The following is a 288358-nucleotide window of genomic DNA, read 5'->3' as shown; positions in this document are numbered from 1 at the left end:
TATAAATTTAACTGTGGGTGAAGCTTTAGCTACATCTCATAAGTTTCTAAAGCTTTGTAATAATGTACATGGTCTTGATGGTATAGCTTTTCTTTATTAAGGCTGGCATGACACCTGGTATCTCATATACATGTTTGCTGATATTCCCTCCAACAGCAAGAGAGGATGAGCCCTGTATGCTGAGACCTCAGACCCTCCAGGGGCCCTACACCCTTAATGATATGTTCTGGGCAAGATCTATGGGGAGGAAAAGAATGGCAATGGGGCCATTTAGTGGGATCCTCAAATTCACCAAGGACTCTTTCATCAGGATGAAATTAAACAAACACCATGCTAACGGAAAACTCTTAACACTTGACTTTAAACTTGTCCCTCATTAAGAGGCCAGTAATAGTGCCCTAAAAATGAATATATTTATAAATCCTGTAATTATCTTGTGAAAGCACAATTATATTACATCCTATTTGTGTGTATGTGTGTAAAAGTATTCATCACTACAGTTTTTACATTTAAACTATACCAAAATCTTTGCAAACCAATTCTAATACTTCCTCATTTTATAAATGTACCAGGAGCCTCCCCAAAAGGGATGTGGCACAGGCTTCTCTCAACTTTTGGGGAGACCTGAACCTGGAATCATACATGGGGACTCTGCCAATGTTTAGGAGTGAAGGAAATTCAATTCTAAATCCTGACCCAAGAGGATATAACCCTGGTAAACATACTAGTATATGCCCCCAATATTGGAGCATCTAAATATATTTTAAAAACTGATAGAGGATTTTAAAGGAGCAATCAACAACAATACAGTCATAGTAGGGGACTTTAACACTCCATGAATTCACCAGATAAATCTTCCAGGCAAGGAATTAGCAAGGAAACAGTGACTCTAAATGACAAATTGGATTAGATGGATTTAATTGACATTTATAGAACATTCACCCCAAAGCTGCAAAATATATATTCTTCTCAAGTGCACATAGACCACCTGTTAGGACACAAAACAATTTAAGAAGGTTGAAATCATATCTATCATCTTCTCAAACCAGAATGAAATGAAATTAGAAATAAATGACAGTAAAAACACTCAAACACATGGAGGCTAAATAGCATGTTATTAAACAATGAATGGGTTACCAATGAGATCAAGAAAGAAGTAAAAAACTTGCTGAAAACAAATGATAATAAACACATAGTTATTAAAAATCTATGAAACACAGCAAAAGCAGTCCTGAGAGGGATGTTCATAGTATGACAGGCCTACCTCAACAAGCAAGAAAAAATAGTAATAAACTATTTAACACCAAAACTTAAAGAATTAAAAAGAGAACAACAAGAAAAGCCCAGTGTAAGTAGAAGGAATGAAATAATAAAGGTTACAGCAGAAATAAAATGACACTGAGACTATAAAAAAACAATTCAAAAGATCAATGAAATCAAGAGCTGGTTCTCTGAGAATATAAAAAAGAGATTGATGAACTTCTAGCCAGATTCATCAAGAAACAAAGAGAAGAAATACCACATGGCCTCACTCATTTATGGATATTAAAAAACATTATAAACTGACAAAACAAAAGATAGATATAAAGACAGTAAAGCAACAAGCAGACTGTAAAATTACAGCGGGGAGAGTAGGGAGATCTGGGGGAGATAAGAGATCATCCGAAGGACTTGTATACATGCATATAAGTACAACCAATGGACACAAAACTCTGGGGAGGGAGGGTATGTATGGGGGTGGGGGGCAATGTTAAAATATGTACACAGATAATAATTTAATAAATAAAAAAAAGAAACAAAGAGAGAGGACCCAAATTAACAAAATCAGAAACAAAAGGGTGAAGTAACAATTCACACCACAGAAATACAAAGACTTCTAAGCAAATACAATGAGTAAATATATGCTAATAAGCTGGAAAATGTGGATGAAATGAACAAATTCCCAGAAAAATACAATCTCTTAAAAGTGAATCAGAACGGATCAGAAAACCTGAGTAGGCCAATAACAGCTGATGAAATAGAAGCAATAATCAAAACACTCACAGCAAATAAAAGCCCTGGTCCAGATGGTTTCACAGGGGAGTTTTACCAAACAGTCAAAGAAGAACTAACACCTATCCTCCTCAAACTATTCAAAAAAAATCCAAGAGGAAGGAACACTTCCAAACTCTTTCTATGGGGTCAGCATTATCTTAATTCCAAAACCAGGTAAAGAAACTACAAAGAGCCGAAACCGGTTTGGCTCAGTGGTAGAGCGTCGGTCTGCGGACTGAAAGGTCCCGGGTTCGATTCCGGTCAAGGGCATGTACATTGGTTGCGGGCACATCCCCCGTGGGGGGTGTGCAGGAGGCAGCTGGTCGATGTTTCTCTCTCATCGACGTTTCTGGCTCTCTATCTCTCTCCCTTCCTCTCTGTAAAAATTCAATAAAATATATTTTTTAAAAAAAAGAAAGAAAGAAACTACAAAGAAAAAAAATTACAAGTCAATATCCTTGATGAATATACATGCTAAAATCACCAACAAAATATTAGCAAATTTGATCCAGCTATATATTAAAAGAATTATACACCATAACCAATGGGATTTATTCCAGGGATGTAAGGTGGGTACAATATTTGCAAATCAATAAACATAATACCTCACAAAAATCACATGATCATATCGATAGACAGAGAAAAAGCATTCGACAAAATGCAACAACCATTTTTGATTTAAAAAAAATAAATAGTATAGTGGGTTTAGAGGGAGCATATCTCAACATGATAAAGGCCATCTATGACAAACCTACAACAAACATCATTCTCAGTGAGCAAAAACTAAAACCATTTCCCCTAAGAACAAGAAGAAGACAGGGGCATTTGCTTTCACCACTCTTATTCAACACAGTATTGGAAGTGCTAACCACAGACAAGAAGAAGAAATAAAAGGCATCCAAATTAGAAAGGAGGAAATAAAACTGTCATTATTTGCGGATGACTTGATATTGTACATAGAAAACCCTAAAGACTACACACACAGACACACACACACACACACACACACACACACACACTACTAGGTTTAATAAATGAATATGACAATGTAGCAGGATACAAAAATCAACACCCAAAAATGGGTAGAATTTTTATACACCAAAAAGGAATTCTCAGAAGTCAAAACTAAACAAAATATCCCACTTACTATTGCAACAAAAAAAAATTAAGATACTTATGAATAAATTTAACCAAGGTGGTAAAAGATTTGTACTCAGAAAACTGTAGGGCATTGAAAAAAGAGTCGGAGGAAGATATAAACAAGTAGACAAATATACCGTGTTCATGTATTGGTAGAATTAACATCATTAAAATATCCATTCTACCTAAAGATATCTACAGACTCAATACAATCCTTATTAAAATACCAACAATGTATTTCACAAATCTAGAACAAATACTCCAAAAATTCATATGGAACAAAAAAAAAAAATCTTGAATAGCTGTAGCAATCTTGAGAAAGAACAGAGTTGGAGGAATCACAATATCAGATCTCAAGTTATACTACAAAGTTACAGTAGTCAAAATAGCCTGGTACTGGCACAAGAATCAATGGAACAGAACAAAGAACCCAGAAATTGACCCAAGCCATTCTGCTCAATTAATATTAAAAAAGGAGGCAAGAGCTGAAACCGGTTTGGCTCAATGCATAAAGTGTCGGCCTGCGGACTGAGGGGTTCCAGGTTCGATTCAGGTCAAGGGCATGTGCTGTGGTTGCGGGCACATCCCTAGTGGGGGGTGTGCAAGAGGCAGCTGGTCGATGATTCTCTCTCATCGATGTTTCTAACTCTCTATCCCTCTTTCTTCCTCTCTGTAAAAAATCAATAAAATATATTTTTAAAAAAAGGAGACAAGAGCATACGATGGAGTCAGGACAGTCTCATCAATAAATGGGGTTTGCAAAATTGTACACATACATGCAAAACATGAAATTAGACCACCAACTTACACTATACACAAGAATAAACTAAAAAATTATAAAATATTTAAATGTAAGGCACAAAACCATAAAAATACTAGAAGAAATTATAGGCAGCAAAATCTCAGACATCTTTCCTAGCAATATTTTTTCAGATATATTTCTAGGACAAAGGAAACTAAGAAGAAAATAAACAAATGGGACCACATAAAAACAAAACAAAAAAGAACTTCTGTACAGCAAAAGAAACCATGGCCAAATGAAAAGGGAGTCCACTGCATGGGAGAGCATATTTGGCAATGATCTGATAAAGGGTTAATATCCAAAATACATAAGGAACTCATACCACTTAACAAAAGGAAGACAAACAATTCAATTAAAAGATGGGCAAAGGACCGAAATAGACACTTCTCCAAAGAGGACATACAGATGTCCAAGAGACATATGAAAAAATGCTGATCATCAGAGAGATGCAAATTAAAATGATAAATGCAAATTAAAATTAAAATGATAACCTCACACTTGTCAGAAAGGTTATCATCAACAAATAATAAGGGCTGGTGAGAATATGGAGAAAAGGGAACCCTAATACACTGCTGGTGGGAATGCAGACTGGTGCAGCCACTATGGAAAACACTATAGAGTTTCCTCAAAAAATTAAATATAGAACTGCCATTTGACCCAGTGTTTTCACTTCCAGGAATATATCCTAAGAAACCAGAAACACCAATTAGAAAGAATGTATGCACCTCTATGTTCATAGTAGCACAGTTTAAAATAGCTAAGATCTGGATACAGCCCAAGAGCCCATCAATGGATGGGTAGATAAAAAAAATCTGTGTTGCATTTATACGGTGGAATACCATCCTATCTAATAAAAGAGTAGCATGCAAAATGACCATACCTCTGCTATGCCCACAAGCCACACCCACCAGCCAATCAGGATCAATTATGCAAATTAACCCAACTAAGATGGCTGCAGCCATGGAGCGGGCAGGAGGCTAGTATTTCCCCAGCAATGGAGGAAGCCAAGTTTCCTGCACATTCTGGCCAGTCCTGGACTCCACTCAAGGCTACAAAGTTTCAATTATAGAAGATAAATAAATCCCAGATACCAGGGTCTCCACTTAGGTCATCAGGGGGTGTGGCAAGCCTGAAAACCACCACAGGCTCCTCACTCAGGCCACCCTATGCCCCAAGGGAACCAACACCCATCAGAGCAAACCAGCTGACCCCCACCAGTCCTCTATTCTATCTAATAAAAGAGTAACATGCAAATTATCACTCCAACACACAAGATGGCTGCCCCTATGTGGTCAAAGATGGCTGCCTCCTTGTGGACACAAGATAGCCACCACAAGATGGCCAGCAGGGGAGGGCGGTTGGGAGGGACCAGGCCTGCAAGGGAGGGCAGTTGTGGGCAATCAGGCCAACAGGGGAGGGCAGTTAGGGGTGACCAGGCCTGCAGGGGTGGGCAATTAGGGGCAATCACACTCTGCACACTCTGGCCAGTCCTGGCCATTCACTCAAGGCTGCAAAGTTTCGATTATATAATAGAAAGTAAATAAAAAGCAAGGATTTCTTACCCTTTTAGACAGAGAGTATTATCCTAAGTGAAATAATCCAGTCACATAATCTCACTCATATATGAAATCTAATAAACAAAATAAACTGATGAACAAAATAGATCCAGAGACATAAAAGCATAGGACAGACTGTGGAATCTTAGAGGAAAGGTGGGAGAGGCTGGGTGGATGGGAAACAATCAACCAAAGAACTTTTATGCATATTTTCATAACCCATGGACACAGACAATAAGGTGGTAAAGGCCTGAGGTAGGGATTGGGGGCAGACTAGAAGAAGTCAATGGGGGAAGAAGAGGATCAATCTATATAATAAAAGCCCAGCAACCAAACGACAGAATGACCAGAACGACCTATCAACCAGTTGCTATGATGCACACTGATCACCAGAGAACAGATGCTGAACACAGGAGCTTCCCCCTGGTGGTCAGTGTGCTCCCACAAAGAAAGCACCACAAGGCTGACTGGGATGAGTAGTGCTCCCACATTGGGCTGATCCCTGCAGGCCACACCTCCCACCAGTGCACAAATCCCATGCACCAGGCCTCTAGTTTATAATATTTTCTCTTATTTTTGCATTTTAATTTCTTTTTTGGTTAAGGTATTACATATTTGTTCTCATCTCCCCATTACCTTCCCATCCACCTCCCCACTGCTGCCCTCACCCCGCTGTCGTCTGTGTCCACCGGTTAGGTTTTTATGCATGCATACAAGTCCTTTGGTTGATTTCTCCCTCTTACCCCCACCCTCCCCTACTTTCCCTCTGAGGTTTGAAAGTCTGATCAATGATCAGACTTGTCTCTGGATCTGTTTTTGATCATTAGTTTATGTTGTTCATGATTTACCATAGATAAGTGAGATCATGTGATATTTATCTTTCTCTGACTGGCTTATTTCACTTAGCATAATGCTCTCCAGTTCCACCCATGTTGTTGCAAATGATAGGAATTCCTTCTTTTTTTAGAGCAGCATAGTATTCCATTATATCAATGTACCAGAGATTTTTAATCCACTCATCTGCTGAAGGGCACTTAGGCTGTTTCCAAATCTTAGCTATTGGAATTTGTGCGCTATGAACATAGGGGTGCATATATCCTTTTCTGATTGATGTTTCTAGCTTCTTGGGATATATTCCTAGGAGTGGGATTACTGGGTCAAATGGGAGTTCCATTTTTAGTTTTTTGAGGAAACTCCCTACTGTTCTCCACAGTGGCTGCAACAGTCTGCATTCCCATCAGCAGTGCACGAGGGTTCCTTTTGTCCACATCCTCGCCAACATTTGTTGTTTATAGATTTGTTGATGATAGCCATTCTGACAGGTGTGAGATGTTACAGGATTGTCATTTTGATTTGCATCTCTCGGATAATTAGTGACTTTGAGCATGTTTTCATTTGTCTATTGGCCTTCCTTCTGACTTCTTTTGAAAAGTTTCTATTTAGGTCTGTTATCTATTTCTTGATTGGATTGTTTATCTTCCTTTTGTTGAGTTGTATAAGTTCCCTGTAAATGTTAGAGATTAAACATTGGCAAATATGTTCTCCCATGTAGTGGTCTTTCTTGTTTTGTTGATGGTTTCTTTTGCTGGGCAAAAGCTTTTTATTTTGATGTAGTCCCATTTATTTATTTTCTATTTATTTTCCATTGCCCTAGGGGCAGTATCAGTGAAGAAGTTCTTTTGGCATATGTCTGAGATTTTGCTGCCTGTGAATTCCTCTAGTATTTTTATGGTTTCCCATCTTATGTTTAAGTCCCATTTCATTTTTTTACATGTATTGGTCCAATTTTCCCAATACCATTTATTGAAGAGACTGCCTTGATTCCATTGTATGTTCATGCCTCCTTTGTCAAATATTATTTGGGCATAGTGGTTTGGGTTGATTTCTGGATTCTCTATTCTATTCCTTTGATCTATATGTCTGTTCTTGTGCCAGTAGTAGGCTGTTTTGAGAATGGTGGTTTTGTAATACATTTTAATATCTGGTATTGAGATCTCTCCTACTTTATTCTTCTTTATTAGGATTGTTGCAGCTATTCAGGGTCTTTTTTTTTTTTTAATTCCAGATGAATTTTTGGAGAGTTCATTCTAGTTCTATGAAATATTCTGTTGGTATTTTAATGGGAATTGCATTGAATCTATAGAATGCTTTGGGTAGTATGGACATTTTGATGATGATGATTCTCCAATCCATGAACACGGTATGTTCTTCCATCTGTTTATATCTTCCTCTACCTCTTTTTTCATTGTCCTGTATTTTTTTTCATATAGGTCTTTTACCTCTTTAGTTAAGTTTATTCCTAGGTATCTTAATTTTTTGGTCGATGGTAAATGACTGCTTTTTCAGACTCACTTTCTGTGAGTTCACTATTGGTGTATAGAAATGCCATAGATTTCTTGGCATTAATTTTGTATCCTGCTACCTTGCCAAATTCATTTATTAAGTCTAATAATTTTTTGATGGAGTCTTTAGGGTTTTCTATGTACAGTACCATGTCATCTGCGAATAAGTACAGTTTTACTTCTTCTTTTCCAACTTGGATGCCTTTTATTTCTTCTTCTTGTCTGATAGCAATGGCTAGTACTTTCAGTACTGTATAAAAACATGAGTGGTGAGAGAGGGCATCCCTGTCTTATTCCTGTTCTTAGGGGAAATGGTTTTAATTTTTGTTCATTCAGTATAATGCTGGCTGTGGGTTTGTCATATATGGCTTTTATGATGTTGAGGTATGATCCTTATATTCCTACCTTGCTGAGAGTTTTTATCAAGAAAGGGTGTTGGATTTAGCAAATGCTTTTTCTGCATCAATTTATATGACTATGTAATTTTTATCTCTCAATTTATTTATGTGATGTATCACATTTATTGATTTGAGGATATTGTACCATCCTTGCATTCCCTGGGATAAATCCTGGATCTTTATGATATACTGCTGGATCCTATTTGTTAGAATTTTGTTGAGGATTTTGGCATCTATGTTCATGAGGGATATTAGCCTGTAGTTCTCTTTCATTGTGTTGTCTTTATCTGGTTTTGGTATTAGGGTGATGCTGGCTTCATAGAATGAGTTTGGAAGTGTTCCTTCCACTTGAATTTTTTTGAATAGTCTGAGGAGTATATGTTTTAATTTTTCCTTGAATGATTGGTATAACTCTCCTGTGAAGCTTTATGCTCTGGGTTTTTCTTTGCTGGAAGCTTTTTGATGACTGCTTCAATTTCTTCCATAGTTATTGGACTATTGAGAATTTTAGAATCTTCCTGATTGAGTTTTGGAAGGTTGTATTTTTTCTAGGAATATGTCCATTTCCTTCAGGTTGTCCAGTTTGTTGGAATAGAGTTGTTCATAATATTTTTTAACAATCCTTTTTATTTCTGTGGGATCTGTTGCTATTTCACCTTTATCATTTCTGATTTTGTTTATTTGAGTCCTCTCTCTTTGCTTCTTGGTGTGCCTGGCTAGAGGTTCATCAATCTTGTTTATCCTTTCAAAGAACCAGTTCTTGGTTTCATTGATCTTTTGTATTGTGTTTTTGGTCTCTATGTCATTTATTTCTGCTCTAATCTTTGTTATCTCCTTATTTCTGCTCACTCTGGGCTTTTCTTGTTGTTCTCTTTCTAATTCTTTAAGTTGTAGCATTAGATGACTTACTGCCATTTTTACTTCTTTTTTTGAGGTAGGTCTGTAGAGCTATAAAGTTCCCTCTCAGGATTGCTTTTATAGGTTTTTGTCCCATAGGTTTTGGATTGTTGTGTTTTTATTGTCACTAGTTTCTAGAATGTTTTTAATTTTTTCTTTGATCTTATTTGGTAACCCAATCAATATTTAACATGCTATTCAGATTCCAAGTGTTTGAGTGTTTTGGATTGTTTTTATTGTAGTTTATTTCGAATATTATGCCATTGTAGTCTGAAAAGATGCTTGGTATGATTTCAATCTTCTTGAATTTGGGGAGACTTTGCTTGTGACCAAGTATATGGTCTATTTTTGAAAATGCCCCATGTGCACTTGAGAAGAACGTATATTCCGCAGCTTTGGGGTGAAATGTTCTGAAGATGTCAATTAAGTCCATCTGATCTAGTGAGTCACTTATGGTTGTTGTTTCTTTGCTTATTTTTTGTCTAGAGGATTTATCCAGTGATGTCAGTGGTGTATTAAAGTCCCCTACTATGATTGTATTATTGTCGATCTCTCTCTTGATATCTTCCAGGAGAGTTTTTATGTATTTGGGTGCTTTTGCATTGGGTGTATATATGTTTATCAGGGTTATATCCTCTTCTTGTATCAATACCTTTAGTATTATGAAGTGGCCTTTCTTATCTCTTGTTCTGGCTTCACTTTGAGGTCTATTTTGTCAGATATAAGTATTTCTACCTCAGCTTTCTTTTCTTCTTTTTTCATTTCCATTTGCCTGAACAATTTTTTTCCATCCCTTCATTTTCAGTCTATATGAGTCCCTTGTTCTGAGGTGGGTCTCTTGTAGACAACATATATATATGGGTCACATTTTTTAAATCTATTCAGCCACTCGATGACTTTTGATTGGAACATTTAGTCTGTTTGCTTTTAAAGTTATTATTGAAAGGTACTTTTTTGTAGCCATTTTTATTTTTTTTAAGGCTGTGTTCCTTCTTACCTTTTTGTTTTTTGTTTTTACAGCATTCCCTTTAGCATCTCTTGCATTGCTAGCTTGGTAGTGATAAACTCCCTGAGCCTTTTTTTGTCTGTGAAGCTCCTGATTTCCCCTTCAATTTTGATTCATAGTCTTGCTGGATAGAGTATTCTTGGATTCAGTCCCTTGCTTTGCATTACTTTGTATATCTCCTTCCATTCCCTTCTAGCTTGATGTGTTTCTGTTGAGAAATCATTTAATAATCTGATGCGGGATCCTTTGTAGGTAACTCTCTGTCTCTCTCTTGCAGCTTTTAAGATTCTCTCTTTGTTGATAACATTTGCCATTGTAATTATGGTGTGTCTTGGTGTGGGTCTTTTGGGATTCATCTTGCTTGGGATCTTTGTACTTGCGTAATTTTTTTCTTCCCCATATCAAGGAAGTTTTCTGTCATTATTTCTTCAAATAAACTTTTAATCCTTCCTGCTCTTCTTGTCCTTCTGGCAGCCCTATAATACATATATTATTTCATTTTGCATTGTCCCAAAACTCCCTTAGGCTCTCCTCCTGCTTTTTAAATTTTTTCTCTAGTTGCTCTTCAGATTGGGCTTGTTTCTGTACCTGATCTTCTAAATCACTAATCTGGTCCTCTGCTTCGTCTAGTCTACAGCTGAAGCCTTCCATTGTGTTTTTGATTGTAGCTATATAATTTTTCATTTCTTCCTGATTTTTACATAGGTTGTTGATTTTCTTGTCCTTCTGGTGTATGAACTATATGACCTCACATTTCCATCTCCCCACAGCCTCCTTGCTCTTAGAGATTTGCTACTTCTCCAAGCCGCAAAGCACTCAGCCATGTGGATATTGGAGACTTGGGTGGGAGGCTTCAGACCTGCCTTCCAAGAGCAACCAGGCCAGGATAGGACAGATGATGACAATGGGCAGACAGGTGCTGTGGCAGCCTCAGGGGAACTATATGTACACCCTAGAACTTTGATGACCTTATTCTTTAGGGCCTGTTTCCCCTCAAGTTCCATAAACCAAGCTTAGATAGCCAAGCTTAGAAGGCATGGGGGGGGGGGGGGGGCGGGGAGGGCCTCTTTCTTGATGAGGCATACTAACTTAAAGAGGCCCCCCCCCATGCCTTCTATATTCATATTTCTTGTATAGCATTTTCATTTGTGCATCAGCCCCTCCTTCAGATTCTGAACCCCACTGAGAAGGCCGTGGCATGGCTCAGTGTGTAAGCTGTGAAGGCTATTGTATGCGATCTAATTGATTGTATGTGATCTAATTGCCAGTGGTAGACTCTTTTATAATCCCCAGATTCAAGGATTTGGCTTTACCTGGAATACCTCAGAGTGCCGGGAATGGAGGTCAAAGAAAATGAGTAAGGTGGGAGGTAGTTGGCAAACCAGTGGAGGATCATTCCCCTTACCTCTCCCATGTCTAAGATGATAGGAGCTGGAAGCAATAGAAAAATGAATCAAAAACTCAGCATCATTCACACCACCTGGGAGTGTTCCCCACTTATACTCTGTGGCTATCTAAGCTTGGTTTATGGAACTTGAGGGGAAACAGGCCCTGAAGAATAAGGTCATCAAAGTTCTAGGGTGTATATATATTATAGTTCCCCTGAGGCTGCCACAGCACCTGTCTGCCCATTGTCATCATCTGTCCTATCCTGGCCTGGTTGCTCTTGGAAGGCAAGTCTGAAGCCTCCCACCCAAGTCTCCAATATCCACATGGCTGAGTGCTTTGCGGCTTGGAGAAGTAGCAAATCTCTAAGAGCAAGGAGGCTGTGGGGAGATGGAAATGTGAGGTAATGGTCATATAGTTCTTACACCAGAAGGACAAGAAAATCAACAACCTATGTAAAAATCAGGAAGAAATGAAAAATTATATAGCTACAACCAAAAACACAATGGAAGGCTTCAACTGTAGACTAGACGAAGCAGAGGACCGGATTAGTGATTTAGAAGATCAGGTACAGAAACAAGCCCTAACTTCTGGACTGGTCTACTATTTATTTACTTGAATACACATTTTCCTTTTAGCAATGCATATAGGCAGATCAAAGGTATCATTTGGTAAACAATGTAAGGATTATTAGGTTAAGAAATTGCCTTGACCCATTGAGCCCATAGCAGGGCAATATTATGCTTATTTTCAGCCCTGTTGAATATCAAAGTCCATTGGCCTAACAAAGGTGTTTTTTTTTTTTTCACATTAATATGCTAACTGCTGTTTGCTCCTCTTCAAAGAGTATCAGCCAGTCACTCACTGAGGGAATATTACTGAGCATCAACTGGGTCTAGGCTCTGAGGACACCTAAGGTGACAGAAAAAGATCCTGCTCTCTTGGAGTTCTTCTGTGAGACAGACACTGAAGGATTATGATGGGTGGACAGTTGCTCAGAAGGACTTGCTTTGGGGTTAATGTCTTGCTGTCACCATTTTGCTAATCTTAATTTTTGGACACAGGGCTCCCATTTTCATTTTGCACTGTGCCCCCCAAATCATGAGGCTAGTCCTGGAGGCATGAAGTGGTGTGCTGGTAAACACTGGACAGCCAGAAAGAAACATCATGTGTAGCATTTGCCACTGTCTGAGGTATAAATACTTCCACCGTGGCTGACGGGCCTAGGTGTATGTAGTGGTGCAGACAGGACAAGGTGTGGCAGTGGCATATAACAGGTGCTTGGCTTGTCTGAGATACAATGCGACTCAAACAGGAATAACAATGGCATCAGCAGAGAATTTCACCTTCAGGTCAAAGAAGTTGAGAACTAGTAACAAAGCTTCCCACAAGCTAGAGAGTGCTTTCCACACTAGCATTTCACTAGCATTTGCTGGGGAAGGATGGCACTGAAATGCCTACATATCTCTGCCTCATTGGCCAGGCTGTGGAAGACAGATGGTCCAGCACAGCCTGCCTTTTGCCACACTCTATTGCCGTAGCTCATCTTACTGGCTTTGATTCCCAGCCCTGGACCCCACATGTGGTAACTGACCTCTCTTTGGGACAAGCTATCTCTATGAATCTGTGACATAGGAACACTGGTGGGCAGAGTGGCAGAGGTGGACATGTAAGAGTAAAGCAGAGTGATTTAACATGGATAACGAAACAAAGCAGTCAAAACAAATGTAAGCAATGTCTCTTCTCTAAATTCCAGCCCGACTTGGTTTGACTCAGTGGATAGAGTGTTGGCCTGTGGACTGATGGGTCCCAGGTTCAATTCCATTCAAGGGCACATGTTCAGGTTGCAAGCTCAATCCCCAGTAGGGAGACTGCAGTAAGCAGCTGATCAATGATTCTGTCTCATCATTGATGTTTCTCCCCTCCCCCCCACTTCCATCCCTTCCTCTCTGAAATCAATAAAAATATATTTAAAAAATAAAAATACAGGACCTGGGTAACAGACAGAGACTTAGCCAACAGCAGCTGCCCTCTCACTACAAGACTTGTTTGAGTTGTCTTGTACCCATGGTGTGGGAAGTGGGTTTTTTTTTTTTTATATATATAAATCCAGCCTACCACCAGGAATGCTCAGGGCCTACTCAAGAAGGCAAATAATCCTTTCCACTAATAATTACAGGGTAAAATAAGATTGTTGTTAGAGTATTAAATTTGACAATAAAATAGTAGAAAAGTTTTCAGGCTAATTTAAATTGGCTAATTGAAAAAAGTGAATATTCTAGAAAAATTAATTGTACTGGACAAAAGTGGTTCCTAAAGTGTTAACTAAAATTTTTATCGGTAGTTCATCTCATTATAAAGTTGTGTAACATGTAATGAACCTAAAAGTCATATTATAGTGCAAAAAATTAAAATTTAAAAGCTATCAAGACTACATAATAAAATTTTCAAAAGCCTCCTAATATTTAAATTAAAAAGGGGGGATAGTAGAAGAATATCATGTAAGGAAAAATATCCTGTAAGTAAATTACATCTAGAAAATTTGTACTTTAGAAAATTAATTGTAATGCTAACAGCAAGACACCCATGAAAAACACACATGGTGTCAAAACAAGCCAGAGGAAAATCATTTGGACAAAAAATGAAAAAGGATCCTGTCAAATTTATAGAACATATTCCTTTATTAGCTTTTGGTAGAGAATATGCTTGTATATTTTTAGAAAACAACTCTGAGACCATGTCTGTTCTGGCAACAGAGAGGAATTGAAAGGACTACTCCAGTCATGAAGACAGAAGAGAAGCAGTCCAGAGATGGAAGACGCTGACTCCACCTTGCTATACTAGCAGTCAGCAGCTGTGTGTCACTGCGGGTTGCCCAGAACCAAACCAGAGAGGGTCGGACCTGCATTACCACCATTTGCCCACCATCCAGAACTGAAATATCATTGCTGACATGTACACATAAGGAACTGTTTAACATTAAAATTGGGTCTCAAAAGAACTGTTGGCCCAGAAAAAAACTCACTGCAGACTGATTAATTTGCCTTTCACCATAACCATTATTGCTTATCTCATTTTCAGTTCTTATAAGTGTATTTCTATTAGGACATGATCTCACTCATCTAGGGGAAATGATGAACAACATAGACTGATGAACAAGAACAGACCCAGAGACAAGGAGGCATGGATCAGACTATCAGACCTCAGAGGGAGTGTAGGGGAGGGTGGGGGTAAAAGGGAGAGATCAACCAAAGGACTGTGTGCATACATATGAGCTTAACCAGAAGTCAAGAACAACAGAGGGGTGGGGACTTGCGTGGGGATGGGTGGGAATGGGAATGGGGGGATGAGGACAAATATGTGATACCTTAATTAATAAAGAAATAAAAAAAATAAAAAATAAAAATAAGAAAAATAATATTCCAGTGCACAGTGAAATAATTAGAACTCTCAAGTGAATGCTGTGGTAGCTGACCAAGCTCCCACTTCACGAAGAGGCTGTCATCTCCCTCAGGCCAGGCACATTGGCATCTGCTGGGTCACAGGTGAAATGGAGTTTCTCTTGGGAAACTTCCCTGTGCCAATGGCATCTGTCTCACCAAATGTTATGTCACTCACTTCATGGGGCAGTTCTCATAAATGACTGGTCCATGCATGATCTTATATAAGAGCTGACCCCCAGCCTGAGCTTTCACAATTCTTCAGCAGCATCCCAGCTCTGGAGGTCTTGAGAGGACCCAAAGGCCTCTGTTGAGATTGCACCTCGGCTCAGTATATTCCTCTGCTCACTCCTCCTTCACTGGTGCTGGTTCCAAGAGGACTCTCTGATAAAGCTCCTACATGCAAACTTCCATCTCAGAAATTGCCCCTGGGAAACAGCCCAGACATCCTCTTCTCCTGACCCTGTCTTCACACCATTGCTTTTACCTTGCTATGTTTTGCGAGTTTACATGCTGTTTTGTAACTCTAGTTAAGGTCTTCCTGCTTCATATGTAGATAAATTCTAAGCCCTAAAAAAACAATAATAGGTTCTTCCAATATTATCACTCTGTATAAAAGCCTAAGTGATCATTACAACTGATCGACTGAATGACGGGTCACTATGATGTGCCCTGACCACCAGAAGGCAGACACTCAATGCAGGAGCTGCCCGCTGGTGGTCAGTGTGCTCCCACAGCCAAACTCTCATGGCCAGCCAATCTCCTGTGTTCCCTCCCCCCGGCTGGCCAGCCAGATTGGCTCTGACCGCCAGCCAGGCCGAGGTACCCCACCCATGCACAAATTTGTGCACCAGGCCTCTATACTAATAAAAGGGTAATATGCAAATTGGTCACAACACCCTCACAGTAACAACCAATAGCAGGCTGTGTGGGATGACCAAACGACTCATCAGCAGGCTATGTGGGGTGACCAGGCTGGCAGGGCGGTTAGTGAGGGACGACCAAATGACTGATCAGCAGGATGCATGGGGTGACCAGGCAGGCAGGGGTGGCAGTGAGGGACAAACAGGCCAGCAGAGGGGGGCAAAAGGAAGAGTGAGGGGCAACCATGCTGGTGGGGGGGGGGGGAGGGGGGTGGCAGTTGGGGGCAACCAGGCCAGCAGGGGGGCATTAAAGGGTGACCAGGCCAGTGAGGGGTTCAGTTAGGGGCTATCAGGCTGGCGGGGGGGGAGGGGGCAGTTAGGAGCGATCAGGCAGGCAGGCAGGTGAGCAGTTAGGAGCCAGCAGTCCCAGATTGTGAGAGAGATGTCCAACTGTCAGTTTTGGCCAAATACCTGGAATCTAGCTGAAACCAGCAGTCAGACATCCCCCAAGGGGTCCTGGATTGAAGAAGGTGCAGGTTGGGCTGAGGGGACTCCCCTTCCCCCATGCACAAATTTTGTGCTCTGGGCCTCTAGTAATTATATAAATACAAAGCTAAGCAGTTTAAATTGAACTGCAGGACAAAAATATATAACTATGCACTCAAAAGAAAATAAAGGTGACAAAATTTTGAAGGAGGAGGCAGGGGATGGACAAGCATAGTATAATCACTTATTAATTTTTACTATTATGATCCACATGCAACCTCTCAATAAGATAATCTACTTCTTAATATTACCATTTGTTGTACAATATTCAGTATTCTTAAAAGCATTCCTCTGAGAGCTCTTTGACTCACTGTTGTAATTTGGGCTGGTTGCTTCTTTGGCCAGCAACACCACTATCACTGGATATTTCTTGGCATTACATTCAGATTTGTGTCCATGGTTTCTTGAATCTTTTGAATTCTCTTTCTTGGACTCATTTTGCATTTTTCCATGTATATCCTTCAGCGATTCTCCCAGAGACAGCCTATGGAAAGGTCTTTTACTCCTGTGTATCTAAAAGAATTTATTTTTACCTCAAACTTGATGGGTAGTTTAGCTGAACATAGAATTCTAAGTTAATAATTAATTTCCTGAGAACCTGGAAGGGTTTGCTTCATTTTCCTCTGACACCTAGTACTGCTGATGTAAATCTGATTCTTATTCCTTTGAAGAAGAGACTCTCCTTGGGCAGAAGGGGGAAGTACTTCCCTCCATCAGGACATTTGAAAATATGGTGAAGAGCACTTTTGATCATTACAATGACTAGGTACATTCTGGTATTCAAAGGGCAAGGATCCGGGGTGCTATGGCAGGGAAGCCCCACCCAACCAAAACTGTCCTACTTAAATTGCCAGAAAGAGTAACAAAGTTGGAGGACTCATCCTAATATAAAGTAAGGTTCTGTTGTAAAGATAGACCTAAAGATCAATAAAATAGAAGAGTCCAGAAATAAACCCATACACATGATCAATTGATTTTCAACAAAGATTCCAGAGCAACTTAATGAGCGAAAGTATAGTCTTTCAACAAGTGTTGCTGGAACAATAGGAAATCCACATAAAAAAGAATGGATCTTGGCCCATGCCTCACAGCATCTGTAAAAATTAACTTGGAATAGACAGACCTATATGTAGGAGCTAATTAACAAAACTTCTAGGGGAAAAACATAAGAGAAAATCTTAATGGCCTTGAGTTTTGGCAAATATTTCTTAAGTATGAAACCAAAAGCATGAATACTAAAAGAAAAAGAGCACTAAATTGGACTTCATGGCAATAAAAACTTGTTCTTCAAAAGACTATTAAGAAAAGAGAAGGCAAGCTATAATATGGGAGAATATATTTGCAAAATATGTATTCAACAAAGGACATGTGCAAAATAGATAAAGAACCCTTAAAACTTAACAGTAAGATAAATAACCCAATTAAAAATAGGCAAAAGACTCAATCATGCAATTTACCAAAGAAGATATACAAAAGCACATAAAAAGATGTTCAACATCATTAGGCATTAGGTAAATGCAAAGTAAAATCACGACTTATAAATGACTCCAAACCATAAGCAAGAAAAGAAAAGCGAGATCATTTAGACATCACCAAAATTAAAAATGTTTATTCTACAAAGAACACCAATTAAGAAACTGAAAAGACACCCCCACAGAATGGTTTTTAAAAAGTTTCGCTAATCAGATATTTAATTAGAGACTTGTATCTAGAATATTTAAAAAACTTTTATAACTCATTTATTAAAAACACAAATAACCCAATGTAAAATGAACTAAGGATCTGATAGACATTTCCCCAAAGAAGATATAATAAGCACATGATAAGATGCTCAGCATCATTAGCTATCACGGAAATGCAAATAAAACCACAGTGATCCCTGGCCATTGTTGCTCAATGAATAGAGCATCAGCCCATGCACCAAAGGGTCTCGGATTCATTTCCCAGTCAAGGGCACGTATCTGGGTTCAATCCCTGACCCCAGTCAGGGTGCGTGTGGGAAGCAACCGAACAATGTGTCTGTCACATCAATGTTTCTCTCTCTTCTCTCCCACTCACTCACTCCTCCTTTATTCTTTCTAAATATCAATGGAAAATATATCCTCAAGTGAAGATTAATAACAACAAAAAACTTAGAGAGAAATACCAGTTTATACCCACTCGAATGGCTAGAATTAAAAAAATACAGAAATTAGCACTAACCGGTTTGGCTCAGTGGATAGAGCATCAGCCTGTGGACTGAAGGGTCCCAGGTTTGATTCAGGTCAAGAGCATGTTCCTTGGTTGCAGGTGCATCCCCTGTAGGAGGTGTGCAGGAGGCAGCAGATCAATGTTTCTCTCTCATCGATGTTTCTAACTCTCTATCCCTCTCCTTTCCTCTCTGTAAAAAAATCAATAAAATATATATTTTAAAAATACAAAAGATAATGAGAGTTGAAAAGAATGTAGAGAAATTGGACCCTCATATGTTGCTGGTGGAAACGTAAAATGGTGCAGCTGCTTTGGAAAATAGTCTGGAGGAGAACCAAGATGGCGACATAGGTAAACACCTATACATGCAACCACATCAAAATTACAACTAAAAGGCAGAACAACTACCACCCAGAACCGAGAGAAAACTGGCAGAGTAGAAGTTCCACAACTAGAAAGGTAAAGAAAGCACAGTGAGACTGGTAAGAGGTGAGAAGGCACAAAAAGTGCGGGCACCTTGATGTGCTATTCTTTTAACCAGGAGGGAGATACAAGATCCTGCATGCTCTGAACTCCAGTTCCAGGTGAGACTCTGGCGGACCCAAACACATACAGGGAGAAACTGGACTGTCTGGCATCAGAAAAAGAATGCAAGGGCAGCTTTCTCTCAGAGGTGCTCACAGTGATCATTGTTCCTGCACGGGAGCGTAGGAGTGGAGACCCAGGGACCTCTCTGGTGCAGGGCTGACTGGCAGCTATTGCTGTTTGCTCTTCCCTTCTGATTCCCAGAGACCCACCCCACCTAATTTACAAGCCCACCCAAGCTATGCCCAAAGGCTTTTGCATATGAATAGTCTGGCCTTTCACTGCCTAAAAACCTGTCAAACTACAGCTGGGTCAGAGAGCCCAGAGATTCCAAAAGAAGGCCCAAGACCTGGTAGCAGCAGCTGGCCTTGCTTCACAGCTGGGCCTCAATTGGGCACTTCCAAACCCCATACAAAGAGGAGAAATCTGCAGATGTCTCTGTAGTTCCTGCTGGCAGTCCCAGATAGTAACTGACCTTGCACCTCCTTGGAGATCCAAGAGTCAGTGTATCCAGTGGTGAGAGTGAGAACATAGTAGATTACAACTATTCACATCCATAACAGTCACACTCAAGGGGCAGACTCATTGACCACCAAAGCTTCAGTGAAGCAAGTCCTGCCCCATAAGGGTGTCTCCTGCACAACAGATCTTCCAGTGTGGACACAGCTTGTCCTCACAGCCAATAGGCCTGGAGGTCAATTCCTCCCAGTGATACCAACAGCAATCATGGCTTAACTACAACAAGATTGTGGAAACAGCCCATAAAAGGTGCACCAAGAGCTTCCACCTCATGTGACAGGGGAGGCTGAGCCACTGGTCCCTATAGGACACCTACCACACAAGGCCACTCTATTAACTCAAGGAGACTTAGCAGCTACCCAGTACATAGAAACAAATGAGGGAAGCAGCCAAAATGAAGAGACAAAGAAACAAGTCACAAATGAAAGAAATGGTTGAAATTAAATACTGGATATAGAGTTCAAAACCATGGTTATAAGGTTACTTAAGAATCTTCTAGAAACCTCCAAGAAATTTAGTGAGACCCTCAAGAATATGAAAAAGGACCAATCATAAATTAAGCATACACTGACTGAAGTAAAGAATAGTATATAGAGATCCAACAGCATACTAGAGGATCACAAGAATCAAGTCAAAGATTTGAAATACAAAGAAGCAAAAAAACACCCAATTGCAAAAGCAAAAAGAAAAAAAATCCGAAAATATGAAGACAGTGTAAGGAGCCTCTGGATTATAAATATCTGAATTATGGGGGGCCAGAGCGAGCAAGATATTGAAAATCTATTTGAAGAAATGACAAGAAAATCCCCCCACCTGGTGAAATAGACTTACAAGTCCAGGAAGCACACAGAACCCCAAACAAAAGGACTCCAAAGAAGACCACACCAAGACACATCATAATTAAAATGCCAACTGCAAAAGACAAAGAAAGAATCTTACAAGCAGCAAGAGAAAAACAGTTAGTTACCTACAAGGGAGCACCCAAATGATTATCAGCTAATTTTTCAATAGAAACTATGCAGGCCAGACAGGAGTGGCAAGAAATATTCAAAGTGATGAATAGCAAGAACCTACAACCAAGATTACTATTCCCAGCAAAGCTATCATTTAGAATTGAAGGTCAGATAAAGAGCTTCACAGACAAGACAAAGCTAAAAGAGTTCATCACCACCAAATCAGTATTATATAAAATGCTGAAGGGTATTCTTTAAGAAGAAGAGAAAGAAGAAAGAGGTATAGATAAAAATTATGAACAATGTGACAACAAATACAGATCTATCAACAAGTGAACCTAAAAATCAAGTAAATAAAAAAACCCTGATGAACAGAACAGACTGGTGAATGTAATAGAATCAGAGGCATGAAAAGGAGCGGACTGACAATTCTCAGGGGGAAGGTATTGTGGGGGGTGCAGGAAGAGATTGGACAAAGAGCTTACACCTATGGATGAGGTCAGTGAGCAGGGGTAAGGGCTGGACTGGGGTGGAACCAGGTGGAGGGAAGCTATGGGGGGGGGGAGAGAGGAACATCTGCAATAATCTGAACAATAAAGATTTTTTTTTAAAAAAAGAAAATAGTCTGGTAGTTCCTCAAATATTTAATCATTGAACTATATGACCCAGAAAGTCTACTTCTAGGTATATAACTAAGAGAATTAAAATCATGCACCCATCTAAAAACTTGTGCACAAATGTTCACAACAGCATTATTTATATTATCTAAAAAGAGGAAACTACTCAAGTGTCTATCAATCCTATATAATTAAAGGCTAATATATAAATGACCAAATGGCAAAACAACCAAACAACCAGTCACTACTGCATGCACTGACCACCAGAGGGGTGCATGTGGAACATAACAGGCATGGGCAGCAGGCAGCAGAGCACGGAACATGGCAGGCATTAGCTGTGGTGCAATGGTGGAGCAGTTGAGCAGGAGCACCAGAACAAGGTGTTGTGCCAGTCACTGTCATCAGGGTGAGTTTCTGGTGGTTACTAAAAATTCTTTGCTCACACTCACCATAGTCTCACCTCATGCTCACATCTGCTGCCAGCGCTGGCCCCACTCACATCCACTGCCAGCACCGGAGTCGCTGCTAGCTCCTGGTGCCAGCCCCAATCACTTGGCACTGTCAGCAGGTATGAGCAGTGGCTCCCAGTCCCGATCATCCCTGAGGGCTTCTCCACTACCTTCTGCTCTTGAGAGCAATTGGGGCAGCAAACACCACTTGCACCTGCTGCTGGTGCCAGCCCCAATTGCTCCACACTGTCAGTGGATGTGAGTGGGGCTGGTGCCATCAGTGTGTGGAGCAGTGGTGGCGGGAGTGGGGCTGCTGGAAGATAGGGGACCAGGGACCATGGCAGGAGGGGCTGAGACCTACCCCTATGCCCATCGCAGCCTTGCAGCTCACAATTCCTTTCAAAATGTATGAATTTGTGCCCTGGGCCTCTAGTTGATAAATAAATGTGATATAGCCATATAATGACAATTATTTGGTAATAAAAAGGAATAAAATACTGACTCCTGCTACATATGAATGAATTTTGAAAACATCCTGCTAAATGAAAGAAGTCAGTAAAAAAGTACCACATATTCTACAATTTCATGTACACGAACTGTCCAGAACAGGCAATCTGTTGAGACAGAAGTAGACTAGTAGTTGTCTGGGCCTGGGAGGTGAGGTGGCTTTGAAGTGGTTTTGAAACCCTTTGAATATACTGAAAGCATGTTAATCATTCTATCTAATAAAAGAGTAATATGCAAATTGACCATCACTCTGCTACACCCACAAGCCATGCTCACCAGCCAATCAGGAGCAAATATGTAAATTACCCCAACCAAGATGGTTGTGGTCACAGAGCAAGCAGGAGGCTTGAGCTTTCCCTGGTGATGGAGGAAGACAAGCTTCCCCAGCCCTGGCAGGCCCAGGCCTCCTCTCAAGGCTACAAAGTTTCAATTATAGAAGATAAATAAATCCCAGTTACCAGGGCCTCTGCTTGGGTCGCCGGGGCGCATGGCTGGCCTGCAAACCACCATAGGCCCCTCGCCCAGGCCACCCCACGCTCCAAGGGAATACCCACCCTGATCTGGGACACCCTTCAGGGCAAACCAGTTGGCCCTCACTTGTGCACCAGGCCTCTATCCTATCTAATAAAAGATTTATATGCAAATTGACAATCACTCCAACACACAAGATGGCTGCCCCCATGTTGTCAGAGATTCTGCCCCCATGTGGACACAAGATGGCCACCACAAACAAGATGGCCAGCAGGGGAAGGTGGTTGGGAAGAACCAGGCCTGCAAGGGAGGGCAGTTTTGAGCAATCAGGACAGCAGAGGAGGGAAGTTGGGGGTGACTGGGCCATCAGGGAAGGGCAGTTGGGGGTACCCAGGGCTGCAGGAGAGGGCTATTGAGGGTGACCAGGCCTGCAGGGGAGGGCAGTTTGGGGCAATCAGGCTGTCAGGGGAGCAGTTAGGCATCAATCAGACTGTCAGGGGAGTGGTTAGGGGGTATCAGGCTGGCAGGCAGAAGTGGTTAGAGGCAATCAGGAAGGTAGGCAGGCGAGCAGTTGGGATCCAGCAGTCCTATAAGATCAGGCCTAAATGGGCAGTTGGACATCCCTTGGTGGGTCCTATATTGGAGAGGGTGCAGGCTGGGCTGAGGGACACACCCCCCGTGCATAAATGTTGTGCACCGGGCCTCTAGTATCTTGATAAAGCTGTTTAATATATCACAGGACCTAGCAAAATAGCTTCAATTAAGAAGACTGACCATTCTTCTTCTAGTATCCCCATTAGCGCTCATCTGGAATAGGGCAGTGAAGGTTGGGTAGGTTCAGCACAAAGCTCTCCCAGAAGCCCTACCTCCTGCTGGGTAGGGGCCCTGGATGTAACTACCTCTCACCTCACTGCTCCTCTCTGCAAATTCCAGCCAAGGCATGGCCCAGGGAAGCCACAGCTCACTGTGCTTTTGTCAAAAGAAGAGCTGTGTGAATGATTGTGATGGCTGCAGTTCAGACATGGCTCAGTCTTGATGACTGAACTGGATCCCAGGATAAAGATTGCAAATGGAACACAGGCATTTCCAGCCCAAGATGGGCAGAGCATTAAATAATGGGCATTATTTGCCAACATTTTAAGGTTGGTGGATTTCATACAAAGAATTGAACTTGGACTCCTCCTGCATAGGCCCCTTTGGCTACTATTGTCCCAGGTGTATAATGGCTGCCTCCCCTTAGGAGACTACAAATACTCCAGATTGCTGCAGGCTAGTCCCATTCTCTCCAGGCCTTTACATCACTCACTTGCCTTGAAAGCCTCCAAATTTCCAGCCTGGTTTCCCATGAGCCTGCCAGACTTCAGAGTAATCCTGGCACTCAGTCAGCCACCACTAATTCATGTGGGAAGAGTGGGCAGCACAAGGTTCTCTGAGACCCAATGCCACTTCTGTCATGCTCTGTTGGCCAAAGCAAGTCATGAGGCCATCCAGGTTCAAAGGAAGGGCAATAAATGCCACATCTGGATGGAAATAGCTGCAGAGCCACATCACAAATGACTTGAAGATAGGAAGAAGGCAGAAATCAGGACCATTTTTGTAATCATGGCTTATGTGGTACTAGGTGCACAACAGGCTCAGTAAGCAATGATTTGCACTTCAAAGTTACATCCATCACTTCTTGTAACCACTCTCTACCCCCTAGCCTAGCTTGAAGCCAGGAAGATGGATGAGTGCAGGAAGGGGTGCATCCTAGGACATCCCAGCTACCAGGACCCATATGAGGCAATTGTAATTTTCCCCCTACCCTTCCAGGCATGACATATGCAGTCTCTTTTTATGATCCCATGAGGACACTGTGCCATGGAAGTCCTATCCTGTCTCTCTACTCTTCATGAGTGTGAGGAGTGAGCGGGCTTGCTGAAGCGCAGTGTCTGCTTAGTGCATTGAGTTTTGTTGTAGAACACAGAGCCACGTGCTACAAAGGTGCACCAGGTGGGGTGGAGCAGAGGGTTCCAGAGGTAGTGGACAAGAGGAGAGCACCCAGACCAGGACAACGATTGCATGCTAACCTTGGACTGTGGCAGCCATCTTTCCCTCACTCCCTCACCCATATGTAGGGGCCCCTTCCTACAAACCAGGGTGTAGATGGTTGGCACCCTACAAATGAGAAAGTTGAGACCAAAGCCTGGAGTGACTTGCCCAAGGTCACTCAGTGAGTTATAGGCATTAAGGATCTTGACCTTGAATTCCAGGCTTTGTGTGTATTGTTTCTTCCCACCATGCACCATTTCCAATGGCTTAGTAATTATGAAGACTGCTGTCATATCTTATCATGGAGGTGCAGAGGAGAAATGGGTGCAAGGCACAACCAACAATGTTCCTTATTATTGGGCACTCTCATTCCCTTCTCTCCACATTCATTACTGCATTTTCCTGCCTTAGACACTTCACATGCTCCCATCTCTGCATTTTTTGTACATGCTGTTCCTTCTTCCAGACACTCCTTCCCCACACTCTTCAGACTGGCAAACTCCTATCAATGTTACCCAATCCATGTGGTACCTCTTTCCAGGAGCCATAAATGACTCCTGCAGCCCAACTTGGGGCTTCTTTTGGCTCCCAAGGCTCTTACTGCTTCTGTTTTTAAAATATGGCTTTTATGAATACATTGTCTGAAATAAAAAATATTATACAGAGTCCTAAAAACAGAATGGAAGATCAAAAGAATCAAGTCAAAGATTTGGAACATAAAGAGCCAGAAGACACTCCTCTGCAGAAGCAAGAATGCAAGAGAATCCAGAAAGTTGAAGATAATGTAAGAAATCTCTGAGACAATTTCAAGTGAACCAATATCAGAATTATGGGGGTCCCAGAAGATGAGAGAGAGCAAGATATCGAAAACATACTGAAAGAAATAGTGACAGAAAACTTCCCCCACCTGGTGAAAGAATTGGACTTACAAGTCCAGGAAGTGCACAGAACTCCAAACAAAAGGAATCCAAAGAGGACCACACCAAGACAAATCATAATTAAAATTCCAAGAGCAAAAGACAAAGAGAGAATATTAAAAGCAGCAAGAGCAAAGCAGGTAGTTACCTATAAAGGAGCACCTATACAATTGTCAGCTGATTTCTCAACAGAAACCATACAGGCCAGACGGGAATGGCAAGAAATATTCAAGGTGATGAATAGCAAGAACCTACAGCCAAAAATAATCTACCCAGCAAAGCTATCACTCAGAATCGAAGGCCAGATAAAGAGCTTCACCAATAAAAAAAAGCTAAAGGAGTTCATCACCACCAAACCAGAATCATATGAATTGCTGAAGGGGGTTCTTTCGGAAGAGAAAGTAAATAAAGATAAAAATTATGAACAACAAGTATGTAACTATCAACAAGTGAATCTAAAAACTAAGGAAATTAAAAAAAAATCTGATGAACAATATTAACTGTTGAATATAATAGAATCAGAGGTATGGAAGGGGAGTGAACTGACGATTCTTGGGGAAAAGGGGAAAGAGGGGTGTGGGAAGAGACTGAACATAAACTGTGCACCTATGGATGAGAACAATGGGGGGTGGGGAAAAGGCAGAGGGTGGAGTGGGAACCTGGTGGGGGAGAGCAACAGAGGGGGGGGGGGAAAGGAACATTTGTAATATTATGAACAATAAAGATTTATTAAAAAAAGAAAAAGAAAAAGAAAAGAATAGACCCAGAGATAAGGAGCCATGGGGTCAGACTGTTGGACCTCAAAGGGAGAGTGGGAATAAAAGGGAGAGATCAACCAAAGGACTTATGTGCATACATATGAGCCTAACCAGTGGTTGAGGACAATAGTGGGGTGGGGGCATGAGTGGGGGGTGAGGGATTGAAATGGGGGTTTGAGGACAAATATGTGATACTTTAATCAATAAAGAAAAATTTTTTAAAAAGTTTGGCTGTGGAGAAAGAAGCACTGACTCTCTGTCACTGCTGGAGTGACAACAGGCCCAAGCTCCTCACATGCCAACTGGCAGATCAAACTATCCCTCAGGTTTCAAGTACACATACCCTTTTGTTAGAAAGAAGGTAAGCCCCAGAGTTAAGGTCCTGCTGGAACACAAAGGATACTCGGGAATATCTGCCTTCCCCTGCCAGCCTGATCACCTGCCCCTGCCAGCCATCTTGTGGTGGCCATCTTGTCATGATGTGAGGGCATGAGGTCACGAGGGCCACCTAGGCTTTTATTAGTATAGATGCAGTTGGGCATCATGAGAATTTTCTGCCTCTGCCTTTTAACAGAGGATGTAACAATATTAATGTTTATTGTAGTTGTTATGTTTAAACTTATTTAGCCATCGTAGTTTATGTTTTTAATTAATCATGATTTAATTGTGTTTTATTTTAAAATTAACCAAATAGTCTTTGTTCTATTTTTACCCTCTACTTTTTTTTTTTTTTTAATTTATCTTCTATTGATATCTTTATTTTTCTGGTGGCTACCTGGACTTGTAAGTCTATTACTTTCAACAGGTGGGGGAATTTTTTCTGTCATTATTTCTTCAAATAGGTTTTCAATATCTTGCTCTCTCTCTTCTTCTGGCACTCCCATAATTCTGATATTGGTACGCTTGAAGTTGTCCCAGAGGCTCCTTACACTATCTTCAAGTTTCTGGATTTTCTTCTCTTCTTGCTTCTCCAGAGAAGTGTCCTTTCCCTCTTTGTATTCCAAATGTTTGGCTTGATTCTTGTGTTTATCTAGTCTGCTGTTGGGTCTCTGTATAATATTTTTTATTTCAGTCAGTGTATGTTTAATTTCTAGTTGGTCCCTTTTCATTTCCTCAAGAGTCTCATTAAATTTATAGGCCTTTCTAGGAAATTCTTGAAAAACCTTATAACCATGGTTTTGAACTCTATATCCAGTCTTTTGTTCTCCTCCATCTCTTTCGTTTGTGATTTGTTTCCTTGTCTCCTCATTTTTGCTGCTTCCCTGAGTTGGTAGGGTGGCTTTGTGTGTTTGGTGTCTTATATGGGCAGGTGGGTCAGCCTCCCCAGTTACCTGAGGTAGAGACTCTTGGTGCTCCCCTTTGTGTACTGTGTGTACAGCCTTGTTGTAGTTAAGTCTTGATGGTTGTTGGTATCCCTGGAAGGAATTCACCTCCAGGCCAATTGGATGTGAGTATCAGCTGTGTCTACACTGGAATACCTTCTGTGTTGGAGACAGTCTTATAGGATCAGACTTGCAAAATTGCAAAAGCCTCTGAGCTCAGCTTGAATGGAGCGGGGTCTCAGGGATGAGCCGACAGTCTTGGCTTCCCATCAGTCCTGCCCTTGTGTGCGTGTTGAATGGAGAAGAGACCACCCAAGAGGCAGAGACCCCTACCCGGGAAACAACTCCAAATAGCCAATTGCGGAGTCAAATAACAAATTTATTACAGATTCGAATCTGGGCTGCCGCCGCCAGGATGGAGCAGGCAGAGACAGCAGCCAGCAGTTACAAATACAGCTTTTTATATACATTTCAAAAAAAGGGGGGTGGAGGTCCACGGGGCTGGAGCTGACTGGTTTCTATATTGCTTAACCTTGCGGTTGTATGTATCAGCCAGATGGCCTAATCTCCCTTCTTGGTTCGTTCTGTTCTTTTAGCCTTGACTAACCCAGACTGTTGATTTGGCCTTCAGGTCCAGGAGGGGGAGGGATGAGCAACCCTCCACCCTCCAGGCAAGGCCAGCAATTTCCCACTCCTCAGCAAGTAATCAAAGGCCGAAGTCAGATAGCAAAGCTAAAATTCAAACAGCAGTTTTTACCAAAGTATGGTTGCCACTATATTTCAGTGCGCACCTCAGACCTTTGCCTTCCACGGATTCCCTGAGTTTCCACCTGACAGTCTAGATTACCCTTGTAAGAGTGTGGGTGCCCCAGGGGCTTGCCCGGAAATAGGTTTCAGTGCTCAGTACAGTCGGAACTGGGATTCAGTGCAGTCAAGAGCTTCCGACTCCTTCCGCTACAGACAGGCTACAGTAACTCCCACAGTCAGACCTCTCTGCGTGTGCTCACTAGCATGTGGACTCTAGACCCTGCCTGCTGAGGCTCCCAGCTCCCCTTAGTCTCCCAGTCTCTGAGTCTCTGAATGCCTTTCTCTATAGTCCAGACTCTACCCGTATGAGCCTGGGATCATGGGGTTTTGGCCGAGGTTGGGGTTCAGTGCAGTCAGAACTGGGGTTCAATGCAGTCGGGGACTTCCTTTCCCCTCCTGCCAGTCAGGCACTCAGCCACCCTTCCTCTCTGCGCGTGAGTCTCCCTACCTCAGTACTCTGCAGCTCCCCTGATCCATGAGCTCTCTCCTTTCTAGTTGCAGATTCCCCACTCAACCAGCTTTCCTGTGGTTTTGGATGATGTCTGTTCTGTCTTTTAGTTGTTGTTTTGAAATTGTTGTGTGAGGCAGCACTTAAAGTGCTTATCTAGGCTTCCATCTTGGGTTTTTTTCCCCCCCATTTTCCTTTTTATAAGCTTGAGTGATTTTTTTCCTGATTCCATCTCTTGATTGGATGGTGGTATATGCTGAAGAAGAGAGGGAAAGGCAAAGCCTGCGATTCCTGGCTAAGGTTGAATTAGCCTTATTTAGGAGGGAATGGGTAAGGTTAAGTGTCCATTCGAGATTAGTGGAAGTGATAAAGTTCCTTATGGGAGTAGAAGAATAGGGTTGGAATAGGATTAGAAGGAGAGCTAATCCCCACTTCCAGGGCCAGGATTGCCCCAAGCAGGGGAAAGGGTATGTTCAGGATCTAGAAAGAAGAAAATCTCCTCCCATGGATAATTAAAGTCCCCTAGTAGAGGAAAGTCCCGTAGAAAGGTGAGAATTCTGATTTGAAGGAAGAGAGGGGCAGTATGTAGAACTTGTATTGGGAGAGGAGGTGGGCTTTCCAGGAAGTCAGAGTTGGTAGGGTCAGTACATAGGGGGCACAGCATGGATGCTTACTCATTTGTCCTCTTCGGGGATATCGGTAAGGTGGAGTCTGGTGGGCCCAATCTGGTGGCTGTGATACTTAGGTGACTCCAGCTTACTAGATGGTGGTGTGTTGGGGACAGGTTTTAATCTGGAAAGGTGGAACCATGGGATATGTCCTGATAGTTGAGCTGCAGTTGGGGTGGTTAGGAGTTCCTGATAAGGGCCTTGCCAATGGGGCTATAAATTATTTGATGGATGTGTTGGACCCCCACGAAGGAGACCCCTGCCCTGACCCAGGATCAGCGACGACCCAGTCAAACGCAAGAGACGGCACTTGATGCAAACAGCAAGAGGGTTTATTCCAGCGCCCTGGGGCCTGACCTGTTACTCTCGCAGGAGCAGCCAAGTCAAGCCCCGAGCAGAACTTCTTACAAGCTTATAAAGGCAAAAACCGCAAAGTTAGAACAAAGAACAAGGGGAGGGGGTCTTCCAGAAAGAGGGACAGGAAATCCCTGAGGGAAGGATAGTCATTATCACAAGGAACAGGGAGGAACCGCTGCAGGATGTTGATAATATATCAAGTTTACTATCTCTAGGGGCTGAGTCTGGTGGTCTGGTGCTGTGTGGCTCATACCCTGTTTTTCCTGGGGCAGTTCTAAAGGTCACATTCTTACGGGAAGTCTGGGCTAGCAGGGGAATTTTTCTATATTATTTCTTTCAGCCTCTACAGATGGATTTCCTTTAAGAGGACCCAGTCCTCTGGCTGTAGAGGAGTGGGGAGGATGTCTCCAGTAAAAGGTTGAGGGAGAACCTGATCAGCATGTTCTCTTAGGAATTGTTGGACAAGATTTAAAATGGAGAAATAACCTCTTAAAGGGATCCCTGTGAAAGGGAAAGTTTCCTAATAAGAAAGGTCTTCAATACATGAGTTCAAAGGGACTAAGAAAGGAGGTGGGGGGTGCTCCAATGGTCATAAGGCTAGTAGGAGAGTGGTCTAGGCTTCTCTAGTTTTGAGAGTTAATTTAGTTAGGTGAGATTTGGTTAAGGAACTTGCCCTTTCTTCCTTGCCTGAGGTTTGGGGCCAGTAGGGGGTGTGTGAGTTCCACTGGATATTCAGAGTGAAGGAGACCTGTTAAGTTATTTGAGATATGAAAGCAGGTCTATTATCTGATGGTAATGAGTTGGGTAAGCCCAATCTTGGAATGGCATGCTAGATGAGAGCTTGTGTAACCTTGGAGGACTTTTCAGACATAGTGGGGAATGTTTCTACCCAGCCTGAGAAGGCATCTACCAGGGTTAAGAGATAGTTGGTTCTTTTAATAGGGGGCTTTGAGTGAAGACTATTTGCCAGTCTTGTCCAGGGATTTGGCCCCTAGCCTGATGAGTGGGGAAAGAAGGAGGTCTAACCTGTCCTTGAGGAGATACTGAATAACAAGTAGAACAGGTTTGGGTGATATCTTGCAGTAGGGGGGCTAGGCTAGGACATGTGATAAGGGGCTTTAGGAGTTGTAAAAGTGATCTGTATCCTATAGGGATACAGGAACTGTGAATAGCCCATAAGATGTCATGGACTTATCCCTGGGGAAATATATATTTTTCCTGAAATTTTAACCATGGATCTTCCTAAGTAGCCCCAAGAGCTAATTAGGGACTGAAGTTCCTCTGGAGTGTATTTGGGTATTATACAAAGTATTATAGTTAAGAGTTGGGAAGATGGGGGATTCCTCTGAGCCTTGGCCTTGGTCTGATTTATTATTTCTCTGTATTACAAGATCATTCCCACTTGGTGTCCTTTTCAGTGAATGACTTTTAATAAGGCTGGAAAAGGGGAGAGAAGTTCCTAAATAACAAACAGGAAGAACTGTTGAAGTTTCCAATGATAGTGTCAAGGACCGTGAATGAGCAGTGGAAATAAAGTCTAGGCTCCAATCTAAGGATTTAAGCAACAGGAGAGAGTCTGGGTGGGGTTACTTAAGCTTAATAGGAGAGAAGGGGTCCCTTCAGAAGACAGGGGTGATCAGGTCCTGACTCACTGCACAAACTTTCCTACAATTTTCAGAAACCTTTCTACCCATTCACAAATAACCAGCTTTAGCCAAAAAGTAAACAACCATCATTTATTAAATTGACATGTATGAGCATACTTTAAACACACTCTTACTTTTAGGAAAATGTACCTTCAACAAAGTACAAGAGACCTTCTGTAATAAAAGCTAACAGCAGGCTAATTTAAAACTTATTTAGCAATCAATGTTTCAGTATTTAATGTTATTTTAAAATACTTAGATGTTTATCATTTAACCAGTAATGCTCCAAAGCTTTTAAGTTACCAAAGACTGTGGAAAATTATGTAGAGGCCTATGACCCTGGAGAAAAGGCTGGGGGAGAGGGAGCAGGTTCTTCAGCCTGTTCCAGGACTGCGGTTTCCAGGCCTCCAGCCCCTTGGATTTAGAACTTCCACATTTTCCCTTAGAAATAGCATGCTAAAGTTTGGGTGGTAATTAATTCAGCCTCTGATAGTAGCAGGTCTGTTAAGTAAGCTTTTGCAGTTTTGCAGTAAAGAAAGATATTCTTTGGGTGGGGCAGTGAGAGGGCACTGAAATGAAAGCAGGATTTTTTGTTTGTTTTTTAACATTAAAGGGGTGAGAATGCTGGCCTTAGGATCTAAAGGCTCAGTGGGGGGTCCCTTTAGTGTGTCATAGAGGGGTTTTCCCAGAAGACTAAAGTTGGGAACCCAGATTCAAAAGTACTCAGCAAGCGCAAGAAAGGAGAGTATTTCTTGTCTAGAGGGGACAGTCATAGAGGAGATAATATGTTTATGGTTTAAGGTAATGGCTTGACTTTGTGGGGTGAGAGTGAAATTGAGGTAAGTTACTGTGGTTTGGGACAACTGGTCTTTATGAGGGGATGAGCAGTAGCCCTGGTTGGGCATTGAAGTAGAATGAGAAAAGAGTGGATAAAGGGGGTATTTAGTAAGATGCAATGTAGAGGTGAGATGGCTAATGGCTGTGGGACTAATCCATTTCCCCCCATAATAGAGACCAAGGAGAGGACAATGTTCTCAGGAAGTTTGGGGAGGGCAGAATGAGTGGCCCCAGTGTCAATGAAAAAGGAGATTGCAACCGCCTTGTCTCAGTGTTTGATCGTCAACCTATGAACCAGGAGGTCATGGTTCGATTCCTGGTCAGGGCACATGCCCGAGTTGTGGGCTTGATCCCCAGTGTGGGGCATGCGGGAGGAAGCCGATCAATGATTCCCTCTGCTTCGCTCCGGCCACAGGAAGTCCTACTCTTGCAGGAATCTGCAACAGGCCTCTAGTAATTTATAATTCTTACCACTTTTGGCCTCGTGTGTTCCTCAGGGCCCTGAGTGATTTTTATTAAGTTTGACTACCTTATGAGCAGCCTTTTTTAGTCCAGCAATGAGACAGGTGATTATATGGCTACAGAGCTGGTGCCCTAGAAATTAACATGATAATCCCATCTCAGATCAGTTTGGTGTGACCAGGCCAGCAGGGAAGGGCAGTTTGGGGACAGGAGCAAAGCCTGCCTTAGACAGGCTTTGCTCCTGTCTCCACTGCCTTGCTCCCTCTTGTCTCCGCTGCCTCACTCCCTCCTCTGCCACTTCACTCCCTTCTGTAGCACTTGGCTTCTTTCTACACTGTCTTCAGTCTTCAATCATGCCTGCTTATGCAAATAAATTGCCATCTTTGTTGGGTTAATTTGCATACTCACTCCTGATTGGCTAGTGGGCGTAGCAGAGGTACAGTCAATTTACATGTTTGTCTATTATTAGGTACAACTAGACGCCTGGTGCATGAAATTTGTGCATGGGGTGTGTGTGTATCCCTCGGCCCAGACTGTACCCTCTCCAATCTGGAACCCCTCGAGGGATGTCCAACTGCCTATGGGATTGGGTCTAAATGGGCAGTTGGACATCTCTCTCACAATCCAAGACTAGTGGCTCCCAACCGTTCACCTGCCTGCCTGCTTACCTGATTGCCCCTAACCACTTCTGCCTGCCAGCCTGACCACCCCCTAACCTCTCCCCTGCCAGCCTGATCTCACCTAACTGCTCCCCTGCCAGCCCGATTGCCCCTAACTGCCCTTCCCTGCTGACCTGGTCACCCCTAACTGCCCCCCCTGCAGGCCTGATCCTCCCAATGTCCTCCCCTGCAGGCCTGGTCACCCCCAACTGCCCTCCTCTGCCAGCCATCTTTGTGGTGGCCATCTTGTGTCCACATGGGGGTAGCCATCTTGTGGGTTGGAGTGATGGTCAATTTGTATATTACCTCTTTATTATATAGGATTATGTCACTTGGAAAACCAGACGGGTTGAGCCCCCAAATGGCGCCAGCACCCAGGAACCAGAAGTTAGAGATTTTAAAGGACTCTAGGCACGCTTTCTAGGCATAGTATTTTCTGGGTGGGTCTGGATCCTGTGAAGGTCTGGAGGGGAAGGATAATGGTCTTGGCAAGTGAGGTGTGGTCTAAGCAAAAGGGAATGTCAGTTGTGAAGTGGTCTAGAAGTCAGTTCCCAGGGGAAAGGGTTCAATTCAATTATTTTATCAAACCTAACCAATGTTTAATTAAATGTCTAGAAAACAACATTAGACAAGTAGTCAGTTGCATCTCAACTCAATTCTTGTATAGTTATATATGAACTAGTGGCCTGGTGCACAAAATTTGTGCACATTAAAAGGGGATTAATTAAAGGAAATATTTTAATATTGCTATTTGCCCTTTCTCTATAATAGAAATGTCATGGATGAAAGAAAATCAGTAAAATGTATATGAAAATCTTCTTCCTGTCAGAGTCTTGGTGCACCATGGGACCAAGAGTCAAGTCCCCCTGCTCACTGACATGCACCACAAAATTTCACAAGATCGAGACCCAGCCGCACGCACCCCCTCCACATTGGACCTGGCAGGCCCCACCCTTGTCAAGCCCCACCGGATGGGGAGTGAAACCTCAGGTCCCTTGGCCCAGGCCAGGGTGGGGGGCATGCCTTGATGTCCCCCATCAAGCCCTGCTGGGTGGGGGGCACAGCCAAAGATCCCCTGGCCCATGCTGGGAGGGGGAGCAGCCTCAGGTCCTTCATCAAGTCCCACCTGGAGGGGGGGGCACAGCCTCAGATTTGCCGTCAAGCCCTGCTGGGCAGGGGCCATGGCCTGAGGTCCCCTGGCCTGGCACCAGCATAGGGGGAGCAGCCTGAGGTCCCCCAGTCCAGCATCAGGGCGGTGTGTGCACCTTGAGGTCCCCCATCAAGCCCTGCCAGGTGGGGGTGTGTCCTGAGGTCCCCCGTCAAGCCCTGCTGGGTGAGGGGCACAGCCTGAGGTCCCCCAGCCTGACGCCAGAGTTCAGGATGCAGCCTGAGGTCCCTGTCAAGCCCCACAGGAGTGGGGGGAGGGGGTATAACATCATATCCTTGCTGATTGCTCATTAAGGCTCATTACAGGAACTCAGCCTCCACTATGGATGCAGCCATCTTATGTTACTGAAAACCCACCTCCACTCTGAGTGCTACCATCTGTATGGTGGAGTGATGGTAAATTTGCATACGTCCTCTATTTTATAGGACTAGAGGCCCAGTGCACGAATTTGTGCATGGGTGGGGTCCCTCTGGATGGCCTGCAGGGATCGGGCCGAAACCCGTAGTCCAACACTGCCTGCAGCTCCTATCTGCCACTCCTGCTCATCCCAGCTCCACTGTGACTGCAGACTAGGTGCCCAGCCAGACCTGATTGGGAGAAGCTTGCAGTGCCACAGAAGCGCTGACCAGCCATGAGCCTTGCATCTGGTGCCCTCCTAAGGGAAGTGACCTGTGGGATTCGGCTGAAACTGGCTTTCCAACATCCCCCAAGGGGTTTCGGATTGCGAGAGGGCACAGGCCAGGCTGAGGGGCCCCATGGGTGCACGATAGGGCCAGAGAGAAACCGCAGGAGGGCTCCAGGGCATGTCTGGTCCATCTCGCTCAGTCCTGATTGGCCAGACCCCAGCAGCAAGCTAACCCACCTGTTGGAGCATCTGTCCTCTGGTGGTCAGTGCACATCATAGTGACTAGTCAACCAGTTGAATATCTTCCCCCTGGTGGTCAGTGCATGTCATAGCAAGCAGGTGAGCAGCCTTAGCATATCATTAGCATGTTATGTTTTGATTGGTTGTTCAGCCATTTTACCATTCAGTCTATTTGCATATTACCCTTTCATTATGTAGGATTCTATTTAATGAGGCATGTGTGTGCCTTTTAGTATATTTGATGTGATGTAGTGTGGATATGCCAAAAAAGAACCTAGCAGAAGTCTTAAAATAGCCCTGGTCACAAAAAGACTGGGGTTTGTCAAAGAGCCTTCATTCATTCACGCACTCATTCATTCATTCATTCATTCATTCATTCAATAAGCACCTCATAGAGTAAGCCAGCAGAGCCATGAGTGGGACCCTGATATTAGGGACATAAATAGAGTATTAGAAACTAACTATAATTATAAAAATATTAATCATACTCTGTTAATCGTGCTTGTCTTTTCAGATTCCAGAAAGCACATTTTTTACCTCACTGGAACTAGCATCAGAATGCAGTCCATCCTCCTGTCCAAAGAACTCCTTATCATTATGGAAAGATTTACACCCTCATGGATGAAACAATCTAACCCAGAGGCACCTGTTCTTTTTTTTATTTTTTTATTTTTTTTATTTTAATATATTTTATTGATTTTTTTTGCCCCCCTCCCTCTCTCCCATACATACCCGCCCTCCCCGGAGTTTTATGTCCATTGGTTGTACTTATATGTATAAAAGTCCTTCGGTTGATCTATTATCTCCCCCAGATCTCCCTCCCCTCCCTACTGTAAATTGACAGTCTGCTTGTTGCTTTACTGTCTCTATATCTATCTTTTGGTTCATCAGTTTATAATGTTCTTTATTATCCATAAATGAGTGAGGTCATGTGGTGTTTCTCTTTCATTGATTGGCTTGTTTCACTCAGCATGATGCTCTCCAATTCCATCCAGGTTGCTGCAAATGATGAGAATTCCTTCTTTTTTATGGCAGCATAGTATTCCATTGTGTAGATGTACCATGGTTTTTGGATCCAATCATCTGCTGACGGGCACCTAGGCTGTTTCCAAATTCTGGCTATTGTAGAATGTGCTGCTATGAACATAGGGGTGCATATATCCTTTCTGATTGGTGTTTCTAGTTTCTTGGGATATATTCCTAGGAGTGGGATTACTGGGTCAAATGGGAGTTCCATTTTCAGTTTTTTGAGGAAACTCCACACTGTTCTCCAGTGGTTGCACAAGTCTGCATTCTCACCAGCAGTGCACGAGGGTTCCTTTTTTTCCACAACCTCGCCAACACTTGTCGTTGGTTGATTTGTTGATGTTGGCCATTCTGACAGGTGTGAGATGGTACCGCATTGTTGTTTTGATTTGCATCTCTCAGATAATTAGTGACTTTGAGCATATTTTCATGTGCCTTTTGGCCTTCCTTCTGTCTTCTTTTGAAAATATTCTATTTAGGTCCATTGCCCATTTTTTAATTGGATCATTCATCTTCCTTTTATTTAGTTGTATAAGCTGTCTGTAGATGTTGGAGATTAAACCTTTATCAGTGGTATTATTTGCAAATATGTTCTCTCACACAGTGGGCTTTCTTGTTGTTTTGTTGATGGTTTCTTTTGCTGTAAAAAAGCTTTTTATTTTGATGTAGTCCCATTTTTTTATTTTCTCTTTAGCTTACATTGCCCTAGGGGCAGTATCAGTGAAGAAGTTCTTTTGGCATATGTCTGAGATTTTGCTGCCTGTGGATGCTTCTAGTATTTTTATGGTTTCCCGTCTGATGTTTAAGTCCTGTATCCATTTTGAGTTTATTTTTGTATATGGTGTAAGTTGGTGAACTAGTTTCATTCTTTTGCATGTGTCTGTCCAATTTTCCCAACACCATTTATTGAAGAGACTGTCTTGACTCCATTGTATATTCGTGCCTCCTTTGTCAAATATTAATTGAGCATAGTGATTTGGGTTGATATCTGGGTTCTCGATTCGATTCCATTGATCTATATGTCTGTTCTTGTGCCAGTACCAGGCTGTTTTGAGAACAGTGGCTTTGTAATACAGTTTGAAGTCTGGTATTGAGATCCCTCCTACTTTACCCTTCTTTCTCAGGATTGCTGTGGCTATTCAGGGTCTTTTATTGTTCCAAATGAACTTTTGGAGAGTTCTTTCTAGGTCAGTGAAATATGCCGTTGGTATTTTAATGGGGAGTGCATTGAACCTATAGATCGCTTTAGGAAGTATGGACATTTTGATGATGTTGATTCTATCAATCCATGAACATGGTATGTTCTTCCATCTCTTTACATCTTCCCCTATCTCTTTTTTCAGTGTTGTGTAGTTTTCCGCATATAGGTCCTTTACTTCCTTAGTTAAATTTATTCCTAGGTATCTTAATTTTTTGGTGCGATGGTAAATGGAATTGCTTTTTTAGTCTCTGTTTCTGTAGTTTCACTGTTGGTGTATAGAAATGCCATGGATTTCTTGGCGTTAATTTTGTATCCTGCTACATTGCCAAATTCGTTTATTACGTCAATTAGTTTTTTAATGGAGTCTTTTGGGTTTTTTATGTACAATATCATGTCATCTGCAAATAAGGATAACTTTACTTCTTCTTTTCCAATTTGGATGCCTTTTATTTCCTCTTCTTGTCTAATTGCAACGGCTAGTACTTCCAGTACTATGTCAAACAGCAGTGGTGAGAGTGGGCATCCCTGTCTTGTTTCTGTTCTTAGAGGGAATGGTTTTAGTTTTTGCCCATTGAGTATAATGTTGGCTGTGGGTTTATCATATATAGCTTTTATTATGTTGAGGTATGATCCTTGTACTCCCACCTTGTTAAGAGTTTTTATCAGGAAAGGATGTTGGATTTTATCAAATGCTTTTTTTGCATCAATTGATATGACTATATGATTTTTATCTTTCAATTTGTTTATGTGATGTATCACGTTTATTGATTTGTGGATATTGTACCATCCTTGCATTCCTGGAATAAATCCTACCTGGTCATGGTGTATGATCTTTGTGATGGTCTTCTGGAGTCGATTTGCTAGAATTTTGTTGAGGATTTTGGCATCTATATTCATGAGGGATATTGGCCTGTAATTCTCTTTCATTGAGTTGTCTTTATCTGGTTTTGGTATTAGGGTGATGCTAGCTTCATAGAAGGAGTTTGGCAGTGTTACTTCTTCTTAGATTTTTTGGAAAAGTCTGAGGAGGATAGGTTTCAGTTCTTCCTTGAATGTTTGGTAAAACTCTCCTGTGAAGCCATCTGGCCCCGGGCTTTTGTTTGCTGGAAGCTTTTTGATGACTGTTTCAATTTCTTCCCAAGTCCATTGAGATTTTTAGATTCTTCCTGGTTGAGTTTTGGAAGTTTGTATTTTTCTAGGAATATGTCCATTTCCTCCAGGTTGTTCAGTTTGTTGGAATAGAGTTGTTCGTAGTATTTTGTAACATTCTGTTGTATTTCAGTGGGGTCTGTTGTTATTTCACCTCTTTCATTTCTGATTTTGTTTATTTGGGTTCTCTCTCTTTGTTTCTTGGTTAGCCGGGCTAGAGGTTCATCTATCTTGTTTATTCTTTCAAAGAACCAGCTCTTGGTTTTGTTGATCTTATGTATTGTTTCTTTGGTCTCTATGTCGGTTATCTCTGCTCTGATTTTTGTTATTTCCTTCCTTCTGCTTACACTGGGCTTTTCTTGTTGCTCTTTTTCTAACTCTTTGAGTTGTAGAGTTAGATCATCTGTTACCATTTTTTCTAGTTTTTTGCAATAGGCTTGTAAGGATATGAACTTCCCTCTCAAAACTGCTTTTGCTGTGTCCCATAAATTTTGGATTGTTGTGTTTACAACCCCTAGCCTCCATTACTTATAATCTAGTCCCAGGATGTCTGGGGGTGCCCACCCTCTGTGACACTCCTCCTCCAGACCACATGACTTGTAAGCTGTAATAATTATTCCATGCCCACTTTCCCATACCTGTAATTCCTCCTTTTGCATGAAATCTTTGTCCTTTTACCCAATATAAGCAGCTGGTTTATGGTAGGTGGCAGAGCAGGTTTTTGTGAATGACCTGCTGCTCTCCCATACTGCCAGAATTATTGGAATAAACGCTCATTTATGATTTAACCCTGTCTCTGCTTAATTGGTTGAAGTAATGACAGGCTGCCCAAACCCTTTGGTTGCCCGGTTATCCAACGGGCAGCTCAGAGTTACCACCTCCCTTTGGCCCTCATCTCCTGGTAACCTGTCCCGAACTGCATTCTTTCATCCATCTCCCTCAGGACTGGGTTTCTCTTGTACACATTGGGAAAACTGGAGTTCAGAGAATGCAGGACAGTCCTGAGTGTACAGAAATTCACCTCATTAGTGGCAGAGCCAGGATTTGCACCCACACCTTCAGCTATACCTCTCTTGGGGGTGATCAGGCCTGTACTCCCCAGGGTTCCTCTCTGAGTTCATGAATATTTACATAGCTGATCCAGACCTTTCCTTACAGAAGTCTGCAAGGAAGCTAATTAGAGTCATGTGGCACCAAATGCATGTTCTAATTTTAACATCACTCACATCCTAACACCATCTGCCTCCCCTTCTCAGTACTGCAAGGGATTTATTTTTTTATTTTTTATTTTTTTGCCTGCTGGGAGCATACCACAGTCCCTGCTGTTACTTGGAATGAGTCATCTTTTGAAGGGCTCTTCATAAAGTGGGTGACTTGTTCTTGGGTCCCTAACAGGTTTCCCAATTATACAAAGAGTATCTACCCATTTAGCTGGAGGCTGGCGGCCTTAGTCCCTATTGTCCATGACCATTAGAATAAAATTCAACCATTCCCAAGGCCTGTCAAGCCTCTGCCCTGTTGCTGACTCATTTCCCTCAATTTTCCCCTCCCTATGCCCCTTGATCCCTGGCCCGGCCCACCCACGTCTTGGGGCCACTGCAGAACCTCTCTTTCTCTGCAGTGAGGCAGATCCCTGCCCTGGGTCTCCGCAAAGCTGTGAATCTGGCCAGAGGCCAGGTCTGGGTCTCAGCAACCCCATGCCTGCGATGTTCCCAGGGCCCAGCCCCACCTCCCTGGGCAGCAATGTTGATGTTCCCAGGGCCCCGCAGGCGTGGCTAGGCAGGCCACTGTCCCTGCCGGGCAGCAATGTTCACAGGGCCTCATGGAAATTGGTAGGCCAGCTGGCCATGCCTCCCCTGGGCTGCAATGTTTCCAGGGCTGCACAGGCATGGCTAGGCAGGCCACTGCCCCTCACAGGGCCTGTGATGGACCCGGACCCCTAAGGTGGCATCTGGTGCTGCCCACCCCACTCCCCTTCCCTGGCCCGATGGACTGGTACTTTGTGGGCTGTGTCTGGTGCCGGCCTTCCTCGCCCAGATGGACCCAAACCCCCAGGAGCTGGCCATGGCCAAGCCAGCCCCACCATGTATGCAAATTAACCTCCATCTTTATTGGGTTAATGCTCATTCTGATTGGCTGTGGGTGTAGCGAAGGTACGATTAATTTACCTAATAATAGAGAAACAACTTAATGTTTCTCTATTATTAGGTAAGACAATCTCTATGCATCCCCATGACATTTTGTAACTATCAATTTGTATTATATATATATATTGATTTCAGAGAGGAAGGTAGAGGAAGAGAGAGATAGAAACATCAATGATGAGAGACAATTGTAAATCGGCTGCCTCCTGCAATGTCCCACACCTAGGATCGAGCTCACAATCAGGGTATGTGCCCTGACTGTGAATCGAACTATGACCTCCTGGTTCATAGGTCAATGCTCAGCTACTGAGTCACACTGGCTCGGCCAAATTTGTACTTCTTAATTGCTTCTCCTTTTTCATCCAACCTCCCAACCCCCCTCCCATCTGGCAACCATCAAAATGTTCTATTGGATATCTTAATTTTTATTTACTATCTCTGCCAACCCTACTTCAGTACAATGCCCTCTTGCTCTTTCACCCCCACCTCAGGTCCTGTGTGTGTGCTGTTTCCTCAGCCTGGAACACTCCTCCGGCCCTCTCTTTGCTAACTCCTTGACACTGAAATGCTCAACTCAAATGTTGCCACTGCAGTAAAATTTTTCCTGACCAGCAAACTGAAGTAGTGTCCCCATTACACATTATTCTCTCTCCTATGATCGTGTTTTATGTTCCTCATGGCACTTGGAGATGTCTCTGAAATACTCCTATTTTTTTTCATGTTCCCACTACAAAGTCAGCTCCATGAGAGAATCTGAGTCTGTCTAACAGAGGCTGCACACAGGCATGTTTGTTGGATGTTGTTAAATATCTAACTAAAAGTGCCCCTGCAAGAGAGGTTTCTTTTTGCCCACACTGCAGCTGGAGAATCCAAAGATTAGAGTGGTGGGTAACTCATCCTTGGCCTCCAGCTGGCCTTTTATATACCAGGAACTCTTCCTAGTATTTTGCATTAATTAACTTATTTAATCTCAAATCAGCCCAATGATGGAGGCACTATTATTAACAATGTAAAGAAACTGAGGTACAGAGAGGTTTAGCAACTTGGCCATATAGCTCATGAGAAGTAGAGTCAGGATTTGAACTCAGGCTTCCAAAGCCTGCATGTAGAAAACAGTGGCAGGGTCCAATCCCTCACTTCACTCATTTACATATTTACAACAGATCCACTGGGAGCTCTGCCCAGACATATAACCTCAGCACACTCCTTAGCCATGCCCTTCCTTGTTACCACCAACACCCACCCAGCACACACAGTTCCTTGCCCTCTCCCTGATCACTTTTGTACAGGCTGTTCCCTCTGCTTGGGAATCCTTCCTTCTTTCTCTTGTCCACCAGAGAAACCTTTTACTAGTCCATCAAGGTCTCTGAGCAAGTGTCCCCTCTTCCAGGTAGCCCTCCCTGACCATTCCCTCATCTATCCCAGGCTGGGGCCTAAGCTTCCTCAGGACTGCTTCCACTCTGATCCTGATCTAAACCCCAGCTGTCCCCACATTGGACTGAGAGATCGGGCAGGCAAGGATGGGTTGGAGGCCTTCTAGGGCCCCATAGATCTCCATGCAGGCTGGGCTGAGAAGATGAGACAAGCTCAGAATTGCAAGGGAACCTCAGCTTCCAATATCAGGAAACCTCAGCTGTTTTGTTCCTTCTGCCTGTCCTCAGCAGGATTTTAGTCCCCATCCGGGGCTGTCTGTGGCCAACTGGTGTGACTAGAACAGGGACAGCCACAGAGTCAGGGTGACTGGTTCAAGGAAAGGTTTCCAGGAAAATAAATCCAGTTGGGAATTTTGGCTCAATAACTCCCAAGAACCACAAAGAGGAAAGCACATACCTATGTCTATAAAGTTGTCATTCCAGTGTTGTTTTGACACTAAAACATTAGAGACAAGCTAAGTGCCCATTCACTGGGAACTGGTTTAGTGACTTACGCTGCATCTATGCCAGGCAGCTGGTCCATTGCATCATTTCTCCCTGCGCTCTGCCCATAGGCCATAGTAGTCACATCCCCTCCATCCCTTCCCTTTTAGAGCCTTTGCACACACTATTCCCACTGCCAGGACACTCTTCCCTCCCCTCTGATAGATTAAATAGAGAAGGTAGACCGGAGATCGGGATGGCAGGACACACACAGGCTTTATTGGAGGGAAGGGTATCCCTGGCCGGCTGCTTCCATGGAGAGGGGCAGAAGAGAGCGAGCATGGGTGTACAAGCACCTTTAAGGATAGGGGGCGGGGCTTAGGGCACTCAGCACACGCTGATTGGTGATTAGGGACCTAGGGACTTAGGAATGGGGGGGGGGTGCTTAGGGTATTTGGCAGGTGCTGATTGATGGTTCAGAACTCAGGAATGTCTGGCCGCAGGTGGGGTTTACATCTGTCCATCAACTGAAGGAAGGGAGGATCTATCACCCTCGTTGGTTGGTTTACTATCAATCACTCTTCAAATCCCCACCAATTATTACTTCCCAGGCATCTCTCCTGGACCAGGTAAAATCCTCCAATAAATAGATCTTCAAGAAACCTGTTGTATTTGTGACAGTGCCACTACCAGTGTTTATCTTTTTCCCCAAATAGACTGTAAACTCCACAAGTGTAGGAATTGATCTGTTTGTTCCCTAGTAAAATCATAAATCCTAGCATAGTGCCTGACACTCAATATTTGTTGAGTGGGTGTATAAATTAATGAAGGGCTAATGGATATAGACCCATACTCATTGACACAGCAAGATGCCCATGATATAGTTATGAGCATGAAGAATGTAGGTTACAAAATCTCTGCAGCTTGCTGACATTTCTGTAAGAAAATCTGTGTGTGTGTGTGTGTGTGTGTGTGTGTGTGTGTGTGTGTATGTGTTGGAAAAAAGAACAGCAAATTAAAAACAGAGTTAACAATCAACAGGAGACTACATGTGATGTTTCTTTCCTTCTTGCTTATCTATATTTTCACTTCTATGAACTCAGATTACTCTGTAATTAGAAAAGTATATACAAGTCCCCTGAGGGTCTTGTTAAAATGCAGACTCAGTTCCAGGTGGTCTCGAGTGGGGCCTGAGAATCTGCATTCTAAACTCATGCTGTTGATTTGAGGGCCAGAGTTTGAGTGGCAAGGCTGTAGAGTACTGCATGAGAAGGAGAAGAGGAAAAAGAGAAATTACATCTGCCCCTGGAGGAGCCTGGCAGGAAGACAAACAGAAGGACAGATTGGCCAGGGGCTGACAGGGAGCATCCTTAGGGCAGAATAGACTTGGTGGTGGGAGGAGGCCATGAGGCATAGCAGGTTGGGTGAAGAGATGGCCAGAGGGGTATAGTACTGCCTGATGGGTAGACAGGCATAATTCAGGGGTATAGTGTTTGGAGCCCCTCCTTCATCTGAACATTTCCTGGTGCTGAGTGCTCTGCACGGGCCTGCTCTTGCCAGTCTCTCAGATGTTACCAGTTAGGCAGGGGCAGACAGGAACTGCTTGTTGAGTCCTTCAGACCTCACTGTGCACTATTGACTAAGCTGGGCTGCAGTTTGCAGAGGAGTGCCCTGCTGTCCCACCCAGCCCAGCTTAGCTGTGGCCTCTTACATTTCTCTTTCTGCTGCCAAGGACAGGGTATTCCCTCGAGGGGAGCAGATGTTCCCTGAGGGCTCAGGCCTTTGGTCTGCTCCTTTCCAGGCCTTCTGCTCCTCAGCGTTGGGAGAATCTGATCAGGGCCAACGGGGGAACTAAGGGGAGGGGAAAAGCCTGGCAGGAATAAAAGCAGAAGCCTGGGTGCTAGGGTCTTTCCATAGTAAGGGTTCAGGAATCTGGAGAAGGGGCTGCAACATAAATGAATAAATAGACTAGATAAGAAATATAAATTTAGGAGGCATGGAAGAGCCAGGGGAAGCTCCACTTTCTAGTGAAATGGGCTCTCCAAATGTTTGGACCCACGGCTTTTTATTCCCACATTTTTCCCTTTAGCAAAGAAGATATACATATCAAAGGTAAGGCCTGGTAAACAATAAAGAAGCATCATATTAGGTTAATTGCCGTCAGCTGTTCCAGCAGCAGGTAGATTTTCAGCCCTGCTGAAGGAGTCCATTCAACCTTTGGGGACTTCTCGCATTTATTGTGACCTGCTGGACTTATCCTCCAGCACTTGGGAGAGCCTGGTTAAAGGATAAGGGGGCAGGGAAGAGGGGAAGACACACATTGTCCATTCCTCCTGCAAAAACTAGTCATTTTATCAGCTACCACTAACACACACAGTTAGCACTAGGAGAACAACTCTAGTCTGTCTCCAAACACAGCACACTCCCACTCAGGCACCATTCATGGCTCCCATTACCTAAGGAGAGGTTCACAACTTTTTGGTTGCTTCCTCACAGAATTTTGGCAAGACTGTATCCCCTCACAACCTTTCTAAGTTGACATCTGTAAGTTTTCACCCTATGTTTAAAGGTATACTCATATTAATCCTAGCTAATAAAGAGGGAATATGCTAATTGACCCTCTTGCTGCCACAAAAATGGCAGCACCCACAGCCAATAAGGGGAAATATGCTAAGTGACTGTCCCACCCTCAAAGATGATCCACAGTCACAAGATGGCAGTGCCCAGTCCTCTCAGCCCTGCCAGGGCAGCAGGCATGTGGCAAGGCCAGGCCTGCTCTGCACCTGCCTCCAGAATCTCCTAGTCTCCCTAGCCCCCCGAGCTATCCAGGGCCAGCCCAAGGCGCAGGCAAGCCTCAGATGGAGGCTACCCAGCTGTCAAGGGCTGCTTGAGGCACAGGTAACCAGGGCCAGCTGAGGCAGCAGTGGCAGCAGCAAAGGTGTGATGGGAGTGTCACCTTCCCCTGATCACCAGGTCACCTCCCACCCCTGAGGGCTCCCAGACTCATAAATTTTCATGCACTGGGCCTCTAGTAGAAAAGAAAACATATTAAACATTTGGCAAGATAAAATATTCTGAGGATCAACTAATTAGAATATTTTATGAAATGATTTGGTCAAGTAGGTTTTAATTATTAAATTAAATAACCCACTCAGAACCTGAAATTATATTAGATGGGTTTTATCCATTTTGTAATTCAAAATGTAATAAACCTAGAAGAGTCCAATTAGATGAGAAGAATCAACTTTGCTGACTCTTTGGCTGTCCTTTATTCAGAATATCTCCACCTCCCACCCATGCCCTGGGGAATGTTATAAGGGGGAGAGATGGGAAGCCTGAGGTGATCTGAGGTATCCAACATCAGGACCTCCCATCACCCTCTTAGCTTGGGGACCAGGAGCTCTTTACACCCAGCACAATGTGCCATAACTTGTTCCAAAGGGGCAAGGATTTGAACCCAGGCCACTACCCATTCTTCCTCAGTGCCTCCACATGAGGTTAAAAGTTTCTGACCTTAAAGCTTAAACCTGCCCTTCCCCTGAGAGGCCCATTGTTCCTGGCCTGGTTCTGACTCATCTCTTTCCTGGAGCTGCCTCCAACCCACCAACAGGCACAGTCCCTTTTCCCAGATTTGAGCCCCTTCCATCCTTTAGAAGGTCCTTGTGCTGCTCTGTCTTCCACTTTGCCCCTCCATGGAGAAGCTCCACTTCACTCACTTCTCTGCCCAACCCTGCCAGCACATACCTTGAGCTCATATATGTTTGAAGAATAAATGCATGGCAAGTGGGACACTGACAAAAGATAGCAACAGCCCTGGGAGGTGATAACAGGAATTCAACTTTCCTCACTTAGGAAACAAAATCATCAGCTTGGCAGCAGAAACGAAACTGCCTCCAACTCTGGTGCCCAAGAAACAGCCTTGATAATTTTCTGTTTATTTAGACAATGAGCTCACATACCCCTCCCTTACACAGGTGGGAAATGTCATTTAAATGGTGTCTGAAAACTTAATGAAATGATTACATTTACACATTTAACACATCCCCCCACATTATCTCCTTGCCACTGTCTCTGGGACCCTGATAGGAGCAGGAAGCTGGGGCAGCAATGGTTGCCTGCTTCTTCTGCATTTTAAGATGCTTTAGCCCGAAGCCTATAACTTTGAAGGGGGAAGAAACTCTTCTAGCATGCACAGCATCTTTTAGCCACCACCCCTCTCTCTCTTCCTCTATGTCTGTCCACCCCAGGCAAGTTGCTAGAGAAAAGCTTACACCTTCACATCTTTGATTTGGGAGTACAAAGCCAGCCCTTTCCATCTCTAAAATAAGGGTCTTAGAGTAGATTAGGGGTGATGGGCTCATCTCCTCTGCCAATACTAGCTGGATGGCTGTGGCATCCTAGATTGCTAAACTGCGAGGGATTTTGAGGCGGAGTCCTGCTTGAGTAGGAAAGAGTGTTGGAAGCTTTGATAATGTCTGCCAGGGACATAAGAAGGGAATGTGGGTATACAGGTACCAAATTTTACCATTTATGAAGAAATTTAGAGATTGAACACTGGTGGCCTGAGGCCAGATGTCCTCACAGATTGTTACATGTATCTTAGAGAGAGAGGAAGGGAGGGGGAGAGAGAGATAAACATTAATCAGTTGCCTCCCGCACATGCCCAGACCAGGGATCCATCTGAAAACTGGGTATGTGCCCTGACCAGAGACTGAATCCACTACCTCTTGGTCTATGGCATGACATTCCAACCAACTGAGCCACATCGGCTAGGGCTGTTTTCTTTATATTTTTTAAACTTGCATTTTACTATCACTGTTTCTAAAGTGGAATGTTTTACCATCAAAAGCTGGATTTCTTTGAGTCTCTAGAAAACAAGAATTGTCCCCACCAGGCTTTGTTCCCAACTGGTAGCTGGAACTTGGCAGGTGGGTCATGCTCTCCAGGTCTTCCATCTCCATCCCCACCCCCTCTCACATGCTGGGGGTTTTCAACAGAGGAACTAATTAAACCCACACAGCAAATCTACAGGGAAGGTCCTATTATAATAGCATTTACAGACATGGCATCTGAGGCTAGGAAAGGTGATATGGAGTGCCCAAGGTTAAAATCATCTGCAGGTAAGTGGCAGAGACAGGAGTTCTACTAGGTGCTTGGGCCCTGTCAGTCAGCCTTGCTGGCTACTGCTGTTTGCCTCTGAGGAGAAGGACCCAGTGGAGGGGAGTGCCTGCTGCCCTAGAGCAATTATGCCTAAAGCATGGAAGCAATGGGTCTTTCAGATTCCATTTTCTAAGCTCTTATGAATTGTATTGTTTTTCTTTCAGTAAATACTCACCAGATGAAAATGATGATGTGATAGGCATCCAGTTGTAGAAAATAGTCCTCTCATAAAACTCTGGGGAGGGAGGGTATGTATGGGAGGGAGGGAGCGGGGGGCAAAAAAAATCAATAAAATATATTAAAAAAAAAAAAAAAAAGAAAAGAAAAGAAAATAGTCCTCTGTGATCCATTTTCAGCATAGCCAACTTTTAATGAAAATGGTTACTAAATTTCCCCAGGGCAAACAGAATGTAGGGAGTAGGGAAGAGGATATAAGAATAAAAAATTGTGTGGAAACATTCATGGCACCCACCTTAACTGGGGGACGGGGCGGGGAGAGGAAGGAAGAAGATGGAGACAATTAGGAAAGGCCTGAGCCCATTGTTTTATTATTTTTTATTTTATAAGTAAATCTTTATTGTTCTGATTATTACAGGTGTTCTTCCCCCCCCCCCCATAGCTCCCCTCCACCTGATTCCCCACCCCATGCCTTTACCCCCCACAACTGTCTTCATCCATAGATGTAAGATTTTTGTCCAAACTCTTCCTGCATCCCTCAGACCCCCTTTCCCCTGAGAATTATCAGTCCACTCACTTTATATGTCCCTGATTCTATTATATTCACCAGTCCATTCTGTTCTTCAGATTTTTTATTCACTTGATTTTTAGATTCACTTATTGGTAGGTATGTATTTGATGTTTTGTTGTTCATAATTTTTAACTTTACCTTTTTCTTCTTCTTCCTCTTCTTAAAGAATACCCTTTAGCATTTCATGTAATCCTGGTTTGTTGGTGATGCCTTTTCTTGTCTGTGAAGCTCTTTATCTGACCTTCAATTCTGAATGATAGCTTTGCTGGGTAGAGTAATCTTGGTTGTAGGTTCTTGCTGTTCATCACTTTGAATATTTCTTGCCACTCCCTTCTTGCCTGCATGGTTTCTGTTGAGAAATCAGCTGATAGTCATATGGGTACTCCCTTATAGATAACTGTTTTTCTCTTCCTGCTTTTAAGATTCTCTCTTTGTCTTTTGCCCTTGGCATTTTAATTATAATGTGTATTGGTGTGGTCCTCTTTGGATTCCTCTTGTTTGGGGTTCTGTGCACTTCCTGAATTTGTAAGTCTATTTCTTTCACTAGGTAGGGAAATTTTTCTGTCATTATTTATTCTAATAGGTTTCCAATATTTTGCTCTCTCTTCTTCTGGCACTCCAAAAATCTGGATGTTGGTACATTTAAAGTTGTCCCAGAGGCTCCTTGCACTATCTTCATATTTTTGGATTCCTTTTTTTTTTGTTTTTCTGGTTGGGTGTTTTTTGTTTCCTCATATTTCAGATCTTTAGTTTGATTCTTGGGGTACATTGATCTACAGTTGAGTTTCTGTATATTCTTTATTTCAGACAGTGTATGCTTTATTTTTGATTGGTCCTTTTCCTTTTTTTTTTTTTTTTTTTTTTTTTTTTTCATTCTCATTAAGGTCCTTGAAGGTCTCTTCAAGTTTCCCAGTTGTTTTTAGAAGATTCTTGAGTAACCTTATAAATGTGGTTTTGAACTCTGTGTCGTCCAGTAGTTTGCTTTCCTCTATTTCTTTCATTCATGACATGTTTCTGTGTCTTCACATTTTGGCTGCTTCCCTGTGTTGATGGAGTGACTTTGTGTGGTAGGTGACCTATAGGGGCCAGTAGCTCAGCCTCCCCAATCACCTGAGGTAGACACTCTTGGTACACCCCTTTGTGGGCTGAGTGCAAAATCTTGGTTTAGTTAAGCCTTGATTGCTGTTGGTACACAGGCCAATTGGCTGTGAGGACCTGCTGTGTCTATATGGAAGAACTGCTGCTCTGGAGACTCACTTATGGTGCAGGCTTGTTTCAATGGGGCTTTGGTGCTCACTGAGTCTGCCTCCCGAATGTGTCACTGATGGATATGAGGAGTTGAAATTTGATATCTCACACTGACCACTAAGTGCACTGGCTTCTGGATCTCTAATGGGGTGCAATTCAGCTACTGTCTGAAGCCACCCTGCAGGAGTTACAATGAGAACCACAGTCCTCTCCTCCCTGCTTGGGACTTAGTGGCTTTGGAGCTGTCTGAACTGAGTTGTAAGTTTGCAAGGTTAAGCTGCGATAGGAAAGGCCATTCATATGCAAAAGCCGCTGCTTGGAGCTTGGGTGGGCTTGTTGGTTGTGCAAGGCGGGATCTCAGGGCATCACCAGGTTAGGGTGTGGCAAACAGCGATGGCTGCCAACCAGCCATTCTCGCACTTCCAACCATATCCCCATGCCCCATGCCCCAGCACAGCAAGCAATTATTCCTGTGCGCAGCTCTGCAAGCAAGCCACTCTCACTTTTCGACCTGATGGCAGACAGTTCATCTTCTCTTCATAGGAGCTTGAGTCCTCAGCCTCTCCTCAGAAACTGGATTTCAGAGAAATTGGGAGCTTGTCTTCCTTTGGGTTGAAGAAAGCAACGCCCGCCACCAGCTGGGTTCCGCAGCCAGCCTGGATTATGTGCACCTCCATACCTCAGCTTTTCACACTTGTGCACTGAATGCTCTTTTCTCTTTTCTTGTAGTAGAACTTCCATTCAGCCAGCTTTCCCATAGTTCTGAGTGATAAATGTCTTGTCTTTTAGTTGTAGTTTTGAAATTGTTGTGCAAGGCAGCAGTTTAGATGTTTACCTACGCCACCATCTTAGATCTCCTCCTGAGCCCATTGTTTTAAATAACCAATAGGAGACAATATGATTTAGGCGACATATGAAGAAACTGTTAATCCCATAGTACTCAGCCAATGAGGAACCAGAGTAGGGACTCTTCCCACCTAAGGGATAAATAGCCTATGATCACTACTCCATGTTGCCTATTGAACCTTTGAAATAAGTCAAACTTCCCTCAGGAGAGCACATGAACTTATTAAATATCCTGTAATTCAATCTTCATGTAATATTCCTTATGGCCCCTCCTTCATTTCAAATGTATAAAAGAAACTGCAAAAACTGTTATTCTCCTAAGCATTTAAGATCTTACTTCCCTGTACTGTCCTCAGTTTAGTTAAAATAAACTCTTGTGAAAATTTGAGAGAAAAAAAAGTGGGGGTAGAGTAAGGGGTTGCTTCATGGACATGCTCCCAGAAACAAACTGGAATTACAACTAAAATACAGAAAAACGTCCTGAATGATCAACAGAAGACTCATAGGAGAGAGCCCTCATACCAGAGGACTGAACGTGGAGACTACATAGAGATGGATAGGAGGGGTGGAGGCATGAAAGGGCTGGCCAGGCTCCCACAGACAGCAACTGAATTTCCAGAGAGTTAGTTCACCTTTTGGGGGTTGCCAGTGAGAACTCTGGGGGCCTAATCCCTAAGCTTGGCAACCAAGCAGAGAGCATTGGAACTTAAAAAGGTATCCACATAACATCTGGCTATAAAAAGCAGTGGGTTGCTGACTTCCAGGGACCAGCAGCTGGAAATTCAGGCACCCTCTTAAAGCAATAATGCTCAAAACTCCCTGTGGAGCCATCCACCTTGTGCTATGGCAGAGAGAGGGAAGAGTGGGCTGGATTTGTGTAAGCAATGTCCAGGATTGTGAATTCAGGGATTGGAGCTCAGAAGGCAGACACCCATAGTTTCTTGTGCTGATCCATTCCCTCACCAAGTGGAGGACATCTTTCCAAACAGACATTTGCCTTGTCTGGGGTGAAGACAGTTGACCCACCCTATTGGAAAACACTTTTCCCTGAGCCCACTTAAGAGTAACAATTACCCTCCAGGCAGAAGCAACTGCCCCAATCTATTGAAAAAAAATCTCTCCCCACACCTGAGGACAATTACCTGTGGGCAATGCAAGTCGGAATCCCATCAGTCTGCAGGCAGAGGCAGTCTCTGGAGCATTTGATTCTTTACCTGATCTAAGTAGTCAGAAACAGTGTTTGACACTGTCCTGCACTAGAGATTGAGAGGTGTAGAGGATCTATCTATCTAATACAAGGTAATGGAAAGCAAGGATCTAAAACCAAGATTCTTATATCCAGCAAGGCTGTCATTCAAAATAGACAGTCAAATAAAGAGCTTCCCAGACAAAAAAATAAAAAAATCCTAAAGGAGTATATAGGCACCAAGCCAGCATTACAAGAAATGCTAAAGAGACTGCTGTAATGAGAAGAAGAAACAGAGAGAGAAATATAGGCATAGAGAATTAAAATGGCAATAAATAAGTACCTATCAATAATAATCCTAAATGTAAATGGATGAAATGCACCAATCAAAAGGCATAGGGTAGCTGAATGGATACAAAACCATGACCCAACTATATGCTGCCTACATGAAACCCATCTCAGACCAAAAGACACACACAGAATGAGAGTGAAAGAGTGGGAAAAAAATTTTTCATGCAAATGGAAAAGAAAAAAATCTGGAGTAGTAATACTCATATCCGACAAAATAGACTTCAAAATGAAGGCTGTCACAAGACAACAAAGGTCACTACATAATACTAAAGGGATCAATCCAACAAGAGATATAATCCTGATAAACATATATGAACCCACATAAATATATTTAAAAAAATTCTGGGGACTTTGACACCTCACTAACTTAACTGGACAGATCTTCCAGACAAAAACTTAACAAGGAAGCAGTGACCCTATAGGCAACACTGGATCAGATAGATTTAATTGACATTTATAGAACATTTCATTTCAAAGCTCCAGAATATACATTCTTCTCATATGCACATGGATCATTCACAAAGATAGACCACATGTTAGTACACAAAACAAGTCTCTTCAAGTTCAAGGAGATTGAAATCATACCAAGCATCTTCTTAGATCACAGTGGAATGAAATTGGAAGTCAACTAGAGTAAAAAAACCCAAAACATTCAAACACATGGAGGCTAAATAACATGTTATTAATCAATGAATCGGTTACCAACAAAGTAAAGAAAAAAAAATTAAAACTTCCTGGGAACAAATGAAAATGAACAAATAACAACCCCAAATCACTGGGACATGAAAAAGCAATCCTGAGAGGGAAGTTCATAGCACTACAAGCCTACCTCAAAAAACAAACAAACAACAACAACAAAAACAAGAAAAATCAACAATAAACTATTTTACCCTACAACTTAAAGAACTAGAAAGAGAACAACAAGAAAGCCCAGAGTATGCAGAATGAAGGAAATAATAAAGATTAGAGCAGAAATAAATAGCATAGAGACTTAACAAAAAATACCCCCCCAAAAAAAGAAGAAAAAAAAAGTCAATGAAACCAAGAGCTGGTTCAAAAGGATAAAGAAGATTAATGAATCATTAGCCAGACTCATCAAGAAACAAACATAGAGGACCCAAATAAATAAAATCAGAAATGAAAGTGGAGAAGTAGCCACTGACACCACAGAAACACAAAGGATTGTAAGAAAATACTATAAACAACTAATATGGATGAAATAGACAAATTCCTAGAAAAACACAATCTCCAAAAATGAATCAGGAGGAATCAGAAAACCAGAATAGGCTAATAACAACTGATGAAACAGAAGCAGTAATAAAAAAGCTCCCAGTAAACAAAAGTGCAGGTTCAGACAGCTTCACAGGGGAGTTTTACCAAACATTCAAAAAAGAACTAACACTATTAGTCCTCAAACTATCTCAAAAAATTCCAAGAGAAAGGAACACTTCCAAGGTCTTGTTATGAGTCCAGCATTATCATAATTCCAAAACCAGATAAAGATATTACAAAGAAAAAAATTACAGGCCAATATCCCTAATGAACATAGAAGCTAAAATCCTCAACAAAATATTAGCAAATCACATCCATCAATATATCCAGAAGATAATACACCATGACCAAGGTTGATTTATTCCAAGGATGCAAGGCTGGTACAATATTCACAAATTAATAAACATGGTACATAACATAAACAAATTGAAAGACAAAGGTCACATGATTATATCAATAGATACAGAAAAAGTATTCAGCAAATTCCAACTCTCATTTTTTTTATAATAACATTCAGCAAAGTGGGAATAGAGAGAGCATATCTCAACATGATAAAGGCCATGTATGACAAATCTACAGCAAACATCATGCTCAATGAACAAAAACTAAAATCATTTCTCCTAAGAACAGGAACAAGACAGAGATGTCCACTTTCACCACTGTACAGTGGACAATTCAGCATAGTATTGGAAATCCTAGCCACAGCAATCAGACAGGAAGAAGAAATAAAGGCATCCAAATTGGAAAGGTGGAAGTAAAACTGTCATTATTTGCAGGTGACATGCTATTGTACATAGAAAACCCTAAAGTCTACACACACACACACACACACACACACACACACAACTACTTGGTTTAATAAATAAATTTGGCAATGTAGCAGTATGCAAAATCAACACCTAAAAATTGATGACTTTTTTTATACACCATTATTGAATTCTCAGAATGAGAAACTAAGAAAACAGTCCCATTTACCACTGTAACAAGATACTTAGGAATAAATTTAACCAAGGAGCTAAAAGATCTGTCCTCAGAAAGCTGTAGGATGTTTAAAAATAAGATAGAAGAAAATATAAACAAGTGAAAGACTATGCAGTGTTCATGGATTGGTAGAATCAACATCATTAAAATGTCCGTACTACCCAAGGCAATCTACAAATTCAATGCTTTTTATGGTAAAATACCAAGGGCATATTTCACGGAGCTAGAATAAATACTCAAAAGATTAATATGGAATAAAAAAGACCCTGAATAGCTGCAGCAATCTAGAGGAAGAAAAACAAAATTGGAGGAATCACAATACCAGATTTCAAGTTATACTAGAAAGTCATCATAATCAAAACAGCCTGGTACTGGCACAAGTACAGGCATATAGATAGATGGAGCAGAACAGAGAACCCAGAAATCAACCCAAGCCATTATGCTCAATTAATATTTGACAAAGGAGTGCTCATTCCAATATTAAAATTGGAACAATACAGAGATTAGCATGGCCCCTAAGCAAGGATGACACACAAATTAATGAAGCATTCCATATTAAAATACTAGTGTATATATATATTTGACAAAGGAGGCAAGAACATACAATAGAGTCAAGACAGTCACTTCAATAAGTGATGTTGGAAAAATGGACAGATACATTAAAAAAAATGAAACTAGACCACCAACTTACACCATATACAAGAATAAACTAAAAATGGATAAAAACTTAAATTTGAGAAAACATAAAAATTCTAGAAGAAATCATAGGCAGCAAAATCTCAGACATCTCTAGCAGGAATATTCTCCAAAGACAAAAGAAACTAAGGAGAAAATAAACAAATGAGGCTACATCAAAATAAAAAGCTTCTGCACAGCAAAAGAAACCATAGACAAAATTAAAAGGGAGTCCATTGCATGGGAGAACATATTTGGCAATGATATATCTGATAAAGGGTTAATATCCAAAATATATAAGGAACTCAGACAACTTAACAAATTAAAAGATGGGCAAAGGGCCTAAATAGACACTTCTCCAAAGAGGACATACAGATAGCCAAGAGAGATATGAAAAAAAAAAAATGTCCAAAGTCACTGATCATCGGAGAGATGCAAATTAAAATGACAATGAGGTATCACCTCACACCTGTCAGAATGGCTACTATCAACAAATCAACAAATGATAAGTGCTGGTGAGGATGTGAAGAAAAAGGAACCTTTGTACACTGCTGGTGGGAATGCAGACTGGTGCAACCATTATGAAAAACACTATGGAGTTTCCTCAAAAAATTAAATATGGAATTGCCTTTTGACCCAGTGATCCCACTTTTATCCTAAGAAACCAGAAGCACCAATCAGAAAGAATGTATGCATCCCTGTGTTCATAGCAGCACAATTTACAATGAAAACAGACCAAGTGCCAATCAGTAGATGAGTGGATAAAAAAAGCTGTGGTACATTTATACCATGGAATACTATATAGCATTAAACAAAAGAATCACTTACCTTCTGGGTCAGTATGGAGGGACATGGAGATTACCATGCTAAGTGAAATAACTCAATCAGAGAAAGGTAAGTATCATTACAAAATAAACTTATGAACGGAGTGGATCCAGAGACATGGAAGAGAATGCAGAATCTCAGAGGAAAGGCAGGGGAGGGAATCAACCAAAGACCTTGTATGCATAACCCATGGACATAGCAGAGTGCTGAAGGCCTGGGGTAGGTGGGTGGGGGTAGGCTGGAGAGGGTCAATGGGCAAAAAAAGGGGACATATGTAATATCTTTGACAATAAAAAACTATAAAAAAAATTTGACAGCAGCATATCATGTCTTAACCCCTTCTTCTGAAATTTATCCATGTAAGAAGTATTCAAATCTATAGAGAATTTTGAGTTTTCACAGAAATCTTTTATTGTACTTAAGTTCTTTGCTCTATCTTATTTTATTTTTTCCAGATGAAAGAGGGCATAGAGGGGATAAATGCTGAAAGAAACTTTTTTTTTTTGGTTCCCATTATTCAGGTGTGATCCTGGGCTAGTCCCTTCCTATCTCTGGACCTCAGTTTTCCTATCTATACAATGAGAGAGTTCATCTAAATAGGAGGGTTTCAAATTTTATTTTGGAAGTAAGACAGGCTAGTAAGCCAGGACAAGTGGAAGAGAGAGATTGAGACAGATAGTTAAGCAATTTGCAGCCACCTAGTAAATCCCATCTTCCTTAAACCAAGGATACTTGAAAATAAAAGGTTTATACTTCTCCCCAACCAGAGGGTAAGTAGCTTAAAGCACCCTACTCAGAGAGACACATACCCGTGTTTCCCTGAAAATAAGACATCCTCTGAAAATAAGACCTAGCGCATCTTTGGGAGCAAAAATTAATATAAGACACTGTCTTATTTTTGGGGAAACAGGGTAGTAGAAATGCAATTAGTGCCATTTGTCTACCACACCCAAGGATAGATGATATTAAGGGAATAAATCTCATTTTGGTAAATCAGCATAAACCTGATGAATACTCTCTTGAGATCCTTCTTTAAGACCTCCACCAGACTCCCAGCCTTTAAAACCCTCGAAGTAAAGGTCCCAGCATGAGCTCTCCTCCTGGGGGCACACCTGTGCCTCTCTTCCCATACAGGCTGCATCTCCTAAACTCCCAGGGACCCCATGAGCCTTGCAATCAGGGAGCCGTGGACAGTGGCAGATCTTCTCAGGTTAACACCTGACCCTGTCCCAAGGCCCCTTTTCTCTAACTTCTTAGGGAACCAAAGTACCGTAGCCCAGCCTGGGCTCATTTCCCCGCCTGTTTCCTCTCCCATTCTTCTATCCAACACCCTTCCTTGCTTCACCATCCCCAGCTTTAATAAAGGTCCTCCAAAAATCACCTGGACAAGTATTGTAAAAACGTTTCCTGCACGAAGTCAAGAACCTATACATTACCAGTCAGCCCTAGGCAGACCTGCTCAGGGCCAGGTCCCCTTTTCAGTAACATATTTTTTCTTCCCAGTAACATTTTTTGGGGACCCAGATGGGATCTCCAGATGGTGACCCTGGAGCAAGTCTGTATGCTCACCCTTGCCTTTCTCTCTTCTAAGCCCAAGGGCCCTTCTTTTGACTCCAATTTTCAGCGTTGCCAGTAACAACTCATGCCTGTTTGAGTTGCTACAGACATTAGGGTGCCATGACTCAGATCTTGTTTCGCTACAGGTAAGCTGGTCATCCTTAGCTGCCTTGGCTTGAAGGACCTGACTAACTGTTTTCTTACTCCTTGCATTCCCAGATTCTTGCTTCTCTCCACCTCCGGGGGGGGGGGGGGGGGGGGGGGGGGGGCCGGGGGCAGGGCGCGGAGGGGGAGCAAAGGGACGGCCATCCTACTGGCTGAAGCTGCCAGGGCGTAGAGATATGTTTTCCTGTTTCCCCTCCCCCTCCCCCCCCCCCCCCCCCCCCCCGAAATTCCCCAAAGCCCTCCTTGGATCTCTTGGCTGTGTGCTGGAGAGGGGGAGTGGCTGCGATCAGGTGCATCCTCTGAGAAGAATTTCCCTGGCAAGCTGAGAAAGGCAGCTGCAGGGGCCTCGCCCTGGTAGGCCCATATGCTGGCTGCCATGGCCCTGCCCTCTCTGCTCATGGCTAAGGAGCAGGAACCACCAAGTTGCTGTGCCAGAGTCCACCTTGGCCTTCGCAGCCCTATTGAGAGGCTGAAGCCCAGCCCCAGACAGCCATATTTCCTGAAGGAGAATGTTGTAACCAGGCAATTGCTACTGATACTAAATTGCTACTGATTGCTACTGATACTATGTTTCTATTACAAACTTGACTGCTGTGTTTTGACTCATCCAAATATTACTGCTTATCACTAATCATTCTTCCACAGGTATAGCTAACAGAAAAAGCCTCTAATATTCAGGTGCTCAAAGAAATGAGAGGTTTTTGTTACCTAATCTTAAACAGTGACTGCAACACAATTTGAACCCAAGTCCCGGAGTATTAAATCTCTGTCCAGCCAGATTCACAGGGAATGCACGTTCCCCTGCTAAGGGAAGCTGTCAAGCCTCTTAAGGGCCCCCAGATGTTAAAAATATGAGAGACAGCAACAGCTTGCTAGCCCAACTATTAGAGGCAAGTTAAAAAGGTCAGACTTCTCTACTCACGATAGTAAAGGATAAAAGTCCCCATTAAGGTCAGAGGCCTTCAGAATCAACTGTGTGGAGTTAAATAAACCCAACTGAACAGTGCCTGATCAACACTGACTGTGGGTAAAACTCCACACCTGGGCAAAATTGTATTACTGTTTCGGGAAGAGTATCTCCGGTGTGGGAAGAGATTCCAGGCTGTAGGTGAATATCAATTCCCCAGTTGGCTTACGTAGATGGAGCATGGCACCACGTGATTGGCAAGATAGGAAGCTAGGGAGCATAGACGATACTCCTGCCTCCATCAGCTGTTGAATCTTCTCAAGAGAATGAAAGGTTGTTTATTTTAGGTTTTCTCCCCCAAAGCAATAGTGATACAATCTCCATTTCTCAAGAGTAAATACTTTTTTTTTAATTTTTTTATTCTGAGTTTGTCAAAGAAATTTTTTGGCAAGGAATTTTATTCTGAGTTTGTCAAAGAAAGGACTGTGCTTTTGAAGCACTAATACCTGGTCTCCAGAATGCTCATCTAAGCCCTGTTGGAATGCAGATTCTGAGAAATCGACCTTATCTGAGCCTAAGATCCCTGAGCCAATCAATTTAATACAGATCACCTGTGGTTTGCTAAATCAGCAAATTTTACTGTATACCTATCTCCATGGAAATATGTCCCTTAAAGTGTCAGTGTTTAAAGAAGCCTATGTTTCTAAAATTATGGAATGTGTTTGCCAGTCTAGGGAATGCTAATTGCTCACTTTTACCTTTTTCTCCCTACCTGATCTCTGACTAGTCTACTAGTAAAAGACATTCTGAGCTAGGGATAAGGCAATGCATCTTGGGGCTTCAAAGGGTTATTGCAGGATGATAAGAACAGATGGTTAGTAAATAAAAGTTTGGTCTGCCATATAGGTGGGTCTAAAGGTTTTTGTTGGTAATCTCTTACTATGGGCCAGGACCCTAATTCAAGTTCTTTCAGGTAATTAAGGAAGAGACAGAGATTACTCTTGAGCCTGAAGCTACTAGTAAAATTGCCTTTAGCTTAAAGTAATCACATACCATTGAGGCACATCTTGGGGTGACTTGTTCTGAACTCCCACAAAAACAAGATGTTGAATGCGACTACTGTTATGTAAAAGCACGAGGACACACAAAGAAGTATTATTTATTGGGTGCTTATTATTAACAATAAAATTAGCTTTGAAAGGATATGCTGCAAATTAAAAGTAGTTGATTCTAAGAATGAAGGGAAGGGATGGAAGGCAGTGGTGAGATGAAACTTAAGTTATATTTTTGTGTATCTGTTTTTGTTTTGCTGTTGTTGTTGTGTATCTGCTTTTTTAAACAACACCACCACCATAGCCTGGAAGTCTGAAAGACCATGCTAACAGGTGCCTACACTGAGTGGAAGGCATGGGGAGAGTTGTTAAATCATCCTTTACTCTTATAAATTTTTTCCTGTGAAAAAATGATCCATAAGACAGTCTAAAGGCGAGCTGTTCTGAGGGGAGTGTGTGCAGACCCTGCTCTCTGCCCACACAGTCTTCCTCTCCAGGGTGTGTCCCTTGCTACCTGTTTCAGGGGGGTTGAGGCAAGAATGGGTGTGGACATCAAACCCTGTCACCAGTCTGCATACATTCTAATCCTAGTTCTGCCACTTGCCGATTGTGTAATGCCTGAAGGGTGGCTTGTCCCTGTGTATCTCAGTTGCCCTATCTTTAAAGAGTTGTACCAGTTATAGGGCTGAGTTATGGACAAAACAAGCTAGAAACTGGGAAGGGCTCAGTACATGCCTACTAGAGGAGTGCAGTAAACGTCAGCTGCCTTGATTGTCCCTGCTGCTCCCAGGCTTCTTCTGACCATCCACGCTGCCTCAGGGAACCATGGCTGGCTGCAGGAGGTGGCAGCTACTCTTCTGAGCTGCCCTTGCTTGGCCCTAATCTAGGTGGCTTCAGAGCCTGCAGGTTTGGGGAGGGCTGGGTCAGCCTTCTCTGCCTTAGGGGCATTTGGGATGAAATGAACTTGAGAGTTTCAGCTGCACTTGTCTCCCTAGACCCTGCTCTTCTCCTCACTGGCCCAAGGCTCAGGGTGTTCCAGAAAACTAGAGCTCCATGGTGAAAATCTATTCTAATTTTTTCCTTCATGGGGACCTATTCTAGTATTCATTCAACAAACATCCTTCTTTGTGTGGTCCCCAAAATGAGAGATCCAATGGAGGGTGAGGCTGTTAGGGGATGGTTTTAGTTTGGGTACAGGATCTACTAGTAATTCGATGGAGCAAGGAGTCTTTCAGAACCACATTTCCATCAACCTTCACAGCAGCCTCAAGTGTGCAGCTGACTGCCCCTTCCCAAGAAAAAGGAAGCTGGAGCTCAGGGAGAGGAAGGCCCTTCATCGGACAGCACTCCTGTGCTCTTCGTTCTCATCAGAGGCTCCTGCCTGAGAGCCTGGCCAGGTCTTTGAGTGCCAGTGCCCTTCCAGCCTCTGCTAGGGCCACCCAGGAATCCCTGTCCCTGCAGATGGACTGAGAGAGCAGGCGTGGTAGGGCCCAGGAGAGAACAGGCTGAAGGGCTCAACTATGTCAGTCAGACTCTGTAACAAGTGATGGAAAGCTTGCCTTCAGACAGAAAGAAATGCATATAACACTTTATCACATACTGAAATAGTAACATTGCCAAACCAACCATCTCCAAAGTCAGTGTTTTTCACACCCGTCATCTACTCTCACGGCCATGGTTCTGTCGGTTAGCTGATCTGGGATGGGCAGCGATTGTTTCAGGCCCTTTTAGGTGTCTTTCTTCCTCCTTGGGCCAACAGACTCATGGGCGTTTGTTTGTTTGTTTGTTTTTATTGTCAATGGCAGATGCACAAGAAGGGGAATAGGAACTTGCGAGGCCTCTTTAAGCACAAGCTCTGAACTGACATGATGTGACTTCCATCCACATTCTATTGGCCAAAGTAAGTGACATGACCACAGACAACTTCCATTACAGGTAAGGAGGGGATATACTCAGCCTCTAGTGGCAGGCACTGAAGGGTCACATGGAAGAGGATGTGCATGCAGGCTGGGTGAGGGTTCGGGAAGTAATGGACCTGCTTCCTCTGGGAACCAGTCTGGGTAGGAGAACAGGACAGATGTTACGAGGGAACTACTATGACCCAGAGGTAAAATTATTTGCATTTCCCATGAGACTAGACCCTCACCACCCATCTGGGATGCCCCAGGTTCTGGGTTTTCTCCTAGCTGATACATCAGACTTTGCGATATAACATTTCCAGAAAGTCACACACAGACACACACACACACACACACACACATGCACGCACATGAGAGAGACACAAAGAGTTAATTTTTGGCCAAACTTGGGATTTCTGAAGAAAAAAATCCATATGCAATACTATATTTTTAGCACTAAATTGTGCCAAAAGCATTTTTTGGCACTCTAGACTCTAGAGAGTGCAAGTTGCTTAGATAGTTTGGGAACAAAAAGCAGAACCATACTGTGTGTCACCTGGCTCTGTAGATGCACTTCTGGGGAGATCTGACTACTTCTGGCAGCAGATGCATCTGCCATCCCCAAATGTGCTTTAAAATGATGGTCACTTCTGGGGAGAAGAAAGCCCAGACCTCTCACCTGTGCATCTTGGTCCTCCAGCTCTGTCAGTCTCGCAGCATTCAAGGTAGGTGAAGGAAGACATATCATCATCAGAGAAAAATCAATTGGGCAAATGCTAAGATTAGGAAGGATGCTAAGAAGCTAGGAAAATTCTTTGGGAAACTGAGACAGTTCACTGAACAAACCGGCCCAGCAATTTATTGCAGATACAGGTCACCTATCTAGAAATAACATCTAGGCCTCAGTTGCATTTTCCCTCCAGGCCCAGAAAAGTAGCAAAACCACGTGGGCGATGCCAGGACTAGTTGCAATTACTAATGACACCTGCCCTAGTGCTGACCAATCAGTAGAGACCTTGATCCTGAAAGAGCACACCTAAAAAGCTAATTATTATTTTACTAGAGGTCCAGTGCACAAAATTAGTGCATGGTGGTGTGTGTGTGTGTGTGTGTGTGGGTGGGGGGGGGTGTCCCTCAGCCCAGCCTGCATGCTCTCCAATCCTAGGCTGCTGGCTCCCAACTGCTCACCTGCCTGCCTTCCTGATTGCCCCTAAATGATCCTGCCTGCCAACCTGATCACCCCCTAACCACTCCCCTGCCAGTCTGTTTGCCCCTAAGTGCCCTCCCCTGCAGGCCAGGTCACCCCCAACTGCTCTCCCCTTCAGGCCTGTGTCCCCCTCAACTGTCCTTCCCTGCAGGCCCAGTTGCCTCTGTCTTCCCTCCTTTGCCAGCCTAGTCAGCCCTAACTGCCCTCCCCTGCAGGCTTGATTGCTTCCAACTGCCTTCCCTTTCAGGCCTGGTCCTGCCCAACTGCCCTCCCCTGCTGGCCTGATCTCCCACAATTGCCCTCTCTTGCAGGCCTAGTCCCTCCCAACTTCTCTCCTCTGCTGGCCTTCTTGTGTCCACATCAGGGCAGCCATCTTGTGTTGGAATGATGATAAATTTGCATATTACTCTTTTATTAGATAGGATTGAAATTCTCCACTAAGTTCAGAACCTTTAAAACCCTCAAAACAAAGGACCCAGTGAGTGCTCTCTCTCCTGGGAGCATGCCCTTGTCTTTCTCTCCCCATTCTCATCCTCCCACAGGCATGCACCTCTTAAATTCTGAGGGACCCAAAGCTTGCAACCAGGGCAACATGAGATGGTTGGATTCCATGAAAGAAGCCCGAGGTGCAAGTCTGCAGGAGCTGAGTAGGTGCTGCTGAGGACAGGACACTGTGGACATCACTCATTCATAGGTCACCAGGAGTCAAAACTGACTCAAGGGCACATAACATAACTGTGCACCAGGCAAACTCTGTGCTGAATATATGACATCAGTTGAATGCTTTCTATATCTTTCTGTACCCCAGGTCCTGGAAACATAATAGAATCAGGCTTGTTCCCACCCTCAAGGAGACCCCAGTTGGGGAGGGAAGTGGGGTCAGATGATTGGCAACACAGCATGGGGAATAATAGCAGAGGTCTAGGGGGCTGGAGGAGCATCCCCCCTCCCTGCTCACCTGTCTCTTCATTATATGAACACTTTCTCCTCACAGTGACAGCAGCACATGTGGAGTCAGCACCTTCCATTATTAGTTCATTTTGTCCCCACAGAATCCTCATGAAAAAGTTTCCTCCTGTTTCCAGTCAGGGAAACCAGGACCAAGGTAATGACAGTGCCCACAGGGGCTTTTATTTTTTTAAATGTTTTATTGATTTTTAGAGAGGAAGGGAGAGGGATAGAGAGAAAGGTATATCGATGAGAGAGAGGAACATCATTGATCAGTTGCCTCCTGCACAACCTCTACTGGGGACTGAGCCCACAATCCAGGAATGTGCCATGATCAGGAATTAAACCAGCAACCTCTTGTTTCCTGGGCTGACACTCAAACACTGAACCACACCAGCCAGGCTTTTTAGATTCTGCATTAGCTTGTCAGCATGAGCAGGCCATAACAAGGGCTTAACTTGTTTTAAAGTTATTACTTGTTCCCCAGTTAGAGGATAGATAAAATCTTACGCTAATCAACAAAATAATATTGTTGAATAAATAACATATAATTAACAATGTTTCTCTCCAAATCAGGGAACAGGTGGTATGCCTTAAAACAAAGGCCCAGTTTGTCCACCTGCCATAAATTGCTAACAGCCTTTTTGAGCATATTACAGGAACGAGCTTTGGAGAAGAAAGCCGATTCTGGCTTTGGGAGACCTGCTGATTCTCAACCATAAAAACTGGACCTCTGCTTGATCTATTGCAAGATAATCATCAGAATGGACTCTGCTAACGTACTCCTCCCCCTCATTTCTTTTTTCTGCTTTTCCTCTCCTTCCTGATAAGAACCCTTGCCTGCACTGAGATGTAAAGATGGGCTTGGGGACGAAAGTCCCCCTCCTTCCCAGGTACTCGACATTTTAATAAACCACTTTTTTTTCTCTCAAGAGCACGTCTCATGACTTTGGCTTTCATTGTGGCAGGCAGCCAAATCTTGTTCAGTTACACAATCATTTATGCACCCAGTCATATCCCTTTCCCCAGGGCTCTCAATTGCAGGAGCTGGCCTCCTCCCTGCTCCAGAGCCTTCCATATGGTGCCCAGGCCCATTCCTCACTATCTCCCTCTCCTGCCTTCCCCTGTGAGTCAGCTCAGCCACTTCCTCCAGGAGAGAACACCTCACTCACCACCCACTGCCCAAACGAAAGGCCTCACACATGGTTCCTTGTTTGTTTTTATAATAACTTTGTAGGCACTGCTGCACCTATTTCACAGAGGAGAAAACAAACCCCAGTGTAGGTAAGAGACCAGAACAGGACTGCACAGGAGGGAAAGGGTGGATCCAAGAACTGATTCCAGCTCTGTCTGATCTTAAAGCCAGCTGAGTGTGAGGTAGGGAGGATGGATTGGGCCAGGAGGGCAGTTTCCACCTGAGTACAAAGAGCAGAAGTGAGTAAAGCAGAGCCTGTTTGGGAAATGGTACTTTATGGGGTGTGTACAAAGAAGCTGGAACAGTTAGGCCTGAAGGGACCACGCCCAGGAAGGGCTGTGGTAGAGTTTAAGGAAGGTGCAACAACCAGATCTGTCAGCAGCAAGGCAGGGGGTATGAAGGGGTAGTTGAGATGAGGAGAAGCTGGGGTGGGGAGGCCAGTGGGGAGGCCATGACCTCATCCTACTGGGAGTGTCTCTGGACTGAGAGTCATGGGAAGCCAGAAAGATGAGGAGACAAGAAGATGGATTCATGGAAACTTGGAGACTGACTGCATGTAGCAAGTGGGTCGAGGAGGACCTGAGGAGGGGACCTCAATAATGTAGGAGCAAGTGCGTCCATGGTGGTGAAAGGAGAGCAGTAGTCAGGAGGTGACTGGATATGTGGGTGTGGCCTACAGGAGTGGGGCACCGAGCACAGAGGGCTGGGACATCTGGGCTTGCATTTAGGTATTGCCATCGAATGAGAGAACTTAGGTTTGGCTGTGAATGAAGGCCCACCTGATCATGAGGCCAATGAGTGTCAAGGGAGACAGTCCTGGATTGGGATGCAGGCTTCATGGTTACAATGGCCCAGTGACTCTATTGTCCTTGCTACATGGAAACCCCACCAGGTCTGCTCAGCCAGGGGAAGGGATGCTGAGATGAGGAGCATACTGCCTTCTTTTGTGAGCTGCATGGGACACTGCTGCTCACATTCTGCCCCCAAAACATAGTGGCATGGTGGTTTCTGTGCATGCTGGCTGATCTTTGTCCTGCTTAGTCAGAGGTTTGGATCCTAAGGAAGAAGAGGAAATTATGTTGGGATACCTGGTCTCCACCACAGGAACCTTGGGGTGGCTAGTGATCTTGGGTAGCTATCTCATTTCTCTCAGGACCTGTTCCCTTGCCTATGACCTGCCCCATGGGGCTCTCAGACATCTGTGTGAGTGCTCTATGAAGGCAGATGGGGGCTCTAGGGACCTGAGTTGGGGTGGAGAAGGGCTGGCAGAGGACTAGCCCTGAGGGGCAAGAGCAATCCAACAGGCAGAGGGTAAGGGTGTGGGGAGGCAAAGTGGGACAGCAGATGAGAAGTTGCCCACAACGCAGGGAATTAACAGGGAAGTGTCCAGACCATAGAGGTCAGTGAGAGAACTGGCTGAGCAGAGGTGCTGGTGACCCTGGGAAGATTAGCCTTACAGGAGAGTGAGGTGGAAGCCAGAGTGGCAGGAAGAAAGGAATAGCTGGCAGAGGGAAAGGTGCTGAGGAGAGAAGGTGGAGTTGGCACTCGGTAACATGCAGATGTGTGGGTAGGGCTGTCATGTGCTCCTACAAGGAAGGCACCTATGGGGGCCCTGGGCTGGTAGTTGTGAGAAGACACATGGCCGCATGCCCTAGCCACCGGCTGGTCCCTTGGAGGCAGAAGGGAGGCCTTGGGGGCCAGCCAGAGAAGGGAGATGTAGCACAGAAGTCTCAAGGGCAGCAAAACAGAGCTTCTTCCCAAACCCATGTAACCAGAACAGTCACCAGGGCCTGGGCCACTTCCAGGCAGGACTCATGTAATCCCGGCAATGATCACACAACTCTTAAGAAATTATAGTGAGCTTTATTAAATAAACCAAGTAGAAATATACCTGTTTACATCCAAGTTGTCAGTTTGAGCTCAAGTAATATGCAAGGCACAATTCTTTCTGTCTCCAGTTTTACAAAAATAAATCACAGACCAACCCCAAAGGACTGAAGTGGATTCACACTGCATCTCAGAGTCAAACCAGACTCCACACACAGTGCCTACGTGAGACTAGCCCTGGGGTGTGCCTCTAGGTCTACCTGGTGCAGGGCAGAGGGCTGCATGGCGGAGGAAGTGAGGGACTGGGAAGGAGGGAGAACGGTCCCCTCTTGTCTTCTCCCAGCCCCTCACTGGTCTGGCTGGGCTGCACCTGCTGGAGAGCTGCCTGGAGAACCGCTGGTAGGACAGAGGCTCAGATCTGCTGAGGTGTGACTGTAGAGGCTCAGATCTGCTGAGGTGTGACTGTCATACAAAAGGAGGGACAAATAACACTGGGTTTTTGTGCTTGGGAATATGAAGGCTTCTCCAAAAGAACACAAAGATTCCTGACTCCAAAGATATTTCCTAACGATGATTCCAAGGTTCCTGTGCTGACAGAGAACTGGGACATCCCCAGGGAGGCGAGGCTGAATCCAGATGTTTCCACAGGTTAGGAAACAAAGAAACACAAAGGCCAGCAGTCTATTCACAGTGGCCCAAAGAGGGGCCCAAAGTAGCCTGGCTGGTACTCCCTGCTGTATCTCAGCATTCCAGTGAGGCTGCGTGGGCTCAGGGTCCCACTTGCTGTGGTCCTGAGGCTTCTGGTGCAGTAAATGGGGCAGGCATGGGCATCTGTCATTCACTTCCCTCATTTCCTAGCAGGAGCCAGAATAGGGGAAAAGCAATTTCCACAGGAGGTGGGGGTGGGGAAAGCCCCCAAAATAAAAAATTAAAAAGACCTTTCCCTGAGACCACTGCAGTAGCATCATCTACAGACAACTTCTAAATAGAGTCTGGCTGTTTGAAGTCTGAGAAGGGAGTGATTGTAGACTAGGAAAATGAAACCCTAGACAACCAGGCATAAAGGGAGGGACAAGTCAGAAAGTCTTCGCCTTTGCAAGACTGAAGTAAAACAAATTTTGATATATCAGCAGCAGCCAATGAGCACAGTCTAAACTAAAGCTTAGAACACATGAGCAGTGGGACTGGGCTGGGGCTGGGCAACAATCAGGGGCTTGTTCCAGGCTGGCGCCACAGGACTGCCTCTGGCCCAATGACTAGTGGGAGGTGTAGGCAGGGCTCCACAGCCCTGAGGGAGGGCTAGCTCGGCGACCAGGAGGCAGTGCAACAGAAGGCATCGGGGATGAGGCAGCAAAATCTGGGTGAAGAGAGAGACACGTGAGCAAGAGCCCAGGGAAAGGGTCACTCCAGAGATTTCTCTGAACAAAGGTCACCAAACACCTCCTAAATGAGTCCCAGGTACCTCCTAAATGCGTCCCAGGCACATCCTAAATGCACCCCAGGCACCTCCTAAATGCGCCCCAGGCACCTCTGGGCCATAGACTGAATCCACTGGGGGCTCACTGAGCTGACCCTAGGAAGGAAAGAGAGCAGCTGGATATGCAGAGAGGCCTAGTGTGTGACTCCTGACCTCCCAGACCTCCAGCAGAGTCTCAGGATGACAGAGAAGCATCTGGCCCATGGTACATGCAGGAAGGGGCTGTCCAACTGTGCAGGAACAGCCCCTGGCAGAGAAAGGTACTTGAACAGACTAGAAAGTGAGCAGAAGGTTGGGATGTCAGGGAGATAATACAAAGGCCCAGGGGTGGCTCCAGCAGCCAGCGTGAGTGGGTAGGAGTGGTTAGAAAGGGCACCTGGGGTGGGCAGGGAGGTAGTGAGGAGGTGTGTTAGAAAGGGCAACTGGGGGGTGAGGGGGAGAGAAGGTATGTGTAGAAAGGGCACCCAGGGAGGGTGAGAGGAGAAAGGTGGTTAGAAAGCGTGAGCGACTCTGGTTAGCCTACCCGAGTTACAAAGCTAGTGAGCTGTTGACCATCCTATGCCTTTCACAGGCATTAGTTCGCAGACCTAGGAGGAGCCTGCTTGGAGACTGTGACTCTGGAATCCAGCGTGCATGTGGGAACTGGCTATCCTGGAAATGCACCTATATACAAAACTGTGTCCTCTGTCAAAAACTTCACAGAGCCCTTGAACCTAGACATAGTCAGTAGACACAGGTCAGGATTTCCTGTGTGGAGGAGAGAACCCTTGAATGGGAATCAGGAGACAAGGGCTGCTGTGCACAGCTGTGCAGAGTGGGTACTGCACAGTTTCAGGGACACCACTTACCCAGAGAGGTGCTTCCTGGAATTGTGCAGTCTCCAGGGCTTCAGTGCCACCAGAGACAATAGGATTGTTAAGAGGAATGGAGTTGTTGCCCACCTGGAAATCCCTTATCAGGACTACCCAGGATCCTTGTCTCTGAGTCCATCAGCCCAGCCCCAGCAGATGGGAGCCAGGCCTAGAGTGCATAGCTGCAGAGACAGCACTCCCTGCCACTGGCCCTTCCACCTTGCCCAGCTCCATCTGCAAAAGCTCTCCTGGCCCAGGACCCAGGACCAGTGTCTGAGCGCATGGTTCTCTCCCATGAGCTCCCAGAGCTGCCTCTCTTTGTGCCCAGCACCATGCCTGTTGAGACACAAGGTCTAGGGTCTCAACTGCCACTTCTCCCCAGGACTCCTCTTCAGCCCAGTTCTGACTACCTGGGCTTTCAGGGGGCTACTCACAGTGGGAGCTGTGCTGAGGGCTGACTCTGTGGGACAGGGCTGGTGGGGTGGTGAACTCCCGGGGAGCACAGATCGTGTGGTAAGCTGCAAGACCGAATACGTGGATGATTAGAGCAGGATGGGCATGGGGGTGCAATCCAAGGGACACAATGTGGCCGGTCTCACCTATGATCATGACTGCGGTCCCAGCCAGTAGGGCAAAAAGCGTGAAGAGCATGACTTGGTAGGAATCCAGGAAGTGCTGGAAGAGGCCGGCTCCATCTGTGGGCAGGGAAGAGACCAGCTTAGCACACTGCCCTGGAACCCTTGAGGGTCTGTGTGCATGGCCAGAGAGAAAGGGCCTGCTCAAGGTCAGGAGCAGTGTCTGGTCCATGGGGCTGTCTCCCCGTGCTCTGACCCCTTCCACTTGGGCTGCCTGACCCGCCCTGTTCCTCCAGACAGTCTGCCTCCTTGAGATGCCCTCCTCATGGAAAGGCCCCACACTGCTCAGCAGGAAAGCTGAGGGTACAACAGGCCTGTTTAGGGGAGTTAGGGAGGGAATGGGCTGCCCAGGATCAGCCATGCCGCGCCCAAAAGCAAAGCAGTACTGAAAATGACAAAGCGTGAGTTAGCACCACAGCAGTGGAGGAGGATCAAGGGCAAAGGCCCTTTATAGGGACACCACTGCTCTCAGAGCTGAGGCTTCTGCCCCCAAACCTGCACATGGCCCCAGGGTCTCTGACTACATAATCCTCCCCGGCCGCTCATCCTTCTAGACTTGGCTGAAGCAGCCCTTTGATCTGGAGCTCCTCCCAGCAGAGGGGAAACTGCCCCTGTGTGCTGCCCCATCTCTAGAACCATTCCTTCTTTCTATAGTTGGGATCTCTCTACTGGGGTTGGTAGTGGGAGGGATGGGGGAGCGTTTTTCAGGCTTCTGCCAGCATGGGCTCTGGAACACAACAGGTGCAGAATTAACACATTTGTTCGCTAATGAGCACCCTAACTGTATGGAGGGGCCTGTTCTAAGTGCTGTCCTCACATACTTCTAGTGGGGAGAAGGGCAACAATCACTACACAATGGCACCAGCTACTGCAGGCTCGCAGCTGGCAGCAGTGCTGAGGAAGCATGCAGGTAAGGGTGTTTGAAGTGAGGGTTGATGTTCAGATTCTAGAAGAAGGTGCCATTGGAGAAAAGCTTTAAAAGAAGTGGGGGTTTTGGCCAAGGGGAAAACAGCATTCAAGGGTGAAGGAACAGCAAATGCCAAGGGCTTTAGTTGGGAGCTGCACATGTTCCAAAAAACAGGAAGGAGGCCAGTCTTCCTGGAGCAAGGTGCACAAAGGGGAAATGAGCCATAAATGGATCAAGAGGGCAGGCCATCTGAGGCCTTAGGGGACGTTGGAGGGACTTGGGCTTTATCTCCCAAGGAGATGGGAGTCATGGCAGAATGCTGAGAGTAGGAGGGGTGCAACCCAATCACATTTTAACAGGCTCCCTCTGGCTGCTGTGTGGAGAATGGACTGTGGGAAGCACAGTGTGCATGACCGCCCGAATGGACGACTTGCACTTTGTGGGACATTCTGCATTTTTATTCCTCCAGTTCCTACTCTTTCAGGTTTCCACTAACACCCAGGGCAACTCCAGACACCCAGGTCCATTCCAGCTATTGTCCCATGACTCACAGGGACCAGGCCCTCGGCGATCCATCACAAAGGCCACGGTCACTGGGATGGTGACAGCTTGGCTCGTCATAGGACTGGAGAAGGTCAGAGTGGTAGACAGAGGTCCCTGGCTGCCAGCTGCAGGGTCTGAGATGCCAACAGTGTACGTAATAGAGCTGGGCGGCCCCACAGACTTTTCCTTCTCGAAGACCAGCACTGCTGGGGATTCCGATTTCACCTGGGAGAGATGTCAGGGTGGGAGGTAAGCACCTCACTGCTCCTATAAAGCTGGAGGTGGGGACCTCGCCCAGCTCCCGTGGCCAGGGCATTCCTGAGAGCACACCACCTGCCAAGCTAGGGGAGGAGCACACTGTAGACCGTGCAGCTGTTTGTAAGGCAAGGAGAGGTCCTCATCATTGAATTTTAGTCAAGTGCTCTTTTAAACACGCTAAACTGACAAACACCCACCAAACACAAACTTTCAAGGGAAGTAGTCTGGAGCCCAAATAATGGTGGATTCCCAGGAGCCCAATCCCAGGGCCCAGCAGACCCACCATGAACAACACATCCCTGTCTGTCTCTCTCTATTCAGCCATGTTGGCTGCCCTGAGATGAGACCAGCAGGCATCATAATAACCAATACAATTATATAGGCTAATAGAGACCAATAGTGCTATGGGAATAAAAGGATAAGAGTATTAGACATTTTCTTATTTTTAATTTTAAAAAGAGGTGATGTAGGATTTCCATGTACCACTTAGCCCTCTCTGTCTCCTGGTCCTTCCTCATGCCCTAGGCTTGTTGTTGATGCCACTTACCTCCAGGTTCTCCAGAATCTCCATGGTACCAAAGACCTTGACCTCAGAGCTGGTGTAATGGTTGCTCAAAAGGATTTCAGCCTGGTCAGTGTACAGTCCTGGGCTGAAGGGCACCTCAACCCCAACCTGTTCTCCGGAGAAGTGGCTGCCCCGGAGGGAGGCTGTGACCAGCAGTGCTGTCTTCTTCATGCTCAGGTGCTTCAGCTGCTTGTCTGTCAGTCTGTGCATCATGGCCGAACATAGGTACCGTCCTGTGGAGACAAGGGTGTTTCACTTTGTCCCTTTTCCCACCCATGCTCTAATGCTATTCCTTTCCCCGGCTTTTTTAACTGGAGAATTCCTACTCATCCTTTAGAGCCCAGGTGAGGTGTCACTTCCTCTAAGGGCCTCCTGGGAAGTCCTTCATCAGTGTCTTCAGCCCATTGAATACCCTTTTAATGCCCACCACTCTCCCTCACTGTTTCAGTATTCTCTACTACCCAGATCCCCATCGGATTGATGCTCTCTAGGGCAGAAACACCTGGTCCAGTTCTGCAGGTGGGCCCAGCCAGCCTGGCTCAGAACAGGGTGACAGAATGGTGAACAGCAGACTGCATCACCAACACTGGGCTGCAGGGTGCAGCTTAGGGCCACAGGTGCAGTAAGAAGTTCTGCAAAGGCATTAGTTAGGATTATTTGGTATCACCTGTCCTTCATGCCTGACCCAGAGAGATAATGAGCTAAACAGACACTTTTAAGCGATGCCTTGGAAAGCATCCTGAACCTCAAACCTGAACCTGGGTTAGGGTCCCTTCAATGTGCATGCCAGCCAAGTGCCCCTAGAGGAGTCCTCCCATGCCTATACCAGCTAAACACCCCTAGATGAGTCAGTTTTTGTGGTTCCTGCTTCTCCAGGTCAAGTGGCAATAACATCACTCTCCTTGGGGCTGTGTCTTTGAGTAGCCAGGGCCTGGGACTGCTGGGTGCCTACTCTGAACTAAGCCCTGAGCTTAGCACACATGTGTGCTCTCATGATGTATGTCCTCTTTTCAGACAGTGGCTTGGGTGCCGAAGATGCTTTGGTGTTGCAACCAGAGGGACAGAGTTGCAGAGTGAGTGCAAGAAAAGGAAGCCCCTATCCTAAGCCACTGGGAGCTGCAAACTGAGCTTATGGCCTGCTAACTTCTCCTAGGTAAGATTGGGCTGCATATTCTTTGAAAGAACTGAAAAATGCTCACTGGTCATCAACAGTCATCATCATAACACTGGCAGCTACCATAGGGGACTCAGGATATGTGTGGCATGTAGCAGGAATTATCCCTTGAACCCTCACTGCACCCTAGGGGCGTACCCCTTTTCTGAGACCTGGGAGGTGATGCTCAACATGATTTGGCCAGCACACCTAAGGCAGGTAGCCACTCCTGCCTATGATGCCTGTCTTCAGTTCCATAGCTCTAATTATTGACACATTGCATGGCCCTTGATTATTCAGTAAGTACGTTCTATCTCTCTCTGGTTTGCTCCTCTCAGAGCCTTGACCTGCAGGTAGAGCAAGCAGGTGCCACCCTCCCCATTTTATGGAGGCATGCAATCTCAACACTTATAGGCTCTGAGCTGGGAAGAGCAAAAAAGTAATCGAGCTCAGGGTTTCCAACTTTGAACCATGTCCTGTCTGCTGGAGTAGGTGGTTGCTGAAAATAGCCATGACCCAGCACAGGAATACAATGAACCACAGAGGCAGAGTGACAGCATCAATCCTCCTGAAAGACTGCCCCTCTAGACAGACAGCCATAGTGAGTCAAATGCACTGAAGGCAAACCCTCTGTGCAAATTATTTCCACTTTCAACCCCTGGAGACTTACCTAGGGCTGCATCGAATGCTGGTTCTATAGTGAACACGTCATAGGCCGGTACATTGAGGACATCTTGCTTGAACTGGACCTGGCAGCTGATGAGGGATTCTGGACAAAGCTTCTTGATGACTTCCACCTGGGCCACAGAACACTCACCTAGAGATGGGGAGAGGTTAAGAAGGGCCGGGCCAGGCCTGCCGATCACCACACTTGGCCCATCAAGGCCTCTACACCTGCCCTGAAGAGCCCCAAGATGAGGGAGCAGGGAGACAGGCACATGGAGGCTAGCCAGGCCACAAAATGGCACCTGCACCCCAAATGCCTTCTAAGAAGAGCCCCTAGGATTCTCCAAAGATGACAGAACAAGGTGACAGAATGGTGAACAGCAGACTGCAGATCAAGCTGACTCAGGGTGCAGCTTAGGGCCCCAGGTGCAGTAAAGGCATTATTTAGGATTATTTAGGATTATTAGGTGTCATGGTTTATAAAAGCTAAGGACACGTTTTACAGAGGATAGGGATCATTCTGAATCTCAGGCAATTTCAGAACAGAATTTCAGCATTTGTTCTAGAGCGTGGGTCTAGGAGCATGGGATGTGGATCTGTCAGGCCTGCTAACATGTGTCTGTTCCTGTCAGTGGGGAAAATGGGTAATTGATATCTGGACATCAGGAGGGCAAAAGTTCCCCTTTGCTCACTGGCACCAAGGTAGGAAGAGATGCAATAAAGATGTCTCATTAATTAGAATAAAAACAGTTCTGATTAATTCCATCTAACTTAAAAAAAAAAACACAAAAAACCTAATTGATGTATTTACTTCTGGATGCTGCTGTCCAGAGCTTTCATGAGCAGGGGATGGGATGGGATGTTCTGTGTGTAACTTGGGACAGGTATTCACAAAATGCCACGTTTTCGATGAGGCCTGCTAAGCCATTTCTTTCTGGGATTAGTGGTGGTCATTGTGGCTTTCTGTATCTGCTGCCCTAGGGCTGAAGTATCATTCCAGCTAAGAAACACAGTTTCTGGGTGCCAGGCTCTTTTAGGAAGATTATTTTCATGGCTTCTCCTTGCGGATCACTCAAGATTTCTAAAACACTGAAAGGAGCAGGCCATCTGGGGTTAAATGTTCTCTCTGGAGCTGGTAAGCATTTGAGTAGGAAGAGCACACGAAACCCCAATATAGGGGCATAAGAAGCCCCCTTCCCACTCCTCGAGTCTGGCAAGGCCCTACCCAGACCACCCGAGTCCTGCTCACTCCCTACCTCTCAGGTTAGAGCTTCTGTCTCCCACGGTGACCATCACTTTGAAGGTTGTGACATCCTGGAAGCTGTTCTGGACAGGGTGGATGTGATGGGCTTGAATCCTTTGAGGGATGCCAACTACTAGCTAGAAGGAAGCCAAGGGAACTTCACTGAGTGCAGCACTTTTATCTCAACTTGTGACCTGGGATGCAGGGACTGCCCATTTCACAGGTGATAAAACCAAGGCTCAAAGCTTAAATGATGTGCTGGAACAGGTCAGACTCCGTAGCCCAGTGCTCTCCCATTGAACAGGAGCAGGGTGCTGAAGAGCAGGCCTGAATTGGTCATCAGTCTGGTATGGGCTGTGGATTTTGGCTCCTGTGATAGGTATTACCACTTCTCTGTTCATACATTTGGTTAATTAATCTTTCAGCATTTTGGAGATAGGGCCAGGGCCTCAACCCCACTCCCCTGTTGTCTGGTGTGCCCTTCCTGTTCCCACCCACATTCAAGTCTTCAAGAACCATCTCTGTGCTATAAACTCCATCTCCATTTCCAGTTTTTTGCCCTGGAGCTCCAGACACAAATACCCAGCTGCATCCCCCTGAGGCCCACCTGGAGGAGCTCAAACTCATCATGCCCCAAAGTCACTCATCATCTTCCCCCAACTGTCCTCCCCTTCTATGCTCCCTTCTCACAGCAAAGGACCATCTACCTCATCACCCAATCCAGACCCTGGGGAGTCATTCCCAACACCTCCTTCTCCCTCATCACCTACTTTTAAATAGTCACCAAACTTTGATGACCCTACCTCCTGAATCTCTTCCAAAGTCATCTTAGTTTCTGCCCACCCAATGGTGCCAGCTGGGGGCCCATCTTTGGTCTCCTGGCTGCTTACTTTGCAGCTACTCCTCCTCTCTTGGGCTCTTACACTCTGTTGGGCACCAAGTGATGGTTCCAACACTTACCGTTGATCCATGTCACTCTTTGATTAAAAAAATCCCTGATGAACCCCTTCTGCACCTAGTATAAGCTTCAATCTCTTTACCCTGGAATAGTAACAGTACAACTAATACCTACTGAGCATCTGCTACATGCTGAGTACCATTCTAAGTGCTTCCCACATACTAACTCATTATTCTGCATCCCCATTTTACAAATAAGAAAACTGAGGCATGGGAAGATTAAATAACTTATCCAAGGTCACACAGCCTCTCAGCGGGTGGTCCAGCTGGGATTTAAACTCAGGCAGCCTGGCCCCAGAGCTTACATACTTAACCACTCCATGGAAACTAATGGAGTTCATGATCTAATGCAATCCCAATGCAAGCCTCCATTCCCCCTCATCCTATATTCCAGCCACCAGGACTGGGCTCTTGAACCCTGCACACATTTGTCTATGCCATGCTCTCTCTGTCAGCATTCCTTCCCCAGCTCCCCACCCTTGACCACTCTAAGTAGCTCATTCCAGGAGAGCACAGCTTTATTAGTCCCCAGGTGCTTCTCCCTGCACCCAGCTGGCCCAAACTGCAGAGTTGCAGCACTAACGGGCAAACTCCTGGGTGATGCTGCTGGAGTTCATACAGGCAGACTGGCTCTAGGGATACACTGGAGTGCAACCAGATGCTCTCACTGATTCATTCTCAACTGGAGACAAACAGAAGAGAGAGCAGTTTTGTTCGTCTCCAGAAAGACTCAAAAGGCCACTTGCTGGAGGAAGTTTAACTTTGCCAAAATCACTAGGCTGGCCTGCCCACAGCCACAATGCCCAAGAAATACCCGATAGGGCATTCCTGCTCTTCCAGGCACATCGTGAATCAAATGAGAGAAGGAACAACCCCAGGAGATTGCCTCTCATCATCACTCCATTTTAACATGGCGAGACAGAGGCCGGAAATGAAAAGACACTTGTCCCAATCCCAGAAGTGGGTGGCAGACCCCAAACTTATTACTCCCAGAGCTTGACTGCCTCCCAAGACACTGACAGTTATTTCTTAGAGAAAAGAGAATCATTCAGTACTGAAAACTGAAAGTTCCACCCCAAGAAGTTCAGCTATGCCTCTCAGGCCACTGAGCCATGTGTGTCCTTGAAACCCACCTCCTTGTAGGTTCTCAGGTGCCCAGCAACATCATAGTAAACCGTCACGGATCCTGCATCTTGAGCAACGGCCACTCCCGTCTTGGGGTCTATGTGGAGGATGCTGTTGTCTGAGGAGCTCCAGGTTCCAGAGAGCCCTGGGGAGGAAAGCCCCAGACATCACCTATCTTTCCCACATCTGACACACCTGCCAAACCCCACCTCACCTGGCGATTGTGCCAGTCTTCACGCTGTCCTGCCCCACACTCCACATCTCATCTCTCTCAGGATAGAAACTGTGCTCTGCCTGCCTCTGCCTCTGCAGCCTGGCTCACCCATTCCCCTCTTGTTCCTGGCTGCAGCCACCTGGAACCACCAGCAAGTTCTACCACACCTGCATATTGAACAACTGTAGCCCTGCCAGGAAGGATCCTTGGGTCCCTCCCATCCCCCCCCCCCCCCCCCCCCGCTTGTCTCTCAGTCATTCCCCCGTCCTGAGATAACCTGGGTGCTGGTCCTCCAGGCCCCATCCTCTACATGCTCTTCTCCACAGCACTGTCCCTGGCCCCCATTATTTATCAGTCCCTTTTGACCAAACAAAGCAGGTGTCAGGCTAAGAACTGTCAAAAGACAGTATTTCTTAATTAAAAGTTAATCACATCCTATATAAAAGCCTAATATCCTAAGTGTCAGGTTGCCCATTCAACCAATCGAAGCGTAATATGCTAATGATATGCTAAAGCTGCTCAACTGCTCCCATGATGTGCACTGACCGCCAGGGGGCAGATGCTCCAACAGATAGGTTAGCTTATTGCCGGGGTCTGGCTGATTGGGACTGAGCAAGACGGGCTGGACATACCTGGAGCCCTCCTGTGGTCTCTCCCTGACTGGTCAATTCCCCATATCCCTCCCTGGCCCCGATTGTGCACTGGTGGGGTCCCTTGGCCTGGCCTGTGCCCTCTCGCAATCCAGACCCCTTGGGGGATGTCAGAGAGCCAGTTTCAGCCTGATCCCACAGGCCAGGCTGAGGGATCCCACTGGTGCATGAATTCATGCACCGGGCCTCGTTATATAATAAACTAGAAAGACCTAGGGAGGAAAGTCCCAGATGTCACCTATCTTTCCCACATCTGACACACCTGCCAAACCCCACCTCACCTATTTATATGATAAACGAGGCCCGATGCACGAAATTCATGTACGAGTAGGGTCCCTAGGCTGGCCAATGATCATGACTGATCTGTGGGGCCCCCAGTGGGACAATCAACAGATGCCCATTGGCATCCGCGTTGGCCAGCCTGATGCCTGCTCATCAACTCCGCGCCCCCCCCCCCCCCCGCTGGTTGTCTCCCTCTGTGGGGCAACTGACGGGGCAAGTAGGGGCCCCTGTGGCACCCCCTTTGGTTGGCCTGGGGCCTGCGGGCTAGGGGCAGTTCCTGTGTTGAGTGTCTGCCCCTGGTGATCAATGCATGTCATAGCGACCGGTCATTCTGCTGGTCAATGTGCTGTTTGGTCAATTTGCATATTAGGCTTTTATTATATAGGATAAAATTAAAAACTGAACAACTACAGCCTATTTATGGCAACTTATATTTGCTTTTCTTTAGAGGCAGTGTTTACCTTCCTTTTAAAAGGAATTTAATTAGGTAAAAGAAAAAATAGCCAATTAAAAAATTTAATCGATAATTGCATAAATGTACAGGTGGCATGGGAAAGGCTGAAATTTGGAAGTCACTAAACTTGCCCAATAGCTATTCTTTGCTTAGGTTTCCTTCTAGAGGCATGCTGGCCACACAATAGCTGCCAGTATAAAACTAACCAAACAAAACATTCAGTTCCTCAGCTGCATTAGTTTCATTTCAAGTGTTTACCTGCTAGTGGCTACTGAGTCACTGTAGACATAAAGAGCTTCCGCGCTGCCAGAATACTCCTGGACAGAGCTGCTTCAGGGCAGGGGTGGCAAAGGGCCATATATTTAGGGCTGTGTGTGCCCAAAGGTCTCCAATGCCACCATCCAAACTGAAAGTTGGGTGAAAATGGCTACTGACAACAAGTAAATGAATGGGTGTTGCTGAGTTCCAATAAAATTTTATTTGCAAAAAACAGGCAGCAGGCTGGCTGTGGCCCAAGGTGGTAGTCTTCTGACTCCTGTTCTAGAGCATTATCCAGATTCTATTTGTAGGTCTCCCACAGCAGGAAGCTGAGCACCTCTGAAGGAGACCACTCCCATCTTTTTGAGGGCCCGTGTCTCACAAGGGAGGGTTGCCTTTAGCCAGTGTCTCTCTTACCTTCTCGGCTGACCAGAACAGTGGCCAGACAGAGGATGTCCCCCACCACCACCGCTCCAGTCAGCTCCGGAGAGATGGCATGTAGGACGGGCAATGGGACAAAGTCGAAGAGACCTGAGTGCTCTGTGTCCCACACACTGAGCAGCGTCAGGCCCACACTGATGGTGCGGAGGATGCAGGTGTTGTTGGTTGTGCCCTTCCCGATTTGCACAAACTCGTCTCTAGGCACAGAAGGGATACGAGGGCTGTCAATATCAGGAAAGAGCCCTGACTTGAGGGAGACATGCAGCATCAAGTCCTCAGCTGGGCAGTGCTTTTTGCTGAGCAACAGCCCCAGATATCACTCTGAGGCCCAGCCACCTAGCAGGTGCTCCAGGTAAGAAAGCACCACAGGCCCAACAAGCTTGCCCTCACCTCATCTTCTGGAGGAACCTGCAGCCTCAGCCAGGAGCAGCTGCAACACCACCAACACTATGGAAGGAAAAGGAGAGGCCTAGAGAGAAAAGTGGCCTTCAGAGTGCTTTCGACAGGAAGTGGGCATGTCCTGGGGAGGCACAGACTGCTCCTTGTGATGTGGCTTGAACAAGTAAAGTACCCTCTGCACTCTCATCTGTAAGATGTGCATAAGAATGAACCCTTGTCACAGGCTTGGTATGAGCACCAAACCAGATGAGCAGCGACAAGTGCTTAGGCTAGTGCCTGGCAACAGTTCAATCCACACTGGCCAGTGTTGTCCAGTGCGAAGGCTTGGACTGGGAGGCTGTAGGTTAAGGCCCTGGCCTCATCACTTCCTTCTGCCATACCTTCTGACTCCTGAGCCTGACTGTTCTCTTAGAGAGAGGATCCTACTACCAAAGGGCCAGTGTGGCTTCTGCATGTAGCTAGGGACTGCCACACCTGGCTCCACCTCCTACAGGGCAGCCTGCACCCCAGACTAACAGATGTCCATACTGTGTGTGTAAAATTCCACAGCTGGCAGAGGCCCTTACACCCACAGCCTCAGTTGCCATATTCCCCTCTTGACAGGTGTGCAAAAAGAGGTCTGGAGAGATGACCTGCCTTGCCCAAGCTCACACGCCCCATAAAGAGCATAGATGGGCTAAACCGGATCTCACTCTAAACCCAGGTTATCCCACCATGCCATACCTCCAGAGTCTGGCCTTGGGTGTCTTAGCAATAGGGGATACATTTGTTGCAGGTCACCTAGAAAGGCCAGGCTGCAATGGTCATCAGAGCCTGGACTGTTTTCCGTGCCCCCGCTCCAGTGCTGCCTGGAACTTCCCAGGCCTATCCCACCCTATTGGTCTGATGGTGTTCTTTCCTCCTCTGAGCTGGGACTACATCCCCCTAGGCAGTAGTGCTCAATCTTTATGGTCTTGTAGAAGCCTCATTAAAATAGAGATCATTGGGCCCTGGCAGTATCATTTCTAAGAGTTCTCCAGTAATGCTGATGATGCTGATCAGGGAACCACACTTGAGAACCATCTATCCCACGGACTCAGGAGTTTTAGTAGGCCTAGACTGAAGTCAGCCCCTCTCTTCACACATTTGGCCCGAGGCTGCAGTTGTATTTCCGAAGAGTCATCCAAAAAGAATTACACTTGGAGTTGGGATTCAAGCCTCACTTCCTGGCTGTGTGACCTTTCTGGGTCTCAGCAAATGGGTCATGGTGAAGAATGAGATGTCAGTAGAAGAGCCTGCACTCAGCCTGCAGCCAGTGAAAACCTAAGCACTCAAAGGTGTGTGCCTCACTTGCTTTGACCAACTTTTGTGAGTCCATAATTGGTGGTGTGCATCCATGGATTACAGGGCCAAGACATGCACAGGGCTGTCTACACCTCCCTTGCCATCCAGATTTCAAAGGTATACAAAAATCTTCTATAAACTCTCTAACTGCAAACCCCCACATTTATGTTTTGCTTCCTGTCCATCAGGGAACAGCTCCACCCAATAACATCCTGCCACAGAGCAAACAAAGGCTCCCAACCACACTCCCTCACTCCTCCTGCATCTGGGCCACGCCTGGTGCTTCCTCTGGTGGCCCTTTGAGATAGGCATACACCCTCTTCCTAGAAACTCTAACAAAACTTTTCTTTCAATGCCATTAGCTTCTTCGTGTTGTCATCAGTTACAACTACAAATTAAATGTCGATACAATCAAGACATAACTTTGCATAAGAAAAGAGCAGCACCCACATCCTACCTGTTAGTTGCAAAGTTGAGGACAGAATTGTGAGCATGGAAAACATCTCCGGAGTTGTCATGGAAATGAACAGTGAAGGTCACAGTCATTCCCAAAGGCAGGGCAGCCAGAGCCTCATTGTTCCAGGTGTGCAGGGCAGGGCTCAGGGAGACCCTCAGGTAAGACACCGGAGCCACCTTAAGGACAATAAGCAGATACGGCAACTACTGTGTTGGTGAACCCACATCCCAAGAAGGAGATGCTTGTCCCTAGCTGGTCCCCATCTCAGGGAGGACTGGGGGGCCGACCAACAAGGAACAAAGGCCTTGCTCCCCAGTGTCCCAATCTAGTGACAAGGTTCCCATCTCCCTACACAGTGATCCAACTTAACCCACAAAGTTAAAATCTATGACTTTGAAAAATTAGATCATTATTCACGTTGCAAAGATATCCTGGACTTTGACTGTTCTGTCCTCAGAAGCCCAGGCTATATGGCATTTAAAGTAGAAATGCTGCCTGCTTGTGTTGTAGAGGCAGCGTTGAGTGGAGACCCTGCATACCTGAAGCTGCTCCAGGGAAAGGACCGATGGGGAAAAGAGAGAATGATGAGGTTTGGGAGTGGGAGCCCAAGAACCTGAGCTCAGTAAAGATCAGTCTTGCTTCTCTAATTCCAGGTGAAATCTACCCTGAACAAAAGCTGGCTCCCCAAAGGCCTGACTTCTTTGATAGCGTTCAGAGGTGCAGTGACTGGTACACAGCTGGTGGAAGTCACTTACACTCACTCAGAAACTGGGGTGCAGCTTCGCTGCCAGGCACTCACCTTGAAACAAAGAGACATTACTTAAGGAAGTAGGCCTGCAACCCAGGGGAAATTTAAACATAAAAATGGTCATGCACTTCCTGTTATCTAGGATTTAGAGATGGCAGTGATGAGATAAGAAATATATCACATTAAGATAAACCCCAGGGATATTCAAGGAGAAATTCCCCTAACTAAAGTGGGACCCGGGAGGCACTATGATGTGACCAGAGGGCACAAACCTGAGCCAGGCCGAGGCAGGTCAGTACCCAGACTGACTCTCAACCACTGTGACCTTGAGAAACTCAATTCCACTCTGGATCCTGGTTTTCTTACCCATAAAACATATCACCTACTTCTCCAGGCTGCTATCGGTATCATGTAATGAACTGTGGGTCATGGTTCAGTGACACTTACCATGTGCCAGGTACCGGCTGCCCAATCCAGATCCTGAGGTGCCAGTTCTAGCAAATCACAGGACTGTGCTGCACCTCAGTTTCCCCAATTATGAACAAGCTCATTGCACTCTATAATTTCTAAAGACCTCTGGCTTGGACAGAAGATGCTGTAGCTTTTTACCTGCGACCTTTGCCCCTGGCTATTCTGAAATAAATTCTTAATAAGATTTCTCAGCTGCAGAGGAATATATTCACTTTTTTATACTTGCAAGGGGATAAATATTACCTCTGCACTACTGCTTTTATTACTCTAAAAAGGAGAATAATGGGACCCTACCTTTACTGCAACAATGATGGTCTGGTTGGCCCCAAAAGGCTCTTGGGCAGTCACTTCAATGGTAGAAGTCCCAATAGTGGACCCTGACACCAGGAAGCCTTTTTCATTAATGTGCACGATGGGAACCTTCTCGAGCCCATTCAGGACACGGTAGCTCAGAGATGCTGAGCCATCCCTTTGGAAAACAAAACAGAGCTGTTTACATGTGGGCAGCCTGCCTCTTTAGTCATTAACAGGAAACCTGATTTGGAAAACCAAAATTTCCAAGGAAATTATCTTTTCCCACTCTTCCAAAAATAGCACTTCACATGGCCAGTCAACAGGGAAACAGACACCACAAGGGCATTTTCTTTCATCAGCCACATGGGGCATTTACTGTAAAATTTCAGCCTGGTGTGGCAGAAAGGAGGGAGGAGCTCTGAGTAGGAAGAACCTGAAGGCAGTCCAATCACCCTGCAAATAGCGTGAACAGGAAGCAATGTCCTATTTCCAAGGCGAAAACAGAGTGAAATGAGCTACTTGCTCAGAAAATGATCTGTAAAGCCATTGACATCATGTACTAAGTGGAAGACAAATCCTGCAGCATTCCCATCCCTTATACACTCATTAACATCATAAAGAAAGGAAGGTGTGGTACCCTAGCCCCAAGACTCTCCTGAGAGGACTTTAAACAAACTCTGCCTCAACTTTCAACCCCTCATCAGCTTCTCCTCTTAACCTGCAGAACTCCTATGCATCCTTCAAATCCAGCTCAAGCATCTCTGTGACATGTCTTCCCTAACTCTTCATATGGAAGGCCCTTCTGTGGGTTGTGGCTTGAACATGAAACTTCATTTCATTTTAGCTCTTATCATGCTACCTTTTCCCCAACAGATTCCTTAAGGACACCGTGTGTCATCCACCTCTGTTCCTGGAGCCTGGCACAGAGCCTAGCATTTAGAAAATCTGGCTGAATGAATACCCTGTGTATGTGTTTCATGGAACATGTAAGTGCTCCTATGGTCCTCACTGCCCCCTATCTTGCAACAGCATTCCAATCCAAGTCATGACTGCCAAAGGCATCCACTTGAAATGCAAGGTAGGAATTACCTTTGCAGAATGCTTTAAAAGGTGTTTCTCAAACGTTAATGTATATGCCCAGTGCCAGAAGATCCTGTTAAAAGTGCAAGTCTGGGGTGGTGCCTGAGATTTACATTTTCTTCTCCCTCCTCTCCCCCCCAATTGATTAAATATATATATATATATATATATATATATATATATATATATATATATATATATATAATTTATTTATTTATAATATATATATATTATAAATAAATAATATATATATATATTATTTATTTATTTATTTATTTATAATATATATATATTATTTATTTATTTCAGAGAGGAAGGGAGAGAGATAGGAACATCAATGATGAGAGAGAATCACTAATTGATTGCCTCCTGCATGCCCCCTACTGGGGATTAAGCCCACAACCTGGGCATGTGTCTTGACCAGGAATCGAACCCTGACCTCCTGGTTCATAGGTCAACGCTCAACCATGGAACCACACTGGCCGGCCCCACTGAATTTTTTTAGACAGAGTTGAAGGAATGGAGGTAGGAAGAGGAAAGAGTGAGAAAGAGAGAAAGAGAAAGAGAGAAAAAGATCATTGTGAGAGAAACATCGATTGCTAGAGAAACACTCTAGCAAGTGACCCAATCTGTGCCAGGGATTGAACCTGCAACCTAGATATATGCCCTTGACTGGGAATTGTACACGCCAGGACCTGAGATTTGCATTTTGACATGATCCCAGTTGATGCCATGCAGGTTTGTGGACTGCACTTTGAGTGGCAAGTGTTGAAGATACACAGGATTTGGAAAATTTAACACTTCTAAGTTGGTGCTTTCCCCCCTTTGAAGTACTGGATTTCAGCAGCAGACAGTTTCTGGGCCACGAGGAGGAGAAGAGGGCCTGCAGGTCTAAGTGATGAGGAAGAATGGGGATGTCCACACAGAGAAGGAGAAATGTGAGGCCACACCCATTTAAAAGGCAATGCCAAGAAAGATGCCCAGTGTACCCCAGGCAGCCACAGCTGCTGACAACTTCGATAAACGAGTTACTGGACCAAGCAAGCACAGATTCATGACCTTGCTAAAAACCAGTTGTGTACCTGTTTGTCTGAAGCTTTATAAATGAGTTGGGTGACATTAGTATTTGTTCTGCTTCTATTCCCGGGTTCAGCAGCATCAGCTTTTCAAATACCTAAAACAGAGGTACATTTTATTTCCTATGATATACTGGAATCACGTCTCATATCTGCTGTTCTCTCAGCAGGGAGAGCAGAGTGGCGCACAGATGAGAAATTGCTGCCAGTGAGCACCTGTCTAGCTGGTGATGCATTGGTGAGGGCTGACTGCTAGGGGACACCAGAGGTGGGATGAGGGAAACAGGCAGGTGCATGCTGGGCACCCAGATGGGAGCTGCTTTACAGAGCCAGGGGCATGCTCAACCTCAGTTCCCGGGGGTGTGGTTGAGGGGGGAGGGTGTACCGGGATATATGTGCAAAAGGGAAAATGGCTAATGGCACTGACTCAACCTCACTGTCAAAGATACAACAGGGAGTGGTGGGGCCTGTGGCAAACTAGAGAGCACCGTGCTGTTAAAGGGAGGATGCTTCTCACCTCCTGCTGATTTTGCATATGGCAAATGCATGTCTTCAGATGAGCTGCATATTGGATTTTTATACAAAATCTTCCTATTTTTAAATGTTGGCAACAAAGAAAAAATTGTTTCAAAGCACTAAGAGAGCCAAAAAAAACACATCTGTGGGCTGGATCCAGCTTCTCTAAGTTTCTGCTGCACTCAAAACTCCATCAGCTGTCAATGGGGGAAACCAAGGCAGAGAAAAACTGGAAGCTGCAATGCCCGTCTTTAATCCCATGACAGGTGCTAGAACTTCATTCTATTTTAACTAAGAAGAACATGTACTCATGTGTTTATGTATCTGCATGTATCTGTGTTTCTGTGCACATAAATCTTATCTGTTGTCCGTGCCTGTGCACATACGTGTGCTGGTATCTGTGTACAATGCTCATGTGAGGCAAGTTGAGGGGAGCTGGCAAACAGGCATTTCCTTCTTTGAAAAACTACTTCCTCACCCCTACTGGGGTATGTGCCTGGGTTAGAGATGGTTCGCTTCTCCGTGAAGAGGGGGTTTGAACCCATAATAGTTGGGGGGTGCTTTCAGTTTTTCTTTGTCATTTAGGAGTAGCTGAGCCCCAGATCAGCAGAAGAAGGTCCTTAAAGCTAAAAATGCTCTTCAGAGTATCAACTCTCCAGTTTGACAGAGGGGCCCATAAGGGCAAAGGAGGCAGAAGAGTGGGTTGGAGAGATGCGGAGGCTGAGACTGGGTGGGAGGAGGGCTGCTGGTCTGGCTCCTGAATAGGTTGTGTACCCTTGAGGGCTGTGAGCATATCACCTCCCTCTGAAGTGGGGGCTCATCTGTGAAGTGATGGGCCACACCATCTCCCAGGCAACCCCCAGGGCTCACCACCCACTTACTGGAGCTTGAAGGGACGCTCACCCTCACCGCTACCTCCCCACCCCCGTGAGGCCCTAGGCTCACTGTCAAGGCAGCTCTTGCCCTCAGGCTACGGGAGTTCTGGGAAACATGTCTAGCGGTCAGGTCCTCTAAGTGCATTTGCAAAATAATTATATTAATGCCCGACTGAAGACTATTTTCCAGCCTTTTCCTCCCATGAAAGTCTTCATGACTTTTTAATTTGGGAACACATCAAGCTATTTCAGACCCCCAGGTCTTTGGCCATGCAATTCCATCACCTGGCCCACCAGCCAACTCCTCCCTCCCTGAAATGCCCTTCCTCTGTTAAACTCTCAGGCAGCCACATCTCTGGGCTCCCAGAGTATCCCATGCACCCTGACCCCGACTCCAGCAGACTGAGAACTGCTCAGGGCAGGGCCTGCCTGTGGCAGTGGAAGGGCAGACATGTACCTTTTTGGCCCCTGAAGACAAGGGCACTGGGATAGCACTTACTCTCCCTCTCACATGTGCTTCCTGCCCACCTGGCCTTTACCTGGATTTGGATCTCATCAGAGAGTTCTTTGGCGAGGCCGTGCAGCTGCCCAGCTGTGGGGTCCAGAGCCTTGACCACCACCCTCAGCCCGGTCCGGCCTCTTACCCGGCCGTGCACAGTCATGGCAAAGTTGTATTGCGACGGGAGCTGGAGTGACGCCTGGGACAGACACCAAATATGTTTTCAGGGAGAGCCCCAGAACCCCAGCATCTCCAAAGGGCAAAGCCAGACAGAAGCCCCAGACTGTTCTCAAAGGCTGCTGCCTTCTTGCCCTGGTCAGACCTGCTGACCCCAAGTGTGCAGAATGCAGTCACCTAGGACGAGCAGAGCGCCCCATACTGAGTTTCCGTGTTCATTCATAGGTGAATGCAGAAAATTCTGGGTCAACCCACCTCAGCCAGCATTTGCACGCAGGACTTCTCAGAGCCTTTAGTTTGTGGAGGTGGTTATGAATCACCTAGAGGGTCTCTAGGCTTGACAGTGTTTTCCTGCAGAGCCCTCTGTTATGATGTCTGTGAAGAAGTCATGGCCCATGTACCATGGAAACTGCCTGGGGAAGTGCTGGCACTGTGGACAGGACCCTGGCCTACTGGGTGGCCTGGGGAAGGCATCACCCTATACTTGATGAGCTTTTGGAAGCTTCTAGGAAACTCCATCCCTGGGCCTGGCTCCTCTCCTTCACAGACCCTTCCCTCACTATTCATGGATAAAGCAAGAAGGACTATCCCAGAACCACTTCCCACTAGGGTCCTGTACACCCACGGCCTAACTGGGATGGCAGCCTGGAGTCACCAGGCCTGACACCCAGTTCCTTCTCCCCACTGGCTCACTGGGCAACCCTAGGTGAGTCCCTTCCCAAGTATGAGTTCCCGTTAACACAAGAGAGGTTTAAGTAAGTTATTTCCAACACTTGCCAGCTCTTAGATCTGAAGAAGGCAGAGGTCCCCCCCATGGAGAGTCTTTCGGATAGACCAGGAGAAAACCCCAGGGCTTCTAGCATCATCTCAGAAAATGGGTAGAAGGTACAGCTTAGCAACCCTATGACATTCTAGGACTTTTTTTTGGCTCCCCCACAAGGCTGTAATTTTTGTTGCCTTCTGTAGTAGGTTAGCCATAAACTCCTCTATAGTAGTTAGCAAAAATGAGCCTCAAATGAAAAGGGTTGCACACATAGTCCTTGAGCACTATGAGGAGGATTGCTAGGAGACCATATTCCCAAATAAGGAATGAGAGTTGAGAACATACATGGGGGAGAGAGAGTGGTGAGTGCTGGGAGGTGTCTCGAAGAGCCTCAAGACAGAGAGCAAAGGGCTAGGACTGGCCTCGTATGAAGGTGCAGACCTTGTGTTCAGAGCTGGGAAGAACCCTCTGTGCCCAAATTCTGGCCTTGGATGGAAAGGAGGTTCTGGGCAGGTGCTTACCTCATGGTGTCGCCCCCGGATGTCCAGGATGTCCCTCTTGGTGACCGACCAATGGAAGGTTAGGCCTGGCACAGCATTGCCAAAGGAGAAAGGGTTCTGGCTGTTGGTGATTCCAGTGATGTAAACAGGCATCTGTGGGGAAATACCAGGCCTGTGACCAGCAGAGTCCCACTTCCAGGAGCACTCCTGGAATCCCTGGGCACTGCCCCATCTGCCTCTCTATTGCCAAGGGACATTGGTATCTCCTTTGTGCAACATGAACTGTGTCGACTCTGCCATCACCAGAGATGGGGGTTGTACCGGTTAGGAAGGTGTGACAGAAAAGCACCCCCCTCCCCATCCTTTTTGAGCTGTGGGCTGTATTTCACCTTGGCTGAGAGACTTCATGTCTGAAATGACCCCTAGACCTCTCAGGACCTGAAGTCCCCAGAAGCCAGTACACCCTGTCCGGAGTCCTTGCCTGTGCTCTCCTCTCTTCATCTTGTAGGGCCCCTGCTCCTAGCAGTGGCTCCCCTAAGCTCATCCTGAACCAGAACTCAGAGCCCCACACCTTCCAGAGGCTGCTCAGACAGCACAGAGGGGAGGGGCTGGAGAGGGGCCACCTTACCTGGGTCCCTGTCCTCATCCGAGTGATGGGGGCTCGGATCCTCACTGCCTGCAGGAGCTGCACCTCCACCTCCACGAGATCCTGGAGAAAGAGTTTTGGAGCTCAGGTGGGCTGAGGATATGACTGTGCTAGCAACAGTGGTTTTGGGAAGGGACCCCTCTAAGGTAGGAGGCTTCCACCGAGGCCCGCTCAGAAGGCATCCACAGGATGTCTAGCTCAATACTTCTCTTCCAGAGGTGGCTTAGCTTTGTAGGTGGCTCACCTCACATGGACCTGGTCACTGCCTCTCCCACTCCCTGGGGGAGAGCCCGGTCCTAGCCTGGCTCTCTGAGCCTACAGATCTGTTGGATCCAGGTGCTCCAGGTCAGCACTGCAGAGACTTGGGGGCAGTGACTGAGGTCTGTTCTTCTCTAGGTTGGGAAGCCCTCACAGTACAGGTCTCCAGACCCTCCCAACTCTCAACTCCAAATCCAGCCTGTTGCTCTCTCTGACTGAGCACAGCAGATGGACAAATGAAAGAGCCAGGCAGAGTCTGATAAGAGCAGATTTTACACCCTCCTTCATTCTGAACTTTATTCTCCTATAAACCTGGCCAAACTTTATTGGCTTCTTCATAGTACTGCTGACCCATGGTGAGTATTGCTAATAAGACCCTAAGCCCTCACACTGAGCCCATCTCCTGTATCTTGTGATCTGGGCTAATGCCTGGTACATAGTAGGTCCCAATAAGCCCTTATTCTCTTCCTTTCCTTTATCTTTCTCATTAATTGGTCTCTTGCCAGTCCTCGTCCACCCCTTAACCTTAGGTGCTGATTCTTGGATAGAGAGAACTGGAAGCTTCGGACCAGAATCACAATCCCTTCAGGGACACACACAAGGACCTCAGGCTGAGCTCACACCTGCCTGGGCTCGAATAGCTTCTCCCTCTGTCAGGGGGCATTAGGGCCTTCTCCAAGCAGCCCCTCACCCCTAACCTGCCAGATGGGAGACAAAAAAAGAGGGGTGGCCCAGAAAGGTTAGACCATAATGAGCAGAGATAGCCAGGAGGGAAATGCATGGCTATGTGTCCCTTTGGCCAAATTTCCAGTCAGCTGCCATTTCTGCCACCTAGAGCCCCAAGAGGGGAAAAGTAAGCCAGTTTCTATGGCTACAATACTCCCTAAAGAGAGAAGACAAGGGCTGAAACCGGTTTGGCTCAGTGGTAGAGCATCGGTCTGAGGACTGAAAGGTCCCGGGTTCGATTCTGGTCAAGGGCATGCACATTGGTTGCAGGCACATCCCCCGAGGAGGGTGTGCAGGAGGTGGCTGGTTGATGTTTCTCTCTCATCGACGTTTCTGGCTCTCTATCTCTCTCCCTTCCTCTCTGTAAAAAATCAATAAAATATATTTAAAATAAATAAATAAATAAATAAATAAATAAATAAACAAACAAACAGAGAAGACAAGGGCAGAGCCTCCTTGTTCCTAAATCTATTCTCCAAAGACATCTGAACCACGAAGTGCACAAGATAGACTTACATTCCCAACACTTTCTGATATTTAGCAAATTGATAGGCAGAACCAGTGTCCACCTCCACAATTCAAAAGGACTGCAAAGTTTAACTGGGGTTTATGGAAGACACTGAAACTTCTGGAGAAAGAAGTAAATCAGTGAACTCAACGTCGGCTCAGAGTCAGTCTGGGGGGAGGAGGGCGCATCAGCCTCCCTCCCCGGGCAGCATGTGCCCCAGCTCCTTTCTTCTCTTACCTTGTAGGTGGCTCAGACAAGGAACAGGATGACTGGGTTTTGAAACATTACACAAAACAAAAAGCTCTCCTCAAGCCCAGATTTCCATCACAGACATCAGCATGAGGCAGCCTCCCCTGAGATGCTCTGTAGGTCACTGCAGGCCAAGGTATTAGGGAGAGTCCAAGAGATCTGAGCCCTTCTCAGGAGGTGGAAATGATCTCCCATCTCCTTTCCAGAGGCCCAAAGAGGTACCCACCCCCCTGGAAAGAAGGGAAATCATCACATTTGGGGACATCAACTTTCATGTGTTTGGAGTCAGTCCCACTGACATGGAGCAGTGGGGCTCTCCCAAGGAGAGACCTTCCCTAGCTAGGCTTTCCAGCATGTTGATGCAGAAAAGCAACCAGGAAATGTCCCCCACTCAGCAAAGAGGCTTGAAAGACAACCTCTAGTGGAGCCAAAGATATTAGCAGATGATTCCAGTTTTGTTTCTCCTGGAAATACAAATCCAGGCCCAAAATACTGTTGGTGTCCAATTATTTATGCTTTTAAGCCAAGCCTGTGCAAACCTGTGAAAACCCACACTGTAATCCACAACATGTGACAGAGCCAACAGTACCCCTTCTATTCCCTCGGAACATCCCAGCCTTGCTTGAATTGAAAGAACGAAAAGACTGAGACCCCTGCTGTCGGCAGGCCCAGGTCAGCCCTAGAACTGCTGCATAGAAACCGGGGTCTCTAGCAGATTCCCTAGCCCTAGAAACAGGGAGAGGGGCACAACTGCGAGGGTGCTGAGGGCTAAAGTAGGGGTGTATAGTGCTCTGGGAAGAGTCTGTCTCCACATCTGGCACCATCCCCAGGGCAGGGGCTAGAGACTCTGTCCCTTAAAAAGAAGTTAGGAATTCAGTCTGGAGAAGAATCCAGGTGCCCCGAGTTGGCAGGGCTGACTCAGGTGACAGACAGAGATTGTAGCCTCAGAAGGCAGAAGCAAGATCCTCAGAGAGGGATGGTCCTTGGAAACAGAGCCCAAACCCAATGAACAGGGCTGTCTCCCCTTCACAGATGACCACCCTGCAGCTGCTAGGGTGCAGTAAGCCCCATCACGAGAGTGGACTCAGAAAGCACCCATCTCTGATGGAGCCCAGGCCTGTCACCTGAGACACAATGACGAGCTTTCCGGTCTCAGCATCCACGGCTTGGACGACGCCGGACACGGTGCCATTGCCAACGGTGAGTCCCCGCACCAGCCCAGCACAGTTCACCACTGCCAGGCTCTCGTTGCTGATGGAGAAGAGGATGTTGGATTGAGGCTGGGGGCCTCCCTCAGAGGTGATCTGGAGTGGGGAGAAACAGCAGTGCCGTCAACCCCTATGCTCCTAGTAGCCATGCCTTGTCTTCAGAGATGAGAGTGCTAACATCCCAGAGCATTCCATCTCAGCACACCTGGAGCCAGGGCAGGGTGTGCGGCTACTGCCTGTTGGTACCTGGCCGTGGATGTGGGTGGCACAAGGATGTTGCCTTTGGCTCGTACCTGCATCATAGCCCCAATAATCAGCGTCATCTTCCTGGGTATGAGCCTAAATGGGGGAAAGACCTGGGTGGGGAGACAAAAGAGAAAGTGGGGACCATTGCATTCCAAGCTCATGCTGTTCGGTATAATTCACTCTTACCATTTTCAGGGAGAAGGGAACATGATGCATGAACATCACTCCTCTGTGAAGGGATACCAGTGAGAGCCTTGGAGTCCTGTGCCAACTCTGGGGGAGCCTGAGTAGCTCCCACAGGCTCTCATCCCACCTACAGGCCCAAGACTCTGTGTTTGGGGGCATGTCCTACTACTTGTGAAGGTCTCCTGGGATTAGAGATGCATTTTCCAGCCCAGACTTGTATAATAGGATCAGGTGGGTCTTGTGATCTGGGAGATTCAGTTTCAAATCCACTGCCTTTCAGATTTCCCCAATTCATCTTTGGAAATTTGACTTCCCCAAATTTCTCAAAATTTCTACCTACTGGCAAATTACCTCTACTTCAATGCCCTCAAAACTTCTTAGAAGGTGGGCCCGAGGAGTAGTGAAGAGGATGCCCAATCTCTGTAGCAAGGCAAAGCCCCACATCTTCCTCTTGTTCCTCAACCCCCACCTGGCAAGAGGTGAGTAAAAAAGCCAATCGGCTGAGAGGCTGCTTTGTGTGTGAGGATTAGACTCAGGGCTGAGCTATTCATAGGCAGAAATGAACTCCATTCCACCAGGAGAAAGGTGCACTTCCATGTGGAGGCACAGTCCACATCCACCAGCATCAGATACAGACTGATTAACAAACAGTGCATAAGCCCGTGTGTGGCTGAGACCCTTGGAAAATGCCAGCAGGAGCCAAAAAGTCTAGTGCTGCTGTTGAAGAATAAAGTTGGACAGGACTTCTTGGTCATGGCTGCCTAGGTCCCTGGTGACTGTGGGGGTCCGGTCAAAAGCTAATATCATATGACAGCCCAAGTCACTTGCTGAGATGATGCTGGGGGGACCTCAGAGCTTCCCTATCCAGTAGTTGCTTGCTCCAGGTGCTCCCATCCCAAAAGCTTGCCCCTTCTAAGGGTCCCATCTAACATTCAGACTGACTGCCAAGAGGAGCAGCTTCTGCCTGGCACTACAGCAGCTTAGAGTGCCCTGCATTACCCTGCTGGGTGGTAAGATGCTTTCTTTCTCTGAGCCACATCAATGTCCCCATGCCCCAGAGGGAGATTAAAGTAGCTAAGCCCTTCCTCTGGAGCTGCCCTCAGCACCCTGAGGCTGGTAATCAAGGCACACTGTAGGGCACAGATGCTAAAATGGCCTATCACAAAAAGGCTGGCCTCCCCTCTCTACCAGTGTGCCCCTTAGGGGCTGGGCTGACCCCATGTGGCATGAGGAGGAGTAACTTTACCTCAATCTGTTGTGGGGCTGAGTTGATTCTCTGTCCAGTTTTATCGGTCACAACTGCAGTGAGACTTGTCTGGCCAATGGCCACACCATGAATGTGGAACGTGGCAGTGTAGTTGTCAAGGGCCTCGTCAAGGGAGCTGGAACAGAGGGAAGGGCTGGGACTTCTCCCCCAGACAGACCTGTCAGCACCATCCCTGAGTTGCTTTGTCCTGACCCCTGGGGAACTCACACCAATGTGACGATCTGAGAGGCCGCTTGGAGCTTCAGGTCCATGAAGGCAAAGTATTTGGCCAGGAAAGGCTTCTTGTGCAAGTCCAGCACACGGACATATGCCTTGACTGTCTTCCCAATCTCCACCTGTATTACAGGGGACAGATTCTGGGGGCTTGAAATGACCAACTCCACACCTATAGCAACCTACAACCTTCTGAGAAACGTCAAACCCACAGACCTGGAAATTAGGGACAGGTCACCTGGATTGACCTCCAGACTATTGGCCAATCAACAAATGAAAATCAGTGGAATAGTTGCTGTATACCAGGAGCCTTGGAGATACTTAGATGCAAAAATTATACTCCCAACTCTTAAAGAATTAACCATCAAATTAGATAAGGCACAGCTTAGAATGGCAGCCAATGTACAGTAGGAGTTCAATAAGTGCACAATGACTGAATATGTCACACCTGGCAGCATATAATACACACAGTAAGAACTTTAGGAAATGGGAGTCAGAAATGCTAAGTGAAATCTGGTCAGCAAATCACCAGTGACAATGAGACCACAGGAGGAATATTTGAGGCTGTGGAAAAGAACATTGGCTTTTTAAGTTGTCTAAGCTGCTCAAACACTTCCCTTTTAATTAACCATTCTCTCCACTCAGAAAAATAGGAACCAACAGTAACTCTATAAATCTAGCTACAGTTACTTTAGGTATTTGAAGTATAAACATTTCCTACTTACATTAAAGAAAAGCCTAGATTTATTATGTATTTACTTTTCAAAGACTTTGCATTAGTAAGCTTTATTCAATTGTCAATGAAATTCCTGAGAATCCAAAAGCCACATAGTGGGGAGAAAATTTCATGTTCCACAAGGTGTGCACCCAGCTGGCTAGTGACCTGCGCCAGCTGGAAGACAGGAATCCCTGATCAAGGCTGATGTGGAGACAAGTTCAAGGGGGATTTGCAGCCAAGCTTTATTGCTGTCAACTGGGCCGAAGAAGTACAACCTCAGAGCTTATTCTGCACTATGTACACAGAACAGCAGAAATGAGAGACAACAGTGCAAACTCATAGCAACTCAGGAAGGACACAGAAACCAGTAGAAAAAGCAAAAAACATGAGAAAAATATCTCCCATGGCCACAGCATCTTCCTGGTTTCTGTGAATCAGTAGAGAAGGGGCATATCAGAAAGCTGACACTGACCTTGTCTACCACTCGGACGTACAGCTCCTGAATGTCTGAGACATAAACATCAGCCTTCGCTGGGGCTGGGAAGGTGAGGCACAAGTCGTGGATCATGATGGTTGACATGCCCGGGAACAAAGGGTATACCTGTAGGGTCAGAGGTGGGCTCAGTTATAGCTTTTCACAGCAGCAGGCTATCCCCATGGAACACCAACTCACAGAGACCTCTGGGACAGGATTGGAAGTAATTCACAGAGAAAATCCTAACTCAAATGTTGCCCTTCCCACTCAAGAACCTGTGGGGGAAGAAAGGTTTCAGACCCTAAGGAGACAACCAAATATGATTATCTCACATCTAGGTTAAAACCCAGAGAGTGAGTCCAAATTCTTAACACATCCTTTAAGAACCTGACACAATCTGGCCCCTACTCATGACTCTAATTTCACTGAAAACCACAGTCCCCCAGCATAATCACACTGTAGCCACACTGTTCTTTTTGTGCCTCAGAACTGACCAGCACCTGCCTGCTGGTCTCAGGTCTGCACTGTCTTTCCTAAATAAAGATTTGGGATTCTTCTCTCACAGCTTCACCTGCTGGCCACACTTATGTTTCAAGTCCCTATTTAAGTATCGTTTCAGGAAAGTCCTCACTGACCCCAGACTGGCCAAGTTCCTGTCACCTCTGCTCATTTCCAGTGCAGTTATACCTTCCATAATTCAGTCTTGGTGTAGACCCTTATTTGTGTCACCCTGTTCCAGGCTGTCTTATCCCCTACTGTATCCTCAGGACTGAGCCTAACATCTAGTACAGACTATCACCCAACAAACTTGTCTTCATTAGATCAAGTTCCATGGGCATAGTTAGCTGAGCCACTCAGTTACCACAAAGAAACTGGATGCTTCAACCTGCTTGCTTAGTTTTACTTTTATCTTGAAGACTTGGGAATTCGGCGGGGGGGTGGGGGGTCTGCAAACCCAACTAGGGTTGGGAAGGGTTGTTTCTAGTCCAACACCTTCAATGTACACATGGGGAAACAGAGGCTCACACAGGATGAGAGCACAGCCCTGTATGGGTAGCACTGGTGAGGGAATCCAAGTGCCTAAGCTCCCAATGTAAGGCTCCAACCACATCACTCTGCCATTTCCAGAGCTGATACCTGATCTAATTAGTCAAAAACAGCAGTTTGGGTCCCCACCACATCACCACCCCATACTACTCAGTGAGGCAAAATCCATTGGGACCCCAAACGCTGCAGCTGACACCTGCAGGACCAGCTCCATGGGAGAAGAAAGTGCAGCTCAAAACAGGGTCTATACAGTGTGAGACTCGAGACAGATCCAGCCTCTGGGCTAAGAAATCCCTGACCACTGGAGTACAAGAGGATTCAACTTCTCGGACGTCAATCACATTGCCTAGGACCAGAAAGGGACAGTGACTCACATTCACTTGAGCAGCTACATTGAGGCACAGGGTAGACACATCAGGAACCAGATTCAACAACATTAGAGCAAAATCCAGTGAGCCACACAAAGAGCAGACCCAAAGCACCTGTATAACAGCTGACACAACGATATTGAGGATGAAGCTCACTGGCATCAAATCAGAGGAGAGATCCCTCCCATAAATGGGACATCAACAATCAAGTCCCAATTATAACAGGAGAGCACAAAGAACACACATAAGAATCATTCCTAGAGTATCCAGCTCAGGTGAACAAAGAGACTACGCAACTGGATCCCTTAAGACACTTTCTATATAAGGCCATTCCACAAAGACTGGGAGGGAGGCATAGCAATTCTATCTCATATATAGAAGCAAATACAAGCAGACAGGTAAATGGGGAGACAAAGAAATAACTCTCAAATGGGAGAAAAGGAATATCCAGAAAAAGATCTAAATGAGATAGATGCAAACAACCTATTAGACATTGAGTTCAAAGCAATGGTTATAAATATGCTTAAGACCAGCATGGCTCAGTGGTTGATCATTGACCTAGGAACCAGGAGGTCACAGTTCGATTCCCAGTCAGGGCACATATGGTTATGGGCTCAATCTCTAATGTGGGGCATGCAGGATGAAACCAATCAATAATTTTTCTCTTATCATTGATGTTTCTATCCTCTCTCTCTTTCCCTTCTTCTCTGAAATCAATAAAAATATATTTTTAAAAAATATGCTTTAGGCCCTAACCAGTTTGGCTGAATGGATAGAGAGTCAGCCTGCAGACTGTAGGGTCCCAGGTTCAGTTCTGGTCAAGGGCGTGTTCCTACTGGGGATGTGCAGGAGGCAGCTGATCAATGAATGGTTCTCTTTCATCAATGTTTCTAACTCTCTATCCTCCTCCCTTCCTCTCTGTAAAAAATCAATAAAATGTATTTTTAAAAATATGCTTAAGGAAAACTTAGTGCATATTTCAACAGCATGAAAAGGGAAATAGAATTCCATTTTCATGCTGAACAAGACAGGAATGAAAAATGAAATATCTGACACTAAGAACACACTGGAAGGGATTAAAAGTGGATGAAGCAGAGGATTGAATCAGCGATCTGGAAGACAAAGTAGAAATAAATACCCAATAAGAGCAGCAAATAGAAAAAAGATTTAGAAAGCAGGAAGATAGCTTAAGGGAGCTCTGGGACAACATGAACCTAAAGAGACACATACTTAGACACATCACAATTGAAATGGAAAATGTTAAAGACCAAGAAAGAATCTTAAAGGTAGCAAGAGAGAAAGAGAAAAATTACATACAAAGGAATACCCATTAGAATATCAATTTACTTCTTAAGAGACACTTCAGGCCAGAAGGGAGTGGCATGAAATATGAAGTACTCAAAGTAAAGAAAAGTAAGGGCCTAAATCCAAGACTACTGTATCCAGCTAGGTTATCATTCAAAATTGAAGGTGAAATAAAAAGCTTTCCAGACAAAACATGGCTAAAGGAGTAAATTACCACCAAATCAGCAATGCAAGAAATGTTAAAGGCATTGCATTAAGGGGGGAAACCAAAATGGCGACATAGGTAAACACCTATACTTGCTGCCTCCCAAAACCACATAAAAATTACAACTAAAAGACAAAACAACTATCGTATTTTCCGGCGTATAAGAAGACTTCGAAACGAAAAAAAATCAACCGAAAATCGGGGATCGTCTTATATGCCGAGTATATCCCGAAAAACGTCTGGATATGCCGCTAAAGGATTTCTTGTTTCTCGGTCAAGTTCATGGCATTGCCATTTGTGAAAAGACCTTCCATTTATCAATGTACAGTATATTACAGTATGTTCGAAAAATGTCATTCATTAAAAATTTAATTAAAAAAAGAACTGGTGTTGCCTCACAAGTGGGGGGTAGTCTTATATAGCGAACATAGGCCTAAACCTATATTTTAACTGTAAAATTAGGGGGTTGTCTTATATGCCCAGTCGTCTTATATGCCGGAAAATACGGTACCCTGTTTCCCCGAAAATAAGACAGTGTCTTATATTAATTTTTGCTCCCAAAGATGTGCTAGATCTTATTTTCAGGGGATGTCTTATTTTTCCATGCACTAGGTCTTATTTTCGGAGGATGTCTTATTTTCGGGGAAACACAGTATCACCCAGAACCACAGGAAAGCTGGCTGAGTGGAAGTACTACAACTAGAGAAAGAAAGCACATTGAGACTGATAGGAGGTGTAGAGGTGCAGAACGGGATAGACCAGCACCCACATGTGCCACTTTTTTAATTGGTAGGGAGATCGAATCTTCGGAAGCTGCCTGGAGGACCAAGGGCTCCAAGTCCAACACCAGCCCCCAGCCCAGGGTCCCAGAGCTGGGAAAAGAAGTCCCTATGGGCCATGAGAACCATGGACTGTAAAAACCAGTGTGGATTGGGGCTGAGTGACATACAGATTGTTGAAGACCCAGGTGCTCTTCTTAAAAGACTGGCACCATGAACTGAATTTACAAGTTCTCACTTCCTCTGAGTTCCAGTGCCGGGCAAGGCTCTGGGAGACCTAGACATATACAGGGAGAAAATGGACTGTCTGGCATCTGGACAGGAATGCTGATGCAGTTTTCTTCAAGATGGAGGTGCTTGCAACAGTCATTGTTCCCGTGCTGAGACCTCCTCAGTGCATGGCTGATTGACAGCCATTTCTGTTTGCTCCATCCTGGTGACTCCTTGAAACCACACCCCACCCAATTTACAACCCCACCCAAGCTGTGGGCAGTGGCTTTTGCATATGAACAGGCAAAAACTGTTAAATGAGCTGCAGCTGGGTTAGGAAGCTGCCAAAATATCAATAAAAGGCCCCAAAATGGCACCAGCACCAGCCTGCCTTTCTTCACAGCTCAGCCTCGTCTGGGCACTTCCAAACTAAAGAGGAGGAATCTATAGATCTCTCTGTAGCTCCATGCAGTGGCTGACTTTGCACCCCCCTGGAGACCCAAGAGCCAGTATACCAGTGGTCAGTGTGAGACCGTACCAGATCACAACTCTTTACATCCATAAGTGACACACTCAAGGGGCAGATTCAGTGAACACCAAAGCCCCACTGAAGCAAGTCCTGCCCCATAAGGGTGTCTCCTGCACAGCAGCTCTTCCATTGTAGACAAGGTTGGTCCTCAAAGCCAATTGGCCTGGAGATAAATTCCTCCCAGTGATACCAACAGCAATCAAGGCTCAACTACAACAAAACTACACACAGCCCATCAAGGCATGCACCAAGAGTGATAACCTCAGGTGATTGGGAAGGCTGAGCCATTGGGTCCTATAGGACACCTACTATACAAGGCCACTCTATCAACTCAAGGAGACTTAGCAGCTACCAATTACATAGAAACAAATACAGGGAAGCAGCCAAAAATGACGAGACAAAGAAACATGTCACAAATGAAAGAAATGGAAGAAAGCAAACTACTGGATACAGAGTTCAAAATGACAGTTTATAAGGTTACTCAAGAATCTTCTAGAAACCTCTGAGGAACTTAGTGAGACTTTCAAGGATCCTAGTGAGAATGCAATAAATAAATAAATAAATAAATAAATAAATAAATAAAATAAAAAATAAAAAAAATGGGGGGGAGGGGGGGAGATCAGCCAGAAATTAAGCATACACTGACTGAAATATACAGGGATTCAATAGGAGATTAGAGGATTATGAGAATCAAATCAATGATTTGAAATACGAGGAAGCAAAAAACACCCAACCAGAAAAGCAAAAAGCAAAAAGAATCCAAAAATATGAAGATAGTGCAAGGAGCCTCTGGGACAACTTCAAGCAAACCAACATTCGAATTATGGGGGTAACAGGAGAAGGGAGATACTGAAAGCCTATATGAAGAAATACTGAAAGCCTATTTGAAGAAATAACGACAGAAAACTTTCCCCACCTGGTGAAAGAAACAGACTTACAAGTCCAGGAAGTGCAGAGAACACCAAACAAGAGGAATCAAAGAGGACCACACAAAGACACATCATAATTAAAATGCCAAGAGAAAAAGACAGAGAATCTTAAAAGCAGCAAGAGAAAAACAGTTAGTTACCTACAAGGGACATCCATTTGACTGTCAGCTGATTTCCAACAGAAACTATGCAAGCCAGATGGGAGTGGCAAGAAATATTCAAAGTGATGAATAGCAAGAACATACAACCAAGAATATTCTACCCAGCAAAGTTATCATTGAGAATTGAAGATCAGATAAAGAGCTACACAGACAAGAAAAAGCTAAAGGAGTTCATCACCACCAAACCAGTATTATATGAAATGCTGAAGGGTATTCTTTAAGAAGAGGAAGAAGAAGAAGAAAAAGGTAAAGATAAAAAAAAGAACAACAAAATGAAAACAAATACATATCTATCAACAAGTGAATTTAAAAATCAAATGAATAAAAAAAATTTGATGAACAGAATAAACTGGTGAATGGAATAGAATCAGGGGCATGGAAATGGAACAGACTGACAATTCTCATAGGGAAGGGGGTGTGAGAGGGTGCGAGAAGAGATTAGACAAAGATCTTATATGCATGTATGCATTACCTATGGTCACAGACAATAGGGAGGCAAGGGCCTGGATTGGGATGGGAACCAGGTGGAGGGGAGCTATGAGAGGGAAAAAGAGGGACATCTGTAATAATCTCAACAATAAAGATTAACTTTTAAAAAGAGAAACTGCTTTAAGGAGAAGAAAAAGAGAGGAGATCACAGGCATAAAGAAAATAAAAACAACAATAAATAAATACCTACCAATAATAAATAAACTTAAATGCAAATAGACTAAATGCTCCAATCAAAAGACATAGGGTGACTGAATGGATAAGTCAACATGACCCATATATATGCTGTCTACAAGAACCACTTCAGAACAAAAGATACACACAGATTGAGAGTGAAGTGATGGAAAAATATATTCCATGCAAATAGAAAGGGGGGGGGGTAAGCTAGAGTAGCAATACTCATATCAGACAAAATAGACTTCTAAACAAAGGCCATACCAAGAGAAAAAGTAGGCCACTACACTATACTAAAGGTAATGACTCAATAATATAGCCCTTGTCAACATATATGCATCCAACATAGGAGCACCCAAGTACATTAAAAACTCTTGAAGGACTTGAAGAAAGAGATTTACAGCAATACAGTCATAGTGAAGGACTTTAATACTCCACTGACATCACTGGATAGATAATCCAGACCAAAAATTAACAAGAAAACAGGCCTTAAATGACACACTAGATCAGATAGATCTAACAGATATTTACAGAACATTTTACCTCAACACAACAGAATATACAGTCTTCTCAAGTGAACATGGAACATTCTCAAAAATAGACCCTATGTTAGGGCACAAAACAAGTCTATACAAATTCAAGAAGATTGATATAATACTAAGCATTTTCTGAGATCACAATGGCATAAAGTTAGAAATCAACTACAACAACAAAAAACTCATGGAGATACATGGAGGCTAGATAGCATGTTTTAAACAATGAATGGGTCAACAATGAGATCAAGAAAGAAATTAAAGACTTCATAGAAACAAATGAAAATGAACACACAATCACCCAAAACCTATAGGACAGGGCAAAAGCAATCCCGAAAGGGAAGTTCATAGCACTACAGGCCTACCTCAAGAAACAAGAAAAGGACTAATAAACTACCTAGCCCTACAAATAAATGAAATAGAAAGAAAACAGCAAGAAAAACCCACAGAACGTAGAATAAAGGAAATAATGAAGATCAGAGTGGAAATAAATGATATAGAGACTAAAACAAACTAACAACAAAAACCAGTACAAAAGATTAATAATTCTAAGAGCTGGTATTTTGAAAAGATAAACAAGATTAAAGAACCCCTAGCCAGACTCATTAAGAAACTAAGAGAGAGGATGCAAAAAAATAAAATTCAAAATGAAAGCATTGATTTAACCATGGATACCACAGAAATACAAAGAATTGTAAGCAAATACTATGAACAACTGTATACCAATAAACTGGACCACCTGGGTGAAATGGACAAATTCCTAGAAAAATACAATCTTCCAAAACTCAATCAGGCAGAATCAGAAAACCTCAGTAGGCCAATAACAACTGATGAAATTGAACCATCAATTTAAAAACTTCCAGCAAACAAAAGTTCTAGACCAGATGAATTTACAGGTGAATTTTACCAAACATTCAAAAAAGAACTAACACCCATCCTTCTCAAACTATTGACAAAAATTCAAGAGGAAGGAATACTTTAAGCCCTTTTAATGAAGCCAGAATTGACTTAATTCCAAAACAAGATAAAGACACTACAATGAAAGAAAATTATGGGCTAATAGCCCTGATGAACACAGATGCTAAAATCCTCAACAAAATAGTAGCAAATTGGATCCAGAAACATGATCAAAAGGTTTATTTTCTTCATTGCCCCCTTGCTTCTTGATCAACATAGGACAAGGTATGTGAGGAAGAAGAAGTGTTGAAAACCCATGCCCAGAATGAATTCTATTATAATATTTAAATGTTGAGAACTTCAGCAAATAGGAGAAAGTCTTCAGAGAATAAGTGCATTATTGCTCATTAGACATTGTAAGTGGACCCAGAGGCAGCTTAGTTCATACGTGGCTGAAGCTATGATGTCCATGTCTGCCCAATAGGCCCCAAGCTCCTGCTCACAGTATCTCAGCTCCATGCTTTCCTCAGCACCATCATGCTTCAGACTTGTCCTTGCAGAGGCATTTACAGAAGAGTAAGGACCCTACAAACATTTCTGAATATCACAAAGGTCAACAGCTCCCATTTCCTATAGCATGCCTATCTGTCATGTGGAGGACCAGGCAGTGCCACACAAGAGTGCTGGGGTCAATGCTCCTGAGCAGATGCCCGTGAGGCTCATGCCGACAACTGAGACACTAGTATAACAAGCACTGAGAATGTCCCAGCTTGGATGCTGAATGAAACTTCAATCAGGGACTCCAGCCAGGGCTGGAAATGGGCACCTATCACAGAACATCCTCAGGAGAAAAGCAGGACATACCACAGTCCAAGCGCTGAAGCTACCACCTACTACCAACCTGATTTCAAGTATGGATGTACAATATCACCATAATGGCCTATGAGTCACAGGACTAAGGAGGTGGAGATGTCATCACAACTCCTTGGAACTGTGCTACCATCTGACTTGTTCACTTGGGGTCCCCAGTCCCGACCAAAGCCTGGCACACGAGAGTCCCCGATATTTGCTGAATAGCTGCATTACAGAAGGTATGAAGTGTTCAGCCCACAGGAGGATCCTTTTCCTGCTCTTATTAACCCATGGGCTTTGCTCAGAGGGCTTATCTTGAAATAAGATATTATTTGTTGAGAAGAAAGAAAACTTACGTTTAAATCAGGCAAATCACTCCAATATGCTAGCCAGCCAAAAGGAAAACAAAGACGCCCTGCAGAGAGTTTTGAGGGTTGTGTGAGCAGAATGGAGCAGCCCTTGCAGCACTGTGGGCACAGATACTCAGAAGCTAAAGCACACCCAGGAGCCATTCTTGAGTCCCAAATGGTGTCAATAGGGGAAGAAAGAAACTTTCTATTACTAACTGAAGAACTACTGTGGTTTTCTTGTCTCTCTGATTAAGTGAAATGAGAATCCTATTAACAGCTGGAAAATGACAGAGATGTACAGACATCCTTTAGAAATAACCATTTGAGAGAAGCTGCTAGGACCTGTCAGATTGTCAAGACTCCATGAAAAATTTCTCTGCAGATCATATAAGAAGTGAAGGAAACCAGAACACAATTTGTACCTAGAGTTGCAATGGTCTCTGCACAGGTCCAAGATGAGCAAAAGCAATATTTGTGGGGCCTGTACATAATGCTGCCTGCAGTCCTATAGTGCTAGACTTGCCAGAGTCATGCCTGCAATGGGCATTCTGTCCCACTCAGAAGAGCCATGACAAGGATGAGACACATGGCAGAGGCCCACGCACACCCTGGAGAGAGGCTGGAGCACTGTGCATCTGTAAAATGGGGACATCAGTACTTGTCATACTGAGAATCCTCCAGTGCTGCTGAAGGACTGCAGGACAACCTTAGAACTGCAGCACCATAGGATTGAATGGGTACCCAGGCCTTCTGGGGGATCTCACTCTGATGCTGGAATCCCATCTGGAGTCTTCCACACAAATGTCACAGCTTCTGTTTGAATGCCTCCAGGAGCAGGTGCTTACTGTCAACAGAGGTTATCTTGTCCAACATGGACTCCTAAAGCTCTTGTTCTATGAGTGATACTGTTGTAATAACCTGGTCATTATTTAAGAGGAGAGGAGTAAAGGGAAAGCCAAAGAGTAAAAGCTTTGCCGGAAAACTGTACTTAACATTCTCCAAGTCTGTTCCCCACTGATGAATAGGGAATGGGATTAGACAAGGCACTTTGGAACATGCCTGGTAAGGTCTGAGTGATGTGGGAAAGTCAGCCTGTCAATCACACCTGGAAGCAAGTTAGTGGCCAGAACAGTCATGGCCACTGCAAGTGTGCAAAACTTAAATATGTAAACTTCCAAACAAAGGATGTTCCCTTCTCTCCTCCCCCCCTTTTTTTTGGGACATGGGTTCCTGGGACACCCATTGCAGGGGGCTCCTGCACACATAGCACATGGTCATGTTGGGCTCAACATGGACAAAGAGTTTGGATACTAAACTACACCCAGCTGCAACATGAAATGGAAACTCTGGACAACGGCCTTTTTCTGGCTCTGTTGGAACCCCAGCTGTCCCTTTCCCAGAACTGTCTTAAGGGGCAGGGGACTTTGGAAGCCAAGAAATGTAGCTTCACTCAAATAAAGCCTTCCTCATCTAATCTTCCCATGCAAGTCGTAGAAAATTCATTTTCTGGAGATATTGCAAGAACCTCACTCCCACAGTGAAAGGGAAATTTGATTCTCTGGTAACAGGAGGAAAGGTCCCTCTGGCCACAGGTTCACCTCAGGGCTTATGCAAAATGTGGGGTGCAACATTTTCCTCAACTTGAAACTTCCTCTTCTTAAAAATGGAAGAACTACTTTTAATCTCCAGAAATAAAGCAAACCAGGCATATTTCAAGCAGTTGGAATTATTTATAATTTGAGGTTTTCTTTTTAATGTGAAGGATTTGACAGTGAATACTCATTTATGTGGCAGGAGGAATGGCCTAGAGAACTACTCTTTATTTTATAAAGGGAATAAAAATACTAGGGGAAAGTTTCAGATATGAACTCAGGCTTCCAGCAACCCTGAGTTTCCTCTAAAACCACACATTTGTGCCCAGGTACTGAGAGACAGTTTCCTTGCTCTGATTTACAGCAATGGTCCTGTCTTCTGTAATCATGAATCTGAGAACAGGAATGTATGACATGTGTCCTCACTGTGAACAAGTCCTCTCCATGGCAGCTAAAGACCACCAAGACTGACCACTGGAGGAATGTAGAAGATATTTGAAAAACAATATAACAAAAAAATCCGAAAGAAACAAAAAACTTAGAAAAACACATGCTAGCAAAACCAACAATAAGAAACACAATCTGAATAGACCTATACCAGTGAAAAGATTAAATTAGTAATCAAGAAACTACCCAAAAGAAAAGCCCATGTCAAGGTGGCTTCACTGGTTAATTCTAAAAATATTTAAGAGTAACAGTTACCAATTCTAAATAAAGTCTTTCAAAAATTATACGAGAGAACACTTCTAAGTCATCCCAAGATACTGATATTACCCTTATACCCAAACCAGACAGTAATAGAAAAAAAAAAACTATCCCAAACCAGTATCTTTTATGAATATGAACATAAAGTTTTCAACAAAATATTAGCTAACTGAATCCAGTTACATGTAAAAAGAATTATATATAATGATCAAGTAGTAGTTATCCTAGGAATGCAAGGTTGGTTTAATATCTAAAAGTCAATTAATGTAAGACATCATATTAACAAAATAAAAACCAATTATATTTTTTTAAATTTAATAAATCTTTATTGTTCAGATTACAATTGTTTCTCTTTTTCCTCCAATAGCTCCCTTCCACCCTTTTCCCACCCACCCTTTGCCCTTACCTCCCCATCACTGTCCTCATTCACAGGTGTATGATTTTTGTCCAGTCTCTTCCCGCAGACCCCACACCTTTTTCCTACTGAGATTTGTAAGTTCACTCCCTTCCTATGCCCCTGATTCAATTATATTCACCAGTTTATTCTGTTCCTCAGAGTTTTAATTCACTTGATTTTTAGATTCACTTGTTGATATATATTTGATGTTCATAATTTTTATCTTTACCTTTTTCTTCTTCCTCTTCTTAGAGAATACCTTTCAACATTTCATATAATACTGATTTGGTGGTGATGAACTCCTTTAGCTTTTTCTTATCTGTAAAGCTCTTTATCTGACCTTCAATTCTGAATGATAGCTTTGCTGGGTAGAGTAATCTTGGTTGTAGGTTCTTGCTATTCATCACTTTGACTATTTCTTGCCACTCCCATCTGGCCTGCATAGTTTCTTTACTTTTCTTTCTTTTTAAATATATTTTACTGATTTTCTACAGAGAGGAAGGGAGAGGGATAGAGAGCTAGAAATGTTGATGAGAGAGAAACATCAACCAGCTGCCTCCTGCACACCCCCTTACCGGGGATGTGACCGCAACCAATGTACATGCCCTTGACTGGAATCAAACCTGGGACCTTTCAGTCTGCAGACCGACGCTCTATCCACTGAGCCAAATCGGTTTCGGATGGCCTGCATAGTTTCTGTTGAGAAACCAGCTGACAGTTGTATAGGTGCTCCCTTGTAGGTAATAAACTGTTGTTTTTTTTCTTACTGCTTTTAAGATTTTCTCTTTGTCTTTTTCCCTTGGAATTTTAATTATGATGTGTCTTGATGTGGTCCTTTTTGGATTCCTTTTGCTTGAGGTTCTGTGTGCTTCCTGGGATTGTAAGTCTATTTTTTTCCACCAGCTAGGGTAAGTTTTCTGTCATTATTTCTTCAAATAGATTTTCAGTATCTTGCTCTCTCTCTTCTTCTGGCACCCCCATAATTTAGATGTTGGAACACTTGAAGTTGTCCTAGAGGCTCCTTACACTATCTTCATATTTTTGGATTTTTTTTTTCTTTTTGCTCTTTCGGTTCAGTGTTTCTTGCTTCTTTGTATTTCAAATCTTTGACTTGATTCTTGCATTCCTCTAGTCTGCTGTTATGTCTCTGTATAATATTTTTTATTTCAGTCAGTGTATGTTTAATTTCTAGTTGGTCCTTTTTCATATCCTTGAGGGTCTCGTTAAATTTATCAGCCTTTTCTAGAAAATTCTTGAAAAACCTTATAACTGTGGTTTTGAACTCTATATCCAGTCATTTGCTTTCCTCTATTTCTTTCATTTGTGATTTGTTTTTTGTCTCTGCATTTTGGCTGCTTCCCTGAGTTGTTAGAATAACTTTGTGTGCTAGGTGTCCTAAATGGCCCAGTGGCTCAGCCTCCCCAGTTACCTGCAGTGGACACTCTTGGTGCTCCCCTTTGTCGACTGTGTGTACAGCCTTGTTGTAGTTGGTATCACTGGGAGGAATTGACTTCCAGGTCAATTGGCTGTGAGAGTCAGCTGTGCCTAAGATGGAAGAACTTCTGTGCTGGAGACAGCCTTATGAGACAAGACTTGCAAAACTGCAAAAGCCTCTGTGCTCAGTTTGGATGGAGCAGAGTCTCAGGGCTGAGCAGACAACCTTGGCTTCCCATCAGCCCTGCCCTATGAGAACCCTAAGTTTCAGTGTCCCTCAGTAACTGCTGCAAGCACCTCTGAGAGAAAGCCACCCCCAAGTTTCACCCGCTACCAAACAGTCCAGTTTCTCCCCCAATAAATCTGGATTCCCAGATTCTCGCCCAGAACTGAGATTATGTGCAGTCGGGAGCTTCCATCTCTGTCCCGCTAGAGAAAGCCAGAGGCACACTCAGCAGTCAGTCCTCTCTGCGCACACTCACATGCGCGGCTCCAGACCTCTGACTTTCGCGGCTACCCTGAATTTCCATGTGCTTTTTGCTTTTTCTGACAGTCCATATTCCACCCATATAAGTTTAGATCCCCAAGGTCTTGCCCAGAACTGGGGTTCAGTGCAGTAGGAAGCTTCTATCTCCCTCTCGCTAGAGAAAGCCAGTCAGGCACTCAGCTGCCCATCCTCTCCGCATGCATGTCTCCATACTTCAGCCTTTTGCAGCTCCTCTGAGTCTCTGTGTGTTTTTCTTTCCTTCTAGTTGTAAAATCTCCACTCAGCCAGCTTTCCTGTGGTTTTGGATGATGTCCATTTTGTCTTTTAGTTGTAGTTTTGAAATTGTTGTGTGAGGTAGCAGTTTAGGTGTTTACCTGTGCTGCCATCTTGGTTTCTCTTCTTCCATAATTGTCTTAAGAGATACAGAAATGCATTTGACAGTGTTTAATACCTTTTCTTTTTATGTGTGTGTGTATACAAATAGAGGTGATAGTTATAATTTATGGGATTTCCTTTTGAAGTGATAAAAATACTCTACAACTTTTTATGGATGCATACCTGTATGAATATATTAAAAACCACTAAATTGTACACTTCGTTATTTAAAAATTTTTATTTTTTCCATCACCTTTAAAAAAAATATATTTTATTGATTTTTTTACAAAGAGGAAGGGAGAGGGATAGAGAGCTAGAAACATCAATGAGAGAGAGACATCGATCAGCTGCCTCCTGCACACCCCCTACCGGGGATGTGTCTGCAACCAATGTATATGCCCTTGAGCAGAATCGAACCTGAGACCTTTCAGTCCGCAGACCGATGCTCTATCAACTGAGACAAACCGGTTTTGGCTTTCCATCACCATTTATCTCCTCTGTGCTCTCTGTGCACTTCCACCTACACCCCTGTATCCCCATAATCACCACACTATTGTCCATGTTCTCTCTTTTTTTCTTTCTTGCTCAATCTCTCCACTCTTCCCGACCCTCCAGAGCTGTCTGCCTACTATGTACCTACTAGAGGCCCATTGCAGGAAGATTCCTGAAATAGGGCTTCCTGCGCCCATCTCTACCACCCAACCTGCTTCCCTCCCTTCTCCATTGCCCCACTTGCTTCTGCAGCTTTGCTCCCTTCTGCAGCACTTGACTTCCTTCTATGCTATCTTCAGTCTTTGCTCTATGACTGGATGTGCAAATTAATCTCCATCTTGGTTGGGTTAATTTGCATTCTCTCTCCTGATTGGCTGGTGGGTGTGGCTTGTGGGTGTTGTAGATGTACAGTCAATTTGCATGTTTCTCTTTTATTAGATAGAATGAATCTGCCTCTATTTTGCTTAATCGTTCAATTTGTTCATTAAATTACACATGAGTGAAATCACATGATGCTTGTCTTTCTCTGACTGGCTTATTTTACTTTGCATAATGTTCTCTAGATCCATCCATGCTGTCACAAATGGTAAAACTTTCTTCCTTTTAATGGCAGGGTAGTATTTCATTATATAAATGTACCATGGCTTTTTTTTGTTGTTGTTGCTTTTTTTTATCTACTCATCTACTAAAGGACACTTGGACTACTTCCAAATCTAGGCTAATGTAAATAACACTGCAATGAAAACAAGGGTACATATATTCTTTCTAATTAGTGATTTGGGGTTCTTCAGATAAATTCCCAGAAGAGAAATCACTAGGTCATAAGGCAGTTCTACTTTTAATTTTTTGGGGTAACTCCACACTGCTTTCCACAATGGCTGCACCAATCTGCATTCCCACAAACAGTGCAAAGGTTCCCTTTTCTCCACATCCTTGCCAACACTTGCTGTTTATTGATATTAATGGTAGCCATTCTGATAGGTGTGAGGTGATATCGTATTGTAGTTTTAACTTGCATTTCTTTGATGGTTAGTAACAACAATAATTTTTTATATATCTATTGGTCATCTATATGTCCTCTTTGGAGAAGTGTTTATTCATATATTTTGCCCATTTTTAATTGGATTGTTTTTTGGTGTTGAGTTTTATAAGTACTTCATACATTTTGAATATTAACTCCTTCTCAGATGTATCATTGGCAAGTATGTTTTCCCATTCCATGATTTGTCTTTTCATTTTGTTGATGGTTTCCTTTACTGTGTAAGACTGTAGTTTGATGTAGTTCCATTTGTTTATGTTTTATTTTGTTTCCCTTTCCTGAGGAGATATATCAGAAAAAATATTGCTATAGGAAATGTCTGAGATTTTACTGCCTATGTTTTCTTTTAAGATTTTTATGGTTTTGAGTCTAACATTTAAGTCTTTAATCCATTTTGAGTTTGTTCTTGTACTAGAGGTCTGATGCATGAAGATTTGTACAAGAATGGGCCTTCCTTCCCCTGGCTGATGGCACCACCTTTGCTCCTGCCGGAGCCACCTTTCTGCCTTCCCACATTGCCCAGAGGCCCATAATGGCTGGGGCTGTGCAGAATGCCTGCATCGTCGCCATGGTGACAATGCAAGCATCCTACCCCTGCCACCTGTGTATGCAAATTAACTCGCAATATTTGTTGGGTTAATTTGCATACTTACTCCTGATTAGTTGGTGGGTGTCGTGAAGTCACAGTCAATTTGCATACTTCTCTTTTATTAGTGTAGATATAATGTAAGAAGATGGTCTAGTTCCATTTTCTTTTGCATGTCTATCTCCAATTTCCCCAACAACATTTATTGAATAGACTATCTTTATTCCATTTTATATTTTTGCCTCCTTTGTCAAATATTAATTGACTATAAAGGTGTGGATTTGTTTCTGGACTCTCTATTTTGTTTCATTGATCTATATGTCTGTTTTAATGCCAGTACCCATGCTGTTTTGCTAAACTGTACATTTTAAATGGGTGAATTGTATGGTATGTGGATTATACCTCAATAAAGCTATTATTAAAAATACCAACAAAAGTGAGCTATAGATGCATAGTGGCTGTACCTTAGATATAGCCTGTGCTCTCCATCTGTTACAGTCCCCACCACTGCTTATTACATCCCAGCACTGAAGCTAAGCAACAGGTAATATTTCTTTTTGTTTTTTACTTTTTCAGGTGACATTTCAGCATTGCACTCCCCAAGCATGTTCCTCGCACCCTGCTTGTTTTCTTCATTTTTCTTTGTACCTGTCCCACCTCAGAGGTGACTAATTTTGTAACTCAGGTGGTAAGACAATCAGTGGATGCAAACAGATAAACAGACCTGCAGAAAGTCATGGCTGGACATGTCCTACAGAGACTGAGGTGACATATTTTGATGTCTGGCTAAGCCACAAACTTACTGTACAACCATGGGCAAGCACCCTGGCTGTATTTCTGAAAGAAGATTGAGGGAATAGGTCTCTGTGAAGGTAAATTCTGATTTTAGCCTTCCCTGGAATTAGAAAGTTTGTTCCATGCTGTTGCCAGTCTGTTAGGGCTCACCTCTGGGAATAGGGCAACACTAAAGGCCAATATGAGCATCAGGATAGCAGGCAACTAGTGGCCAGGATAAGGCCCTAACCTGTCCTCCCTCACTGTACTATCTGTACTATTCCCATTACATGCCAAACACTGAATCAACTTGGCCCCTTTCTAAGTCCAGGAAGAAATTTCATTTGGTGCTGGGATAATTAGGACACTCTTTACACACTTGGTAGTCAGCCCTTAACAAAGGGAAAGCTGATCTTAGGTTCAGAACAGTCCAATGGCAAGAAAAGAGCTTCCATTGATGACACTGCTTTGGTGTCATTGCTGTATTTTTGTTTTTGGCTGCCTATATTTATGGAAGTAAGAATTTCCTTTTATAAAAAGTTTGTTTTTCATGGTTGCATAATAACTCAATATATAGATATGCAGGTATTGGTGTGTGTTTTTACTCCTTTCACTCTTTGCTATAACTGCAGGGCTATTTTTTAAAAATAATTTAAACTACCAAAATGCTTTACATGGAGAAAATGGCTGAGTACAAAAGGCTGCACAGAAATAACCAGCCAGCCTACACAGCAACATGGGAAAATACTTGGGATAAAATAATTGAAAAAGTGGAATGATAAATTCTTCTATGCCATGGACAAAGATGTGAAATTTGTAGAAATAGGGAAAGGATTGAGAAAGGAATGTTGAAAAACATAAAAAGCTAAAACATCTTTTAAAGCAACTTTATGGTTGTTGTAGCGGTGTTTATGCAATCTTATGATATTTTAATCCTAATAAAGATTTACTAAAAGGAAGCCATTGGCTAACTAATAGTGTGGGTAATTTGTGGAGATGAAATGAAAATCACAAAGGTAGCAGACAAATGACTAAAGTTGCACAACAATGAATCAGAGAATCTAAAGACCTTGCAAACTACAGCTGACAATTCCAACCTTTGAAATAATCAAATCAAGAAGCCTATGGCCACCCAATGATAGAGATAGGCCCCCACTCACCATGGCACTGCTCCTGGCCTCCTGGTAGGCCACCTTGATGACATCAGTGCTGGTGTTGAGGAAGAAGTAGCCGGAACCTTCTCTGATATGCAGCTCTGCCTGCAAGGAGGGGCAGGCTAGGAGGCCAAGACTGCCATGCCAATGGGCCACATTTAGGTGGCAAGGCGTCAGTAAAGGGGCTGTACCTGTACTCCAGGGTGGTTGTAGATGGTCACCTCTTCTGGACTCACCCTCACATCCTCTACCAAGATGAGTTCTATGGAGGCTGACACAGGCACAAGAGGGTCCTGCTGAAAGGGCAAGACCAACACCATCAGATCCAGGAAGCAACAGGCCAATCCCATGAGCCCACAGGCCTTCCACCCACCCTTGCCCCTGGGGAAGAGCAGGACAGAGGCCCCAGGCCCCAGCATCATTTGTTATGTCTAGGATACATATCCTGATGAATCCATTGTGTGAGCCCAGCTCAGAGGCCACATCCCTTTGAGGACATCTCATAATCCTACCAAGGCAAGTGCCCCATCCTACCTTCCAGGTTCTATTATACATGGTGGACAATTCACAAACATATGGGAAAGCAGGGTACACACAGCAACTGGCCAGCTGTAGTGCCATGGCCTTCATCCCTTGGGTCATGTGCATATTTAAATATCTTCCTTTCCTGCCATGTTATTCCAGGGAGACTGCTAGACCTGACCTGGCTTTGACCCACATATACTCACACATTTGAGCACCTGCTCTGTGCCAGGCACTGCACTAGGCACTGTGTTAGGCACTACAGGGGCAGCAACTACCCTCAGGGAGATGTATTCTAATGCAAGAATTAGAGAAAAAGAATGACAGAAAGATGTGAGTATGGTGGGGGCTGAAGGAACCATGACATGTCTAAGAGGGAGAGACTCTCAGGAGTGCCTCTCAGGTGAGCAGAGACACAGAAAGTGAAAGTATGAATGATGTAAATAAATTGCAAAAAGCCCACAGGGCAGAGTGTAAATGCAGAGGCCTTGAAGGGGGGATCTGCTTGGATGTTTACAGTCCAGAAAGAGGTACATGAGGCCATCAGCTGAGGGATCCCTGGTGCTAGTGGGATGACTGAGAACCTAAGCTATCAGGGTCAGGTACCAGTGTGCTCCTCAGGGCCACCTTCCTCCAGGCTAGCCTCTTAGTGCTGTTCCCACTGGTGTCACACCCTCTTCAAAAGTGTCCCTGCTCCCCAATACCTAGGAGACAATTCCAGTTCCTCGTCCTAGCATTCAGAGTCCCTGAGAGTTAGATACACCTTCCCTCCACAGTCATTACCTGCTGCCTCTGCTCCATTCACAATTTAATCTAACTGCCACCTCTTCCATGATGGGGTGGGTGTCATTCAGGCAGCGCCATTCTGGGGTACCCTTCCCACTCACCTTATAGGTGCCTATCTGCCACCCACTGCAGCACCTCTGCCTGGGCCCCCCTGAGAGGCTGGGTAGAGAGGTGTGGTCCAGTGGATGGCCTCATGTGTATGCAGACAGGGTGTCAGTGCGTATGTGGAGGCTGCACCAGGAGAGCAGGAAGCACGAGGGGCTCTGGGACCTGGGGCATCAGCGGCTACTCTGTGGGGAGAACTCTCCACAGAGGGGCTGATATTTTAGGTGGGACTAAAAGAACAGGAGACTCCTGGGAGAGAAGAGTAAAAGGAAAGAAGGAATGGAATTCCAGACAACAGAACTGTGGGTTCAAAGGCATATAGCAGCAGGGGAAGGAAGGCTATAAGTCAGGTCAATCAGGGAGAAGAGCCTGGATGGGCAAGCCCTGGCTGTGGATAAGGATGGCTCCCGCCCTTAGGTCTGCGGACTCCCAAAGCCATGTCCTGGAGCCGAAAGGGGGCACTGGGTCCTTCCAGTCCCCTGAGTGCAGATCATGCAAGATGGGGGGACTAGAGGCAGGAGGCCAGCAAGGAGATTCACCAATTCAGGTGAGTGTATCTCACCTGATTCAGGGAGAAGGGTAGTGAACTGAGGGGTGTGTCTCAGTGAAAGGGCTCAGGACACGAAAACTGAAGAGAATGCAGGAGCAGAAGACCCCACCCCCAATGTGCCCTGGGAGATACCGGCTGCTTCACGCTGGCTGCGCGGAGGTGGGACTGCTGGTAGCCGGTCACGGTAGCAGAGATGGCTGTGGTTCCCGACGTTTTGTGAACTGAAATGGCCTGCAAACCTGAGTCCAAGAAGAGAAAAACCCATGTCTTTTTTTCCCATTGCTACCTGTGAAACAGCCTCTCCCTCCTTCTGATTTGCAGTTTTAAATCTCCCAGTCCTTAACCGTAGATGTCTGAGTTTGTTGAAACTTTAAGTATCATAACGGTTGACATAGCAGGGTTCCATGAAGCAGTTTATTTTTTTATTTTTTTATTTTTTTAATATATTTTATTGATTTTACACAGAGAGGAATTGAGAGGGATAGAGAGTTAGAAACGTCGATGAGAGAGAAACATCGACCAGCTGCCTCTTGCACACCCTCTACTGGGGATGTGCCCACAACCAATGTACATGCCCTTGACCGGAATTGAACCCAGGACCTTTCAGTCCCCAGGCCGACGCTCTTCCACTGAGCCAAACCGGCTTCGGCCCATGAAGCAGTTTAGATGAGCTGGAGAAGATGTTCAACTCCTGGCTATTGGGGCCAGGCTGGCCTGCCGAATAGCCTAGGACTTGGTGGTCACCTGCAACAGGCTCTGATCCCGCTCTCCATCTCTCAAACAAGGTCACAGGTTTAAAGGAGAGCAGTAAACTCACAATACTCCCTAAGTTTCCATCCTAGATAGAAGGGTGTCCCAGATAACAGATCCCAACAGCCGCTAGCACTCCTCAGACACCTCTTATCTGTAGGGTTTCACTGCTCTCTGTCTTCCTGTCCTGGGCCTGCAGGCTCATCACCCCAGCTCACCATGCAACTTCTGGCCACTCCCGTCATCCCGTGACACCAGCTGCATGGGCAGGTCAAGCTCGATGCTGGCCAGCAATGGCCTCGTGGACTCCCACTGAATGCTCAGAGAGCTGAAGTTGCTGAATTGGCGGCCCTGCTGGTCATAGGCAGCCAAGTCTAGGAGGGGGTTGCGGTGGCTGGAGACTGGAACCTGCAAGAAACCAAGGTCAGGTGCTATGACCATGCCCAGATCACAATGGGCACAGTGTTCAGTGAACACTGAGGACCCATACTGGCACAGCCACTCCTGGTGTTCCAGGAATCCAGCCGGCTGCCTTATGGGCTCATGAGGGTCTTGGTGAGCAACTCGGGACAAGTCACTAACCAGTGCTCACTACTGCCCAGTGATCAAGGTGCCCACAGCCTCGGCCTCTTACTCTAGCTCGTGATCCTCAATGAGAGCAAAGGGGCTTTGACAATATCTAAAAGCATTTTTATTATAAACTGCAGGGGGTGCAAATGGTATCTAGTGGGTAGAGGTCAAGGTTACTGCTGTATACCCTACAGTGCACTGGTCAGCCCTGTGAGGAGAAAAAATATGGTCCAAACCATCAATAGTGCTAAGGTTGGGAGATTCTGCCACAACCCCCCCCCCCCCCCCCCCCCCGATCCTAGCCAGGCTGCTGTCCCTCCCCTCCGCCCTCTCCTTTCTAAATCCTTGCCGCTCCCTCCCTTGCCCCATACACCTCTGCTCTCTAGGATGTTTCCCTTAGTAGTTTAACAGGAATGCCAATTCCAGCTCCAAAAAACTCTTACAAAGCTCTTTGCTCCTAAAGTATCTCAGAGATGTGGGAATTGTCACCTACATATCAAGGGTGTGGAAGCAGAGTCTTTGGGAATAGAAGGAGCAAAGCAACTCAGTGGCTGAGTGGCGCACCTACTGGATTCAGTTCCAAACCCTGAATTCTACCATCTACCCTCACCTCTCCTCCCTGAGCAAACCTGCACCTTAGAACTCACTCTGAATTAGCCCCCCTCCCCCACCCCACATTCTTGTTCATCCCATTCCTTTCCTGCCCAAATGGCATGGGGGCAGATGGGATTAGCAGCAAAACAGACACCCTAAGCAACTAGACTCCTGGGCCCCACAACATGGACTTGTGTCCCACTTTTGCCTCTTTCCACCCAGGCAAGCTGCTGACTTCCCAGAGCCTTGGTTTCAACAACTATGAAGTGGGAATCAGAAGAAAACCCACCTCCCAGGCCTCTTCTGAAAGGGTCCTGTGAGATCATTCTAAAGAGTCTGGCTCACTGTAATTAACAGGTAAGCAGGGAGAAAGGATAGTCCTCTATTAGCAACAGGTCCAGAATGGACTAGATTTCTCTGGCCCTTGTGGTTAGGAGTGAGCATGTCATTTACTTTGGCCAGTGACAAGTGACTTGAGACAATTCCAGGAGACAGAGCTTTAATAGCCAGAACATGATCTGCCATGGTCTTTGTCCCCACAGTGCCACCTGGCCATATTCAACTTGGCGAAGCTCACATCTAAGTCTTGGAAGGAAGATCACAATGACACACAGTATGGTACCCAGCCCGCCCAGATGCACTGGTAGTGTGAGCAAGAGTATGCCTGTGCTGTGAAGCCAGTGGGACTTGGGGCTGCTTGTCGTTACAGCCTTGCCTCATCTGCCCTGACTATTGCAGCCCTCAAACTCCCTATCACACATGGCTGCTCCCCAGTTTCTAGCTCTTTTCCCCCCAGAGAACACTGAACCAAAGCATGTTGCAAATTGTAAATGTAAGTCAGCACAATCATCTGAGGATGCAAAGGGTTTTATAAGTATGTTGGACACAAATTGGGAGCCATGACTATGGGCAGGGACAAGGGGCATGTGCTGGATGCCCTATTTCTTCCTCCAGGTGCAAACCTGGGTGAAACACTACTATTCCTTCCATTCTGCTACTCTCCCAGAAAAAGATGTTAATACTGTAAGTCAAGCATGCTTGCAAGTTTACTGGATTCTTCCCATGGCCATTTCAGGCGTGATATAATCCCTAACTTACAGATGAGGAAGCTGAGGCTCAGAGAGATCAGTAACTTGTCCAAGTTCACACAAGGTTAGGGGTGGAACTGCTCTTCTGATCTGAAAGCCCATGGGCCTCCTCTGACAGTGTGCAGCTTCTCTCTGGCTCGAGAGTCAGGCTGAAATGTCTACTCAGTCTCCTAGAGTGCAGCTGCAGTGATCAGAACTTGGATGACCTGCACGAAGTACCAGCATCAGGCCAGAGTGAGGGTCCATTATCATTCCAACCAGTCAGTTCTGTTCTAGTGTCTGGCCTTGCCAATAATTTTCACTGCAAATGTGTCTTGGGTACCCTTTGGCTTTAGAGAAGTATAAAATTAAATTGATACTGTACTCAGAATGTATGGCAGGGATACAGCTTTCTCAAGGTTCCCTAGTGACACCATAAATCACAGGGTCCCTTGCCTAATCAGCTCTCTGCACCAGAACCCCAACACTGATGACTACATGGCAATTCCATGTTCAAGGTCCACTGCTTCCTGCTGAGTGAGGTCTATAACACATACAAGCTAATCCAGCACCCTTCAGTCAAGAAAGACAACCCTGGGCTAATCCAGAGGTCACACATTTTGTACAGCCTGCTCCCTGGACGGGGAGCCAGCATTTAAGGACAGGGAAGCTGCACATAATCTGATTGGTTTTTGTTTTGAAAATGAGGGCATGTGTGATGGTGCCAGCCTGGGGTTGAATGGGCTGGAGCTAAGCAAGCAGGCTATCCTGTGAGGTCCTGCTCCTGAGCTTGGGACCATCCACTGTGCCCCTTTCCTCAGTAGTGTCTCCAATAGGATTCTTGAGATGTCTACACAGCCGGAGCCATGGGCAGAAGGCCACTGGGACACAAGCAGTGAGTTCTTTGCCATGCTCATGCACCTGCCACATTTACTGAGCACCTGCCATGAGGCAGGCTCACCTAGAGGCTCACGGAAGAAACCATATATTGTACAGCGTGCTCAGTGGTGTTCAGTGCTGGCTGATGGAAGGGACCTGGATATGGAATGTGGAGAGTGAAACTTCAGATAAGGTCTGAAGGCAGAGGAAGCCCCCACTGAGGAGGTAATGTGTGAATGAAGAACTAAAGGAAGCAAAAGAGGAAAGCACGGGGCTGGGAGGGGAGAGAAATCAAATCAGAGGGCATGGCAAGTTTGAGAGCCACACAGGATCATTGCTCACAGGTGACAGGCTTCCAGCAGGAATGGAGTGGGCAGCAGCGAGAGACGTGGCCCTTCCTTAGTGAGTGGGATGCCACTGGCAGGATTGAAGTGGAGAACAAGTCAAAAGCCTAATAGGTACCAGTCTGAACCCCTTTCTCCAGCAATGACTCTGGGAGGCCAGTCACCCCCAATGACTCAGAGAAGGCCAGCCACATGGGGGGCAGGGCTGGGCCCTAACTATCGGCCTGTGGATGCTAGTGCTGTCCAGCTCCAAGCCTCACAGAGTGGACCCAGTAGGCCATGTTTCCCAAAGAGTCAGACTTATTGCAATTTTAGTTTTTCGCCAAGGTATAATTTGCTAAATGCATAAGTGATTTAAAATGTAAAACTTTCAGGACATTCATTCTCAATAGTCCCCAAAGTCTGGGAAATAAAAATGTTTCAGTTTGGAAAATATGGTGTTCAGCTCCATGCCACAAACACTCAGGCCTGAGCTAGGAGTGCACTGGCTTCTCAGGGCTCTGAGCTGCTCTCCTCACTTGTCAAGAGGGCACAAAGGTGGGACAGTGCTCGCCCAGTGCCCACTAACTCTGAGGCGGAGCACACAGAATCCTCACTTTTAACGATGCCTCAGGACACCAACATTATGGGATCAGCATCAGAGCTGGAGGAGCTCACCCGCCAGGTGTCTCAGAGCTGAGTGACTAGTAAAGCCTAAGAGAAGACAGAAGCCCACCCACTGATGCCAGAGCAGTAGAAGAAAAAGTTGAACTAAATGTGTAGAGTCATGTGCTAGATGGTGGAATTGTTCTCAAATCCCAGACACTGCAGTCTGGTGCCTTCCCTGGAACTTTGACCAAATACAAAGCAGCTCTGTTCTCTACCCAGCAAGGAGTTAACTCCCAAATTTTGAAGGCTGCCAGGGTGGAAGAGGCTGCTGATACAAACTGTTTCAGAAAGGTTCCCATAGACTCAAATACGAGAGGCACCGAGTGTTCTCTGGAGAACTGCGGAGAACGGAGAGGCTTCCCCGATGCCACCGAAGCAGAGGGCAGCTAGACCGGGACTGGGCTTGGAGAAGAGAAGCAGCTCCAGGGGCCACTGGGGAGGCACTGAGCTTGGAGTTGGGCAGATCTATGCTCTGCCTTTGGGACTTTGCCCATCTCTGAGTTTTGTGGACAAACTTGTGAAGGGGATGCAAGGACCCTGGTGTCACAGACAATCCTGGTGACAGGCAATGAGGCACAGAGGTGAAAGTTCCTAGCACAGATGACTTGTCTGATTATCATGTGAGCACAGGGCCACAGAGAACCTGGTCTGACTTCAAGGCCTTTGTACTGTGTTCTATCTGTCTAGAGTACCCTTATCTCAGCTCTTTTCAGCTAAGGGTCTGAGTGGGATGTGCCTTCTGCTTCCAGGCCTTTCCTGGCTCCATCTGAAGGGGCGTCCACCAGTAGCTGTCTCACACTCGACTTTACTTCCTCCACAATACTTCCCATCCTGTCACCTCTGTGGGGAAGGTGCCTCACCTGTCCTGACTGCCCTGTATCCAAGACCTGGAACTGTGCCTGGCACAGAGGAGGTTCTCAGCAAACAAATGTTAAGGAATGAGTGAAAACAAGCCTAGAGCTCACCTCTGAGGAGGGCTGGGGCCAGTTGCGGGTTCACACACCTGAACCTGCACAACAGGACTTCCAAGTTCTCTGTTTGGTCATCCAGCCCCTGAGTGCCTCAGAGGTAGAGGGTTGGTTGGCTGCAACCCCAAAGGAACTTTGGGTTTCATCTCACCTCCCTCCTGCTCTTCCCTCTGCCCACGTTTGCAGCACAGTCCCTGGAGAACACTGCAGTGGGGCCCTGTCATCGGCAGACCTTCATTCTGACCACGCACACTGCCCGCTGACAACAAGCCATGTCTTATCATCCTCGAGTCACAGGGAAAAAAAGATTTTTACAAACTGCCAAGCACTGTGCAGAGAGAAGCAGCTGCTCCAGGTGCCAGAGGCTCCACCTTCACCGGTGCTGCCACTAGCAGCTGGGCCTGCTGAGTCTCATCACCTGTCTAGGTCTTGCAATCCCCCAAAGGTAACATTCAGACAAAAGTGCCAACCATGCAGGGCAAGCTGAGTGTAGAGACAGATGCTGTGCACTGAACCGCTATAATCCCCAAGCATTGCCCACTCACCACCTGCTTGTTCTGCTGCAGCAGCGGACAGGACAAGCCCAGTTGGGGGCTGGTGTAGACAGGCGTCAAGGTGACCCTGGAGGGTGGGGCACACACAAACTTCACCACAGCAGGCTCCAGCGCAGGGAAGGGGTTGGTGATGCTGGGCTTGTTCCCCACTGAGAGGGCTATGACCTGGCAGGGCACAAGAAGCAGTCAGACATTCCCAAATTTGAGGCTCGGCTCCACTGTGCACCTCACCTTGCCACCCAGCTCCATGGGACTCAGTGTGCTTTTCTGCAGAATGGGAATGAAATGACATCTACATCATTGGAGTTTACAAAGTCCAGTGACAGGCAAGGGAGATCGGAGCCCCTGTGCCCTCTACAGACATCAGCCAGAACCATTGCCTAGGAAAGAGGTGGATTGGTGGCATCATGTGGCTTCCCGGCATCCTATGAAAACCCCAGGTTGCATGAACAAATTCCTAAGTCTGGGTTTTAAATGAAGACTCCATACTGACTTGAAAACATTCATCACAACGAGATGTAGGTGTAAAAGAATGTGTGCTAATGGACTGAGACCTGTGGAGGGACCAGAAAAGAGAGTGTCCCTGATCCCCTAATGACACATACACACTGTAGGAAGGCATGGTCTGGTCCAGAGCCTCTCACCCTTCATGACCTTTGGGCAGGACAAAGGGCAGTTTCCATGCTGACCTGCAGAGTTTCTGCATACAGCCTGACACCCCAAGGATGTAATACACAGACCAATAGAGTGGGCAAGCTGCCCTCGATCCACGTGATCCCAACCCGCAGGGGTTCTAGTGACAGACATATTTTGTTAAGTCTCCTAATTTCTTGGTTTTCAACATTTAAAAAAAAATGAAAATTGCCTGACCAGTGCGGCACAGTGGTTGAGCTTCGATCCATGAACCAGGAGGTCATGGTTCAATTCCAGATCAGGGTGCATGACTGGCTTATGGGCTCAATCCCCAGTGGGAGGTGTACAGGAGGCATGTGATCAATGATTCTCTCTCATCATCGATGTTTCTATCTCTCCTTTTCCCTTCCTCTCTCTGAAATCAATAAAAACATACTAAAATATATAATAATAATAAATAAAATTTAGGAGATTTCACAGAAAAAAATACTGGGATTTCAAGGTTATCATGAAATATCAAAAAATCTCCCAAATGTGGCCCTGCAACTTCACTCTTTATAAAACCTGCCTGCCCCTCGAGGCATCTGACTGTGCCCCTGATCTTAGCTCAACCCTGATTTGATAGTGGGGAGTGTTGAAGCCCAGAAAGAGAAGAGGTCAGCAGGTTGTTGAAAGGGAGCCAGAATTAACTAGCTCTATCAAAGGCATGGGAGGAGGGTCCCAACAGCATACCCTGCTAGATCTGCTTGCATTCACTTTGTCATTCTACCTCACTGATCCTCATCTGTCTGTGAGATGGGAATAGCAGCAGCAGCTATCTCTGGGGTATAGCAATAGAGCCTTCTACTCTGTATGTGAAATAGGTATAGCAGCAGAGCTGGGTAAAGAACTGGCTGAACAGTTTGATCAAAACCATCTTGATTAAATAAAATGATGCTGTGAATACAGCAGGGTCCTCCGCTCAGGGCAAGATGATCTGGGGGCAGCTATCCTCTCACCTGTTCGCCCAAGGCCTGACAGGTCACGAGGATCCAATGTTGCTGGTAATTACGGGAGGCAGGGGGCCCAAGAAGAGCCAGACTGACGCTGTGAGTGTCCTCGGAGGTGACATTACGGAAGAACTTGGATGGCTCCAGGACCCAGGGCCTGGGACCTCCTTCAAACAGCATCTCCTGCGAGGAGCCGAGGGTCACCAAGGCAACAGAGGAGGGGTTCACAGCCTGTGGCAGCAAAAAGAAGAGTTAGTGCCTTCCTCTGAGAGGCACATGTAGACTGACCTGCCCTGCAGAGGCCACACAACCCCACTCCTGGTGCTCATCGGCAACACTCCCAGTGCTGTTGGTGCAAAAGTGCTCTGAGGAGAATTCTGTCCTCCTCTTTGATACTGCTGGGGTGAAGGGAGCATAAATTGATCTGTTTCTTTTATAAAACAATCCATTAAAGGCTTTGAAAATACTCACTGTCCTTGACACAGGAACTTCCCATATAACCTAAGGATAGTCTAGGAAGGAGGGAAGTGAGCTCATGCAGAGAGGCTCAACAGCCATTTCCTACCAAAGATGCCCAGCACGGGGCTGTGTGAGTGCTTGGTGCGTCCACACGGTGTACAATCCCGGCCAGGACTGCAGGAGTGCCTAGTGCATCGTGATAGGGCCTGTGTGGGTCCCTAAGGCAGAGCTGAGTATAGAACTGACCGAACAGTTTGATCACAGCCATCATGTTTTAAAAAGCATGAAACAATTTAAACAGAAACATACCAGATGACCAGGGGAAACACAGACTGGTGTCACTGAGGGCATAATTCAGAGTGGTTTATCTCCTTACTCTTTCTCCACTGCATTTCCTGCACTACCTGCAACATCTCCACAAGCTTTGGGGAACAAGCCTTTCTGCCATTTTATTCCCACCACCTAGACCAGTGCCTGGCACAGAGTAGGTGCTCAATTATTTGTTAAGTGAAACAGTGAATATTAAGCCCTTAAAGTACCCAATCTACAAAGAATAAATTAATTTTTTACAAAAAGCTCTCATCTGCTCTCCCAGCCTAGAGTGACCGTGTGCTGTGGGCCCCAGAGGTTTCTGCATGGACAGTGGCAGTGCTGAGAGTCTAAGGAAAGGATGTCATTCCCATCTCATAGCAGGTTTGCTCCACATGAGGACACCTCCTTCTACAGACATAGATGGGGTGTGAGGAAGCAAGGAGTCCTGAGGGCCCTGCAGCCCTGCTCTTCTGCCCCCCTGCCTGGGCTGCTGAGTACCTGCTCCAGGGGATCCACAGGGTTAGCACCCAGTCCTGACTTGAGAGCCTGCTTCCCTGCTAGTCACTGCAGTCTGCCTTCCGAGAGCTTCCAGGTATCCTTTCCTAAAACACAGACCATGTCCTCTCTGCATTAAATGGTCCCATAGTGCCGGCTGCCCTGGAAAGAAAGGCTGAGCTAGCATTTTACCCTAGGATTCAGGCTCTCCCAGCCTGGCCCTCATGTATCTCTCTCTAGACACACTTTCAGACTAGTTTGTCCTCAGGCTATCTTGAGCCCCCTGTCCACTCCTTCCTCTAAAAAGCTCTCACTTCCTCCCTCACCAGGTGAACCTCAACCTGCCAGGTAGATGATTCATTCTTTGGTTCCTGCTTTGAGTGTTGCTCAATCATATTGGGAGCAAAGGGTTTGTTTGGGTATCGATCTCCTGATCAGGCTGTGGGCTTATTAAGAGTAGGGAAATGGGGAGAAACCAAAATGGCAGCATAGGTAAACACCTGAACTTGCTGCCTCGCACAACCACTTCAAAACTACAACTAAAAGACAAAACAGACATTATTCAGAACCATAGGAAGGCTGCCTAAATGGAAATTCTACAACTAGAAGGGAAGAGAAAAGCACACTGAGACTCAGAGGAGCTGTGGAAGTATAGTGCAGAGGTACGGAGGTGCACACAGAGAGGGCTGGCAACTGAGTACGCTGCTGGTGTTTTTTTAAAAAAAAATATTTTATTTATTTTTTAAAGAGAGGAAGAGAGAGTGATAGAGAGTTAGAAACATCGATGAGAGAGAATCATCTATCAGCTGCCTCTTGCACACCCCCTATGGGGATGTGCCCTCAACCAAGGTACATGCCCTTGACCGGAATTGAACCTGGGACTTTTCAGTCCATAGGCTGATGCTCTATCCATTGAGCCAAACCGGTTTCGGCACAGCTGGCTTTTTCAATCCACAGGGAGACACAAGCTCCTGACTGCTCTGAACTCCAATTCCAGGCGAGAATCTGAGGATCCGGACTCATACAGGAAGACTGGACTGTCTGGCAGTGGGCAGAACGTGAGGGAGGCTTTCTCTCAAAGGTGCTTGCAGCGATTACCAAGAGACACTGAGACCCGGAGGCCTCTTAAGGCAGGGCTGATGGGAAGCCATTGCTGTTTGCTCCACACTGAGATTCCACCCCATCCAAACTGTGTACAGAGGCCTGGTCCTCGGAAATCTAAACTTACCTAACAAGCTGCAGCTGAGTCAGAGAGACTCAGAACATCCAAAAGAAGGCCCAAGGCCCCAAAGTAGCTTGCATTGCTTCACAGGGCCTCATGTGAGCACTTCCAAAACCCAAACAAAAAAGAAGAATCTGCATATCTCTCTGTTGCTCCTGCTGGATGGCCTCAGGCAGAGGCTAAATTAGTACCTCCTTGGAGATTAAAGAGCCAGTGTACCCAGAGGTCAGTGGAGGACCATCCAGATTACAATTCCTCAGATCCATAAGGGACAGACTCAGTGAGCACCAAAGCCCCACTAAAGCAAGTCTTGTCTCATAAGGGTGTCTCCAGCACAGAAGTTCTCCCATCTTAGGCACAGCTGACTCTCACAGCCAATTGGCCTAGAGGTCAATTCCTCCCAGTGATAAGAACAAACATCAAGGCTTAACTACAACAAGACTGTGCACACAGCCCACAAAGGGGTGCACCAAGAGTGTCTACCTCAGGTAACTGGGGAGGCTGAACCACTGGGTCCTATAGAACACCTAGCATATAAAGCTACTCTATCAACTCAGGGAAGCAGCCAAAATGTGGAGACAAAGAAACAGGTTATAAATGACAGAAATGGAGGAAAGCAAATGACTGGATATAGAGTTCAAAACCACAATAAGATTTTTCAAGAATTTTCTAGAAAAGGCTGATAAATTTAGCGAGACCCTCAAGGACATGAAAAAGGACCAACTAGAAATTAAACATACACTGACTGAAATAAAAAATATTATACAGAGACATAACAGCAGACTAGAGCAGGGGTCCTCAAACTTTTTAAAGTGGGGGCCAGATCACGGTCCCTCAGAGAGCTGGAGGGCCAGACTATATGAACTACTAATTCCTACTGTAACACCTTGGCTGCGCTCACTGCCCCAAAAACCTGGCGGGCAGGATCAGACTCCCCTGGGGGCTGCATGTGGCCCGAGGGCTGTAGTTTGAAGACCCCTGGACTAGAGGAATGCAAGAATCAAGTCAAAGATTTGAAATACAAAGAAGCAAAAAATACTCAACCAGAAAAGCAAAAAGCAAAAAAAAATCCAAAAATATGAAGATAGTGTACGGAGCCTCTGGGACAACTTCAAGTGTTCCAACATCTAAATTATGGGGGTGCCAGAAGAGAGAGAGAGCAAGATACTGAAAACATATTTGAAGAATTAATGTCAGAAAAAATTCCCCACCTGGTGAAAGAAATAGACTTAAGTGTAGGAAGCACAGAGAACACCAAACAAAAGGAATCCAAAGAGGACCACACCAAGACACATCATAATTAAAATGCCAAGAGCAAAAGACAAAGAGAGAATCTTAAAAGCAGCAAGGGAAAAACAGTTAGTTACCCACAGGGAGCACCCATATGACTGTCAGCTGATTTCTCAACAGAAACTATGCAGGCCAGATAGGAGTGGCAAGAAATATTCAAAGTGATAATAGCAAGAACATACAACCAAGATTTCTCTATCCAGCAAAGCTATCATTCAGAATTGAAGGTCAGATAAAGAGCTTCACAGACAAGAAAAAGCTAAAGGAGTTCACCACCACTAACCCAGTATTATATGAAATGCTGAAAAGTATTCTTTAAAAAGAAGAAGAAAAGGGTAAAGATAAAAATTATGAAGAACAAATACATATCTATTTTTTTACTCCATGTGTGTTTTTCATGGGTATCTTGCTGATAGCATTACAAATTTCTAGATGTAATTTACTTTTAGGATATTTTTCCTTACATGATATTCTTCTACTTTCCCCCTTTTTTTATTTAAATATTAGGAGGCTTTTGAAAATTTTATAATGTAGTCTTGATACCTTTTCTTTTAAATTTTAACTTTTTGCACTATGACTGCTTTAGGTTCATTTCCTGTTGTGAAATTTTATCCTGAGATGAACTACCAATAAAAAATTTAGATAACACTTTAGGAACAGCTTTCTGTCCAGTGCAGTTAGTTTTTTCTAGGATATTTGCTTATTTCAATTAGCCAATTTAAATTAGCCTTGAAAACTTGTCTACTATTTTACTGTCAAATTTATTACTCTAAAACAATCTTATTTTACTGTGTAAATATTAGGGGAAAGAATTATTTGCCTTCTTGAATAGGCCCTGAGCATTCCTGGTGGTAGACTGGATTTAGATATCAAAAACCCACTTTCCCACACCATTTTTACAAGACAACTCAAACAAGTTTTTACCAGCAAGACAACCATGAAAAACACACATGGTGTCAAAACAAGCCAGAGGAAAATCATTTGGGCAAAAAATGAAAAAGGATCCCAAGTCAAATTTATAGAAAATATTCCTTAATTAACTTTTGGTCGAGAATATGTTTGTATGTTTTCAGAAAACAACTCTGAGACTATGTGGATTCTGGCAACAGAGAGGAATTGACAGGACTACTCCAACCATGAAGACAGAAGAAAAGCAGTCCAGAGATGGAAGTTGCTGATGACACCTTATCATACTAGCAGTCAGCAGCTGTGTATCACTCACTGCAGGTTGCCCGGGACCAAACCAGAGAAGGTTGGACCTGCATTACCACAATTTGCCCACCATCTAGAACTGAAATATCATTGCTGACATGTACACATAAGAAACTGTTTGACATTGAAATTGGGTCTCAAAAGAACTGGTGGCCCAGAAAGAAACTCACTACAGACTGATTCATATGCCTTTCAGCATAACGATTATGAACTTGTCTCATTTTTTATTCTTATAAGTATATTTCCAGTAGGACATGATCTCACTCATCTAGAGGAAATGGTCAACAACATAGACTGAAGAACATGAACAGACCCAGAGATAAGGAGCCATGGGTCAGACTGTTGGACCTCAAAGGGAGGGTGGGGATAAAAGGGAGAGATCAACCAAAGGTCTTATGTGCATATATATGAGCCTAACCAGTGGTCAAGGACAATGGGGGGTGAGGGCATGAGTGGGGGGGGTGGGGGGATTGGAATAGGGGGTTGAGGACAAATGTGTGATACCTTCATCAATAAAGAAATTAAAAATAAATAAATAAATGAATAAATAAAAACCAAATATATATCTAACAAGTGAATCTAAAAATCAAGTGAATAAAAAAATCTGATGAACAGAATAATCTGGTGAAAATAATAGAATCAGGGGCATAGAAAGGGAGTAGACTGACAATCCTTGGTGGGGAAAGGGGTGTGGGGGCTGCGGGTAAAGACTGGACAAAAATCGTACACCTATGGATGAGGACAGTGGGGGGTAAAGGGGGTAAGGGATGGGGGGATGGGAACTGGGTGAAGGGGAGCTATCGGGGGAATAAAGAGGAGCAACTGTAATAATCTGAACAATAAAAATTTAATTAAAAAAAGAGGAGGGAAATGTGTGTCTTTGTCCTTCTGTATTCACAACATGACCTCAACCACATGAGAAATAAAATATCATATAGGAAAAATTAAAATATTAAGAAAAAACAAGCACGTACAACCACACTGTGATATTTTTCAGCCATCTGATTAATACAAGTCCAAAAGTTTGATGCTCTAGCATGCTCACTGCTGGTGGGTAGATAACAGTGTACTCGTTTCTAAAATTCATACATTTTGGCCCAACACACATGCCTCCCACTGCAGTGTGCCAGCCTCTACCCTGCCCCATGTCTGCAGTGTCTGCCAACCATGCAGAGCCTGATTTCTCTCAGCTCTGTCCATGTCCTCACTCCTGGGCTATATCCAGATCTGCCAAAAGTCTGCAGTCCTTGCAGGTACAGGATAATAACCACTCAACTGTCCCCGACAGTCCTGGACCCAGAGCAGTGGCCAACCCAGATGCCACCTATGGTGGAAACGAACACCCACCTGAGTGGCAGCTTTAATATGCACACACCTTAGTGGCTAAGGCGATGATCTGCTGAGGCCTATGGTGCAGGCTCGACTAGTTGGCTTTTTACAGTATACACTTAACAAAGAAAGGGAATCACTTTTCAATGAGAATTCTCTCCTTTTGAATTATTTTGGCAATATGAGCACTTTTCTGGGTTTATCAGCCAACAACTCCCCATGCATCCTCTCCCTGCACATGTGCACAGGTCTGCTCAAACATCACCTCCTCAGAGAGGCCTTCCCTAACCCCATCCAAAGCATGACCTCCCAACACTTGTTACTTCCTTCCCTTATCACTACCTACCATCACTTTCTGTTTATTTGTCTATCTGCTTCTCTGTCCCCACAATGAGAAGGACTCTGCACTTACTCAGTCTCTCATGCTGTAAAATGAGCATGAGAACTAGTGCCTTGCAGGGTTATTGTAGATTCAAGGGAGTGGGAATGAACACATCCAATAGAAGCTCAGTTATCACTATCATTAGTATGAACTGTCATCCCATTTTACAGATGGAAAACATATTCGATAAATTCCAGCAAAGAAATTTTTCAAAGTTTACCCAGCTATTCTGGCTTCAGATGCCCTGCTCTTGCTCATGTCTCAATGCCACAGTCAGCAAAACTTTGCTGTGGGTAAAGCAGGAAGTTTTCATGACCAACCCAAAGGGAAAGGCTGTGCAAAGGAACCAGATGCCCTGTAACTGACAACCAGAGAACTAGGAATTATCACTTTCACATGGAATTCCATTCTCATTCAGCATAAAAGTGTCACAGAAATCTATGCCAGGGAGATAGGTCAATAACCAACACCACTAATGAGGGACACTCAGAAATCATACAGGCCCCTCAGTACACATCAAAGTGCAGATATTAAAACAGGCAAAGCCAAGGATGAGAGTGCCCATGTTGTTAGGACAAGATATCCACCCTGGGCCTCAATTTCTTGTTTTGCAAAACAAGAAGATGGGTCTGGCCATCAAGAGGCCCTTAGTGCTAACAATATATGTTTCTAGGAGATAACAGATAAACCACACTTGGTGTAGGATCAAGAGGCAAAAGGCCAGGGACAGAGGAGTGGGAAATTCAGGCCCCAGGCACCTGGCTGGTCCAGGGTGATGCATTCAATCTATGTTGACTGACAGAAGGAAGAAGCAGTTAGGCTCTCCAGACTCAGCACTTGGGGGCTTCACAAGAGCGATGTGCAGGTGGGACAGACCCTCTACGCACAATATCATGTCATTTGCAAATAGTGACAGTTTTATTTCTTCTTTTTCAATTTGGATGCCTTTTATTTCTTCTTCTTTTGGCTAGCACTTCCAGTACTATGTCAAACAGGAGTGGGGAAAGTTGGCATCCCTGTCTTGTTCCTGTTCTTAGGGGAAATGGTTTGTTTTTGACCACTAGGAATGATGCTGGATATAGGTTTGTCTTATGTTCTTTATCATGTTGAGATATGCTCCCTCTATTCCCACAATGCTGAGTTTTTATCAAAAATGGGTGTTGGATTTTGTCCAATGCTTTTTCTGTGTCTATTGATATAATCATGAGATTTTTGTCTTTCAATTTGTTTATGTGATTTATCACGTTTATTGATTTGCAAATATTGTACCAGCCTTGCATCCCTGGAATAAATCTTACTTGGTCATGGTGTATGATCTTTTTAATATATTGTTAGATGCAATTTGCTAAGATTTTGTTGAAGATTTTGGCACCTATGTTCATCAGGAATATTGGCCTTTAATTCTCTTTCTTTGTAGTATCCTTATCTGGTTTGGAAATTATGATAACGCTGGCCTTATAAAAAGTTTGGAAGTGTTTCTTCCTTTTGGATTTTCTGAAATAATTTGAGGAGTATAGGTGTTGGTTCTTTTTCGAATGTTTGGTAAAACTCCCCTGTGAAGCTCTCTGGACCTGAGCTTTTGTTTGCTGGGAGTTTGTTTTGTTTTTGTTTTTGTTGTTGTTTTTTGTTTTTGTGTGTGTGTGTTTAAATATATTTGATTGATATTTTTACAGAGAGGAAGGGAGAGGAATGGAGAGATAGAAACATTGATAAGACAGAAACATCCATCAGCTGCCTCCTGCACACCTTCTACTGGGGATGTGCCCGCAATCAAGGTGCATACCCTTGACCAGAATCAAACCTGGGACCCTTCAGTCTACAGGCCAATGCTCTATCCACTGAGCCAAACCGGTTAGGGCTGCCAGGAGTGTTTTGATTACTGCTTCTATTTCATCAGTTGTTACAGGCATATTAGGGTTTTCTGATTCCTCCTGATTCAGTTTTGGGAGATACATTTTTCTAGAAATTTGTCTATTTCATCCACATTGTCCAGGTATTGACATATAGTTGTTCATAGTATTTTCTTACAATCATTTTTATTTTTGTGGTGTCAGTGGTTACTTCTCCATTTTTGTTTCTGATTTTATTTATTTGGGTTCTTGCTCTTTGTTTCTTAATAAGTCTGGCTAATGGTTTATCAATTTTGTTTATCCTTTCAAAGAACCAGCTCTTGGTTTCACTGACTATATATATATATATATATATATATATATATATATATATATATAGTTCTTTTTCTAGTACTTTAAGTTGTAGGATTAAATAGTCTATTGCTGATTTTTCTTTTATTTTTTATTTTTTATTTTTTAGGTATGCCTGTAGTACTATGAATTTCCCTCACAGGATTTCTTTAGCTCTGTCCCAGAGATGGGTTGTTCTGTGTTCATTTTTATTTGTTTCCAAGAAAAGCTAATATGCTGAGTGGGACAGTGTAATGGGTAATGACCAGGTTATTAGCATATTAGCTGGACCATTGCTCTAGAGATGGGGCAGAAGCAGAGAGGCACCCAGAGGAGGCGGGACCATCCTGTGCTGGGAAGGGCTTGAGTGAGAGCCCATAGCACACACACCCTGCCCCCCCCAGTCCTTCACCATCTACTGCTCACATTCCGAGTGCCCCATGGCCCACCTACTAGGGGAAGGAGCACAGTTCAGCAGGCGGGAGGCTTCCATGCCCTCCTCCAGCACTGAGCCGCCCATGTTGATCTGGAGATGGGGTAGAAGAAGGGAGGTGCCCAGAAAAGGCAGGACCAACCCAAGGCAACTGGAGGGATTGAGGTCGGGCTTGAAGCAGCCAGAGAAGGCCAGAAGGTTTGGGGCTAGGCCAGGTGTGCTGGAGCTCTGTGTTGACAGGTTTGGGTGTCAAGGCAGGGCTGCAGGTGGGTCGGTGACACCGCATGATTTACAGTACTGGGCTCCTAGTTGTTTAATAACATGCTATTTAGCCTCCTTGTTTGAATGTTTTGTGTGTTTTTACTGTAGTTGATTTCTAATTTAATTCCACTGTGATCTGAGAAGATGCTTGATATGATTTTAATCTTCTTAAACTTGTAGAGACTTGTTTTGTGTCCTAACGTGGTCTATCTTTGTGAATGATCTATGTGGACTTGAAAAGAATGTTTATTCTGAAGCTTTGGAGTGAAATGCTTGATAAATGTCAATTAAATCCATCTGATCCTGTATGTCCTTTAGAGTCACTGCTTCCTTGTTAAGTTTTTGTCTGGAAAAATCTATCCAGTGAAGTCAGAGGGTGTTAAAGTGCCCTGCTATAACTGTATTGTTGTTCTCTCTGTTAAAGTCCTCTAGGATTTTTTAAAAATATATTTAGGTGCTTCTGTATTGGGTGCATATATGTTTAATAGGGTTATATCATTCCCTTTAGTATTATGTAGTAACTTTTGTTCTTTTGTGATGTCCTTCATTTTAAAGTCTATTTTGTTGGATATGAGTATCACTACCCTAGCTTTTTTTTTTTTTTTTTCCCATTTGCATGGAAAACAATTTTTCCCATCCCTTCACTCTCATCCTGTGTGTGTCTTTTGTTTTGAGGTGGGTCTCTTATACACAGCACATGGTTGGGTCATGTTTATTGTATTCATTTGATTAGAGCATTTAATCCATTTATATTTAGGCTTTTTATTGACAGGTACTTATTTATTGCCATTTTATTTCTGTATGGCTAGGTTTTTCTGCTTCTTCTCATTACAGCAGTACCTTTCACATTTATTGTAAGGCTGGTTTGGTGTTATGCACTTCTTTAACCTTTCCTGTCTGGGACACTCTTTGTTTGACCATCTATTTTGAATGATAACCTTGCTGGATATAGTAATCTTGGTCTCAGATCTTGCTTTCCATTATCTTGAGTACTTCATGCCATTCCCTTCTTGCCTGTAGAGTTTCTGTTGAGAAATCAGGTGTCAGCCTTATAGGAGCTTCTTTGTAGGTAACAGTTTTCTTTTCTCTTGCTGCCTTTAAGATTCACGCTTTGTCTTTAATTCTTGGCATTTTAATTATGATGTGTTTGGGCATGGGCCTATTTGGGTTCTTCTTGTTTGGGGTTCTCTGTGCCTTCTGAACTTGTGTGATTTTTTCCTTAACCAGGTTTTGGAAGTTTTCTGCCATTATTTCTTCAAACATGTTCTCTATTCCTTTCTCTCTTTTTGCCTCTTCTGGCACACCTGCTATTCTAATATTGTTACAGTTCACGTTGTCCAACAGCTCCCTTAAACTATGCTCCTATTTTTTTATTGTTTTTTTTCTTTTTGGTTCTCTGATTGAGTGATATTTTCAGCTCAGTCTTCTAATTTACTGATTCAATCCTCAGCTTCCCCTAATCTGCTGTGTATTTCTTCCAATGCATTCTTTATTTGTGTTATGTCATTCTTTATCTCACACTGTTCTTTTTTCATAGTTACTGTATCTTTTTTCCATGCTGTTGAACATCTTTAGCATCATTACTCTAAACTCTGTTTAAGATAAAATTCTTATCTTAAAATTCTTATAAAATTCTTATCTGCTTCATTTATCTCTTCTGCTGGAGAATTCTCTTGTTCTTTCATTTGGGCGTTGCTTTTTTGTCTCCTTATTTTGGATGTCTCTTTAGGTTTGTTACTCTGTATTAGGTATATCCTCTATGCCTCTCTCTCAATCTCTAGTGCACAACAGTGTTAAAGGCTGTTTCTGACTAGTTAGATCAGGCAAAGACTCAAAGCCTCCAGAAACTGCCTTTGCCTACAGACTGATAGGATTCAAATTTGAATTGCCCCCTAGGCAATTGTCCTCAGGTGTGGTGAGAGTTTTTTTTCAACAGGGTATGGCAGTTGCTTCCACCTGAGGCTTTGTTATTTTTAATCTCTTAAGTAGCCTCAGGACAAGGTGTTTTCCAAAAGGGTGTGTCAACTGTCTCCCCCAGGCAAGGTAAATGTCTGTATGGGAAAGATGTCCTCCGCTGAGTGAGAAAATGACTCAGCCCAGGAAACTTGGTGTGCCTGCCTTCTTAGCTCTATTCCCCCAGTCTCCAGTCCTGGCTTCTGCTTTCACAGCCTCAATCCACTTCACCCTCCCTCTGCTGGAGCACAAGGTGGGTGGCTCCACAGGGAACTTTGTGTGTTGGCCCTTTAAGAGGGTGCCTGAATTTTCAGCTGTCACTTCCTGGCAGATAGCACCCTGCTGCTTTTCACAGCCAGATGTTATGTGGGTACCCTTCTCAGTTCTGGTGCTCTCTGCTGGGGGGCCCAGCTTGGGAATTAGATCCCAGAATTCTCAGTGGCAATCCCCCACAGCTGAGATATCTCTCTGGGACTTTGGTTGCTATCTTTGGGTGCCCAGCCAGCCCTTTTGTGCTTCTGCTCCTCCTCCCAGTCTCTATGGGGTCTCCACTTTTGGTCCTCAGGTATCAGGGGTCTCTCCTACAAGTTTTTCGTTGATTATTCCAGAAGTTTTTCTGTATTTTAGTTGTAATTCCAGTTTGTTCCTGGGAGCATGTCCATGCAGTATCTGCTTACTCTGCCATTTTTAATCTCTTGAGACAGACCCTCTAAATTCCTTCAGCAGACAAAGGCTAAAGAGTGACTGGGATGTTAACTGCAGAGGGAATCAGGTCACTGCCAAGCATGAGCCCTACTATGATCCTAGTAGAGAGAGAAGATACCATGTAATTTGGAGGGGGAGGGCAAGCAGTGCAAACAAGATCTGAAGTGGATCATTCTTCTGCGGATCAAATAGAGAGTCCTTACACTGTGCTTCCAAGGCATGCACATTCCCCTACCCTACCAATAGTGCTGGTCATGTGAGACCTTCACCAACTGCCCACTGCAAGATAAGAACATCCATCTCCTAACCGAATTTCAAAAACCTCCTGTTCTGATTTACCATAGTCTCTAATCTCACTCCAAGATATACCACACTACTTCTGGTTCCCCCAACTAGCCACACTTCCTGCCTCCCTGTCCTCCTTCTATTTCTGTGTTCATCAGTGACCTGTCCTCCTAAGGACTCTTCATTTTCTCTACTATGTTCGCTGCAATGATCTGAGTGTCTATCTTCCCCATACACTGGCAGCCTCCCCAGCACAGACTGTGAGATTTATCCCTAGAGCTCTGTCTCCCCAGCCTGGGTCTGTACCTACCACCTGCCCAGCAACTGTCTGAAAAGAAAAATGATGGATGTACCAGCACAAGCTGTAGCAATGAATGCTGCCTTCCCAGTTTCCATACTCTATTCCTTAGAGCAGGGGTGTCAAACTCAATCAGAGAAGGGGCCAAAATCTAAACTCCAGCCTAAATCGCGGGCCGAATGGTTTACTGAACAGTCATAAACTGACAATGTTAACCAGAAATGTGAATTTAAAATGAGTGGAACAATCTTTTCCTTAACAGTGCTGTTAACCAACTCACATGCTATCAAGCAAAACAGCAATATTGGTATCAAGCAAAACAGTAATATTGGAATGTACCTAAAATGCTCATTGTTTTGTTTTCTGGCTAGATGTCTGACACCGTTTTCCCCGGATCAATGAGTCAATGTTCGGTTTTATTTCTTGGGCTGTAGCAACCCGCAAAACAGCATGGAGGTTGTCATCGGTAATGCGTGATCTGTGCTTGTTTTTGTTCAGATTCATTATTGAAAACATCTGTTCACAAAGATAGGTGCTCCTGAACATGGATAGAATACGGGCAGCATGAAGTTGGAGCTCTGGCATTGAGTCAGGGGGCAGTAGAGGGTAGAAGTCCTCAATTTTAACATCCTGAAACCTTGATTTCAGGCCACTGTCAGACTGAAGCTCGATTATCTCCATCTGAAGGTGATGGGGCACATTGTTGACATCAACTGTAAAAGGATTGGCAAAGATGTCAAAGCCTGAGTGCTGTGTTCTAAAGTCAGAGAAGCGCCGCTCAAATTCACTTAGTAAACGGCTAACTTTGATAGCCAGCCGACTGCAAGGAAAAGTACCAGAAATAGTGGTTGAGATACTCAAACAAACGGGAAAGTGGGCAAGATTGTCCTGTTCCAGTTGGGACTTCCATAGTTGAAGTTTACGCTGGAATGCTGTGATCATGTCAGACATCTTCGTGATGACTTGTTTGCGTCCCTGCAGCTTCAGATTCAGTTGGGCGAGATGCTCGCATATGTCACACATCATAGCAAAATCACATAGCCAGGCGGGATCCGACAGTTCAGGCAAGGGCTTTCCTTTACTTTCCATGAAAAGAGCAATTTGTTCTCTGAGCTCAAAAAATCTTTTGAGGACTGCGCTCTTGCTCAGCCATCTTACTTCTGTGTGGTATGGCACGTCTCCATGCTCTGCACCCACCTCCTGTAAAAACTGCTGGAACTGGCGATGATTCAGGCCATGTGCCCGTATAAAGTTAATAGTTTTAATGACTGTGGTCATTATGTCATTCATGTCCAGAACTTTTCCACACATAGCCTCTTGGTGGATAATGCAATGATAAGTAATCAAGGGTGTGTGGCAGTGACTTTTTTGCATTCTTTCCTTCATTAGTCCAACCAAGCCTTTCTTTTCTCCGCACATTGAAGGTGCGCCATCGGTAGTTAGCCCCACCAACTTTTCCCAGGGTAATTTAAAATTATTTATAGATTTCTCCACAGCCTCAAATATATCTCTACCAGTCGTCGTCCCATGCATGGCAGCTACATCCAAAAGTTCCTCAGTGACAGAGAGGTCGGTCTTCGTAGCACGTATAAAGATGGACAGCTGCGCTGTATCAGTGTTGTCTGTGCTTTCATCGATAGCAAGTGAAAAAGCGAGATAACTGCATGCCTGTTCAGCCAGCTGTGATGATAGATTTCCTGAGAGTTCTTGAACTCTATCTGCAATGGTGTTTCTTGACAAACTGACATTTTGAAAACTATGTATCTGGTCTGGGCATACTTGCTCACACACTTTTAGCATGCATTGCTTCAAAAAGGCACCCTCTGAAAAACACCTTGAATTACGGGCAATTTCTTCAGCCACTATAAAGCTTGCTTTCACTGCAGCATCATTTTTCGCTGTAGCCTTTGTAAACATTTGCTGCTGTGATTGTAGTTTGCCTTTTAGTTCTTTAACAATTTTATGCTTTTCTTCCAAAGTATATTTGCCATACTTAACATTATGTTTGGTGTCAAAATGATGACGTATATTGTACTCTTTCATCACCAACACTGTCTCATAACACAATATACACACTGGTTTGCCCTCTCTAAGCACAAACATGTATTCATTTTCCCATTTGTCATTAAATTGTCTGCCTTCACCGTCAACTTTTCTTTTCCTGGACATTTTGGGATCAATATCGGCAGTAAAAGATGTAGTTTATTGGAAATCTGCGTTAGAAGGAAAAAGTTGAAAACTGCACAGGGATAGCTTGATTTGGCAGATGGAGTGGAGGAAAAAAAAGTCAGTCAATAAATGCCTGGCTGGGTACAGATAGCAGATTCTGTTGTGATTTTTATGCCTGCACTTTATGCCAGGAACTGGCAGCTTCTGCTGTGTATTTTTTATGCCCGCACACTCACTCTCTCCTCTGCTCTGCCACCCGCACAACCACATCGGATGCTGGTCACGCCTCCTGAATCTCGCGTGACTTGTTATCTATGCGCATGCATAATAGATAGCAAGTACGGCGCCGGTGAGGCGAGATCACAAGCCTCCTATGTCACCGCGCGTCATTGTGATGGAACGCAGCGGAGTGCAGTGATGACAGCGCGGTGCGGGCCACATTGCAAGGCCTGGCGGGCCGGATTTGGCCCACGGGCCTTGTGTTTGACATGTGTGCCTTAGAGAAAGAATTCCAATTTTATTAGGGTAGTAAATATCCCAGCTAAAATATGTCCCTAGGTGTGACCAACAGATTAAGTCTTGGTCAGTGAAACACAAGTGGAAACTGCTGCTTTAAACTCCTGACAAGGCTCTTACAGGAAATGAACTCAGCTGAGAGGGAGCTCTTCCCCTTTTGGCTACGTGGAATGCAGACAGGATGGAGGGAGCTTTAACAGCCAACTTTAGACCATGAAGCAACTTTGAAAATGAAAGCCACATACTAGGATGATGAAGTAGAGACAGAAACCTGGCTCCCTGATGACTCTGGAGCTGACACATTAGCTCTGTCTAAGAGCTCAGTGTGAACAAGAAATAAATTCTCTGTTGGTTAGGCCAGTGGTTGGCAAACTCATTAGTCAACAGAGCCAAATATCAACAGTACAATGATTGAAATTCCTTTTGAGAGCCACATTTTTTAAACTTAAACTATATAGGTAGGTTCACTGTTATTAACTTAATTATGTACTCCTAAGCTGGCCTTTGATAAAAACTCAAGGGGCCAAAGAGGCGCGCGTGGCTTGCGAGCCACAGTTTGCTGACCACTGAGTTAGGCCACTGTTATTTGAGTTTTGTTACCTGATCTTAACTGATATGAAGGCATAAGAGAGTTAAAAGGAGAAGAGACCCATATTCTTCTATTATTTGTCTAGTCAGGAAGCTGCCTTGATTGGGGACATGCCTACCTTACCTCTACTTTAATCCCATGTTGGGATAGTGAGCTCAGTTATGGGCCCCTGATGTTCTAGCTAAATACCCCAGTAATCAGACCATCCAGTCATCTGGAGAAGCACTCATGAGGGCCATACAGAAACTCACAGGAGGGTCCTGGCAGAACACCCCGCCCAGTAGCAGGCTATGGCAAGCTATAGAGGGCTGTCGTGGGCTGTGGGCAGCTGTGGAGAGCTATGGCTGGCTGCAGGGGGCTGTGGGCAGCTATGGTGGTCTGTGGCAGGCTGTGACGGCTATGGCTGTGGCAGGCTGTGGTGGGCTGTGGTGGGATGTGGGTGGCTATGGCAAGCTGTGGCAGGGCTTCCTTAAGAATGACCACTGCCATCTTAGGAATTTCCATTCTCTTCAGCTCTGCTTAAAGCCCTTTCACCTCATCCAGTGCCCTCATCAGGGAGGGGAGTTTGACCTCCTAATTTTAAATTGCCAGCTTCCCTTGCCCCATGCTTTTCATAATTTCACACTTTTTCCATGGCATACATATATCAAATACATTACTTATTTGGTTTATTACTGTCTTTCTCTACCTCTGCCTCTGCTAGAATGTGAATTCATGAGGACAGGGGTTCTGTGTGTTATCTACAATATTGTATTGCTTAGGTTACCAGCATGGACCTGCACAGAGTAAGTATTCATATATTTGTTAAATAAATGGGTGGCTAGAGTAGAGGAGCAGGGCTGGGCCCTTTCTCCCTAGTAAAACATCTATAAGGATCTGCTATTTTAGGTCTGGGAGTTCGAAGACCTTGAGTTCAGTCCTGGATGGTTAACTCTGAACACATTTTCCCTACTTGTTCATTTTAAATAAAACAACCCTTCTCAAATAATAAAAACAGAACCACTCCTCTTCTGGATATCAATGAAGGCGAAGGAAACAAAACACTAACTTGAAAAGATTTTGGCACCCCCATGTTCACTGCAGCATTATTTACAATAGTCAAGACATAAAAACAACCTTAAGTGTCCACTGATGAATGAATGGATAAAGAAAATATGTTACATATATAAATGGAATATTATTCAGCCATAAAAAAGAAATTCTGCCATTTGCAACAACATGCATAGACTATGAGGTCATTATTCTGTGAAATAAGACAGAAAAGACATATAGTATATGATCTCACTTATATGTGGAATAAAAAACTCATTGATACAGAATACACATTGATAATTACAAGGGTGAGGGAGAGTTTGGGGGAGGAATACATAAAGGTAGTCTAAACATACAAACTTCCAGTATAAAATAAATTAGTTCTAGGGATATAATATACAGCATGGTGATAATAGTTAACAATACTGTATTGTATATTTTATTTTTTAATCCTCACCTGAGGATATTTTTTCTCATTGATTTTTAGATAGAGGGTAAGGAAGGAGGAGAGAGAGACAGAATAATTGGTTGCCTTCCGTACATTCCCTGACTGGGGCTTGGGATTGAATCTACAATTGAGGTACATGCCCTTGACCAAGAATCAAACCCACAACCCTTAGTTCCTGGGCTGGCACTCTAACCACTGAGCAAAGCCAGCCAGGGCTGTATTACATGCTTTTTAAGTTGCTAACGAAGTAGAGCTTAAAAGTTCTCATCATAAGAAAAAAATATTTAACTATAGGTGGTGATGGATCACAACTAGACTTACGGGGGTAACCATTTCCTAATATATACAAATATTGAATCATTATGTTGTACATACATAATGCAATGTTATAGGTCAATTTTATACTGTTATAGGTCAATTATACCTCAATTTAAGAAAAAGTTGTCTGCGTTATATCAGGCACTATTTCCAGGGCCTGAGTTGAAAGATTCTGATGTAACTGAGCTTACTTTAATGAGTAAGAGTCAGAAACCCAGGTGACCAGAGCTGTCCCAGGGTTTGATGGTGTTAGGGAATACAAGCACTGGCTGGGCCAGCCTGGGGGCCTCCCCAGGCCACGCTGTCAGCCATTTCCTGAAAAGGAGCCAGCTTACCTTCTCTGGGCCTCCTGTGTGAGAAGCACAATTCAAAGTAAGAAACAGATACATGCAAAATCCTGCTTCAGAGTAGCTGTTGTGTGAAGGCTTCTTTTTTATTCATATTTTAATTATTAACCCTCATTGGGCACTCAATACCCCTTAGGCATTGTTTTAAGCCGATTTTGCACATAACTCAACTAGTTTTCACCACAACCCTATGAAGTGGGGACTATATTAGCCATTTTTACAGGCAGGAAAACTGAGGCCCAGAGAAATTAACCCTTTGTATGCCATAAGCATCTATAGACGCAAAAAAGGTAAAAGCATTTTTGGATGCGTGGCAGTTAACTGATTAAATTAGCCAAAGCCACAGACTTGGTATCAGACCTGGATTCAAACTCAGGGTTGATGTCAACCCTGAGGCAGTGTGCTGTGACCTCAGTGCTGTAACTGCCACAGATGGGCAAAGGGGGACTCAGATGCTTGATGGTTACCTGACAGGCAGGGGGGAAATCCAAACCTGTCCCAGATTCCTGAGGCCTCACAAACCAGGGCCATTGTCTCCTTTCTAGGATTCTGTGGAGACCCTGCAGGGTAACTCTGGAGATCACCCCCTCTGTCTTAATCCCTGGAGGCCCAAAGAGGGTAACATTTCATCTGCATGGGTATCAGGAATCACTAAGTACTGCTCTTCTACATACTTCCTCATTTCAGCCTGAAACTCAAAGAAAGATCGCTGCTTTAAAAGCTATTCTGAATCACCAAGGCTTTAACACAAATTCACCAGAACAAATGAATAAATAATTCTAATCATGGAAGCAGTTGGAGTGCAGGGACCCCGGGCTCACCTTGAGGGGCAGGTAGGCAGCAATGGTGATCCGGGCACTTAGGTGGATGTGGCCATGTTTGTAACTCACCAGAAGCACAGTGTGCCCCTGGGCCTCAGCTCTCACGCTGACACCACTGCAGTGCTCAGAGCCCGGCTGCAGCCGCCCTGCAAGAAGAGACCTGGATAGTCATTCTGAATGTGCCTTTGCTGAAAGACCACACAGGCAGACAGTCCTTTTATCCTGGGCTGACACACACCTGATTTTCTAATGTAAAATTATAATTCCCATACCAAACAGTACAATCATCAGAAACATACAGTTCACAATGACCTCTCCCTCACCTCTGCCCCCATAAACTGAGCACACCCTGTACCCAGGACTGGGATCAAGAAACAATGTGCCATGACCTATTTGCCTCAGTGGATAGAGCATTGGCCTGTGGACTAAAAGATCCCAGGTTTGATTCCAGTCAAGGGCATGTACCTTGGTTGCAGACACATCCCCAGTAGGAGGTGTGCAGGAGGCAACTGATCGATGTTTCTCTCTCATCGATGTTTCTAACTCTCTGTCCCTCTCTCTTCCTCTCTTTAAAAAATCAACAAAATATATTAAAAAACAACAACAACAACAAACAAAAAAAATGTGACCTGTACCTTGGAATCTCCCACGGACACTAGCTCCTCCCCAAAGGAGAACCACTGTTCTGCTTTTGAACAGCACAGTGTACTTATGCTGGCTTCGCTATTCTATACAAAGGGATCCATTGAGCTTACACTCCTTTGTCTGCCCTCTTCAACTAAGTGTGAATGGTGAGATCCCTCCTTATGATATGCATGTCGTAGATCTTTTAACCACATGTGTATACATGATCCTATTATGTGAAGTTGATTTCTCCATGCTACTGCAAAGTACTGGGCTGTTCCCAGGCAGCACAATGGCACACAGTGCTGCTGAGAACATTTCTTTCGGTGCATGTTTCTTCAGGTGGACATATTTCGGCCTTTCTGTTGAGTGTGTCTCTAAGAATGCCATATGTGCACCCCTTATCCCTATTGCTTAGGATCATATATATGTTCAGCTTTCAACATTACTGTTTAATACCTTTCCCAAAATGATTGTAACAAGTTATACTACTTCTAATGGCCATGGTACATCCCTGCCAATATTTGGAATTTTTCCACCCTTTTTTTAAAAAAAGGCCATCCTAGTGGGAGTATAGCAGAGTTCTATTGTTTTCTTTACAAATTTTTAGAAAAAATTATATTGCCACCCCTTAGATTCTACAATTACCATTTTGCTTTATTTCTTTTATTACATTATCTACCCATCCCTTACCCATTAATCAATTGATCTTATTTTTTTAAAATATATATTTTTTATTGATTTCCAAGAGGAAGGGAGATAGAGATAGAAACATCAATGATGAGAATCACTGACAGGCTGCCTCCTGCACTCCCCCTACTGGAGGAGTGAGGGTATCGGGCCAGCAACCAGGGCATATACCCTTGGCTGGAATTGAACCAGGGACCCTTTAGTCTACAGGCTGATGCTCTATCCAGTGAGCCAAACCGGCCAGGACTGATCTTATTTTTTATGCATTTAAAAGTAAGTTGCAGGTATTAGAACACTTCATTCTAAATACTTTAACACACAGGTAATTATTTATAGTTTAATACTTCTTTGTGGTTCTGTTTTTCTAAAATTCAAATTTACACACAGTGAAATGCACAGACCAGACCATGAATTCTGGCTATCCAGAAGTCCCAATCCCCCCCGTGCAGAACCACCCCCACCACCCCAGGTCCCTCATGTTGTTTCCAAGGCAATCCCCAGCCATTCCTGGGGCCATCACTATACCATTCTGATTTTTTCCACCATAGTTTAGTTTTTTTTAATACTAGTTTTACTAAAATATAAATCACATACTGCAGAATTATCCATTTACAGTGCACATGCAATTCTGTGTGTGTGTTTTTGTGGTTTGTTTTTTTTTTTTTTTTAACATATTCATGGGGTTGTGCAACTATCGCCACTAATTTTAGAGCATTTTACCCCAGCAAGAAACTCCATATCCATGAGCAGTCACCCTCCTCCCCTGGACCCCATCCCAGTGGCAAGTCCAGCAGAAAGAGGGTGAGGCTCCAAATTACTCAAACGGTGCTGGTAGGAGTGTTGTCTGGGATCCTGGTTGAGCCCTTTCTGAAAACCAGGGCTTGAGTTCCATCAAGTATGTCTTAACTTGGTCAAGAACAAGGACAAGCACTTAAGGGGAGAGACAGAGGAAGAGAAGGACCCTGTCAGCCTAACTGGGATCACATTGGCCCTCATGTTTCTATTCCATGAGCGTCCAGTGCCCTGGGGCAGGTGTCACTCAATCTACTGACCCCATCTGGTCCTGAGTCCCACGGATTTCCATGATGCCATTGCCTTTCTACCCTGACTAGGCTTCTCATGTTACCTGGGCCCTACCACAAGCCTTCACAAGACCACATGTACTCTACATTGGGGGACACTTAAGGAGCTAAGGGAAATTTTGCTGCCATAGGATTTGTCTCAGCTGCTGACTTCAGGACCAAACCCCAGCTCTGGGCTGAGGGACATTCATTTGTAACCCTCACAGCAGGCAACGGGCCAGTATCCCCACTTTATACATGAAGAATCCAAGGCTCAGAGAGGTTGGGCAACTCAGCCAATATTGAAGAAGGGGTGTTCTGACCCAGGAGTGTGGAATTCCAAAGCCTGTCCTTTATTCCTGGACTCCTGGATGCTTACCCAGAGCCTGGGCTGAGCCTGCCCATTCCCCTCCAGACCACATGTGGGGAACTAGGGAGGCAGGCTTCCTTCCTGCAGCCAGCAGGACTCTCTCCCACACGCTAATGTTTTCCTCCACCCTAAATTGTTGCCTCATTGAGAACACTTAAGATCTCCCACAGCTTCTTCTCCTAGATAGTCAGAGAGGACTGGCATAGCTTGTCCTTCCTCTGTGCAGCTTCGAGTTCACAGGGCTCCATGGGTAGCCATGCTGTGATGCTGGTGTGGAAAGCTGCTTGGCACCTTAGGCCAGTCTACAAACACCTCTGCCAACTAGGCTTCCCAGCCCCGCCAGGATCAAGCCAAACTCCTCTGCTCACAGACTGTCAGTGGCTCCCCACTGCCTGGACACTGAGGTCCAAGCCCTCCAGCCCCCTCCACAATTCAAGAACCAACAAGTTCAGCCATTCCAGGACCCTGGACATGCCCACCTCAGGAGCCCCACCCACTGAATGCTGTTCCTTGTTTCCCTGTTACTTCCACCCCCGCTCAAACCTTACTCCTTCCTCAATGGCTCAACAGTCCTTGCTTTTCTTCATCTGCACATCGAAGAGGAGCTCTCTGCTGCCCCTGAGCTGACTTCTCTGGAGGACTGAGGCTTCAGATCAGTATCCCAGACATACTGGGATCTGCATACCATCACATCCTGTGCCCTGGTGTGACCTTGGATGGCTACACAACTTCAATCTCTTTATCTGACACATGGCCCAATACCAGTTCCTCCTCCTGTGATGATTTTGAAGTCTAAGGAGTGCATATACAGAGGCTCACTTACATGTACCTGGTAGGGCTGACACCCTATAAACTAACAAGCTTCCACTGCCACCAACACCACTGCCACCACCACTCCCAAACCCTGCCTGGGGCGCTCATGGCTCTGGAGGGCTAGACTGTGCATGTCTCAAAGGTGTTGCAATTCTGTCCCTAACCAAATCCCCTTATCAACAGTGTATTCTTTTTTATTAAAAAAAAAAAATATATATATATATATGTTTTTATTGACTTTAGAGAGGAAGGTAGAGAGAGAGAGAGAGAGAGAGAGAGAGAGAGAGAGAGAGAGAAATAGAAACATCAATGATGAGAGAGAATCATTGATCAGCTGCATGCCCCACACTGGGAATCGAGCCCGCAACCAGGGCATATGTCCTGACAGGAAATAGAACCATGACCTCCTGGTTCATGCTCAACCACTGAGCCATGCTGGCTAGGCAACAGTGTATTCTGAGCACCTACTGCATTCCAGGTGCTGCAACAGGCACTGTGACATGCAATTCTAATTAGTATGATACCACATTTTAGAGATGTGGAAACAGGCTGAGAGAGCACAGTGACATTATAGGGCACATGGCAGGGAAGATCCAAATGAGACCATTGCTGATGGAGCACAAGGAGACAAACGCCATTTCTCATGCTGTGACCTCTGCTGCCTCAAGCCATCTATAATATTTAGGAGTCTAGAGAAGCCCATGTTGAACACAAGGCGTCAACCCACTGCTATATGGCGCCTGCTTATCAGCGCTAATTTACCTGGAAGCAGCTGGAATACGCCCTGCTTCTCCATCTCGACCACCAAGTCTAAGTGGGAGCAGTCACTAAGGGTGACTACCTCATTGGCCCCGCCGGGCATTAGGCCATTGATCCTTATGGGTAGCTCCAGGGTCTGGCCCACTCGTGTCTCCACTTGGCATGGGGTGAACTCCATGCCTCTGGGCTCAATCACATACACCTAGAAGACAGGGAGTTGATTAGGTCATCAGGTTCCATGGAAGAGGAAAGGCGTGCTGCTCGGATTTACTAACAGTACTGTGTGCTGGGTACCTAATATACATCAGTGAGAAGACCAAGCCTGAGGAGCTTGAGGCTGTGTGCTGAGGACTGAGGTGATATTGAGAGATACAGCTGTCAGGGAAGACTTCTCTGAGGTGATGTAGGAGCTTAGATCTGAGAGCCACAAGTCTGAGGAAAGACATTCTGGGAAAAGGGATGGTCTGAGCCACGGTCCTGAGGCATGTACCAGCTCAGCAAATTGGAAAAATATAAAGAAGGCAGTGTACAGGGTAAGAGAGAGCCATCATCAAAAATAATGAATCTTTGCCCAGCAGGTGTTGCTCAGTGGGTTGAGCATTGACCTATGAACCAGGAGGTCACAGTCCTATTCCTGGTCAGGGCATATGCCCAGGTGTGGGCTTGATCTCCAGTATGGGGCATGCAGGAGGCAGCAATCAATGATTCTCTCTCATCATTGATGTTTCTATCACTCTCTCCCTCTCCCTTCCTCTCTGAAATCAATAAAAATATATTTAAAAAAACAATAATCTTTGTATAAAGAAAAATCACCAGACTCCAGGTTCAGTTAGGAGAATATTGCTAACTCATTGACTCCTCTCAGTCTCCTTGTTAAGAAGGTTCTATTACCAACATCAATACTTGATGAAGAAACTGGCATGGGAGGTTAAAGAACCTATCTGAGCTGAAGCATGGTGGTTTCTGGCCCAGGGAGTCCAGCACTGAGAGCCAGGCTCTAACCATTATACACTGCCTATCAGGGAATTGTCCTTGGCTTTTGGCTGAGTAACTGGGTGGAAGGTGGCACATTTACTGAGATGAAGAAGCTTGGGAGATGGGGAGGGGCCAGGTGGTTAGAATTTATCCAAATATTCCACAATTATGCTGTAACTAAAGGGTCTCCATTACAATCTTCTTCATATAAAACTCAGATAAATTTTAAGGTAGGGATGTGTGTGTTTGTGTGACAATAAAAAGACAAAATAGCCTATCAACAATCTCCCAAATAATAAAAGAGAAGGTCAGGATTAGACACACCATGTATGGACATTTGATTTCTGCCCTAAGTGAAGTAATGAAAGGGTCAGGGAAGAAGGAAAGAAGTGGGGTCAAGAGGCCACCAGGCTCAGCTGCGGATGACCACTCCCATCTGTGGCCTTTGTTGAGTGAGATGGTCCCACATCACTTGGGGACAAAAGCCAGGTATGGAGCCCTGGGACAGGGGACTCCTGACTGTATCTGAACAAGAAGCAGAGGAGAGGCTGGGCCAGGTCTCCTGGAGTCCTGGGCTTTCCTTTCACTGGGCACTTACAACCTGACAGTCAGCAATCCTTTCAATTTGGAAAGTCGTATATTTTAGGTCTGGCAATTTTCTAGAATGGCTCATTTGATTATCTCCTGTGTTCTGTCTTCTGGTCTCCACTCCAAAAACTCCAGCTATGTTGACCCTGGCCCTTCTGGTCCCACCCCCTGCCTGGTGTGGGATGCCATTCCCATCTCCCTGATGCAGTTGGGAGCTCCTCAAGGGTAGGGGTAGGGCCTGACCCACCACCACTTCACCTATAGCCAACAGGTGAAGATCAAAGGTTAAAGGGTGATCTGAATTACGCCTGAGGTCTAGACACCACCCCTCGGGCTGTGCTGGCCCCTGAGGTCTCACCTTCATCTCCCCAAAATGGAGCGGGTTCTGAACATCATGAGCCTGGATCACACTGAGTCCCTTGTCACTGACTGTGGTCATCACACCCTTGACGGTGACTGTGGCAACCATGTAGTTTGATGAAGACCAACTGAAGTTCCCACTCCCACCATGGGCCTAGAGGAAAAATCATCATCTAATCAGTGCACCTGTATGGTCTCTCTCTGCTTCACACACACCCACTCACATTCACCCCCACTCACACCTACTCACACTCACAGGTCAGTGTCCCCCACTGCAAGGAAAAACATGACATCCACCCCTCGCTCTCTCTACACTCCACCCTGGTCTAGTCCTCATATCCTAGGTATCTATGACTGAGGTACACACCCACATGTCCATGACAGTGGCCCCAGAGCCCAGGGACACCTCCCAGAGCTCAGGCTGGAATGGATGGACCCTAGACCATAGAGCCAGGTGCAGGATGTTGCCTCTGACCAGACACAATGCCCCCTCCCAGCACACACCCCTGCTCACTACTAATCATCTGTCACGAAGTAAACAATAGTCCAGCAGCTCCCAAGAACAGGGGTCACCACCTTAGAACCCAAGAGGGCACTAGTGCAGTGAGCACTAGTGCACAGACAGGACACCTGTATCACTGCCAGGGAGGTGGGGACTGATAAGGAACAGACTGCCCACAAGGGCTCAAAAGGCCCAAAGGAATCAGTCCATGCTGACAAATGCCCAGGAACACTTGGTAAATAACAAGGTTGGAGACATTTTCTTTTATATTTCAATTTTTTTCTCTACGAATATTTACATTGCTTTGGGAAAACATTTTTTTACAAAAACAAATGTATGTGACCCTGGCCTGGTAACTCAGTTGGTTAAAGCATTGTCTCAATACATTAAGGCTGTAGGTTCAATCCCTGGTCAGGGCACATACAAGAATCAACCAATGAATGCATAAATAAATAAAACAGCAAATCAACATTTCTCTTTCCTTCTTTCTTCCTCCCTTCCACTCTCTCTAAAATCAATAATTTAAAAGAACACCAAATGCATATGGAAGTTATATCCATAGTCCAGATTTTCTTTACTTTACTTTGTTTTTCAGGATTTTTTTTTCCCTTCTGATTATCAAAATGCACAGCTGTGATAGATACCTCAGAAATAAAGAATAAAGACTCTCTGATTTTAAATTCTCTTCAGCTCCTAGAAGATAATATTAGATGAAACATAATGTCCATAAAGTCTTAATCCCATGGAAACACCCAAAGGAGTGCAGCTAGGAGCTTCCAGTTACCTTTATAGCGTACTGATAGGCGCCTGTCTTTGGTTGCCACGGAAATGTCAAGATGCTGGGATAGAGGTTGATGGGTACGTGAATTTCCACTTCCTGCTGGTTCCACACAGGCACTTGTAACATGTGGACACCTCCATCCTACAAGGGGGTGAGGGTGCCCCAGATCACCATGACAACCAGGTTGTAGCAGTTTTCCCAGTCAAGCAGACCTCTGCCCCTCCCTGGGGATCAATAACTAAAGGAGAGTGGAAAGGAAATGCCAGATAACCTGCAGACTCTCCATCTCCTTGGAGATGGCTTTGTGTGGCTCTGTAATGACCACTGGAATAAATGCTGCTGGACTTCATCCTCAGGGACCCCCTGACAGAATGGACTTTACAATGGGAAAACTGAGGTGTGGTATGATACAACAACTCGCCCAAAGCCCCCAGGGAAGATTTGGGTAGGAATTGCAGTGCGGTCCATAGGCCATTTCTTTCTGCTGCCTCGTAGAGGTTGGTGCAGGGTAGGCAGATGACAACAGTCATGCCAATGTTCCCATCAGTCAAGAACTGCTCCCACCTAAAACTGATTGACCTTTTAAGTACAGGAAAAAATGAAAAGACTTTGAAGCTGGGGAGAGATTAACCAAAGAAGTTATATGCATACTGGAAGCCTGGTGCATGAAATTGGTGCATGGAGCCCAGTGAAGGGAGATGTCCCTCAGCCCAGCCTTCACCCTCTCCAATCTGGGACCCCTCGAGGGATGTCCAACTGCCCATTTAGACCCAATCCTGGTGGGATTGGGCCTAAACCAGCAGTCAGAAATCCCTCTTACAATCCAGAACTGCTGGCTCCCAATTGCTTGCCTGCCTGCCTTCCTGATTGCCCCTAACCACTTCTGCCTGCCAGCCTGATCATCCCCTAACCATTCCCATGTCAGCCTGATTGATGTCTAACTGCTCCCCTGCCAGCCTGTTTGCCCCCAACTTCCCTCCCTTGCAGGCCTGGTCCCTCTCAACTGCCCTCCCTTGTAGGCCTGGTGCCTCCCAACTGCCCTCTCCTCCTGGCCATCTTGTGGTGGCCATCTGTGTCCACATGGGGACAGCTATATTTGACTACATGGGGGCAAATATTGTGTGTTGGAGTGATGGTCAATCTGCATATTACTCTTTTATTAGCTAGGATAGAGACCTGGTGCATGGGTGGGGGCCAGCTGGTTTGCCCTGAAGGGTGTCCTGGATCAGGATGGGGGTACCCTTGGGGCATGGGGCAGCTTGAGTGAGGGGCCTGTGGTGATTTGCAGGCCAGCCACACCCCCTAGCAACCCAAGTAAAGGCCTTGGTATCTGGAATTTATTTACCTTCTACAATTGAAACTTTGTAACTTGGAGTGGAGCCAAGCCTCCTGCTTGCTCTGTGACCTGGCAGGCATTTCTGTTTGGATTTGTTTACCTTCTATAATTGAAACTTTGTAGCCTTGAGTGGAGGCTTAGGCTGGCAAGGGCAGAAAGAAAGCTTGGCTTCTTCTGTTGCTGGGAAACCCAAGCCTCCCTCCTGCTCTTTGTGGCTGTAGCCATCTTGGTTGGGTTTATTTGCATACTGGCTCTGATTGGCTAGTGGGCGTGGCTGGTGGGTGTAGCAGAGTGAGGGATAATTTGCATATTAAGCTTTTATTAGATAGGATATGCATAGCCCATGGACACAGACAATAGTGCTGTGAAGTTCTTGTGGGAGGAAGTGGGAAAAGAGATTGCAGGGTGGAGATCATGGGGAAAAGGGCACATTTGTAATATTCTCAAAGATAAATATAAATTTTAAAAATATATATGTAAAAACTTTAAAAGTAAAAGAGACTTTGAAGGACCCACAGCCAAAACAGCCAAAGGGATGCTAGTGGCTCCTGGTTGGTGCAGCTGGATGCAGGGGCCCAACACTGTTCCTCAGCAAGAGTTCTGACCCTTTTCCCAAAGGTGCAGGCTCATTCATACAGAGGGCTGGCAGAGGAAGAGGGGCTTTGGCCCGGTGTGTGAACAGGTGACAGGAAGAGCCCCAAGCCGCCCTCAGAAATCCTTTGTAAGCCCAGACAGAGAGGGACCCTCAAGGTACCTGTGAGAGGAACACATAGGCTGTGCTTAAGTCCCTGACTCTCCAGGGATCCCATCCAGCCTGGGTTAACACTTCTGCCTGTGGGGCACAGGAGGTGGATGAGGGGTGCCGACTTACCTGATCTACCACGGAGGTGAGGGCTGCCTCCACAGCTGTCTGGCCTCTCTTTATTGGCCTGACCTGATGGGATGACCCATTCTTAGAAGAAGAGAGCACCTCAAAAAACTCAGAGGGAAGTGCAGTTTCAATGCGGATGTTCTGGAAGGCAAGGCAGGGTAGGTAAGAGATGCTTCTCAGACAACCCAGGGAAGTCAGATGTAGGCCAGAAGCCATGTGACCTGAAAGCAGCAGTCAGGCCAGGCAAAGGGCCCCAAGGCTTGCAGGCTTCCAAAAGCCAGCAGACAAGCTGGACAAAGCCCACGCTGGCCTTGATCCCTCCCGGCTTCCCTCCCTGCCTGACCTGATGACCTGGTGCTCCTGCTATAGCTACCCCGTGGGACTCCTGGGAGCTAAAAGTTTGCAGTCAGCTTTCATAGGCCCTGAGGTCCCAGCAAGGAGACCACCAAATACAGTAAAGGACATTGAAACCCTTACAGCTGGCAGACACCACCTCCCCACCACCACCTCCTCAATCCTGCTGCCTACAGCCTCTTTTCCCACCCAGCCCTGTGGGAGTGAGTCTGTGGGGTGCAGATACACAGGTGTACTGGTCCTTAAGATGCCCCAGGGATCCGACATCGTGCCTCCTATAGACCCAACAGTACCACTAGGAAGTTCCTGAACTCAGCCTGTCTGCATGGGGACCCCTGTTCTTTGGGGGCAACTCATTTAGAAGCTATTCCCCATCTCCCACATCCCCACCCCATGACCATAGGCAGCCACTTACATCTGATGGGTAGACCTTGTTGCCAGACTTGTCAAGCACGTCAATGGTAATTTTATATAGGCGTCCAGTCTCAAGCACCCACCTGTCACCAGGGTGTACTGTGAACCCTGTAAGAAAGGCAAGTGGCAGCATCTGATGATTCAGGCCACAGCCCCATACAGGATGGGATCAAGCACCATTAGCACGAGGGCCCACACTGCTTACCTGGAGGCCCCACAACCACTTACCTGGAAGGGTCCAGACCACTTACCTGAAGAGACATACAAACATTCAACTTAAGGGTACCTACAACCACTCACCTGGACGACTCACATCTACTTACCTGGAGGGCCTACAACTACCTACCTGGAAGGGCTTAGACCACTCAACTGGAGAGACATATAAGTGCTCACTGGAAGGGTCCCATAGTACTCACTAGACAGCCCACAACCACTCACCTCCTCCATGAAAAAAGACCAGCTGTTAATGATTGTGGGATCTGATGCTGGGCATCAGCGCTGAGCCCTACAAACCTGAGCTGATCTCTAAGACAATCCCACACTGACTGCTCAAAACTCACCTGTCCATAGTAGGTCAAAATCCATACTGGTATATACTCTGAATATATAGTAGGCCTATTGTGAATACATGTGAGTCTATACTCTGAACCCATATAGGTCTATGCTTTGAATCCATAGTTGTTCTATGCTCTGAATCCAAAGTGAAGCTACACTCTGAATCCACAGTGAGTCTATGCCCTAAATCCACAAGGGTCTAGCCTATGAACCACAATAAATCTATGCTATGATATCACAGTGGGTCTACAGTCTGACTTGACAGTGAGGCTATACTCTGAGTCTACTCAAGGGCTGCACTCTGAACCCACATTGTATCTACATTCTGAATGCACAGTAGGTTTACGTGTGAGGCCTAGCACTTGGTACACTCCCTGAGTGAGCCTGCCCTGCTTCCAGGACCCCTGCTTTGTTCCCACAGTAGATGCCACACCAACTGCCTGCTGCCCTCTGTGATGCTATGTGCTTTCTCACCTCCACACCATTACCCATGTTGCTCTCTGGGCCATGATGACCCACTAGCAAAAGCAGCTTCTTAGAAAAGGCCTGCCTCAATTAGCATATTCTTGAAGCCTTTCTCTGCACTCTCATTAACCCTCCCAGCTGTCCTGTCACTGCCTGCTGTGCTGGCCTCTCCCCACACCACCAAGCACCAAGAATCCTGTCTACCTTCTGGAACACCATGCCCATCATAGACCAGACAGTTGGGAGATGCCAAGGAGGCATTTCTAAGTAAGTGGAGCTCCTGAGACACGCAGGCCATCCTGCCTGGTGTCACCACATCATCCATAGATGTCTACACCAAACAGCAATCTGACATGGCAGCACGCAAGAAAACTTTGGGGATGCTGCGCCACGTCACTGTACTCAACAGGTGAGCAATCCCATTCCAAAAGAAGTGTTGCATTGGTGATCTGGAGTGTCTGGACACATCTCAAGTCCTCATCGGTCATGGCAGCTCCTGGGCATTAACTATACCCATGGCTATGGGTTCCTCCCCTCCTCTCAGATAAAAGCCTCTCCTTCCTCTGCAAGGAGACATCTACCAACTATCATGGTACCTTAGGGGCCCTTCTAACCTCCAAATGTCCATGACCATGATCAGGTCTAGACAGAGCCCTGCTATAAAAGCCATCAAGAGACAAAGCCCTTCTCACTCTACCCTATCCTATTTCTTTCCCTGAAGAGCTGGCCATCTACCTGACCCCATCATGCCTCTGACAGATTCTGGGTTCGGACAGGGGAAGGACTGAGGAGCAGCCCTGGCAAGGGCAGGTGGGTGCTGATGGCCCCAGGTCTCCCAGCTGGTCAAGCTGGTCTCTTGGAAGTTGTTACTTTTCTTTTATTTCCTAACTCAAGTAATAAAAAAAGAACAGCATCCAGGATCTAGGATGCCCACACTCACCCAAGTATCCGGGTTCCACCACGTAGATAGTGCTGTTAGGTAACCTGGAAGCACCCTGCATTCGGATACCTGAATTCCTCATTAAGGAACAAAACAAGGCAGTAAATAAACCAGTTGGCAGGCTTCAGCATGGGTAGGATGGCTCCCATCACCCACCACATGGACAGAGAAGGGAGGGAAACTTGCTTGCCTGGTGTCAAGTGGGGCAGAGCTGTTTCCAGAATCAGAGCTACCCTGTACTTCATACATCAGCAAAGGGGGTCTCTGCAGAGGACACTGGAGGCACACAGGACACCCCAAAAAGTCTGAAACATGGGATGATGCCATTGTGGTAACAGCTTCAGCCAGCCCCTTAGAGGAGATCGCAGGCGTTCTGGAGTTGAAAGTGAGGCTCCAGGCTCACAACCAGCTCCCATCCGGGAGCTTTTCCAGTGAGTCACCCACAGGGGTGAGCAATCTTTCTGATTTTCAGATCTTGAGGGAAAATAGGGCTATTTTTAGCCTAGCCCAGCTTCCCAGGAGAAAAAGACTCCCCTTCCAAAACAGCAAATCCCCTGATCATAGGACATGCATTGGGCATGCTGGCTGGAGGAAAGGATACTCCTGTAGCCCAGGACCAGGCTGCTTTGTCCCAGCTGCACAGCAGTGACCGTCGTTGTGTCCTGAGCCAAGACAGTCACAGGCCGGCTGGGGTCTCCCATAGGACCCTGGATGTGGTCTTGAAGCTGCAGTTGGTACTGATCTGAAGGCATTGAGAGTTCTGGCCACCGAAACCCAAAGAGAGCCAGGTGAGAGAGAGAGAGCAAGAAGATAGGAAATGTCAGGAGCCAATGTGTCAACTGCACCCTGAATCCCTGCTGCCAGTAATATAGCCACATAGTGTGTGTATGTGTGTGTGTGTGTGTGTATATATATATATATATATATATATATATATATATATATATTTTTTTTTTTTTTTTGCTTATTTTTTTCAACACTTTTTTAGTATTATTTCTCATGACTGTGGAGAAAGCTGACACTCTTCATGAATCCTAGAGGCAATCAGCTTTTTGTGGCTGCCATATGCTGCTTTTTAAAATTAAGCACAGCCTCTGTCACAGGGCCGCCTGCTTGCAGAATATCAAGGCCCTTTTATGTTCACCACAGAAGTGCACTCTGCAGCACTAAGAGTCCAGATGGGGCTCCCTGGGCTGGGTATCCTCTGGAAGTTTCCAGAAAAGGTTCTGGTTCATGGTGTGCCACATGCAAAGAATCTTCTCTGTTGCTAATTGGCTGAATCATCTGGAGATGGTTGAGGGCATTTCCCCAATCCTGAAAGGGATACATGAATGATTGCTTGCTGTCTGACAGCTGAGGGCATCTTAATCTACATGTTATTGCCTCCTACTGGCCAAACACCTGAACAGCCAAGGCAATTCTTCCAATCTGACAATGGATTTTGTATACAAAACCCTACCCTTTAATGTATATATCTCCACCTTGCCTTAGGACAAATTGTGTTAATAAAAAGCAAGGGGTCATGAGACAAGTAAGAACTTAGTTCCTTTAGCTAAATGTTCTCTGACTCCCCATAATGCCTTCCAAAATTATGTTTCATCTCTGGACTCTTATTTAATTTATGCACAGCACCTTCTCCAGGTTCCTGAATGCTTCTAGATGCTGGATCAAGACCACCTGCATTACCTGACCATCATTAATACTTCCCTGCTCCATGCTGTGTTGTGGAGAGAACTCACTCAGCAGGGACCAGGATGAAAACAATTTCTCTGAGAAATAACAGCTAATAGAACCCACCCTCTCTGTCTGCACTTTTGATCTAAGTGGCTACTGCTGACCAGGAAACCAAGATGGTGTGGAACTGAATATATACACATTACCCCATTTTTTCCCTCAGCAACCCTTGAAACTGTCACTCCTGATACCTGTATCCCAAGGAGGGAGCACTGTGGAAATGAAAGGAGAAGCTTGGGAGTGGTCCCACAGACCTGGGACTCAGACCACCGAGTCTTGACATTCTGACACGCCCTCCCCACCAGTTTCTTGTCAAGTAACCAACTCTCCAAGCCCAGTAGGAGTGGCCATGTTCCAGCCCCCTAGCAAGAGAAGAAAGAGGCCATGGAGAATGCCTGACAACTTCCCTGCTCAGCCCTGAGAGAAGTTTCAGCTGGAGCAGTCTTCAGAATGAATCCAAAAGGATTCATTTCCCATTTCCTATACTGGGAAATCTTTTGTGTGTTCTGATTAGTCCCCAAGATTCTACAGCAGAGCAGAGTGTTCTCAACGTGTAGCCCCTGGATCAGCAGCCTTACCTGGGGACTTCACATAGTGGGCCCTTGGGGGTGGCAATCTGCTGAAGCAAACTCAAGGGGTGGCCCCAGTGCTGTGAACAGGCCCTCCAGGTGATTCTGGCCTAGAGCTGAGTCTCTTAAAGTGTGTACACTGCTCATTTCCTTGCCTCTAACTGGGTGCTCCAGCAGTGCTGCTGTGATTTGAGCAGTGTATGCATCAGTGTTCAGCATGTGGCTACAGTGTGTCCAGGATGCTGGTCATATTAAAATGAGATGGTGCCACTGCTCGCTCAGTAGGGCAGCTTTCCTTTATGCTGCTATATGAAGCACTAGCTGCTTCCCTGTTAAAGTTCTCCAAATGAATATACTGACTCTCGAGGGACCTTGCACAACTCAGACATAACCATACAGGGCCAGGCAAAAATAGGTTTACAGTTGTGAGCATATGAAACAGTTCATTCTTATTTTTTTTAAACTTTATTTTTATTGTTGACATTATTACAGATGTCCTCCTCCTCCCCCTTTTGCCCACCTTCACCCAACCACCCAAGTCCCTCACTGCCCTCTGGCCAGCACCACACTGTTGTCTGTGCCTATGGGTTATGCATATAAGCATGTTCTTTGGCTAATCCCTTCACCTTCTTTCATTTAGTCCGACCTCCGTCATGCCCTCCATTCTTTATTGCTATTTATAAATCATTATATTACTGCCATATGAAAGAAGATAAACCTACTTTTGCCCTACCATGTATATACAAAACCCTAAAATGATAAAAATGAGGAGAAGCCTAAGGGAATCCTTAAACACCTCTTACAATGCAGAGCTCACTATTTATCAGGGGCCCTGAATATGGAAAACTTTTCAGATGTTAAGGGTCACTGTCCACTGCTCCTCGGGGTCTCGGTTCAGACATATGCAGAGAATAGCCATCCTTAAGGCTACCCTTACATTCTCCTAGGAAACATAGTCTCTGACCCTTTCTGCTGGCTCTCCAGATGTGCTTCTAATTGTCAGAATCCCCTGCTCTGGGTCGGGTCCAGGGATGACCATGGAGTTGCTGGGTGGAGGTCTGAGCTCAGGATGGCATGGGCTCACTTCCTATTTTGAACTCTAGCCTCTGCTCATGCAGCCAGTGTGCTTTAGTTCTGAGCAGCCATGGTTTAAGGGTCAACTGGCTTAAGTCCTTCCAACATTGTCTTTGACACAGGAACCCAGCCCACATCCATCCATGCAGTTGGTTTTCCAAACATCAGGACATTTTATGTCAATAATTTCCACCATTCCATTCACTCAAGTCTTTCTCAGATATCAATTTCATCAGCCAGCATGTCCTTCCCACATTTTATTCTGTCTAATAATTTGGTTACTGTGTTATTAGACATTTTATTCTGTCTAATAGTTTCTTTATTCTGTCTAATAATTTGGTCTGCAAGCAATACAAATGCCTACAGGACTGAGTAGAAACATCACCCTGTAAGCAACATAAACACCTGCTATAAGTACTAAGTACCCCTCTCCTCCCTCACTAGTCCTACTGTGGAGACGTTCTCAGGGTGCACCCCATGTCAGAGAGAGCCAGGCGCAGAGGCAGGAGTGGCCTGTTCTCAGCTTCTATGGCCCTCGAAGGGTGCCACACAGTAATACTCCTCTCAGCTAATGTACTGTCTTTTCAACCGAGCTGGTGGAAAGCTGAAGCATGCAGCTTCTTAAACAATACCCTGTATCACAAGCATGCAGCCTCCAACCTGGGTGAGGCACCTGCCTAGACACAGGTCCAGGCCCTCAACTGATGGTCCCCAAGTGCAACACTCTTATTCCAGAGACTCTTGACATCCTGTGCTCTAATCATGAAATGTGTCAACGCTAAACAAAATGACAATCCTATATAATAAAGAGGTGATATGCAAATTAACCCTCATGACCTCACAAGATGGCTGCCTACAACCAGGCTGGCAGGGGGGTTAGTGAGGGATAACCAAACAACTGAACAAGCAGGCTGCATGGGGTGACCAGAACAGTGGGGGGAGGGGGGACAGTTGGGGACAACCAAGCTGTAAGAGGCAACCAGATCAGTAGTGGAAAGGACTTAGGAGCAACCAGGCTGGTGGGGGGTGAGGGGGTAAAGGGGGGCAGCTGGGGGTGACCAGGCCATCAGGGAAGAGGCAGTTGGGGGTAATCAGGCCAACATGTAGAGGCAGTGAGAGGTGACCAGGCCAAAGGGGGTTGGGGGGGCAGTTAGGGACAACCAGGCAGGCAGGCAGGTGAGCGATTAGAAGCCAGCAATCCAGGATTGTGAGAGGGATGTCCAGGATCAGGCCTAAACCAGCAGTCAGACATCCCCCAAGCGGTCCTGGATTGGAGAGGGTGCAGGCTGGGCTGAGGAGACCCCCCCAATGCATGAATTTCGTGCACTGAGCCTCTAATAATAATAATAATTCTTAATAGGATTGGTGCTGCACTAAGAACACTCACCGTATGAAATGTATCACATGTACACAGCTCTTCGAATCTCCAGAACAAATCTATGTCCATCCGTTCAATTTGCCCACACAGAACAGACAGAAAGGCCTTAAGCTTAAGGGCTCTGATGGAGAAAATGAGTCTCAAAATGGGAAGCATGGCTTGCAAAGGCTGCTCAGCAATTGATGGCAAATCAAGGGTAGAACCCAGTCCAATGTGAAGCTCACAGATAAATACCCAAAAGAATTGGAAGTAGGGTCTCAACTTGATATTTGCACATCCAGGTTCATAGCAGTATTATTAACAATAGCTAAGAGGTGGAAACAACCCAGGCATCCATCGAAGGATGACTGGGTAAACCAAATGTGGTCTGTCTATACAATGAAATATTATTCAGCCTTAAAAAGAAAGGAAGTTCTGACATGTGCTACACCATGGGTGAACCTAGAGGACCTATGCTTCATGAAATAAGCCTGTCACAAGACAACAAGTACTGTTTGATTCCACTTATTTGAGGTACTTAGAGAAGCAAATTCATAGAGACAGAAAGCAGAGGATTGGGGAAGGGGATAGAGAGTGTTTGATGGGGACAAAGTTTCAGCTTTACAAGATGAAAAGAGTTCTATGGATGGATGATGGTGATGGTTACTGAACAATGTGAGTGTACTTAATGCCACTGAACTATTAAAATGGTAAATGTTATATAATACTATGTATATTTTACCTGAGTTGGTGACTCACCTGTAATCTTTCCTTGCCTGATCTTCTGCACCTTGTAGCAAATGGAGGTTCCCACCATCAGATAAACATCATAAGCTGGGTTCAGAAGGATATTCTCCAAAATCAGTAGCCTGACCTCTGCAGCATGGACATTCTTGGCATAAAGAAGAGGATAGAAAAGGTGAGGTGGGGTCGGGGACAGGAGAGGGGGTGCAGCCAAGAGAAAGGGAACCTTCAGAACATTTCAGTACGTACTGTGAGGACAGGGAAGGAAGGGGTGAAAGAATGACACACTTCAGATCCCAAAGCCCCAGGGAGGCCGTGCTTGTGCCACAGGCATGCATTCAACATTCCCTGTAAGTGTGTTACAGCTCAATTCACAATAAAAATTAAACAGAAAGCAAAGTGAGGAGCCAGGAGTGATTTCCATGGATACTGTGGTCACCAGGGGCTCACAGAGGGTTAGGAAACCTGAGGCCAGAATGGAAAGGAGAGGTAGGTGTCCCTGACAGCATTCAGCCCCTGCTTCTGGGCCTGTCCCTGCCCACAGTGAAGCCCCACCAAGTCCTCCTCCTCAGTGACTCTGAGTGAGAGAAAGACTGCCTATGTGGACTGCAGTGCATCATCGCCCCTGGTCCTCCGGGGCCTGTGCCTTCCATTGCCATCTAACTGCTTGGCAATTCTGCAAGTTGGAGAAAACTGGCAAAGCAGATGATTCCCATCCACAGACATGGAAACCCATTTTCCCTGGAGGACAAGAGGTGCAAATGATTACCACCCAGTGGATATTGACCAGCTTTGCATCTATTCATAAATTATTTGGGTTCTCTTTTTACTCAGCTGTAACATTTTACAGGTTTCCTGGCTTAACAGTAAGTTAAATAATATCCCTACTTGTTGAAAACTCAAAGAACATTCAGAGCCCCTCCCTTCAGCCAGGCTTTGTGGTGGATGCCTCCCAGAAAGGCAAGCAGGGAAACCCTTTAGCGACACAGGCAGGACAAAGGGCCTGTCTATCTCAGCCTTGCACACCACCTGAGGGCCCAGAATTCTAAGGCAAACTGTCTCCAAATGCTAAGAGCAGAGTCCTGTAGGGTCAGCCCTGTGCCATGGCACCTCCCACGTTTCCCAAACCCTTCTGGACTCCCAAACTAATGGCATATCTGTTACCAAACATGGAATCATACCTTGAAGTTCCCCTTTCATGACAGTGAAACTTTCACGGCAGGGCATCTCACTTCCATGAGGAAATGTGCATATGCGGTGAACAGGCATCTTGCCTCCATCCCAGGAAGCCCAGCGCCTCCCACACCCAGGCCCACCTGATACACGGCCTCCTGGATGCGAGCCTTGAGCTTGGCGCTCCCGGTCTTCATCCCGGACACCAGGACGGTGTCCCCTTGCTTGGCCACCTTCTCCATCTCTGATATATAGGAAGGAGGTGTGTAGGTAGACTCCAGGAATGGAAGGATTCTGGAAAAACACATGTCCAAAGAACCTCACACATCCACTATCTATCAGGACTCCTGGTAGGTACCAGGTGCTAAAATAAGAGGTTGCCCTAAATGGTGCTGCTTAGAAATGTGTCCCTGAAACTTATGTCAGATTCGCCAACATCCTTATGAAAATTGAACATTCATGGACCCTAGTCCAGGTCTTAGTTTGCATGAAGCCTGTCAGTCTGCATTTTATCAAAACCTACATGTGATTATGATAAACACTGAAATTTGAGGATCATCCACTTAGTATTATAGAAATGCTTCACACTCACATATGTGAAAGATGAGGCCCATGGAGACTAAGAAGCAGGCCACAGACAACAGACCCAGCTGGGGTGGTGTCAAAAATGCCCATCAGGCTCCCCAGGGCCACTTGTCATGTTTCGGTCTACCCCTGGGCTAGCTCCTGCCTCTAGGAAATGAGTCTCAATGACCCAAAGTCTCAGGACTGGGAATCATATCACATCCTATCCTCTTTTAGGGTCAGGCTGTGGGGAAAAGCCCAGGTGGGGAGAGAAGTAGATATGTGTGGAGTCTCCCCAGAGTGTTGTTTGGCAAGTACGGCTGGCTTAAGAGACCCCTTTGAGACAGTCTGTTACCTATAGCCTGTGATTTACAAATAAGCCTACCTTTCTGCCTTAACAAGAGCTGTCCATTGGAGATGCTTTCCTTCTCTCTGAGGTCTGCTGGGTGCTGAACTGCACCATGATCTATCTCCTTGTCCTATCTTACTAGGTGTCATATGCTTAGTACACCTTAGTACCTGAGATTTCAGATAACTGTTGGCTCAGATATGGGGTGACTGGGAGCTCAGGGGCCTGTTGTAGCAGGGATCGGGTCTAGTGGCACAGAAAAGGCCCAGGAACCAGCATTCTCTGAACATCTAGTGTGCACTAGGCCCAGGAGGGGCTCTGAACACGCTCCATGTGCTGACCCACAGGGCCCCTCAGAGGGAAGCTGATGCTCAGAGGGTCACATTCCTTCACTAAGACTCCAGGCAGGAAGTGACCAGGTCGGGACTGAAATCCAGACTTTTGACTGCCAAGCCCATGTCCCAGGCTTAATGAGAAACCCCCAATTCCAGAGCTCTTCCAGGTAACACATTGATGGTCCCAGTCCTGGGAAGATCTCTGGCCCAAAAGGGTGCCTAGAGGTGCAGGGTCAAGACATGAGGGTATCTTCCAGGAGATGCTGTGAGCCAAGCCTGGGTGAGTCCTAGAGCCCTGAGCTAGACCTTTAAAGGGATAAATACTGGACTTTTAGCTCCCCACAAAATAGTTACAAATTGCAAGGGGGTAAGAAAGTGACTTCATATTGGGGCCTTCGGCAGACACCCAACCCAAGTGATGACAGCGATAGACCAACATCAATATCAGTGATGGACCAGCATAATAGTAACACAATGCAATTAGAATACAGAAACTCATCTTTTTTATATTCCTGCCAAAGATGCAAAGCTCGGAGTCTAACTGGGAATGAACATTAGATAAACCCCAAATGAGAGACCTTCTACAACATAACTGGACTGCAGCCTTCACACATGTCAAGGTCCATGAACCGGTTCCAGGCTGATGGAGACTAAGTGACAGTACAACATGGAGGGACTCTGGGCTGGGTTTTGCCACAAAGGATGGAACTGGAGTAATTGGTCAATTTGAATGAAGTGTTGTATGCATCAGTGTTTATTTCCTAACTAAAAGCCAGATGCAAAAGTAGGCCTTCCTTCTCCCAGCTACCAGCACCGGCTTCCCTCGGGCCACCAGCAGGCACCCGGGACCCGGGCTTCCCTTGAAGCCTTAGCTTCGTCCAGAAGTTGTTGGGAAGGATATCCAGAAGGACATTAGTCTAATTAGCATATTGTGCTTTTATTATTACAGATTTTTGGTGAGTATGCTGTGGTGATGGAGGAAGCCCCCTTCGTGGTAGTAAATGCACATTAAAGTCCTCAGGGTGATGGGGCAACAGGCTGGCAAACCTGCTCTCCTAGGGCAGCAATTTTCATCCTTGTCATCTCATGGCACATAAACGAATTACTAAAATTCTGTGACACATCAAAAATCATGTTATAATTTTTGCCAATTTGACAAAAAAAGAGGTATAATTTTGATTCATTCATACCAGATGGCTCTGTTGGTTTAGCTGTTGTCATTTTTTTACTTGATGATCTAGGGAACATGCCCCTGACTAAACATTCACCTATTGCATGTTTTAAAAATTCCTGTGGCACACCACTTGAAAATTGCTGGTTTAGGGAAACCACCTTTTGTACTGTACTTGCAACTTTTCCATAGGCTGAAAATGACTGCAAATTTTTAAAAATTAAGTTTTCCTGCCCCCAGAAGGATTATACTCTTTTAAAACGTACTTGATAAAGCATGAGACAATGCAGTATCACTGAGGTAAAGCCCAAGCCCGGGTCTTTGTCCCACTCGCCCACAGAGCCTGCGGGTGTGATGGATGCACACCCATGCTGTCCACAGGTAGTAGCCACTGACTGCACAGTGATGCACACCGCAGATGTAGCTACCTAAAGATTGGGCTCCTCATTCTACCTAACGTAAATGCAAATGGCCAGGACGAGGTGGTGGCTACCATATTCATAGTGAAGATTTATAAAGATCTGAGTTCAAATTCTATCTACACCATTTACTAATATGAGACGAATGGCTTCAAACTCTCAGTTCTGTCTGAAAAGTGGAGAAAATGGTGGTATGTAAGCCTGCATAGCTATTGGGAGGAGTGACTGAGTCAAGATAGGTAAGGAATCCGTCTGTACTCTGGTGCTGGGAACACAGCCTCTTGCATCCGAGAATGTCCTCTTAGCTGGATCCTTAGATGTTCATTCCCAGTTAGACTCCGAGCTTTGCATCTTTGGCAGGAATATAAAAAAGATGAGTTTCTGTATTCTAATTGCATTGTGTTACTATTATGCTGGTCCAGGGAGACATTAAAGGTGCAGGGTCAAGACATGAGGGTATCTTCCAGGATCCAGCTAAGAGGACATTCTCGGATGCAAGAGGCTGTGTTCCCAGCACCAGAAATGAAGATACCCTCATGTCTTGACCCTACCCTTTAATGTCTCCCCATAAACTGTCCCCCAATTGGAGGCTGCCCTCTGGAGACACACAGAACCCTGCCCTGTACCCCAATACCAGGGACAAGTTTTCTCTTCTACAGTTGGACACCCTGCTTCCTTGATAACTGCCCACAGAACACACCCAATGGGCTGCAAAAGCATCAAAATTCCCACACAACTGTGTGGGCCAAAACTCTTTTTCTTAAGTCAGTCTGGGGGAATGTTGGCTGGCATACTGGCAATCGCCCCTCACTGACAGCGGCAATGACCACAATTAAAACCTCCAGCCTGCTCAGAGCCAAGTGATACCGCCTTCCTGTTTCCCTTTACAGGAGAAGTAGTTCTCACCGTAGTGCATTGTGGGAGTCGGAGATGTGGCTGGTCTCGGTGTCCTTCATGATTGTCCAGTCAAAGACCAGCCCAGCCAGGGTGCTGAATGTGTTCCCTATAAGAACAGATGGGAAAAGGGTGGTAAACATGCTGGAGTTAACTCCCTGGGGCCAAGGGAAGGGAAAGTCCTCAGGCCCCTGGAAAGGAGGCATGAGGGCAGTGTGAAATTGAGGCTTAAAAGATCAGAGTCCAGAGGCTGTGAGGAGCTAAGCTGGGATGTGAACCCAGACCTGTCTCAGATGAACTCTGTGTGCTTCCTACTGTACCTCCGCCTTACTCACACAGGTTCAGTATAGTGCGTAACACCATCACCCCTAGGGCCTGTAAGCACTTTACAGTTTAGGCAGCAGCTCTTGAGACCTGATTCATTCATTTCTCCTACCACTTCCCCACACAGGCAAAGAAACTTCAGAGGAGAGGCAGATCCCTAACCTGCTGGCTGGCTTCAAAGGGCTGGGGGGTTCTTGTCTCTTCACCTTGACACTGAGACCCCTGGGCTCCAGGGTGAGGCAGATGGAAAGCCATGTGCAGCTGGCCTTGCTCTTGAAAAGTCTGAAGGTCCAAGTTCCTGGGCTCTATTCCTTCCTGTGAGCAGTAGCTAGCTGGCTCAGCCTCTCTAAAAGAGACATGATCACACGTGTGCCACATTTCCTACCATACCTTATTGTCCGACATCCACTCCTCCCCCATCATCTATTGTATATTCCCTGCCTGCACAGTCCCCAAAGCAGAGCACCTGAAGCCTAGAAAAGCATTTTCCAGCACACAGGGCATGGTGTTTAGAGTGAGACAGGAGTGGGATCCTGTACCCCGCACCTCCCGTGAGGTCTCCAAGGTCAAGTTAAACAGTGCTTATCAAAAGTCCCACAAAACTGTCACTGTCATTGCTTTTCAGGGCATTTATTATGAAGGGAGTCCATTCCTTACCATTCCTTAGATGTCTTTTCATCAACTTAGCAACTGGTCAGAAGAAGGGAAGAAAAACCCCATGCACAATGGACACAAGCTTGGAGCTCCAAGGGAGGACCCAAAATACCCAGCTGCTGTGAAAACTCACCCAGTTCCCTCCTGAGTGAACATATAGGGTGCAAAAGGGAACAGAACAAGGAAAAAACAAGGCAGGGAGGCAGCTTCAGAGACCCTGTATCCTCCTCCCAAAGAAAACTGGACCCCAACCTAGTGGGCAGGAGACCCATGCTCAGTGCCGGCTCATGGCCCCCCTACTACACATAGTGTGCTCTGCTGTCTGAGTGCTGTACTTATCGGGAAATCAGGAGGACAGGACTGTCCCCACTTATCTCTGTGATACCTTGGCAGGCCTGACACACACTGTAGGTGCTCAATAAATTATTTTGAGCAACCTAAAGGTAAAGGTCTGTGATTTCTTAAACCTCAAAGCATTGTGACCAAAGTGATCTATCTCCCTAGTATTTGGGCATTAGTTAAGAAGGTAGATAGTAAAACCCACACTAGTGAAGCATGTTGGCTGCAAGAGTCCAACCCAAGGACACTGCTCCCTGCTGCAGGGCCCTACACCTTTCCTGCTCACCCAGTGGGGAGCAGCTCACCACCTTCCAATATAGCCCATTCCTCTGTTTAATGGTTCTGACTGTGAGAACCTTTCTCCTGCCACTGAGTCCAAGTGGGAGCCTAAAGCAAAGAAGCCAGACCAAACTCCCCCCTTCTGGTGGCAGAGCCTAGCATGCTGACTCTGCAATCCACTTACTTGGGAGAAGAATGGATTTCCCTATTATTGCAACAGACTGTCAAAGCATGACCAGAAATTCAATACAAAACCTTTCTTGGCACAAGTCCATTCACATCACTAAAGTGTACTGACCTACTCAGGTCATCTCTGAGCACCACTTTTCTCAGTGTAAAATAGGAATAAAAATAGCAATGCACAGGGTTGTTGGTAAGATCAAATGGCAAAAGGGCCCCAGCGAGGTGCGTAGGCAGCGCTGGACAACCCCTGCGAGCAAGTACTGTTCATGATGGCCTTCAGAGGACAAAACTGAGGCTGGGGGAGGCCTGCTGGGGTCTCTTAACATGAAAAATGGCAATAGGAAATTCGTTTTCATATAGCTCTGATTTTCTACCCCACCCAGCCTCTCCTGCATGCCCACCATGTTCAAATGGGAAGACAGGAATGTGTGGCACCTCTCAGACTGATGTGCGCAACAGGAATATGTAGGGTTGGGGGGAGGGGAGTCCAAAAAAATTTCTGCCTAAAGTTTTGCTTTCTCTATTCCACAAGTAGCTATTGGCACGTACTATGTGGGACAGACTAAGCCTATGACCTTGCAGCCTCACGCTCCAAGTGTTAATATTGAGGAAGAAAACTCAGGGTCCAATCTCAAGAGGTTGTACCTCCCCTGTCCTGGTCTAGGGACAGCAGAAAAACATTGAGCAATTCAACTTAACAAATCTCTAATGAATGCCCACTGGGCCCAAAGTCTAGTGTCAAACACAGAGAAGCCAGAAGAATGAGGTCACCCTGTTCTGCTCTGCAAGTGCTGGACTGGACAATGCAGAGTGAAAAATACCCCACACCCAGTGACTGTCAGAGGGAGGGATAGATTCTTCCTTGGTGGTCAGGGAGAGCTCCCTGGGAGAATGTCTGAAAGGGAATGTTCAGAGGGACCAGGGCTTTTGAAAGCAGAAATAGGAAGAAATGCTGGAAGATTGTCTAAGAAGAACATGCAGCATAAGGAAAGGGGAGGGGAAAGAAAGAGGGCATCACTGGTGACCCTGAGCTAGCCTAGTTCTGCCATGTATGAGTTGTGTGGGGGCTGAAAAATATTGTGAAAAACATTAGCTCGAAACAATCACTCTGCAGATGCCCTTGGGCCAAAAGGCCCCCAGCCCTGTGCAGAGCCCATGCTGGAAACACACTGCAGCAGGAAACAGGCGATGTGCCCTGGGGGACAAGAGCTCAAGCAACAAAATCAGACATCCTGAGTTCCAATCATACTCTGCTATCCATGAGCTGTGGGGCCTTGAGCAAGTTACTTAAGCTCTTTGGGCCTCAGCCTCCTTGTCTGTGCAACAAGCATTATTCATTGAGAGCAAATGACTGCACTTATAATGGGCCTGGCACAGTGCATGGTATACAGAAGGCACCTAACAATGCTGCTGCTTCTTCTTCTTCTTTTTTTTTTTTTTTTGGTATAATGGCACAACAGTTTTAATACAACCACCAATCTTCACAAAATAATTTTAATACTTCGTGTCTGGGCTAGTAGCATTTCTCACTGGGACATTCCTAAATATACATAAGCAATTTGTCTAAGTACAAATGTTAAGAGTAACTTAAGCAATTGCTTATACAAAGGTAAGTAGACACGGTAGGTTAATTTTTCTTGAATTTTTGCTGCATAGTAAATAGCAATTACACGTCAGTATAATGTATTGCTCTATAGAACACACTTTAAATTATGAGGTATGGCAACTCCCTATAAGAGAGCTAACATGTAAACCTGAATATTTTGACTTTTATTTAATTGCCATGTATGGGTAAGACAAAAAAAAATAATAATCCAGCATTCCAATTCCCTACAAACATTTTTTCTAACCAAAAATAAAATAAAATCTTAATAATTCTCAGCTATTTCCTAACATTTCTTTTTTGGAGCATTGTTCAATGAACAACAATAAAGTAAATACTGAAGTGAAGTTTGTTGTGGAAGTGTGGGTTAAGCCAGTTATTGGAGAAAAAAAAAAAAAAAAAAAAAAAAAAAAGAATCCACCAGGTAACTGTTCATTTACTTTACATCAGTTGAGACTCTGATATATATGCATATATATGCATCCCAACTTTATAATTTTAGCAGTTGAATACTTCTAATTCACTTGAATTACCATGGTAATAAGACAATTAGAAACCTTATATTTTCTTAAAAAGGACATGCTTAACATTTTCTGACATTACTTCTAAATTCAAGTGAAACAAAATCCCCCTGAAATATATATTCTACTCTAAAAATTAAATGGTTGAGAGTTTGCAGCAAAAGCTATTACAATTTAACATTTCCATCATAGAGTAGATACAAATAAAAGTATTTTTATATTATTTTACCTATTTAAAACATCTAATAGGTAAAATAATATATAAACCAATTAACTGATATTAGGTTAGAATACTGCCATTTCAGTTTGAATATTTTCAATATTTAAGTTTCTCACTTTCAAAATGGACAAAATAGTTGCCTTATGTCTTAATGCAATTTCACTTTAAATTCTATGCCCAGATTATATATTTAATGTTTAAAGTTAGGAACTATGCCATTTATACATTATTCAAATATTCTAGAAAATAAACCATGATTGGTTAAATGTATCATAGTTAACTATCACAAAACATCAGTAGAAATAAAGAAAGCACAGAAATGGAACCAAATAGAAGAAAGACTGGAAGAGCTACCAGAACTAGATGAACATTAGGGGAAGAACCGATCCCAGATAAAACGAACTTGCAGTGTTCTTATATGAAAGAAAGAATAACATAATTTTGTCCACATTAATATTGTACTCATGATAGTGTTGTGATAGAGAGTCTTTAATGTATAGTGCTGGGCAGGCACTTTAGTGAGAACATAAAAATTATAGTGTTAAAAAAAGTGAAAAATTATCAGCTATAAATAACTAAATCTGTATTTTTTGGCCCAACTTACTAGAGAGGATATGTATACCTAAGAAACTAATTTTTAAAATCTTTTACCTCATTTTTAAAACCTAAATGTACTACCACGAAGATTCTTTTGAGCAGACTTTCTGCTGAATGAAGCATCATATATTATTAGATTACAAGAAAGATCTTTGCTGACTTATCCAATAGTGATCTATTTACAGGAAAGTTGTGTTATCTGGCACTTTACCAACTGGAATTTCTGAACACTCAGTGCAAATCTTGACTCAACTAGCCAGCCACCAAATGACATAACCACACAACAAAATACAAACCACAATGAAGTTTGTTGTTTTCAGGGTCATAAAACAGAGAAAGGGAAGGGAAATCAGAGGAGGAATACCACCTGAGGCAACAGGAATTGACTCTTAACAAAGCAATTTTAATTAATTTCTACTCCTGCTATGCTTGATAAAACAAGCTTTTATTGTATTATTAGATTTAGGGAAGAAAGTCTAGCATGTAACTTGGTGTAATGTCACTTTGCATAGTACCTCTTGGTACCAAGGGAATGTATGGAAATCATTCCCATTGGTAAAGCACCTCAAGAGAGGACTGAGAAAAGGAGTTTTGTTTGTGCTAACCTAAATTATCAACTATAAAAGTTAAAACACTCCTCCCTCACATCATACTTAAAATAGCAAAAAAACTTTTTTGTTAAAACAATTCATATATATAAATATATTTATTTATATAAAAAATAAGATATATATATATATATATATATATATATATATATATATATAAAATAAAATAGGATCCATAAAGTGACTTTGCTATTGCAAATTATAGGGCAAATTTGTATTAACTCAATGCAAAGAATTGATTAATGCTCACATTTAAAATACTCTAAAGTCTCCCACAAATCATTTTTCCTTAATAAATGCTTCTTTTCAAAGAAAAGCTTCTGTCTGAGTCAGAACAACCTCAAAGAATTATTAGGATAACATAAAATAAAGGTGTAAATATTTCCAAATTATTTACTGAAGTTTCTTCAAGACTCAGGCTTTCACTTTATACTAATTTTTGGTTTAGAAAGTTAAAGAAAAATGTTAAAAATTATTCAATGTTCTATATACTCATTTAGAGGTCATGAGGGTTTGTTTTGTCTTGTTTTTTTACAATGCAAGGCACTTTTCTTTTTTGGGATTCATTAGGGGGGAAAATCGTGCTACATTGGTTTATTATAGACTATTTAGAACCATTTAGACAAAGAAAATTGGCTAAGCAACTCTAAAAAGAACAACACATTTGGCTTCTAAAAAATGGGAAAAGAAAGTCACTTGAAAATCTAAAACTCTCCTTGTTTTTCAGCATCTTGTATAAAGCAATGAATCTTTTGTTCATTAAATATTTTTTTCTATAGACTAAATAAATTAGAAAGGTAATAGAAAAGAAAGCAATACTTAGATCATCTTGAAGTAAGGATAGTTGACTTAATGTCATGATTTCAAGATTAGTAATAAAGGATCAAGAAGTTTTTAAAAATGGATGGGTAATTAAGCTATTTAATTATACTAAAAAAGAAAGTGACAGGTTCCTGCATTTGTTAATGTTTCTGTAAGAGGCTCCATCATAAAATTGAACTGTAAAATGATTTTTTAAATGTAATATATAGAACACGAAATGAATTTTTAGCAAACTTTAGGAAATTCTTTTGTTATAAATTACTCAAATTTTATAAACAAATCCCAACTTTGCATTTTGTTTAAAGTAGTAACTTTATATCATACAAATAAATTTCAAGTATGAAAAGTGCATTATTACAATAACTTTGCAAGTCCAAAATTTTAGTTTATAAAATAAAACTGTAAAGTGTTAAAAAAAAAAAAAAAAAAAAGAAAAGAAAAGAAAAGAAAAGAAAAGAAAAGAAAAGGAGCAAAACCATCAGCACCATCTATTGCAGAAATCTAATATCTTAAAATGTTGCTTAATAAGTTGTAGAGAAACACATATGGAAGCAACATATAACTGAAAAGAAACCACTTGTGTTTTTAGCATTTTACATTAGTATTGTTTCTAGTGTTATCTCATTCCCAAATAGAAATTCACATCTTCTATGGTGCTCTTGAGTCAGCCATTCTGTGCAGTAGCCACTTGCATGCTTCCAAAATCATCATCTTCTTCATGTGTTCTCTTCAAACTGTCTGTTTCTATCTGGAGTGTTGACATCATCTATATTGTTAATTTTGCTAAGTATTCCTGGAGCTGATGAACAAATCCAGCATTAGGATTAATACAAAATCTTCTTTCTTGAACATAGCAAATGCATCTCTGTACTTCATTCCAAATGTTTCCATAATGTATGCAATAACAAAGGCAGCAACCCTGGAGATCCCTGCATTTCCATGGACAAGAACTTTCCCTCCAGTTTGTAAGCTCCCATCAATAAATTCTTTAGTCATGGGAAAAAATGTATTATATTTTCAACTGGATTATCTGCAATATCCAAGACTAAATATCTAAATAATTGTTGAAAGTTTGGTTTAATAAAGTTCGCTTCAATATTTTGTTTTATGCATATGATATGGGTTACTCCATGTTTCTGTAGTATAGGTAGCTTGCTTTTCATAGCAGAAGAATATGGGCCTAAAACAATCCAGGTAAAATTTCCTGCATCTCTCCTCTCATAGGGTAGGTCCACTCCTCGGCATCTTTGCACTGCGGAGGGAAACTCCAGCTTTACGTCCTCCCTGATTGCAGCCAGTGGACTGGTGGGTGGTGTGGGAGTCAGGCAGTAGAGGAAGGAGAGCCTGCGGACTGAGGGCTAGCGCGAGGCAGCGGCCTTACAACTGACACACGCAGATCAAAGGGTCCCTGCACTCCAGCGGCAGCAGGGCAGAGGAGGGTTGGGTGGCTCAAACCCGCTGCCTCAGCCCCACAGGCCGCCCAGACTTGGGTACTACTAACAATGCTCCTTGAGCCATAAGCAGAGTCTTTGAAAACACCCACCGGTCTAGATAAGATGTGTCCCTTCTGAGACTGTTAGGTCCTCAAAGGTTACAAAGGTCAAGTTCCTGTTGACAAAGGGCACTGTGGCTAGTAAAGATGACACAAGCTCTGGGAAAAGAAAGAAGAGATACCTGAGGTTCTGATCCAAGGATTTCTGGGGAACATTAACCAACTAGAAAGTGTGACACCCTCACAGTGAACCTGCTTACTGCAAAGATGTGGCCTTGATTTGGGTGATTAATGAATGATCCAGCATTTGTAGGCTAGCTGGTGAACCTTGACTTCCTACTCTGGAAATGGCCTCATGTGCCACTGGAACCTCAGGAGTGGAAAAGGTGACTATCAAGAGCCAATGGGCACCTGTCCTACAGGGGCAGGCCAGGAACAACCACCCTCCCACTCTTAGCATTGCCACTAACCGCCTGAGGGAAAAGGATACACACCTAGCAGAAAAATGACTTAACTATAACAAAGATGAACAGTAACAAGTGTTAGTGAGGATGTGGAAACACTGGAAGCCTCATGCATTGCAGGTGGGAATGTAAAATAGGATAGCTGCTGTGGAAGAAAGCCTGGCGGTTCCTCAAATAAAAATTATTTCCACTCCTGGGCCTATATCCAAGAAGCACAGGCTACTGCAGGGATGAACCTGAAACACATTATGTGCAATAAAAGCCAGTCACATGCCCTAACCAGTTTGGTTCAATGGACAGAGTATTGGCCTGCGACTGAAAGGTCCCAGGTTCGATTCTGGTCAAGAGCATGTACATTGGTTGCGGGCACATCCCCAGTTGGGAGCGTGCAGGAGGCAGCTGTTGGATGTTTCTGACTCTCTATCCCATCCTTCTTCTATGTAAAAAAAAAAAAAAAAAAAAAAAATCAATGAAATATATTTTAAAAATAAAAGCCAGTCACAGAAGGTCACAGAGTGTCTGATTTTGTCTATATGAAATGCCCACAATAGGCAAATCTATACACACAGAAAATAGATCAGTGGTTGCTGTGGCCTGAAAAGAGGAAAGAATGAAAGGTGACTACTAATGAGTATGGGTTTCTTTTTCATAGTGATAAAAATGTCCTACAATTAGTGGTAATGGTTGCATAATTCTGTGGATATATTAAAAAACATTGAATTATACACTTTAAATAGGTGAATTTCATGATATAAAATATCAATAAAAATGAACAAATCTTTTTAAAAGCTATCACTTTTTAAAAAGTGACTTAAGATGAGAATAGAACAGAGTAGCTCAGAGCAGGGATGGGTAAACTAAACTACAGCCCTGGAGACAACTCTGGACCACTGCCAGTTTTTCTAAATAAAGTTTTATTACAACACAGTCCTGTCCACTCATTTACACACCATCTAAGACTGCTTTGAGCAACAACAGCAAAGCTGAGTAATTGCAATAGAGACTATACAGACAGCAGAGCCTACAACATTCACTCTCTGGGCTTTCACAAAGTTTGCTAACCCCCAGCTAAGACAGTGAACTCTGGACCAGGCTGGCACTCAGATTCTGGCTCTGCTACACACTAAGGACATGCCTGTGTGTGTGCATGTGTGTGTTCACTCTGTGCCACAGTCTCATCCCCTGCACATGAAATGAATTGGAAAATATGAAGTGTTCAGAGGAGTGCCTGGCACCTGTGTGGCCTCAAATTTTGGTCATTTGTTCCCAAGAAGAGCAAGTATTCTCCCCCTCCCCCCCATACACACACACCCAGAGTCCTGCAGGTGAGCTCCTATCACCTCACTGCACAAACCCCTTCCTCAGCGCCCTCTATTCTAAGGTCAAGTGCAAATCCCACATCTGACACACAGGATCCTTTATATTCTGCAACCTACCCCTGTCTGAGCTTTGGTCTCTTTTAAAAATAAAATGGCCTTCCCTGCCTAGAAAAACCTCACATCCTCAAGGCTCAGAAACTGTCCTGCCAAAACTGGTTTGACTCAGTGGATAGAGCGTCGGCCTGTAGACTGAAAGGTCCCAGGTTCGATTCTGGTCAAGGGCATGTACCTTGGTTGCGGGCACATCCCCAGTAGGGGGTGTGCAGAAGGCAGCTCATCAATGTTTCTCTCTCATCAATGTTTCTGACTCTATCTCTCTCCCTTCCTCTCTGTAAAGAAAGCAATAAAATATATTTTTTTAAAAAGAAAGAAAAGAAACTGTCCTGACCTACACAACTCACCTCCAACCTTCCCAGGTTTTGGCTCCCATAAGCTCTGTGGTCCATTCACACTTTGCATCTAATTTGACTCTCAACAGCACCTACTGAGATACATTTGGGCATTTATTTACACACAGACTTTCCCCAAAGCCAGAGAATCTGGGAGCAGAGGCCAGGCCCTCCCTTCCCAGGCAACACCCCAAACCTGGCAGAGTGCTAGATAGGTAAAAAGTACTCAGACGCGACTGGACTTAACGAGTAGCCATTATGCGCCATGCAACACTAAACCCTTTATATACTCTTACCAAGTCTTTCAATCCCCTATTTTGCTTTCACAGACCACAAAACAGATAAGGTAGGCAACTTATTTGATGAATGAACACACTAGAGGAAGGCAGGATTGAACAGATGCCCCCAGAACAGTTCTCCCCCTTCCAAGGGACATCTGACACTGGCTAGAGATGTTTGGTTGTCACAACTTGGTGAGTTCTGCTGGCATCTAGTGGGTGGAGGCCAGGGATGCTGCTAAACATCCTATGAAGCATTAGATAGCCTTTTGCCATAAAGAATTATCTTCCCTTGAATGTCAATACTACCTATGCTGAGAAACCCCCATCTAGGAAACATTTTTAAAAAGCAGGAGCTAGAGTGGTCAGCGAAGATTTCAAAGACAAGGTGGGATTTGGTTTGAACTTGACATTTTAGAAGATCCTTCATCTTAAAGGCATCTTGTGCCTAATTTGCTTTCTTCAATAAGAATCTTAACCTACATATTAGATTCAACAGGGTGATCACTTCATGAGATATATAAATATCTATTCACTATGCTGTACACCTGAAATTATTATTAAACTTTTAAAAATCATTTTTCAATTTCAATTACAGTTGACATACATTACTATATTAGTTTCAGGTATACACACCAGTGATTAGACATTACATAATTTACCATGTGATCATCCCAATAAATCTCACACCCATCTGACACCATACATAGTTACTACAATATTACTGACCATATCTCCTATGCTGTAACTTACATTCCTGTAACTGTTCTGTAACTACCAATATGTACTTCTTAAACCCTTTACCTCTTTCACCCATTTACCCAACCCCCCTCCAATCTGGCAACCACTAAAATGTTCTCTGTATCTATGAGTTTGTGCTTGTTCATTTATTTTTTTTTAAGTTCAACTGCTTATAGATATGTAATTATTGCTATTTTATTGTTCATATTTTTCTCTTGTTCTCCTTCTCTCTCCCACCCCCCAATCCTCCTGCTTCTCCTTCTCCTTCTTCTTGAAAACCCTTTAATGTTTATTGTAATACTGGTTTGGTGGTGATGAACTCCTTTAGCTCTTTCTTATCTATGAAGCTCTTTATCTGTCCATCAATTCTAAAAGATAGCTTTACTAAATAGAATAACTTTGGTTATAGGTCAGTGCTTTTCATCACTTTAATATTTCTTGCCAATACCTTCTGGCCTGCAGTTTCTGTTGAGAAATCCGTTGACAGCTTTATGGGGGCTTCCTTGTAAGTAACTAGCTGCTTTCTTTTCTCTTGATGCTTTTAAGATTCTTTGTCTTCAATCTTTTGTATTTTAACTAGTGGCCTGGTGCATGAAATTCATGCATAGAGGAGGTGTTCCCTCAGCCCAGCCTACACCCTCTCCAATCGGATATCCCTCTCATAATCTGAGACTGTTGGCTCCTAACCGCTCACCTGCCTGCTTTTGTGATCACCCCTAACTGCCTCTGCCTGCCTGCCTGATCGCCCCTAACTGCCCTCCCCTGCCACCTTGACCTCACCCCCACTGTCCTCCCCTGCCAACCTGGTTGCCTCCAACTGCCCTCCCCTGCTAGCCTGATCTCACCCCCAACTGCCCTCCCCTGCAGACCTGGATGCCCCCAACTGCCCTCCCCTGCCATCCTGATCTCACCCCCAACTGCTCTCCCCTGCCGACCTGATCTCACCCGTAACAGTCCTCCCCTGCTGGCCTGATCTTGTCCCCAACTGCCCTCCTCTTGTGGCCAATTTGGATCCGATTGGTAGGTTTCTATGTCAGTCAGTATCTCTGGCCTATCAATGGAGCCTGATCAGAAAGGTGGGGCTGATCAGCAGCCAAGGTGAAGGCCTGGAGGGAAATGGAGGTGTGGCCGCTGGCCAGACTGGGAGAGAAAGAAAGAGGCAAGTGCTGATCAAAAGCTGCCACAGAGGCAACAGATCAGTCCCTGTTTCTCTCCTTAGGCCTCTCTCTGGCCCTGATTCACAGCCCCCTCAGCAGTCAGTGCTGGGGTACTGCACCTGCAGCGGAATCCACGGCAACCTAGCGCTGACTGCAGGACTGACTTCCGGTTGGTCAAGCCTCAGTCGTTATTGGTTGCTATAACCCAGGGTTTTTAAATATATTAGGATTATGATGTGTCCTGGTGTGGACCTCTTTGGGTTCATCCTGTGTTGCTTTTCAAGGTGGTTGGGTAGCAGTGCTTTGATCTGGTCTGAAGCTGTCTACTGGGTGCACTGGCTCTGGGACCTCCTGGGAGGTGCAGGCCAAGGCCAGGCATTGCTTGTGTTCTGCCCAGGATCACCCAGCATGAGCTACAAGGCGATCTGTAGATGGCTGCTACTAGTGCTAAGATTGGGAGTGCCTAGGAGAGGCCAAGGTGTAAACCAAGGCAAGCTGCTGTTAGTGTCAGGCTTGGGGCCATTTAGAGAGGGATACAGCCTCACTGCAGGCAGATGCTATTTGCTTGAGAAATTTTAGGAAAATCTGAAGCATGAGCCAAAACAGGCAATTAATATGGAAAGGCTGCTGGAATCAGCTTGGTTGGGCCTGAAAGTTGGGTGGGGTGGGGTGTGGTGGGATGGGGTGGGGTCTTGGGAAATCACTAGGGTGGAGCAAAGAGTGGCTCTGGCCTGTTGGCTCTGTAGGGGGAGGGCTCATCAAAGAAACAATGGCTTGCCAGCACTTATGTCTGGAGAAATTTGCCCACCCCAGTTCTCATCCTAATATTGGACAATTCAGTTCCTCCCTATTTGTCTCTGGTGCCTTTCAAGTTGCTGCCTGAGTGCTGAAGCTCAGAGGTAGTGAATCTGACTAAGTCCATGTGTAGGCCCTTTATTTTATTTATTTATTTTCATTTTCATCCCAGGGCATGCTTATTGATCTTAGAGGAGAAGGAGATGAGGAGAAAAACATCAATGTGAGAGAGAAACATCAATCAGGTACCTTGCTGTATACCCCCCGACTGGGACTCAAACCTGCAACCTTTCAGTGCACAGGACAATACTCCAACCAACTGAGCCACACTAGCCAGGGCTGTGCAGACCCTTACAAGCATGCCAAACTCATGGCCCACCACAAGTTTGACATGCTTGTGAGGAATCTCCTGGGACTCCGGCAGCCTCCACTTCCCTCAGTTTCAGTCCTTGCTGGTTTTTACAGCCAGAGTGATGGAGATTTCTCTTCCAGCATGGGAACCTGGGGGTGGGGGGGTTGGTATGGGGATGGGACCCTCTTACTCTTCAGTGGGGACCTCTGCAGTTGAGATATCCCTCTGGACTTTTATCCACATGTGGGTGTGGGACCAGCCCATTCCACATCTCTGCCCTTTCCTCCCTCTCTCTCTCCCTCTCCCTCTACCCCTCCCCCCTCTAACCCTCCCCCCCTCTCTCTCCCCTCCCTCTCTCTCTCCTTCTTTCCCTCTCTCTCTTCCTCTCTCTCTCTCTCTCTCTCTTCCTCTTTCTCTCTCTCTCTTCCTCTTCCTCTCTCTCTCTTCCTCTCTTTCTCTCTCCCTCTCCCTCCCTCTCTCTCTCTCTCTCTCTCTCTCTCTCTCTCTCTCTCTCTCTCCTTTTCTCTCTCTCTCCAGCAGACCTATATATTATTCCAGAGACAAAGAAGGCTAGTTGCCAACAGTTACATCAATCATTTGGGTTACAGAAGGGCACAGCATACTGTGAGATCACTGTGGCCTTGCAGCTGTTGATGGTATCTTGGCCTTGGGCACCCTGATTAGTCTCATGCTCAGAGCGACCTTGGCCATTCTGGTAAATTGACAACAAGGCCTCTGTGCTCCCATTGGCCTTGGCTATCCAGTATGCCAACTGTAATTGAGAAGTATTTAATTAATAAATTAATTAAATTTAATTTAAAAAGAAAAGAAAAATCATCTAACCTACAAAATTTTCCTTTGTTCCTTTACCACAAGATCAAGCTATAATGAAGATAGTCTGATTACTGCCAAAACAGATCTAAGAACAATTCAGAATTTGATTCTGATAAAGTGAAAAAGGATAGTACATGGGGACAGCAGTATAAATGTGTTCTGCGCCACCCCCCCCCCGCCCCGCCTCTCTCTCTCTCTCTCTCTCTCTCTCTCTCTCTCTCTCTCTCTCTCTCTCTCTCTCTCTCACACACACACACACACACACACACACACACACACACAATCTGCCATCTGGACCAGGAAGTCATACCATCACTCAAAGCCAAGCAAGGAGAATGCCTTCCACTGTTTACAACCTGGTAACCCAGGAGCCTATCCTGCTTCTCATCACTCAGATGTCACTTCCCAAAGAGGTGCCTTTACCAAACACAATCCCTATGCAAATGCCTGGAGTCAGCCTCCAGGGGTTGCAAAAGCTCTCACCTCACTGGCCCTACTACACAGACCAGTATACAAAGGGTGATGGCCTCCCTGACACCAAAGGCCTGGGGTCTACCTCACAGGTAGTCCGGAGCTCTTTAAGCCCCCTCCCCTTCCCATCACCAACCTCACTTCCCTGGCTGGAGCAGCCTTCTGTGTGGGATGTTAGGGCTGGACACAGGGAAGAGAGAAACAGAGACTGCCAGGAGGATGTCCTCACCTTCAGAGTCCAGAGCCTGGATCTTTAGCTCCAGGGGCGAGTCCTCCAGGTAGAGTTCGCGGGTCGTAGAGACGATCTGAATGCCATGGATGAGGTCAACGATGGCATCACAGCGCAGGACCTGGCCTGTGGCTAAAGGGACAGGACCCAGGGATCAGACAGAGTGCCAGGGCATGACTGCCACTTACCTCCAGGGCCTTGCAAGTCAGGTGGTCTTACACTTTGGCAAAGACTAAAGCAGCCAACAAAACAAGCACCACAAAACAGGGCTGGAAGAACCAAATTAAGCCTCAGAAGGCAAGCACCTGACCAGCACACGCACTTCTGAAAGCCAGCATGGACTTTCAAAGAGTAAGCACTTCAGAGGCATGCTCACGGCCCACTGTGTGCCTTTCCAACATGAGCACCAGCATTTAAATCTGTATGCAGAACACTCCTCTAAGAAAAGCTTGTTCTTTCAGGGCACAGTCATTACTTAGATGACAATAGCTATAGTATGATGAATGAGCATCCAAAAAGATAGCACTGTTCTGATACCTGTCTCTACATTGAGATTAGGAATTCTGCCTGATGGTGTTTATTCATCTACCCTGGTGTTTTTACATAAGACTATTAGCTACACAGCTGAAGAAAAGGACTGTGTTCCCATGAGCACAGCTGTTTTACTTGCTCCACAAATAAGACACATAAATAGCATTAACTGGAGAACTCCCTAGTGCAAAAATAACAGCATCTGACTCAAAATCACTCTGACCATTCTCCAGGCACTTTGTGAAACTTCATGTGCACTATTAATGTACTTTGTTAGAAATCAATACAACCCCATATCAAAAACCTTAAAAATATTCATATGCTGTGAGACCTAGTAAAATTGGGAATCTATCATTAGCTGGAAGTGGCCTAACAGAACCCAAAATAATTCTCTGAATAAGAATTTTTACTTTTCTATGTAACACTGAAATAAACATCTAAACACAACATAAATGTCAAATGTAAGGAATGATTACAGGACAACTTCCTGTAAGAATATAACTCAGCCATTAAAAATAATTCTATAATGAGATGAAAAACTGTTCATATCATATTAGGTGGAAGAAAAGCAGGACAGAAAATTATATTATTTTCTAAGCATGTTACAACCATAATATGGTAAATTAAATATGGGGAAGTGAAAGAATTACAACAACTTTCTTCATTTTGATTCAATACCCATTACGAGTTATTTGCGTAATAAATACTAATTTAGAAATGAAAGCTAACCTCCATGACAGGGAAAACTGAACAAAGTGCTGCCAGGAGGGACCAGGGTGATGATGTTGCTTGCTCAGTGTCCCCATCCCGCCTGGGTGTCCCTCTGACCCAACAGGAGAAATAGAAAGCACTGCCACGGATTTTGGTGGCATCTATGGCTGGGCTTTCAGTGGGAAGTTTGCCACATGGTTTCCCCTGGGACCACACAGGACACTCAAGCCCTTACTGATGTCCTCTGCAAAGATGATGCTGGTCAGGCGGGCAGGCTGGGACAAACGGGCTTGCACTACTGCCTTCTGGGAGCACTGCTGCTCGTCCAGGCCCAGCGGCTCGATGCTGGCCACCTCTGGTCGTGTCGATGACCTATGGTAAGAAGACAAAAATTTGCTCTCTGAAGCCATCCCACAAGGCACAGCTGGGAGCAAAAGCCAAAGCCATGGCTCCCCATCTTAGGCTCTGTCACAGACTCAAACACAGAATAAAGGTGGATAGTCTCCACAAACTTCAAATCCAGAGGAGAAACAGGGCCCAGCCAAGACTCTCTGATAGGAGGACAACTTGTGGATATGGGACCTCTGCACACACCCCCATGCTGAAATAACCCAGCAGGAGACAAAAGACTTGAAAGCCACTTCAATGTTCACTAGATAGGCACCTTATGAGACTATTCTGTGGGCTTGAAAGTAATTCTACACAAGGAGGAAAACTGCCTATGGTCTCCGGTGAAGAAAAGACACAATGTACCTCTCATGACCTCTATGCCAGGCCTGGCACACAGCAGGCTCCAACATTAGCTTCCATCCCAAATAAATTCTACCAAAGCTGAAGATAACCACAATGACTTCAAGGCCCCATGTGATGGAGCCAACATCATGTCGATGCTGTTAGGAAAGGCAGATCAACACACAAACAAATGAATCAGCCAAATCTGTGAGGTGTTTTCCCATGGAGAGACAGGCCTCCAGAATAAAAGGATGAAGGAATGGCATGACTCTGGGAGGTATCCAGGACCAGTGCCATGGTTTTTCACCTACAGATTGTGATACAACAGTTCCCAGTTGAGGTGAGATGGGAGCGAAGGATGCGAGCAGAATAGACACACCACAAAGATCACAGGATGAGCATTACCCTTATAGCTTCTGCAGACAGAGCTCAGGGAAGCCTCTCTGAAGAGGACACTCAGTGACAACATGCAAACACTGGTGTATCAGGCAGGGGAGCAGTCAGCCAAGGCCCTGAGGTTGAAAGCAGCTAGAATGAAAGGGCTCCAGAAGGTAAGAGGTGCTAAGCTCAAGGAGAATGGTAGGGGCTGAGGTCAGTGATTGAAGTCAAGGAGATAGTGGGTTTTGAGGTCAAGGAGATGCCCAGGGTCTGAGTTCAAGGAGATGGCAGGGGCTTAGTCAAGTTGATGGAGGGGGTTAGGTCAAAGAGATAGAAGGAGCTGAAGTCAAGAAGATGGGAGGTGATGAGGCCAGGAGGCATTGGAGGCCACAGTAAGGAGCTTCCGTTTATTCAAAGGGCAATGACAAGTCACTGGGGATCTTAAGCCAGTGAACATTCAAATCTGATGTGCATTTATAGAGCAGAGAATAAGGTGATGCCCTCAGTGAGCTGCTATTGTGACTGAGGACCCAGGAAAGGGGAACCTGCTGTGCAGAGAATTCGATGCTCCTTCCCAGGGCTACACTCAGCATAGCACCCAGCAGAGCAGGCACATTGTGTCTCTACTTCCTTCCCGGCCTCTGCTTAAACTCACTGATGCATCACAATGTCCTGGAATATTTTAAAGGAAACTTGTAAAAACTGCCTGGTGTTTAAAAGCAGTAATGTTAAACACACCCAAACAGTCCTCTCCATGTTCTCCAGTTTGATGCCAAGTGTCTCTCCCAGAGTCAAGTCGGCACAGCAGTGACTGCAAACACACCTAAGGGTGCTTCGATTGCACAGACATCACAGGCACGCGAGCCACTGGCAAAGTGCCTGGAAATATTCTGCAATAAACCTCACCCACAGTTAAGGAAAGAAGTCTAAGCCCCTGAGAAAATGCATCTGTGGTCCTCTCACCAAGAGACTTCAGAGACTGAGGGCATACAACAAAATAGACAAGAACATACAAGAGGAGAGAGAAGGTACCTGTGGCAAAACGTTCATACTCATGCTAGAAACACACCCCATTTAATTGGCCATAGCTTTGGAACACTTAAGAGCATTTTCAAAGGACATTCAACCTTCCAAACATGTGTGCACACACATGCATGTATGCACACACCACGCTTACTGTGGAAACAACACCAAATTAGAAAGCTCACATAAATCAGAGGAGACAAAAAAGATGGGCAAATAAGTACAATGCGGATGCTGGACTGGATTTAGGAACATAAAAAGAACTTTAGTGGAGAAAATGGTTATATCAAACAGCCTAGAGTTTAGTGAACTGTCATATACCAATGTCAGTTTCTTCATTTTGACAAGTGTCCCTGGTTATGGAAGATGTTAAAATTAGGGGAAGCAAGGTAAAGGATTTACAGGAACTTGGTATTATCCTTGTAACTTTCCTGTATATCTAAAATTACTCCAAATTTTAAAACTGTTTAAAAGACTAAAGAGAGAGGGATGAATAGGCAGAACATAGAGGATTTTTTAGGGAAATGAAACTACTCTGTATGAGACTATAATAATACAAGGCAATACACATTTGTCCAAACCTATAGAATGTACAACACCAAGTACAAACTAGAATATAAACTATGGACTATGGACAATAATATATCAGTGTAGGCTGTAATAAATGCACCACTGTAGTGTGGGATATTGATAATGGGGGATGCTGAGGGGAGGAGTGCTATATAGAAAACCCATAATTTGGCTCAATATTTTTATTAATGTGCAACAGTTCTGAAAAATAAAGTCTATTAGGAAAAAATAAAGACAATTCATCATTTCTTGCTTTTACCCTGAGAAACAGCATGGTTTGTCTTGTTTAACGGCACCTGGGAGCTAGAGATCTGGACTCCCAGTCTAGGATATAAATGCTACTCCCTCTCTAAGCCTTAATCTCAAAAACAAACTAGAGACAACACCTCTTTTCTCATTCCCTCACAACAGTGAGTTAATCTCAGACAGAGTCCCAACAAATAGATCACTGCTGATAAGAACAGAGCTATCTAGTTCCAGTTGAAGAGGCATGAAGCCCTTCATCCCGCATCTCTAGCCCTTCTCAGTCTGCACCTGCCATCCCAGGCAGCCTTCTGAGCCTGGCAGGCAACACTGCACCTTTCATTGTGTGCCTACGGTTTGTAGGGCTTCATTAAGTACAAGCAACCCTGTGCAGTAGAAATATGAGGTGAATCACATTTAAAATGTTCTAATTGACTTATGGAAAAAAAAGTAACAGTTAAAATTAATTTAATAGACAATTTTTAGAGCAGTTTTAGATTCATAGCAACATTAAGTGTAAAGTACAGAGATTTCCCCTATGTGCCCCGCCTGCCATATGCATGTCCCCCTCCCCATGTGCCCCCCATCATCAACCTCCCCCATGAGGCGGTGTTATCTGTTACAGCTGAGGAACCTGCACAGCACAACATTGTCACCCAGAGTCCACAGTTCACACTGGGCTCATTTTTGGTGCTGTACACTCTATGGGTTTGTACAAGTATATAATGACATGTGTCCACCGGTGTGGTATCATACAAATCCTCTCTGCCAATTCATCCCTAATATTTTTTCAAAAGTCCCTAATGAGCCCTAGCTGGTTTGGCTCAGTGGATAGAGTGTTATCCTGTTGGACTGAAGGATCCCAGGTTCATTTTCCAGCCAAGCGCACATGCCCGAGTTTTGGGCTCCATCCCCCCCAAGTAGGGGACGTGCAGGGGGCAGCCAAGCAATGATTCTCTCTCATCATTGATGTTTCTATCTCCCTATTTTTCTTCCTTCCTCTCTGAAATCAATAAAAAATATATTTTTTAAAAAAGTCCCTATTGAAAAGCCCTATTAAAGAAAAATAACAGGTGGAATTAAATTTTTTTAATCTCACTCAAGGATATGTTTTCATTGATTTTTAGAGAGAAAGGAAGGGAGAGGGGGAGTGAGAGAGAGATCCATCAGTTACCTCCCATACTCAGCTCCAACCTGTTACATAGGCAGGGCAACTGATAAAATTAATTTTAATAATACATATTACTTAATCCAACATATCACAAATATTAGGTGGCCCCAGCAGCATATCAAGGACTCCCAAGAGTGGTAAGAGACTATGGGGCTGGACAGTCAGTTCTGAGGGCAGGCCTTTGGGAGGAGAGCCAGTCAAATACAGTACCCTTAATTCATCACTCCCACGGGCATCTGCTGATCTCTGCCAAGGGCTGGCAGTGGGTAGCAAGTGCTGAACCCTCCTACAACCTCTTAAGAAAGGCTCTTTGCACTTAGGGCTGACACAGGACAGTAAGTGTAGCCCGGAGATAAGACAAAGCAGCGTGCCTTACTTCCAACTGCCTGGGAAGAAGACACTCATCCATCCTAAGGCCTGCAGTGGTGGGCTTTCCCAGCCTGGAGACAGCCAGACCCATGCAGGGAGAGAGCCCACGCACAGGCCTAGAGCTGTCTGGAATTCCTGCACTCACTCAACCTGGGCTGAGCTCAGCGCAATGGGAGCCAGACTGGTCCTCACAAAGCTTCTGGGAGGGCTGGAAACACTTCAGAATAAATGATAAAGTGCTGAGAAAAGTCAGTAGCAGACATGGCAAACTACCAGGGTGGGGACAGTCACATCCTCCACCCCACTTTCACTTGAGAATTTTCTCTGGGCTCCAGAATGCTCCATTCAAAACCAGAATGGTTCATCCCAACCATCCACAGAGGGTTTAGAGCAGCCTAGGGTGGCATTTCTATTACCAGCAGAAGGCTATTTTTAGTTATCTGACTCCTCCTAGGACATTCTGAAGACATTTGCTTTGGCTGTACTTTAAAGAGGTACAAACAACACAGATTCACCTATGCTATGTCATCAGGCCTCACTGTTCCCCTCACGGTGAGGTTCCAGTGGATCCACACTGTAACCTGCCCCCGCTGAAGCCACATCTCCTACTCCAACAGCCCAATTCACTTGGTTGCAACAGCATGTTCTGTTAAAGAGCAGGTCCTGGCTCATATGGCTTTTCTCCTGAGAGCAGGCTCCATTTTAAATTACCCACCACACCTCACAAAGGATGTGTACTGCTCCAGCTCGCACATATTTCGCTCATCCATGCACCTCTGCTGCTGGTGGGCATATCTGTCCCACCCTCCCCTATTCAAGGCATTCCCCAAGTCCTACATGGAAGTGTTAGGGTCTTTTTCTGGGCCCCTGGTGATATGAGATCAATAGGTAATTAGTGGAACGAATAAAGAGGTTGCCCTCCCTAATGTGGTGGGCATCACCCAGTCAGTTGAAGGCCTGCTGCTGAGGGGTAAGCAGCACTCTGTGATGGAACATGGCCTTGCTCAGCTCTCTGCCTAAGGATATCTGCTAGAAGGTGAAGTTCTGAGACAGCAGAGTGCTGCCACTCACTAGCTGTGTGACCTTGAGCAAATGACTTAACCTCTTTAGCCCTCCATTTACTCTTCTTACAATGGGAATAAAAACAGTGCCTGGTGCAAAGGGATAGAGTGGTTTAGTATAGTAACAAAACTCTTATCACAGGGCCTTGCACACAGTAAGCACTCAAGTTCAGAAAACAGGAGGAGGCTCCCGATAAGGGGCTTGTGGTCCTTCAATATTTGACATGATTCTGAGCACAAGAACTCTGTTTTTGTTTTTTATAAAAAATAAATCTTTATTGCTGAGATTATTACAATTGTTTCTCCTTTTCCCCCCATAGCTCCCTTCCACCCAGTACCCGTCCCACCCTCTGCCCTTTCCCCCCTCCCTCCCCTCCCCCCCCCCCCGCCGCCATTGTCCTCATCCATAGGTATATGATTTTAATCCAGTCTCTTCCTGCAATCCCCGCACCCATTTCCCCCTGATAATTATCAATCCACTCCCTTTCTTAGCCCCTGATTCTATTATATTCACCAGTTTATTCTGTTTCTCAGATTTTTAATTCACTTGATTTTTAGATTCACTTGTTGATATATATGTATTTGTTGATGGTAACTTTTATCTTTTTTCTTCTTCTGCCTCTTCTTAAAGAATACTTTTCAGCATTTCATATAATACTGATTTGGTGGTGATGAACTCCTTTAGCTTTTTCTGATCTGTGAAGCCCTTTATCTGCCCTTCAATTCTGAATGACAACTTTGATGGGTAGAGTAATCTTGGTTGTAGGTGCTTGCTATTCATCACTTTGATTTTCCACAGAGAGGAGGAGAGAGAGATAGAGAGCTAGAAACATCGATGAGAGAGAAACATCAACCAGCTGCCTCTTACTTACCCCCTATCGGGGAAGTGCCCGCAACCAACGTACATGCCTCTGACTGGAATCGAGCCTGGGACCTTTCAGTCCGCAGACTGACACTCTGCCACTGAGCCAAACCAGTTTCACTATTCATCACTTTGAATATTTCTTGCCACTCCTGTCTAGCCTGCATGGTTTCTATTGAGAAATCAGCTGATAGTCGTATGGGTGCTCCTTTGTAGGTAATCAACTGTTTTTCTCTTGCTGCTTATAAGATTCTCTCTTTGTCTTTTGCCACTGGCATTTTAATTATGATGAGTGTTGGTGTGGTTCTCTTTGGATTCCTCTTGTTTGGGGTTCTATGCGCTTCCTGGACTTGTAAATCTATTTTTTTCACTGGGTGGGGGAAGTTTTCTGACATTATTTCTTCAAATAGGTTTTTGATATCTTGCACTCTCTCTTCTTCTGGCACCCCCATAATTCTGATGTTGGTTCACTTGAAGTTGTCCCAGAGGCTCCTTACACTATCTTCAACTTTCTGGATTCTGTTTTCTTCTTGCTTCTCCAGAAGAGTGTCCTTTGGCTCTTTGTATTCCAAATCTTTGACTTGATTCTTGTGTTCCCCCAGTCTGCTGTTGTATCTCTGTATAATATTTTTTATTTCAGTCCAGTTTATGTTTAATTTTTAGTTGGGTCTCATAAAATTTATTGGCCTTTTCTAGGAAATTCTTGAAAAAGCTTATACCTGTAGTTTTGAACTCTATATCCAGTCTTTTGTTCTCCTCAATCTCTTTCGTTTGATACCTATTTCCTTGTCTCAGCATTTTCACTGCTTCCCAGAGTTGGTAGGATCGCTTTGTGTGTTTGGTGTCCTATATGGCCTAGTGGGTCAGCCTCCCCAGTTACCTGAGGTAGAGACTCTTAGTGCTCCCCTTTGTGTACTGTGTGAACAGCCTTGCTGTAGTTAAGACTTGATTGCTGTTGGTATCACTGGGAGAAATTGACCTCCTGGCCCATTGGATGTATCAGCTGTATCTACTCTGGGATACCTTCTGTATTGGAGATAGTCTTAGAGGATCAGACTTGCAAAACTGCAAATGCCTTTGAGCTCAGCTTGGATGAGGGTGGAGTCTCAGGGCTGAGCTGACAGTATTGGCTTCCCATCAGCCCTGCCCTTGTGCTCTCACCTGAGTTTCTGCCTGACCTCTGCCTTCAGCGGCTCTCCTGAGTTTCCGTCTGACAGTCCAGATTCCCCGTGCAAGAGCGTGGGTACCCCAGGGGCTCGCCTGGAATTGGGTTGGGCCCTTCCTCTCTGCGCGCAAGCGTCTTCCTACCTCAGCACTTTGTGGCTCCCACTCCGATCCATGAGCCTCTCTCCTTCTTTCTAGCTGTAGATTTCCCACTCCGCCAGCTTTCCTGTGGTTTTGGATGATGTCCATTCTGTCCTTTAGTTGTTGTTTTGAAATTGTTGTGTGAGGCGGCAGCTTAGGTGCTTACCTAGGCCGCCATCTTCAAGAACTCTGTTTTTTTAAATAAATGAAGAAAATATGGGGCCTCCCATATTGTGACCATTTATGCCATTCCCTGTCTATCCTCTTCTCCTAATGAAGCCTGACCCTAATCCCTGTTGTCAGGGCCCCAATAATGGCCTCTTCAATGTCCCCACCTTACCATCTTCAGAGCCACAAGCAAAAATTCAGGCCCAAGAGAGGGTCCCTGGTTCAAGGTCACATTGTTGGAAAGAGCCTGAACTTCCGACTTCAAGCCTAACCTCTGCTGAGAAGTCTCTCCCTCCCTCTCGCTTTCACACCTCCATGCTCCGTTCCTTTGCTCCATTCCATTTCACATGGTCTTCTCATCCACCCTCATGTTGCCCAACTCTCATGGCGCATGGCAAATGGCAACTCTTCCATGGACCCATCTCTGATCCTCCTCACCTACCCTCCTTTCAGTTTCCACAGTTCCACTGGTCCTCCTTGGGACCCCTAGTTTATTCATTCATTCATTGAATCCACATTTATTGGGTTATGTGCTATGTCCTAGGCACTGTTCTAAGCTGGGATACAACAAAGTACTAATTATACACTAATCCTTACCTTCACAGAGCTTACATTTCAGTGGGAAGAGAACAATAATCATCAAAATGAGTGAATATGGATCTTAGAAAAAAAGAACTATGGAAAGCATAAAGCAGGGTAGGGAAATGAGGTAATTTCCAGTAGCATGGTAACAGCAAGCCTCGAGGAGAGGGTGACATGGGAGCGGAGACCGACATGTCTGTAAAGGAGCAGCAGGTGTGGGCTCTTGGACATCCGAAAGAAGAGTGTCTGGGGGAAATAGATCACAAGTTCAAAGGCCCCAATACAATAGCTTGGCAATAATGCTTTTCCCCGTCCAACTTACCTGACATTGCAGGCAAGGACAAGGCCTGTGGCTCATTCACTTCTTGCCCTATTGTACTAGCATATGATTTTGGCACATGTTTTTGTAGATGCCCTTTATCAGACTGTGAATTGATTCTCTTCTATTCCTAGTTTGCTGTAAGTTTTTCTCATGAATGGTGTTGCTACTCTGCACCTATGGGGATTTTATGGCTTTTCCTCTTCATTCCGTTGATACGGTGAATTATACTGATTCCTTTGTTAATGTTAAACCAAACCTGCATTCTTGGGATTTACCCCAGTTGGTCATGATACATTATCCTTTTTTATATTTTCCTGGAATTGATGTGCTAGTATTTTGTTAAGGAATTTGTGCTTTGGTCTATGGATTTCTTTTACTGGTAATGTATTTGTATGGTTTGCAATCAGTATAATGTTGGCCTTATAAAAATGATCTAGGACAGTGGTCAGCAAATTCATTAGTCAACAGAGCCAAATATCAACAGTACAACAATTGAAATTTGAGAGCCAATATTTTTAAACTTAAGCTATATAGGTAGGTACATTGTTATTAAATTAATTAGGGTGCTCTTAAGCTGGCCTTTGCTAAAAACGCAAGGGGCCAAAGAGCCACATGTGGCTCGCAAACAGCAGTTTGCTGACCACTGATCTAGGAAATTATCATTTCTTCTCTCTTTCCTGAAAGAGTTTATAAAGGACTTGTACTACTATCCTATATAATGAAGAGGTAATATGCAAATTGACCATCACTCCAACACACAAGATGGCCGCCCCCAAGTGCACACAAGATGGCTGTCACAAGATGGCCGGCAGGGGAGGGCAATTGTGGGCCATCAGGCCAGCAGGGAAGGGCATTGGGGGGAATCCAGGCCTGCAAGGGGGGACAGTTGGGGGGGAGGGACCAGGTCAGCAGGGGAGGGCAGTTAGGGCCAATCTGGCTGGCATGGGCGCAGTTAGGCATCAATCAGGCTGGCAGCAGGGTTGTTAGGGGGTGATCAGGCTGTCAGGCAGAAGCGGTTAGGGGAAATCAGGTAGGAAGGCAGGTGAGCAGTTTGGAGCCAACAGTCCTGGATTGTGAGAGGGATCCTAGATTAGAGAGGGTGCAGGCTTGGTTGAGGGACACACACACACACACACACACACACACACACACACACTGTGTACGAATTTCATGCTCGTGGTCTCTAGTTTCTTCACAAATGTTCAAAGAATTTACAGGTAAGGCTATCTGGAATTAGAGTTTTCTTTATGGGAAGGTTTGTAATTATAAACTTAACTTTATCAAATGTCCTAAAGGGGGGGAAAAAAGGCACCAAATATCCTAAATGAGGGAAGGAAAAAAAGAAGAAAAAAGGCCTTTCCAAGTGCTTTCAGAACCATACCCAAAGTCCTACGCAGGAGGTGGGCCCAGGACATGACCTTACAGTGGGGAAACTGAGGCTCAAAGCTGGCCACACAGCAATGTTGCCTTCTTTCCTTTCATTATTCTCACTCACATCCCACCGTGACCTCCACCCAGACCACAGCAGCTCCCTTCAAGCACCCCACTCAAGGTATATCTGCCCACTCACACACACAAACATCTAAACAGCTCAACAAACAGGTGAGGGAGGCCAATGCACACACATGGGTGTCATTCCTGTAGGGGACTTGTGCTTGGTTTGGGTGGCCCAGCCTCCACTCACCTCTTTCAGAAACAGTGCTCAGATTTTCTGTGGGTGTCATCTCTTCTCCACTCTTAGACCATGAGCCCAGAGTACTCACACTGCTCTGGATACTAGGAAACAGGTGCCCGGGGCCTGGGAATCAGCTGTGTGTTCCGCTGGTTTTCCAGGGTTCAGTGCCCCACTAGACTTGATTTTGGGGGCTGCAGGGCTGGAATTGTTTTGTTGCTATCCCAGAAGAGCACCTGGTTGAGTTTAAGACCTGAGGACTGAGAGACCAAGTCCTGCTGAGAAACCCCTGCAACACATATGCCCAAACCAAATTCTTCCTGGCCTTCAGGTTTATGAGCCAAAACAACATGCCATTGTTTTATTTAAGCTATTGTGGTTTGAGTTTCCTGTTACATACAGTCAGAAGAATCTAGACAAATGAAATCCCCCTGACTGAATTCTGTTAAGGTTCATTGCCTTATTTCATTCAAACTACTGTTACTATATTTTTTAAAGAAAAAAACTTTCATTTATTATGTGCTTATTATGTGTCAGTCACAGAATGAAACACATCACAAATATTTCATTTTAATTATATTAAAACCCCATTTGGTACACAAGAAAACCTCTACATGATAAGTAATCTGCCCACATTCATATTCCTAGGAAAATGCCTCAGTCCAGCCTGGCTCTCAACCCCTGGTCTGGACATTGTCCCACTCCCTTGTACTGAAGGCACATAGATTATTCAAAATAAAGACAAAGGGAGAAACCAAGATGGCAGCAAACTAAACTGCTGCCTCGCTAAACAATTCCAAAACTTCAACTAAAAAACAAAACGTCCATCATACAGAACCACAGGAAGGCTAGCTGAGTGGAAATTCCACAACTAGAAGGAAAGAGAAAAGCACAGTGAGACTCAGAGGAGCTGCAGGAGGTAGAGGTACTGAGACGTGCGTGCAGAGAGGACTGGCAACTGAGTGAGCAGCTGGCCTTCTCAAGTGGGAGGGAAACAAAAGCTCTCAGCTGCACTGAACTCCAGTTCCAGGTGAGACTCTGTGGACCCAGACTCATTCAGGGAGAAACTGAACTGTCTGGCAGCAGGTGGAACTTGAGGGTGGTTGCAGCGATTATCACAGGACACTGAAACAAAGGAGCCTATTAGGGCAGGGCTGATGGGAAACCAATGCTGTCTGCTCTGTCCTGAGACTCCACTCCATCCAACCTGAGCACAGAGGCTTTTGCAAGACTCATCTTATAAGTCTGTCTCCAGCACAGAAGTTCTCCCAGCGTAGACACAGCTGATCCTCACAGCCAATTGGCCTGGAGGTCAATTCCTCCCAGTAATAACAACAATCAAGGCTTAACTACAAAACTGTGCACACAGCCCACAAAGGGGTGCACCAAAAGTGTCCTCCTTAGGTAACTGGGGAGGCTGAGCCACTGGGCCCTATAGGACACCTACCACACAAAGCCACTCTATCAACTCAGGGAAGCAGTCAAAATGCGGAGACAAAGAAACAGGTCACAAATGAAAGAAATGGAGGAAAGCAAACTATTGGATATAGTGTTCAAAACCACAGTTACAAGGTTTTTCAAGAATTTTCTAGAAAAGGCCGATAAATTTAGTGAGACCCTCGAGAATATGAAAAAGAACCAACTAGAAATTAAGCATACACTGACTGAAATAAAAAATATTATACAGAGACCTAACAGCAGACTAGAGGATTGCAAGAATCAAGTAAAGATTTGATTTGAAGAAAATAAAGAAAAAGGAAAAACCACTCAACTGGAAAAGCAAAAAGAAAAAAGAATCCAAAAATATGAAGATAGTGTAAGGAGTCTCTGGGACAACTTCAAGCCTACCAACATCTAAATTATGGGTGTGCTAGAAGAAGAGAGAGTGCAAGATACTGAAAACCTATTTAAAGAAATAATGACAGAAAAATTCCTCCACCTGGTGAAAGAAATAAACTTACAAGTCCAGGAAGCGCACAGGAATCCAAACAAGAGGAATCCAAAGAGGACCACACCAACACACATCATAATTAAAATGCCAATGGCAAAAGACCAAGAGAGAATCTTACAAGCAGCAAGAGAAAAGCAGTTGTTTACCTACAAGGGAGCACCCATACAACTATCAGCTGATTTCTCAACAGAAGCCATGCAGGCCAGACAGGAGTGGCAAGAAATACTCAAAGTGATGAATAGCGAGAACCTACAACCAAGATTACTGTATCCAGCAAAGTTATCATTCAGAATTAAAGGGCAGATAAAGAGCTTCACAGATCAGAAAAAGCTAAAGGAGTTCATCACCACCAAACCAGTATTATATGAAATGCTGAAAGGTATTCTTTAAGAAGAGGAAGAAGAAGAAGAAAAAGGTAAAGATAAAAATTATGATCAACAAATACATATCTATCAACAAGTGAATCTAAAACTCAAGTGAATAAAAAAATCTGAGGAACAGAATAAACTGGTGAACATAATAGAATCAGGGGTATGTATATAAAGGGAATGGATTGACAACTCTCAGGGGGAAAGGGGTGTGGGGGGTGTTGGAAGAGACTGGACAAAAATTGTACACCTATGGATGAGGACAGTCGGGGAGGATAAGGGCAGAGGGTGGGGTGGGAACCGGGTGGAAAGGAGTTATGGGGGGGGGGGGGAGAGGAACAATTGTAATAATCTGAACAATAAGGATTTATTTTTTTAAAAAAATAAGGACAAAGGCCTCCCACCCCTGTCCACAGGGAGGGAACAGCTTCCAAACCTAGGCAGAAAATAGCCTTCCTCAAACATCTCTCACCCCACATGTATCCTTGACATTGCTTTTCAAGTGGCACTAACTGTTCTAAAACCCTTTTGAAGGAACGAGGTAAACCAACTGTTAGCTGAGAAGTATTGGCTCATTTCCTGTTGCCTCACAGGTCTGAGCTGGCTCTAGAGCTAGTGACCTGGTTTTGAAAGTGGCTCTGTCACTATCTATGAGGCTCCTAGTCTCTGGCTCTCCATTTGTGCAGTGGAAGTCATTCCTACAAGTGCTAAGTTTTGTTTTTAGGATTAAATGGGGAATAATATGCAAAGAGATGAGCAGAAAAAAACACACAAACTGATCCTGCTATTTTGGTTCCCTCTGCCACACCCCTCTTACAATCTTCCAAGCTCCTGCCTCTGGACATGTGCCTCTGGCCACAGGGCAGCTGTCCCTCTGCCAACCTTTCCTCACCTTTGGGCCCTTGCTGTATGCTGCCCTCCTGGATCCAGTCACATCCAGGTAACCCTTATATCCTCTCCTTATTTTTTCCTTTGAATTGATTCTTCTTTATAGAAACAGTACTTTAAAGGAAACCTATATCAATTCTGTAAATAGAAAGCTGCTATCGTTTGCCATTCATCTGTAGTAACGATAAAAACAAAGGTAAGTCAAAACAATATTACTAGATTCTGGGAAGGAGGAGTTGTGTGGGGAAGCACTGCTGCCTACAAAGGTTCTGAGCCATCATCGTCCTGTTCCCTCTGAAGACAGACAAGTATTAAAAGGTGTTAAGGAAAGTAAAATGGTGGTTGCAGGGGCTGGAAGGAAGGGGATGAGGAGTTGGTGGCTGATGAGTATAAAGTTTCAACTGGGCACTAATGAAAGAGTCCTGGAGATGGATGGCGGTGATGGCTGCACAACAGTATAATGTATTTAATGCTACTGAACCGATCACTTAAAAATGCTTAAGAAGTTAAATTTTATGCTATATATATTTTACTGCAATTTTTTAAAGAAAAAATATATAAACAACATATTGGAACCGGAAATAAATGTTTATTTTGAGGAACTCTAAAGGACTGACACTGAATTTTGAAAGGGTAAAGCTTTCCCAATCTTAATGTCACATAAAACCCTGGAACACACAGAATGTGTCTGGCGCTCTGGGAGGCACAGGAACTGAGCAGAGGATGGGGAGCCCCGGACAGGGAGGTTCGGGCCAGAAAACCACAGGGAGAAGAAAAAGTGAGAGCTGTGCCAAGAGGGAGGGGGTGGCAGTGGAAGTGACAGCCCACCCTTTATACATCTGCAGGTCCAGCCCCTCCTGGGCAGAGTTAGGGCCTGCAGGCCGGAAGATGAGCAGAATGGGGAACCAAGAAAAGAAGCAGGAAGTAAATAACCCGGGCACCAGGTCAATTGAAAGGAACACACACTTGCAGGCACCTCCCTCTCTGGGTCTCATGAAGGGAGTTTAGCAAGGCCCCACCAGTCCTGCAGGAACTAAAGCTGCAGGCAGCACCCAGTCCAGATGCAGAGGAGAGAGCAAGGCCCAGAGAACCAGTCCCAAGCTAATGTCACACAACTCCTGACCCTGACCACCCCCTTCCTGTCTCCTAACCGTAGGCCACAAGGTCCCACAGGCCCCGCCCCTGCCAACCTCTCTAACCTCATCTCCTAACACAGCTCCCCTCACCAAACCTGCTTGTTTGTGCTCTTCCAACAAGCTCAGTAACCACTCCCACCCCCAGGACCTCTGCACTTGCTGCTCCCTCCAGTTGGTCCCACTCAGGTTCCAACTCAGCTCCAGCAGCTTCTCCTGATTGCCCTCTACATAATCACACAGGTCTCCGCAGCTCGACACAGCACACTGCTCATGTCCTCAAAGACTTACCACTAGGAATGTGGCCTGTACTTCCTTAGTCAATGCTCCAGAAAAGCAGGGTCTCCTCTGCTTGTCCATTGTCACCCCTGGGACCTGAAGTGGTACCTGGCTCATACAGTCACAAATATCCATGACCTACCTGTTAAGTGAATCCCTACCTCTCACCTGTGAAATATGCTGCTCTAGGGCACTCGGGCAGTACAGCTCTTCACAGTGAGCACTGTCCTGGGACCTGTAGGCATGTGGCATCTCTGCCAAAAATAACACCAAATATGACCCCCAGTGAGAACACACAAACACAGTCTACCATTCCAAGACCTCTGCAGAAGCAAGGAGTGAGACTGTTCTGAGTGTGTAAGGATGAACAGTGCCTACAAATGGGGTGTCAAGGGAAAAATACTCCAGACCAGGGGAACAGAATCACAGGCCACAGAAGGCCCAATGAATGGGTGCAGAAGTTGCAAACTGATCAGCCTCCAGAAGAATCAAGTCCACTTTTTTGTAAGCTTCCACATTATAAATGTTTTATTTTAATGTCAGAACCTGATTAGCCAGTTCCTGTCAGGCATACTGCCTCACCTGTCTAGCTTCCAACATGTGAACTATTCTGTTCTGCAGGCTGAGTCTGTGAACCCAGCAGAAGGTGCTGGAACTGGATGAGGTTCCAACTTGGCTCAGCATGTAGTGGGGTTTTGGAAGGAGCCAAAGGAAACCTTCACCTCATCTTCCCTCCCCAACTTCAGCCTGCAAAGTGCTGCAATGTGCTGTTCCTCCTGCTGGGGGCAGGCAGAGGGGCCCTGGGAAGTACAAATCTCAGGGAAGTGATGGGCTCTCAGAAGCAGGTCAGCAAGAACAAAGGGATTGTGGCTCTTTCATGCCCACTGATTCTCAGTGGGTCACTTGAGCTGCCTGGGACATCGCATACTCCAAGGACAAGTTCCACTGTACAGGGCCCATGCAGCAGAAGGGGGTCCCACTTGCCTCCCCAACAATCCTTACACTTGTGGCTGAGAAGTGCCGGGCTGTGGTGAGAGGATGCACCTAGTTCAGGACCAATCCTGGCAAACACATTAGGCAGCTCCATGTTTCCGGCCGCCTGTGCACAGCTCGATTCAGTGCGCACTGTGTATGCCCTGCCAGGTGCCAACTGCTTTTTACAGGGTGTGGGAAGCACTGTTGCTCACAGTTTACACCTACAACCCTGTCCAGTCAAACACCCTTGGCCATTAGGCTCCAACCAGAGGCCTGGGAGACTGCACACACCCCTCCCCTCAGGACCAGCCAATGGCTGATTGGGTAAAAAAGTTCAAGCTTGGTTTCCTCCTCACCTCAAGAGGACAACCTGCATGCAAGTCGACTCCAGAGGGTCCTGTGGATCAGCCCACAGCGAAACCTTCTCTGAAACCACATCCTCACTCATCTCCCCTTCCCTATTCCACTTCTAAGCAAAGAAACCTTTTAATAAGCCACACATACTAAATCCTTGTCTTGAGCTCTGCTTCTGGGAAACCAGACTAAGACACTTTCTCCAAGCCAGGGCAGCCCACTGAAGAATCCAGAAATCCTGGGACTTCAACCAAAAGAAAAAGAATAAGCAGAAAATGTAACATCTACTTAGCAGAATAGTGCTCAGACACTGAATACCTAGGAAGATTTTGAAACAGCATAGAAAAGTACTTGGACTTTAATTTTAGCTGCTGGTTAGAAGAGAAAGAGGTTACCAAGTGTCCTAAATACCAGGTTTGAGCAAAGAGGGAAAAAATAATGAGTAAAAGGAAATTGAAATGGTGACTGATTGATTGTATTACAGTTGAAGAACTATGATATACTAGAGGTCCCATGCACAAAATTTGTGCACTCAAGGGGAGAGGGTCCCTCAGCCCAGCCTGCACCATCTTGCAGTCTGGGGCGCCTTCAGGGGAAGTCAGACTGACAGAGAGCAGGTCTAAGCCAGCAGTAGGACATCCTCAGTGCTGCTGTGGAGGTGGGAGAGGCTCCTGTCACCACTGAGCTTGCCAGCCTTGAGCCAGGCTCTGGATGAGCGGAGCTCCCCCTGTGGGAGTGCACTGACCACCAGAGGGCAGCTCCTGCATTGAGTGTCTATCCCCTGGTGGTCAGTGCTCGTCATATCGACCAATGGTTCCGCTGTTCAATTTGCCTTTTATCATATGGGATTACTCTTTCTACAATTTTCCATAAAATGTAATTTTTGTATAAAACATATCTTAAAAAAGGACCTAATGAAATATACTCTATGGAGCATTTTCAATCACACAAAATATTTAAAAAGAATCAGGAACTTGTGGCATAACCAGCGATGCTGAGTATAATTGGAGGGATTTAATTAGTCTGGCAAATTAGCCAGAGGCTGTAAGTTCCTGAATGTGGTGTAACTGGAAGCGTCCTATGTCCTATGGCAGTGGTCTCAAACTCATTGGTCAACAGAGCCAAATATCAACAGTACAATGATAGAAATTTCTTTTAAGAGCCAAATTTTTTAAACTTGAACTTCTTCTAATGCCACTTCTTCAAAATGGACTCGCCCAGGCACTGGCATTTTGTGGAAGAGCCATACTCAAGGGGCCAAAGAGCTGCATGTGGCTCACGAGCCACAGTTTGCCGACCACAGTCCTATGGGCTCTTGCTCAACTCACAGACCTATCACACTACAGAACATCACAGACAGCAGGTTCCTCTCTGAGGCTTAGACTAAAACATAGGCAGGTTAGACTAGATGATCTCTATAGTTCCTCTGGCCCTAAAACTGCCCAATTATTTGATGCTGTAAAATCAAGAAACAGGAAGACAAAATTGTTTCTTGGCTCGGGCATGTGATTTCAGTAAATTTGGAACTTGACCTCAAATTCTACAGCTAAGCAAAAGTATCTCCAAGGTTCAGGAGAGTTTACACTTTCTTTGTGTTTCATCACTGAGACTTAACAATGAATTCGTTGGATGCAGAGGGTATTTCCTCCCAGGTTTAGATTACTGCATTCATACAACTTGTCTGCATGCCAACTAAATCAGCGATTATCAACCAGTGTGCCAAGAGAAGTTTTAAAACATGCAATATGTGACGCTTTAGTCAGGGGCAATGACTTATTTTCCCTTAGATTGTTAAATTAAAAAAAAAAATTGACAACAGCAAATACAGCAATAACCATCTGGTGTGAATCAAAATTATACCTATTTTTTATCAGATTGGCAAAAAATTTTGTTGTGCCGCAAAATTTTAGTAATTAGTTTATGTGTACCATGAGATGAAAAAGGTGGGAAATCACTGAACTAAACAACAAATGATAAAACTAGGAACAGCACTACTGAAAATAAATAAAGCATTTTCAGTACTTGATTGATGGAAGATTTTCCTGTGAAGGGGAAATCACAAACACCTGAGGAGACACATAGAATGAGCAGTCACACACTTGCAATAAAAACTATGTATCAGATGCAAAACACGTTATAACTCAGTTAAAGTTTTTCTGATGCACAAGAGACTAAGTCCTTTGTTTTTTTCCCCTAGGAAGCTGTAACAAGTAAATTAAAATAACCCTACTCTATCTGCTCCATTCAGAATAAAATGCAATTAGAAAACACACAAAAAAAAGATTGTTACTTCGGGGAGTAAAAGGGGTTAGGGTTAAAGAAGCTCAGAGAAAGTAGCATACAAATACACCCAAAAGGACTCCTATGAAGCCAGCTGTTTTTAATAACCAGCTTCCTCTTTCTCACCAATATATTAAGAGAATAGACAACTTCAACCAGAGAGTGAGCATGTATCTCCTGTAAACCATGAACAGCTAAACTTCCCACACAAGACAAGGCCCTAGATAGGGATATAGAAAACTTAAAGCTAAAGATCAGCCTCTGATAGCCAGCCAGAAACAAGGCCTTGCAGGAACAAAAGACACTAAACCCAAAATGCAATTGGCTGACATAGCATGTCTGTATTTTAGGAGTCCAACTTACAGAAAAATAAAATGGTGCAAGTAAGGAAAATGCTGCTCTGGGCACCATATTTGCACAGACAAATATTCGAAGAAGCTTAAAATACACACACGCTTCTCTGTAATGTGATCCCACCTTTTTAAGCCACAACAGACTCAGCTTTGAGACTCTGAAAGAAAGGGAGGAGCAAAGATGGGGGTGGGGGGAGGGGAAGGAGCCAGATAGGGGACTACCTCCTCCTTCTCATCTCTAGCAAGGCCCATCTTGGTGGGGGCCTCAGTCACACCAAAGGCTGTCTCCACCCTGCTAGTAACAGAAGCCGAATTATTCCCCATCTGCTGAATGAAAGGACTGGACCACATCACCCTGCCCTGATGTTGAGAGGAGGAACAGAGCCCTCTAGTTTTATTAGTATCACATCCCCCACAATGAGTGTGGAATCCCTGAATTCCCCTGAGAAGCCAGGATAGGAGGTGTCTGAGATTGAGGCATCATGGCTAACTCCACTCAGAAACTTGGGCGTGAGTCTGATGTCTCATTTCTCGTCTGTCAAACAGATCCCAGTATTCCCTCCAAAAGATCTTTCATCACAGATTTATGTTCTTGCCAAAGATGCTGCAGGGATATGATTTGACTCCCACACACGCCTTCCACACTTCTCCACAAACCTAATTCCCACACCACTGTGGTGCCAGGTATGAGTACCCCATCACTAGGCTTGGCAGGGCCCTGTCCACCTGCTCCCTGGAGTACAGAACAAGAACACTACAGGACGCCAGTCCCGGCCCAGACGCTCGGGCACGTTCCACTCCCTACAGAAGTCCTGAGAACCCTTGGCCCGAGTCAGGACGGCTGGGTGGAGCCCCTGCTCCCGAGGAACCCACAAAAAAGCAGGTCACTGCCCGTCAGGCCTAGGCGGCGCTGGCGCAGAGGCCCAGCGGCGCCGCCCTACGCGGGGGCGCCCCGGCTGCACGCCGCCCGGTCAGGCCCCGCACCTGCTGCCGCGGCCCGCGAGGAGGCCCGGCCGCCAGCCCCGCTCGCCGCCTCCCCCGCGCGGCGCACCGGCAGCGCCCGCCGCCTCCAGCCCGGGCCGCGGCCGCGCCTCACCAGCGGTAGCAGCCCTCCGAGGCCTCCAACGTGAAGTTCACGCGCGTGGCTCGCGTGAAGGGCAGCAGCACTTTGGGGATGTTGAGCTTGGCCGCTGAGGCAGGGCCCAGCGTGGGCAGCACCGAGAGCGCGAGCAGCAGCTGCAGCAGCCCCGGAGCCCGCGCCGCTGTCCGGGCCGGCTTCACCTCCTGCGACCCGGCCGCCCGCGCCGCCATCCTCGTTCGCTTCACCTCCAGCGACCCGGTCGTCCTCGCGCTCCCCCTCGCGCCCGAAGTCGCCGCCCGCGCCTGGCCGGCAGGTGATAAGCGCGGGAACGAGAGGGCGGGGCGGGGCCGCGCGGGAACTAAAGGGGCCGAGCTCACTGCGACCCCGCTCTCAGCCGCGCGGCGGAGGGAGGGGCTGGGGAGCGCGCCCCAGGCCACGTAGTGGGGATGTGAGATGGTGCGCGCTCTCAGGGACCAGGTGACAGGGAGAAGGAGAAGGAGGGGGAGGGGGAGGGGGAGAGGAGGAGGAGGAGGAGGGGTGGGAGTAGAGGAAAGACTCGGCGCATGCCCGTGCTACCATAGGGAGTAGAAGCGTGGGGAGAGCTGAAGGCGCGCGCCTGCGGGACACCTTGGACGACGCGGAAAGCCCTGAGCATTTTCTGGCTCCCATGTTCACAGCTTGTGGTTTCAACTCTAGGGTGGTACTTAGCACGTCAATGTGGTTTACCCAAAGGGCAGGTTAAGGGCGTAGGCACTCCTAGAGCACACTCTTACCCTCACCCAGCCCCCAGAGAAAGAGAGAAAGTTCGGCATCACTGAATTCATCTGCAAGCAAAAAATCCCAGCTCGTAAATTCAGTGTACTTTTTGTCCTCTGGTTTGCAGTTTTTGTCATGAATTGTGTGAAGGTGGGTTCAGCAAGCACAAGGTGCACCAGCATTTCTAAAATGTTAATCTGCAGCAGGGAGGGTTCAACCTAGTAGGAGATAAGGAAGGGAACAGGGTGAGCTCCCACAGGCCCAACTTGTGTAAAGCATCCATAAAGTGTGCTCTGAATTGTAACCAGGAAGGCACAAAATGATGCCACCATCTGACAAGGAAGAAGAAACTGGATTTCAGTCATGCTCGGGAAGGCTTCTTGAAGAAGGTGGCCCTGGGGCTGGGCATAGACACCTCACTGGTCTTCAGACAGGCCCAGATGGGTCTAAGTCTGCCCCTCAGGAGTCATTGGGCTTGTGGATGGTGACGAGGGGTGTCTTGGGGTCACTCTCAAAGCCTGAAGTCCCCTCATGCTTGAATGTGTCTCAAAGCCTGAATGTGTGGGTTGGGGGAACCTCTGAATATCCCAATACTGGGAGTTCTTCCCTGGGTGGAACCAGGTGCTCTGGGAGGGGGAGTTCCAATGGTTTATTTTCTCTGAAGAAACAGAGTTCAATGGAAAGCATCCAGCCCCAGAGAAGTCTCTGTGAGGAAATCTTTGTGTTTTTGTTTGCACATTTTATTGATTCCTTTTACCCAGTCAAATGGCATAAATTAACAAAGGTTTGAAGAGGCTCATAGTGAAAGTGATTCCCCCTGACTGTCCAGTACCTTCTGGTAAGCAGTGTTTTCTGCTTGACTACATTTCCAGAGTGTTTATGCATATACAAACATGTACATTTAAAAATCAAGATATAACTCATTATATTCCTGTTCTGCCCACTTAAATTGGCAAACAAAGAGCCTCATGAGGCAGGTAAATAAATAAAAGGGACTAGGCAGTGTTATATTATAAATCAGAAGACACCTTAATCAATAAGCCAAATTTATTTGGGGTCCTTTTCATTTTGCTAGCGCTAGCGGGCCCAGAGGAAATCTTACTTCTCAAATTCTGGGCCCAATATAGTGGAAATCTTTCCTATTTATATGTTTTTCAGCTCTTTGTTTTCAAAAATTGGAATAAGACTTCTGGACCTTCTGAGAAAAAGTCCTGTGTGCTGGCACAGGGCCATGAGACCATATCTCAAGGCCTGGCCTGGTGCCATCACTAACAACTCTGTTTGGGGCATAGTTTATGGCCTCTCTGGAATGGGGAGTAGTCTTATTTTTCCCTGTTGTTTAAGCAAGCAAACATTTACAGAAGCCAGAGTAGCAGAGTTAAATTTAAACAACAGTTTTTACTCAAAATGGAGATTACTATGCTTCAGTAGGGCATGAGGGGACTGAAGCACTCTGACCCATGAGTCTCTGTAATGCCATCTTTCCAGATCTTCCGATTATTGAGGAAAAATCAGGAACATGTATTTGTAATTGAAACATGCTGATTGTAAGTATGAGTGAGATTAATTTATTAAAAACAAGCATACCCAGAAAGAGAGAGCGGCTAAGGGTCACACTGGGAATGTTTGTCAGCAAGGTCGGGAGAAGGCGGAAGGTGCTGATCAGGGTTCCCTGACAGGGAAGCACCCACGCTGCAGCTGGGTCCCCTCCCAAAGCTACCTACAGGCTTGAACAGGGAAATCTCTCCATCTTTAAAGGAAAAGTGGATCTTGTCAGAGGACTGAACATCCATAGTCGCAGCGACCGCCGAGCAGCTGTAAGCCCGAGAACACTGGTCCCAGGTGAACACTTGGACTCAAAGGAGCGCTCCACCACACTGCGAAACGCGGGGATAGGGTGAGCCACTGTGAAGACAGAAGCCCGCGCGCGCTCGCCACACAGAAGCTGGAGGACTGGGGTGGTATTTACAAGGAGAAGCCCCGGGCTGTTGGGCTGGTGTGACTCTTGATTGTGGGAAGGGCTCCTAATAGGGTGGATATCTAAAGAGCAACCCATTCTGATCTGACATGGAGGGAAAGTCGTTGTGTTTTAGGGGAGTGCAGACGAATGGGACTTGCCCACCAACTTCCACAGATCACTGGAGTGGAAAAAAGCTACAGAAGCTTTAGAGCCCTGGAAGTCAACCCAGAAACACTGCCACCCAGATGCTAAATCACAAATTGACCCTAGTGTAATAAAAAATCAAGGCAAGGCCTGCTTAAAAATCAGGACTGGATTACAATACTGAGGAGCAGTGAAACGCAGGGAGCTGCAACACTGTCCGGACTGGGAAACAGGTGTGCCAAACAGAATGACAGAGGAAGTGAAGGTCCTTTACTACTGCACATTTTATTTAATTTTTAAAAATGTTTTTAATTTTTGTTTTTATTTTCATTATTTGCAACATTTACTAAAGAAACTTTTTTCCTTTTTTTCTCACTTGATTTTATCTTTTTAATTATTACATTTTTATTTGTAATCAGGATTTTTACTACAACTATTTTACCTTTTTTATCTTATTTACCTGTGTTTTCTTTTATTATTACTTTTTTAACTGTCATATTATTTGCTCTTTATTTTACTTTAGGATTAGTGTTCTACAGTATATTTTCACCTTTCCTTCATCAACGCTTTATTCTATCTCAACTCTACCTTTATGCCATCACTCTCTTCCTAACCTTTCCCCCTTTGGTGTCCTGTTTATCTTAACCCTTTCCTGCTCTAGATTTTCACTATTCTTTATGTTTACCCCCTGCTAAAATTTCACCCTACCTTTGTATATCTAATTTCCAATGCCCTGCTCCAAGTCCATACACACCTCCCTTTTTGCCATCCTAAAAAAAAAAAAAAAAAAAAAAAAAAAAAAAAAAAAAAGGGAGATTTTTGTTTCTATCCTTGTGTAGTTGTATGTTGAATGTTAACTATATCAAACTTTTATGCTTTTTTTGTGCGGTTGTTTTCCTTATTCTTTTTCTTTAATTGTATGTTTTTGTTAGCTGTGTTTTAGTTAGTATTTTACTTATGCTTTCCCTTTCCTTGCTAGATATTAGTTGGTGTTGTAGGTTGTATTGGTCTACAATACTTGTTGCTGGCATTTGCTGTGATTATTGATTTGTTCTATGGGAGTTTCCTCCCTATATATAGTTAGTTCCTTGTTGCTCTCTTAGTATCAATCTAATCTATCTCTCTTTCTCTCTCTCTCTTTTTTTTTTTTTCCTACTTTTCCCAATTTCATTTAGACACTTTTTTTTAAATTTCCTTTTACTCCTCTATCTCTCCTATCTCCTAACTTGCCTTTCTCTAATAGTCACCTTCATTGGAGGTTATTAATATCATAAACACATTTCAATTCAGTGCCTTGTGTGTTGTGCTTGGTTGTATTGTATTTTGTGCCTTTAAATCAATGCAGGAGAGAGAGAACTACATAACCAGACATCCTGAAAGGAGAGACCTTGGGGAGACAAAGAAACAGCCCACATATGAAAGAAAAGCAGGCATCACCAGAAAAGGAACTAAACGACTTAGAGGCAAGCAACCTATCCTAGCAAGAATTCAGAGAAATGATCATAAAATGGCTAAAAAGAATGGAAGACAAATTTGACAATATGAGCAAGAACCAATAGGAAATGAAAAATGACATCGGTACTGTAAAGAAATCAATACAAAGCATCAAGAGTAGACTAGAAGAAGCAGAGGACCACATCAGCAAGCCAGATGACAAATGGAAAAAAAATACACGATTAGAGCAGCTTCTAGAAAAAAAATATTAAAAAGCAGGAGGAGAGCTTATGGGAAATTTGGGACAACGCAAAACAAAACAATATTAGAATAATAGGGGTTCCATCCAGAAGGAAAGGAAATTGAGGAAGACATGGAAAACCTGTTTCAAGAAATAATGACAGAAAACTTTCCTGAGATAGAGAAGAAAAAACCCACATAAATCCAAAGAGCTCGCAGAGTCCCAAGCAAAATGAATCCCAAAAGAACAACACAAAGGCACATTATAATTAGGGGGCAAGCACCAATGACAAAGTAAGAATCTTAAAAGCAGCCAGAGAGAGACAGAAAGTTACATATAATGGAATCCCCATCAGACTAGCAACTGATTTCTCAACAGAAACTCATCAGGCCATAAAGGAATGGGATGAAATATACAAAGTCATGCAAAGGAAGGATCTGAATCCAAGAATACTGTACCCAGCAAGGCTATCAATCAAAAGTGAAGGTGAAATCAGGAGCTTCACAGACAAAAACAGACTAAGGGAATTTATCACCACCAAACCAGCAATGCAAAAAATGCTAAAGGGTCTGCTGTAAAAATAAAGAAATAGGAAACGAAGAAGGAACACACCTATACAGAATAAAAATGGTGACAAATAAATACCTATCAGGAAGAACTTTAAATGTAAATGTATTAAATGCCCCAATTAAAAGACATAGGGTAATGGATTGGATAAGAAAACAAGATTCATATATCTGCTGTCTATAAGAAACCCATTTCAGAAAAAAAGACGCACACAGACTGAGGCTGAAGGGATGAAAAGAGGTTTTCCAGGTGAATGGAAATGAAAATAAAAAAGTGGGGTAGCAATAATTATATCTGACAAATTACATCTCAAAGTGAAGGACATAACAAGAGATAATGAAGGCCACTTCATAATATTAAAGGGAGCAATCCAACAAGAAGAAATAACCCTGGTAAACATATATGCACCCAATACAGGAGCAGCCAAATACATAAAAATACTGCTGGAGGACATTAAGAGAAAGATTAATAGCAATACAATAATAGTAGGAGATTTTAATACCCCATTATCACCTTTGGACAAATCATCTAAACAAAAAGTCAGTGAAGAAAAATCAATCCGAAATGATGCACTAAACCGGATGGAATTAATTGACATCTTCAGAACATTCCACCCCAAATCCAAAGAATATACATTCTTCTCAAGTGCACATGGGTCATTTTCAAAGATAGACCACATGTTGGGACATAGGCAAAGTCTCTTCAAATTCAAGAAGATAGAAATCATATCAAGCATCTTCTCAGATCACAGTGGCATAAAACTGGAAATCAGCTACAATAAAAATAATCCAAAGAAGTCAAATACATGGAGACTAAATAGCATGCTATTAAACAAGGATTGGGTTACCAGAGAAATCAAGGAAGAAATTAAAAACAAATGACAATGAAAGCACAACAATCCAAAATCTATGTGACACAGCAACAGCAGTCTTGAGAGGGAAGTTCATAGCTCTACAAGACTACTGGAAAAAAAAAAAAAAAAAAAAAAAAAAGTTACAAATTATCTAACTCTACAACTCAGAGTCAGAAAAGAGAAACAAGAAAAACCCAGTGTAAGCAGAGGGAAGGAAATAATAAAAATCAGAGCGGAGATAAATGACAAAATGACATAGAGACCAAAGAAACAATACAAAAGATCAACAAAACACAAGAGCTGGTTCTTTGAAAGGATAAACAAGATTGATGAAACTCTAGCCAGGCTAACCAAGAAACAAAGAGAGAGGACCCAAATAAACAAAATCAGAAATGGAAGAGGTAAAATAACAACAGACTCCGCCAAAATACAAAGGATTGTTACAAAATACTATGAACAACTCTATTCCAACAAACTGGACAACCTGGAGGAAATGGACATATTCCTAGAAAAATATAACCTTCCAAAACTCAATCAGGAAGAATCTAAAAATCTCAATAGACCAGTGACTTTGGAAGAAATTGAAACAGTCATCAATAAGCTTCCAGCGAACAAAAGCCCGAGGCCAGATGGCTTCACAGGAGAGTTTTACCACACATTCAAGGAAGAACTAAAACCTATCCTCCTCAGACTATTTCAAAAAATTCAAGAGAAAGGAACACTTCCAAACTCCTTCTATGAAGCCAGCATCACCCTAATACCAAAACCAGATAAAAACAACACAATGAAAGAGAATTACAGGCCAATATCCCTCATGAACATAGATCCCAAAATCCTCAACAAAATTCTAGCAAATCGACTCCAGCAGCGCATCAGAAAGATCATACACCATGACTAAGTAGGGTTTATTCCAGGAATGCAAGGATGGCACAATATCTGCAAATCAATAAACGCGATACATCACATAAACATATTGAGAGATAAAAATCATATAGTCATATCAATTGATGCAGAAAAAGCATTTGATAAAATCCAACACCCTTTCCTGATAAAAACTCTCAACAAGGTGGGAATAGAGGGATCATACCTCAACATATAAAAGCTATATATGATAAACCCACAGCAAACATCATACTCAATGGGCAAAAACAAAAACTATTTTCCTTAAGAACAGGAACAATACAGGGATGCCCACTCTCACCCCTCCTGTTTGACATAGTACTGGAAGTACTAGCCATTGCAATTAGACAAGAAGAAGAAATAAATGTCATCCAAATTGGAAAAGAAATAGTAAAATTGTTCTTATTTGCAGATGACATGATACTGTACATAAAAAACCCAAAAGACTCCATCAAAAAACTAATAGATTTAATAAATGAATTCGGCAATGTAGCAGGTTACAAAATTAATGTCAAGAAATCTATGGCATTTCTATATACCAATAGTGAAGTTACAGAAACAGAGACTAAAAAAGCAACCCCATTTACCATCACACCAAAAAAATAAAGATACCTAAAAATAAACTTAACTGAGGAGGTAAAAGACCTATACAAGGAAAACTACATGACACTGAAAAAAGAGATAGAGGAAGACGCAAACAGATGGAAGAACATACCATATTCATGGATTGGTAGAATCAACATCATCAAAATGTCCATACTACCCAAAGCAATTTATAGTTCAATGCATTTTCCATTAAAATACCAATGGCATATTTCACAGACTTAGAAAGAACTCTCCAAAAATTCATCTGGAACAAAAAAGACCCCGAATAGCCACAGCATTCCTGAGAAAGAAGAATAAAGTAGGAGGGATCTCATTACCAGATTTAAAGCTATATTACAAAGCCCCTGTTTTCAAAACTGCCTGGTACTGGCACAAGGTCAGACATATAGATCAGTGGAATAGAATAGGGAATCCAGATATCAACCCAAATCACTATGCTCAATTAATATTTGACAAAGGAGGCACGAATATACAATGGAGTCAAGACAGTCTCTTCAATAAATGGTGTTGGGAAAATTGGACAGATACATGCAAAAGAATGAAACTAGATCACCAACTTACACCATACACAAAAATAAACTCAAAATGGATACAGGACCTAAAATAAGACAGGAAACCATAAAAATACTAGAGGCATCCACAGGCAGCAAAATCTCAGACATATGCTGAAAGAACTTCTTCACTGATACTGCCCCTAGGGCAATGGAAGCTAAAGAGAAAATAAACAAATGGGACTACATCAAAATAAAAAGCTTTTTTACAGCAAAAGAAACCATCAACAAAACAACAAGAAAGCTCACTGTATGAGAGAACATATTTGCAAATGTAATCACTGATAAAGATCTAGTCTCCAACATCTACAGACAGCTTATACAACTTAATAAAAGGAAGATAAATGATCCAATTAAAAAATGTGCAATGCACCTAAAAAGAATTTTCTCAAAAGAAGACAGAAAGAAGGCCAAGAGGTACATGAAAACATGCTCAAAGTGACTAATTATGTGAGAGATGCAAATCAAAATGACAATGCAGTACCATCTCACACCTGTCAGAATGGCCAACATCAACAAATCAACAAACAACAAGTACTGGCAAGGATGCTGAGAAAAAGGAACCCTCGGGCACTGCTGGTGGGAATGCAAACAGGTGCAACTACTGTGGAGAACAGTATGGAGTTTCCTCAAAAAACTGAAAATGAAAGTCCCATTTGACCCAGTAATCCCACTCCTAGAAATATATCCTAAGAAACTCGAAACACCAAACAAAAAGGATATATGCACCCCTATGTTCATAGCAGCACAATTTATAATAGCTAGGATTTGGAAACAGCCTAGGTGCCCGTCAGCAGATGATTGGATCCAAAAACCATGGTACATCTACACAATGGAATACTATGCTGCCATAAAAAAGAAGAAAATCTTATCATTTACAGCAACCTGGATGGAATTGGAGAACATCATGCTGAGTGAAATAAGCCAATCAATGAAAGAGAAACACCATATGACCTCACTCATTTATGGATAATAAAGAACATTATAAACTGATGAACCAAAAGATAGATACAGAGACAGTAAAGCAACAGACAGATTGTCAAATTACAGTGGGGAGGGGAGGGAGATATGTGGGCGATAAGAGATCAACCGAAGGACTTGTAAGCACGCATATAAGTATAACCAATGTACGCAAAACTCTGGGGAGGGAGGGCATTATGGAGGGGAGAGGGGATTGTTAAGATATATACACATATAATACCTTAATAAAAAAAATGAAAATAAATAAATAAATAAATAAATAAATAAATATAAACAAACATACACACTCTTGGACATTTATTCCAGAAAAAATGAAAAGTCATGTTCATACAAAAGCCTGTATGAGAAATATTCATAGCAGCTTTAATCATAATAACCCAAAGCTGGAAAAGCCCAGAGGCCCTTCAGTAGATCTATCCACTTCTACCATGTGGATAGATCTACTGAATACTAACTACTCCGCAACAAAGGAAGGAACCATTGATACAACAACTCAGATTATTTTTCAGGGACATATGCTAAGTGAAAAAAACAAAAGCCAGCCACAAATGGTTATGTACTTTATTATTCCATTCATATAACATTTTTGAAATGGCAAAATTACAGAAATGGAGAGCAGATGGGAGATTGATGGGGGGAAGGGCCAGGCCTGTGGAGGTGGGGGGTCATGTGGCTATAAAGGAACAATAAGAGAAATCCTCATGGAGATGAAAATGCTCTGTACCTTGACAGTACTGATGTTAGTGTCCTGATTGTGATATTGTCATATGGTTTTTGTTATGCCCAGATTTCATGATCCCCAAAGACCACCAGGGAGCCAAGTCTGATGCAAAAGCAAAAGAGTCTTTTTATTTCAGGCTAGCCCAAGCTCACCCCCCACATACCGACTCAGCGGCAAGAAAGAGAGTGGCTTTCTCTAAAACAAATGATTTATAGGGGTGGTGAGGTCACTGCTTTGGCTGACCCCGATTGGTTGGGTGAGGGCTAGAGTCCAGTTACATAGTGACATACTTATACAAAATAGAGCATGCAGCACAAGATAGAGTCAGGAGTTAACCCTGTCCTGACCTCTAAGTTTTACAAGATATTACAATTAAGGGAACCTGGGTAAACGGTGCATGGGATCCTTCTATATTATTTCTTACAACTGCATGTGAATCTACAATTACCTCAAAAAATAAAGTTTAATCCTGCAAACAAATAGCAAACACACAAACAGGCCTAACAAAATAATCTGTGTGGACATTGCTTTCTGTATGCTTAATTTAAAACAGTCAAATTTCCCCAACAAAAAACAACTGATGGGAAACAACAAAATAATGGCAAATGTTTTCACATTTGAGATTTTCCCCTTTGGTAAACAGCCCTCCACTTTCCAGGACATTACTAAGAGGGACTCAGCTGAGCTGTCAGCAGGTAAACAGGCAGCTAGGAAAATAGGCCTTGAGCAGGGATTGGGCCTTCTGGGCATGGACCTACTGAATGCATTACATACATTCTCCTCCTATTGCTGGGGTCATTCTCAGCATCTAAAAGGGTTCAGTAATCTAGAGAAGGGCTGCGAGTAAATGAATAGAGACTAGACAGGAAATATAAATTTGGAAGGCATTTTGGTAAGCCAGAGGGAAGTTTAGTTCTAGTGACTAAATTCCTGAATCTCTGCACCTGTGGCTTTTTATTCACACATTTTGCCCTCAAGCAAAGCAGATATACATATCAAAGGTAAGGCATGGTAAACAATAAAAAGATTGTCAGGATGAGGGAACTGCCTTTGGGACATTCCAACAACAGGTAATGACAACCAGATTTTCAGCCTTGCTGAAGCTGACCCCCAGCCTTCTGATGAACTTTTCGAATTTATTGTGCTAACTACTGGAATTTGCTTCCAGCATCTTATTCTTCCACCAGTCCATCCAGCCTGGCATAGAAAGGTTTGGACAACCTAATACTATCACCCAGGATTGGATCTTTCAGTAGGGAGTGAGGATCAGGGACAATTGAAGGCTATGGTGATAGTCATGAAATGGGGACATGCAATGACCCATTTTTGCAGCAGGATCTCTGTGAAGATCCTGGGTTCCAGCCTATTTTATAAGCCTGTTTCTTCAGGCTCCCAGCCAACCTGGTAGTATACTTACAAAAAGTCCTCCTCCCACCCCCTTTCTGATTAAATCAGCCAAGTTGTATTTGGTCTTTGCAACCCAAAAGCATTCCAAGATGAAATGTCCTGGAAGAAGAATGTCAGTGTGACTGAGTTTTAAACACTGTTGTGTTACTCAGTAGGTAGGATATAAAAAAGCAGGAAACAGCCCTGGCCAGTGTGGCCCAGCAGTTATAGCATTGGCCCATGCACTGAAGGGTCTCGGGTTGATTCCCAATCAAGGGCATGTACCTGGGTTGCAGATTTGACCCCCAGCCTGATAATCACAAACCTCCAGCCCTTTCTGCTGGGTACAACATACTTTGTAAGGAAACTCTCTCGGGCAGGATTTTTCTAACAAACAGCACATGGCTTTCCCCGACCAGAGGAGCTATGCCTGGCCTGTGGGGAACACATTCTGCCCTACCAAGCCCAGGAAGAACAGGCCCTCCCCCACAAGACTGGTACTGTCCCTAATCAGAGTAATCAAACCTCCAGCTCTCTCCAGATTTTGCAAGAGTGAGTAGTAAGGTACTAGTCCCCTTTAGTAGTGAGGTTTGCTCCAAATCAGCAGAACATACTCTGCTTCTACTTTGTGAGGGCCAGGGTTATCTTGGAGTCAGGGAGGTGATTTGTACCTCAGGTATTGCTCACTCACAGGTAAGCAGGAAGCAGGTTCCTAGGAAAGGCAAAAGAAATCAGATAATCTGAATCAGGTATTACAGAGTATCTTCAGATGCTGGCCCATCCTTAGCATATAGCTCCTCCCATTTTCCTAACAGCCCAGGCCTTTCAGCTGAGCCACATCTCCCAGACTCTCTTGCAGCCCAGATCATGCGATTAAGTTCCGGCCAATAGGATGTTTGCAGAGTCATCTGAGCATTCCCAGCCAAGCAGAGAGCAGTTCTGGCTGTCCCTTTAAAAGGGAGGCACTGGCCCTGCCCTCTGCTTTTCCATTTCCTCAGCTTGGAGCCAAAGAGCCATGCACAGACACTGACACTGAGGGCCTGGATTATTCAAAAGCCAGTCTTTTATGAGAGAGGGGAATAAAAACTTTGCTATTTCAGTTTGCTGTTATTTCTGGTGCCTCTGTTAAAATGACCAAGTTTTTATCCTAATCGATAAGAGGAACATTGGCTACTGAAAGGGCAGTAAATAAAAAGGAGAGTTCGGACACATACAACAACATGACCCTTTAGGTCCCCCGCAAGCCAGCGCCTCTCCCCAGCTCCATGTCTCAAGTTCCCTGCCCCCTGCAGGAAGTCCCACCTCAACCAAGGCTCTTTTGGAAACTGCCCTTGATGACAGGGAACCCACAAGTGCTGGCAAAGTGATAGCCTTAGTGGTCCTGCCTGTGTGTGGCTAGAACAAAATGGGAGAGAATTCTCTTAGATGCATGCCTGGGCTAGTTTATCCTTTCCATTTTAAGTGGGACATAATTATACCTTATCCCAGACCAAAGAGGACCAAGAGACATATGAAAACACTAGAGGCCCAGTGCACGAATTCATGCATGGGTTGGGTCCCAAAGAGGGTGGGGTAGGGGCTGGATATGATCAGCTCTCTGTGTGGGTGATGGGATGCCCTTGCTGGCCCAGGATCTGGAGCCATCCCACTGACATTCAACCAGTTGTCAGGAGCCACCTGGTGGCCACTTTTATATTGTTTCCCCCTTGTGGAGTGTCTAGGGAGGAAAAGTGGCCTTGATGCCCAAGGCTGACTTCCAGGAGGCCTGTGGTGTCTGTCCTGTTCTCCTGAGATTGGACCTGCAGGACTACTGAGGGAGTAAGTGGCTGTCACCGGGCTGGTGAGCCTTTAGGACTGTTCTCAGCTGAGCAGTGCTCCTGCTGTAGGAGCACACTGACCACCAGGGGGCAGCTTCTGTGATGAGCATCTGCCCCCTGGTGGTCAATGTGCATCATAGCAACTGGTTGTTCCAGTTGTTCCGGTTGTTTGGTCACTTAGGCTTTTATGTATATAGATGCTCAAAGTCACTAATCATCCAAGAGATGCAAATCAATATGACAATGTAGTACCATCTCATGCCTATCAGAATGGCTATCATCAACAAATCAACAAATGAAAAGTGCTGGCGAGGATGTGGAGAAAAAGGAACCCTTGTGAACTACTGGTGAAAATTTAGACTGGTGCAGCCACTGTGGAAAACACTATAGTTTCCTCAAAAAATTAAAAATGGAATTGTCATTTGACCCAGTAATCCTACTTCTAGGAATATATTCCAAGAAAACAGAAACACCTATCAGAAAGGATATATGCACCCCTATGTTCATAGCAGCACAATTTACAATAGCTAAGATTTGGAAATAGCCTAAGTGCCCATCAGCAGATGAATGGATTAAAAATCTCTGGTACATCTAGACCACATGTGTCAAACACAAGGCCCGCGGGCCAAATCCAGCCCGCCAGGCCTTGCAATGTGGCCTGCACCGCGCTGTCATCACTGCACTCCGCTGTCAGTTTATGACATTGTCAGTTTATGACTGTTCAGTAAACCATTCGGCCCACGATTTAGGCTGGATTTTAGATTTTGGCCCTTTCTCTGATTGAGTTCGACACCCCTAATCTAGACAGTGGAATACTATGTTGCTATAAAAAAGAAGAAACTCTTACCATTCGCAACAGCATAGATGGCTGTGGAAAACATTATGCTAAGTGAAATAAGCCAGCCGTAGAAAGATAAATATCACATGATCTCACTCATTTGTGGAATATAATGAACAACATAAACTGATGAACAAAAATAGATCTAGAGACAGAGAAGCACTGAATAGACCTTCAGACTTTAGAGGGAAGTCAGAGAGGGTGGGGAATAAGAAACCAACCAAAGGACTTGTATACATTTATATAAGCATAACCAATAGACACAGACACTAGGGGGATGAGGGCATGTGCTGGGAGGTATGAATGGCCAGGAAGAAGTCAATGCAGGAAAGAGGAGACATGTAATACTTTAAACAATAAATATTTTAAATTTAAAAAATGTTCAAACTACCCAAAGCAATCTATAGATTCAATATCATTCCTATTAGAATAACAATGGTATTTTTTCATAGAACTAAAACAAATAATCCTAAAATTTATAGAGAACGACAAAGACGCAAATAGCCCTGAAATCTTGGGAGTGAAAAAAAAAGGTTGAGGTATTATACCATCTGATATTAAAATTATTCTACAAAGCCACAGTAATCAAAACAGCTTGGTACTGGCATAAACACACTTAGATCAATGGAACATAATAGAGAGTCCAGAAATAAACCTATCCCTACATGGTCAATTAATATATGACAAAGAAGGCAAAATACACATTGGGGTAAAAACATTCTCTTCAATTAATGGTGTTGGGTAAACTGGACAGATACCTGCCAGAAAAATAAAATTAGGTCATGTCTTTAAACTATTATATATACAAAAATAAATTCAAAATGGATTAGATACTTAAATGAAAGACCTAAAACCATAAAATTCATAGTAGAAAACATAGGCAACAAACCTCTTTAACACTGGTCTTAGCAATATTTTTTGGATATATCTCCTATGGCAGAGACAACAAAAGGAAAAATAAACAACTGAGGCTACATCAAACTAAAAACCTTTTGTGCTGCAAAGAAAATCATCAACAACAACAAAAAAGATAACCTACTAAATGGGAGTAAATATTTTCAAATTTGATAAGGGATTACTATCCAAAATATATAAATAACTAAACATTAAAAAATCACACACCAAACAATCAATTTAAAAAGTGCAAAGGATCTGAAGACATTTCTCCAATAGACATGAAAACATGCTCAATGGCACTTATTATAAGACAAATGCAAATTAAAATTACAATAAGATGTCACTTCACATCTGTCAGAATGGCTACCATCAATAAATCAATTGACCACAAGTGTTGGCAAGGAGGTGAAGAAAGGGGAAACCTCATGCACTGCTGGTGAAAATGCAGATTGGTGTAGCCTCTATGGAATACAGTATAGAGATTCCTCAGAAAATTAAAAATGGAACTACATTATGACTCAGCTATTCCACTTCTGGGCATTTATCTGAAGAAATCCAATCACTAATTCAAAAACATATATGCACCCCCATGTTCATTGCAGCATAATTTACAATAGTCAAGCTATGAAAGCAACCCAAGTGTCCAACAATAGAGACTGGATAATGGATAAAGATCATGTGGTACATACATACAGTGGAATGTTAACCACCTAAAAGAATGAAATCTTGCCATCTGCAACATGGATGGATCTAGAAGGTATTATGATCAGTGAACTAGTCAGATAGAGAAAGACAAATACCATATAATTTTACTTATATGTGGAATCTAAAAAAAACAGGGATTCAAAGATGGCGGCTGGCAGGCTGGAATGGAGAGAGAGGGAGTGAGTGAGTGAGGGTATGAAAGGAGAGTGTGTGGATATGCGTGGTGTGTGTGAGTGAGTGGGGAAAGTTGAATCTCTCAGGAGCAGCAGGAGCTGGCAGACAGGCTTTCCTTGACAAGGAGAGACTACCACCACTGTGGGCACTCCCCGGACAGCGGGACTCCAGCACTGACAGAGCCCACACCATCTTGAGTGGAGAATGGCCGTTTTTAGAAACTCATCAACACCACCAAGACAGGCCATGGAACTGCCCCACGACCCAGCACCCACTCCAGTCAATATCCTGCTACCCTACCTGCAGACTAGCGGAACCTGGGACCTCCACCTCCAAAGACACAACTTAGGACAGCTGTAAGTGCAACTCCCCTCTCCACGACAGCAGAACCCCAGATTCCCGCGCACACTCGCACGCAGTCACACAGTTTCATCCCCAGGACACTTTTTTTCTGGGTTTACACAGGGTGTGATTCTACGCAGAAGGAGTGGGGGTTGGGTGGGTGGTGCACGGCTCCGAAGTGGAAATCTCTTCTTCCTTCTGTCTGGAGGGTTGCCCACGTTAACCCCAACTGCACACACACTCTTGTGTTCTCAGCCTCAAGTCTCTGTACTCCGGGTTTGCACCTAAGGGTTTGACTCTGCACAGAGGGATGCTTGGCCCCGCAGTGGAAATTCCTTCTTCCTTCTGCCTGGAGGGTTGCCCACATTAACCCTAGCTACTCAACAACAGTGCTGGGACCCTTCAGAGTGCATCAGAGCTCTGTGCCCAGAGAGAGCGCCTCCACAAATACAGACACACTGAGCCCAAATAACCCAGGGCGCTAATGGGAGCCACTGTGAGCTCTCCTTGGGTGCGATCTTGAACAAGCAGGGGATGCCTGCCCCTCCAGCAGTAGAAGCTTTGAATTCACTTAGCCTGGCTACTGGACCACAGGCACCGCAATTGCGTGGCTACACTGCCAGGGTCCTTCAGAGACCTGCAGGGTGCCTCACTGGCAAATGTACTGAGGGTGCTCCTGTATACTGTCTCTGGGAGTAAGCACCTGTAGAGGGCCTTTTGGGAATGCACATGGATGACCTTTAAATTAAGTCAGCTGAGTCCGAGGTGACTGGCATGGCTGTCTCCTGGAAACAGCCTCCCAAAATGTCGGGAGACTGCATCAGTACTGATTTATTATCTTTATCCATGTGCTTGGAATGAGGAATGAATAGGATCTTGACTTAACCAGGTCTTGATATGCTAAATCCTAGGAATGAGGGAATGAATGGGACCTGGGTATACCCAAAACTTCTTTGACCTTAAACCCCCCTCTGGAAATCAATAAATGTGCTGTGTTGTCTGTGGTGTGTGGTTGATTGTTCCTCCATCAGAGTGATAACACCCTACCTGGATCCCAGCTTGAATTCATTTCTGCCTCTTGGTCTTTTAATTTTTCTTTTCTTTAATTTCTTAATCCCCAGGTCCTCCACTCAGGAACCTGTCGTTTTCCATGCAGGTCGCAGAAAACAGAGAAACAGCCCCCACAAGTGCCTATCCACCACAGGTGCAACAGCAAAAGCTGGGTCTTCCCACCCCATGATTGCAGAACTCTGGGCACCACAGTCACATCTTAACGAAGACCAGGTCCCCTGAGCCCCAACACCCAACAGTTGGTTCCTGGGGGCCACTGTGAGACCCTGCTGGGCAAGCGTGATTACAATCAAGGTTGCAAGACAGTAAAAACTGGAACACTCCCTCCACAGCTGCTGACTCCTAGACACTGCAGTTGTGCCTCTCAAGCTTGCAGGCCTACATAAAGAGAACCCAAATAGCTCTAGTAGGGAGCTACACTAGATTAACAAACACAGGAAAACTGAGAGATTATGCCAGTAGCACCATCCTAAAAAGAACCTGGGCAGCAAAGCAATTGGATTTACAATTAAAACATTACAGGAAAACATGGAAAGACAAAAGGCAATTCCCAAAGGAAAGAAAAAGAGTAATCACCAGAAAGGGAGTTAAATGAATTCTAGGCTAGCAGCTTATCATAGATAGAATTCAGAGTAATGGTTATAAGGATGTTTAAACAGTGGAGGACAAATGCACACATCTCAATGACAAATACGCACAACTCAATGAAAACTACAAGGAGCTGAGTGAGAATGTCGCCAACATGAAAAGAAACCAAGAGGAGATGAAGAACGACATAGCTGCAATGAAAAACACAATGAAGGCTTAAACAGTAGACTAGAAGAGGCTGAGGACTGCATTAGCAAGGTAGAAGACAAGGTTCTACTGTCAAATTCAACACTCCACCAACAATCTAATTTTACATTGTGTATATTAGTGGAGAGGATTATTTGCCTTCTTGAGTAGGCCCTGAGCATTCCTGGTATTAGGCTGGATTTGGATATCGAAAACCCGTTTCCTCTCACCATGGGTACAAGACATCTCAAACAAGTCTTGTTGAAGTGAAAGGACAGCTGCTGTTGGCCAATTCTCTGGTGTAGCCACTGTAGAGAACAGTATGGAGTTTCCTCAAAAAACTAAAAATGGAACTCCCATTTGACCCAGTGATCCCACTTCTAGGAATATATCCCAAGAAACTAGAAACATGAATCAGAAAGGATATATGCACCCCTATGTTCATAGCAGCACAATTCACCATAGCTAAGATCTGGAAACAGCCTAAGTGCCCATCAGCAAATGAGCAGATTAAAAAACTGTGTACACAATGGAATACTATGCTGCGGTAAAGAAGAAGGAGTTCTTACCATTTGCAACAACATGGATGGAATTGGAGAGCATTATGCTACGCGAAATTAGCCAGGCAGAGAAAGATAAATATCACATGATCTCACTCATTTGTGGAATATAATGAACAATATAAACTGATGAACAAAAATAGATCCAGAGACAGAGAAACATCAATCAAACCGTCAAACCTCAGGGAAGGTGGGGGTTGATGGTAGTAAGGGGGAGAGACCAACAGAGGGACTGTGTACATGCATATGAGCCTAATCAATGGACACAGACAATGGGGGGGTGGGGCAAGAGTGGGGGTGAGGAATAATGGGAGAATAGGGACATATATGTAAAAAATAATAAATTAATAAATAAAAATTTTATAAGAAAAAAAAATATTAAATCTAATCTATACAAGTGTTCACCATAACCTTAAGAGAAATTGTTTCATCTGACAAAGATTTTTAAATGAAACTGTAGCCCAAAAATTATCATAGAAGGAAATAGAGGTTTCCTTCAAAAGTTGTAAGGATTGTAATTGAAAATCAATATGTTTGGCCAGTTGAACTAAAGTAAATAATTTGTGTGTTTGCCTCCCTGACAAAGTTTATATAAAGTTACAAAAAGAAATTGACAGCAAGTTTAAAATTGAATTACCAGTGCCCAGAGCAAAGAATATCCTTACATGATATTTGATATTTTACAACAGAATATTATTACCCCCCCAAAAAACAAAACAAAAAAAAACTTACAAACGAATTCTCTGAATGTTTGGCAGCAATTTTTAAAAAAAGGACATGAAAGGATTTAATCCCTTTCAGAAGGAATTAAAGCCCTGGGAAGGCACTGGAGCATTCTATATTGTCCCCTCTTGCCCTTTTGGCCAAGAGGGACCCTCCTTTTACAATCCAATTGTCCACAGCTGTTGCCTGAGCTTTCTGTTCATGCTGAGGTTGAAACCTCATGGTACCTGGTACTATGGATCTGTCTCTCGCCCAGTGGTGTGAGTTGGGTCCTCCCTGGAAAAGAAACCTGAGTCCTCCAAGATATGTGATCAGTGCTGGGGCCCACCAACAGGCGAGGGAATCCCAAGACAGGAGCTGGGTGAGGAGGCCATGGGGCATAGGCTACCAAGGAAACAGAACTGAAACTCAAATAAGTCTGCTTGGCCCTGGAGGATGGCTGGTTATCCAGAGACAGGTAAGATTTCTCAGGGAAGGAACAACCAAAACAGGGACAGTCATAGAGGGGGCCATCAGGAGAGAACATGGAGATCAACAGAGGTGGGGCACAGACCCTTATCCCCCCAACCTTGCAGGGACCTGAACCCTCTCTCCTTCAGAGAGAGGTCTCCTGCCCCCATGACTGCTTCGCTTCTCACGCCCAGCTCATATCGAGACCCAGGTAACAGACAGAGACTTGGCCCAGCTCAGATGGAGACCCAGGTAACAGACGGAGACTTGTCCAACATTAGCTGCCCTATATCTAAATCCAACATAGCACCAGGAATGCTCAGGGACTACTCAAAAATGCAAATAATCCTTTCCACTAATATTTACAGGGTAAACTAAAATTGTTGCTAGAGTATTAAATTTGACAGTAAAATAGTAATCAAGTTTTCAGGTTAATTAAAATTGGTTAATAGAAATAAGTGAACATCCAAGAAAATGTAAGTGTACTGGATAAAAAGCTGTTCCTAAAGTATTAACTAAAATTTCTATTGGTAGTGCATCTCACAGTAAAATTGTTTAATATGAAATGAATCTTATTTTTGTGAAAAAACTTGTAAGGAAAAATATCCTGTAAGTAAATTACACCTAGAAAATTTCTACTATAGAAAATTAATTTTCATTTGTAATGCTAACAACAACATACCCATGAAAATCACACATGGTGTTAAAATAAGCCAAAGGAAAATTGTCTGGGCAAAAATAAAAAGGATTCCAAATCAATTTTATAGAAAAGATTCCTTTATTAACTTTTGGTGGAGAAAATGTTTGTATATTTTCAGAAAACAACTCAAAGACCATGTGGATTCCTGCAACAGAAAGGTGTTATCAAGTCTGCTCCAACCACAAAGACAAGAGGAGAGACAGTCCAGAGATGGAGGACACTGACAATGCCTGGCCATGCTAGCAGTCAGCAGCTGTGCATTGCTGCAGGTTACCCAGGACCAAACCAGAAAGGGTCAGACCTGAAATGGTACTATCTGTCCATCATCCAGATATCATTGCTGATATGTACACATAAGGAACTATTTGACATTGAAACTGGGCCTCCGAATTGTTGGACATTGAAATTGGGACTCAAACATTTTTTGTTATGTTTATTTCTAGTCTGCAATTGCAAGATTTTTTCAAATAAAAGAAATGGGGGTGGGGGAGACCAAGATGGTGGCATAGGTAAATGCCTAACTGCAGCCTCACACAACAATTTCAAAAAAAAAAAAAAAATACAACTAAAATACAAAATGGACATTATCCAGAACTACAGGAAAATTGACTGACTGGAAATTCTACAACTAGAAGGAAAGAGAAAACCAGAAGGAAAATCAGAGGAGCTGTAAAAGCCTAAGGTACAGAGACACGGTGCACACGGGGAGAGGAAGGAGCCGGAGAGGAGGGGTGGCTGAGTGCCGGGCTGGCGTTCCCTAGTGGGAAGGAGATAAAAGCTCTGGCCTGTGCTGAACCCCAGTTCCGATTGCACTGAACCCCAGTTCTGGGTGAGACCTTGGGGACCCAGGCTCATATGGAGGGAGTCTGGGCTGTAAGGCGGAAACTCAGGGGAGCGGTGAAAGGCAGTCCCGGAGTCACGCACATTACACGCAGAGTATGGACTGATGACTCTGCTGCTAGATTGCCCGAGCAGGAAGGAGACAAAAGCTCCAGATTATGTTAAGCCCCAGTTCCGACTGCACTGAACCCTAATTCTAGGCCAGACCCTGGGGACCCATACTCATAAGGAGGGAGTCTAGGCTGAAAGCAGACACTCAGGGGAGTGGCAAAAGGCAGTCCCGGAGGCACTCACATTATGTGCAGAGAACGAAGTGTTGACTGTGCAGCTGGATTGCCCTAGCCGGAAGGAGATAAAAGCTCCAGACTGCTCTGAACCCTACTTCCAACTGCACTGAACCCCAGTTCTGGGCTCATTGGGGGAGAGCCTAGACTGTTTGGTAGTGGGTGAAACTCAAGGGCACCTTTCTCTCAGAGGTGCTTGCAGTGAATACCGCAGGACACTGAGGAACACTGAGATTCAGGAACCTCATAGGGCGGGGCTGACAAGAAGCCAAGGCTGTAGGCTCCATCCTGAAACTCTGCCCCATCCAAGCTGAGCACAGAGGCTTTTGCAATTTTTCAAGTCTAGTCGAATAAGGCTGTCTCCTGGCATAGACACAGCGGGTCCTCACAGCCTACTGGCCTGGAGGTAAGTTCCTCCCAGTGATACCAACAACAATCAAGACTTAACTACAACAAGGCTGCACACATAGTCCACAAAAGGGGGCGCCAAGAGTGTCCACCTCAGGTAACTGGGAGACTGACCCACTGAACCATATAGGACACCTTAGCACACAAAGTCACCCTACCAACTGCAGGAAGCAGTGAAAATGTCGAGACAAGGAAACAGATCACAAACAAAATAAATGGAGGGCAAAAAAGTGACTGGATATAGAGTTCAAAACCATGGTTATAAGGTTTTTCAAGAATTTCCTAAAGAATTTCCTAGAAAAGACCAATAAAATAAATGAGACCTATGAGGATATGATAAGGGATCAACTAGAAATAAAAAGGGATCAACTAGAAATAAAGAATACATTGTCTAAAATAAAAAATATTATACAGAGTCCTAAAAACAGAATGGAAGATCGGAAGAATCAAGTCAAAGATTTGGAACATAAAGAGCCAGAAGACACTCCTCTGCAGAAGCAAGAAGACAAAAGAATCCAGAAAGTTGAAGATAATGTAAGAAACCTCTGGGACAACTTCAAGCAAACCAACATCAGAATTATGGGGGTCCCAGAAGAAGAGAGAGAGCAAAATACTGAAAACATACTGGAAGAAATAGTGACAGAAAACTTCCCCCACCTGATGAAAGAATTAGACTTACAAGTCTAGGAAGCGCACAGAACCCCAAACAAGAGGAATTCAAAGAGGACCACACCAAGACACATCATAATTAAAATGCCAAGAGCAAAAGACAAAGAGAGAAAAGCAGCAAGAGAAAAGCAGGTAGTTACCTTTAAAGGAGAACCCATACGATTGTCAGCTGATTTCTCAACAGAAACCATGCAGGCCAGACAAGAATGGCAAGAAATATTCAAGGTGATGAATAGCAAGAACCTACAGAAAAAAAATACTCTACCCTGCAAAGTTATCACTCAGAATCGAAGGCCAGATAAAGAGCTTCATGAATAAAAAAAAGCTAAAGGAGTTCATCACCGCCAAACCAGAATTATATGAATTGCTGAAGGGGGTTATTTAGAGAGAAGAAGAAGATAAAGATAAAAATTATGAACAACAAATACATAAATATCAACAAGTGAATCTAAAAACCAAGGGAATTAAAAAATCTGATGAACAAAATTAACTGGTGAATATAATAGAATCAGAGGTATGGAAGGGGAGTGGACTGATGATTCTTGGGGAAAAGGGGAGTGTGGGGTGCGGGAAGAAACTGAACATAAACTGTGCACCTATGGATGAGGACAATGGGGGGGGGGGAGTGGAAAGGGCAGAGGGTGGGGTGGGAACCTGTTGAAGGGGAACAATGGAGGAGGAATAATGAGGAACATTTGTAATAATATGAACAATAAATATTTATTAAAAAAATAAATGGGGGAAAAATAGATATAGAGATAAAGAACTATTGAAGAGAATGTCAAACTATATCAGGAAGGCAAAGGAGGTTGGGGGGGGGGTGGCTGTATGAGATCAACCAAAGGACTTGTATGCATGCATATAAACATAACCAATGGATACAAGACACAGGGGTGGGCAGGTGAAGGCATATGCAGGTGGGGCGGAGGTGTAGGACAGGCTGAGGGGAGGTCAAGAGGGGGAAAAAAGAGACATATGTACTATTATACTATTTGTATGCTTCAAACAAAAAAAATGTCATTTTAAAAAAACAACAGTAGTTTATTCTCTACTTAACCTCCACTCCCCCGATTTGCTTGCTACAGCTTTCTACCTTATTCTGTGTCCCCTAATAAATATGACCCCTGTGGACACCATCACCTGGCCTTCCTTAGCTCCTGATTGGCTTCAGCAAATGGGAGGCACCAATGGGCATTAGAGAGTGGGAGGAGAGGAAATTTGGGGTACTTTCCCATCTACCCCCAGTTTTGGCAGTGGCTGTATTTCTTTGTAGCTACTGCTCTTGTGGGGTGGGGAGAGCTGACCCATAGCTGCAGCTCTCTCTGGTTTCAGGAAACCATTCCTCCCCTCCTTCCTTCAGGTTGAGTGGGCCAAGGCTCCCACTACTGCCAGACCAGGTAATGCATCACCTCCTATTGATTCCCTTAACCCCCACCCATACATCAGGTAAACTGCCCCTTAATAAAACTCTTCTCAGTAAATCCTATTGTGTGAGTCCTCTTGGTGCCCACAGTCTCCCACATGGTGGGAAGAAGATACAAACCCCCATTTTCTGCTCCTTGGTCACAAGCTTCTTCTAACCTCAAGAGAGTTGCATTTGCAGTTTCCTTTGTTTAAAAATAATCTCTTCCAGAGATGCAAATCAATACAACAATGCAGTACCATCTCACACCTGTCAGAATGGCCAACATCAACAATCAACAAACGACAAGTGTTGGCGAGGTTGTGGAGAAAAAGGAACCCTCGTGCACTGCTGGTGGGAATGCAGACTGGTGCAACCACTGTGGAGAACACTGTGGAGTTTCCTCAAAAAACTGAAAATGGAACTCCCATTTGACCCAGTAATCCCACTCCTAGGAATATATCCCAAGAAACTAGAAACACCAATCAGAAAGGATATATGCACCCCTATGTTCATAGCAGCACAATCTACAATAGCCAGAATTTGGAAACAGCCTAGGTGCCCGTCAGCAGATGATTGGATCCAAAAACCATGGTACATCTACACAATGGAATACTATGCTGCCATAAAAAGAAGGAATTCTCATCATTTGCAGCAACCTGGATGGAATTGGAGAGCATCATGCTGAGTGAAATAAGCCAATCAATGAAAGAGAAACACCACATGACCTCACTCATTTATGGATAATAAAGAACATTATAAACTGATGAACCAAAAGATAGATATAGAGACAATAAAGCAACAAGCAGACTGTCAATTTACAGTGGGGAGGGGAGGGAGATCTGGGGGAGATAATAGATCAACTGAAGGACTTGTATATAAGTACAACCAATGGACATAAAACTCTGGGGAGGGAGGGTATGCATGGGAGGGAGAGGGGGGCAAAATAAATCAATAAAATATATTAAAAAATAAAATAAAATAAAAATAATCTCTTCCATCAATAAAACAAATAAAACACATCCTACCTAATAAAAGAGTAATATGCAAATTAACCATTACTCCACTCTACAAGCCACACGCATAAGCTACATCCACAAGTCAATCATAGCGAGTATGCAAATCAACCCAACAAAGATGGCTATAGCCACAGCGAGCAGGAGGGAGGTTTTTCCCCAGCAATGGAGGAAGCCAAGCTTTCTACCTGCCCTTGCCAGCCTAAGCCTCCGCTCAAGGCTACACAGTTTCAATTATAGAAGTTAAACAAATCCAAAGATAAATGGTTGCCACCACTGAGCAAGCTGAAGGCTTGGCTCTGCTCCAGGTAACAAAGTTTTGATTGTAGAAAATAAATATATCCCAGATACCAGGGCCTCTGTTGAGTCTTTGGGGAGCATGGCTGGCCTGCAAACCACCACAACCCCCTCATTCAGGCCACCCTACACTGCAAGGAAACCCCCACCCTGATCCAGGACACCCTTCAGAGCAAACCAGGTGGCCCCCACCAGTGCACCAGGCCTCTATCCTATCTAATAAAAGAGTAATATGCAGATTGACCATCACTCCAACACACAATATGGCTTCCCCTATGTGGTCAAAGATTCTGCCCCTATGTGGACACAAGATGGCCAGCAGGGGAGGGTAGTTGGGAGGCACCAGGCCTGTAAGGGAGGGTAGTTGAAGATGATCAACCCTGCAGGGGAGGGCAGTTAGGGGTGACCAGGCTGGCAGAGGAGGGAAGTTGGGGGCAAACGGGCTGGCAGGGGAGCAGTTAGAAATCAATCAAGCTGGCATGGGAGTGGTTAGGGGGTGATGAAGCTGACAGGCAGAAGCAGTTAGGGACAATCAGGAAGGCAGTCCTGGATTGTGAGAGGGATGTCCGACTGCCCGTTTAGTCAGACAGTGGGACATCCCTCAAGGGGTTTCAGATTAGAGAGGGTGCAGGCTGGGCTGAGGGAAAACCCCCTCCCCTGCCCCTGTGCACAAATTTCGTGAGTTTTACATATTTAGCAATGTTTATCACTCATTATGGGTTTAACAAATATTACTTAATGTTATTGTTGCTGCAGTGTTAAATATGTATAAAACTGCTAGATACCAGAATGGGCATAGGTGTTTACTTGAACTTAAAAGAGCATGGTTTTAATAATGTGTCAATTTAACTAATATTGAAATATTTCATCTGTGTCTGTTGTTATTCATCTTTGGTGCATTTCTACAGTTAATGCTGTCCTTTGTATGCCTGTATTTTTTTTTAAGAGAAATGCTATGGTCTTGGCCTGTGTTACTGAGTGGTTAAGCATCAATCTAAGAACCGTGAGATCACCTGATTCGATTCCAGGTCAGGGCACATGCCGGGTGGTGGGCTTGATCCCCAGTGTGGGGAATGCAAGAGGCAGCCAATCAATGATGCCCTCTCATCATTGATGTTTCCATCTCTCCCTTCCTCTCTGAAATAATTTTTTTAAAAATATATATATATATAAAAGAAGTGCTATGGTTTGGGGGTTTCTTATTCATTTTAAGTTGAAATATATTCCAAGATTGCACAAAAAGGGGAAATAATAACTATACAAAGTTTGATAAATCAGTGTCTTGTTTTATCACAATGACATTTTGAAATAACATATATATGAATTAAAAAAATAAAATATACAGTTAAACAAACAAACAAAAACCAGTCATCTTGGGACCTTCCTGACCACTGTCTAATCAGGGATTCCTTCCTTCTCTCTCACCATCTCACCTTATGCCTGTCAAAGCACTTAACACGTTTTATAATTATGATTGTTTCCTAGTTAAATGTTTGTCTCTCCCACTAAACTGTGAGCTTGACAATGGCTTTTGAATCTTGCCTGTTGGGTTCACTATTATGTCCCAGTGCAGTCAGTGAGCAGGCATAGTAGGATTCTGTAACAGAGGCCCTCAAACACACAGCACGAATAGCATAGTTTATTTCTCCCACAGGTGATAGAGTGGGTAGATGGCCCAAATTGGCATGCTGGTTTGAAGTGTTCTCCAGAATACCTTCCTCCTCAGCCATAACAGACATCACTTTAAAAAACCCCTCTTACCCAGAGCAATCCTACTCTTTTTGGCTTCAGCCCCCTGATCCAGCTTGCCTCAAACTCTTGTTCTCCCAACAAAAGGCTCATCTGTGCCTTCCCAAACAACCCTGCAGGTTCTTAGAGATAAGGTTGATCTCTCACAATGACTCAGAACCACTGTATGCATTTTCTTGCTTATGGTTGTTATGCAATATCACTTTTTCCTTGGCTATAGTTTACATCTGTCCATATCCCTCACCTTTGGGCAAATTACTTCTGTAATATGGGCATAATCATAGTTTTCTTCCTAGGGTTGCTATAAGAATTAAATGAGCATAAAGCTTTTAGAATTGAACCTAAAACCTGTGTTAACAAAAAACAAACAAACAAAAAAAAACATTGAAACCTGTAAAGAATTTTAGTGAGTTTATTTGAGCCAAACTGTCGACATATGCAGGGAAGCAGAACCTAATGGATTGAGGTAATGCTCCGAAGAATGGCAGATTACATTTCTATTTATACATTGCAATCAAAGGAGGGACATAGGTTACATGAAATTCATTGGTGACGAATTAAAGAGGTGGGATAAAACAAAGCGGTGGGAAACCCCTAGGACTAGATAAAAAGTAAAATGATGGACAGGTACTTAGGTGAGTGCAGGAACAATTAACATAATAAAGAAGGAATTTGAGGCATCTGTCCTGGCGCCCACCACATTTGGTTGTGCCCCAGGAGCTCCAGAAAAAGGGAAGTTACAAATTAATCAGACATCTCACAGATATATTATTTTAGAGGCAAAAAGGCAAATGGGCTCAGTAAAGAAGATCTAAGTTGATCTTTGTCAGGCAAAATATCTGTCTAGGACATGACTAACCACTATTACCTGTTTATAGTTTAAATATTTAATTTTCAAACCATCTTTTGTGGTTATTTTAGGTCTCTGAGTTTGCAAGACTGCCACGCAGGCCTCCCCTGAGCTTGTCAGGTTAGCATGTGCCTCCTTTCATTCACCTGCAACGTGCTCTGTAAATAATCATCAGCATTCCTATCTCTTTTGATTCTGTTAACTTTCTCATGAGGTAGACGGGTAGGCATCATTTTGTTGTACCGTGATTCCATGATCCCCAAAGACCACCAGGGAGCCAAGTTCAATGCAATTCACAAGAGAGCCTCTTCCATGTTAACATGGGCTCTGTCCCACTCACACCAACCGCATGGGGGACAGGAGCTTAAACTTCTCCAAGCCCGGGGATTTTACACCCATAGTGATGTCACTGCTTTGGCTGGCCCTGATTGGTTGGGTGAGGGCTAGGGTCCAGTTACACAAAATGGAGGATAGCTCTGCCCTACCCTACAGTGGAGTCAGGGTTCTAGTCAGGAGGTCCCCTCACCCTGCCCTGCTCTCTCAATCTCATTTACAGATGCAGAAATGAAGGACCAGAGACCTAAAGAAGTTGGCCAAGGCCACTGGCCTGGTAGGTACCCTGTTTCCCTGAAAATAAGACAGTGTCTTATATTAATTTTTTCTCCCAAAGTTGTGCTAGGTCTTATTTTCAGGGGATGTCTTATCTTTCCATGCGCTAGGTCTTATTTTTGGAGGGTGTCTTATTTTCGAGGAAACATGGGTAGTAGAGAATGGGTTTAATTCAGACCTGTGAGAGGGCAGGGCGGGGCGAGGATGAGCTCCCGACTCCGCCCCGCAGGGCAGAGTTATCCCTAGCCCTCACCCAACCAATCAGGGTTAGCCAAGGCAGTGACATCACCACCGACCGGAGTAAAACCCCTGGACTGGGCGAAATTCTCTCTCTTCCGCCATGCTGCCGGCATGAGTGGGACAGAGCCCATGCTAGCATGGAAAAGGCTCTTTTGTTTATTGCATCGGACTCGGCTCCCTGGTGGTCCTTGGGGATCACGAAGTCTGGGCGTAACATATGGGGGAATTCGTCCGGGATCCTCAGCCAGGGCCATGAGGGACCCCGATCCGGATAGCCTGACTGGCCGCGGTTGGTGTGTGTTTGTCCTTGTGTGAGCGCTCTGGAGGGACGTAAAACCCCTCGTGGAATTGGTGCCCGAATACGTCTAGCAGACGTGCCATAGGACCACGGGCAGGAGGATCAGAAGACGTTCTGACCTCCCAGGAGGGCCCTAGAGGGACCCTCATATGGGGAGAGGAATTGAAGCCTCTCCCAGGACGAGGTGAGCGGCGTTAGCCATTGCCTCACCTGAGGAAACCTTTCCCAGGTCTGAGTTTGGTATCGGCTGGCGACATGGCGCCCCAGGATGGAGCTGGCAAAGTGTGGCCGGCATGGTGGTGCGGGGCCCCCTGGCAGTGTTGGGTCGGGTGGGGCTCCCGCGAGGCTCAGTCTGCGCGTTGGAGCATGGCTGGGCCGTGGTGGCCTCGCTCGGGGAGCAGGCACCTGAGTTAATTTGCTGGCTGCCTGGAGAAGGGAAGGCGGAGCCGGGAAGCCGCTGGGGCAACCCGTACTTCCTCCTCATGGGGCCGCCTGAGTAGCGTGGCTGGGGTGGGCGGCAGCAGCCTAGCTCCGGGGCCTGGGCCGGGGGGGTGGAGGGGTGGGGGCCTGGGCCGGCGTGGAGGCCTTGGATACAAGAGAAGAGCTCAAGGACGAATCTCTGTGTTCAGTAAAGAGAAAAGGCCAATTCAAAACAAATGTGCATAGTTTTGGGCTATGCTTAAAACGCTTTTCTGTGAACAGAATGAGCTTTAAAAATGATAGAGATTAACTAAAAGATAAATTAAAACTAATTTCCCAAGTCATTATAAGCAGCTTTTGAAATTCCCCGCCATGAGGCAGAAACAAAATGATAATAGTAACAAATTTACGTGAATGGCCGGGAGTCTTCAGCTAAAGAATGTGTTCATTTGCATTTGAATGCTACTCCAGTGATCTGCAGGGAATGGCTGGTGATTCCGTGGCGAAGCAGCCCAGATAACCTTGCTTACAATGTTTAGTCTTCCTTATCATTAATATCAGCTAAGCAGAATCATATAGCTACTTAAGTATGAATTGCAATTGACCTATGAACAAAATTCATTCTTTTTCTGACATTATCTTGAATCTTAGTAAACTGCCTCTGGTGCGGAGAGGTCTAGGGGAGGCCGGAGAGCGCAAGACTATTAGCTCTCCTGCAAAGAGATTATTCAGTGCTGTGTTTGAACCTCAGTTACCTTATGATAAAATTGAGGTGTGATGACAGCACCTCATAGGATTAGGTTGTGAGAATTCAGTGCCATTATGCAATCAAGTGACAAGCACATGGAGGGCACTGGTCAAATGTCTGTGCCCTTCTCCTTCATGATGCCCCACCCTGTCACCCGAGCCTCATGGAGCCACCAGAGATCCCCCAGCTCCTGGCAGCCCTGGGGTCAGCAGCTGGGCCCACAGAGAGGCCCATTGTCTCTGTCCTTTGGGGCTCTATTGTTGTGGCCGCCTCCCAAGGTCCAGCCCAAGACGGTCAGCTGCCCCTGGGGGTAGTTTTGGCTTTCCGGGTTGGGGGAATCTTGAGGGACTGCACCTTGAGTTCTGGGTTATGTCAAAGAAGAATGGAGGCTCAAAGAGCCTAAGGCTTGTGTGGGGAGTGCCAGCTGCCCAAGACCGGGTTAGGGCTTCATCCGGCGTGGGGAGCGCGTGACTTCAGGTCAGAGGCAGGGTCCCCTCCCGCGCACACGACCTCCCGCTGCCCCATTACTCGCGGAAGCAGAGACCCCAGCGCGCGGACGTAGCCCAAGGTCACACAGGCACTCGGGCCAGCTCGGCCCACAGTCCCGCCAGCGCGTGGAGGCGGGGCTCAGCCAGCAAGGCCGCAGGGCGCCTCCCTGGCGGGGCGAAGGGCGTTCCAAGTCCCCAAGGCAATGAGCCCCCCATGGGCCTGGCCAGTCCCCAGGCCTGTCTGAGGAAGATGGCCATTGGTGCTGCCGGGCATCGGGGGCGCGGCCTCCCTCCCGCCGGGCTGGAGCGTGGGACTCCAACCTTCTGTGACGCTGCGGCGGCGTGGGCCGAGCCCGCGGGACTCCGCCCCGATGGAGGCGGCGAGGCCGGGGGCGTGTCCTGGGCGGGACCTTCCCCGCCCCGCCGGGTCCTGGAGCGGCGTCAGCGCTGGGAGGGCCCTGCTGCGGGATGTGAGTGTGGCGGGGGGCGCGTGGCGGGGCGCCAGTCCTGGTCCCCTAGGTTCCCGGGGGTCGCCATGGGCTGGAGCACAAGTGCTCGGGCGGCCGGGCGAGCCGACCAGGAGCGGGCCCAGGCATGGCGGGTGAGGGGACGCTGGGGCCGGATGTGCCCAAGTGGGCCCCGCGCCGGGTCCGCCCGAGCCGTCTCTCAGCAGCCCAGGGAACAGGAGCCCATCCCGGGAGCCCAGTCTTGCGGAGGCCCCTGAGGTGGCAGCAGTTGCGGAAGTGTGATGGGGTGGGGTAGGGAGTAAGCTGCGCGGTGGATAGGAGATGACTAGCACCCTGGCTCCTTGTTGGGCCCGACCGCGCGAGCCCCAAATGTCTGTTTTGGAGCCCCAGCTTTCGCGATCAGGACGCTTTCTTTGCTCCGCTATTTAGATGCATTTTCTCCGTCTTCGCAACAGGCACACATTTTATAGGAAACTGAGGCCTAGGGCAACACAGCTGTTAGGTGTAATTGTTATAATGTGGAAGTGAGGTGCTGAGGTCTTGCAGCCTTAGTCCCCTCTCAAAGCCTTTGGTGAGATGGAGAGGTGGTAGGGAAAGAGCCAATGTTCAGTAAGGACCAGCTATTATTGTTGTTGCTGTGTGGCCTCTTTTTTGCAGCTAGCTAGTGGTACCAGGTCAAGTCTGTCTGGTAAATCAAAGCCGACTGGTGCACAATGGGAGTCCGCTTCCCACACTGAGACCATCTCTATCTGTGCATTCTGTCCCCATGCCTACGGAAGGCCGCACACAACCCAGCTGTACCAGCACGTGCCAGAGACCCGGTGGCCCATCGTGTACTCACCGCGCTACAATATAACCTTTATGGGCCTGGAGAAGCTGCATCCTTTTGACTCTGGAAAATGGGGCAAGGTGATCAGCTTCCTAAAAGGTATGGAAGGCCCACCTTGGACCCTGCATCTGTTTCCTTTACCTTCCACCATTGCCTTTCCCTAACACAAGCTTCAGATACCCCTGCCTCCAGCCTCAGCTCTCAGACTGCCTTCCACCCATGCCGTGAAAAGGGACTTTCCAACCCAAACTTCTAAGCATATGTCCGTGTCTCAAACCTTCCCTAGCTCCCCATCGCTCTGGACCTAAGTTTTGTGTCTTCCCCTGGAAGTCCAGTAGAAAGGGAGCTAATTAATGATGGACACAGGAAGCTGAAGTTTGGAGGAATCCAATGTCTATCCACCACAAGATCAGAGAGTCCAAGAAGAAGAGAACTCTTGCTCCAACTCCATTGATTACAAATGGAGGAAACTGGGTCCCAGAAAATTTAGGAAACAAGCTCACAGTCACCTTGCTACTAAGTAGCAGGTATCTGAAACTCAGAGTTCCAGGCTCCTACCCTAAATAGCTCATCTCACTGGGCAAGGTCAAACATGCACTGTTTGAACTGTGGTGTGGGAAATCCAGGCATCACAGTAGGCTAGTGCCAGGATATTATTGTTCCCTCTGCATCAAGAGTGCTTTAACTGAGGGAAGTAGGAAGTGTTACGGAAATGTTGCCTGGTGTAGGATGGCTCAGTTCTTCTGATCACACCATGGAGAAAAATTTGGCGTGAAAAGTCCGCATTATCATTTGGGGGCTAGCCCATCTTAAACACTAAGCCCATCTCCCTTTTTAACAAATCCAGAGCAAGCCTGAGGCTCTGCACCTTGCAGAAAATAGAGTCAAGTTGGAGATTAATAACACTGGTCCTATTATATATATATATATATATATATTTTTTTTTTAAATTTCTGGCTAGCTTCTATTCATGGCAAGTGATACTTATTTTCAGTCTGCAGTAGTGATTAGAGTGAGTATTCACAGAAATATTAAGTTGAAAAGAATACAAGTTGTGTGCAGCTGTGCAAGAACTCTGGCAAAGTGAGCAGAGCCAGCCTGCCCTCACCTTGTTGTTCTCTGGCCTTTCTGAATATGGTCCTTCATGCTCTGCTTCCAGTCTGAGTTACTCCTCTCATTTCCCCTTCTTGGGCTCTGGCTCCAGTATCACCTAGTTCCTTGTCTCCCTCATCCGGAGCCAACAGTCCTCATGAGTTTTCTCCTTTCTCCTATGAGGATGTAGGTAGAAAGGGGGCAAGGGTCATATGGTGAAGGGCCTTGGGTGCCTCCAAGAAAAGAGCTGGCCCTTTGCCTGAAGACACTGGGGAGCCATAAAATGTTCTGGGGGTGCGTTAGGAGGAATACCTACTGTTTGTGGAACTACCCTGTTTCCCCGAAAATAAGACAGTTTCTTATATTAATTTTTTCTCCCAAAGTTGTGCTAGGTCTTATTTTCAGGGGATGTCTTATCTTTCCATGCGCTAGGTCCTATTTTTGGAGGATGTCTTATTTTCGGGGAAACATGGTATATGTGAGAAATATCAATATATGTAACTAGTTGGTTTCTGCCAGGGTTGGTTTCTAAGGGTAACACTTTAAAACAGATCCCCTAGATTCTGACCCTGTTGTCCCTTTGATTTCCCTAGAACCCAGAGAATCATGGGCCTGTTCTCACTGTGCTCTAGAGCATTTCATCTCTTGACCTCAGTTTCTTCCTTTGAAAAATGGAACAAATCTTATCTGGTGTATGTGAGGGGTAATGAAATAATGCAGTGTTTTCTAAACATTGGTCATTTGCAAACCACTCTTGGGACCTTGCCATCTCTTCATACCACCTGTTCCATTTTTAATTCATATTTTTTATTGACTTAGCCTTCATTTTTAAAAACTTAAATAAACTTGTTTTAAAAGGAAACATATGTCATCTAAATGGGAAAAGCTGGTTTCACTTGCCATAAATAGAAAGTCATGGGAAATACAAATGCATTGAAAATAAGAGTATAATTTGCTTCAGGCTGCTGACAACTGTTGCTGCAGGTTGTGAGTGCTTTTTGGGGGTTAAAAAGGGAGATGATCATGAGTCAGGAAGGGATTAAAGAGAGGCCACACCACACTGAGCCTCCCAGGATGCCATCAGAAGTTAGGGGGAGAATCAAAGAACTTTTCTCACCTTGAGGGTCAACATTATTGACGCAGGTGTCATCTGCCTCTGAAAGTTTTCCAGACACACCCGAGCTCACCTTGTGGCTATCAGTGGCTTGGAAAGGATCTTTGTGTGAAAAATATCTGAAGTCTCCTGGCCTAAGGGCCTGGCTGTTGTTCACACTGGCCTGGGAGGCGGCCTGTTGACAGAATGCCCATAAACCATCAATGCCCACCTTCCCCTGGGGCAGGGCTGACAGAGGTCAGCCTGTGGGAGGGACTGGGCTGAGCCCTCCTAGCAGGGAAGTATGGTGCCCACTTTGTGGTTTCAGAAGAGAAGCTTCTGTCTGACGGCATGCTGGTAGAGGCACAGGAAGCCTCAGAGGAGGACCTGCTGGTGGTGCACACGAGACGTTATCTCAACGAGCTGAAGGTACAAGGCCAAGGGCCAGAAGGGCTGTCTGCCAGGAGGAGTGGCCAGGGGAGGGCAGCTCAGCCTGGGAAAGCACAGCCTAAACGGGATCAATTCCTGTCCATAGTACAGGGGAAGCATGTGAGTCTGTGGTCCCAAGAAGAGCAAGGTGTCACAGACACCAGGGATGGCTAGACTGCTGCAGGGTTATGAGCTTTCACTCTCCGGAATTGTGAAAGCAGGGATGTCCACTTGGTGGAGAGTGAAACTTCGCAGAGATTGGGGTTTCTACATTACTGACTTTCAATCTGTGCTCTATGAACAGGCTGCACTGACCTGCTGAGATGATGGACAGGGTAGCCCAGCCCTGTCCCTATCCAATCCAAGCTGTTCTATTTGGCCTATTTTTATATTGGATTTAAGTTTAAGATTTTGTTCTGAGAACTTGTACTGCTAAAAACTTGTTGAAAACTGTTGCGCTAAAAATGAGTTTGACACCCCCAGGGCACAGCAGGGAACATATCTGGTTGTGCAGGTGGTAGTGTATGGGTGAACTGGAAGCTGTGGCCCTTCCCAAGTGGGTGGCTGCTACCCAGCCCCACTGTAGGCCCAGCATGGCCAGAGTACTTGGCTTTGAAGCAAAGCAAGAAATCCAGATTATTAAGTGACAGTTCCTGATTTCTTAATGTGTTTACTCATTCAAGATTTTAAAATCCCACCTACAGGCTGTCTGCTCATGACCTCCTTCTAGAGGACCTACAGCTGTTGTCAGTGCTGAGGTCCTGAGGTGGAGGCAGTTAGTCAGTCCCCTTTGTGGGAGCAGAGGGGAGGGCTAGGCAGGGGTTTGCATCCAAATTTGGTGCTGTTAGCCTGCCATGGTGAGGTCAGGGATGTAATAGGTTCTCTGCCCCCAGGAGTGTGGAAGCTCTATACACCTGAAACTTATATAACTTTATTAGCCAATGCTACCCCAATAAATTAAATAAAGTGTTTGTTTGTTTTTAAAGAAGGATTCATTTTAGACTGAGAGCCATAGTAGAGGTCACCAGGCTCTTCCCTTCCATAGATGGAAAAGCTTAGGCCCAGAAAGAGGATACACCTTGGCTATGAAGGAAAAAATTGAGGGCCCTGGATGGAAGTAAGCTCATTTAGAATGATCAGGGAGGGTCTCACAGAGGAGGTGAAGTTTGAGCTGAGACTAAATAGTAAGGAGTAGATGACAAAGGAGTAGATGGAGCTTTGAAGAAAGAATGCTCCAGAGCCTCAGACTGGGAAGAAGGGACTTGACCTCCTGCAGCAGGAGAAGGGTGATTGATTAGCTAAGTTGAAGGGACTGAGATATTGAGAAGGCATGTGGAGTGTTCAGGGAGGCCAGCAGCACCAGACTACACAGGGTTTTGTAGGCTGTGGGAAAAGTTTTGGTTCTGTTCCAGGTGCTATAGAAGCGTGATACATGTGCTGCTCTCTTCACGCTCAGGTGAGACACATGTCCACTTCAGGCATTGTCTGGCATCTCGGTGTTGCTGCGTAGAAATATCCCAATCACCCTGCAGACATATGCATTTTTCTCTTCTCTTTTCTCTGCTGTGAACACTTGAAGAGTTCATGCAGGTTTCTCAGGGCTGCTCTTCCTTGGCTGTTCCGTGTGTGCAGTGGAACATAACCCTCTCCCCTGCCCCACCTCCACTCTGTATTCTCCCTTCCCCCCCACCCCCCCCCCCCACATTTCGGAATTCATGCCTGGCCCTGCACTGGTGTGGCCTTTGATACTTAATAAACAGGGCATTGAAGGAGATGCTGTAATCTGATGTTTGACAGATGATATCCTTTCAGGAAAGCAAATGTCTATTGAGCACCTACTGTGTGCAAGGCCCAGAGGTGGCCCCACTGAGGGTAGTGGTTGGGTTGGGCCAGTGCAGGCTCTTGCCTCCTACTAACCCCAGTGACAGTGTGCCATGAGATGTGTCATGCAGATTTGACATCTCGTCCTTATGCATCCCGAGCTGGGCAATGCCCAGGACATGTTTATGAAGCAGGTATTTAGTGAACATCATACTCTGTTCTAGATTCGGGGAGACAAGATGGAACAAAGGAGATAAGATCTTTTTTTGGAGCTGGCATTTAGGTGGGAGTCAGATAATGTCACAAAAATCAAATCAATTATATATGATGGTAGAAAGCACTCAGTGTACTGCAGAAAATGGGGTGAGGAAGACCACAGTTTGCAATGGGGGATCTCAGAGGATCTTACTGATGTGATCATGAACTGAGGGCATAGAGGGAGTAGGCATGGGGACATCTAGGAGGACATTCCAAGCAGAAGAATGAGCAAGTGTAAAAGCCATGAGGCAGTGGTATCTCCAATGTGTTGCAGCCACAACAAAGAAGGCAATGTGGCTGGATTGGAGGGGATGAAGGGAGGCTGGTAGGAAGTGAGGTCGGAAGAGGATAGGGCCAGACCACCCGTTGTTGTGGCTTTGCTCTGAGAGAGGTGGGAGCCATGGGTGTATTAAGCAGAGGGACATGACCTGATTAGGTTTTAACCTAGTTGTTTGGAAACTATGGTAAGAATAGACTGTCAAGACAGAAGCAGGGAGACCAGTAAGAAGGAGGTTGTGCAGTTGGGAGAGATCCTGGGCTCTAAGAGGCAAGTAGCAGTTGAACACGATATTCTGTTGTTCAGATGAGTAGGTGCATATGAGAGAAAGAAGGCAAGGATGTTTCAGAAACTTTGACTTGAGCCCCAGAAAGCCGGGATGTGAATTGGGCCTCGACACTGCCCTTAAAGCATCACAGTCCTGTAGGAGAAAAGGAAGCACCGTTTTCAGAAACATAGCACCAGAAGGCAGATGTCCCAGGAAAGTCTCAGGGGAAATAGGACCCCTCAGGGTCTCTGATTCTCTCTTATATTTTCTTCTCTCCCTTTTTTTATTGTAAAGTTCACATGATATAAAGTTAATCATTAACCATTTTAAAGCATAAAATTTAGTGGCATTTAGTAAATTTACAATGTGGTATAACCATCACCTCTATTTAGTTCAAAAACATATTCATCACCCCAAAAGAAACCCTTCCACACTAAGCAGCTGCTCCCGTTCCTCTCCTCCCCTCCCCCTTGCAGGGGTACCACCAATCTGGTTTTGCCTTTTATGATTGTTTTACATAAGTATACCTGGAATCATAGAATATGTCACCTCCTGTGTCTGGCTTCTTTCAATGAGCACAGTGTAAAGAATCATCTACGTTTCAGCATGCATCAGTTTTTCATTCCTTATTAAAACTGAATAATATTCCATTGTGTGGATATACCACATTTTTTTTTTGTATCAGATGAGTTTTTCCAGCTTTTGATCTTTGTACATAGTGTTATTTTGAACATAAATACAAGTATTCATTTGAGAACCTATTTTAAATTATTTTAAAATTCCAGCTAGCAGTGGAATTGCTGAATTATATGGTAATTATTTTTAACTTTTTGAGGAATCACCAAAATGATTCCCACAGCAGCTACACATTTTACATTCCTTTTTAAAAAAAAATTTATTGATTTTTAGAGTGAAAGAGGAAGTGGGGGAGAAATATCGATTTGTTGTGTAGTGACCAGGGATTGAACCTACAACCTTGCATATTGGGACAATGCTCTAATCAACTGTGCTACCCAGTCATGGTCCACTTGACATCTCTAACACCAGCACAAGGGGTCCATCTTCTGAACACCCTCAACAACACTTATTTTCTGTGTGTTTTTTTGTTTGTTTGTTTTTTATTGTGGCTAATTTAGTGGATGTTATGTGGTATCTTATTGTGGTTATAATTTGCATTTCCATAATGGTTAATAACATTAAGTATCTCTTCATGTGCTTTTTAGCCACTTATATGGCTTCTTTGAAGAAATGCCTATTCACTTGCTGTTGAATTGTAGTTCTTTATATGTTCTGGATATTATGTGATTTGCAAATAATATTTTTGCTCATCCTGTGGGTTGCCTTTTCACTCTTTTGGTAATGTCCTTTTGTGCACAAAATGTTTAAATTTTGCTAAAATTCAATTACTGTATGTTTTTCTTTTGTTGGTTGCTTTTGGTGTCTAAGACTGTGTTGCCAAACCCACGGTCATGAAGATTTTACCCTTGTGTTTTCTTCTAAGAGTGTTATAGTTTTAGCTTATATTTAGGTCTTGGATCCATTTTGAGTTAATTTTTGTATATGGTGTGAGATATGCATCCAATTTCATTCTTCTACATGTGGATATCTAGTTCTCCCAGAACCATTTCTTAAAGAGACTGTTCTTTCTCTGTTGACTAGTTTTAGCTTCTTATAGATAACCAATAATCAGTTGGCTGTAGACTTATGGATTTATTTCTGGACTGTCAGTTCTATGGAATTGATCTATATGTCTATCCTATGCAATACCATAATCTTATGTTTTGATTACTAAGTTTTGTAATACGTTTTGAAATTGTGAATGTGAGTCCTTAAACTATGTTTTTCAATATTGATGTTTAGGGTGCCTTGAGATTCCATATAAATTACAGGGTCAGCTTCTCTGTTTCTGCAAAAAGAGCCATTGAGATTTTTTTTTTAACTTTATTTTTTTTAATTTTTTAAATTTTTTTTATTATTATTTTTTATTTATTTTTTTAATATATTTTATTGATTTTTTTTGACCCCCTCCCTCCCTCCCACACATCCCCTCCCTCCCCAGAGTTTTGTGTCCATTGGTTGTACTTATATGCATGTATACAAGTCCTTCGGTTGATCTATTATCTCCCCCAAATCTCTCTCCCCTCCCCGCTGTAATTTGACAGTCTGCTTGTTGCTTTACTGTCTCTATATCTGTCTTTTGGTTCATCAGTTTATAATGTTCTTTATTATCCATAAATGAGTGAGGTCATATGGTGTTTCTCTTTCATTGATTGGCTTATTTCACTCAGCATGATGTTCTCCAATTCCATCCAGGTTGCTGGAAATGATGAGAATTCCTTCTTTTTATGGCAGCATAGTATTCCATTGTGTAGATGTACCATGGTTTTTGGATCCAATCATCTGCTGACGGGCACCTAGGCTGTTTCCAAATTCTGGCTATTGTAGATTGTGCTGCTATGAACATAGGGGTGCATATATCCTTTCTGATTGGTGTTACTAGTTTCTTGGGATATATTCCTAGGAGTGGGATTACTGGGTCAAATGGGAGTTCCATTTTCAGTTTTTTGAGGAAACTCCACAGTGTTCTCCACAGTGGTTGCACCAGTCCACATTCCCACCAGCAGTGCACGAGGGTTCCTTTTTCTCCACAACCTCGCCAGTACTTGTTGTTTGTTGATTTGTTGATGTTGGCCGTTCTGACAGGTGTGGGATGGTACTGCATTGTTGTTTTGATTTGCATCTCTCGGATAATTAGTGACTTTGAGCATGTTTTCCTGTGTCTTTTGGCCTTCCTTCTGTCTTCTTTTGAAAATATTCTATTTAGGTCCATTGCCCATTTTTTAATTGGATCATTCATCTTCCTTTTATTTAGTTATATAAGCTGTCTGTAGATGTTGGAGATTAAACCTTTATCAGTGGTAACATTTGCAAATATGTTCTCCCATACAGTGGGCTTTCTTGTTGTTTTGTTGATGGTTTCTTTTGCTGTAAAAAAGCTTTTTATTTTGATGTAGTCCCATTTGTTTATTTTCTCTTTAGCTTCCATTGCCCTAGGGGTAGTATCAGTGAAGAAGTTCTTTTGGCATATGTCTGAGATTTTGCTGCCTGTGGATGCTTCTAGTATTTTTATGGTTTCCCGTCTGATGTTTAAGTCCTGTATCCATTTTGAGTTTATTTTTGTGTATGGTGTAACTTGGTGATCTAGTTTCATTCTTTTGCATGTATCTGTCCAATTTTTCCAACACCATTTATTGAAGAGACTGTCTTGACTCCATTGTATATTCGTGCCTCCTTTGTCAAATATTAATTGAGCATAGTGATTTGGGTTGATATCTGGGTTCTCAATTCGATTCCATTGATCTATATGTCTGTTCTTGTGCCAGTACCAGGCTGTTTTGAGAACAGTGAGCCATTGAGATTTTGATAAGGGTTGTATTGAATCTGTAGATAAATTTGGAGATAGTTGCCATATTTACAATATTAGGTCAATCCATGAACACAGGATATTTTTCAATTTATTTAGATCTTTTTTCATCAACAATGTTCTATAATTTTTAGGGTATGTCTTGGTTCTTCTTGGTTCAATTAATTCCAAGTATTTTAAATTTTGATGTTATTGTAAATGGAATTGCTTTCTTAACTTTCTTTTTGGATTTTGTTGTTAGTGTATAGAAATACAACTAATTTTTATATCCTGTACTTTGTTGAATTTATTTATTAGGTTTAATTGGGGGGTTGTGTTGGTTCTTTAGGATCTCCTAAAATATAACATCATGCCATCTGTGAATGGGGAGAAGTTCCACTTTCCTTTCCAATTTAGAGGCATTTTATATTTTATTTTCTAACTAAAGGCCTGGTGCATGAAATTCATACATGGGTAGAATCCCTAGGCCTGGAGAATAATCAGGGCCAGTTGGGGCCTTTCTTCTGCCCCATGGTGGTCAGTGCACATCATAGCAAGCGATCAAACTGCTGGAACTCCCATGGAAACAATTTGCATATTCGCTTTTTATATACTAGTACAGGGGTCCTCAAACTTTTTAAAGTGGGGGCCAGATCACGGTCCCTCAGAGAGCTGGAGGGCCGGACTATATAAACTACTAATTCCTACTGTAACACCTTGGCTGCGCTCACTGCCCAAAAAACCTGGTGGGCAGGATCAGACTCCCCTGGGGGCTGCATGTGGCCCGCGGGCCGTAGTTTGAAGACCCCTGTACTAGTATGTAGATTGCTTTGGGTTGTACTTCCAGTTGAACAGAAGTGGCAAAAGCAAGTCTTCCTTGGCTTGTTCCTGATTTTAGGTGGGAGGTTTTTAGTCTTTTATTATTGAGTATGATGTTAACAATGGGAGAGTGCGTGTGTGTGTGTGTGTGTGTGTGTGTGTGTGTGTGTGTGAGAGAGAGAGAGAGAGAGAGAGAAAAACACCCTTTGTCATGTTGAGGGAGTTCCCTTTTGTTCCTAACTTGATTGATTTTATGAAAGGGTGTTGGATTTTGTCAGAGGTTTTTTTTGGTCATCAACTTAGATAATTGTGTGGCACTCTCTCCCTCCCCCTTCTCTCCCTTTGTTCCCACTTTACTGCTGGAAAGCCCTTACCCAAACCAAGTAGTTGGGAACAAAGACCCTGACATCTGACCAGGCACTGGGATGGGCAAGCATCTTTGGTGGGTCGAAGGCATCAGGCTGGGGTAAACCTCACAGGTTCACAATAGCTCATTCATTCATTTGTTAAGCCCTGTCTGTGATCAAGTTCCCTACAATAGTGGTTCTCAAATATGCTTAAGCCTCAGATCCTCTGGAGGGCTTGTTACAACACAGATTGCTGGACCCCACTCCCAGTTTCTGGTTCAGGAGGTCTGGGGTGGGCCTGAGAATGTGCATATCTAACGAGCGCTCAGGTGCCATTGTTGCTACTGGTTCAGGAGCCACACTTGGAGAAGCACAGCCCTAAAAACAGAGCCTGCAGCAGGGATTTACCCGGGGTAAGGTTTCACATGAAATCTCTGGGAGAAGGCATCAGGCAGATTAAACAGGGGGAAAAGCTGGGCCTGCACGTGGGTTCACCAGGATTGTGACCTCAGCCTGATCCCACAGGGTGTGCTATAGGCAGGGCACTGTCTCAGCAACAAGAGAACCAGGCTCTCACAGGCTCTCCTGGGATGGGACAGGTGAGATGGCCTCTTTAAGAGAGGGGGCAGGAAGGGATCTGGGGAGGATTGACAGCATGTGCAACGAGCACGTTCTGTGTGCCAGGCATCATTCTCAGCATTGCCTGTGCAGTAGGGAACAAGTATGTGCCTGCCTTCCTGGAGCTGGCATCCTTCTGGGAGAGACAGATAACAATAGAGGTATTGTTATTGTCAGGTAGAGACCAGTGCTGTGTACAAAGATGAAGCAAAGGCAGGAGTCGAAGGGCCAGGTAGCGGGACTTTAGATTGGGCACTGAGGACAGGCGTCTCCAATGGTCTAAGTCCTCATTCGAGGCCTACTTGGGAGGAGCTCTTGTTTCATAATAAGGAGACAGGAGGACAGAGGTACAGGTAAGTAGAGGACTGTGCTCAAATTTATATTGCATTGGCAGAGTCCAGAGTTAGACTAATTGACTCTGAGGAAGACTTATGAGCCTTGTCCTCCTGCTCCCATCCAGCCTGTCCCTCAATGCCCTTGCCTGGGGCCAGGCTATCAGAGGGCCTGGCCTGCTGACAAGTCCGGGCGGTTTCACTGCAGCCCACTGTATCTCCCAGATAGCGTATCTGTTCCTGGCACTGGAGCATCTGTCTCCACCACCCTCCATCCCCCAGTCTGTCCCATTCCCTCCATTTATGTTTCACCCTGGCTACTGATGTTTCTTTCTAGGGTAGCTATATCCAACAGAACTTTCTATAGTGGTGGAAATATTCTAGAAAAGTTCTATCCATCCAGTAGTCACTAGCCACATGTGGCCAGTAAGCACTTAAAATGTGGTTAGTGTGACTGAGGAACAAATTTTATCTTAAAAAAACTTTAAAAAAAAATTAAGTAACTTAAAATTATACACAAGTAGCCATGTGTAGCTGGCAGCTACTGTATTGAATAGTTCATCAGTGAGCTATACCCCTGCTTTCACAGGAGCCATAGCTGGGCTGAGAAGAAGGCTGATGTTTTCAGCCCTGTTTTCATGGGCACCTTCTCTTGTGGGAGCTGGTTCCTTTGGCTAAATCCCATATGTACTGTGATTTAATGCTTGGCCCATATAAAATTCAGTCTCTAGCTGAGTTTCCCCAGTATTGTCCCATATGGCTACAGCTTTGTGAAGATCAGTACAGTACAGTATCCTATATATTAAAAGCCTAATATGTTAAGGGTCCAGTCATCTTTTCAACCAATCAAAGCATTATATGCTAACTAGAGGCTCGTTGCAGGAAGATTTCTGCAAGAATAAATCTTCCTCTGGCCTATTCCTGTAAGAATAGGGCTTCCTGTGTGGGGAGCGAAGCAGAGAAGGGAGCGAAACACACCACAGGCTTCGTTCTCATGTCTGCCGCCTCGCTTCCCTCCATTCTCTGCAGCTTCACTCCCTTCTCTGCAGCGCTTGGCTTCCTTCTATGCTGTCTTCAGTCTTCACTCCATGCCTGCATATGCAAATTAACCACCATCTTTGGTGGGTTAATTTTCATACTTGCTCTATTGGCTGGTGGATGTAGCGGAGGGATAGTCAATTTGCATGTTTCTCTTCAGTGTTCCCCAAACTTTTGACATATGTGTACCCCTTCTATAATTTTTGTAGCACTGAGTACCCCTCGTACTCATGAGAATGTAGAATTAGGCGCAGCTAAGCACAGTGCAGTGCATATCCCCACCAAACTCTTCCATACCCTGTATCCCTGGGGGTATGCGTACCACACTTTGGGAAACACTGGAATGCTAAGGCTGCTCAACTGCTCTCTATGACATGCACTGACCACCAGGGGGCAGATGCTTTAACTGGTAGATTAGCTTGCTGCTGGGGTCCAGCTGATTGGGACTGAGCGAGACAGGCTAGACACATCCTAGAGCCCTCTCATGGTCCCTCCCCAGCTGGCCAACCTCCCACATCTCTCCCCGGCCCTGATCATGCACTGGTGGGGTCCCTTGGCCTGGCCTGTGCCCTCTTGCAATCCGGGACCCCTCGGGGAATGTTGGAGAGCCAGTTTCGGCCTGATCTTGTAGGGACCCCACTGGTGTATGAATTCATGCACCAGGCCTCTGGTGTTATATTAAAAGCAAATTGGGCAGGTGGAGGTTTGTGGTAAGGAAGTTTGAGAAGCAAGCGGTGAAGCAAAGGTAGAGGGGATTCTGTAGCAGAACTTCCCAGAGCCTTTAATGTGCCAGCATGGGCTGTGACCTTCCAGGAGGGGGCAAATAAGCAGGACTTCCCAAACTCATTGGTGTGGACCCTTCCTGATGGAGAGCCATTGTGCTATAGCTGCTGTGGAATCCTCTTAGAGAAAACTATTTTTGTGATCAATACAAATGAAGCTACACAACCTACTAGGGTCTGTGATGGACACTCAGGGAGCCTCAGACAGTGCTTCCCATACTGCTGTAGTTGTAACAGGAGAACCAGTTGGGGGAATGAGAATAATGGCAGCCCCAGGGAGGAAGTGAGAGATATGAGGGTCTGGGGAAGGTGAGATGGGGACAGTTAATAGAAGGCATGTGGGGAACAGATGGACAGAGGTCTAGGACACAAGGTCAGAACTCCAGGACTCCAACACTGAAGGGCAAAGCCCAGGTTGGAGTCCACTGGGACAAAAAGGGACTGTCCTGGGACCAGAGGGATGATGGAGGAGGGAGGGAGGGAGGAAGGGAGGGAGATAAAGATGGAGGGAGAGAGGAAAGGAGGTAAGAAGGGAGTGAGGGAGGGAGGGAAGTAGGGAGGGAAGGAGAGAGAGAGAGAGGGAAAGAGGGGGGGGCAGGCAGACACACAGGAGGTTATGTGGCTTCATTTGTATTCAGAGTTACCATAGGTACTCCAATTTAAGATGGAAATGACGTCAGTGATGGATGGTGCTCCCCTCTTTCCCCATCGCAGGTGTGGCGATGAAGAAAACTCCCAGCAAAACAGGTTTCTTGTCCTGTGTGTAGTTCTCTTTAAAATGAGCCCCAGAGTTGGTCCGAAGGTTGTGGGTTATTGTTAAGCTGATTAAAATGAGCCCCAGGTTGCCAAGTTCATTGGAGGTAGAGAATCATTTCAGACTCCCATGTGCGATAATCTAATTCAGTCCATCATGGGAAACTATTTGAGGCTCTCTGAGTGTCCATCGCAAACTCTAGGAGGTTATGTGGCTTCATTTGTACTCAGAGCCTTCCTCTGCTGGTTATGATGGCAGTTAGTCACTTAATGTGTTTCTTCAGAGGCTCTTTTGGGTATTTACTCATTTGTTTCCAAGAAAACAGTGGCTCCAGGCCTTCTATCTGCCAGGCTTGTGGTGGGCAGTGAGATGGCATGATGAACAGGGGAGCTGGCCACTCTGTCCTCTCTGGGTCTGTCCCCCCACCAATATATGCATATGCACATACTGTCAGCCAGGGGTCATTGCTACTTATTTAATGCCAACAGAAATCCAAGTTTGGGGTGCAGTGAAGAAGGAAATTTAATTCTGTGCAAACAGCCCACTTGCGATATAGCAAGGCCGTGAAGTGGCCCTGGTGGGGAGATGGCCCTCAGATGAGGCCTCTCAGGCTAGAACTCTGCTCTGCTCTGCTCTGGTTTAGTTGGCTCCAGCCCAGCCCAGAAACCAATCCCCAGTCTCTGGTGGAAAGGGAAAGTGCCTATGGGAGCCAGAGGGAAGCTGGTCCTAATACAGATAAATCCCTGCCTCTGATCAGTCCATTCTCAGCATATGAGGACTCCATATCCTCAGTTTGATTGGTCCAAAAGGCACTGTAATTGGTGAAAATGGAGCTGATCTGATTGGTTGGAGAAAATGCTGATGAGTGATATAGATGTGCAGATCCAACTGGACAGGAGAAACCTCAGTCCTACTTGTTGACATAGGTTTCCAGGAACTCCTTCATATGGGCTGGCTCAGGTGGCAGAAACACAGTGCAGGCCATGTGGTTTGCATGAGAGGCTGCTGCTTAGAAAAAGCTGAGGAAGGAAGCATGATCATCTCTACTTTCAGTTCAGTAATCTATGCCCCATGGACCCGGCTCTCGGGTTCCTTTCCTGGAGTGAGGGAGCAGAGCAAGCCTCCCCCTCAGCTGTCTTCAGCCCTGCCAGCCTGTGAGAGCTGACAACACAGGTGTTCATAGCAGTGCAGGCAACCTGATAAAATGTCTCCCCTTGGCCGGTGGCCTCAGCCACCAGGACCCCTTTGGGGGCTGACTGGTCCTGTCCTGCCCTCCTGACCCAGTTTCTCCCGGGTGTCCCTGCACTACCACCATCCCCTCCTGGCTCTTTAAAAGCACATGCTTTTTCTGCAGGCCTATCCAGACCCAAATCTAAATCTCTCCTGATTGGTGATCACAATGGCCGCACTTCTCAATTCTCTCTCACTGGATGCCTTGGCAGCCTCACCACCTCACTTTACTCACTCCTTCCTGAAACCTTCTCTGTATCTGGCCTCCTGAGCACCTCTGGTCCCTACCCCCTCCCTCCCCCAGCCTCCCTCCCTCTGTCCCTTCCCCTCTTCTTCTCTCCCTCCCTCCCTCCCTCCTCCATCATCCCTCTGGTCCCAGGACAGTCCCTTTTTGTCCCAGTGGACTCCAACCTGGGCTTTGCCCTTCAGTGTTGGAGTCCTGGAGTTCTGACCTTGTGTCCTGGACCTCTGTCCATCTGTTCCCCACATGCCTTCTATTAACTGTCCCCATCTCACCTTCCCCAGACCCTCATATCTCTCACTTCCCCCTGGGGCTGCCATTATTCTCATTCCCCCAACTGGTTCTCCTGTTACAACTACAGCAGCATGGGAAGCACTGTCTGAGGCTCCCACTGCTCGGACATGCTTGAGAGCCTTTGCTGGCAGACCAGCCCTCTGTGTCCCAGTTGTACTTAACTTCTGTTGTACATGGACTTACTTTTCTCTAGTAATTTTTTCTACCTTGACCCCTACAGCTGGACAACTCTTGTTCACCTTCAGTCTCTGCTTTCATGTCACCACCTCCAGAAAGCCTGTCTGCCCCTACCCCACCCAAACCATGTTCTTCTTCGCAAGGCTTGTCACATATGACTACTTCCCATCTAGGCTGCAAGCATGCTGACATGAGGACTGCACCAGCCCCCACTTAATGAACATTTACAAAGTTACTGGGCCCTTCTCTGTGTGAGGTCAGTGGGCACAGCGAGCATGAGCCTAGTGCATTCTCAGCCTGGCAGGAGGTGGTTTAGGATATGGAGCATGGGCATTTGCCCGAGGGTCTGGAAGGTCACAGGAAAAGCTGTGTCCTGATCTTGGTGCAAACGACTTTTAGGTGGCCCCGTCCTCCTGCCTCAGTAGCTGGAGAGAAGGCAGGATGCCTCTTTTGAAAAGAGGTCCACTTCTCAGTACACGAAGAAGTCATATGTACTGTGCTGGGGAAGCAGGACATCTGGGTTTTCAGACTTGGCTCTATGACTCACTGTGTGACCTTGGCAAGAAAGATCCTCCCTGACTGGGGCCTCAGTGTCACCATTTCTGGGTCTGCACGTCTATAGTTTGGAGTCCTCCTAAGCTCTTGTTTTGGGCACAAGAGGGCAGCCAAGGGCTTTGGAGCGCTGAGGAATGTGGGCCAAATAGGCTTGAAAAAACTGTACTGGGTAAACTGATCATTACTGCACCCCAAACTTGGTGAGGCCAGACTGGATGGGGTTCTTGTTTCTTATCACAGTAACTGCACCTGGCCCAGAGTTCACCTGGAGCACCTGGAAACTGGCATTACAGGAAATCTGATTTCCCAGCTGCTGCTTCTGAGCTCTGGGCATGGCAGTGGGAGGCCAATGGCCTACGTCTCTTTCCACAGTGGTCCTTTGCTGTCGCTACCATCACAGAAATCCCCCCTGTCATCTTTCTCCCCAACTTCCTTGTGCAGAGGAAGGTGCTGAAGCCCCTTCGGATCCAGACAGGAGGAACCATAATGGTAAGTGGAGAGGCAGGTGAGATGCAGGGCTGGGGATCCCCACACCTGGTTCCTTCCCACCTCTGGGCCATTGCCCACCCTGGGCTGTTGCCTACCCTGGGCTCTCCATATGGATGCCTTCCTCCCACTTAGTAATGGAATAAAACCTAAGTACTCCTCGAGGCCCAGCAGTGCCTCTCAAAGCCTTTCCCACCCCAGGGTATCAGAGTTCACTGTTCCTTTTTCAGGGACATCCAATTGAGTTATCATATTTGCTGGTGTGTAAGACATCCTCATCCCCCAGAGATAGATCTTAAAGTGATCACTCCAATGTACTCCAATTTAAGATGGAAATGGCGTCAGTGATGGATGGTGATTCCCTCTTTCCCCATCGCAGGTGTGGCGATGAAGAAAACTCCCAGCAAAACAGGTTTCTTGTCCTGAGTGTAGTTCTCTTTAAAATGAGCCCCAGGTTGCCAAGTTCATTGGAGGTAGAGAATCATTTCAGACTCCTGTCTGCGATATCTAGTTCAGACCTGGTAAATGCCTGTTGACCACTATAGTTTTCTTTTCTACCTGCAAATTTGTATCTTTTTTTTTTTGTTTGCTTTTTGTTTGTTTGTTTATTAGAGTATTACTGCTCACCTTCAAAACTTGGATTTCCTATGGATTTCAGTATTCAGTGTACTATATTTCTATGAGCAAAAACTTGTCTTTTTCCCTTTGAAGGCCACATTAAAATCATTGTCAGCGTATGTGTGATCATAAGTACTTTTATTTATTCCAGTTTCCTCACAAAATTGCACTGCACATCCCATATACCAGCCAATCTGGTACTTGCTTCTGGGACTGAGTTTACTGGGAGTGGATGCTTCCTTAGACCCACCTCAGAGCTCTGCTTTCAGGTCACCACCTCCAGAAAGCCTGTCTTCAGAGCTGGCTGGAAATAGTGTTTATGGGATGAATGAGTGAATCAGTGAATGAGTGAGTGAATAAGAGGGCTGCCCATGCCCTTCACCCTGTGCTTATCTCCAGGCGGGCAAGCTGGCAGTGGAGCGAGGCTGGGCCATCAATGTGGGTGAGTGCCATGCCTGGGGGAGCTGGCCTGTCCAGGGCCTGGGGGCAGGGAGGGCCGAAGGATCCTGGAAGTGTCTGTGAGTTTGAAGATGCTGGTGCCTAGGAGGGACCAACCAGTGCCTCCAGCTGGCATGGAATCCTTGTCTGAAAGAGTTGTCCAGATTGCTCCCCAGCTCCTGGCATACTTCCAGTGGTGGGGAGCTCACCCTCTCCCATGGACAGCTCTGCGTGAGGCTGAAACCTGCAGAGTTTCAGAGGCTCCCCCAAAAGACTCTATCAACCTCTTGGGGCCCAGGACAGCCTTCAGGAGCTTGGTCATGTCATGGTGGGTGGGCTGCCCAGGATCAATATCACTTTATTCTCAGGGGCCTTGAGGTCCAGTATTTCCCCAGTCCCTTGGACTCTCTCACAGAATTGGCTCATGAGAGGTCGCACCCGTGGCCTTCCTTGTCCCCTCTGTGCTCCTCATGGAGGCCCAGCACTTCATTTGTGAAGCCCTGTCTGTCCGGCCTCTTGTCTGAGCTGGGTGTTATTGTTCAGTCCGATTACATTGATGAGAACATGGATGTCGAGAGAAGCCTAATGGTTTGCTCAGAGCCCCATAGCTGCCTTCTCCCACTCCCACCTTGGATTGTGAACACTGCAAGGCCTTCTTGGTATGGCCAGATACCCATCATTAGGTCTGGTTTAACCATTAAATTATGATACTCTGCTGAATAAACAAGTGAGTGATACATGCCATGTGTTTCTATAGAGGTCCCAACAGGACTCTGGGGCCCTTGGTTTGAATCTTGGTTCTGCCATTAACTAGCTGTGTGACCTAGGGCAAGTTGCTAACATCACATCACTCTCTGTGCTTCAGGGTCTTAATCTGTAAAATGGAGATGATAATGATAACGGTGCCTTCAGTGAGCTCAGTGCCAGTGAGGAGTTCACTGTTGGCTGTTATCTCATTAATAGGATCCAATGACAGCCTCTTGGGTGGTGCAAGGCATTCCCTGTATCTGGGCCCTGGCCTCACACTGCCAGGTGAGGCAGTTACTGAGCTCAACTTCAGAAACCCTGCAACTCAGTTCTTGTAGGGGTGGCAGGGGGGTGGGCTCTGGCCACTGAGGCTCTGAGGCTATAGTTACAGTGTTGAGGAGTAGAGGAGGCTGGGCCCTGGTCTCTAGGACCCTCACTGTTGCCATGGGTAGCCATGACCAGCAGAGGTCACCCCCTTCTATCACCCGGCAGAATCTGGGGGTTCCCAAGGTAAACCTGCCCCATAGCTCCACCACCCTTTTCTGGCAGGAGGACTCACATGTGGACAGGCCCAGCTCTATGGAGACTTACTGTCTTGGGAAGGATGAGCTCTGCCCCCTAACGGATGTGAGTGGGCACTGGAGTCTGACTTGTTGGGATACCCTAAGAGGTTTCTTTCTCTGACAGGGGTGGCTGTAATGGCAAGGCTGCCTCCTGACCTGGGGATGGAGACATATCTAGGCACGCAGTTCACTTTGTTAACCTGGAGTCCCAGGAGCCTTCCTGAGAGCTGAGCAGGGAGGGCACATGGGAGGGCAGGGGAGGGTGCCTGGGTCTAGCTCTTGAGCCTGGCCCTGACCACATCATATCTGCCTTCTATAGGTGGTGGCTTCCATCACTGCTCCAGCGACCGGGGAGGGGGCTTCTGTGCCTACGCTGACATCACACTTGCCATCAAGGTGTGCAGGAGAGCATGTGGAAATCACCTCCAAGAGATCAACCCCAGGGGCCCCTTGCCACTCCCAAGTTTGTGTTCTCACCCCACATTATAGAGGAAGGAAGTAAAGCTCAGAGGGGAGGAAGGTCCCTGCATTACTCAGCCAGTCTCAGGCTCAAACCTAGATTGGACTCTCCTCTGTGTTGCCCGTGCCAAAAGGGAGATAGTACAGCCTCCGGCAATGGCAGGAACTGGGGAGAAGCATGTATATCAACAATAAGGGCATCCTACAGAAGAGTGAGGGGAGGTAGAAATAATAATAATGATCACAATAATACTGATGACATTTACTACAGGCTCAAGCCTATGCCAACCTTTGTTCTCAGTAGCTCACCTCAGTGAATCCTCATGTTACAGATGAGGAAACTGAGGCCCAGAGCTGAGGTCTCACAGCCAGAGGGGCAGAGCTGGCATTGGTCTCCATGTTTGTGGAACATGGAGCTCCCCCTGACCACCCAGCACCTGGTCTCAGGCTGGGCTTCCAGAACAGGTCATTGTGGTTCCTGTTCTCACAGAACACACAGACTAATGGTGGGGGTGAGACAGGTCAGCAGACCCTGGGCATTCAGGAAGCAGACACGCAGGAGAGCTTGAAGGGCAGACAGAGGGGAGGAAGGCTTTCCAGAGAAGGAGGAATTTGGACCTGACCTTGTAGGAAGACAAAGATTGTTGAATAAAGTTCCCAGCCCGGTTTTGAAGGGAGGCTTCTCCTCCCCCAACCCCCACATTTCCCCAGGATTCATGGAGAGTCACAGAAGGCCAGCCTCACTCACCTGCTCACCTCCTGACTTCCTGCCTTCAGGGCCCAGCACAGGCCCCTTTCCCTCAGGAGGACTTTCCTAACCCTGTGCTCATGCTTCTCTGGAGCTGCATAGCGCTCATGGGCATGTAATGTCTTTGCCTAGTCCTCCTGCCCTGGCACTCACCAGCTAGGAGTCCCTGAGGGGCTGTGTCTTCTGCCTGTGTGGGTTCTCACCTCTCCCCTCTCCTCCCCTGGGCAGTTTCTGTTTGAGCGAGTGGAGGGCATCTCCAGGGCCACCATTGTTGATCTTGATGCCCATCAGGTGAGTGCCCTTTGTGGGCTGGGGTCCTGTGGGCCCCCTCCTCAGCCCCCTTACATGTGTTTCCCATCAGCATCCATCATACAACCTACATTGTGGGACTCCTCCCCCTGGAAACATCTGTGAGCCCCAAGGCAGATCTGCCACCTTCATCCTAATCTGCCTCTCTCCCACTGCCCACTCTCTCTGTACCTGGAGAGACCAGAAGCAGAGGGTCCTTCCTTCTCCTCCTACCCCTCTCGCCCCAGCCAATGCTGCTGTGAAATTGAGGGTCCTTCCTCCCTTCTCCTGACTGCCTTCCTAAACCAGGCTGGTGGCTCTTCCTAAAATCCCTACAGGCAGTGCTATTCTTGTGCTCTAAACTCCTCAGTGGCTCCCTAATCAGTGCACAGAGTCCAGGAGCCCTGTGGACCTGCACCCCAAGAAAATGTTCATTCATGCACTGCAGGGTTGCTTGGCCACTGCTGGGCAAAGCATCAGGACTGGCCTTAACCCAGCTCTGGCTCCTGTCGTCCCAGGTGGGGCAGGGTATGCAGTGGGTTCTTGAAGGCTGTCCTGCTCTTCTGCTGCTGTGGTTTTGTGATGCTTGGGACAGCTCCAAGATCACATGACACTGAGCTCCTGAACCACATGATTACAGCCCTTACAGTTTATGTTTCACATCCCTGATCCCATGCCTTGTGTCCTGAAGAAGACTGAAAGGGCTGGGCTTGCTAAGGTCATTCTGAAAGATCATGGGGCCAATGTTTTGAGGTTGAATACTAGCTTTGTCACTTCAGAATCATGAGATCCTCTGACAAAAGGGAAAACCACACTGCTCAGGCACAGGGCAGTGGGGTTGGAGGGAGGGTCCTGGCTTTGTTGAGGCCACTTGCCTGCAAGTGGCTCCCATGTTCTCCCCGCAGGGCAATGGGCATGAACGGGACTTCATGGGTGACCAGCGCGTGTACATCATGGATGTCTACAATCGCCACATCTACCCTGGAGACCGCTTTGCCAAGCGTAAGCTGCCCGCCACTCTCAGTCCTGAGTTCACTCTTGCTTGGATGGGGCTTTCTCCTGAGTATTTCCTATGTGCTGGGTGTTGCAGGGTGGGAATTGTTCCCATTGTATAGATGAGGAAATTGAGACCTAAGGAAGTCACATGACCCACCCAAGATTGCATCATTCTGTTTAAAAAACATACAGATTGGTCCTTATATTAGGGGTGGCATTAAAAGAATAAAAAGAGATTCCTAGGTGCTATTGGAATAGCAGGCAGCACCTCCACTCTCCCCACTGGATGTTGGAGGGTCTCCAGGCTTCTCTGTGGGTGGGGGCAGAAGCATTCCCAGGAAGACAGCACACAGGTTTGACCAGGCCCTGTTGTAGCACACAGGGAATCTGTCTGTAGCACACAGGGAATGAGCAAAAAGAAATGAGGGAAAATAAGTAGGATATTCCAAATAAGACAGAAGAAATCAATTCAAATATAATAGTTAGTAAAATAAAAATAAATGCAGGCAGGTTCAACTTACCAACTAAAGGCAGAGATGCTCAGGTGAGCTATGAAAACTCGAGCACCTGCCCACTTTGTGAGTTTGGGGACCTTTATGCTGGAAGGGCTAGTGAGTCTGCTGTGGGCACTCAGCTGCTGGTATACCCCAAGGGACCAGTCTCAGAATTGAATCTTGAATGTGCTGGGTTTGGACATGGGGGCACAGCTTGCTATCCCTGTGTCTGGGCAAGGTGTTTTATTCGCAATTCCCCTTCTCTCTTTTGGATCCCTGCTTTCAGCTTTGGTGCTCTTTTTAGCTGAGTTTCCCCCCACCCCTCAAAATTGTACGAAGGTAAAACAGAGCCCTGTCTGATGTGGATGTGTTGTTTAGGTACTAAACTAGCAGTACTGTCCTCACTAGACATTCATTGTACAGTATCGCAACGCCAAGAAAAAGATGTGTGTGTGTGTGTGTGTGTGTGTGTGTTTGTGTGTGTGTGTGTGTGTGTGTGTGTATGTGTGTGTGTGTGTTTAGCTTCATTTTGAGTGAAATGAGAGACTGAGCAGTGCTAGAGTCAGATTATTTTCTAGTCCTTCCTTGGGCACTGGCAGGGATCCAAGCAATCTTTGTCCTCTTAAGCCTCAGTTTCCTGTCTCTGCACATGGGGGAATTTTTGTGTCCCTCTCAGAGGCCATCAGGCGGAAGGTAGAGCTGGAGTGGGGCACTGAGGATGACGAATACCTGAATAAAGTGGAGAGGAACCTCAAGAGAGCCCTTCAGGAGCATCCTCCTGACGTCATGGTGTACAATGCAGGCACCGACATCCTCGAGGGTGACCGCCTTGGGGGACTGTCAATTAGCCCACAGGTATGTCCTGAACTTGGCGGAAGGCGGGGGGCAGAGGGAATGGTCTGCTCTGAGGGCTCAGCTGCAGCAGGACAGGTGGACCACATTGATGCTTCTCCTGATATCAGGGCAGATGGATGGAAACAGCTGCAGTTCAAGCAGGGCTAGACCTGCAGCAGTACTGCTTGATACAATGAGGGAGGGTTGGGGACTGCCTGAGTTCACCTTCCCAATCTCCCAACAGGGCATCGTGAAGCGGGATGAGCTGGTGTTCCGGGTGGCCCGTGGCTGTCAAGTGCCCATCCTCATGGTGACCTCCGGCGGGTACCAGAAGCGCACAGCCCGCATCATTGCTGACTCCATCCTTAATTTGTATGACCTGGGGCTCATTGGTCCTGAGTCAGCCAGCGTCTCAGCACAGAACTCAGACACGCCTCTGCTACTCTAGGAGTTACCCTGACTGCACTGCCCTTCGAAGTGGTTCTCTGCCTGCCTCCCACCCTGCCCACCCCTCAGTGCTTCTCCTTTTCTAACCACATGGGATGGAAGGGCCTGGACCTTGTCCTTGCCCAGGCCTGCTTTCGGGGCCTGGTAGGCAGCTCCTCCACTCTCTCGACTGGATGTTGGAGGGTCTCCAGGCCCCGCTCTGGGTGGGGGCAGAAGGCATTCCCAGGAAGACAGCACACAGGTTTGACCAGGCCCTGTGGAAGTAGGCAGCTCACCCAAGGAGAGAGGAAGGCAGATGAGGCTCTGGGGGCTACCGGGAGGACCTCCAGGGGTCAGGATGCTCCCATTTTAAAATATGTCCGACCCATGTCAGACCAAGGAAGCTTCCATCTCTGCAATGGCTGGGCCTCTCCCTCTTCTTAAATCACGAGATTTGCTTCCTTTTTGTCTCAAGCAAGGCCTGAGGATCTGGGGCCAGCCATGTGGGTGGGACTGAAAACTGGCTCCTGTAGCCAGGCCTGGTGGGGGGACTGCATTCCTGGCCTGCAGGCCGGAACCTGGTCCTACATGTGAGCAGTGGCAGGGAAAGGTGAGGTTTCCCTCTGGCATTCCTTTAGTAATACAAGGGCTAGACCTATTCTCAGAGCCCCTTGGCTGACTGACTCGTGGATGGGAGGCCTGAGGAGTCCCAACCCTGCTTCCATAGCAGGCTCACCTATTCAGGGCGGAACAGTTTGGGAAGAGCACTTGGCTCAGGACCTTGGCGCTAGAAGCATAACAGGGCTGCTGACCCCATTGGGAAGGCAGAGGAAGATGAGAACTTGACGGGGATTTCTCGTTTGGTGCAGGTGGCCAAGCCAGGTCCTGCAGGAACCAAGGCCCAGGTAGGGACTAAGGCATGAGGAGGCTTGGGTTTCTGGAGGGAGAGCAGAGGGTCTCCATCTGGGCCTATGGGTTGTTAGGGAAGGAGGCTGGGGCAGGGCCCTGGGTGGGGCTACAGACTCCACTGGCCTCACTCAAATTTCTGGGCACCTGATCATACTGTCCAGGATTCCGAGTGGGCCCTAACCTTGTCCTCAGCTCTACTCTGAAGGGGACTCTTGGATCCCTGAGGAAACTGGCCTAGGGGGAGAGCCCACTCCATTGCCTGGGTGTGTTCTTACTGGACAAAGGTGGGGCTAGAGATGTATCTGGGTCCCAAGTAAACTCCATCTCTGGTCTTGTGTCCATTATCCTCTGGGGCTGCTTCTGCTATCTTCTCCCTCACACTTCCTCTGCTGCAGCGTGGGTGGGGGTGGGGTTCCAAGATCACAAACTGTCAAAAATGCTGACCTTCTAGGCAAGACCTTTGGCATTAACCATCATTTGGACCACATCCCACTCCACCTTCCCACCCCTTGCCTTTGTCCTTGTTATCTCTGTATCTCATCCCTTGCCTCCAGGTCGGGCCTGTGACATCTGGGGAAAGGCTGTGATGCAGCACATCACTGTGAGCTTCTGTCTGTACAGAACCATAAAGGCTCTTCTTGACTGGCCTAGTCACTGTGTGCTCTTGAGGTGAAGAATCCCTCCCTACAATGAATTAAAAGGAATAAACACTTAAAATGCATATAGCACAAGGCCTGACATGGAGCAGCTGCCCAAGAAATGGAAGTATTTTATTCTACCCTCCTACTCTTATGAAGTAGTTATTATTCCCATTTTATAGATGAGACAGCTGAGACTCAGTGAGCAACGTGATCCAAACCCCACACACATCTAGTGAGGCATAGAGCCGTTTGAACCCAGCTCTAGGCAACTCAAAAGTAGGCATCTCAGCTGCCTCAAATTTAGCAGGGGTGAAGGAGATGTGGGGAGGTCATTGCTCTCCACACAGGAGGGTCTGGGAAAGTATGGGATGGGAAGGCAGGCAGCGTTGGACTCTGATGGTGGCTCTGTACAGCGTGGAGGCAGCAGGTGCTCCAGCAAGGCACCGTGTGTGTGTGTGTGTGTGTGTGTGTGTGTGTGTGTGTGTGTGTGTGAGGCAGTGGGTGCTCCAGCAGGGCAGTGTGTGTGGGGTGGGGTAGGGTCTTCTAGCCCTGGCCTTTGATTGGAGCACTCGTGGAGATGGTTTGGATGGGCAGATGAGTCCAGGCAGGTGGGGAGCAGGACCTTGTCCTCAGCTGAGCAGAGTGACCAGGCCATCTCCAGGGTTAGCAGCACACGCCTGGATGGGAGCAGGATGGACCCTGAGTGGTCAGTGCCAGGGACAAGGGCATCAGATGCAGACATGAGGGTGGTGGGCAGGGTTCTAGGGTGGCCCTCTGCTGCCTGAGGAGGATGATACAGGCTGATAGTGCCAGGCTCTGCTCCAGGCTCACAATGGGAATTACCTGTGGAAGCTCATAGCACTGAGGTGAGAACCTCAGGACTGTTATCTTTGTTACAGATGTAGGCCCTGAGGCATAGAAGGGGTTAGTTACTCACTCAAAGCCCATGGCTAGAAAGTAAAAGAACAGGATTAAGAGCAAGGCCTCCGCTCCAGAACTTACAAGCTGATTCCTCACTTGTAGGGGCTTTTCAGGATATTTACTTAAAGGTAGGTTCCAGGGATAAATGCCTTAATATGTAGGATGCATGGAGGATGCCATGTTGCATTTCCTCTGCGCCTAGTAAATGTTAGTAATGATGATTTTCTTGTAGGTCTCATTGAGCATCAAGGACAGTTGAGGTGAAATGTTTGGGATCTGTTCTTGTGGCCTATGTATTTTTCTGTTTGCTAATTATATCCCAAGTTATTAAAACCCAAGAGGAATTTGCCAACTGTGTGAGGTGGCTGAGGAGCCAGCATGGCAGGTCTGGCTGATGCTGCAGCCCAGGGTGAGAAAGGAACAGGCTGTGGGAGGGCAGGGGTCAGACACATGCTATGCTGAGAACTTGTGGGCAAACAAGGGAAAGCAAGCCCCCAAGGCCAGCCCTGATGCCTGCTGGGTGTGGAGTTTCTGCAAGAGGCCCTGCCAGAGCGGGAACATTTGATGTGGAAGGCGGCACTCCTCTGTGCGGTGGGAGTGGGCAGAACTTGGTGCCCAAGCCCATCACCTGGGGAGCCTCGCTCTGCTTGGGTCTGGGTGGGGGGCCTGGGACAAATGACAGCCTCTTCCTCGGCCATCCTAAGGAGTCATAGTGCTGAGCTGGCGGGCAGGGAAGTGTAACAGGAGTGTAGGGGGCACTATATGAAAGTCTCTATACCATAGACCCGGGCTTGCGGCCGGCTGAGGCCTGGGGAAGGGGTTTCTTCTTCCAAAATCCCAGTTCTGTGCTCCACTTGGGACATTGAAGTGTTCTCAGGCAAGTAGTGGAAACAGCAGCCACTCCACTCCACCCCACAGAGACCAGGCCTGAGGTGAGGCTATCAGGGCCCTGGTGGACAGCAGAGACAAGAATAAAGGTCCCAGACTGCCGCCTGGGGTGTAAACCAAGGCAGCTTCTCCTAGGACCCCTCCCAGTGAGCAGGTCCTAGACAGACCTAAAGAAGGCTTTTATGACACCTCTTTGGCTCCTCAGCCAAATGCTTGGTGTTTAGGGCCAAGAAACCCTCTAAGGCAGCCTGCTCTTGAGTTGGTTTCACTTATAGTTCAGCCAAGACTGGCTGGGGACACCCTGGTCCAGGCCCAGGGCCACCCTGGGAGCAATACTGTCCTGGAATTTTTGTGAGGCTGTGGGGACAGTGGTTGATGCATGGGCTCCCTCCCTGCCAATGTGACTTTGAGTACCACTTCTCCCCTTGCTGGCTGGGTGACTTCAATCTCCCTGTGCCTTAGTTTACTTATCTGTAAAATGGGGTAACAGCACCTACCTCACAGTGTTCTCATGAGAATAAAGTGGAGTAATTTAATGTATAAAGTGCTTAAAGCAGTGTCCAGAGCTCAATACAAGTTATCCATCATCATAATCCTTCATAGAAGAGGAGACAGACCGAGACAGGGGGTGACTTGTCCAAGGTCACACAGGTGATGGGAAGGCCATGGAGTAGATCCAGATCCATTCAACTCCAAGTGCTTTCCCCAAAACTGGCAAAGGTTTAAAATGAGAGTATCTTACAGAGTTTTATATCTCACATCCCACCTGGACCTCTCAGCCCCTTCCTGGTGCACACCTTCACCAGCAATCCTGGAAGAGGCAGATGTCAGCACCCACTGTCTAGAAGAGATGGGACCCAGAGGCAAAAGGCAGCCATTCCGGATCGCTCAGCAGTGGTGGCAGTGTTAGTGGCTGAGAGGCTGGCTGAGCTAGGGCCTGCAGAGATAGGCAACTTGCATGCCCTGCCCTCGAAACATTCTGCAGCTGGCTTTCTGAAGGGCCATCCAACTTGCAGCTTGAATTTTGCAAGTACAAAGTGGTTTTGAAAATAAAACAGAGCAGGCAGCTGAGAAGTACTTTATGGGCTGGCATATGAACAGTCAGAGCCGAGGGCCTCTGGGACCACCAGCTGTACCTGCTCGACAAGCTGATGGCACATGGAGGCCCAGCCTTCACTGAGGGCCTGTTCTGGTGCTGGCTTCGTGCTGCTGGTCACCATTCTATTTGTAGGTGGTGAAAGTAAGACCTAGCAAAGGCTGTTAGGAAGTTGACACCCCTGGCAAGCTCCGCCTCCTGGCTTCCTCCCCAGCAGCCTTCACACTGAAGTAGTGGGAGGGGGAGGGCCATAGTGGCAGCTGCTGCCCTCCCCACTGGCAGTCACCCCATCCTTCATGCTCCCACTTTTTCTTCACCCTCACAGCAACCTCCGTGGGCAGGGACCTGACCTCATTTTACAGACTGGTAAACGAGGCTCAGAGTGCATGCAGCACTTGCCCAAGCCGGGGGAGTGGCCAGGGTTCAGCCAGAGGCCCGCTCCCTTCTAGGACCCTCCAGCCAGTGTGTGTAGCCCACTGGTCGTCTCGTCTAGGTAGCCAATACCCAGACAGCCAAACAAAGTTACTGTGTGGGGCTCAGAGGCTATTTTGTCTAATACTCCTAAAGGGCTTGGGAAATTCCTGAAGTCCATCTGGTCCTCATTACACTACAATAATGCTGTCTCTTTAGCTCACAGACAAGGGAACACTTTTATTTCTCCTTCCAGAGCTCAGGAATGTGCCTGAAATGCAGTCCTGCAGACATCCATGTGGTTCCCCAAGTTCCTTGATCACGTGCTAGAACCATCATCCTTTCAAAGGCCCAGTGCTGCTCTTCCTCAGCTCCCCTGTCCCAACACCCCTCCCCGAGGACTCCTGAGGGGGTGGGGAGGGCTGAGCTTTGGAGTTGGGCCTGCCTGGCTTACCAATGTGCCCCCCCCCCACCTCTGTGCCTCTTTGCTCCTGTAATATAGATGGAGCTCATATTATGAACACAAGCTTAGCATGTGTTTAGAAAATGCAGGTTTCCCAGTTAGCTCCATGAATTCCTTAGCTGGTCCAAGTACCGATAGCCTGTAAAATAGGGTCTAAAACTCTAAGGGATGTTGATAATCATTCCTTACTCACCTGGCACCTCTGCCTACCCACAGCCACCCAAAAACCAGAAAGAGAAACAAATGCAGAGGCTCCACATCTAAAACATCTCTGTGGGGCCCAGGCCGGGCCCTCGTGGGGTTTTCCCTTGGCTGGAATATGTGTGCTGCTTCCCTGGAGTTCTAGTCCCTGTGGATCCCACAGGGCTCATTCTGATTGCAGTGTCCAGAGGCTGCTTGTGGTGGCCCCGTGCTGTCTCACTCACACATGGCCCTTCGACCCTGGGATGACTGACCTGGACAGTCGTTTGGGGCAGTGGCACCCTCCTCTCTTCCTTGAGGAACTCCTACCCATCAATTCCAGGTTGTAACAGTCACAGTCCCCTCCCAGCCCCAACCCAACCCCTGCTGCCCTATGAGTAGATTGTGGTTCAAGTTCAGATCATCCTATCCAGTCCCCACTATTCAGGCCAGAACAGGGCTGCACCCATCTGCCCTCTGAAGTTAGATGTGACTACAGACTTGCTTTATGAACTCTGAGTTCAGTGGCTTGTGCATCTCCAGGGTAGATGCTTTCTAAGCCAGTGAGTAAGTCTCTATTTGTCCCCAGCTTTGCCACAGTGATGGCAGGAACACATTTTGACCCATAGCCTTTGTTAGTCTGGATCCCTGAAAGTCCAAGGTAAGTAAACCCCCAACCTGTAGTGGTCATTCAGTGGAAGCAAGAAATAAACCTTTGTTTTTAAAGCTAACTGAGGTTTCGAATGGCTTATTGCAGTTAACTCTGAGAAAGAAAATACCCATGAAGAAGGGCTCCTGCTGGCTATCAGGGCTCAAAAATTTTAAAAAGAATAAACAGTCTAGCAGATGTTTCTAAACAGGTACTTCTCATGCAAGCTGTGATTCAGGAGAAGCCTGCACAGAATTGCCTGTTGTCTGTACTGAACTTCCTGCCAGCACTATAGTGTTTCTACATCTGAGCCAGCCCTTATAAAGAAGTTGCTGGAATCGTATTTCAATCAATAGGACTGAGACTTTCCCCACCCAATTGGACCTGCACAGCTAGAATTCTCATTAGCATCTCCATTGACCAATCAGAGCAGCTCCATTTTGACCAATTGGGACAACGCTTTTGGGTCAATCAAATAGTGAAGATTTAGGATCCTAATTTTCAAGAGAATGGACCAATCTGGGACCAGGGGCAAGGATTTCTCTCTCTATAAGTCAGTTCCCTTTAGGTCTGGAGAGTGCACTTTCCCTTTCCATGGAAGACTGTCTTTCCCAGGTGGACTGTAACACAGAGAAGCTGTTTTGTCCCAATGGAACTGAGCAGAGCTGTCTTGGTGGACCAGGGCAGAGCAGAACAGAAAGGAGCTGTCTGGCTGGTACACTGGGGCCAGCACCATTCTGTCAGAACTGCCTCACTGTTCTACAGCCATCAGTTTGGGGCTATTTGTTTAGCTGCAAGTAACCTTTCTTATCTCTGTAGCCATGCTGTATCACAATTGAATTACAATGGAGCTATTTGCATCAAATAAATTCTACTTCACTGCATCCAAGATTGGTGATTCTGATTGGCATGGAAGTAGCACCAATGACCATCAGTTGACACAGCATAATCTTGCTTATTCAGTTACACATCCCCTTTCCCTGATCAGAGATAGTTTAGTGATGTGGTATGACTTGTTTGGCCAGAGTCCTTACTTAGACTTCTTTATTTGAGGGTGGGAGAGATGTGGCCTTGTCTCCTGAGTTACAGAGCCACTAGAGGCCTGGTGCATGAAAATTCATGTATTGGAGTGAGGGTCCCTCAGCCTGCCTGCCCCCTCTCGCAGTCTGGGAGCCCTCAGGGGCAGGAGGCAATCTGGTGATCAGGTGAAGTCGGTGCCCTATCACACCTGTCACTGCCGACTGCGCAAGCATTGGCCAGCCCTGGTTACCTGAGCCTCAGATGGCCTTGGGTGGCTGGGCAGTCACTATCCAAGGTTTGCCTGCCCTTGGGCTAGCTCTAGGCAGCTGGGGGGCTGAGGGAACTCTGGAGGCAGGCGCGTGGTGTGGCTGCGCCTGCCGCCATAGCAGGGCTGAGGGGACTAAGCACCACCATCTTATGGCTGTGGGTGCCACCATCTTTGAGGGCAGGGGAGCCAATTAGCATATTCCCTTCTTAATGGGAGTGGGTATGAGGGTCAATAGCAGATTTCTTCTTTATTAGATAGGATATTTTTACCCCAGTGATAAAGCCTGAATAAGGTATGAAAGAGTAAAATGGAAGGGAAAAGATAAACCACGATGGAGAAAGGGAATTCTGGTGACATCCAGAAGGACTGATATCTGAGCTGTACAAGTTGTGCACTACACAATTCTAAAGATTGCTGATAGTATGGTGGATTTATGTGTTCATCAAGACAGCTTTCCAGCAGATGAGCAGTAAGTATCTCCAGGAAGTGGAGCCTTTCTCTACTTAGCACAAAATTGCTTTAGAAGCCAGCTGCTGTGCTGTGGCAGGTTCCTGAGCTCCTGGACCTTACAATACTTGGTGGAATTTATTCTCATGATAAAGTCCATGTGTTATTAAGTGGTATCAAGCTTGTTTACCACTTTCTAAAGCAAACCCTAGGTGCTTTTAGAAATAATAGACTATAAGAGAAGAGACAGAACTGACACAAAAACAACAAAATATCAGCTTGGGGCCATTTGTTTAGCTGCAAGTAACCTTTCTTATCTCAATAAGCACTTAGATTCTTATTGTACTTTGCTGTGGCCTGAACATGGTTGGTGATGGTAGTTTTTCTTTAGGAACACAAAGGAAACATTGTGTGGGTTTCATTTCCTCTTAAATGTTAAATTATAACTGTGTTGTTGCTTAAAAAGATAGACCAAAAATTATCAAGGGAGTTTACATAGATGGGGCTGGGCCCAGATAAATAATGTATCATTCTAAAAGAAAGGATGTTGTCAGTTGAGGTCTAGCTCCCAGCTGTCCCTGTGCAGGAGGAGTCTGCCTGCTGGCTGGAGCCCTGACCCCATTCTGCCCTGCTCAGCATACCTCCCTCCCATGACTCTACACAGTACCGAAGAGAGGCTTAAGGGAGGCTGGCAATGATCAGGGGTGGGGTCTTGGTGCTACCTTTTCCAAGTAGATGACCCTAGACAAGTGCTCCCCCATTTGGAGCCTCAGTTGCCATTTTTGGAAAATGGGAATGCTGATTGATGCCCACCTGAGGGGTCCTTGGGAAGTTCACATGGGCATTGGAATGACCCATTGCAGACTAGGTGTTCAATGCACAGAGCCGTACCAGGGTGATGCTGGCCGGGTTCAGAGCACCGTGACTAAGGCCCAGCCTGGTTGTGAATCTCATCACAACCTCACCAAATGCCTGTGGCAATCCCTTCACCTCTTCCCAGGATGTTGGGAAATAGGTACTTGCTTTACCGTGCATTTTATTGTCTGCAATTTCTGCCAGACAGTAAGGAGGCAGGGGTTGAGTCTGCTCCCTCTCATTAACCCCAGAACAGGTCCTATTGGCACTTCAGTAGGTGCTCCATAAACACTCATTATTGTTACAGTTACAAGGAAAATTGGCTGGTGTCTTTTCGGGCTGTCTTGCCCTCCAGTCTCTGGGGGACAAGGCAAGGGTGGAGACCACTTTCTCCATCCCACTTCTGGAAGGGGTGGTCCCATTTGCCCTGAGTCCATAGAGGCCCAATCCCACTCCCAATTTCCACCTCCTCCAGGCCCTTTTAGATTCTCTCAGTCAGAGTTGTGGGACTCGGAAAAGGGAGCTCCCAGGCCCTCCAGCAGCACTAGGACCAACACTGCAGTTGTTTTTCCACCTAGAGCTTCCAAGGAGCTGATGGCAGCCAGGCTGGGGGCCAGTGGGTGTGGGAGGAACCAAGTTTCACCCTTTCCAACCACTGAACGAGCACTGGAGTAAAGTAGATGGCACAGGCTGAAGTTCCCTTTCCTTTGACATTAGGTGAGTGACTTAACCTCCCTGATCTCAATTTCTTCATCTGTACAGGGGGATCATAACACCACCTACCTCTCAGATTTGCTATGAGGAATGAATGCCAGACCATGCAAAGCATTTAGAATAATGCCTAGCCCTAGTTGGTTTGGCTCAGTGGATAGAGCGTTGACCTGTGGACTGAAAAGTCCTGGGTTCAATTCCGGTCAAGGGCACATGCCCGGGTTTTGGGCACGATCCTCAGTAGGGTGCGAGCAAAAGGCAGCCAATCAATGATTCTCTCTCATCATTGATGTTTCTATCTCTCTCTACCTCTTCCTCTCTGAGATCAATCAATCAATCAATCAATAAGTAAATAAAAATAATTCCTGGCACATAGTGGACATCCCAGAAAAGAGCAGACAGGCCAGGGTTCCAGGCTTCACTTGACAGTCGCAGCTGCACTAAAGCAGGCCCGTCACTGCCCACCTCCCAGCCTCAGTGCCTCCGTGTGTATGGGAAGCAGAGACTGTGCAAAGGCTCCTGCCTGAAGGAGACCCTGAGCAGAGGACACTCCCTCTCTCCTCCCACTGCTCTCCCTCTTTTCCTTCTTCCTCCAGCCTGGGACTTGCCCCCAGATGTAGGGGCCACCACCTGGCTTCTAGGAGGACCTGCCAGCTTTATCAGTCACAGAAACAGTGAACCTATGGCCCACTGTCCATCCACTTTGTGCAAGATTAAAAATTAAGGACTGAGCAGCTACGGGCTGCTGCTGAGCAGATGTCAGGTCCAACATAGCTGAGGCAATGTCAGCCAGATTCCCTTGGGTCCAGATGTGAGAACAAGCTGTCCTGACCTTTCTATTCTTTGGAAGATAAACAGTCATCAGCCCAAGCCACGATGCCTCCCCCCCCACCCCACCTCAGCTCCCCTGGCTCCTAGGCCTGGGACAGCCCCTGGATAGGCCCCCATCCATTGCCTCCACCTGAAAACCAGAAAATGGAGCTGTCAGTCTCCCAGTGCCCTTCTGACCCAAGACCTATGAGGAAGAGGACAGGACCTATGAGGAAGAGGACAGGAGGCATGACACAGCAGGGGGTGGGGTGGGGGTGGCTGACACAGCAGGGGGCTGGCATTTGATGAGTGCCCACTGGGCACCAGGAGCCACTCAGGACTTTGCATTCCTTGTCATTTTGGGGAAGAAGATGCCCGGGACAGTGTGTGCATGCAATGAGGGGAGTGTCTCTTCCCAAGTCCCTGCCTTCCCACTTCTTTCACCACCACCACCCCACACTCACACTGAGGAGGTATCTGTGCTGTCAGGAGCAACTTCGAAGCTGTGAATGGACCATGTTTCCCAGAATGGGACAGGAGCCCTTGGGAAAGAGAGGGAGAGTGATTACACTGGCGAGGAGAGCTTGTCCAGCACCAAGAAAATCCTGGAGAGGGGATAGACCCCAGGTGGCTCAATATTGTCTGCTGGGACCAGAGGAACAGCAGGGCCCATCCTTCTAGGCAGCAAGGGAAACTGATGTAGGAGCCAGGCAAGGAAACTGATAAACATGGCAAAGGGGGGATAGGGAGGGATGGCAGCTGTGTGGATAAACAGGCCCCAGAGCCAATCCATCAACCTCTAGCTGCTGTTTTTCCCTTGTCAGGGTAGGCCCAGACTCCAAGCAGGAGAGGCCAGCTTTGGGGGTCATTGGACACTAAGTTCTGGGTTCATATCCTGCCTAAGCCACTTCTTGGATGTATGGCCTTGGGCAAGGCACTTCTCCTTTCTGAGTCTCCACTTCCTCTTCCACAAAATAGGAAAGTAATGCCCTCAACATGTGAAATTTGGCCTTATGTATACCAGTGGCCTGATATGCAGTTGGTGCTCCATGCCTCTGTAATCTGCCAACCTTCCTTTCTTTGTGCAGGGCTTGAGGAAGCAGGCGTGGGCAGTGTTTACTCTAGCACTGGTTTCCAAGTCCCTGGAAATGTCCCAGCCAGGCATCTGCTGCCTCTCTCAGATGATGCCAGCTCAGAGACAGATTCGCTGCTCCCAGGAATGTGGGTTTATGCCAGGAAGGAGGGGAGAAGAGAGGGCAAGGTGGAGGCTTGATCAGTCTCTGCCAAGGTCTCTTGGGCCTGAGATGGAGATGGGCACTGCCCACAGAGTTCAGTGCCAGGGCTGGCTGCCAGGGCCCAGTGCAAACAGTGGTGTTCCCCACCAATGCTTGGAAAAGGAAACCCAGGGAAGCCTTTGGGCAGTGAGCAAATATTTTTCCAAAGGATACTTAGAGCAGAACTAACGTAGGGATCTTCTGGTGGCAGCTAGCACTTGGACTGCTGGGTCCGGAGATGGATGCAGCACCTGCAGAGCCAGGGGGAGGAAACCAGGTATCTGGGCCTGAGGCCAAGGCTTCAGGGGCCAGAGTTCCAACCCTGGGAGAGCTGGCTAGACCCAGCAAGCCCTGCCCAGTCCAAGTCTGGAGCTCAGCCTGCCTTTGAGCAGGTTAGACACAGCTGGCTTGGTGTGGGCCTCGGCTCCCTGCACTGAGGCGTCTTCCTGTCACTAGACATGGCAGCTCTGAACTGCCCTCGGGAGAGATGCTTCCCTTCCCCAGACTGGTCCTGGGTCCTGGAGAAGCACCCTTCTGGGTGGGAAAGCTGAATTCCAGTGCCTCTAATGACCTTAATCCCAAGGACCTTTTCCCTTCACCAGCAACTTCAGGCCTTGGGGTGGTGGTTGGAGGCAGGCGACCTTTCTCTCTCAGCCTCCTGGCCCCGCATGCTGGGGGTCCCAAGGTTGGGCCTTGTGGCACCAGGGTTGGACTGTTTAGAAAATCTTGTGAAGACTTAGGGACAAGCAAGAAGCACATATGGAGAGCCCTGGAGCTCCCTGGGAGGGCCTTCTGGCCTCCACTCCTACCTATTCTCATCCCTGCAGGCTCAGGCTCAGACTGTATTCCTCCTGCAGCCCCAATTTGGCCCACCTCCCTCTACTTCCCCGTTACCAGGCAGGGGGCTGAGATGAGTGGTCTTCCTTCTCAGGCCTCTCAGGAGTCAGCAGGGTCTCTGAGAGGAGTTCACCCCTTTGCATCCTGAGCTTCATGGGGTTGTGGACTGCATCCTGACTCCTCTGGGCCTCTTCTTCCCCAACTCCAGCTCTTTCCAGGCTGGTCCTGGAACTTCTTATTGGATGGAGGGGCTTATAAGACCAGAGGCAGGAAAGGCTGAGTGGGAGGAAGTGTGATCAGCTGCCTCGGGTCCAGTTTTACCTTAGGGAGGCCCTGGCCATAGAGCTTCCTCCCCGCCCAGACAGCTCCACAGGGAAACTTGGGTTTATCAATCTGGAGCTAGTGCTGCCTGGTCCCAGGCCAAATCTTAAATTGGCAGTTGGCCTGGACATCTGGGGGTAGCCCAGCTGGAGGGCTCCTCAGCAGGACTTAGTGCCAGCACCTTTCCTGTGAGGGGCCGACAGTCTCATAGGACACTGAGCCGCAGACTCTCAGGGGCGGGGGTGGGCGGAGAGGGGCTTGTGATATGCATGTAGTGAATGCAGTGCTGCATGATCTTTATTTCTGCTGGAAATTTTCTGTAATAGAAAGTCACCAATAATCCTAACAAATAGTAAAATTTGTTGTGCATTATGGCATGAAATCCTTCACTTTAAGGCTCAGCACAGTCCTCTTTTACTTGTGATTATAGTAAGGCACTTATCTGCTTTTAGAGGGGGTGAACGTGGAGATATGGTTTGCAGTTTTGTGCAAATAAATGTCTGCCAAAAAGTGGAAACAGCTCAAATGTCCATCCACAGATAAGTGGATAGACAAAACATGGTCTATCACCAACAATGGAACTTTTTCAGCATAAAAAGCCATGAAGCCCTGACATAGGCTACCACGCTGATGGAGCTGAATGCAGGTGCACAGTGTCAGAGCCACATGAAAGACCACGCAGTGTATGGTTCCATCCACACAAAAGGCCCAAGATAGAAAATCTACAGCGACAAAAGGCTGGAGGGAAGGAGGAAGTGGGCATTATCGGCTAGTGGGCATAAGATTTTGTTTTGTGAGGTGATAAAAATGTTTTAAAATTAATTGTGATGGTTATATGGCTTTGTAAATACCCTAAAGACCACTGAATTGAATATTTTAAGTGAATAAGTTATATGATAAATGCATTTTATCTCAATAGATATTTGAAAAGTTCTGTATTGATCTCGACCCCTTGCACACATCTTTCCAAAGCTATGTGTGATAAAATGGGAAGTGTGAATAGTGTGTCCCCACATCTGATGGTTTTCTCAAGGAAGAGCACATGAATGGCATGTGAGCTGTCAGCTCAACTAGCCCTTGTTATGGAATTCCACTTTTTTTTTTTACCAGAAAAGACAACTGGCAGAAATGTTTTGACAAATTTTCCATTTTAGTTCTAATAGAATAAATATCATTATATACAATTCACATAAACTAAAGCTCTTTGAGGGTCTCAATAATTTTTAAGAGCATAAAAGATAATGTCCCCCCCCCCCAAAAAAAAAGATAATGTGGCCAAATAAAATACAAATATGTCCTATGCAATATTTGGAACATACTTACATTAAAAAAAACTTCCTGTCCTTTATCTGAAATTTCAATTGAACTGGTTATCTGGGTTTTTACTTATGTACTAAACCTGGTACTCTTTAAAAAAATATATATATATATTATTGATTTTTTTTTTATAGAGAAGAAGAGAGAGGGATAGAGAGTTAGAAACATCGATGAGAGAGAATCATTGATCAGCTGCCTCTTGCACACACACACACACACACACACACACACACACACACTGTGGATGTACCCACAACCAAGGTACATACTCCTGACCAGAATCGAACTAGTACCTTTCAGTCCACAGGCCGACACTCTATCCACTGAGCTAAACCGGTTTCAGCTAAATCTGGTACTTTAAGTAAAGGGTCCTGAGAGCAAAATATTTGAGAACCTCTGGTGTAGTACACCACTAGGGATCACACTGAAGAAGAATTCAGAGAGTGAGGAAGATCGCTGCTTGTTCAGAGTAACCGGGGACATGGTGACATTGGGCAAGAATTATGAGGGAAGAAGGCTTAGACAGAGGGCTCTGTGAGCATCAGGGCCTGATGTCCAGAACTGTTTTGGGGTTTGGAGACACAGCAAGGAGAGAGCGACACGTGTCCCATTTCATTCAAATTTGTTCTATAAGGTAGAACATCTTTATGTCTGAGGAGTGAGGCTCAGAGGACCCAAGAACAAGCCCAGGTTTGTGCGGCTAGTGTGTGGCCATCAGAAGCAACTGCTTTGGGCATGACATTAAAGCCTGAGCTTGGCCTTTCTAGTTCCTTCCTCAGCTGCAGAACAAGGGTGGGCAGCCTGAGGCCTGGCAGTGGGAGATGCTGGACAGGAGGCCTCCTTCCTCCCTGACTGGGAGAAGGCCTTCCTTGTGATGGGGACCAGGGGTGAGCAGCAGCAGAACAAGAGCCTTTTGTGAGAGGGAGGTTGGCCCTGTCTGCACCTGGGATTAAGACTGCAGTCTATCAGCAAGGCTGGGATTGGAGGGCGTGCTGAGGCACAGCTCAAGTGAGGAAGGTCAGAAGTCCCAAACCTAGGCTGCAGATGGCCTGGCCCAGGTGGTGTCCAGACCGGGCAGGAGCTGGTATGGCTGGGAGGAGGAGTTTTCCCCAATACTCTCACTTTCTACACATCATCTCTCTGTTAACATGACTGGTACTTCTGCTTGGTGGACAGCCCTGGCATTCTGGTGCTGCAAATGATGACTATTTTGTTCCAGTCCCATCTCCTTCATCTTTTCTTTGTAAGCATATGTCTGATTCCAAGATCTGGGCAGAATGGAAGAGGGGGAACTAAGGACAGGAAACATTCCCTACCCACCATGTGCCCACTGGGGACTGGGTTTCTCTGGTGCTTCTCCCCAACCTCTTCCTTCTGTTTTTCCTCTCCTGTTCTCAGGACTCTGTTTCCATCCTCTTGTTTTTTCCACCAAGATTTTCTGGAAATTTCTCTCAATCCCATATGTTCATCTAGCTTGTCTCTTGTTAGAAACTGCAGGCCTGGCTCTGGTCAAGAGCCCTCTCCTGCCCCTGGATAGCTCCCCAGTGGGTGGCCCTCATTCTCAGCACACCCAATCCTGGGTCACCACTGTTCCCCCACTACAGGGACATTAACCCCCTCATCTTCTCTGTGAGAACAAGCCCAGCTAGTTCTGCCTCTTGCACAGCCCCTACTGGGTATGTACCTGCAACCAATGTACATACCCTTGACCAGAATAAAACCCAGGATCTTTCAGTCCACAGGCCGACACTCTATCCATTGAGCTAAACTGGTTTCGGCTAAAAACCATCCTTGATAAGCAAATGCCTCTGTAGCCCAGATCTGAGTTGCTGTGAGGATTAGCTGAGATGGCATATGTGGATAATGCCAGCAAATGCATCTCCTCTGCCTCCCCTGCCGGCCCCAGGTTCTCCTCTGCTTGAATACAAGTCTACTCCTCCATCCCAGCATCTGAGCTGGGAAGTAAAATGCTTAAAACCCTAGGATTTGGGGCAGTTTTTTGTGCACAAAGTAGCAAAGATATAAATACCCAAAGTAATTGTAAGCAGAATTTCAGACAAATATTTGCACAGCCCATGTTCATAGCAGTACCATTCAGAACAGCCAAAGGGTGGAAATAATCTAAGAGTCCATCCACACATGACTGGATAAACAAAATGTGGTCTATCCATACAATGGAATATTATTTAACCTTAAAAAGAATGGAAATTCTGACACCTGCTACCATGTGGACAAAACTTGAGGACATTTTGCTCAGTGAAATAAGCCTGTCACAATAGGACAAATACTGGATGATCCCATTCATATGAGGTAGGCCCTAGAGGAGCCAAGCTCACAGAGAGAGTAGTGCAGGGGCTGGAAAGGGGCAAAGGAATGGTTGCTTAATGGGGACAAAGTTTCAGTTTAGAAAGATGAAAAAGTTCTGGAGATGATGGTGTGATGGTTGTACAGCATTTTGGATGCACTGAATGCCACTGAGCATGTTACAAATGGCTAACATGGCAAATTTTGTTATATGTATTTTTTTGTGTACTATAATTTTTTAAAGAAGTTGGAAAAAGATGCTAATGGCAACACTACCTAGATGGACCTCCTCATGTCATGGTCCTTAATCACATCTTTCTTTATAAGCTTAAATGTCATTTTTTCTGAGAAATCTCTGATCCATTAAACCAAGGTTTCCAGTCAAGATGGCAGAGTAAGTGAACACTGTGCTCACCTTGTCCCGTGACCACATCAAAATTACAATAAATTACAGAACAATTAACCTGAAGACTGGCTGAATTAAAGTCCTATAACTAAGGAAATACAAAAGCCACATCAGGACTTATAGGACAGGTGGAAATGCAAAATGGACTGGCCCCACACCCACATTGAGAAACCAAGGGATACATCAGTGGCAGAGGTCCCCTGTGAGGGTAGAGTAGTCCCTGCCACACACTGGACTCCACAGCCCAAGGTTCCAGTGCCAGGAAAAGGAGCCTGCACGTCATTAGTGGGGTTTCGCCCATCCAGGAGAGATGGAAGGCTACTGGAAAATCAGTCATCCTTGCCCTGGCCGGCACTCAGGAAGGTTGATGGTTCGATTCCTGGACAGGTCATATGCTTGGGTTATGGGCTTGATGTTTCTCTTTTTCTCTCCCTCTCCCTTCTTATCTCTTTAAAAAATAGATAAAAATATATGCCTTTAAAAAGAAATAAAAAAGAAAACCAGGCATTTTTTTAAAGGGCCCATGCACATACTGGCACTCACAGGCACTCACCCTGGGCTCTGGCTCTGGAGCCCAGCGATATACAGGGAGAAACTGAGTTGGTGGCTTCTGGGTGAGGGCTGGAGGGACAGCTGCCATTGTCCCTGGGTGGAGCCTCCTCTCACTCGGCTGGCAAGTGGGCACCATCTTTCCTGTGTTGAGCTCTCCCTCCACCCAGCCGAATCCAAGTCTGGATTAGCCAGGTGAATACCACTTGCCCCACTCTGGTGCCTCCCTAAACCCTCCTGCAACCAACTCACATACCAACCCAGGCTTTTTCTGCACTGAGGTTTATGGGAAGCCCACAAATGGTGGCAGGCCTCAGGGTCCCTGTGCCTTCTGCTGAGTGACCCCAGGCTTGCTACTAGTGATAGCCAGCCTTGGCATGCAATGTGACCTTTCCCATATGCCTCCAGACCCAGAGCATGGAGCTAACAACCACAGCTCACTTTGTAGCTACTATCAGGTAGCCCAGGCCACTCACAGAGAGCAACTGACCTTGGCCTACATAGAAGCCTCTCCCAAGAAGTTCCAGAACCAATAGATCTTCCAGCCAGCTTCACACCACTACAGAGCACCACCTGATGAATTCCACACGTAGTACACCTGGTCACCTATAAAGAGATGTCTGCAGGCACCAAAGCCCACTGGGGGTGAATCCTGCTCCATGCGGTCAGCCCCTGCACAGTGGTAACTCATATGCTGTGTTCCTGGCCAAACTTCACAGATAGTCAGTCTGAGGGTCAACTCCACCCAGTAATGTGCCACAAGCAATCAAGGCTCAACTACAAGAGGAGGGCACACACAACCCACACAAGAACACTCCTGGAGTGTCTGGCTCAGTGGCCAGGGAAGCTGTGACACAGGGCCCCACAGGACACCAATGCATTAGGCCACTCTACCAACGCAAGGAATCAAAGCAGCTCTATCTAATACATAGAAGAAACACAGGGAGGCAGCCAAAATGAGGAGATAAAGAAACATGTCCCAAGTGAAAGAACAAAACAAAACTCCAGAAAAGAACTAAATGAAAACAGCATGGTCCTGGCATAAAAATATACACATAAATCAATGGAACAGAATACAGAGCTCAGAAATAAACCCACATATTTATGGTTAATTAATCTATGATAAAGGAGGGAAGAATATACAATGGGATAAAGACAATAAAGAATGTTGGGAAAACTGGACAGATACATGTAGCAACAACAAAAAAGAAATTACACCATCTTCTTCCACCACACACAAGAATAAACTCAAATGATTTAAAGACTTAGATGTAAGACCCAAAACCATTAAACTCTGAGAAGAAAACATAGGCAGTAAACTCTCTGACATTTCTCTTAGCAATATTTTTTTCTGATATAGCTCCTCAGGCAAGGAAAACAAAAGAAAAAATAAATAAAAAGTTTTTGTATGGCAAAGAAAGCCATAAACAAAATGAAAAGACAACCTACCAATTGGAAGAAGATATTTGCTAAAGATACTTCCTATAAGAGGTCAATATCCAAAATTTATAAAGAACTCATACACCTGAACACACAAAAACAATCTGCTTTAAAAAATGGGCAGAAGACCTGAATAGGCATTTCTCCAAAAAGTCAATAGACATATGAAAAGATGTTCAATGTCACTGATCATCAGAGAGATGCAAATTAAAACTACTATGAGATACCACCTCACACCTGTCAGTATGGCTACTATCAATAAATCAACAAACAACAAGTGTTGAGAAAGAGAACCAACATACACAGTTGGTGGAATTGTAAATTGGTGCAGCCACTATGGGAAACAGTATGGAGGTTCCTTAAAAAATTAAAAATTAAAAATAGAATTACCATAAGACCCAACAATTCCATTTCTGGATATTTATCCAAAGAAATCCAAAATATTAATTAAAAAGATATATACACCCTTATGTTCACTGCAGCATTATTTATAATAGCCAAGCTATGAAAGCAACCCAAGTGCTCAATCATAGATGATTGGATAAAGAATAGGTGGTACATATAAACAATAAAATATTACTCAACCATTAAAAGAGTGAAATCTTAACATTTCTGCAACATGGATGGACCTAGAAGGTATTTCTCTAAGTGAAATAAGTCACACAAAGAAAGACAAATATATGATTTCACTTTTATGTGGAATCTAAAGAACAAAATAAACCAACAAACAAAAGATATACAGGCTTGCCGAAACCGGTTTGGCTCAGTGGTAGAGCATCGGTCTGTGGACTGAAGGGTCCTGGGTTCGATTCCGGTCAAGGGCATGTACCTTGGTTGTGGGCACATCTTTAGTAGGGGGTGTGCAAGAGGCAACTGATCAATGACTCTCTCATCGATGTTTCTAACTCTCTATCCCTCTCTCTTCCTCTCTGTAAAACAATCAATAAAATAGATTTAAATAAATAAATAAACAGGCTCATAGATACAGAGAACAAAATGACAGTTGCCAAATGGGAGGAGGTGTGAGAGGCTGGGTGAAAAAGTACAAATTGGCAGTTACAAAGCAGTCACAGGGATGTAAAGTGCAGCATAGATAATATTGTCAATATTATTGTAATAACTATGGTATGGTGTCAAGTGGTACTAGACTTATCCGAGGAATCACTTTGTGGAAATGTCTAATCACTATGCTGTACACTAGAAACTAATCTATACTAATAAAAGAGTAATATGCTAATTAGATCAGACATCTTCTGGACATCCATTTAGACATCCTTCTGGACAAAGTCATGGTGGTGAGGTTGAGGCAGAGGCGGTTAGGGGTGATCAGGTTGGCAGGGGAGGTCAGTTAGGGGGCGATCAGGCCAGCAGGGAAGAGCAGTCTGGGGTGACCAGGTAGGCAGGGGAGGGCAATTGGGGGCAATTAGGCCTGCAGGGGAGCAGTTAGGGATGATCAGGCAGGCAGGCAGGCAGGCACATGGCTAGGAGCCAACAGTTTTGGATTGTTAGAGGGATGTCCAACTTCCCCTGAGGGGTCCCAGATTGGAGATGGTGAAAGTCAGGCTGAGGGACACCCTTTCCCATGCACGAATTTTGTGCACCAAGTCTCTAGTATAATATAATATTGACTGTCAATGACAATTGAAAAAAATTTTAAGAGTTGCAAAGTTGTTCACATAAGGAAGGGAAAGGCAAGCTGTGGAGGCTGGTGTGGTGGTGCCAGGGCCAATTCTGCCTGCTCCCCAACCTCCAGGAAAGCTACCTTGGCAACAAGACAATAGTTCAGCATGATCAATTCCATGAGGGCAGGGACCTTGTGCTATTCTGTGATCTCTGGCACAGAAGGTGCTGAGAGACTCTAGTCTGGAAGAGGGAATTGGTTTTGAAATGAGACTTGCACGCCTGTATTTCACCTTCAGTCGTCTGTAGAAATGGAATTTATATACATACTAGAGGACTGGTGCATGAATTCGTGTATGGGGGGAGAGGGTCCCTCATTCTGGCCTGCACCTTCTCCAATCCAGAACCCCTGGGCTCAAATTGGCAGTCAGACATCCCTCTCACAATTTAGGACCGCTGGCTTCTAACTGCTTGCTTGTTAGCCTGCTTGATTGCCCCTAACTGCCTGCAGGCCTGATCACCCCCTAACTGCTCCCCTGCCGAACTGATTGTCCCCAATCTGCCCTCCCCTGCTGGCCTGATTGCCCCTAACTGCCTCTGCCTCAGCCCCTGCCACCGTGGCTTTGTCCAGAAGGACGTCCAGAAGATGTCTAGTCTAATTAGCATATTATCCTTTTATTAGTATAGATATACACAGATTAAGTTCCTTCCCACTCCAGGTTTGTGAGATATTGGCTTTATAAGACTCATTTTTTTTTCCTGTTCCTATTGAGATGATTGAATGTTTTTTCTCCATTTACTTGTTAATATGTGGACCAGATGACGTGTTTGTCCAGGATTAAGCCAAACGGGCATTCCTGGATAAACTGTATTTGTATGTGGTTCATTGCTTTTTAGAGATGGCTGGATTTGGTTTACTCCTATTTGTTTAGGAAGTTTTCATCTGTGTCTCTGGATGAGATTGGCCGATGCTTTCCCTTTCTCATAGGGAAAACACTGGGAGAAATGTTCTATTTCTCAGCCCACCTGCACCCCATACCTTAGCCATGCTCGCCATCTTAGCCATATAAGGTGGCCTGGGCTGGGGGTAGAGTTTTCTGGACCCTGGTGAGGTATGAAGCCATATGTACAGATTGGGGGGACCCGGAGGCAGCTCAATAAATTGGATGGACCTAGAAGGTATTTCTCTTCATTATGTTTGAGATTGCAGAAACAGCAGAAACCAGTTTGGCTCAGTGGTAGAGCATCGGTCTGCAGACTGAAAGGTCCCAGGTTTGATTCCAGTTAGGGGCATGTACGTTGGTTGCGGGCACAGCCCCGGTAGGGGGTGTGCAAGAGGCAGCTGATAGATGATTCTCTCTCATCGATGTTTCTAACTCTCTATCACTCTCTCTTCCTCTCTGTAAAAAAATCAATAAAATATTTAAAAAAAGAAAAGAAACATTTTCAGACCTCAATCTTCCCCACTTTTTTATTTTCATTTCCATTCACCTGGAAAACCTCTTTTCATCCCTTCAGCCTCAGTCTGTGTGCGTCTTTTTTTCTGAAGTGGTTTTCTTGTAGACTGCAGATATATGGGTCTTGTTTTCTTATCCAATCCATTACCCTATGTCTTTTGATTGGGGCATTTAATACATTTACATTTAAAGTTATTATTGATAGGTACTTATTTGATGCCATTTTTATTCTATACCCCTGTGTTCCTTCTTCACTTCCTATTTCTTTATTTTTACAGCAGACCCTTTAGCATTTCTTGCATTGCTGGTTTGATGGTGATAAATTCCCTTAGTCGGTTTTTGTCTGTGAAGCTCCTGATTTCACCTTCAATTTTGATTGATAGCCTTGCTGGGTACAGCATTTTTGGATTCAGACCCTTCCTTTGCATGACTTTGTATATTTCATTCCATTCCTTTCTAGCCTGATGAGTTTCTGTTGAGAAATCAGTTGTTTGTCTGATGGGGGTTCCTTTGTATGTAACTTTCTGTCTCTCTCTGGCTGCTTTTAAGATTCTTACTTTGTCGTTGGCATTTACCAATCAAATTATAATGTGCCTTGGTGTCGGTCTTTTGGGATTCGTTTTGCTTGGGACTCTGTGAGCTTCTTGGATTTTTGTGGGTTTTTTTCTTTTCTGTCTCAGGAAAGTTTTCTGTCATTATTTCTTGATACAGGTTTTCCATGTCTTCCTCAGTTTCCTTTCCTTCTGGATGGAACCCCTATTATTCTAATATTGTTTTGTTTTGTATTGTCCCAAAGTTCCCTTAGGCTTTCTCCTGCTTTTTAATTTTTTTTTTTTCCAGAAGCTGCTCTAATTGGGTATTTTTTTCCATCTTGTCTTCTAGCTCACTGATGCGGTCCTCTGCTTCTTCTAGTGTACTCTTTTTTTAAAAATATTTTTTATTGATTTTACACAGAGAGGAATTGAGAGGGACAGAGAGTTAGAAACATTGATGAGAGAGAATCATCGATCAGCTGTCTCCTGCACACCCCCACTGGGGATGCGCCCGCCACCAAGGCACATGCCCTTGACTGGAATCGAACCCGGGACCTCTCAGTCCGCAGGCCGACGCTCTATCCATTGAGTCAAACCGGTCTCGGCTCTAGTGTACTCTTGATGCTTTATTTTGAGTTCTTTACATTAGTGATGTCATTTTTCATTTCTTCTTGGTTCTTCTTTTCCTCTTGGTTCTTACTCATATAGTCAAATTTGTCTTCCATTCTATTTAGCCATCTTATGATCATTACTATGAATTCTTGCTTTGGTAGGTTGCTTGTCTCTAATTCGTTTACTTCCTTTTCTGGTGATGCCTGCTTTTCTTTCATATGCGGGCTGTTTCTTTGTCTCCCCACGATCTCTCTTTTCTGGATGTCTGGTTATGTAGTTCTCTCTCTCCTGCGTTGATTTAAGGGCACAAAATACAACACAACCAGGTATAACACACAAGGCACTGAATTGAAATGTATTTGCAATATAATTAACCTCCAATAAAGGTGACCATTAGAGAAAGGCAAATTGGGGGGTAGGAGAGATAGAAGAGAGAAAAAGAAAGGGGAAAAAAAAGTGTGGCAAAATGAAATTGGGAGAAGGAGAAAGAGAAAAAAAAAAGAGAGAGAGAGAGAAATTAGAATGATACTAAGAGAGAAACGAGGAACTAACTATATATATGGGAAGGAATCTCCCATAGAACAACCCTTAATCACAGCAAATGCCAGCAAGAAGTATCTGGCTATTAATGCAACTTACAATACCAACTAATATCAACTGAGAAAAGGGAGAGCAGAAGTAAAAACTAAAACACAATTAACAAAAGCATACAATCAAACAAAAAGAATAAGCAAAATAATCTCACAAAAAAGCATAAAATTTTGATATAGTTAACATTCAACATACAACTACAATAGGATATTTTTAGGACAGCAAAAAGGGATGAGTGTAGGCTTGGAGCAGGAAATTAGATATACACAAGTAGGGTGAAATTTTAGCAGAGTGTAAACAGAAAGAATAGGGAAAATCTAGAGCAGGAAAGGGTTAAGATAAACGGGATGCCAAAGGGGAAAGGTTACAAAGAGAGTGACGGCATAAAGGTAGGGTTGAGATAGAACAAAGTGTTGGTGAAGGAAATGTAAAAATAGACTGTAGAACACTAATCCCAAAGTAAAATAAATAGCAAATAATATGACACTTAAAAAAAAAGTAATAAAAATAAACAAAAGTAAATAATATAAAAAAGTAAAATAGTAGTAATTATGCTGATTACAAATAAAAATGTATTAATTAAAAAGGTAAAATCAATTAGGAAAAAAAATAATTTCTTGAGTAAATGTTGCAAATAATGAAAATAAAAACAAAAATTAAAAAATTAAATAAAATGTGCAGTAGTAAAGGTCATTCACTTTATCGTTCTGTTTGGCATGCCTGTTTTCCAGTCCAGACAGTATTGCAGTTCCTTGCATTTCACTGCTCCTCAGTGTTTTAATCTGGTCCTGATTTTTAAGCAGTCCTTGTTTTGATTTTTTATTACACTAGGGTCAATTTGTGATTTAGCCTCTTGGTGGCAGTGTTTCTGGGTTAACTTCCAGGGCTCTAAAGCCTCTCTAGCTGTTTTCTTTCTTTCCTTCCTTCCTTCCTTCCTTCCTTCCTTCCTTCCTTCCTTCCTTCCTTCCTTCTTTCTTTCTTTCTTTCTTTCTTTCTTTCTTTCTTTCTTTCTTTCTTTCTTTGATACTCCACTGATCTGTGGAAGTTGGCAAGCAAGTGGGAGCAGCTGCACTGCCCTGAAGCTTCTGGCTGTCCCTCCAATTAAAAGGGGTTGATATCTTTAGATGTCCCCCCTATTAGGAGCCCCGTCCACAATCACAGGTGACACCAGGCCAACACCCTGGGGCTTCTGCTTGTACACAGACTCCTGTCCTCAAGCTTCAGCGCTAGGTGTGCGCACGCTTCTTTCTTCTGTGTGGACTCATCCTACCCCCAAGAAATCAGACCTTTTCGCTGTGCGGTGGTGCGCTCCTTTGAGTCCAAGTGTTTGTGCTGCCTGGGACCGGCATTCTGGGGCTCATGGCTGCTTGGTGGTCACTGAGGCTGTGGATATTCAGGTCTCTGACAAGATCCATTTTTCCTTTAAAGATGGCGAGATCTTCCTGTCCAAGCCTGTAGGTAGCTCTAGGAGGGAACCCAGCCCCTCTGTGGGTGCTTCCCTGTTAGGGTACCCTGATCAGCAGCCCCCAACTTTCTCCTGGATTTCGCCTGAGCTTGCTAACAAACACTCCCAGTGCAACCCTCAGCTGCTCTCTCTTTCTGCTTTGGGACAAGGCTCAGAACTCGTCCATCTAGTCTTCTGCCATTTTGTCTGAGCCAAATTTTTTAAGCTTAAACTTCTAATGCCATTTCTTCAAAATAGACTCACTCAGGCTGTGGTATTTTATGGAAGAGCCACATTCAAAGGCTGCGTGTGGCTCTCAAGCTACAGTTTGCCGATCATGGTCCTAGGGCAAGGATTCTGATGCAACGAGTTTATTTGGAAGAAAGCACAGTGAGAGGGTGAGGCAGGGAAAGGGTGTGTTCCCTGAGTTGCCACTGGGGGACTGAAAAAAAAAAAAAGTCTAGATTAACTTTGACTATTTTAGAACTTTGTAAAACATGAACTCACATGTGTGCAATCTTTTGCACCTGATTCCTTTGGCTGAAAGTTGAATTTGTGAGCTATATTCATATGGTTGTTCTTGTGGACTATATCCGTGTGGCCATCAAGTTTTTGTTTTCACTGCTATGCAGTGTGGATAATCCATGACATCTTTTCTCTCCTGCTGCACAAGAACTTTTGGGTGGTGTCCAGTGTGAGAATTAGGAACAGTCCTGCAGGTGACCATTGTGTCTAGATCCCAGAGGACACATGCTCTTTTCCTGAGCAGAAATTTAGGAGTGGGATTTCTGGTCCTCCTGTGAGCATGTGTTCAGTTTTAGTCAGTTTCATCCCACAGTTTTCTAAAATGAAACTCCCGGGAGAAACCAAGATGGCGGCATAGATAAACACCTAAACTGAAGCCTCACACAACAATTTCAAAAATACAGCTAAAAGACAAAAAGAACATCATCAGAACCACAGGAAATCTGACTGACTGGAAATTCTACAACTAGAAGGAAAGAGAAAACCACAAGGAAAATCAGAGAACTGTAAAAGCCCGAGATATGGAGACACAGCGCGTGTGCAGAGATGATGAAGCTGGAGAGGACAGGGTGGCTGGGTGCCTGGTTGACATTCTATAGCAGGAAGGAGATAAAAGATCGGACTGCACTGAACCCCAGTTCTGGGCAAGACCCGGGAGACCCAGGCTCATACAGGGGGAATCTGGGCTATGAGGTGGAAACTCAGGGGAGCAGTGAAAGGTAGAGCTCCGGAGGCACGCACATAAATATGCTCGGAGGACGGACTGTTGACTGTGCTGCTGGATTGCCCTAATGGGAAGGAGACAAAAACTCCAGCCTGTGCTGAACCCCAGTTCCGAGTGAGAATCTGGGAATCCAGATTCATTGGGGGAGAGACTAGACTGTTCTGGCAGCAGGCGAAACTTGAGGGTATATTTCTCTCAGAGGTGCTTGCAGTGAGGACTGAGGGACACTGAATCACACTGAGACTCAGGAACCTCATAGGGTGGAGCTGATGGGAAGCAAGGGATGTAGGCTCCACCCTGAAATTCCGCCTCATCCAAGCTGAGCACAGAGGCTTTTGCAATTTTCCAAGTCTAGTCGAATAAGGCTGTTTCCAAGAGTATACATAGCTGATCCTCACAGCCATTTGGCCTGGAGGTCAACTCCTCCCACTGATACCAACAACAACCAAGACTTAACTACAACAAGGCAGTACACACAGTCCACAAAGGGGTACACCAAGAGTGTCTACCTCAGGTAATTGGGGAGGCTGAGTCACTGGCCCATATAGGATACCTAGTACACAAAGCCACCCTACCAACTCAGGGAAGCAGCGAAAATGCCAAGACAAACAGATCACAAATGAAAAAAAAGGAGGACAACAAATGACTGGAGATAGAGTTCAAAACGATGGTTATAAACTTTTTCAAGAATTTCCTAGAAAAGGCCGATAAATTTAGCGAGACTCTCAAGGATATGAGAGAGACCCTCAAGGATATGGAAAAGGAACAACTAGAAATTAAACATACACTGACTGAAATTTAAAAATATTATACAGACACCCAACAGCAAACTAGAGGAACACAAGAATCAAGTCAAAGATTTGAAATACAAAGAAGCAAAATTCACTCAATTGGAAAAGCTAAAAGAAAAAAGAATCCAAAAATTTGAAGATAGAGTAAGGTGCCTCTGGGACAACTTCAACAGCTACCAACATCAGAATTATGGGGGTCCCAGAAGAAGAGAGAGAGCAAGATACTGAAAACCTATTTGAAGAAATAATGGCAGAAAACTTCCTCCACCTGGTGAAAGAATTAGACTTACAAGTCCAGGAAGCACACAGAATCCCAAACAAAAGGAATCCAATAAGGACCACACCAAGACACATCATAATTAAAATGCCAAGAGCAAAAGACAAAGAGAGAATATTAAAAGCAGCAAGAGAAAAACAGTTAATTATCTAGAAGGGAGCACCCATATGATTGTCAGCTGATTTCTCAACAGAAACTATACATGCCAGATGGGAGTGGCAAGAAATAGTCAAAGTGATGAATACCAAGAACCTACAACCAAGCATACTCTACCCAGCCAAGCTGACATTCAGAATTGAAGGTCAGATAAAGAGTTTCACAGACAAGAAAAAGCTAAAGGAATTCATTACCACCAAACCAGTATTATATGAAATGCTGAAAGGAATTCTGTGGAAAGAAGAAGGAGAAGGAGAAGGAGAAGGAGAAGGAGAAGGAGAAGGAGAAGGAGAAGGAGAAGAAAGAAGAAGAAGAAGAAGAAGAAGAAGAAGAAGAAGAAGAAGAAGAAGCAGCAGCAGCAGCAGCAGCAGCAGCTGGAGGAGGAGGAGGAGGAGGAGGAGGAGAAGAAGAAGAAAAAAGTAAAGATAAAAATTATGAACAATAAATACATATCTATCAAATGAATCTAAAAATCAAGTAAATTAAAAATTTGATATTCAGAATAAACTGGTGAATATAATAGAATCAGAGGCATAGAAAGGGTGTGGACTGACAACTCTCAGAGGAAAGGGGTATGGAGGGTGTGGGAAGAGACTGGACAAAAATCTTACGCCTATGGATGAGGACAGTGGTGCGGGGGTGGGAGGGGGGGGCAAGGTAAGGGAAGAGGGTGGGATGGGAACCAGGTGGATGAGAGCTATGGGGGAAAATAAGAGGAACAACTGTAATACTCTAAACAATAAATATTTATTAAATTTTAAAAATAATAAAATGAAATGTAACTCCCACCAGGAGTGGACAAAAATTGCACTTGCTTCACTTTCTTGCCCACATTTAATATTTCCATCTTTTTCCTTCTACAAATCTAGGGGCATGTCAGTTGTTCATATGCATCATGTCCTTCCATCCACCCCAGAGGCCTTGGGCACACTTCATAGACAGCTTCAAAGGTGAACCTCTTGCCCAATGACACACAACCTGCAGGTGGCAGGATGAGGACTGAGCCAGGATTCTCTGCAGGAGATCTGCTGATGCTGGCATGCTGGGGTGGAGAGCTATGGGGACATGTTCAACAGATTTCCAATGTGGTAGGTGAGGTGAGGCCTGCTCCTCCCCTGAAGCTGTCCAGCAGGCCAAGTGATGACATCTGTCCTTGTAAATTTTCTAATTTACTGAGGGCAGGCTGCACTGAGCCCTATTTTCTCGTGGAAAGGCCAGTGTGAAGTTTGTTGAACAAAGAACCCCCATCCCCGACTCCCGAGTTCCCTGGAAGAGTTGTGGTGTGGTCCTGGGCTCAGGGCAATGTAGTCGTGGAGGCAGGCTGCCCTTGTGTGGGCCTGCCTCTGATCCTGCTGGATCATGGCCATGTCCTCCAGAACTCTCAAGTTCCTCATCTGTTGAATGGACCTGGGGAAACGCTCGTCTGGAGGGTAACATGAGTGTTGCATGAGGCAGAAAGGGAACATTCCTCCACTGGCTCTCTCAGCCCCATGAGAAACTCAGATGAGGGCCTGTTGTAGCTGGGGGTGGGGCCAGAGACAGTAGGAGAGCATTCTTCAAAGTGAGTTCCTGGCATCTGGCATTTGGGTGGGTATGGACAGTGAGAGAGGTGCTGTGATGCTGTCTGCCCACCGCTCCTCCTCCTACGTGTTGGCATATTACTTTGTTCAGCTAGAGCCAAGCTTCTGCAGAAGGAGTTTCCATGAAAGAGCTCCAGGAACAAGGCCCCTTTGTCTGGTTAGGGGTCTGCCTGCTTCCTGGGCTGGCCTGACAGGGCACTCTCTGTGATGGAAAAAGGGGGGCCAGGGACCCTCTCCATTAGATGGGCAGAGAGGACAAGACACTGTGGAGAGATCTTAGCCTGCCAGCAGTAGAGGCAGGACCAGAACCCAGTTTCCTGGTTCCCAGTGCAGTGCTCCCCCTCCTCCACACTAAAGTGGGCTCATAGTAATCCCCAGTCCCTCCCACAGTCTGTGTTGGTGCAAAGAGTTTTTTTGGAGCTGACCCCAGAAAGCACAGTGAGGGCTTCAACAGCCCCACACTGCCGCATCCACCTCTTTGTCTTCCCACCCTTCTAACCGGGTAGCCACATTCTTAGTTACAAGGAATATAAATATGAGAAAAATGGTCATGATCTTGGCCCTCATGGACTTTACTGTCCAGTAGCAAAGGCTCATGAGCCTGCTAACAATTATGGCACAGGAGCAGTGGCCTGAGATGGGTGTACTGGCACTGTGGTCCTGCAGTCTGGGTGGGGAGAAGCCAGGTGGTCTCCTTGGAGGAAGTGATGTTTTAGCCGAGATCTGAAGGCTAAGAAACAAGCAGCCAGGCAAGGGTCAGTGGGGAGATGTAGGGTTTTGCTGGCAGGTGCCACAGCACAAGCAGGAGCTAGAAAGTGGCATAGAGCAGGATGTGGACAAGGAAGTGGAGGAAGTCCTGTAGGAGTTGAGGGGAGGGGAGAATATGAGAGGAGGGCTTCAGGAAATGCTCCTATTGAGAGTGGAGAGATACAGACCAGAGCCAAACCACTTGCTGGCCAGGCCGCTGGGCGTAGGCTTTGCTCCGAGGCGCCTAGGGAGCCATCAAAGGGCCTACAGGCAGAGTCACATGGCCTGGTTGTGCTCAGTGATTGTGAAGAGAACAACAAGGGGTAAAAGACATGCACAGAAATTTCACAAAAGAGAAAATGCAGATGCTTGATAAACATATGTCCATCTTATCCTCATTAGTGACAAGGGATATGCAAATTGAAACCATACCGAGACACCATTTCACATTTCTGAGGTACGTTAACAAGAGTTAGCCAGGAGATGCAGCCTCACCAGCAACCAGAGGGAGCGCACACTGGTACAAACACTTTGAAATAACAGTTTGCATGAGCTGATCAACTTGAATGCATGCACACCGCATGACTCAGCACTCTGGCTCCTGGATGGCCAGAGGGCTAATACAAATGACACTGGAAGACTGGTACAAGGATAGTTATAGCAGCATTGTTTGCAATTGGGAAAACCAGAAAGCAAACTAAATATTCAGACAAGTGAATCCAGCAATGTGTCAGTTAGTGGACCATTATATGTGTTAGACGCAGGGGTCCTCAAACTTTTTAAAGTGGGGGCCAGATCACGGTCCCTCAGAGAGCTGGAGGGCCAGACTATATGAACTACTAATTCCTACTGTAACACCTTGGTTGCGCTCACTGCCCAAAAAACCTGGCGGGGAGGATCAGACTCCCCTGGGGGCTGCATGTGACCCGCGGGCCGTAGTTTGAAGACCCCTGTGAGAGATAAGAGCAGCTACTGGGACTGACATGAGTGTTCTCATGAATACAATAGGAATAAACAGAGGATATATGTTTATATCAAGTTCAAAAAAAAGCCCAAACTAATGAACACTTTGTGGATGCATACAGAGATGGTCATGCTTTTAGGGAAACCCAGGATTTCTGGATCTGGCAGCCTCTGCAGTTCACAGACCCCCCTTTCGGGTATTTTCACATAACTGGAATCAGCCACTAGGCTCCTGCCACATTCTCTCCGGCTTAACATTTTTATAATGGGTGTAACCTCATTGTTGTATTATTAGTCACCAACCCCAAGCAACACTTTCCCCATCAGACCCGTGTTTGTTTCCCTGGCCTCTGTGAGTCAATGACCTTGTGAGAGCTGGGTATCTCATTGGACAGACTGAGCCAATCACTGACAAGCATCATGATGTCACCACGTGCCTATTGGGGATTTCACAAGAACTTGTTTTAATTTATCTAGCAGTGTCTGAATCTGGTGTAGAAGAAATTGATTTCAAACCCAGGGCTGCAAATTCACTGGCCCTGTTGGGGACATTCACGGATTCCAACCCCATTTCCATTTAGAGGTTCACCCTGCGCCCCTAGAGCTTTTGGGAGAGTAGATAACCCAGCTGCAGCTGTTCAGGCCTGGGCACCAGACTTAAAACCTTCCAATCTGAGAGAACCTGAAACTCAGTGGGTTACTGCTTCATTCTGCCTGGATTTGAGGGTTGTGGGTTGGAGCTGCTGGGAATTTTGGCAACCAGAGAAGTGCTTTAGGTGGAGAATGAAGGAGTGGGTAGGAGAGCTGAGGGACAGAAGGAACTTGTTCCTGGAGCACCTAGATCCACCTCTCATCTCTACTTCATTATGGAATTCAATATTTCCCCATTTTTGGTTAAGCCTCTTTGAGTCAAGTATACTGAAAGGCCAAACCTGCTCTCCTTCCCAGGTCATCAGTAACACCTACTGAACCAGAAACCAGAGTCACCCGGTTCTTCCTCTCCCTGGCTCCCAACATCACACCTAGTGTAGTCTCTCTACCCAGTATCTCTCCAGTTCTATTCCTTCCCCACACAGCCACCCTGTTGGGACTCTATCAGCTCTCCCTGGACTCTAGTCCCAGCTCATCCATTAAAACCCTACCATAGCTCCTCATAGCTCTCAGAATAAACACTAAATTCTCCTGTGGCCCACTGGGACCCTCAAGTCCTCCCACAATCTTGTCTTCAAGGGACTCCTTAGCTTTTATAGCACTAACTTTCTTTCCTTGAGAACTTACTGTGTCAGGCCCTGCAAAATTCCTTCCCACCTGTTATTCATTTACTAGAGGCCTGGTGTACAAAATTTGTGCACCGGTAGGGTACCTAGGCCTGGCCATCGATCTGGGCCGATCAGGTTCCCTACCTCCTGGCCTCCCCACCTCCTCCTTCCCTCACTGCCTCAGTAACCCACCACCACCGCTGGTGCCCACCATGGTCTGTACCACCCTCAGG

At 45.2% G+C, this 288358-nt stretch overlaps 2 protein-coding genes and 1 pseudogene across 12 annotated transcripts; 1 reads left to right on the top strand and 2 right to left on the bottom strand.

Annotated features, from left to right (window-relative positions):
- Positions 1-67086: 67086 nt before the first annotated feature.
- On the bottom strand, positions 67087-201801 carry NUP210 (nucleoporin 210). 6 transcript variants are annotated; one of them, XM_084872408.1, is made up of 40 exons: positions 201455-201798; positions 181555-181691; positions 180078-180209; positions 165359-165455; positions 161758-161908; positions 160457-160589; positions 155565-155723; positions 154964-155032; positions 153005-153111; positions 152236-152376; positions 150032-150169; positions 148744-148899; positions 146826-147024; positions 142506-142651; positions 123459-123680; positions 121819-121992; positions 116422-116611; positions 115586-115692; positions 113682-113786; positions 113497-113595; positions 95625-95753; positions 94429-94556; positions 94201-94336; positions 92816-92878; positions 92439-92618; positions 89556-89636; positions 88949-89080; positions 87528-87686; positions 85604-85695; positions 83442-83616; positions 81929-82104; positions 79726-79946; positions 77459-77595; positions 75382-75505; positions 74130-74276; positions 72289-72539; positions 71492-71708; positions 69998-70093; positions 69833-69916; positions 67087-68427 (listed from the first exon to the last, which is right to left on the bottom strand). In XM_084872408.1, exons 1-40 carry the CDS (start codon positions 201667-201669, stop codon positions 68327-68329), a joined length of 5706 nt encoding a protein of 1901 aa, XP_084728534.1. In that variant the 5' UTR covers positions 201670-201798; the 3' UTR covers positions 67087-68326. The 6 variants fall into 6 exon arrangements, with proteins under 6 accessions (XP_084728534.1, XP_084728533.1, XP_084728532.1 ...); XM_084872407.1 differs by having other exon boundaries at positions 69833-70093; positions 113682-113783; positions 201455-201800; XM_084872406.1 differs by having other exon boundaries at positions 69833-70093; positions 201455-201799.
- Positions 172156-175261, bottom strand: LOC311617416 (serine/threonine/tyrosine-interacting protein-like; annotated as a pseudogene). The gene is made up of 2 exons: positions 175233-175261; positions 172156-172798 (listed from the first exon to the last, which is right to left on the bottom strand). The product of its transcript is annotated as a serine/threonine/tyrosine-interacting protein-like (transcript).
- A 30469-nt stretch (positions 201802-232270) lies between the features above and the next one.
- On the top strand, positions 232271-257759 carry HDAC11 (histone deacetylase 11). Of its 5 annotated transcripts, XM_084872252.1 has the most exons (12): positions 232271-232378; positions 233155-233303; positions 235718-235818; positions 249405-249521; positions 250536-250578; positions 251538-251606; positions 252009-252062; positions 252204-252280; positions 253320-253382; positions 254285-254381; positions 255546-255724; positions 255948-257759. In XM_084872252.1, coding segments are annotated over exons 1-12 (1155 nt in total). In that variant the 5' UTR covers positions 232271-232376; the 3' UTR covers positions 256152-257759. The 5 variants fall into 5 exon arrangements, with proteins under 5 accessions (XP_084728378.1, XP_084728379.1, XP_084728375.1 ...); XM_084872249.1 differs by lacking the exon at positions 251538-251606 and having other exon boundaries at positions 232316-232378; positions 233033-233303; XM_084872253.1 differs by lacking the exons at positions 251538-251606; positions 252009-252062.
- The last annotated feature ends 30599 nt before the right edge of the window (positions 257760-288358 follow it).

This window comes from Pipistrellus hanaki (assembly GCF_964339955.1).
Source record: "Pipistrellus hanaki genome assembly, chromosome: 2".
In the NCBI taxonomy this organism is placed as follows: Eukaryota; Metazoa; Chordata; class Mammalia; order Chiroptera; family Vespertilionidae; genus Pipistrellus; species Pipistrellus hanaki.
The sequence above is the reverse complement of the archived record's forward strand: the minus strand, read 5'-3'. Positions and strand labels throughout refer to the sequence as shown.

Excerpts from the sequence above, each read along its gene's own strand:
- NUP210 (XM_084872406.1), bottom strand. The coding sequence starts at position 201,669 with ATGGCGGCGCGGGCGGCCGGGTCGCAGGAGGTGAAGCCGGCCCGGACA. Across the intron at positions 155,033-155,564 it reads CCTGGTCCTGGGCTACAGGA|GTATCCGAATGCAGGGTGCT; the intron begins GTATCCTTTCCT and ends TGAGGAATTCAG. Across the intron at positions 71,709-72,288 it reads AGATTCTGGAGAACCTGGAG|GTGAAATCGGAATCCCCAGC; the intron begins GTAAGTGGCATC and ends CATCTCTCCCAG.
- HDAC11 (XM_084872252.1), top strand. Across the intron at positions 252,281-253,319 it reads ACATCACACTTGCCATCAAG|TTTCTGTTTGAGCGAGTGGA; the intron begins GTGTGCAGGAGA and ends TCCCCTGGGCAG. Across the intron at positions 254,382-255,545 it reads TGGAGACCGCTTTGCCAAGC|AGGCCATCAGGCGGAAGGTA; the intron begins GTAAGCTGCCCG and ends TGTCCCTCTCAG.